At 42.3% G+C, this 288358-nt stretch overlaps 3 protein-coding genes and 1 long non-coding RNA gene across 9 annotated transcripts; 1 reads left to right on the top strand and 3 right to left on the bottom strand.

Annotated features, from left to right (window-relative positions):
- Positions 1–108909: 108909 nt before the first annotated feature.
- LOC115158365 (uncharacterized) lies at positions 108910–220476 on the bottom strand. 3 transcript variants are annotated; one of them, XR_003868661.1, is made up of 8 exons: positions 220331–220476; positions 146399–146656; positions 140403–140512; positions 138618–138724; positions 127309–127585; positions 123660–123744; positions 110242–110404; positions 108910–109771 (listed from the first exon to the last, which is right to left on the bottom strand). It is a non-coding gene; the product is annotated as an uncharacterized LOC115158365 (long non-coding RNA). The 3 variants fall into 3 exon arrangements; XR_003868660.1 differs by lacking the exon at positions 140403–140512 and having other exon boundaries at positions 220331–220472; XR_003868662.1 differs by lacking the exons at positions 140403–140512; positions 220331–220476 and adding an exon at positions 173649–173797.
- Positions 140924–142988, bottom strand: sox2 (SRY-box transcription factor 2). Its single transcript, XM_029707209.1, has one exon. It carries the CDS (start codon positions 142669–142671, stop codon positions 141724–141726), a length of 948 nt encoding a protein of 315 aa, XP_029563069.1. The 5' UTR covers positions 142672–142988; the 3' UTR covers positions 140924–141723.
- Positions 220477–252654: 32178 nt separating the features above from the next.
- Positions 252655–254551, top strand: dnajc19 (DnaJ (Hsp40) homolog, subfamily C, member 19). 2 transcript variants are annotated; one of them, XM_029707207.1, is made up of 6 exons: positions 252655–252797; positions 253272–253323; positions 253416–253489; positions 254064–254143; positions 254220–254290; positions 254419–254551. In XM_029707207.1, the coding sequence occupies exons 1-6, from the start codon at positions 252795–252797 to the stop codon at positions 254487–254489; spliced, it is 351 nt and encodes a 116-aa protein (XP_029563067.1). In that variant the 5' UTR covers positions 252655–252794; the 3' UTR covers positions 254490–254551. The 2 variants fall into 2 exon arrangements, with proteins under 2 accessions (XP_029563067.1, XP_029563068.1); XM_029707208.1 differs by having other exon boundaries at positions 253210–253323.
- Positions 254552–254592: 41 nt separating this feature from the next.
- Positions 254593–273700, bottom strand: fxr1 (FMR1 autosomal homolog 1). 3 transcript variants are annotated; one of them, XM_029707204.1, is made up of 17 exons: positions 273618–273700; positions 271574–271626; positions 271357–271450; positions 271191–271262; positions 270870–271018; positions 270664–270757; positions 261158–261274; positions 260849–261019; positions 258549–258627; positions 258341–258450; positions 258139–258231; positions 257842–258046; positions 257444–257635; positions 257090–257290; positions 256770–256847; positions 256242–256327; positions 254593–255539 (listed from the first exon to the last, which is right to left on the bottom strand). In XM_029707204.1, the coding sequence occupies exons 1-17, from the start codon at positions 273684–273686 to the stop codon at positions 255369–255371; spliced, it is 2034 nt and encodes a 677-aa protein (XP_029563064.1). In that variant the 5' UTR covers positions 273687–273700; the 3' UTR covers positions 254593–255368. The 3 variants fall into 3 exon arrangements, with proteins under 3 accessions (XP_029563064.1, XP_029563065.1, XP_029563066.1); XM_029707205.1 differs by having other exon boundaries at positions 258139–258225; XM_029707206.1 differs by lacking the exon at positions 256770–256847 and having other exon boundaries at positions 258139–258225.
- Positions 273701–288358: the final 14658 nt, after the last annotated feature.

Below are 288358 nucleotides of genomic sequence, written 5' to 3'. Positions count from 1 at the left end.
CTCACCACCAGCTAAAGAAAGGGAGCTATGTTAATGCAACACCAGCTAAAGAGAGGGAGCTATGTTAATGCAACACCAGCTAAAGAGAGGGAGCTATGTTAATGCAACACCAGCTAAAGAGAGGGATCTATGTTAATGCAACACCAGCTAAAGAGAGGGAGCTATGTTAACTCACCACCAGCTAAAGAGAGGGAGCTATGTTAATGCAACACCAGCTAAAGAGAGGGAGCTATGTTAACTCACCATGAGCTAAAGAGAGGGAGCTATGTTAACTCACCACCAGCTAAAGAGAGGGAGCTATGTTAACTCACCATGAGCTAAAGAGAGGGAGCTATGTTAACTCACCACCAGCTAAAGAGAGGGAGCTATGTTAACTCACCACCAGCTAAAGAGAGGGAGCTATGTTAATGCACCACCAGCTAAAGAGAGTGAGCTATGTTAACTCACCACCAGCTAAAGAGAGGGAGCTATGTTAATGCAACACCAGCTAAAGAGAGGGAGCTATGTTAACTCACCACCAGATAAAGAGAGGGAGCTATGTTAATGCAACACCAGCTAAAGAGAGGGAGCTATGTTAACTCACCACCAGCTAAAGAGAGGGAGCTATGTTAATGCAACACCAGCTAAAGAGAGGGAGCTATGTTAATGCACACCAGCTAAAGAGAGGGAGCTATGTTAATGCAACACCAGCTAAAGAGAGGGGGCTATCTTAATGCAACACCAGCTAAAGAGAGGGAGCTAAGTTAATGCAACACCAGCTAAAGAGAGGGAGCTATGTTAACTCACCACCAGCTAAAGAGAGGGATCTATGTTAATGCAACACCAGCTAAAGAGAGGGAGCTATGTTAATGCAACACCAGCTAAAGAGAGGGAGCTATGTTAACTCACCACCAGCTAAAGAGAGGGAGCTATGTTAACTCACCACCAGCTAAAGAGAGGGAGCTATGTTAACTCACCACCAGCTAAAGAGAGGGATCTATGTTAATGCAACACCAGCTAAAGAGAGGGAGCTATGTTAATGCAACACCAGCTAAAGAGAGGGAGCTATGTTAACTCGCCACCAGCTAAAGAGAGGGAGCTATGTTAACTCACCACCAGCTAAAGAGAGGGAGCTATGTTAACTCACCACCAGCTAAAGAGAGGGAGCTATGTTAACTCACCACCAGCTAAAGAGAGGGAGCTATGTTAACTCACCACCAGCTAAAGAGAGGGAGCTATGTTAATGCAACACCAGCTAAAGAGAGGGAGCTATGTTAACTCACCACCAGCTAAAGAGAGGGAGCTATGTTAACTCACCACCAGCTAAAGAGAGGGAGCTATGTTAACTCACCACCAGCTAAAGAGAGGGAGCTATGTTAACTCACCACCAGCTAAAGAGAGGGAGCTATGTTAACTCACCACCAGCTAAAGAGAGGGAGCTATGTTAATGCAAATCCAGCTAAAGAGAGGGAGCTATGTTAACTCACCACCAGCTAAAGAGAGGGAGCTATGTTAACTCACCATGAGCTAAAGAGAGGGAGCTATGTTAACTCACCACCAGCTAAAGAGAGGGGGCTATGTTAATGCAACACCAGCTAAAGAGAGGGGGCTATGTTAATGCAACACAAGCTAAAGAGAGGGAGCTATGTTAATGCAACACCAGCTAAAGAGAGGGAGCTATGTTAACTCACCATGAGCTAAAGAGAGGGGGCTATGTTAATGCAACACCAGCTAAAGAGAGGGAGCTATGTTAACTCACCATGAGCTAAAGAGAGGGGGCTATGTTAATGCAACACCAGCTAAAGAGAGGGAGCTATGTTAACTCACCATGAGCTAAAGAGAGGGGGCTATGTTAATGCAACACCAGCTAAAGAGAGGGACCTATGTTAACTCACCACCAGCTAAAGAGAGGGAGCTATGTTAACTCACCACCAGCTAAAGAGAGGGAGCTATGTTAATGCAACACCAGCTAAAGAGAGGGAGCTATGTTAACTCACCACCAGCTAAAGAGAGGGGGCTATGTTAATGCAACACCAGCTAAAGAGAGGGAGCTATGTTAACTCACCACCAGCTAAAGAGAGGGAGCTATGTTAACTCACCACCAGCTAAAGAGAGGGAGCTATGTTAATGCAACACCAGCTAAAGAGAGGGAGCTATGTTAACTCACCACCAGCTAAAGAGAGGGAGCTATGTTAATGCAACACCAGCTAAAGAGAGGGAGCTATGTTAACTCACCACCAACTAAAGAGAGGGAGCTATCTTAATGCAACACCAGCTAAAGAGAGGGAGCTAAGTTAATGCAACACCAGCTAAAGAGAGGGAGCTATGTTAACTCACCACCAGCTAAAGAGTGGGATCTATGTTAATGCAACACCATCTAAAGAGAGGGAGCTATGTTAATGCAACACCAGCTAAAGAGAGGGAGCTATGTTAACTCACCACCAGCTAAAGAGAGGGAGCTATGATAACTCACCACCAGCTAAAGAGAGGGAGCTATGTTAACTCACCACCAGCTAAAGAGAGGGATATATGTTAATGCAACACCAGCTAAAGAGAGGGAGCTATGTTAATGCAACACCAGCTAAAGAGAGGGAGCTATGTTAACTCACCACCAGCTAAAGAGAGGGAGCTATGTTAACTCACCACCAGCTAAAGAGAGGGAGCTATGTTAACTCACCACCAGCTAAAGAGAGGGAGCTATGTTAACTCACCACCAGCTAAAGAGAGGGAGCTATGTTAATGCAAATCCAGCTAGAGAGTGAGCTATGTTAACTCACCACCAGCTAAAGAGAGGGAGCTATGTTAACTCACCATGAGCTAAAGAGAGGGAGCTATGTTAACTCACCACCAGCTAAAGAGAGGGGGCTATGTTAATGCAACACCAGCTAAAGAGAGGGAGCTATGTTAACTCACCACCAGCTAAAGAGAGGGAGCTATGTTAACTCACCATGAGCTAAAGAGAGGGGGCTATGTTAATGCAACACCAGCTAAAGAGAGGGAGCTATGTTAATGCAACACCAGCTAAAGAGAGGGAGCTATGTTAACTCACCATGAGCTAAAGAGAGGGGGCTATGTTAATGCAACACCAGCTAAAGAGAGGGAGCTATGTTAACTCACCATGAGCTAAAGAGAGGGGGCTATGTTAATGCAACACCAGCTAAAGAGAGGGAGCTATGTTAATGCAACACCAGCTAAAGAGAGGGAGCTATGTTAATGCAACACCAGCTAAAGAGAGGGAGCTATCTTAATGCAACACCAGCTAAAGAGAGGGAGCTATGTTAACTCACCACCAGCTAAAGAGTGGGATCTATGTTAATGCAACACCATCTAAAGAGAGGGAGCTATGTTAATGCAACACCAGCTAAAGAGAGGGAGCTATGTTAACTCACCACCAGCTAAAGAGAGGGATCTATGTTAATGCAACACCAGCTAAAGAGAGGGAGCTATGTTAATGCAACACCAGCTAAAGAGAGGGAGCTATGTTAACTCACCACCAGCTAAAGAGATGGAGCTATGTTAACTCACCACCAGCTAAAGAGAGGGAGCTATGTTAACTCACCACCAGCTAAAGAGAGGGAGCTATGTTAACTCACCACCAGCTAAAGAGAGGGATCTATGTTAATGCAACACCAGCTAAAGAGAGGGAGCTATGTTAATGCAACACCAGCTAAAGAGAGGGAGCTATGTTAACTCACCACCAGCTAAAGAGATGGAGCTATGTTAACTCACCACCAGCTAAAGAGAGGGAGCTATGTTAACTCACCACCAGCTAAAGAGAGGGAGCTATGTTAACTCACCACCAGCTAAAGAGAGGGAGCTATGTTAATGCAAATCCAGCTAAAGAGAGGGAACTATGTTAACTCACCACCAGCTAAAGAGAGGGAGCTATGTTAACTCACCATGAGCTAAAGAGAGGGAGCTATGTTAACTCACCACCAGCTAAAGAGAGGGGGCTATGTTAATGCAACACCAGCTAAAGAGAGGGAGCTATGTTAACTCACCACCAGCTAAAGAGAGGGAGCTATGTTAACTCACCATGAGCTAAAGAGAGGGGGCTATGTTAATGCAACACCAGCTAAAGAGAGGGAGCTATGTTAATGCAACACCAGCTAAAGAGAGGGAGCTATGTTAACTCACCATGAGCTAAAGAGAGGGGGCTATGTTAATGCAACACCAGCTAAAGAGAGGGAGCTATGTTAACTCACCATGAGCTAAAGAGAGGGGGCTATGTTAATGCAACACCAGCTAAAGAGAGGGAGCTATGTTAACTCACCATGAGCTAAAGAGAGGGGGCTATGTTAATGCAACACCAGCTAAAGAGAGGGAGCTATGTTAACTCACCACCAGCTAAAGAGAGGGAGCTATGTTAACTCACCACCAGCTAAAGAGAGGGAGCTATGTTAACTCAACACCAGCTAAAGAGAGGGAGCAATGTTAACTCACCACCAGCTAAAGAGAGGGAGCTATGTTAACTCACCACCAGCTAAAGAGAGGGAGCTATGTTAACTCACCACCAGCTAAAGAGAGGGAGCTATGTTAACTCACCACCAGCTAAAGAGAGGGATCTATGTTAATGCAACACCAGCTAAAGAGAGGGAGCTATGTTAACTCAACACCAGCTAAAGAGAGGGAGCTATGTTAACTCACCACCAGCTAAAGAGAGGGAGCTTTGTTAACTCACCACCAGCTAAAGACAGGGAGCTATGTTAACTCACCACCAGCTAAACAGAGGGAGCTATGTTAACTCACCACCAGCTAAACAGAGGGAGCTATGTTAACTCACCACCAGCTAAAGACAGGGAGCTATGTTAACTCACCACCAGCTAAAGAGAGGGAGCTATGTTAACTCACCACCAGCTAAAGAGAGGGATCTATGTTAATGCAACACCAGCTAAAGAGAGGGAGCTATGTTAACTCAACACCAGCTAAAGAGAGGGAGCTATGTTAACTCACCACCAGCTAAAGAGAGGGAGCTTTGTTAACTCACCACCAGCTAAAGACAGGGAGCTATGTTAACTCACCACCAGCTAAAGAGAGGGAGCTATGTTAACTCACCACCAGCTAAAGAGAGGGAGCTATGTTAACTCACCACCAGCTAAAGAGAGGGAGCTATGTTAACTCACCACCAGCTAAAGAGAGGGAGCTATGTTAACTCACCACCAGCTAAAGAGAGGAGCTATGTTAATGCAACACCAGCTAAAGAGAGGGAGCTATGTTAACTCACCACCAGCTAAAGAGAGGAGCTATGTTAACTCACCACCAGCTAAAGAGAGGAGCTATGTTAACTCACCACCAGCTAAAGAGAGGAGCTATGTTAATGCAACACCAGCTAAAGAGAGGGAGCTATGTTAACTCACCACCAGCTAAAGAGAGGAGCTATGTTAATGCAACACCAGCTAAAGAGAGGGAGCTATGTTAACTCACCACCAGCTAAAGAGAGGGAGCTATGTTAACTCACCACCAGCTAAAGAGAGGAGCTATGTTAATGCAACACCAGCTAAAGAGAGGGAGCTATGTTAACTCACCACCAGCTAAAGAGAGGAGCTATGTTAATGCAACACCAGCTAAAGAGAGGGAGCTATGTTAACTCACCACCAGCTAAAGAGAGGAGCTATGTTAATGCAACACCAGCTAAAGAGAGGGAGCTATGTTAACTCACCACCAGCTAAAGAGAGGGAGCTATGTTAACTCACCACCAGCTAAAGAGAGGGAGCTATGTTAACTCACCACCAGCTAAAGAGAGGGAGCTATGTTAACTCACCACCAGCTAAAGAGAGGAGCTATGTTAACTCACCACCAGCTAAAGAGAGGAGCTATGTTAATGCAACACCAGCTAAAGAGAGGGAGCTATGTTAACTCACCACCAGCTAAAGAGAGGGAGCTATGTTAACTCACCACCAGCTAAAGAGAGGGAGCTATGTTAATGCAACACCAGCTAAAGAGAGGGAGCTATGTTAACTCACCACCAGCTAAAGAGAGGGAGCTATGTTAATGCAACACCAGCTAAAGAGAGGGAGCTATGTTAATGCAACACCAGCTAAAGAGAGGGAGCTATGTTAACTCACCACCAGCTAAAGAGAGGGAGCTATGTTAATGCAACACCAGCTAAAGAGAGGGAGCTATGTTAACTCACCACCAGATAAAGAAGAGCCATGAACACTTGATGTGTTTACTTGTGGGTGGGGAAGGGGAGATGGGGAGGCACTCACAACTTATTCATCTTCTTTGTGATTCTCTTTCGACAGATAGCATGCTGAATATTTTTTTTGTTTTTATGAATACGATCTTTTTGTGTCCAGCATGGGATTTTAATGTTCCACAGAGAGGTTAATTGCATTTTTGACCTTAAAGATAAAGTGTCTCTACATTTAGTGCTATCCCTCAGAACCTATGGCAGGAAAGTCACCATTATTAGCTTTTCCCATTCTTTTGTTGAGGTTGATAGTCTATTAATACACTGTTTGGAGATAATGCCAATTGTACTTGATTGTACATAAGCTGTGATAACTTGAACATTTAACTCCAATTCTCCTAGGTTGTTATTATCTAGTCCAATATTTAAGTGAAGAACGTAGTCTGGACAGTAACTGCTTATACAGTGCTGTCAATCAAATTGTTTTCTTCAAATGAACCTCATTGCACTAGTTGATAACATGGTGTTGAATACATCACTGAATATATGTTTTATGACTTGTAAGTGAGTTCAGGTTATTCGGGAGGTCATAACCTACAGTCTGTAGATACATTTTGAAATGAAAGCTCTTAAAGCTGATTCATAAACATGTACTGAAACAAAGTTGGCTGATGTTGTCATCACTTGTATGTGTAGTGCATTAATCCCTCCTAAAAGTAATAAGCACTGCTTCTGACAATAACCTTTTAGAAGACGATGACATCAACAAGACATTTTGACTTCTGTCCAATTGAGATAAGGCTCAGTTGACAGGCTACTGCAAATTGGAATGACTGTACCTGCCAAGGCAAAAGAAGGAAGCCGTTTTGGGGGTGGGAATGGGGAATGTACATACAAGCGTTAGTAACCCAAACTGCATAGTGTGACACTAAATCCCATTCCTCAAAACAAACAGCCACACACAGGAAGTCAGGAGACAGGCCCACAATCTACCGTGACATAAACTGGAATGAATCTATGAAGGGTTCCAGCTTGGTAAATACATAAAACAACCTCAGAGGAGGGGTGGGATTATGTAAATGTCCCTAATTCTGACCTTAACGATCATCCAGGCATATGGCAGGCCTGAAGACGGGGCCTCCGCCCCCCTGTTCCCTTTCCTCCCCTGATCAGACTGTCTCCTCAGGGAATGGGGGATGATGACTTGCTACCTGTCTCATTTACCTGATCACAAAGCCTGATACGGTGACAGAGCGAGAGAACAAGAGGAAAAACAACTCCTCTAACTCACTGCTGCTCTGCTGCTCTTCTCCAAGGCAGTGCTGTGGTAAACACATGTAGGGCCTACTTAGCTATCCACTTTGTTGTGTGTAACGGAGATGGTCTATGTTCTTGTGTATTTTGGTGGGAAGTTTTGCATGATTGTCCCCCACGATGAAGTCAGGGAGGGGACTGTGGATTTGTCTATGTCCATTCGTTTTAGAAGTGTTATACTGTACAGGTACGGTCTGTACAAGTGACCCTGGTGGTGGTTTAAAACTCTTCTTTCTGTCGGTTTTTACCTGCATATTACCTTCCGAGCCATCTGTATGAAGAGAACACCTGTACTAATGGTAAAGGGCTCGAGGGCCACACACGCCTGAGTTATTGAACATAGTCTGCTGGTCCTAATCAAACAATGAGATGGTGATGGTGTGACAACAAAGTCCATGGTCCATTATCCACAGGTTTTTGTTATTTTCCTATGGGCTTGGTAGACACCCTCCCTCTGTGCTGGTTTAAGTTTAGTTGGTACTGGATGTTGTGTTTTTATCAGCTTAACAGAGAACTTGAATTGTTACTTATAATTAGTTTGGGTGCTGAAGACTGTTGAGGCTCCTTGGTGCAAGGTGGGGGACTGACAGAATGATGGACTATTATGCCAATCCTTGAAAGACCATCCTTCAGGTATCGGATACCTAAAGTTGAGCTTTCTGGTCAACCAGACACCTCCCCTGGGACCCTCCTGGGCTGATGGCTACCTCTAGCTCGCTGGCGGAGCGGAGACAGTCACCTGAGCCAGGATCAAAGCTGCTGCTGCTGCTTCTACCTTCTGGACTGCTGACTGGGGGACAACACGCACACATCCCCTCCACTGCAGTGCACTCACCTCAGTCCCACAACTAAATGTCCGGTATAGCCTATGGGACTTGGTGTCCTAGACAAGGATAGACTCTCAATAGTGAGTTCCCTGTATGTTACAGAAAAAATTAAAAAGCATACCTCCTTTGAAAATTTTAAGGAATTTGAAAAGGCAAAGGCGCAACACTTGCTCACCATTAAAGGGATTTTGGCAATGAAGCCCTTTATCTACTTCCACAGAGTCAGATGAACTCCTGGATACCATTTTTTTGTCTCTGCGTGCAGTTTGAAGGAAGTTGCTAACTAGTGTTATCGCAACTGTTAACTAGTGGTAGCGCAATGATGAAGTCTATGGTAACTGCTAGGATGCTAGTAGATACCATAGACTTCCAGTCATTTCGCTAACGTTAGTTAGTTACCTCCAACTTTAACGCTAGTAAAACTACCTCCAACTTCCTTCATACTGGATGAAGAGACGTACAAATGGTATCCATGAGTTCATCTGACTCTGGGGTATTAGATAAAGGGCTTCATTGACAAAATCCCGAAGTATCCCTTTAAAAAATCTTTGGCCTTCATTAGAACCAGAAACATCAAGCCTTTAACTTTGCTTAACCCTTTACACTTGTGGGAATTGGCCTATATGAATGGGCTAAATTGAAATATTTCTTACAGAAGAAATATGAAAAGCATATGCTTAAGCATGGTAGCAATTGAAAGGGAACAGTTAGGAGATTTTAAAATAATAACATAAGAATATTCCTGGAAATGAGGGGTAGATGCAACATGCCAAAAAAATTACAAGGGTTTGAGTGAGGACTAACTGGCCTCCAAAGTATACACATTTCCTAAGTAATTTCAATGCACTTTTATGACTCAAACAAGAGTCTTCAACTATAAGGTGTTTTTTTTAGCTCTCCTAGCTGTGTTGTTGAGGAACTAGAGCAAGAACACTTGTAGTTGTTTTATTTGGAACACAACCCTGTATCCCCACCATCACACAATTACTGTTTATTCAATCCAAAAACGGACCAAACTGACCAAAAAATGACCATCGCAATCTGGGTCAGGTGGCATCATTTGAAAGCTTGTTCTATTACCAACATGACTCAAAGTTCTAAAATATAATCGTACAGTGATAGGCTTTCACAAGGCAATTCATAGAAACAGATCTGCAATTTTCAACCTTTATATGGGTATGAGTGAAAAGGACTACATAAAACAACATAAAACGATGAGGTCCACCGCAACTGGAGCCTTAACAAGGTGTGTGCAGCTCCGGACAGCATCACTACTCTTATTTTGACCTAGGCAAGGAGCACAGACAGATCTGAGAAGGAGATCCCTGCTGGTTCTTTTCAATGCCTTTGTGGCTATTCATAGAGGTGGGAACATTTACACTGCTTAGATTGAGCGTGGACATTGTGGCGGCTGTTAAGATGGCCTAATTTCATTCTGCTCAAATGAAAGTAAGCCTCAGTGTTGATTCACAGGATCCAAATAAAGGCATTATGAAAATAATTTTATAATGACCCTCTCTAATGGAAATAATGATCTTTGCCGATTTGAGCAGAGGGCTGGAAAATGCAGGCGCACAAAGACTGATCATCATGCCCAATTTTCCTTTATGGTGTTGTGAAAAACAGCACGGTAGGGATGAGTACAATGATGTCTTCATGTTGTGAATAATTATAATAATTTAAATCATAATGCTTTGATGATACTTATGCCACTGTTCTCCAGTTTGTTCCCAGTAGCCAATTGAGACCAACTTGGTCCCACATCTAATACCTCAGAACCCAAGTAAACGCCTTAAAAAGGGTTATTAGGATTTAGTCTACACAGACAGAGTGCAATTCAGGGAAATGTGAAATTGAGCCTCAAGTAGGCCTTGGTAAAGATGAACCTGTTAGACAGCAAATGTTTCTGTCTTTAATGGCTTTTCTGCTTGTAGGATTACATTGACCAAATATATTTCCTCCTCTCATCAAAATGGAATATGCCCCAAAAATATATATATATATATTTAGTCATTGTGTGAGTGTGTAACATTTTGGTTCAACTGATTAAACTCAAGGCAGAAAAGCATATTAAAAGCTAGTTCCAATTTAACTAAAAAGCTAATCCAAATATGGTGAAACTATGGTCATGGTTTAATGATTAAAGGCAATTGTTCTGGTAACCCTTAGCAACAGACTAGTATAGGAACCATTGAGTTAATATTATTGTTTCAGTACCTATGGCATGGTAGTCTGCCTATTTGAGCAGCTTGATTGTCATGGGTTTTGTAACTCAATATATAGTACAGTTACAAGTACACTAAATATGTTTTTAATATCATTAAAGGTAAGTGGTTTATTGAAATGGGAAATTAATATTATTATTGACACTGTTTATATGATGTAAAAACAAAGTGCTTTCCTACTACTCCCTAAAGTGAGTGGTTTGTCATGTAGGGGTTAACTAGCAGCAGACAAAGAGGTGTAATATTATCTGATTCTGGGGAACATTACTCAGTGTATCTACCTATTCAGGCAGGGAACCTGTAGCGTCTCATCCTACCAGTGTTGGAGTGGAGGGGTTATATCTTACCACCACAATGTGTAGCGTCTCATAACCCCTCCACTCCAACACTGGGAGGATATCTTACCACCACAATGTGTAGCGTCTCATAACCCCTCCACTCCAACACTGGGAGGATATCTTACCACCACAATGTGTAGCGTCTCATAACCCCTCCACTCCAACACTGGGAGGATATCTTACCACCACAATGTGTAGCGTCTCATAACCCCTCCACTCCAACACTGGGAGGATATCTTACCACCACAATGTGTAGCGTCTCATAACCCCTCCACTCCAACACTGGGAGGATATCTTACCACCACAATGTGTAGCGTCTCATAGCCCCTCCACTCCAACACTGGGAGGATATCTTACCACCACAATGTATAGCGTCTCATAACCCCTCCACTCCAACACTGGGAGGATATCTTACCACCACAATGTGTGGCGTCTCATAGCCCCTCCACTCCAACACTGGGAGGATATCTTACCACCACAATGTGTAGCGTCTCATAACCCCTCCACTCCAACACTGGGAGGATATCTTACCACCACAATGTGTAGCGTCTCATAGCCCCTCCACTCCAACACTGGGAGGATATCTTACCACCACAATGTGTAGCGTCTCATAGCCCCTCCACTCCAACACTGGGAGGATATCTTACCACCACAATGTGTAGCGTCTCATAACCCCTCCACTCCAACACTGGGAGGATATCTTACCACCACAATGCCCATTCTCTCTGCTGGCCTAGCAGTCCCCCTGGAGCATTTGTTACTCATTTTACAGTATTTTATTCAACCCGAAATCAAACCCCAAGCCACTGACTGGACGGACAGGAAAAGTTCTATCTGTCTTCTGGGAAGTATTAAATTAGCCTGCTGACAGATAGGAGACGGTAAGGTGTGCAGGAGGAACATCCGGAAGCTGCCTGGAAAGTGTGTCAGTTACCTGGGGGATTGGCCAAACAATACCGAGGTTGGTAGGGCTCACACCAAGGGTTGCATTACTGGGTGGAGATCGGCCCCACCCTTTAAAGTTGTGAGAACCAAAACCTGGTCCTAGCTACAGGGAGGTTGGGGGGAGGAACAGAAGGCCAACAGACAGGCAGAAAGATAGAGTGGTGCCAGGCACTGCCTATGCCCTGCAGCCACACACATCTCCCAGCCTCACCCCCGCCCCAGCACAGGATCCTCTGCTGGCCAACTGTTCACTGGCCACCAGGATATGTCCCAGGAGGTTGGCTGTGTGTTTGTGTTGTTTCTCTAGAAGAACCACAAGGCAGGCCAGCTCTTTCCCTCCCCTTCCTTCTTATCCCATATGGGCAATGGAGAGATGGATCACACCCACGCATCGACCTGAAAACCACAGAGCATGTGCCACAACAACTTATTCTAGACAAACTTGATAACTCATAACCTATTATCATAAATTATTATTCGGAAATGTATTGTTACCTCCAGGAATACTACTATACTTGGAAAATACGCATTTATTAACAAAGGCAGCACTTCAACATAGTCACACTGACCTTTGTCAAGGCAAGAAGTGAATCATTACTTTAGTGTGAGTGTCAATGGAAATTATTTATAAAAACCCATTTAGAGGACGTAGGCTACAAATCCATAGTATGGCATACACTGTCTCAAAGGAAACTATCCCTCTAATTAGAAGGAAAAACAACTCACAGATGCAGTATTTTTGTGGAACAGAAGTTAGATCTTTATTTTCTGGAGTAGAATGGGGCCGATGATATCATTTTGAAACTTAAACCTTGGGAAACACTACTTCTATAATATTGTCAAGTTTAAAGCTGAGCTTAATGGCAACTCATGTAGTCTAGGTTACCTGAACATACAGTAAATGAAATGATCGTTGGCACCCTTCCCATGACAAGTCCCTTAGCTATGTTTGTTATTGCTTTGGTATCTCATTGTCTGTGACAGTGGTTTTCAAACCTCTTTTTGGGGAGCCCCAGACGTTTCACAATTTTGGTGTAGCCCCAAACTAACTCACCTGATCCAAGTAGTCAAGTATTTGATAATTAGTTAAAATACATTGAATGGCTGGGGGTCCCCGAGGAGAGGTTTGAAAATCCCTGGTCTGGGAATGATGTTGGGGGGATCCTTTAGAACCAGTGGGGAAAAAGCATGCCATTGTCTCTTCTCAATAGGTATTTCTTTGTAACTGGACTGCAACTGTTCGAGGCAGGAGGAAGCTGGATATCCACCCAAACAACCATCCTACTCTGTCGATGGTAGTGAACTTGGATTGTCCATCATAATTCAGTTGTTTTATGTGACAATACAGTAATGGCAGTCTTGAAGTAGTCTTTGTATAGCCTGGTCCCATGCTGTGCTGTAGCCAGCTCTACTATTGTTATGATGCCATACTGGATAGGAGGTTCTTGGAAATGAAGGTAATATTCTTCAAGGAACTGTCAATGACAGATGTGATTTGCATGGCATGTGATTGGCAGGCTTTCTAGAGGCATTATTAAAAGGACAATCTGCAGTTGCTACATTCATTTTTGGACTTGTAAATGAATGATACCCATAGATTTTTGAAGAATATAACTTATGAATACCTTATTAGCTTAGTTTGACTGTCATACTTCATCAGAACTTGCTTTACTCCAATGTTTGTAAACAACGTGAATGTAAACTAACACTGTTTGGGCTCAAAACATGGTTCAAACTATAGTTTTTATATCATGGATCAGTCCTTGCATACATAGATCTGTCTAGAAATTTGGTTAAATTGTTCCAGCCCCATCCCTCAGCTTTTTACCAACACAGTGTTGGGTGCCCACTTTGTTATTTAAGTGAATAAAGGTGAAATAAAATAAAAAACTCTTTTTTTTCAACTAGAGATTGCCCTTTCAAGCGTAACAATAGCTTGTCTGGAAATATGTTTCTATTACTACTCTGTAGCTGGGCTAATAGCTATGCATTAACACTTTCACGAGAACCTCCAATCAGCACATCTTAGAATTTATTTTCAAATACACCTTCTGTAAATTAAAGCAAAGACTGACATTTTTTTTCTCTGACTTGAAACTATACATGTCTTTATTAATGGAATTTTGCCTGGGGCACATGTTGGGAATATACTTTGAAGCTCCAAGACGTTGATATTTTGCCAAAAGGAAGAAAAAAAAATTGGTTGCCTTACTTCCAAGCTGACACATCACGTTTTAAATAGATGAGTGAACAGTTTCATTACATTAGTAGCATCAGTCTCCGCTCTTTGAAGCTGTGCCCCAGCACTTAGTAATTTGGTAACAGGTTGGAAATGGGCTGTGGGGTAAAATGAGACTCTATATGGGGAAGACAATATTGTCAGCAAAATATCCAGGCAGCCACTCCTTTCCAACAGTTTACAGTAAACAAACAGGACAACTGGAACCAAAGTTAAACACCACATTAGCATTTTAATGACGTGTCAAGCTATTGACTCAATAGTTCTAACAGCTATTATTCGAAGAGCATGACATGCAAAATTAAATGAGCAGGAATGTATTTGCGATTTCCTTTTTTCCTTTGAGTAAACACAATACAGTTCTCCTAGGGCACCTCTACAAGACTGTTGTTGGATTTCTTATAGTTTCATACCTAAGCAAGTGGCTATAGTTGTACTTAACGCCAATTGCTACTGTCACACCCTGATCTGTTTCACCTGTTCCTCATCACCGATTTCCACCGCCGACACCACGGTCAGCCAGGTTTGCGCCCAGGAAGGACGCCAGGTGGCGTGGGGAGGGGGGGGGGGCTGGTACTGTCACGCCCTGATTTTTTTCACCTGTCCTTGTGATTGTCTCCACCCCCTCCAGGTGTCGCTGATTTTCCCCAGTGTATTTATCCCTGTGTTTCCTGTCTTTCTGTGCCAGTTCGTCTTGTATGTTTTTCCAAGTCAACCAACGTTTTCCCCATTCTCCTGCTTTTTGCTATTATTCTTTTTCTAGTCCTCCCGGTTTTGACCCTTGCCTGTTCCTGGACTCTGTACCCGCCTGCCTGACCATTTTGCCTGCCTTGACCACGAGTCTGTCTGCCACTCTGTACCTCCTGGACTCTGATCTGGTTTTGACCTTTTGCCTGTACACGACCATTCTCTTATCTACTCCTTTTGGATTATTAAACATTGTAAGACTCCAACCATCTGCCTCCTGTGTCTGCATCTAGGTCTCGCCTTGTGTCATGATAGTACGAACTGGACGTGGCAGACCCAGCAGACTTGGACCAACTCCGCCACGCTGTCTCCCGGCAGGGAGCCACCATTAGGAGACATGAGGAGTTGGTACAGGGCCTTTTGGAAGGGCTCAGGTCCTTGATGGAACGCCACGACCATGGGTTAAAGGCTATTATGGAGCAAATTAGGGCATTAGCTCAGAGCTTATGTCGGGAAGGGAGCTCTCCTGGGCTACGGCAGTTTGGGAGCAACAATCTGCCATTTGTGGTCATCTGGAGGAATTTATGGCAGAGGTGAGAAAGGTGTTTGAGACTCCGGTATCTGGGAGAAAGGCGGCCAGTAAACTGCTTGACTTACGTCAGAACTCCCGTAGTGTGGCAGACTACGCGGTTGATTTTCGCACGTTGGCCGCCAAGAGTGCCTGGAATCCGGAGTCTCTTTTCGATACTTCTCTGCACGGATTATCTGAGGATGTAAAGGATGAGCTAGCTGCTCGGGAATTGCCGGTGGACCACGACTCCCTTATCGCCCTAACCATCAAAATCAATGGACACCTAAGGGAACGTAGGAGTGAGAGGTCTGGTCTCGGGCACACTCATGCACCCGCAATGGCTCGTTCACCTTCAAGGGAATTCGGAAGTTTCCGAAGGTAGCTTTTCCAAGAGGATTCGAAGCCACCCGAGCACTCTCGTGAATCTACGATGGGTGAGTTGGATACTCCTGAGCCTATGCAGTTGGGAAGAGCTAGGTTATCAGTTGGGGAACGCTCACAGAGGATGAACAGTAACTGTTGTCTGTACTGTGGAAGGGCAGGACATTTTATAGCTACCTGCTCTATTAGGAAACCCTTTTCTCTAGTGGGTACCAGTACATGGTGAGTCAGACTGGGAGTTCCCTAATTCCCATCACCCGCACACCCTTTTTTGTGCTTGTGCTGTGGGGAGACCAATCTAAGTCTCTCCGAGTGCTCATTGACTCTGGGGCTGATTAAAGTTTTATGGATGCCACTATTGCTTCGGAGCTTGGTATTCCCACTCAACCTCTCTCTGTTCCCATGGATGCCAGGGCACTGGATGGCCGCTCTATAGGGGAAGTTACTCATAGTACTGTGCCCGTTCAATTACGGGTTTCTGGTAACCACAGTGAGACTATACAGTTCCTCCTCATTGCATCTCCCCATGTTCCAGTCGTTTTGGGATTTTCCTGGCTACAAAAGCACAATCCGGTGATTGACAGGACCACAAGCTCCATCCTGGGTTGGAGCCCATTTTGCCACTCCCACTGCCTTCAAGCAGCACAGCCTTCCCCAAGTCATCTTCCTCAGGATGTTAGCAAGACTGTGGATGTCTCAGCTATTCCCACTGAATACCATGATCTCCTGGAAGTGGTCAGTAAGGCACGTGCTACTTCCCTTCCCCCACACCGTCCTTATGACTGTGCCATTGATCTTCTCCTAGGCACTACACCACCTCGAGGTCGGTTGTATTCTCTGTCTGGACCAGAGACCAAAGCTATGGATGAGTACATAGAGGAGTCTCTGGCCACTGGGGCTGTTCGTCCGTCTGCTTCTCCTGCCGGGGCAGGGTTTTTCTTTGTGGAAAAGAAAGACAAGACCCTGCGTCTGTGCATTGACTACCGGGGACTTAACGGCATTATGGTAAAAATCGTTATCCCTGTAACGGCTGTCGTATAGAGGGGACCAAAGCGCAGCGTGTTGAGTGCTCATTTTGATATTTATTAACTAAAAAAAACACTAAAGACAAAATAACAAACGGAAACCGATCAACTTACAGTTCTGTCAGGTACAGAGACTAAACAGAATGCAACTGCCCACAAACACAGGTGGAAAAAAACCCTACTTAAATATGATCTCCAATTAGAAGCAACGAGGACCAGCTGCCTCCAATTGGAGATCAACCCAAAAAACAACAACATAGAAATAGAAACCTAGAATTAAACATAGAAATAAAAAACATAGAAAACCACCCAAAAATACCCCCTGTCACGCCTTGACCTACTCTACTATAGAAAATTACATCTTACAAGGGTCAGGAAGTGACAATCCCCTACCTCTCCTCTCCACATTTGAACCTCTCCAGGCAGCCACCATGTTTTCCAAGTTGGACCTTCGGAATGCCTACCACCTGGTTCGGATACGCGAGGGGGATGAGTGGAAGACAGCCTTCAACACAGCCAGTGGACATTATGAGTACCAGGTCATGCCATTTGGACTCACCAACTGTCTTTCCAGGCTTTGGTCAACGATGTGCTCTGGGACATGCTAAACTGTTTTGTGTTCGTTTACCTTGGCGTCATCCTGTTTTTTTCCCGATCTTCCCAAGAACATGTACTTTATGTCAGACAGGTTCTTCAGCGCCTCCTGGAGAACCAATTGTTTGTGAAAGCCAAGAAGTGTGAGTTCCACCGCTTTACTATCACCTTTCTGGGGTATGTCATTGCTGAGGGCAATGTTCAGATGGATCCTGGAAAGGTGAAAGAAGTGGTGGATTGGCCTCAACCAACGTCCAGGGTGCAGTTGCAACGGTTTCTTGGTTAAGCTAACTTCTACCCCCGTTTCCTTCGGGATTACAGCACCCTGGCGGCGGCCCCCCTCTCGGCACTCCCCTCTCCCAAGGTACTGTTCAAATGGTCTCCAGCTGTCAACAAAGCCTTTATGGACCTGAAGCATCGGTTCACAACAGCTCCCATCCTCATCCATCCGGACCCCTCGCATCACTTTGTGGTGGAAGTTGATGCTTCGGATGTTGGAGTGGGGGCCATCATGTCCCAGCAATCTGCCCAGGACCAAAAGCTTCATACCTGTGCCTTCCTGTCCCATCATCTCAATCCTGCAGAGAGGAACTACGATGTAGGCAATCGAGAACTCCTGGCGGTTAAGATGGCGTTGGAAGAGTGGAGGCACTGGCTGGAAGGAGCAGAACAGCCATTCTTGGTCTTGACCGGCCATAAAAACTTGGAATATCTCTGTACAGCCAAGCACCTCAACTCCAGGCAGGCCCGGTGGGCCCTCTTGTTTACCAGATTCAACTTCACCATTTACTACCGCCAAGGGGGAAAAAATGTGAAGCCTGACGCTCTCTCCTGCCGATACAGTTCCTCTGCCACACCCTCGACCTCTGAAACCATTCTCCCTACCTGTATTGAGAACCTGGTTCGCGAGGCGCAATGCTCCCAGCCTGGACCTGAAGGGGGCCCGGCTAACTGGCTGTTTGTCCCTAACCCAGTCCGGTCCTGGGTACTGGAATGGGCTCATTCCTCCAGGCTGACCTGTCATCCAGGGTCCCGTCGTACACTAGCCTTCCTCTGACAATGTTTCTGGTGGCCCTCAATGGTTCCTGACATCTCTACCTTCGTCGCTGCTGGCACAGTGAGTTCTCAGAACAAGACTCCACGGCAAGCTCCTTCTGGCCTCCTTCAGCCACTACCAGTCCCTCATCATCCCTGGTCTCAAATATTTCTGGACTTTGTCACTGGGCTCCCTCCGTCTGATGGCAGCACTATCGTTCTGACAGTAGTCGATCGGTTCTCCAAGGCAGCCCATTTATCCCTCTCCACAAACTACCTTCTGCTAAGGTAGTTTGGGGAGAGTTGGTAGAGCATGGTGTTTGCAACGCCAGCATTGTGTGTGCAACGCCAGGGTTGTGGGTTCGATTCCCACGGGGGGCCAGTACAAAAAAAATGCATGAAATGAAATGTATGCATTCACTACTGTAAGTCGCTCTGGATAAGAGCGTCTGCTAAATGACTAAAATGTAAAATGTAAATGTAAATGTAAGGAGATGGACCAGCTTATGGTGCAGTATGTCTTCCGGATCCATGGACTCGGGGTCCTCAGTTCTCGTCTAATCTCTGGAAGGCTTTCTGCACCCTTATTGGGCTGTCAGCCAGCCTGTCATCTGGATTCCATCCCCAAACCAATGGTCAGTCGGAGCGAGCCAACCAAGATCTTGAAACCACCTTGAGATGCATGGTCTCAGCCAACCCCACTACCTGGAGCCGTCAACTGGTCTGGGTGGAGTATGCCCGGAACACCCTTCCCTGTTCTGCCACGGGACTCTCCCCTTTCGAGTGCTCCATGGGGTATCAGCCTCCACTCTTCCCGGAACAAGAGCAGGAGGTCAGCGTACTCTCGGCCCAGATGTTTGTCCACCGCTGTTGACGTACCTGGAGAAGAGCCAGGGCGGCTATTCTAAAGACCAACTCCAGGTATTGTCGACAAGTGGACCATCACCGGACCCCAGCTCCCCGCTACTGCATTGGGCAGAGGGTATGATTTCCACTCGGGACCTGCAGGTAGAGTCCCGCAAACTGTCTTCCCGGTTCATTGGTCCTTTTCCCATCTCCAGAGTCCTGAGTTCCACTGCTGTCCATCTTGTGTTACCCCGTACCCTCCGTATCCACCCTACTTTCCATGTGTCCAGAATTAAGCTTGTGTCTCACAGTCCTTTGTCTTCTGTTTCCAGGCCCATCCTGCCCCCCGGTAATCGATGGCTAGCCAGCGTATACGGTGAGACGCCTCCTGAGTGTTCGACCACGGGGCAGGGGTTTCCAGTACCTGGTTGACTGGGAGGGTTATGGCCCGGAGGAGAGGTGCTGGGTTCCTGCTAAAGACATCTTGGGCCCGGCCCTCATCACCGATTTCTACCGCCGACACCCTGGTCAGCCAGGTATGAGCCCAGGTAGGACTCCAGGTGGCGTCCCTTGGGGGGGTACTGTCTTGCCCTGATCTTTTTTACCTGTCCCCCACCTGTCCCTTTTTTCACCTGTTTGCTACCTAAGCAAGTGGCTATAGTTGTAATTAACAGCAATTTCTACTGTCATGCCCTGATCTGTTTCACCTGTCCCTCATCGCCGATTACCACCACCGGCACCCCGGTTAGCCAGGATAATGCTACCAGGTAGGACGCCAGGTGGCGTCCCTGGGGGGCTAGTACTGTTACGCCCTGATCTGTTTCACCTGTCCTTGTGATTGTCTCCAGGTGTCGCTGATTTTCCCCAGTGTATTTATCCCTGTTTTTCCTGTCTCTCTGTGCCAGTTCGTCTTGTATGTTTTTCCAAGTCAACCAGCGTTTTTCCCATTCTCCTGCTTTTTGCTATTCTCCTTTTTCTAGTCCTCCCGGTTTTGACCCTTGCCTGTTTCTGGACTCTGTACCCGCCTGCCTGACCATTTTGCCTGCCTTGACCACAAGCCTGTCTGCCACTCTGTACCTCCTGGACTCTGATCTGGTTTTGACCTTTTGCCTGTCCACGACCATTCTCTTGCCTACTCCTTTTGGATTAATGAACATTGTGAGACTCCAACCATCTGCTTCCTGTGTCTGCATCTGGGTCTCGCCTTGTGTCATGATAGCTACTGTATAAGTAACTGATTGCCACTGTGATATGTAAATATTTATGATAAACATGGAGTCTGATACCTATGTGCTTCATACACTTTAGATGGATTCATATTTCAAGACAGGAGCCTGGTTGTAGATCATGTCTCTTGAATGATGTGCCTTAAGGCTCTCGTGTGGAATCCAATTCTCTTGCCATTGCCCCTAACCATTCAAAACCCAAGCTCCGTATTGTGTTTTCTCCAGAACAATGGTGTTTCCGCTGTGTCCCTGATGAAAGGTCACTCACAGAAAAGGTGAAATATAATCTGCTGTCGACGATGTTATCCAGGCCAGATTCATCCACTCTAACTGTTACTTGTCTGCTACAGTCAAACACGTTGATGCTACCCAACCATATAGCTTTTATCTAATATCAAAACATGTCTATTGTTGAGGTATTTTATTATACATTTCATATCTAATATTGTTGGGCAGGTAAAAAACACTAAAAAGAACTTTTGTCTGAAGTGAGAATCCCTATTCCATAGCTGTTAATGTAAGCAATGGAGATACCATTTGGACTATATTTTGTGCTTTAGCAGACTACTCTCAGACTACTTTACTACTCTATGTGTCCGTTTGTTGTCATGTCTTTCTCACCCATGCCGTCATTCATTCCTGTCAGTAGTTTCATTTTTACATCCTAGATAATGACAAGGCGTGTTCTTTGTGCTGTCTGTGTCTACGTACTCTCCTGTGTTTAGTGACCCAGTTCTCTTTGACCAGGTCCGATATGCAGTTTATGATGCTGCTGAGTCATATAAGAAAATAGCTGTGTATTTCCCAGGAAGAGATTGCTGCTGTCAAACAACCCTCTCTTATAAGAGAAGTGTCCCTCGACTTCACACCCGTTACTGTGGCAGCTGGAAAATTATGACGTTAATCAATTTAGAACATACGTGTCACTCGTATTTATGAGTTCTCAGAAGTTCCATGAGTTGTTCAGCTAGTGTGGTCGTAGTAACTATTTTGAGGGGATGGGACTTGTCCAGTGGCATCGCCATGTAACAATATTCCCCCTCCCCTTGGATTTTTAAATGGAGCACCAGCCTTGCTTCCTAATTTGCTCTACCCTGCGTATCCCAGGGAATATCTTGGTGGTGTCCAAATTGATTAGGCCGACATCATAAGTGGCGGACTGAGTGAAGAGGGGTATTGTGGCTAATTAGAGATTACTTGCAATCCGGTAGTTTGTATCATGGCTGGAGGTCGGGAGCGGGTCACTGCACATGGCAAACTTAAGGAACCGCCAATTCACGGGTGACGCCAACCCAGAGCAGTCAAGAAGAGCGACACGTACAGAATGGTGGAGCTAGAGAGACTGGAGGGGCTGGCGACCGCAGCGGCACCGCTCCGCAGGCAGGGTGGCACTCAGTGAAATTAACAGGCAACTGCACCTACTGCCACATCACATTCCAGACGGCTTCAGTCACTGACCCACTTTAGCTTCCCAGTGCCCCTGCCCTCCTCTCCTCTCTTCCTCCCCTCCTCTCCTCTCTCCCTCCCCTCCTCCTCTTTCCCTCTTCTCCTCTCCCCTCTCCCTCCCCTCCTCTTTCTCTCCCCTCATCTCCGCTCTCCTTCTTTTCCTCTCTCCCTCCCCTCATCTCCTCTCTCCCTCCTTCTCCTCTTTCCCTCCCCTCATCTCCTCTCTCCCACCTCTCCTCTCTCCCCCCTCCTCTCCTCTTTCCCTCCCCTCTTCTCCCCTTTCCCTCCCCTCCTCTCTCCCTTCCCTCTCCTCTCTCCCTCTTCTCCTTTTCCCCTCATTTCATCTGCTCTCTCCCTCCCATTACCCCTCTATCCTCTCTCCCTCCTCACCTCTCTCCCTCCCTCCCCCTTACTACCTCCCCTCCTTTCTTCTCTTCTTCCTGTCCCCTCTTCTTCTCGCTCCCCTTCACGTGTCTCTAGCAGTGTTACTGACACAGCCCTGTCTGGTCAACTTATCATAGGCCAGATGGATCTGATGATCAATTATCTGTATTTTAGAATCACAACTTCAGTTTCCATGGAGACGGGGAAGCAGTTTGCAACTGAAGCAGTTTGAAAATTGTGCAGGTTATTTTTCTCCTTCTCTCTAGCACGCTAGTAGAGACCCATAGCCTTCCAGTCATTGCGCTAACGCTGGTTAGCATTGGCTCGCAAAACAACCTCAATCTTCCTTCATACTGGACACAGAGACACAAAAATGGCATCCACAAGTTCATCTGACAAAATCTCGAAGTATCCTTTTAATGTCTCAGACAGAGTTGCTTGCTATTACTCATGTAATTAAGCCCTCATAATCATGCAAAAATAAACTCTCGTACTTAAAAAGAGTCAAGGTTGATTAAAAAAGACCTGTTGTTACCCCACTGAGAGTTGAATACCAGTTGAAATGTTTTTTTTAAATTCCCAGACGCATTTACCATCTTCTATAGGCCTTGCATTGTGAGTGAACAGCCTAACGAGTTTGATACTTTAGATGTAATTTGATCGATCTGATGAACCATGTCGAGAGGAAAGAAGACTCGGGTTTCACCAGAGTAATTTGGTTTCCCAGTCACTAATTACCTGCACCGTGGATTACAAGGATGATTGACTGTCATTTAAGCATTTTCATTCACATAATTATTTTTTAGCTATAGATTTTGTTTTGACAACGTATGCATGATAATATTGTTTGCGAAAGCGGCATTTTAGTCAGTCAGAAGTGCATTGTCAATTGTACATAAGCAAACAAGGCACAATTCAATAGAAAATGCCAAAATCTTCATGGTCAAAGCTAAAATCCACAAAGTATGATATTTTATACTTAAACAAACTGGTATGAAAGGGATTTGTTCTTTAAGAGCTTGTATTGTTTGGCAACATTTCCCTTCCAAGTCCCTGTACACACAGTGATGTCCTCATAGCAGATGTAGCTAGTTTCATTGCTCTCTCTTAATGGACTGAGATCTACATTCAGCAGCAGATAGTGGCCCATCAGTTGTCATTGAACAATCGTCTAGTTGCTCCCAGGTGCTGTGGAGTGCTTTTAGGGCCTGACTCACCTTACCCTATATGGTCCAGGCTGCACTTTTACCACTACAAAAGGCTTTAAAATGTATTTTACCAATACAAAAGGCTTTAAAATGGAACCTGAAGTGCTTAACCCTTATTATTAATGAATTCACCTCAAACACATCATCTAGTAACTGAAGAGGGGACTAATGGAGGACGGGCACAGGTTTGTTGTCAAAAGTGGCTTTAACGGTCCATGATCTTGTTGGAAACAAGCCATGGTGTTTTCCTCTTCCTCTCTGTACTTCATGTCAGCAACGAGCAAACTCAGTGAACTGTGTCAATGGTTATCAAATACCTCTGAAGCTGTTTATAGTGTCAACAGTATATTTGCTAGATGGTTTCAGCTGTGTATGGACAAATGTTGCATATGAGGATTAAAGAACAACTGTATTCACATGAATCCTAAAGCAATGCCTGATCCAAAATATACTGGGAAGAAATCTCTTTCTAAGTGGTGCAGCGTCATACGGCTATTAGTAGATTTTTGGGCTGAAAAGTCCGAAAAGCAAATCGGATCTAATTCGGTCATCTTAATGACGGATATGATTCAATTGGCTGAAATGACTTGATGTGATCTTCTTTGATACGGTAAGTGTGCTGGTACTGTGTGGGCACTCTGTACAGTACTCTCTGTACAGTACTCTCTGTACAGTAGTCAGACAGACTGGCAGTACAGAGGCTGGGTTGATGCGGGGATCTCAGTGCGTTAAGCGAAGAGGTACACAACCCATATTTTCCCCTTCTCCTCAGATCTGGCGTGGTTAGCGTTGGTGCGGCGTGGCGGTGGTGTTCTCTGAGCTCATAGATGTCATTAATCCGTCCTCCGGGACGGGAGCTCTCCATCCATCCATCGCTCTCAATAACTAACGGCCCTGGATCCGTCTAGACCCCCGCACTGATAGAGAGAGAGAGTGCTGCCTTGAAGAACTATCCCCATATCCGCCTAGCTGCTTACCAGATTAACTTCACAATCCCTTAATAACAATTTCATTCTCTCTCCCCCTCCCCCTCGCTCCCTCTCTCTTTTAACCCTCCCAGTTCATTTGGACCACTTTATTTGAAGAGGTATTCATTTGGCAGGGATCACATAGGGAGTGTAATGACAGAACATTTATTAATTAATTGCATGTGTAATTGCAAAATTAAGTTTTGGAAAGTTGGTAATGATCTGTGGAATTACACGATGTGGTCACATTATGAGGCAAAGGGGGACTTTAGACTAGTGTCTCCAGATTGTTTTGGGGAGAGAAAGAGGGAGTGCAGGATTCCCAGTGTATTCCAGGAGGAAGCATTTGCTGGTCATTACGGAGTTTTGTCTCCCTGGGTAATCTTGTAAAGTCCTGTCATGCCCATCACTCATTTCTGACCAACTAGTTTGTCAGTCCGGGACCAAGGAGAAAAATCCTCATTGATTTAAACTTTGCCACTTTAATTAACTTTCTCCAAGATAATGGTGGATCTTAAGGAAACTCTGGGAAAGAATTGTCCAAAAGCGGAATGTACGTAATTTATTTTTGTCAGACTGTGTCTGAGAATGAGATTTTAACATCTCTTCTGAGTTGTTTATTGTCTGGGGTATTTGGGAGCAGATGCATGGAGTTTCTGTAGCGAGTTGATATGACGTCTCCTATTAGGCGCTGAAGTGTAAATTCTATGGATGGAGAGACAGAAATGTCCTTGGGTGTACAATGGGTTGTCTTCTGCACAGCCATGTGAACTGGCAAGAGTTCTGTGTTCAATGGAAGGTTATTCACAAGTACCTCAAGGCACAGATGTAAATCTAAATAAAAGCTATGTTTTTGCAATCAAACACATCCAGAATTTATCTTCAAAAATATTACATTATTTATGTTTTTGTTTTTAAACAATTCAATTATTATCAGATAATTGATTGTGGTTCAATAATTTGGATTTATTGAGAACACAATGACAGTCAAAAGCGAAGCTGCTTATGGCAGTTTCAAATACTTTTGCACAGCTTGACACATTTTTTAGTATGAAGTGGAATTTGCATGAAGTGCAGCACTGTGAGCCTGTAAATGTGGTGATGTTATGCCCTGGTAGAGCAGCCCTTACTCCATCAGGATGTTGTCCTCCTCCTGGACAGTCTGTCTCCCACCCCAGTCCCCAGCAGGTGTGGCTAATCGCTCCTCTGCCTCGCTCTCTCTCTGTCCCCTTCAGGGCCTACGGCAGGCGCTGAAAGAGTTAAGTGCGATCCTCCCGATAGTTTGTATGTTTCTCATGCAGTTCTGTTTACCCTGAGAGAAAGGCTTGTATTCAGGGGGAGAGGCTCATCTGTTTGTTTCCCAGGAGTGTCCTCCTCTACAGGTACAAATGACTTGTTGTTCCCGCGTCCCTGCCTGCCTCCTTGGCGACGGATAGACGAGAAGTGCTCAGGGTGCACTGGGACTCCTGTGTTTTGTGGGTCATGCCTGTGGCAGGCGGAGCAGAGCAGGGCCGGGGGGTTCACTCAGTCCAGTCACACACAGGCACAGCCAGGACCCGTGCCACCCCCGCTTTCCCAACCCCTCATTTCCCAGCCTCTGGCAAAGGGACTGTCACCAAGGTGGGAGGATGGGTGAATCATGTTATAGTGTAGGCCCTCATGGGAAAAAACTGTGTAAATCAGGGTAGAGCCAGTCAGCCAGAGTGGATCCCTTTAAAGAAAGGGCAAAGTAGTTAGACTCTACTTCTGCTGTAAAAAGTCTACTGTGTTAAATGTTTTTGGGTGTTTGCTATTTTGTGGTAAAATGTCCAACAGTGAGTGGCATCTATACATGTTTACAATAACAATAAACATTGCCATTACAAGTCTTTTATTGTCCAGTGTTGAAAAGTTGTACTGTGAATAATAGTAAAACTGTGTTGCGCTTATCTGCTTCTCTTTTTGAGAGACGGCTAGGGAGCCACAAAGAGGGGTGAGTTAGTCTGGGTGGGTGGGTGGGAGTTCAGTCTGATCTAAGGGATCTGATAGAGGGACACTTGATCACATTTATGTGCAGTTTACACCTTTTTTCTTGATCTTTGAGCTATATGGAGATCGCGTTTCCAGCCAAAGAAAGGAGGGAGGAAAAAAGCGGGTCTCCGTGAATGCTGGTCTGGATTGAAAAGCGAGCCTGGTGCTGACAGCTAAATGCGCTAATTTTCTTCTGGGAGTTGGCTTTGTCTCACAGGGGGGCAGTGGGCGATTACCAGATACTGGCGAGGCCCGGCTGCTCTATCCAGCCTCCAACCTCTCGCCCAGCACTGTGATGTCAGGAAGCAGGAGGAGCACTAGTTTAGTTTACGTCTGGTTGTCAGGCAGGTAACAGTGAAACATAAAGCTCTTTGTGGGGGGCAAGGTCCGCACAGGAAACACAAACACAACAATCAGTGGACGAAGGGAAATGTCACCCCATGCTGACAAAGGTGTGTGTGTGTGTGTGTGTGTGTGTGTGTGTGTGTGTGTGTGTGTGTGTGCGCGCGCATGCACTTGTGGGAAAAGTGAGCTACAGTTTCTCTAAATGCAAAACGTATTTAGACTCACGTTGAAGAGAGCAGGCTCAATGAAAGTAAATGTAAGCCAACAGCAATCTGAAGTAATTACAGTCTTTTTCATTAGGATGGATAATATACATGGTCACACACCACAGATTTTCACCCATACAGTATACTGAATGAATACAATACCTGGGGATAATCAGAGGTTTTTTATGTGTTAATGTTGCTTCTTTGGGTTGTGATTACCTATATTATAAACTCTTATCTCCTCTATGCACTGCTTCATTACTCCCACTGTATTACTTACAATGCAGTGAAAGCTGAATAAAAGGGGCCAGTTTAAATGTTAAAAGCTATTTTGGATTCATTAAAACTTATGAGCCTGGGCGAACAAAGCAGCTTCACTGTAGTCAACAGCAGGGACTTGTAGGGCGTTGTCGCGTGATGGCAAAGAATCAGAATTTATAAACTATATTTTTCTTGATAACAGTTTAGTATCCTGTTTTTCCAATAAAATAAAGCTGCACAAGCCAAAAGGATACTTTCTGTCAGCTACATTTCCAATCACTCCAGTACCATGCTTTATAATAATAGTGTAAAGTCTGTTTAGTCTGAGTGTGAAGTGTCTTCCAGTGATCCACTGGGGGGCAGTGTCACTGCATACCCTCTGAAACATGAAGTAGTCCAACTCAGTAATTGATCTGCGAGGCTCTTATGGGTAATTCATTTGTAGAATGATGAACAAAGAGGGGACATACTCTTTTATTACCCTAAGTAGGGAGTTTGAAGATGCTATGCTATTAGCAACCTTCTGGAAAGAGAAGGTTATCATACATGCTTTACTGTTTTTCTACGTCCTTTTAAAACTCAGACATCTAATTCATGTAAGTTACATATAAGGTATGTATCACAGCATCACATGGCCCAGTACACCTGTTCTCGTGGTTTGCTTACTAATGATTTTAGAGGACTTTGACAGGCGGATCTAAAGATGAGGGAACTCATTGTTGCCTTGGTCATGCAGTAGTGGAGGACTGAACCATTACAGAACTAGTACAGTACTAGTACAGTACTATTACAGTATTTATGATCATAGATGAACTAGTTTCTGATTTACATGTAAACCACCTTGTGTCCAATTTCCAGAGACAATAAAAAAGTGCTGTATGTGATAAGAGATTCTTCGGTAAAGCTGAAATCTTGTTACTGGAAAGTAAACCCATTATTTCTCCCATCCAAATGAGAACAAAAGTAGACCACTAAAAGGAAATGGAAAGAGATCAAAAGTGCTGGACATGCTCCATTGGCTAGTAATACAACCTGGCTGTTGTTGTTTTGGCTTCTTCTTTTTTTTGATTGCTTCAACTTGTTGGACACCCTTCATGGTGACATCATTCTAGTCACAGATGTTTTCACCACTTTAAGAGTGCAGGACAAAACAGAGCTGTAAACCAGGCCAGCTTGTGGTGAGGCCGTTCACAGAAGCGTTGGATGGTTCCCACTAGGTTCTGGTCGGCCTGGAAACGGCAACTTATTAATCTTGTGATGAAGGGCCAGCTGCAGAGGTGGCAGTTCCCCTATTTCACTCCCAACCTGGGTCTGTCTGTCTGGAGCTGCACTTTTCACTGGTTTAGCTTTACTCTCTATCGTGTCATTGTCTTTCATTCAAAATCACATAATATGTGGGTCAGGGTTTCCCAACTCGTGGCCCGCGTGCCAAATTTGGTCCACAAGTGGTTTTATTTGGTTTTCTGAGCAAAAATAAATGTAAACAAAATATTTTTGGGTGGAATTTTCATTGTTAGACATAAAAGACAGGAAATCAGCTCAAAGTGATTTTAATATAAGAAATCTGTTCCCAAGTATTCCCACGCATAATAGAGAGATACGACGTGATCCTATACAAATCTAAGCAAGGTTTGAAATGATTATGTTTTAGTCAAATGTTATATCTGTTTGGGCTTCTTGTGGTCAATTTCAGTCTACAAATGATTTTTAATTATGTTCCGGCACCCCGACCATCCGCTCAAGTAGAAGTCGGCCCACGGCTGAATCTAGTTGATGATCCCTGATATAGGGTATTCTTAGTATCAATTAATGAATGAATAAAGGAACAAGCAAACACAAAAAAAAGAACATTGGGACAGACTTTGATGGTTGCCTCGTGTGTCATCCTTTTTTTCCCCTTCTCTTTTTTTTTACCTCTGCTGATTAGGTTTACAAATTCAGAAAGACTGCTTAGTTTTCCAACTTTAATGATATTCCCCCGGCATATCGCTCTGGTTGCCTGGAGACCGGATTTGAGCGAGGCCCCTCATCCGATTCCCACACAGCAGAGCCTGAAAAGCAATTTTTCTCCTTGAGCTTTTGATTCAGTCTCTCCCTGAAACCCTTCCCCTGCTGTGACAGTATGGGTGGGCAGAACACTGGCAGAATAGGCCAGGGGTGAAGGGGAGGCCTGAGAGCGACTGGTCACACATCAAGGCCTGGAAACAAAGGCCCCAGGAACCCTCCTTACAAACACAAATTCTCCCCTTGGAAAGAAAATGTGTCCTCCGCACTTCTGGATAGTGTGGACATCTAGACAAGTCCCTGACCATATTCAGGATGGTGCTTAAGTGCGGCAGCAGCTGATATCAACAGGTAGCTAAGCTATGCATACAATAGTCTGTTTTTGAACAATTGTAATTTGCCGTTCCATATAATGTGACACACTCAAATATTTATTTTGTTATTTTAAATGTGGTGAATCAATTAAACGTATTTCTTATTTTTATTTCTTGTGTGTTTTGTTCTACCTTGTTATTTTTTGTGCTACATTGATATTGATTACTGCATTGTTTTGTTTAGAGCTTGCAAGAAAGGCATTTCACTGTACTGCACGTGACAATAAAACTTGAAACTTGAAAAACAAACTGAAAACACAAACAAAACTTGTACGGTATACTGAATTGCATTAAAATATTAAACTGTTTAAACAGTTTCATAAGTTTCCCATAAACAACCCCATTTTAGCCCTCGTGAAAACGTCTGTCCCTGGCCACTTTGTCCCACTCCTGTGAATGGGGCATAAATTGTTGAGGGTGTTCCTGCCACTCATCTGCGAGTGACTGAGTTTCATGTTGCAGTCAGAAATAAAGGCCGCATTTGTGCCTCCCTTATCGTGGCCTTCGCGTCATGTAGGCCACGTAAGCGATAAGCTGCAGCAACTCGGCCACAACAAGGAGGGGACTGTTTCCCCTCCTCTCACTGCCAAGCGGAGGCCTCCTTCCCATGGAGCTGTATCTTTCGTGCTCAGCATTTTATTGCCTTTGTGTGGAGATAGCTTAGAGAATGGACACATCGCTGTAAATTACAACTAGAGAGAGAGGGCTGCTCTACATAGGGGACAGGCAACAGCCTTTGTGCAGGTGCTTGTTGCTTTGTTTAGTAATGTGTCTGTATTGTTAATAGGTAGATAGGTAGACAAAGGTGTCCCCATAACTATGAACGTCTTTATATAACCTATGCTTATGTAAAGTATTGGAACCAAGTTTGTCCAATTCCTATTCACAGTCATCATGAAGCTGCTTTCAAACTTTTCTGCTGCCGAAATGGGAAACCAGTTTAGAAGCAAAATAGATTAGATGTGCATAATGTCATTGCATGGAAAGTAAACTCTGGATTTGAAGAATTCTAGATTTAGCATAGATTGCAAGCTATTATCACTACAGAATATGTTGAGGGAGAAATACATGTCTGCCTCTCCCGCCCCTCCCCCCACTGCTTGTATGAATACATAAAGAACATAATGGAGTTTAAATGAAAAGTAGGATTCCTCGTAGCAGTAAGATGGGGTAGGATGGTTAGGTGCCTTAAAGCCCTGCTCAAAGTTGTATACGTGTATTGTCCACATTGAATAATATGGCAATGTTGGTTTTCTGTATGGGAGAAGCTTGTAGATTTACAAACTTTGAGTACCCCCCACTAGCCCCACTAGCGACCCAGTAAAGCTCCACCTCGGGATGCCTACATGCTGATGTAAGACTCCCAAATGAGCCTGCTGAGGAGGGCCTAGATTAGTCCGGTTGCCAAGCACTAGCCACTCCAACTGCTTTCCACTCCACTGCTTTGAGCCTCTAACACTCTGAAAAGCATCATTTAAAATTAATTAAACCTTTTCGGATTCGCCTCCAAATCTCTCTTCTCGTGAGGCAAATTTCACTCTGCTGCATACTCTTCTGTAAGGTGATAACATTTTTACACGAGCCACAGAGAAGCATTTTCCTCAGCTTACAGTACTAAACATCTATAGAGCTATAGAGAGTGATCTTGTGATTCGGATTTCACCCCTGAAAACGCTATACGTAAAGCACTGCTCTCACAAATTCTGTGAAAGATTTTTTCATATGAAAGTAACCATTACTATTCATTGTCTAATTTCTGTGTTGTCATTAGAATGGGGGACTTGCTGCAGTACTACACATGCAGTACTACACGCAGTACTACACATAAAACACATGCTAAAGAACCACTTTCTCAAAATTGACGTGAGTATTTGTTTGTTATTATATTGATTTTATTCACAACATTATTCAAAAGGCAGCCGGGGATTTCAAAGGAGTGGTGAACTTTAAGAGACTACTATAAATAGCTATAGAGAGTGACCCTCTAATGCTACTGTTTTTCAGCCTTGCCTTGATACATGTACAATCTGTAATTGCCGTAAATATTGTAATATATTTTGAATTCACCATGCTAGATTATGGAACAGAACTGGGACAAACCATACAAGATTAGAGTCAGATTGGAAATTTGCTCCGTAGCCTTGTAAGGATAACAGATTAAATAATATGTGAATTTTGTGAGTGCCAGAGTTGGTTTGTCACGTAAATCACTTTCAATTTTGGTGGGTTATTTTCAACTGTTCCAGGTGTAATTTTGTCTAAAGTGGTTTACGCCACTTATCAATATGACATAGGCTTTATATCCATCTCTATACAGCTCGAGTTAAATATTAAGCGAATGTATACCATGAACAGTCCAATCAAATCTGTGTTGTTTCAAGGAAAATGGTATCTGTATGAATACTCAATAAGAGGCGTATGCCTCTCAAAGTAGATAAAGCTTTGTTGTTGATACACCAGTTTACTGGTTTTGTAAGCAACACAGAACATTAGCTTGCTAAGATATATTTATTTTCCTTTTATACCGAACAGCCATAAAGGTGATCAAGCTCGGGCTATAAGGTGATGAATCCTTCCTGGATCAGTCTGTTGCTTCTTGGGAGTTTGCTGATCCTATCTGTTCAGTTCAACACAGAACACAGAACACAGCCACAGACAGACACAATCCCAGTGCAGTATGGGCACTCTGCCATGGCTTCCTCTCTCAACCCATTGAACATATTGCTGCACCCAATTGTGCCCTTTATCTCAGGGCCGGAGTGGAAAAAAGAAAGACACACTTGTGGGTTTTTCAACACATGCTTTTGAAATTTTGAAAGGACAGCCATTCCCTTTTCTGGCTCTTTAGATTATAACTGATTCCAACAAATAAGTCGGTGTCACAAACACTGTCATTCAGAATGAATGGCTTTGAAAAGGCATCATATAAAATCTCAAACGTATAATGAAAGCAATCCAAGAAGTCGCTCTGGATAAGAGTGTCTGCTAAATGACTAAAATGGAAATGCAATCACAAACAAAAAACAACATTGGAATGTGTAAGGTATTATGCAGTTGAATAAATAGTATATTTTTGGCCATATAATAGTCTTATAATCTATTCATCGATCTTTGTTAATATCTTCAAGCAAAACCAATTCTGGGAGACAATTTACCATTTATTAGCATCATGTCTGTCCTGTCCCTTGCCTGCTCTGCACTTTGATAAAGATAAGATAAAGTCAAGATAATTCATTTAACTGTAAATTACAGCTTTCAGTCCCGGCGTGGCCGTAAATGAGGGATGTTGTGACAGCCAAGCATGCAGGTTGTCTCTAAGCATGATTTTTCTTGGTTTAACGACAAAGATATCATGTGGCGCGACTTTAAACATGACGTTGACATGTGGTACTTATTCAGTCACTTCAGTAACAAGTAAAATTGCACTATATGACGTTGTGTTATTTCATATTATGTACATGTAGGTTGCCACTGATTATTAGTGACATTTTTTCAGATTTATGCCAGCTTTGAAGAGTCAAACACGACAAAGGAGACAAAGAGCCATTGTGTATTTACAAATTAAACTGTTCCTCTATTGTTGTACAATGAGTCAGTTATGAAGACAGAAGTTGTATAAAAGACCAATTTTATTCTAATTTCATTCCAATCTGCATCTGAAACAATTAATATAGGCATTTGATGTGTTTATCTTGATGTGTAATTGGGTATTGTTCGCTGCTGAAACGTTTCCATCAAGAAGAGGAGATTGAGAGGAAGAGGAATGAACGTTGGTGGTTAAGCTGTTCTATGTCGGAGGGGAAAATAAATGGTCCAACAAATCTTATTGCCTTTTGACTTGTCTTAGGTCTTAATCAAATGACACAATATCATTGCAGCCAGTAATTCTGTCAGGCTGTTATTGAAAATCAAATCTGGACTACAGTAGTTGAAGTTCAAAGTTGTGCCACTGACTGTCTTCTGTTATTCGGTTGTGCCCCTGTATTTAGTCAATGTATTAATATTTATGATGGACAAAAATCTTGATTTCTAGAGGAAAGTAATAGGACTGAGGAGGCAGTTTTGCATCAAGTGATGATGCACCACATGAGGGCATTGCTCCAGACAACAGACAGCAATGGTGCCCCAGACTTCTCAAGCCTTCCATCTCTAACTCAGTGATAGTTATATGGCCTTGTACACTCAATGTGACCTTTCCATGTTGGACACTCTCATGACAGTCTAAGCCTTTACAGCTGAGTATCAATGCAGTCAGGAATGAGCAGTTTAGCTGATAGAAACTTTACGAGGTTAGCTTCAAGTAGCTGTTGCCAATAAATACAGTGCTCTAACACCTCAAGCTGACAACGTTAATCAGCCAGGGATATCATATGGATCATGTCAGAGAACATGAACTAGAAAAATGGCCAGTTGGTGTAGGCGTACTGAGTCAAAGGTTTGCCAACCTTAACTGTTGACATATTGGTATCGTGACAAGGCCGTTGCATTAGCACATAACCCTCAGCCCACACACACACTCCTCTCAGGGCACTGGCCTGGCTCGCCTGCTAAACCTAATTAATAAGCAGATTGTGCTGGAGGTGCGCACCCTGTTTGAGCATGCTGGCGTTTTTTTTAAACGGCTGTACACACCGCGTGAGATCAAAAGGAGAGGTGGGATCCTGTGACCCCACACAGGTGTGTGCGTGTTTGTAAAGCACACAACACCCTGCCCAGTCCTCTCAGTGAAACTCCAATGGTAGCATCTTGAGTGAAGGCAGCTTTGTGTGTTTTTCTCAGAGACCCAGACAGGAACCTGGTGCTGGGTGGTTGTTGGGGGTCTTCCTTATGGGCTTCACTTGATACTGTGGAGAGCTGGATTAGGGGGGACTGATCTGCTTTCTCTCAAACACACTGATAATTAACTCTCTGAAAATCGGCTTGCAGGAACCTGGTGCTGGGTGGTTGTTGTGATCTTTCCTGAGTGTATAGCGGCATAACTTACAACAATATGAGAAAAAGTTACTTTTTTCTTTTCAAATATGCTTTCAATGTGAGATCATTGCCATTTTACTTTTTTTTGTTGGAAAAGTACTGTTGAGTGTATGTAATATATTATCTTCAGTATGAGCTATATTGGATCAGTCCAAATTAGTAAATTCTTTGAGGCCTTCCTATGTTCTGTGTATTTACTTCCCAAAATGTCACAGCAGAGCACATACAATACCACAGTAGAATGTTCTCTAAATGAGAATTCACTGGTCTTCAGTATGTACTGTGATTGCTTAGAATCCTTGGACAATGTGAATTGTTTTTGCGGCGCTGTAAAGTTGCAGCTTCTTTCAAGGGTTGTCCCCTCATAATTAAACAGATTAAGGGTTTGGTGGGATTTTAGTTCATTGGGAAATAAATAGATGATTAAATGCCTGCAGTTCAGAATAATTCTAATTAATATTCTATGGGGGGAGTAAAGAGCTTACTCCACAGGTATGTACTTCATTAGCTAAATCTGGACCACGGAAAATAGAGAGATTAGAAAGTAAGTCATTAATTGAGGACATCCATTGAATGTCCACGATGTATCCAGAGGTGTTTGGGAAGGAAGCCTTATATAATGACAAAGTCTTGATTAGAATTTATCAACAATATATTAAAGGGGAACAATCAAATTAGAGGAGGCATGGGGTATTAGCGCCTCTCCTTCAGAGTGGTCTCCATGACGAACCCTCTATATCATTCCCTCAGAACGCAGGATTTCAAAGCAAGGGCAATTATTTGCTCAGTAGGTTCTGCTAATCCTGCTTTATCTGCATGGACACCACCTAAAACACTTTGATCAGAGGTAGCTAGCCGCCTTCCTTCTGCAGCCTGGCTTCTACCCAATGACACATCCACATGCTGTAGCTAGCACACACTGTTCATTCCTGATTAATTCCACCCAAGGCTTGAAACTGAGAAGATCCCTTGTAATGAAGCTGATTAAGACATTATGATGAGGCTTCTTGAAATGAAATGTATCTGTCTTTTATAGCACCACTCTCCCTTGACGCTGTTGTAACCGTCCCTCCTCCCCATCCCACCCGCCTGTCTTCCAACGTTATGGTGCTTGTATTCTGGTTTGATTCTATTAGAATCCATGAATGTGGTGGCTGGTGACTAGGAGAGAGCTGGAGGCAGATTACTACAGGGCTTGCCGTGCTAACCTAGCTGACTCACCTCTGACTCAATGGCCTCTCTCTGCAGGTGGATACATATGAGAGCTGGAATCCATCCACATACCACACTTATACTCACCTTAACCCTAGCCTTCACACTGCACGACTGACTGCCTGCCAAGAAGCAAACCAACTCTCAATTTCACTTTACCCACAATGGTTAGCAATTTAGCAATTAATTATAAGGCCTATAGTCAAGTATTTTACTCTCTTCCTGGAAGCCACATCAAAGTCAGACAATCTCCAATCAGCCTTTCAGTTGTGATCAAGTAAGACGTGTTAACTGAATTTAAGAATATGCAAAGGGAACAAAATGCTTCAGTTGAAAATAATGTTTTGTAGCAGTACAACCACTTAGTTCAATTGGAAGTAAAGGCAACATTTGCAGAGCACGGGTTTCCAGGTTAATGAATGACTTGCCACTCCAGATTAGGAAAGTCCCAGATAGATGTAAGTCCTGGTTGGTACGCAGAGTTACTTACCCTCCATAAATAATACTGCTGTATTTCTAAACATATGCCTGGACTCAGTGTGGCTATCAGAGGAAACAGAGCAGAGGGAATGAGGGGGATTTCTCAATGACATTAACAGTGAATCAGTCTTTTGAGGAGGGTTTCTATCACCTCAGGCTATTGGACTTCTGGGATTTCATCCCCATTAATTGCCTCGTTCAGAGATCAGTGCTCTGTGCCTTCTAGCAATCAAAGACAGCACAATCAAAGACAGCACAATCAAAGACAGCACAATCAAAGGCGTCTGTGTCATATCAAACGGAACAAGTATGTTTACTGTTGAACATTCCCTAAACATTTCTGAAGGCTTCAACACTGTGGCCCGTGCCAGATGCCTCAGCCAAAACATGAGTCTGCTTCTGTCAGCTTGAACCGTCTTCTGAAGCAAACTGACATTTTATCTGAGAGGTGGAGAAGGAGTGTTGAATGACACCCGTCTTTATGCGCTACCATGTTTTTCTCTTTTTCTCTGCGTCTCCCGTTAACTGCTGTTTTGACACAGATCACCGCGATCCGAGTGCTGAATTTGGGTGTCTTTTTTGACAGTGATGTCACATTTTGGTTATCAAATTGTTGGGCGAATGCCTCATTCCCCTCTGTGTGGGCGGTCTAACTTGAGCTCCTTTCAGCTGCTCTCTCTTCACCCTGCTTTCAATCACCCCAAAACGTGTTAAGAGTATAGAACACAATTTAAAACAGAAAATGTCAATTTATATGAATACGAATGGTTTTCCGTTTTTACCAGCTATGCCTGCATGCAGTTTTGTATCAGTCAAACTCTCGGCCATTTAGGAAAGAGGAGCTCATGCCAGAAAGTTGTCTTCAAGTTGAAGCAGTTATTTTGACACCCTGCTTGTAATCTTTGGCTCAATTAGCTGTTAGTCTGAGTGTTGCTAAAATGACTAGCGTGACATGACAGATCTCACTCTCTCACTAACTGATTTAACTTACATTCCTCAGTTACATGGTTACTCCTGGAACCCTTTCTTATATCTATGTTATTGCTCTGTGCTCCATGACAATGGGACAGGGCTGAAAATGATGTCATACCAAGAACACAATATCTGCCAGTATCACCTTGGTAGAAGAAAACTGTTTTTCAAGAAATGTTGCATTAATTTCACAAAATAAAATGGGACTTACAACTATATAAAGTAACAGTTGCCTAAGTTATTTGACAAAAACAAGAAGAAGAGCCAGCCAAACAAAATCTTCATGACACGGGGAATATCCAACCCTAACTTTATCTAGTTTTTATTAGTGGCCTGTTTCCTTTTCTTATCAGTGACAGATACAGTACACGTATCATTCAAATCATTCAAACAGAGTTATTTGTGACATTTTATGACTGCATAAAGATCTGCCACCCAGTAATGCAGGAAGTGTTGAGGGTTGTGGTGGTAGAGATCCACATTTCCCTCTGCTGATTAATCTGCCTTTGATCGCTTCTGCTCCTGTAATTTATTGCTCTCCGTTTTTATAGCCTTTTAGAACTCTGTGTGAAAGTTTACCCCTAATTGCGTAGTTTTTGTTACTAATTGGATAATAATTGGTGCAGGTGCAGTAAGCTGGGATTTTATCACATTTGTGTGTAAAGATGGGAAATGATGGTGGCACCCAGCCAGGAGAGGACTGCTCAGCCGCATAGATGTATTTTTATTAGTCCCTTTTTCCAGCTTTTCTTTCTCATTCTTTCTCTCTTTCACTCTTTCTTTCTTTCTCTCTCTTTCTCGCTCTCTTTCTCTTTCTTTCAGCAACATGTTTATGGAATACTGTGTAATACATTTTAGAGTTACAGAGCCAAAGGTTGACCTCACAAAGTATTTCCTCATCTGAGCTGGGCATAGAAGTCCAGCTTGTCACTGATATGTTTTCCTAGAATTTGCCTAGTCTTTGACACGGGCAGGACATGTGAGTTCCGTTGTTGCCATGGTGCTGTGAGGTCGCCTATGCAGAGTTCCTGTGTATTTTGTAAATATTTTATCGTTTTTCTTTTTTGTTTGAATCTTCACTTTGTTTTGGTTTTGAATAGCCAAATGTGTATAGATCTGGTCTGGATTGCATCCATTTGTTTAATTCCCATGAATTACTGGCAAATCAGCTTTCTCAAGATTGCTAACTAGCGATGCTATCAAGCTAGCTATCTAGTTCGTGTATTTTTAATTTGCATACACCAGCCTATTTTTGGTTATTTCTACGGTCTTCTGACCCAATGGGGAGATTACAATGTATGGCGAGCTGGCAGTGATGATTTAATCGGTCAGGAGGTTTTCTCTGACATTATGAGTGGGCTGTCATCATTATCCAGAGTGAGCGGAGAGCTCAAAAATGAAATCACTCTCATTCTACAATACCAGAGAGTCAACGGCTACGGAGAAGTCGCAGTCAGATGGTGGGACGCGAGGTGCCGGTGAGACGCCTTCAGTGGAGAGTGAAGTGTGCTGCCTGCCTCTGAAGGACCTGCTGATCTCCCCGTTGATCTCCCTCTGCTCAAGCTATGTGGTTCACCAAACTCTCCCCATCCATCGCTCATGTAACTTCCTGTTGAACACTTCCTGTTGAACAAGGGAGGGCTCGGTTTGTTGTTTTGAAAGTGTATTGGAAAGTTTCTTAGTAGTTAGCTAACTTTTTAGTTTGGATCCCGCGATGCATTTGGCATCAGTTTCTTGGACTGCTACTCTCTGTCTAGTGATCCTGCCGACCAAGGTCGGGTCTGAGGAGCTATTTGGCATGGCAGCTAACTAGCTGCAAGCTAGCTGCCTATCAAGCTTGCAGGTTTTCTTGAGGGCTTGAACGCAACCCCGACGTGTTTAGACATTGTGGCTGGGACCGCGTATTGGCCCGGGTTTGTGGCTGTCTAGAGCCCTGCTGTTTGTTGTGCTCAATCTTCCCTGTGACCTTCCCTGTGTGGAACTGCGAGGAGAAACAGCGTAACCTTCCAGGCTGTATCACAATTGGCCCAGCGCTGTCCGGATTAGGGTTTGGCCGGGTAGGCCGTCATTGTAAATAATAATTTGTTCTTAACTGACTTGCCTAGTTAAATAAAGATTAACCAAAAAAACAAGAAACAAAAAAAAGTATACTTTGCTAGCTACCAAGACCAAAGCCGGCAGGAGTACCGTTGTGGAAAGTCTTGTCTCTATCACTGGTGAAGCATCTTTTAAACGAACAAAAAAAGTTCTACAAGCAGTTGTTACAACAAGAAAATAGCTTCAAGTGTTTTGCCCAAATACTGGTTGATTCAACTACTAAAAGAATGGACGACCTGACCAGAGAGGTCCAAGACCTGAAGAACAGTTTGCAGCTCTCCCAGGGTAAGCTCGATGAGGTGAAACAGGAGAACAAAGAGATGACAGTAATCTGTAAGTCATTGAGAGAGGACATCAGTTCTGTGTGTGAATCCATGATAACAATGACGGATAAATCAGACGAGGGACAATCAAGCCAGAGCAACATGGTTGTGGACGGAATTGCAGAATACCCACATGAGACCTGGATGGAATCTGAGGACAAAGTGAGAGAAATGATCTCTGAGAAATTGAAGATGGACCACCGGAAGATTGAGCTGGAGTGCGCCCACAGGACTGGAAAACCCACCACCGGCCCAGGTGACAGGCTCAGACTGATAGTGGTCAGGTTCCTGAGGTTCAATGACAAGGTAGCTGTTCTGGAAAGAGCCAAGAACTTGAGAGGTGCATATATCTCCCTAAACACGGTCTATCCTGAAGCTGTGCACCTTTTTCCCCTCAGGAGACTAAAAAGATTTGGCATGGGTCCCCAGATCCTCAAAAAGTTCTACAGCTGCACCATCGAGAGCATCGTGACCGTTTGCATCACCGCCTGGTATGGCAACTGCTCGGTATCTGACCGTAAGGCGCTACAGAGGGTAGTGCGTACGGCCCAGTACATCACTTGGGCCAAGCTCCTGCCATCCATGGCCTATATAATAGGGGAAGCCCAAACAATTGTCAGTCTAGGACTAAAAGGCTCCTTAACAGCTTCTACCCCCAAGCCATAAGACTGCTGAACAATTATTCAAATAGCCACCAGACTATTTGTTTTTGTACACTACTTGCTGTCTATTATCTATGCATAGTCACTTCACCCCTACCTACATGTACAAATTACCTCAACTAACCTGCACATTGACTCAGTACCGGTACCCCCTGTATATAGCCTCGTTATTTTATTGTGTCACTTTTTATAATTTTTTACTTTAGCTTATTTGGTAAATATTTTCTTAACTCTTTCTTGAACTGCATTGTTGGTTAAGGGCTTGTAAGTAAGCATTTCACGGTAAGGTCTACACTTGTATTCGGCTCATGTGACAAATAAAGTTTGATTTGAGAAGAGGATAGAACTTATCCCAGCCATGAAAGCTACCAAAGCGCATGAGGACATTGCTTACATTCGCTATGACAGGCTCATTGTCCACCCTCCCTCCCAGAAGCCTGGAAGGGATGAGAGATCCAAGCCTATGGGTTCGTAGCACACACACACACACACACACACACACACACACACACACACACACACACACACACACACACACACACACACACACACACACACACACACACACACACACACACACCAGTAGCACACACACCAATTGATTAATGGAGTGCTGAATGCATATATTTTTTCTTTTGCTTTGTTTGCTCTTTTCCATATTGTGTCTGTCTCTGATAAGCTACCCAGGAAAGGTCTGAAAATAGCCCATATTAATATATGTAGGCTTAGAAATAAGGTTCATGAAATCAATAACTTGCTAACATCAGATAACATTCATATATTAGCCATTTCTGAGACTCACTTAGATAATTCATTTGATGATACAGCAGTAGCAATACAAGGATATAACATCTATAGAAAAGACAGAAACACTTATGGGGGAGGTGTTGCTGTATATATTCAGAGCCATGTCCCTGTAATGCTTAGAGAAGATCTCATGTCAAATGTTATTGAAGTGTTGTGGTTGCAGGTTCACTTGGCACATCTAAAGCCTTTTCTTTTGGGGTGTTGTTATAGGCCACCAAGTGCTAACAGTCTGTATCTAAATAATATGTGTGAAATGCTTGATAGTGTATGTGATGTAAACAAAGAGGTCTACTTTCTTGGGGACCAGAATATTGACTGGTTTTCATCAAGCTGTCCGCTCAAGAGGAAGCTTCTCACTGTAACCAGTGCCTGTAATCTGGTTCAGGTTATTAATCAACCTACCAGGGTGTTTACAAACACTATCTATTGATCACATTTTTACAAATACTGTAGAACTGTGTTCTAAAGCTGTATCCATACCCATTGGATGCAGTGAACACAATATTGTGGCTATATCCAGGAATGCCAGAGTTCCAAAAGCTGGGCCTAAAATAGTATATAAGAGATCATACACAAGATTTTGCTGTGACTCTTACGTGGATGATGTAAAACATATTTGTTGGTCTGATGTGATTAATAAGGAGTATCCAGACACTGCACTTGATTAATTTATGTAGTTGCTTCTTCCAATTATTGATAAACATGCACCTGTTAAGAAACTGACTGTTAGAACTGTTAAGGCTCCATGGATTGAAAAACTGTATGGTTGAAAGAGATGGAGCAAAAGGAGTGGCTAATAAGTCTGGCTGTACATCTGACTGGCTAACTTACTGTAAATTGAGAAATTATGTGACTAAAGTCAACAACAAAAAATAAGAAACTGTATTATGAAGCCAAGATCAATGATATATAGAATGATGGAAAACAACTTTGGAGTATTTTAAATGAAATTATGGGCAGAAAGACGAATTCCCCTCCATCTTTTGTCGAATCGGATGGCTTATTTCTCACAAAACCATTTGATGTTGCCAATTATTTTAATGATTACTTCATTGGCAAAGTGAGCAAAGTTAGGCAGGAAATGCCAACAACGAACAGTGAGCCATCCTATTCATGCATAAAAAAAACAAATAATGAAAGAAAAGCATTGCAAGTTGGAATTTTGTAAAGTTCGTGTGGGAGAGGTGGAAAAATGATTGTTATCGATCAATAATGACAAACATCCTGGTATTAACAGCTTAGATGGAAAGCTACCGAGGATGGTACAGTAGCTGACTCTATAGCCACTACTATCTGTCATATCTTTAATCTGAGCCGAGAGCAAAATATTTGTCGTCAGGCCTGAAGGGAAGCCAAAGTGATTCTGCTATCCAAGAGTGGTAAAGCGGCCTTTACGGGTACTGACAGCAGACCTATAAGCTTGCGGCCAGCTCTTAGCAAACTGTTGGAAAAAAATTGTGTTTGACCAAATACAATGCTATTTCTCTGTAAATAAATGAACAACACACTTTTGCACTGACACAAATAACTGATGATTGGTTGAAAGAAATTGATAATAAGAAGATTGTGGGAGCTGCACTATTAGATTTCAGTGCAGCCTTTGATATTATTGGCCATAACCTGTTGTTGAAGAAATGTATGTGTTATGGCTTTTCAACATCTGCCATATCATGAATTCAGAGCTATCTATCTAATAGAACTCAAAGGGATTTCTTTAATGGAAGCTTCTCTAATGTCACACATGTAAATTGTGGTGTACCGCAGGGCAGCTCTCTAGGCCCGCTACGCTTTTCTATTTTTACCAATGACCTGCCATTGGCATTAATAAACAAAGCATGTGTGTCCATGTCTGCTAATGATTCAACCATATATACATCAGCAACCACAGATAATGAAGTCACTGAAACCCTTAACAAAGAGTTGCAGTCTGTTTAGGAATGGGTGGCCACTAATAAACTGGTCCTGAACATCTCTAAAACTAAGAGGATTGTATTTGGTACAAATTATTCCCTAAGTTCTAAACCTCAGCTGAATCTGGTAATGAATGGTGCAGCTGTTGAACAAGTTGAGGAGACTAAATTACTTGGTGTTACCTTAGATTGTAAACTGTCATGGTCAAAACATGTAAATTCAATGGTTGTAAAGATGGGGAGAGGTCTGTACGTAATACAGAGATGCTCTGCTTTTTTGACACCCCACTCCAAAGAGCATGTCCTGCAGGCTCTAGTTTTGTCTTTTCTTGATTATTGTCCAGTCGTGTGGTCAAGTTCTGCAAAGAAAGATCTAGTTAAGCTGCAGCTGGCCCAGAACAGAGTGGCACGTCTTGCTCTTCATTGTAATCAGAGCCCTGATATAAATACTATGCATGCCAGTCTCTCTTGGCTAAGAGTTGAGGAGAGACTGACTGCATCACTTGTTCATTTTATAAGAAACATTCATGTGTTGAAAACTGCCAAATTGTTTGCACAGTCAACTTACACACAGCTCTGACACATACACTTACCCCACCAGACATGCCACCAGGGGTCTTTTCACAGTCCCCAAATCCAGAACAAATTTAAGAAAGTGTACAGTATTATATAGAGCCATTATTGCATGGAACTACGTTCCATCTCATATTGCTCAAATGAACAGCAAACCTGGTTTCAAACAACAGATAAAGCAACACCTCAGGGCAACGCCTCTCCCCTATTTGACCTAGATAGTTTGTTTGTATGTATTAGTATTGATATATAGGCTGTGTGTGCCGTTTTAATTTATTGTTTAATTGATGTAGTTCTGTCCTTGAGCTGTTCTTGTCTAGTAATGACCCCAGGAAGAATAGCTGCTGATTTTGCAACAGCTAATGGGGATCCTAATAAAATACCAAAAAAATACCCTCTTGACTGTCGCTCTATCTGTTGGAGGCTTGAAACACTCAAAACGTTCAACTCTAGCTGAAAATCGTAGTTCAGACCTACTCATATCATATACTATAGTTGCTTTATTTGATTCTTGGTTGTTTTGCTTTTTCAAGCGCTTTGAGATTATTTTTGTAATGAAAAGTAGAATCAATTATTATGTGCTTTACAACGAACAGTATACAGTATGCTGCCAACATACCATGGACTCTGTTTTGATTTAAAAAAGCAACTTCAATGCAACTATACCGTGTTCCTTTAGAAGAGGTCATGTTTTGGAGAATGACCATACTTGGATAGCCACAATATGAACATACCTTCAAGACATTTTCTGGCAAGGCAAATATTGTGATATTAATAGTCATAATATACTGAGATATACTCCTCTTTGAACTGTAAATGTGTTGTGTTTGGGAATATACGATTAAACTGTTAGCTCAGTAATACTACAAATCGGAAAATGCAGTGCTCCAGCCTCAAATAAACAAATAATCCACACTTCTAAGCAAAGCCCATCTCTCATCTATTTGGATTAGAAAAAGAAAGGAATGTTAGCTTTTATGTTTGAGGAAGACCTGCATTTTTACTCTCTCCCCCTTCTCCATTTAGCCCTGCTTAGCCAAATTACCTCTTAATAAATGCACAAAGTGAGGCTTCTTCGCAGAGCATCATATAAAGTGCAGGGTATTAATGAAGGTGATAGGAGTGGGGGGTGGGTGTCAAAGGAGTATGTGGGTGTGGTGCTCCAACGCTACCTGCACACAAACACACACTTTGAGAATGCTTTTTGTTCGTATGGAAATGGAGCTTCATGTTTCAATTGAACGTAACGGGTTCTGGAACGGGGACCACGAGCGTCGGTAATGAACCTGCAGTTATCTCTGTGCCCTCCCCGTCACTAACGCTCACTGCTTTCTCTAATCCGCCTTTCCTCCCTTAATACACAGATGGAAAGCTGTTTTGTGTACCCATAATGGAGAATATATATGTTTATAAATATTGCACATTTTGTTTGCTCATGAATACGTACTTTTTTAAAACCCATCTTTAATTTTGATTGGTCTGTCGCTCCCCCGCTCTGCGCTGCACCATGTCTGGATTTAAAGAGCACCTTCCTCTGTGTCCACTCACTAGCAATTCATTTCCTATCCGTCGAGATGTCTTTAAGTTGCGGGTTCTAGTGTGAAAGGCACGCATTCGATTTATCTGGCTGGGTGAATGTAAAGAGGTACACGTTGTTTTCTTTAAACCTTATCACCAAACAACACAAAGAGACGTTTCTTCAACTTCAAGACAGTTCTGTGACAAATAAGCATATCATGCTTTCATGAGTGGTGGGTGGGTGTGATAAAGTCAAGATTGCCATGTTGTCCAGTCTTTCATAGGTGGAGAGATAGGCCATGCTATGCCAAGTAGGCTGTGGAAACCACCCACTGACATCATTCTCACTATTATATTATGTGATGTAGGCCTAGTGACAAAATGGGATGTGTTCCAAATCATTGTAACTCTTTATCCTCAAATGTGTTACACAGTTGTTGTACTCCTTACAACTTTTGTCAAAGGCACTTAGCATGAACTTCAGGATCATATGGTGTGTTCAACTGTAAGCATTCATATTGAGATCAGACAGTGTCCTTGGTGTCAACATAGCACATCATTGTAATCCACAATGAAAAACATGTTCTCATATTGGGTGAATTGAGATGTTGTAGAGTATTGGTGTTACTATTGTGTGTAGCCTATATTCTGTCACAAGGTCCTCTTTGAGTCGGTAATGCATGTTTAGCCTTTGTCAGGAGTTTGTATTCAGTCACAATAATGGAGCAGTGTCCATAACTTCTCAAAGGGAACACAACATAGTGTGATAATAGGGTCTGTCTGCTGCCATGCAGTACATTGTGGTTAGTAGTACTACAGGCTAGTAGTGATTATTTCTTAACTTGATAATGACAAGGTTGTCTCAGTGAATTCAAAGGAAGGGCCACTAAGCTTTTGGGGAAATGGGGGGAATCCAGCAGGATAGAGGAGATTGGAGATCAGTGAAGGCAATATTAATGTGCTTAAAGCGCACAGGAAAGTGGTTCCAGGGAGTAGGGTGTAAGACGTCTTAAAAATATCTGAAGGGATGAGAAGCATATAAGTATCTTGGAACTATACTAAGTGTCCATGGATAGGCCTTGTATGACAGAGAAATGAGGAGCGGTGGAGAGAGAGAGGTCTTCACAACTTAGTACTGGAGATACTGGGGCTGTACAGTAAATGATAACATGATTTCTGACACACCTACACAGGGACTGCCATCATGCTGTGGGACTTGCTTTTTGTGATCTGGATGGTTAAGGAATGGGTGCTGCAATTAACGCCCCCTTTCCCCTACAACTTTTAAAGCAAAAACACACAGAGCGAGATGCATACATCATGAAATAGTAATTATAAGATAATCACACATTCACACACCGCATTGTCTTTGTGAACTCAGGGAACGGAGGCAATATAATGAAGAAGCAGACGAACAAATAAGGACAGTGAGCTTTTGTCAATCTGATGATAAGTCAGCTCCTGTTCGGAGAAAAGCAGCGGAGCACCTATACGTGACAAAAAGATTATTGTCGGGTGACTAAGTATTTGTGCAGCAACCTATGCTTCAAGGTCAGGCTCATTAGGGCTGGCAGCCAGCTAAAGACTGCACTCTGAAAAGCTTGTGACACCCAGCAAGGAAGCTGTCTGAAGAAAAAGTCTGCTGCGAGGATAACTGCCTGTGTCTTTCAGTCCCTTCTTTAATAAGGTCCTCGGTTTTCTTTGTTGATTTTCTGTATGTCGCCCATCTGTTTTCTCTTCTAATTAGATTTTTGAAATCTATTGTTTCATGGCTTGATTGACGTGGGTTGGGCATTAATGCACTATTAATTAATACCTGATTCCTTGAAAAAGCTGCTCTTCCCACAATAATTATTTCAAGAGATAAACTACATGACCAAAAGTATGTGGACACATGCTTGTTGAACATCTCATTACAAAATCATGGGCATTAATATGGAGTTGGTCCCCTCCTTTGCTGCTATAACAGCCTCCATTCTTCTGGGAAGGCTTTCCACTAGATGTTGGAACATTGCTGCAGGGACTGGCTCGCAGTCGGCGTTCCAATTCATCCCAAAGACGTTCAATCGGGTTGAGGTCAGGGTTCTGTGCAGGCAAGTTCTTCCACACCGATCTCGACAAACAATTTCTGTATGGACCTTGCTTTGTGCACAGGGGCATTGTCATGCTGAAACAGGAAACGGCCTTCTCGAAACTGTTGCCACAAAGTTGGAAGCACAGAATCATCTAGAATGTCATTGGAGCTAAGGGGCCTAGCCAAAGGGGCCTAGCCAAAACCATGAAAAACAGTCCCAGACCATTATTTCTCCTCCACCAAACTTTACAGTTGGTACTATGCATTCAGGCAGGTTACGTTCTCCTGGCATCCACCAAACCCAGATTCATCCGTCGGACTGCTAGATGGTGAAGCATGATTCATTACTCCAGAGAACGCATTTCCCCTGCTCCAGAGAGATGTTGATGTTAGGGTTGTGTGAGGCTGATCGGCCATAGAAACCCATTTCATGAAGCTCCTGACGAACAGTTATTGTGGTTATGTTGCTTCCAGAGGCAGTTTGGAACTCGGTAGTGTATTACAACCGAGGACAAACTATTTGTACGTGCTTCAGAACTCGGCAGGCCCATTCTGTGAGCTTGTGTGGCCTACCACTTCGTGGCTGAGCCGTTGTTGCCACTAGATGTTTCCACGTCAAAATAACATCACTTACAGTTGACCAGGGCAGCTCTAGCAATGCAGAAATGTGAAGAACTGACTTGTTGGAAAGGTGGCATCCTATGACGGTGCCATGTTGAAAGTCACTGACCTCTTTAGTAAGGCCATTCTACTGCCAATCTTTATCTATGGAGATCGCATGGCTGTGTGCTCAATTTTATACAGCCGTCAGCAACGGGTGTGGCTGAAATAGCCGAATATACTAATTTGAAGGGGTGTCCACATACTTTTGTACATACAGTGCCTTCAGAAAATATTCAGACGCCTTGACTTTTTCAACATTTTGTTACATTACAGCCTCATTCTAAAATGTTGTTCCTTAGCAATCTACACACAATACTCCATAATAACAAAGCGAAAACAGGTTTTTTGACATTTTTGCAAATATATAAACAAATAAAAACTGAAATAACTTATTTACATAAGTATTCAGACCCTTTGCTATGAGACTCAATTGATTGGACATGATTTGGAAAGGCACTCACCTGTCTATGTAAGGTCCCACCATTGACAATGCATGTGAGAGCAAAAACCAAGGCATGAGGTCGAAGGAATTGTCCGTAGAGCTCTGAGACAGGATTGTGTTGAGACAGATCTGGGGAAGGGTACCAAAACAATTCTGCAGCATTGAAGGTCCCCAAGAACACAGTGGCCTCCATCATTCTTAAATGGAAGAAGTTTGGAACCACCAAGACTCTTCCTAGAGCTGGCCGCCCAGCCAAACTAAGCAATCGCTGGAGAAGGGCCTTGGTCAGTGAGGTGACCAAGAACCCGATGTTCACTCTGACAGAGCTCGGCCAGAAGGAAGCCACTCCTCAGTAAAAGGCACATGACAACCCTCTTGGAGTTTGCCAAAAGCCACCTAAAGAATCTCAGAACATGAGATACAAGATTCTCTGGTCTGATGAAACCAAGATTCTGGACTGAATGCCAAGTGTCACATCTGGAGGAAAGCTGGCACCAACCCTGTGATGAAGCATGGTGGTGGCAGCATCATCCTGAATGGATGTTTTTCAGCGGCAGGGACTGTGAGACTAGTCAGGATCGAGGCAAAGATGAACGGAGAAAACTACAGAGAGATCCTTGATGAAAACCTGCTCTCAGGACCTCAGACTGAGGCGAAGGTTCACCTTCCAACAGGACAACAACCCTAAGCACACAGCCAAGACAACGCAGGAGTGGCTTCGGGACAAGTCTCTGAATGTCCTTGAGTTGCCCAGCCAGAGCCTGGACTTGAACCGGATCGAACATCTCTGGAGTGACCTGAAAATAGCTGTGCAGGGACGCTCCCCATCCAACCTGACAGAGCTTGAGAGGATCTGCAGAGCTTGTAGTGTCATACCCTAGAAGACTCAAGGCTGTAACTGCTTCTAAAGGTGCTTCAACAAAGTACTGAGTAAGAGTCTGAATACTTATGTAAATGTTATATTTCAGTTTTTTATATGTAATACATTTGCAAAAAATTCCAAAAACCTGCTTTTGCTTGTTTTTCTGTACACTCGTTCAACTTCCCGTGAGCTAAGAAGCAGCCTTGAGCTGTTTGTTGGAGGCTATGCTGACTGGTGTAGGCCTATGTTCTACAGTATATTTGTTAGTCATGTGCACAAATTGTATATACTGTACATCAACATGATCCTGCACAGCCTCATGATCCATGGGAGTTACAGTATGTATGGCTTATTGGAAGTGTAGACCCAGCCAGGTAAGGCTGAAGTGGTGGCCCACTGGATGCTAGGCAGGCAGGAGATGGCACCACCATGCTCCACTGTACTTTCCAGTCTTATGACTCCAGTCTGTAGCCACCACCACCTCCACTCAACCTGGCCTGTCAGGAGGGCCACCAGGAAGCGCCTTCCCACCCCCTCCACCCCCACCCAGACCTCCTCTAGAGCAGGACGTGCTCTGTGTTTCTGGCCTAATCTCAGGATTAGCCCCCATCTCCTGTCCACTTCCTGACACAGGGCTGACCTGGGTGTGTACACACTGCCACCCGACCACCAAACCATACACCCATAGCACAGCACTGCAAACGTTACTGCCTATTAAACACTAAACCCACTGGAATGTGCTGTTACAGATCTGCTTTAACCTTAAAGGGAAATGTAAAAATGTTTCAAGTTCACATTCATAATTTCCAGCACTACCCCAATATCAACATGTGGGAAAATGGCGTGTTTCTATGTTTTGTAATAAAAAAGATTGTGGAAGAGAAGTATTTCCAATGACATCCTCAACCAATTAGTAGACAATTAGTTGGCAATTAGGAGGTAATGCGTACTCATAATTGGTTAAAATCACACGATGCACACTGATGTCATTGGAAAACCATCTTTCTCTATCTTTTTTACTACAAACCATAGAAATGTGCACTTTGCACATGTTGATGTTGGGGTGGTGCTGGAGAAATGTCCCTTTAATCCATTTAGGATCACAACATTTCATGTTAACTTTTTCTTCTCAACCTGGCCAAAGCATTTTCCTTCGGTGTTTGCGGTATGTGGCTGTGTTGGCCTATAGTATCACCCATACTGCTTGTATACTGTGTGTTTGGAAGGTTTTGTTTGAGGTCAAAGGTGAGGAAGTCCATCATATTACGAAGCAGGGCGCGCTCTGCTCATAATGTCCTGACGTCATTCAACAAGCCATTGCCAAACACTTGTAATTGATGAGCTGTCATTCAGGGACACCCCTCCCACTTAAGCAATAACTTCATGCTTTATAACCACCTCTTTCATCAACATTTGCTGCATGAATCACCGCCTCTCTAAACTACACCTCATTACCATTCACCTTTTTTAAACCACGTAGGTGTACTCACTGCTCATACTGCAGGGATAATTGACTGTGTTTGCCTTGTCCGGCAACGGATTTATATTAAGCAGGAGCAAACAGCATCTCTGTGATGCAGATAAGACCTGACCTGTGCTGTGAGAGGTCCACACAGCTGGAGAAGGCAAACATCTCAGACCTATACACTCATATCTACTGGACACACTGCATTCCCTCACTTACGACCTGTACTATATTATACACAGGTAGACTTTTCAGATAAATGACATTGTTTAAAAAAATGTAATTTTCTCTCAGTGTTGCAGTTGCAAGCATCTTGCACAACTGAATTTCAAATGGTGTTTGTGTAATTGAGAAAGCACACAATGACACGTTTGTTTACCCAGCATGTCCTTCAAGGAAAAGTCTGACATTTGAACCACAGGTGTTTTCTGGGGATGCAAAGTCAAGTGTCAAGTGTAAAGGATTGTTTGTTTTCTCTAGCCTTGGGGAGTGAATCATCCTTTATATTTAGCTTCCTCAAATTTGTTTTGATTTAACATACCATATTGTTTTTATTTCTCAGTAGCCTATTTGTAGTATAGAACAGGTTAAATTAAATGTATCTGTGTGTTTTATCAGGAAATGTCTCAAGTGGAAACAGGGGCTCAAGTTACACATTATTTTGGTCTAGTGATTTTCACTTAGATACCTGAGCCAAAATTGTATGCACACTTATATGTGTCTATAGAGCGTTTCTGAGACCATTCAGATGCACACAGGAATGAAATTAGGGCAAATTAACTCTATTGTAAACTGACGACTGACACAAAACAAACTCTGCGGCCCATCATAAAGGACTTTCACCCATGCCTCAGCTTTAAAACATTCCCATTGTTGGAGTAGTATTCAGGCTGCTTTCAGAGTCACTCACTAGTATACATTAATTGCCACTTTCTTCAATGCGTGGGGAGGGTCCCCAAACTTTCACTCATTTTCAAAGGCACACTTCCCTCCTGCCCTGCCTTTCATATGCAGGACAGTTGAGATTCGTCCCCTGGTAGCTCCAGCATAAGGATATATTCATTAGGTAAGACAAAGGGCCATTTTCATGCTTGCCATGAAGTGCTTTGCATGCCTTTAATTTTTGCCCAGCCAAGTGTGTTTTTCTAGCAGGTGTCCCCTTTAGCCACACAACAGGGTAAGACCAGGGGACTTGCCAGATTTAGATCTCAGTCCTGGCTTCCCTCATTGAGAGGGAAGGGAAAACAAGGCAAAGTCAAACCAAATGTTTGCCCTTTATTGTCTGCAGTGAGGCCATAGTTACTAGTATAATATTTAAATAGGATAATATTTCAATAGGAGTAAAGACACCACCAAAGACCACTTTGTCATTCAGAAACACCACTTTTCTATTCTAATCCTTGACAAACAACTGATTTGCTTTTCACCCATCTTTTTGTCCTGAAGTTTTAAAGACTTACACTGTGATTTTCAAAGAGGCAGATGTACTACATAGACTTATTTTGGAGAGCTATTTTCAAAAATGAGTTGATGGGGCAGGGAAGCGTAGTTGAGTGAATGAGGCTTGTACACAATCTGGTGGTTTTCACAGTGGTTGCAGCACAAGATAAGGCAAAATACCAAAGTGAGAATGTATTATTTAAAAAAATATTGTTAGAAAATGTTTTTGACTTATCCTGGAAAGATGGAAACCGGAGGGGTATACTACGAATCAGGTTTGAGGAGTTGCTCAACTCTGAGTTCAACTCGGGATAACCGATCATACGAAAGTGGCTCACCTTTAAGCCAGCTAAATTTCAATTGCAACGAATCCTTCAGAACTAACCTGCTCTGGGGCAGGCTAACTCATGGGTAAATCCACTTGCCCTGATTGAAATGACTGAGCCACGAGTTGAGGACCATTGAAATCAGATTTCCTCCCTCTTGCAAATATTGAGTCATCATCCCTTTCATTTGAGGAATATGACTTGTGAAATATTTATTAACCTCTACAGGATCGGTCCCCCCCCCCCCCCCCCCCCCGCAGGACGGTTGAGCTACCGTAGGCTAATGTGATTAGCATGAGGTTGTAAGTAACAAAAACATTTCCCAGGACATAGACATATCTGATATGGGCAGAAAGCTGAAATTATTGCAATGTAAATTGCACTGTCCAATTTACAGTAGCTATTACAGTTAAATAATACCATACTATTGTTTGAGGAGAGTGCACATTTATGAACTTGAAAATGTATTAATAAACCAATTAGGCCCATTTGGGCAGTCTTGATACAACATTTTGAACAGATATGCAATGGTTAATTGGATCAGTCTAAAACTTTTCACATACACTGCTGCCATCTAGTGGCCAAAATCTAAATTGTGCCTGGGCTGAAATAATACATTATGGCCTTTCTGTTGCATTTCAAATATAATGGTACAAAAAAAACAGCATGTTTTTTCTTTGTATTATCTTTTACCAGATCGAATGTGTTATATTCTTCTACATTCATTTCACATTTCCACAAACATCAAAGTGTTTCCTTTCAAATGGTATCAAGAATATGCATATCCTTGCTTCAGGTCCTGAGCTACAGGCAGTTAGATTTTGTTATATAATTTTAGGTGAAAGTTGAAAAAAAAGGGTTGGAGCCTTAAAATGTATTTGTGTGTTAAATAGTCATGTTCAAGTATATCACATTACACATTTAGTAATGACAGAATGCATTTTAAACTTCACGCACAGGAACACTTTTGTATGACAATAGTTTTATCAAAAGGAGTGGGGAAAAAAGGTGCTTGTGGCATTAACGTTAAGTAATAAAATAAAGACGGCACTTCTAAAAGCCTATTTCACATCTGAAATGCTGAATTTGCAAGATAACTTTTCATTCGTTTTGATTTCGGCACAAATGAAAATGTGGCACTGATGGATGTTTCAGCACTGTCTCAATGAAGAGTTCGGCGTTGGACTAGCCACTTGTGACATGCACATGCAGTTACAAGCCTGCTAGAGTTAGCGGCAGGCAGACGAGCAATAACCACCATTGTAATACAGATGGAGCCTAAGCTGGAATGTGAAACTAACTGGAGCTGGTTAGCTTTAGAAAACCCTGAGTAGATCTAGCTTGCTTCATAGGATACCCTTCTGGTTAGATTGGTCATGGTGAGTGATTGACTCGTTACTTACCAGGGAAGTGTCTCAGCTCACCTCTGTAAGAAGGCTTTGTTTATCCTTGTCAATGCAACAATATACTTCCAGTTGCACCTTTGCCCATGAAACTTAGTATTTTCTTTCCACTCTAAAAGGTGGAATATTATCTCTGTTAGGGTTGGCAAAATAGAGTGAAAAGACTGAGATAAGCAATTATATCTGGAGAAAAATATTGCACAAGCAGTTGGTGATTGCAGTGAACCTTATCCACAGGGAAAGTCTTATCTTTTCATATATGTACTCTATTGGCTGTGCTGATCGATTCTATTTTTTCTCTCTGGATTAGTCATCCATGTTGTGAATGACTAATATTACCCAACTGAGGAAATGGGTACTGTCTGGTTACACTTTCAGTTTTTTGCCCTGATGAGTAAATCGTTGTTTTTTTATTTTCATGCACCTTTGCTCATAGCCGTGGGAAGTAGGGTGCTGAGGGTGCTGAGGGTCCTGATTAATTGAAACATTGAAAAAGTATTATAATAATACATAAAAAAAAATGATTTATAAAAATTCCACAACATTAGTGAACTAGGCTTTCATTACTCCTGTATGAGCAGAGAAAAATACTCACCAGCAGAGTGGAGAAAAATATTCCCAACCCAAAACATGTGAATCTATGCCTTAAGTTACATTATATGAACTGTACGCTACCAGCTAATGCATCCGTTTAGTAGACCACTAATATAGTAAATTACCTCTGCTAAGAAAATGTACAGCTATGAATATAATTACTGTTCCCTGAAGGAGGGAACGAGGTATAACATACTATGGGATTCAACGACCAGTCATAACCACCTGAAGCAAACTGAAATCATGCCCAATGGGCCAATGGAGGCCGTGCTCGTCCTCGGATATCCCGCCTTCCTGGCAATTCAGTACTGCTCTTAGGCGAGCCCAAACCCCCTGACAGCGCAGGGCCCAAAATGTATACCTTGTTCCCTCCTTCATGGAACAGTAGTTAAATTCATAACTCTACGTCCCCTTTCAGTCGGTCACTCAGTATAACATACTATGGGGACATACAATCACGCCCCAAGCCGGCTCAGAGGGTACCAGATTAGGGGGCCCACGGCAATCCAGGCACACACAGATTCCACCGGCTCCAAAAAGGGGTTACAGAAGCCACCCTTTTCCCTAATACTACCCGAGAAGCCTGAACTGGTAGAGCCTGATTATGAACCAGAACCTGCTGCAACTTGGCTACGCGCAGACACGCTGCCACTTCAGCCCAAGTCTCTAGACCCCACAGTTCCAAGAACAATACTTAAATTGCAAGCCTGAAATGTCAGAACTCGTACAAGGAATCGCAAGACAAAAACAACAGAACACCTGTTGTGTCTTGGTAAAGCACACATCCGTACTGCATAGCATCGAGTCTATGAACCATGGCAGCTCAAGGCTCAAACCCTGACTGGGTCAGATGGTTTAGACCCTTTCTTCTTTAAGGCCAAGCCTATCTCCAACTTTTTTTAACCTGTCTTTCCTTTCTGGGGAGGTTCCCATTGCTTTGAAGGCATCCACAGTTCATCCTTTATTTAAAGGTGGAGATCAAGCTGATCCCAACTGTTATAGGCCTATTTCTATGTTGCCCTGTTTATCAAAAGTGTTGGAAAAACTTGTCAATAATCAACTGACTGGCTTTCTTGATGTCTATAGTATTCTCTCTGGTATGCAATCTGGTTTCCGCTCAGGTTATGGATGTGTCACTGCAACCTTAAAGGTCCTCAATGATGTCACCATTGCCCTTGATTCTAAGCAATGTTGTGCTGCTATTTTTATTGACTTGGCCAAAGCTTTTGGTACGGTAGACCATTCCATTATTGTGGGCCGGCTAAGGAGTATTGGTGTCTCTGAGGGGTCTTTTGTTTGGCCTGGTTTGCTAACTACCTCTCTCAAAGAGTGCAGTGTATAAAGTCAGAACATCTGCTGTCTCAGCCACTGCCTGTCACCAAGGGAGTACCCCAAGGCTCAATCCTTGGCTTTCTTAGTGTCCAACAAGCATTCTTTACCCTTAACCTTGTTCCGAACACCTCCAAAACAAAGGTCATGTGGTTTGGTAAGAAGACTGCCCCTATACCCACAGGTGTGATTACAACCTCTGAGGGTTTAGAGCTTGAGGTAGTCCCCTCATACAAGTACTTGGGAGTATGGCTAGACAGTACACTGTCCTTCTCTCATATCAAAGCTGCAGGCTAAAGTTAAATTTAGACTTGGTTTCCTCTATCGTATTCGCTCCTCTTTCACCCCAGCTGCCAAACTAACCCTGATTCAGATGACCATCCTACCCATGCTAGATTACGGAGACATAATTTATAGATCGGAAGGTAAAGGTGCTCTCGAGCAGCTAAATGTTCTTTACCATTCGGCCATCAGGTTTGCCACCAATGCTCCATATAGGACACATTACTGCACTCTATACTCCTCTGTAAACTGATCATCTCTGTAAACTCATTGCAAGACCCACTGGTTGATGCTTATTTATAAAACCCTCTTAGGCCTCACTCCCCCCTATCTGAGATATCTACTGCAGCCCTCATCCTCCACATACAACACCCGTTCTGCCAGTTACATTCTGTAAAAGGTCCCCAAAGCACACACATCCCTGGGTCGCTCGTCTTTTCAGTTCGCTGTAGCTAGCGACTGGAACGAGCTGCAACAAACATCAAACTGGACAGTTTTATCTCAATCTCTTCATTCAAAGACTCAATCATGGACACTCTTACTGACAGTTGTGGCTGCTTTGCGTGATGTATTGTTGTCTCTACCTTCTTGTCGTTGGTGCCGTTGTCTGTGCCCAACAATGTTTGTACCATGTTTTGTGCTGCTACCATGTTGTGTTGCTACCATGTTGTTGTCATGTTCTGTTGCTACCATGCTGTGTTGTCATGTGTTGCTGCCTTGCTATGTGGTTGTCTTAGGTCTCTCTTTATGTAGTGTTGTGTTGTCTCTCTTGTTGTGATGTGTGTTTTGTCTTATATTTATATTTTATAAAAACAATATTTTTTATCCCAGCCCCCATCCCCGCAGGAGGCCTTTTGCCTTTTGTAGGCCGTCATTGAAAATAAGAATTTGTTATTAACTGACTTGCCTAGTTAAATAAAGGTTAAATAAAATAAACAAATAAAAAATATCTGGGCCACCACCGAGGGATGCGGTCTCCACTCCCTGAATATGGGAAACCAGCATGGCAGTGTGGAGCTCCACCTGTTCCCTCGACTCCGTTACAACCAGCCAATCAACCAATACTCCACCACCACAGAAAAGTTGCAGGGTGATAGGGAGATGGAGAGGATGTATAGCACATGAAAATGTGTCCTTCAGATCTATGAACGTGAACCAAGCACCAACTGCAATAGTCTGTGAAGTTTGAGCATTTTGAACTTGCTTCCTTGAGGTGCTTATTTAAAACATGCAAGTCCAGGATGGGACGCAACGTCAGGACCTTGGGGACCATTGACGGAATGACGCCACTAAAAGGAGGAGGATGCACAGCGAACTGCAGATTGTACCCCCTTGTCACCGTCCTCATCACCCATGGTAAAACTATGCGTGCCCACCACTGGACGGAGCACGCTGCCAGTCTCCTATACATTATCTCCTGAAGGGGCAGAGTGCCATCCTGAGGACTTGGATATGATAGTTTTTTTTGTCATGCAAAAATGTTTCACCTCTGCAGGAACAGGAGGTAAATACCTTCACCCAAACCTGGGGGAGGAAACACCATCAAATGCGCATTCACAGCCAATGGTTCACTCTCCACCACCGGATCCAAAGCTGGGGCTTTAGGCTGCCCCAGACTGATGTCATCTGATTCACAATCTTCAACCCTCCAGAGCCAATCAGGGATAGTACATCATCCCCGGAATCTGGACTCTGAACCCTGCCAGAGAAACCAGAATGAGCCTCCCTTGGCTGGGATGACACCCCTATCAACTCCAACCACCAATCTTCCTCAGAGACAAACTGGTTGTCACACAAACTGGTCCAAACCAAGGCCTCTTGAGCATGTTTCCACCTCAGGCAACAGGACAGCACTTGTAAGTATCTTTAGTTTTAATTAGGTAGGATTTTTAAACTCAGCTGGTTAGCCTTTTTGAACCTACTCTTACCATGTTACATTTTCATTTTAGTCATTTCGCAGACACTATTATCCAGAGTGTCTTACAGGAGCAATTAAGGTTAAATGCCTTGCTCAAGGGTACTTAATGACAGATTTTTCACCTAGTTGGCTCGGGATTCGAGCCAGCGACCTTTCGGTAACTGGCCCAGCGTTCTTAACCGCTAGGCTACCTGCCGCCTTACTCAACCAAGGAAGCACTAGCTACACAAGCAGAGCAAAAAGTAATGGGTTTTTAGCCAACACAAATCCTACCCAAGCAAGGAAGCATTAGCTACACAAGCAGATCAGAAAGTAGTTAGCTTTTAGCAAACACAAAATCTGATACCAAGACCTAAAACTCTCAACATCTAGGGGGACGAGTCTGTTTTCCCCACTAACAGACACCTAAGTTTGAGATGAATATTGTCGCATTCGTGTGCTTAAAAGGTTTTTAAATTGCACGACATGTACTTCCTTCAGGCGAGCTGAAGAGCGAAGAATTTAGGAAGTGGATGCGAGCCCTGGTATTGTAGCCAGGAAAGCGGCACTTCCGAGGGCGGGCTCGGCAAACATTGCCCCGTTGGACGTAATTTCAGTTTGTTTCAGGTAAATAGGATTGGTCGTTGACTACCATTGTATGTTCTACCGAGTGACCGACTGAAAGTACGGTTCACATAATTTAACGTATTATCTACTGACGCACCTCTAACAGCTGTAGTGTGTGTGTGTGTGTGGGTGTTTTAAAAAAAATCTTATTTATTTCACCTTTATTTAACCAGGTAGGCCAGTTGAGAACAAGTTCTCATTTACAACTGCGACCTGGCCAAGATAAAGCAAAGCAGCGCGACAAAAACAACAACACAGAGTTACGCATAACAAACCTACAATCGACAGCTCGGAAACCAGATTGCAGAGTGGAGAACTTACAGTGGGATTCGAAATGGTCGGTGATCTGTTTGTTAACTTGGCTTTCGATTTTAGAAAGGCAGGGCAGGATGGATATAGGTCTATAACAGTTTGGGTCTAGAGTGTCTCCCCCGTTGAAGAGGGGGTTGACCGTGGCAGCTTTCCAATCTTTGGGGATCTCAGACGATACGAAAGAGAGGTTGAACAGGCTAGTAATAAGGGTTGCAACAATTTCGGCGAATCATTTTAGAAAGAGAGGGTCCAGATTGTCTAGCCCAGCTGATTTGTAGGGATCCAGATTTTGCAGTTCTTTCAGAACATCAGCTGCCTGGATTTGGGTGAAGGAGAAGTGGGGGAGGTTTGGGCGAGTTGCTGCAGTTGGTGCTGAGCTGTTGGCCAGGGTAGGGGTAGCCAGGTGGAAAGCATGGCCAGCCGTAGAAAAATGCTTATTGAAATGATCGATTATTATAGATTTATCGGTGGTGACAGTGTTTCCTAGCCTCAGGGCAGTGGGCAACTGGGAGGAGGTGCTCTTATTCTCCATGGACTTTACAGTGTCCCAAAACTTTTTGGAATTAGTGCTACAGGATGCACATTTCTGTTTGAAAAAGCTAGCCTTTGCTTTCCTAACTGACTGAGTATATTTTGGTTCCTGACTTCCCTGAAAAGTTGCATATCGTGGGGGCTATTCGATGCTAATGCAGAACGCCACAGGATGTTTTTGTGCTGGTCAAGGGCAGTCAAGTCTGGTGTGAACCAAGGGCTATATCTGTTCTTAGTTCTACATTTTTTGAATTTGGCATACTTATTCAAGATGGCGAGGAAGGCACTTTTAAAGAGCAACCAGGCATCCTCTACGGATGAGGTCAATATCCTTCCAGGATACCCGGGCCAGGTCGATTAGAAAGGCCTGCTCGCGGAATTGTTTTAGGGAGCGTTTGACAGTGATGAGGGGTGGTCATTTGACCGCGGACCCATCACGCACACAGGCAATGAGGCAGTGAATGCTGAGATCCTGGTTGAAGACAGCAGAGGTGTATTTAGAGGGCAAGTTGGTCAGGATGATATCTAAGAGGGTGCCCATGGTTACGGATTTAGGGCTGTATCTGGTAGGTTCCTTAATCATTTTTGTGAGATTGAGGGCATTTAGCTTATCCCAGTTTAGGTCACCTAACAGTACGAACTCTGAAGATAGGTGTGTGTGTGTCAAGGGTCTGCCCGCCCCACCTGGGATACAGTGCTTGACATCACTGCGTGCTAATTTGTGAAAACACCCGGTTGGAGCTTGTCTATGACTGGCTTTTAAGATTCCAGTGCTGGCTTGGGCAGAGGTAGGAGAGTGCTCAGAGGTTAGGACTGTCATGTTTGCTTTGATTTTAGTTTTATTAATAGGATTAGGTTTCTTGGCATCAAAATGCCTGTTCAGGTACAGTATGACTGACTACCTGAGCTCTCTCTCTCTGCTAGCTCTGCAGCAAGCCTTTCTTCACTAGTAGGCCTTATGGCTGAGGTCTACTTGCAAAACAAGTCACCTTAGCTAAACCTTGACTCTGCCTCCCTGGGATCTCACACACAGGCCTAAATTAGCACTTGCCTACTGTGATAAGAGGCAGTAGAGACAGATAGTAGAGGACTGAAATCCCTCAAATGTACAATCACTTTCAGTGCTATTATAACACTAGTCACTTCAATAATGTTGACATATCTTGCATTACCATTCTCATATGTATATACTGTATTCTATACTATTCTACTGTATCTTAGTCTATGCTGCTCTGACATTGCTCGTCCATATATTTATATATTTTTAATTCCATTCCTTTACTTTAGATTTGTGTGTATTGTTGTGAAATTGTTAGATATTACTGCACTGTTGGAGCTAGAAACACAAGCATTTCGCTACACCCGCAATAACATCTGCTAAACACGTGTATGTGACCAATACAATTTGATTTGATTTATAAAGGCTTATTGTGAATGGTGTTTTCTTACAGTAAGCTACATGCCAAACCCCTAAAATGTAAGCACCACTCTGCATGCTGTTTTACTCATCTCTAATTAATACAAATAATTAAATATATCTAATACTATTGAATGCAAATGTGCATAATGATTATAGGCCAAACTATGTATAAACCAGTGAGATAGTTACCCTATTTTACCTGGAGTTTCTCTCCAGTGCTCCTGGACAATAGCAGCTGTTATCAGGCCACCTATCTTATGAATATACTGAAGTAATTTCCCTGCTGTTTGGCCAGATCTATATATTCAAACCCTCACCTCATCATCGATTTGACCACCATCCTCTATTTGCTAGTTTTACCCCCAGATGCTCAATAATGTAGTTTAAAAAAAAAACAACATCTAAATAAGAGCCAACCAACCTCTCTCCCTGGGCCTGTTACCTCAGCATTAAATTCAAAGCAATAATTGTATTCTGGAAATAAATGAGTACGCTGCATCTTGACTGCTTGGAAATGCACTCTCAAGCTTCCTCCAAGAAATACAGCAAGAATATTAACTTTCACTTTGTGATGTCATCATTTTGTTTGAAAAGTAAAGCTCTCATGATTGAAACAGTGAATGAGAGGGTTGTTTATTCCCATTATTTGTTGTTTGAATGTCCTCTCTATCCTCCATGTTAATATCCCTATCCTTACCTGAGATTTCTAGAAATCCGCTTGCCATGCTGAAAACCCTAACTTCAGCAGCCTTAACTGTTGTGCCTCAAATTGCAGATGTAGCCCAAAGAATATAGAAAAATGCAAATCTTTAAATATGCCTGAGGAAATTCTATCACCCCTTTGATTCTCAAACCAGGAATCTGGTATATTTCACGCGGAGCAATTACATTGGTTGACTAAATATCGATGTACAGTTGGCACATTAAAGAGGAAAAATAATTGAAGAACATAACTACAGGACATCCCAGAACAGTGAGTGTTAAGGCAGTGACGAATTGGATCCAAGAAGGAGACCCTGCAAATTTCACAGCCTCACGATGGGAGGTTTGTGAAGTCAGGCAATCTCTGTCACTCTCCTCCTGGTTCAAAGTTAACTGTATCCCTAAATCTCTCCAAGACAAGGTGTTCTATGTAGTGCAGTATGCCCTTGGAAACATGGGTGGGTGCAGTGGAGACAGGTATGTGGTCGTATATTTGACATGGTCCTCTTCCTAGTCACATAACAGGACTGTTTGTCTGCAGCCTGGCCAAGCCCCAGGATCTCTACCTCAACTTTTCAATGATGTGCTTATTATAATTCACTACAGCTGGCAGGTAAATTGGTTCCCCCCTTTCAGTCCCCCCCCCACACACATCTTACACTCCCTTACCTCAGCTTTAAATGCTCTGATCAGCTGTTCCAGAAGTATGTGGGGGGGGGGTGACAAATCCACCTTCACCTCCAACACCACTGGTAGATAGAACAGGGCTGGGGTAGAAGTTTTGTTGGGGTGGAAGGAGTGTGTGGATGAGTGACAGGTATGCTTGACGAAGAGATACTTACCAAAATTGACCGCGTGCTGCCGATAGCCTGTGAGCAAAAAAGAGGAGCAAATTTCTTGACAAAATACTCCCCTTTCGGTAAACACTCATGTAACAGTCTCATCATCGTCATTATGGAGACAACTACCACAACAAAAATAAGCGGCAATATTAATAAGCAATTCGTTTTGCTTGGATCTACTATGGGCATTTAAAATGATGATTAGTTGCCTATTTATACAGCTAATATTTTTAACGCTAGCAATTAGCTGACTATAACGCTAGTGTTCAATTGAGTATTCAGGCCATGCCAGGATGAAGGTACATACAGTGCAGCTCCCCAGTTGATGGCAGTGGGTGTCTGTGCCTCTCTCATTGTAGTGCTAGTAAGTGACATGGTGATGCCATGGTGATGATCCATGCCATTCACTGTTAGTGTCTTGTGAAACGGTTGTGATTCCCTCTGCCAAGTATCAGAGGCAGCCAGGACACCACTGGGACTCCACTGTGCCTTGCGTTAGAGGGGCGTTCACAGGCCAAGTGTCTCCACAAACACTATAAATACCAGGCTCAGAGAGGGGGTGTCCTCACACCTTTTCCCTGCTTAGTGCTCAGTATGTAACCACATTGTTGTGGCGATGACAATTCAATAAAAACATTTGTTTTGTTCGGCTTCCCTATTAGAGGGGATTATAACACATTTTCACAACGGGGGAGACTTTCTTTCGATATATTTTTCAGTGAGTACAGCAGGGCGGTCTGCAGTCTTATTTAGAAGGGAGAGATCGCCAGTTGAGATGAACACATGGCTCTAGTCTAGCGGAGGTTGACAGATTTCTGTGCTCCCTCCAAACACAGCCTGCCAGGGGATTCAACATTAATAAACATATCTGAAAAGCACATTGTCGCTTGCCGGAGGGCTCAGGATGACGCTGTTTGCAAACAACACCCTGCGCACCGCATCTCCCAAGGAACTGAAATTGTTTAATGATTCAATTAGGCAATGAGAAGCTGAGTGCTCATCCTGATGGGATGCGATAATTGATAAAGATTTTAATCCACCGAGGCTGAAACTGTTTCAAAGCCATCCGTGGTGAGGTGTTTTTTGCGGCCATTCAAAGAGTGGCTGCAACCCAAGCTGACACCTCCGGTGCACTACCCCATTTATACATATTAGTTACATGGTTATATCAAGCTGGTTGTTTTAATATGGGTCACATTAAGTTTGAAGTATTAACTTTATTATGTCCAATCAGCCCCCAATTACCCATACTTTAACCTTCAGATTTCTACCAAAGCTTCAGGCAGGCTTGGTTAGGTTTACAATTTTTATTTATTTATTTATTTTTTATTTCACCTTTATTTAACCAGGTAGGCTAGTTGAGAACAAGTTCTCATTTGCAAATGCGACCTGGCCAAGATAAAGCATAGCAATTTGACACATACAACAACACAGAGTTACACATGGAATAAATAAAACATACAGTCAATAATACAGTAGAACAAAAGAAAACAAAAAGTCTATATACAGTGAGTAAAAATGAGGTAAGTTAAGGCAATAAATAGGCCATGTAATTACAATATAGCAATTAAACACTGGAATGGTAGATGTGCAGAAGATAAATGTTCAAGTAGAGATACTGGGGTGCAAAGGAGCAAGATAAATAAATAAATACAGTATGGGGACGAGGTAGGTAGATAGATGGGCTGTTTACAGATGGGCTATGTAAAGGTGCAGTGATCTGTGAGCTGCTCTGACAACTGGTGCTTAAAGCAAGTGAGGGAGATATGAGTCTCCAGCTTCAGAGATTTTTGCAGTTCGTTCCAGTCATTGGCAGCAGAGAACTGGAAGGAAAGACGACCAAACGAGGAATTGGCTTTAGGGGTGACCAGTGAGATATACCTGCTGGAGCGCGTGCTACGAGTGGGTGCTGCTATGGTGACCAGTGAGCTGAGATAAGGCAGGGCTTTACCTAGCAGAGACTTGTAGATAACCTGTAGCCAGTGGGTTTGGCGGCGAGTATGAAGCGAGGGCCAACCAACGAGAGCGTACAGGTCTCAGTGGTGGGTAGTGTATGGGGCTTTGGTGACAAAACGTATGGCACTGTGATAGACTGCATCCAGTTTGTTGAGTAGAGTGTTGGAGGCTATTTTATAGATGACATCACCGAAGTCGAGGATCGGTAGGATGGTCAGTTTTATGAGGGTATGTTTGGCAGCATGAGTGAAGGATGCTTTGTTGCGATATAGAAAGCCGGTTCTAGATTTAATTTTGGATTGGAGATGCTTAATGTGAGTCTGGAAGGAGAGTTTACAGTCTAACCAGACACCCAGGTATTTGTAGTCGTCCATGTATTCTAAGTCAGAGCCGTCCAGAGTAGTGATGCTGGACGGGTGAGCTTGTGCGGGCAGTGATCGATTGAAAAGCATGCATTTAGTTTTACTTGCATTTAAGAGCAGTTGTAGGCCACGGAAGGAGAGTTGTATGGCATTGAAGCTCGTCTGGAGGTTAGTTAACACAGTGTCCAAAGAGGGGCCAGAAGTATACAGAAGGGTGTCGTCTGCGTAGAGGTGGATCAGAGAATCACCAGCAGCAAGAGCAACATCATTGATGTATACAGAGAAGAGAGTCGGCCCGAGAATTGAACCCTGTGGCACACCCATAGAGACTGCCAGAGGTCCGGACAACAGGCCCTCCGATTTGACACACTGATCTCTATCAGAGAAGTAGTTGGTAAACCAGGCGAGGCAATCATTTGAGAAACCAAGGCTGAAATGCTTATTGAAATTCTCAATTATAGTGGATTTATCGGAGGTAACAGTGTTTCCTAGCCTCAGAGCAGTGGGCTGCTGGGAGGAGGTGCTCTTATTCTCCATGGACTTTACAGTATCCCAGAACTTTTTTGAGTTAGTACTACAGGATGCAAATTTCTGTTTGAAAAAGCTAGCCTTAGCTTTTCTAACTGCCTGTGTATATTTGTTCCTAACTTCCCTGAAAAGTTGCATATCACGGGGGCTATTCGATGCTAATGCAGAATGCCACAGGATGTTTTTGTGCTGGTCAAGGGCAGACAGGTCTGGAGTGAACCAAGGACTATATCTATTCATAGTTCTACATTTTTTGAGTGGGGCATGCTTATTTAAGATGGTGAGGAAGGCACTTTTAAAGAATAGCCAGGCATCATCTACTGATGGGATGAGGTCAATGTCATTCCAGGATACCCCGGCCAGGTCGATTAGAAAGGCCTGCTCGCAGACGTGTTTTAGGGAGCGTTTGACAGTGATGAGGGGTGGTCGTTTGGTCGCAGACCCATTACGGATGCAGGCAATGAGGCAGTGATCGCTGAGATCTTGATTGAAAACAGCAGAGGTGTATTTGGAGGGCGAGTTATTTAGGATGACATCTATGAGGCGCCCGTGTTTTCGGATTTGGGGTTGTTTCTGGTAGGTTCATTGATAATTTGTGTGAGATTGAGGGCATCAAGCTTAGATTGTAGGATGGCCGGGGTGTTAAGCATGTCCCAGTTTTGATCACCTAGTAACAAGAGCTCAGAAGATAGATGGGGGGCAATCAATTCACATATGGTATCAAGGGCACAGCTGGGGGCAGAGGGAGGTCTATAGCAAGAGCAACAGTGAGAGACTTGTTTCTGGAAAGGTGAATTTTTAGAAGTAGAAGCTCGAATTGTTTGGGTACAGACTTGGATAGTAATACAGAACTCTGCAGGCTATCTTTGCAGTAGATTGCAACACCGCCCCCTTTGGCAGTTCTATCTTGGCGGAAAATGTTATAGTTAGCGATGGAGATTTCAGGGTTTTTGGTGGTTTTTCTAAGCCAGGATTCAGACACGGCTAAGACATCCGGGTTGGCAGAGTGTGCTAAAGCAGTGAGTAAAACAAACTTAAGGAGTAGGCTTCTAATGTTAACATGCATGAAACCAAGGCTTTTACGGTTACAGAAGTCAACAAATGAGAGCACCTGGGGAGTGGGAGTGGACCTAGGCACTGCAGGACCTGGATTAACCTCCACATCACCAGAGGAGCAGAGGAGAAGTAGGATAAGGGTACGGCTAAATGCTATACGAACTGGTCGTCTAGCACGTTCGGAACAGAGAGTAAAAGGAGCAGGTTTCTGGGCACGATAGCATAGATTCAAGGTATAGTGTACAGACAAAAGTAAGGTAGGATGTGAGTACATTGGAGGTAAACCTAGGCATTGAGTAATGATGAGAGAGATATAGTCTCTAGAGACGTTTAAACCAGGTGATGTCATCACATATGTAGGAGGTGGAACAACATGGTTGATTAAGGCATATTGAGCAAGGCTAGAGGCGCTACAGTGAAATAAGACAGTAATCACTAACCAGGACAGTAATGGACGAGGCATATTGATATTAGAGAGAGGCATGCGTAGCCAAGTGAACATATGGGTCCAGTGAGTGGTTGGGCTGACTGGGGACACGGCGATTCAGACAGTTAGCAAGCCGATGCTAACAAGCTAACAGTTAGTAGGCCAGGGCTAAATAAGATAGCAGTTAGCAGACCGGGGCTGGGAAGCTAGCAGTTTAAGAAAAAGGAAAGCGCAATAGAACAATATGTGTTGATCATGAACAAACATGTACACGTGTTTACGTATGTTTAGCGACACTGTCATATTTGTTGGCTCGTTTCTTTGTTGACTTGATTCCAGAAATCTCATAGTTTTTGAGCTTTCCTTTTGTAGCCTCCAGGTCTGTGGTACTGTGGTGTCAGTAGGCAGCCATTCTGAACGGCCCCTGTCGCTTTGTGTATCTGCTACAGGAAGGAGTTAAACCAACCTCAACACATGTAAACAGAGGAAGCCCAGTGAAAGGGTTTTCTTTTCACAAAATGTCTACTCTCACTTCCTGCCCATGGCATTAACACAGGGATTATGGGTAGAGGCTATCAGGTGACCCACAGGTCAGGAACACGGAAAAACACACAGTCACTAGAAATGCTTATCTGGGTCAACACTTCAACACAAATACAGATCAGATTCTTTGCAAACAGGATTGTCATCGTACCATATTGACATTTTAGACATTTTGTGTATGTATTTATTCATCAAACATTCATCATTATAGATTGTCATTTTTTAAATTATTTTAGATTTTTTTAAATTATCAATAGACACATGCAGTATGGTGAATGCTTTTGTATAGACTAGTAGGCCTATATGTTACATATACATGACATCATACCTAGCTATAAATCATGTTTCAGTTGTAAATGTAACGCTTGTAACATGGATGAATGTAAAATGAAAAAGCAATTGAAAGGCCCTCCTTGAGGGCATAGATGTATGTGGCTGTCCCTTGTGTAGGATCACTGCTGTATCTTCCCAGTGCTTCATCCATTAATAGGGCTGGGTTTGTCGTTGGCCCTCTCCTCCACATATTCGCCAAGCCTAAAACAAAGCTCTGTCTATATCACCATTTCCACGGTCCAACACTAAACCCGATGGGTGGCGGAAGATAAAGAAGGGGTTTCTGTTCAACTAGGAGCCTTTGAAATCCCTTTGGTCTATAGGGCTGCAACTTTCCAACTGCCCCCAACTTAGCCTTTTGATCTGAATTTTTTTTACTGATATGCCATCCACTTAATCCTCTCAGCTCTGCTAGTCCCTGGAGACGGTGCAAAGACTCTTATACTAAAGCAGGCCTATACCCAGTGGAGGAGAAAGCGAGAGAGGGGGAAGAGAGAAAGAGACCAAACTGTCTAGCCCTGTTATATCACCCCCCCATCTCTCATAATTGCACAAAAGTAACCCTAATGTATTTTTCTGTCACAACAACCACACAGGATCTAAATCGCCACTCTGCAGAAATAAGGTATCATTCAATAGAGCCACTTGTAAAAATGCTTGGGCAAATTGCGTCTCTGTCCTCCCCTTCTTCCGGCTCTTCATTGTAGTGTTTTATTTACATGTGGTTGGATAAGTATCCAAGTCCCCCCCTCTCCACTACACTAAAAGAGCAGACATAGAAGATGAAGGCTCACAGTTGTGACAGCAGGTGAATGTCAAAACAAAATAACAGTCTGCACAGGAACCTAAAGATGGCCTCTTTCCGGCACTCAGACAAAATATGGGCTCAGGATGTCTGGAATGTCTACTGTCTTCTAGTTGTACCCCTATACTCTTCAAATGCATCACGTTGTAAGCATATTCATTTATTGCCTTTTTGTTTATCAGCTTATTCACAAGGTTGTTCTTAAGTGTGTCTGTATTGGCAGTGGTATCAAACAGTGGTCCAGTAAAATGGTCTAGTGAAACCCTCCCTTTATGTTCTGCTCTTTGTCTTCCTCCCAGGGCCAGACAGGGCTTCCTGCTGCATCACTAACTGTGAAGACGCTCCTCACAGCTTTTCATCTTAACTATCTCCACTGCCTGCCAGGCTGACGCTCTCTGTAGTGTCCCGCCTATTCCCCCCAAAAAAGAGTTATGAAGGGCAGGCGTGACGTAAATATAGTATCCCTTGGCGCTCTGTGACATTGTAGGGAGAGGGGAGAGGGTGAGGCTTCCCTCCCCTGCCTGCTTTAGGAGAACAGACAGCTCCCTATTGGCAGCCAGGGCAGGCAGGGGGAGAATGGTCTGTTTTCACGCCTTGTTCAACCCAGTTGTAGGCTTTTGCCGTGACATACTTAGGCCAGAAGATGCTCTCTATGCCGTCCTCCTCTTGACGTCCTGCACAACGCATCACAGGGAGCAATTGGACATGGAGTCTGGGGTTGTCGGGGGTAACCAGGCAGCTGAGAGAGACAGGCTCCTATGAAAGACAGTACACTTTGTATGCAGCACTGCACACATACGCACAATGGCAGAGCCGTTATAGTATTTTATCCCCATTTCAAAGTGGCTCACCTTTTAAGGTGACAAATCACCTTTCTAATGAGTCTACAAGGTGTGTCTGGCTCATAAAGAGGGCACAGATAATGCTGTTTGATTGGGTCTCATCATGTTGTCTCTACTCCAGATTGTAATGTAATGTAGTTTAGTCTGTCAGTGAAGTGGGGATTAGCAGTGTTTTAATGAGGGATTTATGTTTATGCTGCTCTGCTCTGTGCTCCTGCCTGGCAGGCAGACCTGTTCTGTTCCTCTATAGACGTACATATGGCTGCTTGGTCTTTACCCTGACAGACGGACAAACACATCATAGGCCTCTAATACCCAAGACCAGAGCATTAATAAATATCATCATTAACATTATTAACATGGCCCCAGAGCATTAGAGCAGTGTGTGAAGTGAACTAGTCACCACGGCAATGACAGAGTGTGGAGCAGGGGAACTATGGAGAGTCTGAGGACGGTAATCAGGTTAACACAGCCTGGTGATATAAATAATCAAATTAAACACTGCAACGCAACACTGTGATCACCTCTCCCTTCCTCCACCAGAGAGAGAGTGAGAGAGAGAGAGGGGGGGAGCAGCCGTTTACACACTCTGAGCCTGTTTGTTTGTTCACACCCTCCCTCCTCTCCCTCACAGCCAGGGCTCATCCCAGGGAAAGTTTAATTTAGCCTGTCAGCATACTGTACATTATATCCAGGGCCTGTATTCACTCCCAAACATCACTGCCAACGGATGATATGGATAAGCTGTACTGTACATATAATGCTGTGTGATGTACAAATATGATTGATCATATATGTTTTCAATTTTCATGACTAGCACCATCTGAACAATTTAAATGTCAGGTCTAGGGTTCATGATTTACAGGTTTGACACTAATGGGTTTCTATATCAGATGTCACATTTCAGTTTTGTATACTGTAGGTCGACGTACTATGAGAGAGAGGGTGAGAGAGAAGAAAAGTGATGGATGGGAGAACAGGATTCTCTTGGAGCTCAAGAAGGATTGAGCTCAGAAAAAATAGGTAGTAATGAATCATAATCGATTGTTGTAGTTGTGAATAAAATGTTTGCGCAGTTATTCATTCATTTATTTTCATACGTGTTCAAAAGTAAGAGCTATGAATTGGAACAATAAATTGGGTTTATTTCAAGGTCTTTAATTTTAAAAAATTGTGTCAAAAGAGAAGGTAGATGGTGAGAAACACGTAGAGAGGGAGAGAGAGTGAGTGTGTGTCAAGAAACAATGGAGGGAAAGTGAGAAGGATATATTGTGGTAAGTATGCGAGTCCTTTCCCCCACTGTCTCATGGGTTAAGGGCAGCTGGTGTGAGGGAGGCAGAGCAAGGCTGGCAGCCCTCAGCTGTCATATACTGGATAATTACCCAGAGTTGAGGTGGACCACACCTTAGATAAACCCTCTAATGCCCCATTCTAATGCTCCAGTCCTCCACAAACAGTTTCCCTGCAGCAAGCTCCAACCTGTCCGTCATGTGTTTGTGACCTGCTTCTCCCATTGGGTGTTGTGCTATGGCTAGTTTACTCTTGGCCAAGCAAACAAATCAGAATGTGTTGATCTTGCTGAGATAGGCGGGGCTGAGATCACTTCAGAAGACAAAAGTCCTCCCTAAGTTCTTCTCCAACATTCACTGTCGTCATTAAAAAGGAAATTAATTAGTCTTGGGTTTACACAACATCCTTTCTTTTGTAGCTCCAATATGTAACTAATGCTATCAGGATACACTACAGCCTAGTGAGGATCCATTGGAGGCCACTGTACTCTTCCCCCTGAATATGCAGGTGTGCTATATGGTTGTAAAGGAGTTGTTCAATTGATGTTAGGCCAGCGTTGTGTGTTTTGGATTATGGTACGGCACCAGGCCCACCCTCCTGCAAAGTGTCCATGTTCAGCACCATGATGGCTCACAATGTTGTGTTTTGACTGACTAAAAGAGGCACATTCCACACAGGACCATCTTAAAGAGAGGAGAGGGGATCAGGTGTAAATCCATGTGAATTAGTCAAGTGTACATGACAGTGGAAACATTTTTTTAATCAGTTCACCAGAACATATCATTTGACAATGTCCAACACAAGCAAAGAGGCAAAATTCTGAACAAGAAAATGTCCCCAAAGAAAAATATGTTGTATAAAAACTTGACCATACATTTTAGAAACAATCTGTTCATCTTGCTCGATTCTATTTTTCTGTCCAGGATATATATTTGCACCCTCTTAGTTTTTCTGATCCATAGTGTGTTAGCTGTTCAGCTTTGTTTTGAACAAGAACTACCTTCCCCTTTACAAATTCTCACCAGAAACGTCCAGGCTCCCAAAACCACATCTATCGATGTGCCAGACAATACAATCAGCATAAAAAGACAAAGGAATTTGTATTCACTTCGGTAGTACAGGTAATGTTCAATGAAAGCACTCTGCAGTTCTCAGGAGATGAGACCGTAGCTACAGCCCAGCCCAGCCAGACAGGAACAAGCATGGTCAACTGTAGGCCACACAATAACTGCAATGACAGATGGGGCTTAAGCTCCGATGCTAGCATCTCTTGTATACTGCAGACCTGTTTGTTTGGAGAGTTCACCAGAAGAACATGAAAAGGAAGTGCTGTGCCCTGCTCTGTCTGTAATTTGGTCCGGGAAAACAAGCAACACTCGATTCCTGATTTAATATGTTTTGTCTTGTTAATCATCACTAATCCAAACAGAGATTCCAGACAGGGCCCACCCAGGTGAGAAAGGTGAAAGTTATAAAGGCAGAAAGATGCAGCTGTTTGCCTTCGTCACATGACACAGGTGACACAAAAGATATGTACACCTGATGTTATGGGAACCTCTGCCACCAAGGGCCCGAGGCCCCGTCGACAAACAGATCTGTTGTTTTGGTTTGTGTTTCAATGAGAGGTATTGAAAACTCAGTGTAAAGAGAGGGAAGCCTTGCTCACTTTATGATGGATTACTAGGATATTTTGGTTTACTACATTCTTAAAGTTTTATGTATAACACGAGGACACCAAATTTTACTCTGCTTATGTGCAGAAACTTGTACATTAATCCAAAGTGTATTTGACATTTCCCCTTCTTGTTCTAGAGTGAATGTGATGCACATTAAGCCCAGATGTCAGACTGCAGTAATCCCGGCTACTTCCACATGATTAGTAACCACCACTCCTAATTGTAAAAAAATAACTTTCAATGACCTTTTCCCATGATCCTTTATTTTCACACCACACACCAACTCTCCCCTTAGCCTCGTTGGGGGGGGGGGGGGGGGAGTAAAGGACAAGCCAATCACAGACCTCTGGCACAGAAATACTGTACAGTATGCCTGTATGTTTAATTGTAAAAGGGGAGAAAAACTTTTGTACTCCAGCTCACAATATTATTTGTCTATTTTAAAGTTTCTGTTGTTTTGGTAGAGCTCTCTGTGTTTGACTGATTGAGTAGCTCTCGCTGTACACCAGCCAGGCAATTTAAGTGACATGATTACTGAAACAGCCCTGGTGGGGGGAGGCAGGCCGATAAACATCTGCCTGCTTGATGGCTCTGCTCACTACCTGTTCCTTCTGAACATCTGTAGGTTAGGGGAGGAAGGGGAGGAGGGGAACACTATGTTTGTTTGGAACATGCAGCCAGGATACCATAGAGCCACCATGCTTGAGATTCAAAGGTAGGCAGATCAAAGGGATGACATTTGCTGGGTAATGGGGAAAACGATATGGCAGGCTGCGTGTGCTGTACATGGTCTGACTTGCTGTAGCAGCACAGAAGCACCTGAAGAAACAACACAATGGCACGATAACATCTCCTGTGGCAGGGGATGGAAACCTGTGTGTGTGCGTGTGTTTGTGTTTGTGTACGCGTTAGCGCACACCACTCTGTCTTATTCTTGTGCCGCGGCCAGTGATGCCTATCAAGGTTTTAGGCTGCTGTGAGAAGTCTCTTCTTTTCTGTTGCTGTTTTTGACTGTAGTATGATTTATCATGCTGTTTTGCTGACTAACTGGTCCAGTATTATTGGATGAAATCAAGATGGACTACACTACCTCTACCTGTTGGTGACCCTCAGGCAAAAGCACAGCTTTATTTTGGTATCATTGTCTCTTACTCTCTATCTCACCGTTTCCATTTCCCTCCTCCATTTCTCTCCCCCCTCTCTCTCTCTGGTTCCCCCCCCCTTTCTCTCCCTCTCCCTTTCCCTCTCCTTCCTATGGCAGTGGTGAATTAGCACTGATATGCTCCAATTGCCTCCACCTGTCAACGGAGCTAACCTCCGGGTTCTGCCCTGTGCAATCAGCCGTGCTGGTAAGACGCAGGGCTCTGCCACTGACAGGCAAACAGTTCCACCCAGCCACAGCCCCAGCCAACAACACACCTGTCTCCCCTTCCTCTGGCCCCTTGCTGGCCCACTCAGCAGACTCAGGCCGGACCGTATTCATGCACACCCCTGCTCCGGACAGGATATCCACTAATGGAATTAAATAAATCTCGAGCTGGCCGATAGGCAGAAAAACCGCTTGCAAATCGCCTGTGTTAAATTGAGAAGCTAAACTTGAACAGCCATGTCGCAAAGATTAATTTCAGCTCAGCTCTTGGTCTGGCCATGACTGGCCAGGCTTAGTGTGGCTGGGATGTATATGAGCATTATAACCGTTCTGCTATGCACCCGCAACATCTCTGGGTTTGCAAAGCTTGCATTGTTTATTTTTGGCCACACATACTACTCGTATCTTGTATTTTAGCCCATTTGCACTAACACTGCCTTGTAATTACTGCAATCTGAAATGTTGTATACGTTCGTTAAAAATAAGTTTTACAGAAACATACCAACCATTAACATCATTCTGTGGATTTTGATATCAGAGAGCAGGTTGTTTTAACCTTCTCTGTATACATTCTGCCTTGGATGAAAACTTTCTTTCAGCTTGACCCTGCTACAGTAAGCTCCTTCCTGAGTTTTTACTGGGAACATGTATCTCCAATTAAAGCCCTATATCAGTGGAGGGCTTGGGAGTGGAGCAGAGGGGAGGGGGAAGAGGAGGGGAGATTGGCATCTCGATGTGTGGTCCTGTCCTGTGTGACTCCCTCCACCCAACGCAGGTGCTGTGCAGGGGAGCTACACCTCTGCACGCCTCAGTGCCTCTCCCCCCTGTGAGCCCTTAGGATCCTGCAGAAGCCCGTCAACAGGAAGTGTCTTTCTTCCCACCTATATCTCCTCCATCATACCTGGCCAGGCTGGCCTGCTGTCACGCTGTCATCACACTCAGCAAACTAATGTCAATACGTGCAGCATTCTCTCCCTCCTCCCTTGTTTGTCCTGTTCTGTTTTTCTACAGTGGCTTTATGCAATATGTTGATGGTGTTATTGTGTCCCTATCAGTCTTTAGTATAAAATGATGGCTCCAATCACCTGCTCAGTTAGTATTAGAGCAAAACTTTAATTAACAGACTGTGATAGGTTGTTAATCGCTCATTTCTCGTGAGGGATTATAAAAGTAATACCAAGCTTCCGTACATCCACACCCTGATGTGGGAGGCTGTTTTTGGATTTGTTTCCGGGCAGTAGTGTTTTGTTTGGGTGTTTTCTCTGGGCTGAGGTGTCCTTGGTCTGAACGCTGAGGCAGTCCCCTAGATGCAGGAACTCCTCTCTCCTGTTTTGTTGTCCTGGTGGGAGGAGAAGTTAGCTTCTTAGTGTGGTGTGAAAGTGGAGGGGGGCTGGAGACAGTGGAGGGGGGCTGGAGACAGTGGAGGCTGGGTACAGTACGTCTCAGTCAGGGCCTGATAAGTAAGGAGAGCGCCGGATGAAATTGTACATCCTGGGATTCTGCAGCGCCTGAGCAGCGGCGTGGAGATGATTCGCTGCTTGTCTGGGACTCGATCAGCGTAATGAGTTTTGGACTGCCCACCTAAGCCACTCGAGTGCCAGGGACAGTTTTTACTGTTTAATCTAAAGCAACTCCCTGTACTTACTGCTACAACGTTCTCATTAACATATCGCTAAGCCTCCCCTGAAAGCCCTGAGAGCAGCAGAAAGATATCTGACCTCTGGATGGGGCATAAAAAATTGCATTGCCCCCTCATAACATGAGGATTAATCCCACATATGATTACACATTAAATTACCTGGGATGTATGCATTTGTGCTGTGCTTTGGTGTCAGCACGTCAAGCTTTTTCACAAAGTTGGTAGCAACTACTTCCTTGCAAAAGAAAAAAAATCCTTGTAACCAATTGGTTTTTTGACTGATATAGACTGACATTCTGCCTGGCTTACCCTTTTCTTTACAAAAAGGAAAGATTAAGACAATCCGTTGCAAGCCACTCGACTTTGCAAGGTGCTTAAGGACTAAGAGCAAGGGGGATTTCTCCGGTGGTTTCTGAGAAGATGCTGAGGAATCTAGGGGCATTACTTTTGCCCACCTGGAAGTTAACAGTAGACCACATCAACTCTGCCCTCTGTTTATCAGCTTATAGTGCCCTTCCACTCTTGAGCGCTGATAAACAGCACCTCTTGAGTTTCCATTTGTGGCCTTCTCCCTCCTCCTGGCTACAGCTCTTACGGACCGGCTGGAAACTCGCACATGCACACACACACAGTGGCCCCCACTCCCTCACACACACTCACACAGTCTACACTCACACTCATCAGTCAACTGTCCCACTTCTCAAAGCCCAAAACCCCACAACATGTCTTATTACAGGTATGCAGGATCTAATCCCAAGATCGCAGAAATCCTCATTCTTATCTGCTGTGCTCTCAGCATGTAAACCCAGCTCTCCTAGGTCTTTTACCTTCAAATGATCAACTCCTCACTTTCCCCTCACCACTCTCTTACCTGCTAAGCTGTTTTTCTGCAAACTTTTAGCTTCATACAGAAAAATAAGCAATTGGTAGATGGGGATATACTGTATCTGGCAGGGAATGTGGATTTAAGACTTACATAAGGCCACCTTTAAACATTAAGAGCCGATAATCACCATTTCATCTGACTGGACTTGTGTTTTTAGCCTAGCTCTCCCTTTCAGACTCCCTGTCTTGACTGTCACAGGGTGGTGTGAGGTAGAGCCATAGATTGTCCTGGGCGGCTGACGTTAATAGGTGCTCGCTTTGTTTAACCCCTGTGATTTATGCACCTCTGTCTAAAGGCCGGCCGAGTCGGCCTGCTGCTCCTTCAGCCTCTGCTTAACAAAGTGACAGCTGGGAGACTTCACCACCCTTTCAATACTGGCCATGTGCTTTCACCTCTGAGTCCAAAACACCAATTAAATTAACTGCCTCCAGATCCAGAACAACAACAAACCTACGTTTTTGAAGATTTTAAGAGTTTATTCCAGAGACTTTTGATAAACACACTGTTCATATTTATCAGAAACTGGTCCACCAATCAGAGGAGTGATCTCGGGGCCGTGGGAGATGATCTAACGGGAGCAGACCGTGCCGGATGGATGTTTTCAATGAGAATGGCAGAATTTATGTAGGGCAACATTGAAGACAAACAGAGTTTCTACAAGGAAAGGGAGAAGAAACAGACGGCTCCCTCCAATCTGTCCAAATGCCCCAGTGTACCCGTTGCCCCATGCCAGTCACCCATTTACACCAGGCAGGGCCTGCACTCAATCACCCATTTATCTCACTCCGTTCCCCCCGGCCAGGCAGATGGCAGTGCCACCCCTGCCAGAGGAGCGTGCCAACCCCCGCACTAAGCAGGAATGCTAAACGAGTCAGCTGTATGCACATAGCATTAGCATATAGTTGACCTGTTTGGAAACTTTCATGATAGCCCCATGCGCTGGAACCAAGTCTCTCACAGTGGGGAGGTGTTTATGGGACCAGTTGGCTATGGGGGACACCAACAAAGGCCCCCGTAAATAAATATTGTTTTATTTAAAAGCCACTAAAGCATCCTTTGTTTTAATAGGCCAAGTGTCCACTATGCCCAGAGTCACCCAATAAAACTTGTTCTCCAGTAACCGGGTATCGTTGCACTCTAATATTAGAAGCCAGGAAAATGTGTGGCATCTCCAAGAGGCCATATTCAGGGGTTCTCAAACTTTTTTGGCCGACGACTCCATTTTGATATCTGAAAATTCTGGCGACCACAACTTTTTTATTTGGGGCTATGGCAGTCAATGGAAAAACAATCTAACCGTTTTTCTGATTGTCTTCTCAACTCACCATCACATACTTTTAATACGGGCTATGACAGTCAATTGCAAATTATTCTGACATAATGTCTCTTATTTCACCACCACTAATGAGATGGGTGTGGCTTGATGCATGTCGCGTCAGAGCTTCTCAAAGTCTGGGGGCGTGGTTGACACCTCATCTCCGCTGTCACATTTAACCTGGATCGATATTTGGTTTTAATCCAGACGAGATCACGGAATCCACACAGGTATGAGCTGGCGAAGGGCACCATTCGTTTTATGGTGCTTTCAAGACAACTGGGAACTCTGAAAAATACGAGGTCAAATCCTGACGTCAATGATCTTCAGGTCGGAAAGTCAGAGCTCTAGAAAGAGGCCAGAGTTTCCGAGTTGGATGACCGTTCAAAACTATTTTTCTGATTTCCCAGTTGTCTTGAACGCCACATTAATGCTCAGAGGGAGACGGCAAGGTATTCCTTTTGAGTCAGAAACCATAACTCCTCCGTAGTGACCCATGATTGTGTTGCCTGTAGAACAGCTCGATCAGCTGTTTGATTTTACTTTCTGGCATGTCAACTGAGCCAGGATCACGGTCAAACGGATTGGGACGTAGATCCCAAAGTGCTTTTCCAAGCGTTGGAGGGGAGCAATTACTGTGGAACACTTACTGATGTTGCTTTCTGTTAAAAACATGCACAGTTGAGGGAAGGGGGCATGGTTAGCTTTTGAAAGACTCTCTCCAATAAGAATTCTTTCCTCTGATCTGAATCCACTGATTGGGTCACTCATCTGTGTTTGTATTTCCCCTGCATGCTTGCGTTCAGTTTCCCAAATATTTCTGTTACATAGGCAAGGAGACACATTTTCTTACACAAAGTCAACCAACTCTTTTTTTTTCATCCATTGTGCAACAACAGTTCCATTGTCATGCTCTAATCCCATATCTCCACATAGTGTTCCGAACAGGTGTGCGCAGTGGATGTGGTTTGATGTAGTTTACAATCGAAGTTACATGCTGCAGCATATCTTTGAGTTCTGTGCTCAGCTCTTTTGCCACCAGTTGCTCTCGGTGTATCATACAATGCGTACATATGGCAGAGGGGGACACATTCATAGTGCAGAGGCCTATCCGCTGTCCCGCCATAGAAGGAGCCCCATCTGTATGAAAGCCCACCATTCAATCCCATGGAATCAGTTTTTCATCAATATAGCCATGCGGCACACTAAACATCCCCTGTAACTTTTCATGCCTAGGAATCGTCAGACAGAACAGTATGTCCTCGTGAATAGCATCCTCAGACATGTGTAGCGAACAAAAGTCAATACATGGGCATCTCGGCCCTCACAGCTAACGTCCATTTGGAGAGCATGAACTGGGGAGTTTTTGAGTCGTTCAAAGTTTCCTCTTGACTGCTAGCAATAGCATAAATTCTTAAACAGTGTTTTCTAACAAAGGTATTGATGTGAATGTCTGTTCCTCTGCCTCCCCACACATTCTTTAAACCATATCAACTGCGGCTGGTAACATTAAAGTCTCTGTAATAATATGTGGTTTCATAGCGTAGCGGGCCTAGACATTTTAATGAATGTGTGGTTTCATAGCGTAGCGGGCCTAGACATTTTAATTAATGTGTGGTTTCATAGCGTAGCGGGCCTAGACATTTTAATTAATGTGTGGTTTCACAGCGTAACGGGCCTAGACATTTTAATTAATGTGTGGTTTCATAGCGTAGCGGGCCTAGACATTTTAATTAATGTGTGGTTTCATAGCGTAGCGGGCCTAGACATTTTAATTAATGTGTGGTTTCACAGCGTAACGGGCCTAGACATTTTAATTAATGTGTAGTTTCATAGCATAGCGGGCCTAAACATGGGGAATGATTCAAGTGCAATGGTCCAGTGCTGCCTTTCCCAATGATTTAAGGGCACTCTCTGGTTAGATTTTAGATTTTAATCATTTTTATTTCGATTTTTAAGGTTATCCACATTACAATGATTTTGAGATACAAAGGTGACATTATAATGTATATATATTTTAAATTGTAGACCTCCATAAGTCTGGTTCATCCTTGGGAGCAATTTTCAAACACCTGAAGGTACCACGTTCATCTGTACAAACAATAGTCGCAAGTATAAACACCATGGGACCACACAGCCGTCATACCACTCAGGAAGGAGATGCGTTCTGTCTCCAAGAGATGAACGTACTTTGGTGCGAAAAGTGCAAATCAATCCCAGAACAACAGCAAAGGACCTTGTGAACATGCTGGAGGAAACAGATACAAAGTATCTATATCCACAGTAAAACGAGTCCTATATCGGTATAACCTGAAAGGCCGCTCAGCAAGGAAGAAGCCACTGCTCCAAAACAGCCATAAAAAAGGCAGATTACGGTTTGCAACTGCACATGGGGACAAAGATCGTACTTTTTGGAGAAATGTCCTCTGGTCTGATGAAACAAAAATAGAACTGTTTGGCCATAATGACCATCGTTATGTTAGGAGGAAAAAGGGGGAGGCTTGCAAGCCGAAGAACACCATCCCAACCATGAAGCATGGGGTGGCAGCATCATGTTGTGGGGGTGCTTTGCTGCCGGAGGGACTGGTGCACTTCACAAAATAGATGGCATCATGAGGAAGGAACATTATGTGGATATATTGAAGCAACATCTCAAGACATCAGTCAGGAAGTTAAAGCTTGGTCACAAATGGGTCTTCCAAATGGACAATGACCCCAAGCAGACTTCCAAAGTTGTGGCAAAATGGCTTAAGGACAACAAAGTCAAGGTATTGAAGTGACCATCACAAAGCCCTGACCTCAAGCCTATAGAACATTTGAGGGCAGAACTGAAAAAGCATGTGCAAGCAAGGAGGCCTACAAACCTGACTCAGTTACACCAGCTCTGTCAGGAGGATTGGGCCAAAATTCACCCAACTTATTGTGGGAAGCTTGTGGAAGGCTACCTGAAACGTTTGACCCAGGTTAAACAACTTAAAGGCAATGCTACCAAATACTAATTGAGTGTATGTAAACTTCTGACCCACTGGGAATGTGATGAAAGAAATAAAAGCTGAAAGAAATCACTCTCTACTATTATTCTGACATTTCACATTTTTTAAATAAAGTGGTGATCCTAACTGACATAAGATAGGGAATTTTTACTAGGATTAGATGTCAGGAATTGTGAAAGCTGATTTTAAATGTATTTGGCTAAGGTGTATGTAAACCTCCTACTTCAACTGTATATATATATCACAAAACACACATCATGACAAGAGAGGCAACACAACACTACATAAAGAGAGACTTAAGATGACAACCTAGCAAGGCAGCAACACAACATGACAACAACATGGTAGTAACACAACATGGTAGCAACACAAAACATGGTACAAACATTACTGGACACAGACAACAGCACAAACGGCAAGAAGGTAGAGACAACAATACATCACGCAAAGCATCCATATCTGTCAGTAAGAGTGTCCATGATTGAGTCTTTGAATGAAGAGATTGAGATATAACTGTCCAGTTTGAGTGTTGCAGCTCGTTCCAGTCACTAGCTGCAGCAACTGAAAAGAGGAGCAACCCAGGGATGTGTGTGCTTTGGGGACCTTTAACAGAATTTCACTGGCAGAATGGGTGTTGTATGTGGAGGATGTGGGCTGCAGTACTGTAGATATCTCAGATAGGGGGGAGTGAGGCCTAAGAGGGTTTTATAAATAAGTATCAACCAGTGGGTCTTGCGAAGGGTATAAAGGGATGACCAGTTTGCACAGGAGTATAGAGTGCAGTGATGTGTCCTGTAAGGAACATTGGTGGCAAATCTGATGGCCGAATGGTAAAGTTGTGTATTTTAGATTCTTCAAAGTAGCCACCCTTTGCCTTCATGATAGCTTTGCACACTCTTGGCATTCTCTTAATCAGCTTCACCTGGAATCCTTATCCAACAGTCTTGAAGGAGTTCCCACATATGCTGGGCACTTGTTGACTGCTTTTCCATCACTCTGTGGTCCAACTCATCCCAAACCATCTCAATTGGGTTGAGGTCGGGTGATTGTGGAGGCCAGGTCATCTGATGCAGCACTCCATCACTCTCCTTCTTGGTCAAATAGCCCTTACACAGCCTGGAGGTGTGTGGGGTCATTGTCTTGTTGAAAACAAATTATAGTCCCACTAAACGCAAACCAGATGGGATGGCGTATTGCTGCAGAATGCTGTGGTAGCCATCCTGGTTAAGTGTGACTTGAATTCTAAATAAATCACAGACCGTGTCACCAGCAAAGCACCCCCACACCATCACACCTCCTCCTCCATGCTTCACGGTGGGAACCACACATGCGGAGATCATCCGTTCACCTACTCTGCGTCTCAAAAATGCACGGCAGTTGGAACCAAAAATCTCAAATGTGGACTCATCAGACCAAAAGGACCGATTTCCACCAGTCTCTTCTTCTTATTGGTGTCTTTTAGTAGTGGTTTCTTTGCAGCAATTCAACCATGAAGGCTTGATTCACGCAGTCTCCTCTGAACAGTTGATGTTGAGATGTGTCTGAGAAGAATTTATTTGGGCTCTAATTTCTGAGGTTGATAACTCTAATGAACTTATCCTCTTCAGCAGAGGTAACTCTGGGTCTTCCTTTCCTGTGGCCGTCCTCATGAGAGTCAGTTTCATCATAGCGCTTGATGGTTTTTGTAACTGCACTTGAAGAAACTTTCAAAGTTCTTGAAATGTTCCAGATTGACTGACTTTCATGTCTTAAAGTAATGATGGACTGTCGTTCATCTTTGCTTATTTGAGCTGATCTTGCCATAATATGGACTTGGGCTTTTACCAAATAGGGCTATCTTCTGTATACCAACACTACCTAGTCACAACACAACTGATTGTCTCAAATGCATTAAGAAGGAAAGAAATTCCACAAATTAACTTTTAAGAAGGCACAGCTGTTAATTGAAATGCATTCCAAGTGACTACCTCATGAAGCTAGCTGAGAGAATGCCATGAGTGTGCGATGCTGTCATCAAGGGAAAGGGTGGCTACTTTGAAGAATATATTTTGATTTGTTTAACACTTTTTTGGTTACTACATGATTCCATATGTGTTATTTCATAGTTTTGATGTCTTCACTATTTTTCTGGGGTGGCAGGTACCCTAGTGGTTAGAGCATTGGATTAGTAACTGCAAGGTTGCAAGATCAAATCCCTGAACTGACAAGGTAAAAAATATATTGTTCTGCCCCTGAACAAGGCAGTTAACCCACTGTTCCTGGGACGTCATTGAAAATAAGAATTTGTTCTCAACTGACATGCCTAGTTAAATAAAGGTAAAATTTAAAAAGTTGAAAATAGTAAAAATAAAGAAAAACCCTGGAATGTGTCCAAACTTTTGACTGGTACAGTGTATAATTTTTTTGGGCATTAATAATGTCATTTTGGAAGTTCTCCCGTGACCCCATTTTCATATTAGGTGACCCCATATGGTGGTCGCGACCCCTAGTTTGGGAACCGCTGCATTATGTAGTTTAATTTTAGTGTCGGCTGTAAAATCAAATGATGCAGGAGAAAACATTGAGGCCAATTTCATATTTAGGAAGATATCTTCAACTGAAAGAAGATGTATTGTACACATGAGCTGAATGGGGTTAATATGATTTAAATGGCTAATCAATAGCCTACATGAAATCTGATTATAAACATCAGACTTGCATTCAAGCCACAGAAGCAAGAAGCAGCTATTTGTCTCTTGCACAACATGTTCCTTAATGTTGTAGGTTTTCATTATCTGGCTCTGGAAGGAATTCCCATTCTTTAAAATGTTGTGGGTCAAGTTTGTTTGGTTTGGATTATCAATGTGGTTTGAGTCAAGTGGATGGCTCGGTCTTGCCCTGGTCTAACCCATGTGGCCTTTGCCTTCCTTTAACTCTCTGCAGTCTGACCGTTCAACACTGAAATGGCTTTGACTCCTATAATTGATGTAATTATACACAGATCATAATACTGCACAATTACCTGCTTTTTTTCTTTCTCTTAATGGGGGCAGTGTATTTAGTCTCCTCCAGAAGAACACTACTCCCCCTGACTTCCTCAGCTCACACTAGACATGCAGTTTGTTGTGAACAGTAGACAAAGCATATTCTAGTGCTACTGCAAGTTTGACCAAAGCAGTTGACAGTTCGCTTGACCAAGGGCTCACATAGTTGGACTGGTGTTCAATAAAAAGGCTGCATTGTTCTCATGTTTAGATGGAGTTCTTAGTTGGAATTAAGGCCTTTTCCACCAGGATCACTGTAATCCCGAAATATGACATTTATTCTTACTATTTTCTTCCTAGATTGATATTTACATCATAACTTTTATGAACAACTTCATATTTTTGAATGATCACATTTTGAGACCGACCTCTCATTCTGTGACAATCCATCAACAAACAGACAGCAGGCATAGGGCTGGGTTAGAAAACTGCTACTCCCACCTCAGGGAGTCAGGGGAGATAGCTGAGAGCAACAGTAGAAGAGGTAATTACACCTATCTGTCCACAGCCTTTGTCTCAGGGCAACTGAGCCTCACAGTGGAGAAGATAGAGGCTGCTCGGTCTAGGAGTGGACCTGTCTCTCCGGGGCTAAACAGGCTTTCTCCACCTGCCAGCTGTTGCCCACAGCTTTAAACTGTGGGACGGAGAACCAGCCTGAAGTGTATCGAAGAGATCGGAAGGAACGCAAGACAATAGACAGGTTGACAAAAAAAGTAGGCCTGTGACTGCTCTTTCCCACCCTTTCTCTCAATAACATGGTTGTGGAAAATAACACTGTACCTGAAGGTTATTTAACAAAGCTTTACTTATCATGACATTATAACATGTCCCCTTGTTTGCTATGAGACAGATGTGTTCATGAAATGCATTAATCTATAGTGTATGTATTTCTATTCCCATCCTTTTTGAACCAAGGTAAAGGGGTTAGACAAATGGATTTTTGAAGATGTGAAGTTTATTCTGAATTCTCTGTCCATGAAATTACAGCTTAGACTCCATTATTTTTCTCTGTTTTTTTTTTAAACAATGAAAGCCATTTTCAATGTCAGTCTCAAATCAATATGCAAGCACAATGCAGACCAGAGCACTGCAGTCTAAAACGCTGGTCTCACAATAGCCTGAATAGTTTCATCTCTACAGACCTTGGCATGTACAACATAAATAATAAAATTGCCACTTTCATAGAATCAGATTGGATAATTGATTAGAGACCAATCAATTATAAGTTGGCATGTATTTTCACATGCTTTAACCCTTTACACTGGTGGGAATTGTCCTAAATGGATGGGCTAAATTGAAATGTTTCTTACAGAAGAAATATGAAAAGCATATTCATAACCGTGGTAGCAATTGAAAGGGAACAGTTTGGAGGACATGGGGAAATGATTAGACCAAAGTTGAGGACACAACAGTTCACCTGACCCAAGACTGAATCCAAGTATGTGCATTTTACATTTACTGTACTTTTCGTCACATTTTTTATGACGAAATCTGAAAAAGTAACAGATTATTCCTGGAAAACGTGGGGTTGGTGCAACATAAGACAAAAAAAAGGGTTTGAATTAACTGGTGGCCAAACACCATTGCAAAGTATGTACAGTTCCTAAGTCATTTCAATGCACTTGTATGACTCAAAGAAAAGTCTTCAACTATAAGGTACTATTTTTAAACTCTCCCAGATGTGCTGTTGAGGAACTAGAGCAAGCACACTTGTAGTTGTTTTGTTTGGAACACAACCCTGCATCCCCGCCATCACACAATTACTGTTGTTTACACAATCCAAAAACGGTCCATGATAAGTCGCAATCTGGGTCAGGTGGGCATGATTTGAAAGCTTGTTCTATTGCCAACATGGCTAGCTAAGTTATAAAATCTGATCTTACAGTCTTATGCTTTCACAAGGCAATTCAGAGAAGCCAATCATAATTTTGGTACGCATAGAAAGGAGTCATAAGTGCATTCAGGTGCGTGTGTGGTGGAAAATGTTCTTCACAACAGACAAACAGGCTCATTCTGTTCAGACATGTCATCTTGTAACTGTACATAAAACATAGTGATCATACATTTTGACACTGTATATGACATGAGTTTTATGATTTTTGTATATGACATGAGTTTTATGATTTGGAGCTGTGGAGTGCGCATTTGGACTCACGGGGGTTTGGCTTGCTTGTATGACATCAAAGTGGTAACGTCTCCTCTTTCAAAAATACATAGTCATCTTAACTTAGGGCATTTCCCTCACTCAGACAACAAAACATTTGCAAAAGTCCAATTAGCAGGAAGTCTGGGGGCAACTTCTTGTCAAGCGCAGTGCTCAAGTTCAGAATTGCTGTCAGTCAAAACCCATACAACGCTGTGAAGCGCAGAGCCAGAGCTCTGATGTCATGTATAGCATGTTAGTGTACAGCCAATACGTTCCAATTTATGAGTTTAGTACTGCTCATATCTGCCATTTTCAACCCGTATGAGTGTTAAGGGTTAACATAGGCACATGGAGAGGCTGCTTTGTACAGAGGAAATGGCAGAATCTTTTATAACCCACATGGCTCAGGGTACTCATTTGCACCCTCTGCGTGTGGTTAGCAGTGCCGTGAGTAATCCTGGTAACTAGTAAATATTTTGGGCAGCTTTGCAGTTTGTCATGCCATTGGGAGTGGATGGAGTGATGGATGATGGATAAACAGCGTGTGTGTGTGCGAGCCCACTAATCCCCAACCTCCTACAGGTGAGGTCTAACTGGGATCCTCTCAGCTTGGTCCGCCCTGGCAGGAGAGAGGCATTCTGGGAACTGTTAGTTAATGTTTAACTCTCCTAAACAAATATGAATGTACATACATGAAGTATGTTATGAGGAAAATCTATCTTTTCCCAATCTTGGCTGTAAGTAATATTTAGGATTAATGTGTTCTAGATCTATGGACAATTAACCAATCTCTGGTGTTACCTTTTGCCACAAGTTGATGTTAAAATCCTTGTACATTTGTATTTATTATTTTAACATATGCAGTACTCTGTCTTTGCCTAAAAAAACAATTGTTTAGGGAATCTTTGAGAGCACATAAAGTGTGTTGCAGTTATATTATATGTGGATAAGCCAGAGCTCTTGTGCGTGTGTGCCACTAACTCCTCGGTCACCATGTGGCTTGCCAGGCAACAACAGAAAAGTTCCTTTCATTACTCCAACGGCTTCCAACCATTAATAATGTAAGAGGAACAAATTTTGAATTTGACACCGATTGGGCCAGTTGACGTTTTCAAAATACATCCTGCATGAATAATGTAGGGTGAAAATCCAATATCTAAACAGCAGACCATACTGATGGACAAGCCCAGTTAATCTGCAGACCAGGAGGCTGCACCACTCCACTCGGAGCACATTACACTGGCGCCTTATATTGCACCTTGCACTGCTAGATGCTAAATAATGCTTCTGATATATTATAGTAAATCCTCAATTGCTTATGTGGCAGAACACCCTCATTAGATTTAAGGAGGAGGTTTAAATTCAGGTTTAGAGAGCAGTGTGTTTTCATAGGAGGGTTTGGGTATGGTGGTGGTGGGGGGTGGGGTTGTGGTGGTGTTGGACTGAGGGTACCCATGGTTACCAGGTGGTCTGATGTCATTGGAAAGTTGCGTAGTAGTGAGGTTTAGGTGATATGGGAGTCTATAGGTACAATTCAATTCAATACACCTATTTATCCATTTTTGACCTTCTTGACTTAGGCTTTGGAGGTGTTTTATAAGCAGAATCTTCTGGAACCTGTACCAGGGTGTGTGAGTGAGATTTGGTTTTGGGATTAGCAGTAATACCTGATGTTAAAAGTAATCAGAACGTCACTGTTAGCAGCTCTCTTTCCATCTCAACACTGCAAAGACAACAAATATCCTGGGGAAGGAGGGAGGGAGGGGAATGACTCACCACGTCAAAGTGCATTTACTCCCTTGGCACACAGCCTAATCTTTTAATTGTGTCTGTGTGAACTCTTTCATGGACAGAAAAAGGAACCATTTAAAAATGAATCTTTGTCATTATCGGCAAAGAACTGACTGAGTGCTGTACGTGTCAGAGTGCCTTGGGTAAATCCTGAAATAATCCATGTTTTTGTGGTCTGAACATTTAAAGATATTGAATAGTACATGGCTTACTGTGGAGCTATATATCATAGGTTGTGGTTATGTTATGGTTGTGGTTTTTTTAACTTGTGTTTGGAGGTAGATTCAAAATGTTTCCTATTATTAATCTGTCCATATTTCTAGCCAATGGCCATGAAACATTTGAGCATTCTAAAATGCTATCCATATCTCTCCTTGTTAGTGAGGGTCTTATTCTTATATTTCACCCGGGAGATCCAACAGGAATCCAGTTAGAGAGAGAATGAGAGAGAAGGAGAGAGAGGGGGAGTGTGTGTGTGTCCCAGGTAGAGAAAGTCATTTACACACAGGCTTTATCACCATACACACAGAGAGCTCTCATTACCTCCAGTGAAGGTGTGTCCACTCCCAGGAGTCAGGTGTCACTGCCTGAAGGACTGACCTAGCACATCCTGCAGCAGCCGCAGCACAGGAGCCTGGGAGAGGCCTGGCTGGGGAGAAGGATACAGACCTGGGACCACAACCTCTTACACACTCAATATCCACCTTGTGTTGTTTTTCAACCATATTCTTCCATCATACAAACACTACACCATTTATCCATCATGAACTACAATGAGCCTCTGCATGCTGCTACTCTCTTTCTCTCTCTTTCATAAACACTCTTATTAGATTGCAGGCATGTATGCACTGTTTCCCATCAATGCATACATTTTCCCTCATCCTGAGTAATAATGGCAGCATTTGTTGACCTCTTTACCTTAAAAAATGGGAAGATGCTTTTAGCTGGAGACATTCAATGATGGCTGCCACGGCAACAAGCGTATCCTTAAGAAACCCACACAGACAACAGTTCAGCAGTTCATTGTACCGCACTCCTGAAGTATACATACTTTAGTTGAATGTTATTTCCACTTTTTTACATTTTTGTAGAGAGAGAACAAGCAGGTCAGCTTTGAGTTTTCAGACTTTTAAGTGGATATGGGAATATGTTATAATTTTTCAATAAATATTTTTACAAACCATTATTAAACTGGCACATACAAAGCATGACACTTAATATATTATTCTGAACAAAGAAAATTGTGAATAAAACTGTCAGTATTTTAGCGATTTGAGGGGTCACATTCATTACTTTTAATTAACCCTTTCATAGTACAGGGGCCGTGTATGAATACCCATACTAGCGTACTATATACTTAAACTGCATACTATGTACTCATTGTCACATACAATTTACCATTTAGTAAAAAGTATGCAGTATGCAGACTGACTGAGTAGGTGGGGTGGGATCGAGTGCGAGTGGATTTTTTCCAAATTCAACAAACAATTAGCTTTAACCAGCATGATAGCTAATTTCCAATTTGATTAATTTCTCTAAACTCTGAATAGAATAGCAATGGAGATAAAGGCCTACTCAGGCTGGTTATTTGCAGACTATCACATTCGACCGGTAGTAGACCATGTAGCCCATCTATTCTGTTTAAAAGGGACTGTAGACAGAAACTGATAATTTGGTACCATTTCAAAATATTATTAGTGAAACCAAGGTGCTTTAACATACAGTACTAGTCCAAAGTTTGGACACACTTACTCATTCAAAGGTTTTTCTTTATTTTTAAAACTATGAAATAACACATATGGAATAATGTAGTAACCAAAAAAGTGTTAAACAAATCAAAATATATTTTATATTTGAGATTCTTCAAAGTAGCCACCCTTTACCTTGATGACAGCTTTGTACACTCTTGGCATTCTCTCAACCAGCTTCATGAGGAATGCTTTTCCAACAGTCTTGAAGGAGTTCCCACATATGCTGAGCACTTGGTGGCTGCTTTTCCTTCACCGTGCAGTCCAACTCATCTCAAACCATCTCAATTGAGGTCGGGTGATTGTGGAGGCCAGGTCATCTGACGCAGCACTCCATCACTCTTCTTGGTCAAATAGCCCTTAGACAGCCTGGAGGTATGATGGGTCATTGTCCTGTTGAAAAACAAATGATAGTCCCACTAAGTGCAAACCAGATGGGATGGCATATCGCTGCAGAATACTGTGGTAGCCATCCTGGTTAAGTATGAATTGAATTCTAAATAAATCACAGACAGTGTCACCAGCAAAGCACCCCCACACCATCACACCTCCTCCTCCATGCTTCACGGTGGGAACCACACATGCAGAGATCATTCGTTCACCTACTCTGTGTCTCACAAAGACACGGCGGTTGGAACCAAAAATCTCAAATATGGGTTCATCAGACCAAAGGACAGATTTCCACCAGTCTAATGTCCATTGCTTGTGTTTCTTGGTCAAAGCAATTTTCTTATTATTATTGGTGTCGTTTAGTAGTGGTTTCTTTGCAGCAATTTGCGTCACAAAACAAATGCCCAACGAACAAGTGAGGCAGCACAAAGTACAAAACCCCAAGTACAAAGTACCGGCTGCCACAAAGCACGGGTAATCAAACAAAAACCCGGCGCAAACCAGCCGGAAGCGTACCAACCTTAACAATAAACAATTTTACACACAGACATGGGGGAAACAGAGGGTTAAATACACAACAAGAAATGAGGGAAAAGTAAACCATGTGTGTGGAAAAACAAGACAAAACAAATGGAAAATGAAAGGGGGATTGGCGATGGCTAGAAGACCGGTGACGTCAACCGCCGAACGCTGCGGTTACTCTCCATCTACACCCCTGAGGTGGAAATGCGGTACCCTAGGACGGAGACGGACTGTTGGAAGAACAGGCATTTCTCAGCCTTGATGTACAGGTCATGCTCCAACAGACGACCAAGCCCCCTGTGCACCAGGGACACATGCTCGGCGCGTGTAGCTGAGTATATCAGAATGTCTTCAATATTCACCACTACACCCTGCCCGTGCAGGTCCCTGAAAGTCTTGTCTACAAAGGCTTGGAAGACTGATGGAGCATTCATCAACCCGTACGGCATGACAAGGTACTCATAATGCCCTGAGGTTGTACCGAACTCCGTCTTCTACTCGTCTCCGTCCCGGATACGCACCAGGTTGTAAGCGCTCCTGAGATCTAGTTTGGTGAAGAAGCGCGCCCCGTGTATTGACTCAATCGCAGTGGCGATAAGAGGTAGCGGGTAACTGTACCTCACAGTGATCTGATTTAGGCCTCGATAGCGAATACACGGGCACAGACCTCCCTCCTTATTCTTCACAAAAAAGAAACTCGAGGAGGCGGGTGAAGTGGAGGACCGAATGTACCCCTGACGCAGGGATTCGGAGACATATGTTTCCATAGCCGCCGTCTCCGCCTGTAACAGGGGATACGCGTGACTCCTGGGAATTGCGACGTCTACCAGGAGATTTATCGCACAATCCCCCTGGCGATGGGGTGGTAATTGAGTCGCCTTCTTTTTAGAGAAGGTGAGAGCTAAATCGGAATATTCGGGGGGAATGTGCACAGTGGAGACCTGGTCTGGACTTTCCACCGTAGTAGCACCAACGGAAACCCCTAAATACCTCCCCGAGCACTCTCGCGACCATCCCGTGAGAGCCCTCCGTTGCCATGAAACAGTTGGGTCATGACAAGCTTACCAGGGTAGGCCTAGCACCACGGGAAACTCAGGAGAGTCAATGAGGAAGAGACTGATTCTTTCCGTGTGACCCCCCTGTGTCACCATGCCCAGAGGAGCAGTGGGCTCCCTAATCAACCCTGACACTAATGGTTGACTGTCTAAGGCGTGAACTGGGAAGGGCATAGCCACTGGAACAATGGGGATCCCTAAACTATGGGCAAATTATCTGTCTATAAAATTCCCAGCCACGCCTGAATCGACGAGTGCTTTATGCTGGGAATGCGGGGAAAAGTCCGGAAAAGTAACAAACAAGAATGGTGCCTTCTCACATGTGGTGACACCAGAGTGCCCTGCCTGCTGCCTCGACTCCCAGAGGGACCAACCCGGCACTGACCGGCAGTGTGACCTCTGCGGCCACAGATGGTGCACGAGACGGAACCTCCTTCGGTCTCCCTGAGCGCAGCACCTCCCAGCTCCATGGGCATTGGAGCGGTGGTGCTGGGGGATGGAACCGACAGACCCCGCTCTGGACGTCCGAGGGTAGCCAGCAGGTTATCCAGCCGAATGGACAGGTCCACCAGCTGGTCAAAGGTGAGGGTGGTATCCCTGCAGGCCAACTCTCGACAGATGTCCTCGCGCAAACTGCAGCGATAGTGGTCGATCAGGGCCCTGTCGTTCCATCCCGCGCCGGCGGCCAGGGTCCGAAAGTCCATCGCAAACGTCTGGGCGCTCCTCGTCCCCTGCCTCAGATGGAAGAGGCTTTCACCCGCCGCTCTACCCTTGGGCAGGTGGTCAAAGACTGCCCGGAAGCGGCGGGTGAAATCCTCAAAATGGTCTAACGCCGCATCTCCTTCTCCCCACACGGCGTTGGCCCACTCCAGGGCTTTCCCCGAGAGGCACGAGACGAGGGCGGACACCTTCTCACGGCCCGAAGGAGCCGGGTGGACGGTTGCCAGGTAGAGATCCAACTGCAACAGGAAACCCTGGCAGCGCACAGCCGTCCCATCGTACTCCCGGGGAAGGGCGAGACGAATCCCACTGGGACCGGTTGAGGGGGGAGCGAGTAGTGGAGACCCTGGTTGTGCTGGTGGAGGCTCTGGAGGAACTCCCTGTCTCTCCCAGCGGTCCATGGTTTGGACAACGCGGTCCATGGCGGCGCCGAGATGGTGGAGCATCGCTGCGTGCTCCCGTATGCGCTCCTCGACCCCTATACCAGGGGCACCTGCTCCTGCTGACTCCATATTTGTGAAGGGGTGAGTGTTGCTGGTGCATGGAAGTCAGGCGCAGGACAGCAACATAATAAACTAAAGCACTGATCATTGGGAACGAGATCAGAATGACTGCTAGGCTTGATCCATTAATTAAATAGGTAGCCTACCTTACAAAACTAAAACAATCCATATGATTAAATCAAAAGGCCTGGGCTGGGTTTACCAAAAGCATTGTAGCACTAAGATCATCTTAATTCCATTAAAACTAAATGATCTTAGTTCTACGATGCTTTCGGGAAACCCAGCCCTGATTAACATGACATCAATAACGCAGCCACATCCAAGCCAAGTCCGACACATTCAGAAAAATATGGTTTAGTGTTTTGTTTAAAAGCACTGATGAAGACCAAGAAAACAATAAACACTACAATACAATACTCCGTGATAATTTTAAGGAGAACAAAAACTACTTTCCCTACATTTGAACACCACTGCAGAAGCTTTGCTATTCGGCATCTTCCCAATTAAGTAGCCTAGTTTTGTTGTTTGGCTACTTGAAGAGAACTAGGGCCTATCCCTCGCAGCCAACCTCTTTCAATGCATTGTGGAAAAGTGTGCGTTGAATTCTACTAGATGAAGAGCCAAAATGAGGCCAGGCAGCACTCCCCTCATAGTTTCCACCGCTGGCTGGGCCTCACATCACCGGAATCAGGAGTGACTGACGCGCCAAGGCCTCGCTGTGAACACATCAGCCCGACTGAGATGCTCTACTTCCCATGGCACCCCCTCATCCTGCCAGCCAGCCCAGACGCTCCCTCAGTCTATCCGCACTAACTCTAGGTATGGACAAACCAGTTCTCTCTACACCCACCTAGGGAAACCTCCAGACAGTCCCCGTCATAGCCATCCATCTTCTTCAGTCTGCCTTATCATTTTTGTCCCCAACTAAAAATAGTATGAGACACTGTGCATATCTCAATCAAAACTACTTAACTTAAAAATGGTACGTATGTGTAAGTCGACTGCAATGATATAGAACAGTAACCTTCCTCCTTCAACACTTCAATCAAAACATTATTGATACAGACGCACAACACTGTTGAAGACGTTTCGTGATGAACTCAAATAACAGGATTTGTTCGGATATTTTCTACATTTCCCCCTCTAAACTTCCCTATCCATTTTCTCACTCCTCGCCAACTCCACCTTGCCATTGCAAATCAGACATTCAGTTCAGCTAAAGTGCATCACAAAGAGAGGGAGAAGGCTGATAATTCCTTTGGGAGCGCGTGCACGTACGTGCGACTGTATGTACGTGTGTGTGGCCGCCAACACACCTCAGAAGTGACAGACGACGGGTTGTAAGGAGAGAGAATTACATCCTGTCATCAGGCTGGATTAGGCATTCTGTTATTCCTATTTGGCCAAGGCATCTTCATTCTACCCATCAAAGACCCCAGCTTTACCCGGCAAAATACCTGCAAGCCACGCCATGTTTACACACACCACTAAATCTCTGCTTATGCTGCACTTTTAGTTTAAATGTACAGCACCTGTTAGTCTGCCTGAGTCTGTCCAACCACCTAAAATGGGGATGGCTTGGAAATGTATTCGGAGAGCATAGCTTTCACAAGTTAATACAGAATGTGCAGCCAACTTCTCTCTCAACTCAATCCCTCTTCATCTGAAAAGACCCACGCAGGTGTGTGGTGAGACTCTTGAACTCTCTCACACACACACACACACACACACACACACACACACACACACACACACACACACACACACACACACACACACACACACACACACACACACACACACACACACACACACACACACACACACACACACACACATAGGAACAGAGCTGGGATTAATATTTCATCAGGAAGCTCAATAATGATCTGAAATTGGAGTCCCCTTTTGAACTTTTATACTAATTCAATAATTATAGCTGTGTCCGAAGTGGGCCAACATCCAACAATTGCAAAAGCCTAACCAGCACTTCGAGGCCCAGGGGTCACCACCTGAGTTCACAGCCTAATTAGCACGTCAGGTAGACTTTTGTCTGAGGATCGTTGGCCCAGACATGGTTCCCAGAGTGAAGTTTCAGCTTTGCTGCTCCTGCTGCTGGTGCTTGTGGTGGTCACTCTTTAGCTGGCCTCAGTGGGGACACTGTAGATTAAAATGCAAATGTTGCAAAGGAGTTAAGAGTGTTTGTAAAGGATTCGGTGTCTTTTATGTTACAGGCTTGTGTTTGATTGTGGAAATAAGATGGTACAATTATTGCAAAGTGTAATGTTTGGTGTGTTTAATTTACTAAAACTAATTTGATAATCTGAAATGAAATCATATTGTCATCTTGGAAAACCAAAGGTCCAAAGTTCAAGAGCAAAAAAAATTAAAAATTGAAGAGAAATAATGATTGTAATGATTTTTGTTATTAAAACAGCTCTGAAGTGAGTTTGTTGTTGAAGTACGCACTGTGCTGTCTGTCCAACATAACCAAAGTATTAAATCAGCTCATTGTGGCAGGATGAATTGCAATCACAGAGGATACACAGGCAGCAGTGATGTGTAACCTGTTGAAACCCAAACAGCCGATGTAGTATGATAAGAGGAAGGCCTATTGTGCAACTCAAACCCTCATGTCCTATCTGAGTGTGACCTCATTTTCTGGCTCACTGTGTGTTTTGTAGACCTCACTACATTGGCATGGAAATGTATGACTTCAATATTTATGACTAGGAACATATCTTACAGTATATCTGAAATGTTCAGTTTGAAGTTGTGTTTTTAATTTTTTTTAATTTCACCTTTATTTAACCAGGTAGGCTAGTTGAGAACAAGTTCTCATTTACAACTGCGACCTGGCCAAGACAAAGCAAAGCTGTGCGACACAAACAACAATACAGAGTTACACATGGAATAAACAAACATACAGTCAATAATACAATACAAAAAGACTATATACAATGTGTGCAAATGAGGTAGGATAAGGGAGGTAAGGCAATAAATAGGCCATAGTGATGAGATAATTACAATATAGCAATTAAACACTGGAGTGATAGATGTGCAAAAGATGAGTGTGCAATTAGAGCTACGGGTGCAAAGGAGCAAAATAAATAAAATAAATAACAGTATGGGGATGAGGTAGTTGGATGGGCTATTTACAGATGAGCTATATACAGGTGCAGTGATCTGAGAGCTGCTCTGACAGCTGGTACTTAAAGCTAGTGAGGGAGATATGAGTCTCCAGCTTCAGTGATTTTTGCAGTTCGTTCCAGTCATTGGCAGCAGAGAACTGGAAGGAAAGGCGGCCGAAGGAGGAATTGGCTTTGGGGGTGACCAGTGAAATATACCAGCTGGAGAGTGTGCTACGAGTGGGTGCTGCAATGGTGACCAGTGAGCTGAGATAAGGCGGGACTTTACCTAGCAAAGACCTATAGATGAATTGGAGCCAGTGGGTTTGGCGACGAATATGAAGCGAGAGCCAGCCAACGAGAGCATACAGGTCACAGTGGTGTATAGTATATGGGGCTTTGGTGACAAAACGGATGGCACTGTGATAGACTGCATCCAATTTGCTGAGTAGAGTGTTGGAGGCTATTTTGTAAATTACATCGCCGAAGTCAAGGATTGGTAGGATAGTCAGTTTTACGAGAGTATGTTTGGCAGCACGAGTGAAGGATGCTTTGTTGCGAAATAGGAGAGATTTAATTTTGGATTGGAGATGCTTAATGTGAGTCTGGAAGGAGAGTTTACAGTTTAACCAGACACCTAGGTATTTGTAGTTGTCCACATATTCTAAGTCAGAACCGTTCAGTGTAGTGATGCTGGACGGGCGGGCAGGTGTGGGCAGCGATCGGTTGAAGAGCATGCATTTAGATTTACTTGCATTTAAGAGCAGTTGGAGGCCATGGAAGGAGAGTTGTATGGCATTGAAGCTCATCTGGAGGTTAGCTAACACAGTGTCCAAACAAGGGCCAGATGTATACAGAATGGTGTTGTCTGCGTAGCGGTGGATCAGAGAATCACCAGCAGCAAGAGCAACATCATTGATGTATACAGAGAAGAGAGTCGGCCCGAGAATTGAACCCTGTGGCACCCCCATAGAGACTGCCAGAGGTCCGGACAACAGGCCCTCCGATTTGACATACTGAACTCTGTCTGAGAAGTAGTTGGTGAACCAGGCGAGGCAGTCATTTGAGAAACCAAGGCTGTTGAGTCTGCCGGTGAGAATATGGTGATTGACAGAGTCGAAAGCCTTGGCCAGGTTGATGAATACAGCTGCACAGTAATGTCTCTTATCGATGGCGGTTATGATATCGTTTAGGACCTTGAGCGTGGCTGAGGTGCACCCATGACCAGCTCGAAAACCAGATAGCATAGCGGAGAAGGTATGGTGGGATTCGAAATGGTCGATGATCTGTTTGTTAACTTGTTTTTCGAAGACCTTAGAAAGGCAGGGTAGGATAGATATAGGTCTGTAGCAGTTTGGGTCTAGACTGTATCCCCCTTTGAAGAGGGGGATGACCGCGGCAGCTTTCCAATCTTTTGGATCTCAGACAATACAAAAGAGAGGTTGAACAGGCTAGTAATAGGGGTTGCAACAATTTCGTCTGATAATTTTAGAAAGAGAGGGTCCAGATTGTCTAGCCCGGCCGATTTGTAGGGGTCCAGATTTTACAGTTCTTTCAGAACATCAGCTATCTGGATTTGGGTGAAGGAGAAATGGGGAGGCTTGGGCGGGTTGCTGTGGGGGGCGCAGGGCTGTTGACCGGGGTAGGGGTAGCCAGGTGAAAAGCATGGCCAGCCGTAGAAAAATGCTTATTGAAATTCTCAATTATTGCGGATTTATCGGTGGTGACAGTGTTTCCTAGCCTCAGTGCAGTGGGCAGCTGGGAGGTGCTGTTATTCTCCATGGACTTTACAGTGTCCCAGAACTTTTTGGAGTTTGTGCTTGGAACATTTCTGTTTGAAAAAGCTAGCCATTGCTTTCTTAACTGTCTGGTTAACTTCCCTGAAAAGTTGCATATCGCGGGGGCTATTCGATGATAATGCAGAACGCCACAGGATGTTTTTGTGCTGGTCAAGGGCAGTCAGGTCTGGAGTGAACCAAGGGCTATATCTGTTCCTGGTTCTACATTTTTTGAATGGGGCATGCTTATTTAAGATGGTGAATAAAGCACTTTTAAAGAATAACCAGGCATCCTCTACTGACAGAATGAGGTCAATATCCTTCAGGATACACGGGCCAGGTCGATTAGAAAGGCCTGCTTGCTGAAGTGTTTTAGGGAGCGTTTGACAGTGATGACAGTGATCGTTTGACCGCAGACCCATTACGGACGCAGGCAATGAGGCAGTGATCGCTGAGATCCTGGTTGAAGACAGCAGAGGTGTATTTGGAGGGCAGGTTGGTTAGGATGAAATCTATCAGGGTGCCCGTGTTTATGGATTTAGGGTTGTACCTGGTAGGTTTATTGATAATTTGTGTGAGATTGAGGGCATCAAGCTTAGATTGTAGGATGGCCGGGTTGTTAAGCATGACCCAGTTTAGGTCACCTAACAGCACAAGCTCTGAAGATAGATGGGGAGCAATCAATTCACATATGGTGTCCAGGGCACAGCTGGGGGCAGAAGGTGGTCTATAGCAAGTGGCAACGGTGAGAGACTTGTTTCTGGAAAGGTGGATTTTTAAAGTAGAAGTTCAAATTGCTTTGGCACAGACCTGGATAGTAAGACAGAACTCTGCAGGCTATCTCTGCAGTAGATTGCAACTCCGCCCCCTTTGGCAGTTCTATCTTGTCGGAAAATGTTATAGTTAGGGATGGAAATTTCAGGGTTTTTGGTGGTCTTACTAAGCCAGGATTCAGACACGGCTAGGACATCCGGGTTGGGAGAGTGTGCTAAAGCAGTGAATAAAACAAACTTATGGAGGAGGCTTCTAATGTTAACATGCATGGCTTTTACGGTTACAGAAGTCAACAAATGAGAGCGCCTGGGGGGTGGGAGTGGAGCTAGGCACTGCAGGGCCTGGATTAACCTCTACATCACCAGAGGATCAGAGAAGGAGTAGGATAAGTGAACGGCTAAAGGCTATAAGTCCTGGTCGTCTAGTACGTTTGGAACAGAGAGTAAAAGGAGCAGGTTTCTGGGCACGGTAGAATAGATTCAAGGCATAATGTGTACAGACAAAGGTATGGTAGGATGTGAATACAGTTGAGGTAAACCTATGTATTGAGTGACGATGAGAGAGATATTGTCTCTAGAAACATAATTTAAACCAGGTGAGGTAATCACATGTGTGGGAGGTGGAACTAAAGGGTTAACTAAGGCATATTGAGCAGGGCTATAGGCTCTACAGTGAATTAAGGCAATAATTACTAACCAAAACAGCAATGGACAAGGCATATTAACATTAGGGAGAGGCATGCGTAGCCGAGTGATCATAGGGGTCCAGTGAGTGGCTCAGGTGGGCCGGAGACATGGCGATTCAGGCAGCTAGCGGGCCGGAGCTAGCAAGCTAGAAGAAAGGCCTTAGAGGGACGTCGTGACGGAAGAAGTCAGTTGTAGCCCCCTCGTGCTGTAACATCGGCAGACCAGTCGTCGTGGATCAGCAGGGCTCCGTGTGGTGAAAGGGTCCAGGCCAAATGGCAAAATAGGTATAGTGGCCAAAGAATTTGTCCGATGGGCCTATTAAGATAACAGTCCTATATGCTCTAGACAGCTAGCGGGCCGTGGCTAGCAGGCTAGCAGATGGGCATTCAGGGGACGTCGCGACGGAGGAGCCAGTTGAAAAAAACCCTCAGTCGAATTACGTCGGTAGTCTAGCCGTGATGGGTCGGCGGGGGTCCAGGCCAATTGGCAAAATAGGTATTGTAGCCCAAGGAGTGGCTGATGGACCTCTTCGGCTAGCCGGGAGATGGGCTTAGCAAAGGCTAGCTCCAGGCTAGTTGGTTCTTGCTTCGGGACAGAGACGTTAGCCAGGAGTGGCCACTCGGATAGCAGCTAGCTAGCTAAAGGTTCAGAGCTTGCGGTAGGAATCCGGAGATATGGAGAAAAATAAGTTTGATTTTCTCTGGTTTGAGTCACGCTGTGCAGACTGGCTAGAGTTGTCTGGGCTAAATGTAGCTGACGACCGCTAGCAGTAGCTAGCTGACTACTAGCTAGTAGCTAGTTAGCTGGCTAGCATTTGTTGGGGGTTCCAGTTCAAAGTAAAGAAAATAGCAGATCCACACCACATTGGGTGAGGCAGATTGTAGGACAGTATGTTGAAGTTGAGGTTAAGAAAAATAAACAAAATAAATGTGAAGAGAAAGAGATATAAAAATATATATATATACGATTTATAGATGGGACACGACAAGACGAGGACAAAAGATGTCTGACCGCTACGCCATCTTGGGCATCTTCTACAAAATACAATATTTTACTGACCATTTTTGGTGGGCAGGCAGGGAAAGCACAATTACAAAAAATACATCTAGAAAATAAAGAGTAGAGTGTTTAAAATGTCAGATAGTTTGTCAATATTTTTTATACATAGTATCATGAGATAGGGTGTCTACTCTGCCCAGAGTGGGTAAAAACCCGCTTTGGTGGTGAAATTTCACTTCCTTATGTTATAAAATACCTTTTACCAAGAAAAAAATGATTATTCGTGTTCTTAATCATACCGTGTGGTCTTTCTCTATCATTTCATCAACAGTATATCCAACAAGGTGGATTTTGTACCCTAATTAAACACTGAGCTCTGTTGACAGAGCGGTGCATCTTTCTCGCCGCAACTTTTGAGGATTTTACATGTTGTGGTGGTCATCTTCAAAGTTGTTTCCATGGGTCACAAAAAGCTCCATTTGGATGACACGAGCTGAATTAAATGTAAAAGGCTGTGAGAATAAAATGCTTGCGGTACGCTCAGTGCTCCGTTGATATTTCACAGAGCATGTTCTTGTGAGAGATCTTCGAAAAAGAACAGGAATTTCAAATGAATATGAAAAGCGTATACTAAAAGATGAAAAAAGTATTTCATGTCTCAAAACCTCTAAATTGTTTTATGTCCTGCAGATTCAAAAAGAAAGACGAGGAGTCCAATGAGAGAGTGAGCCTGTCAGTTTGCCTTCATTCTCACGCAGCATTCAGCCTAGCTGTCGTGATCCTGTGCAATTTTTCTTATTTTTGACCACTTTTGTTCTCTGGCCTCCATTAATTTAGTTTCCCTAATTTTGGCCATCCTACAAGGGTAAAAACTCCAATAACTTTTGAACGGATTAGGATAAAGACATGAAGTTTGCACCATTGGTTTTCATAGAGGATTATCTACACAACATATCATTTTATAAATTGGTCAAAATATGCATTTTTTTTATTGGACATATAATAATGTGATAATCTTGTTCATCACCACAGTGCTGTATTTACTGAATAGATGGACTGCTTAGTGAAAGAGGGATGACCTCGATGTCTGTAGAAATGCAGAGAGATGTGACATGTCATCTGAAATGGGGGCCCCAATCTTCTGCCTGACCCCTCCTGACCCTGTGTGCTGTAAACAGGTTGAAGGACAGACAGACAGTGAGGCATGAGGTCACCACAGGGTACTGCTGCTGTTTCTAACTGGCTCACTGAGACTGACTGCTGTCATTAGAGCGGGTGCTTAGTTTGTTAGTTAGGTACCTACAGTATGGGAATGGGGGCGGAGTCTCCATCGGGCTTTCTCGGTTCACTCATTACCTCATCTCAAACGGTCCCCTCATTTTTGGATACAGCTGCGGGATGGGTGGAAAGGAGAGGGGGGGCACAGGGGAGGTACAGAGGGGGGTACGGGGGAGAGGGGTTGCCTTTCCCTTCCTCCAGCAGGCTAGACAGCTGCTTCCAGCTGCACCCCAGCCCAGCGGAGAGCTGTCACAGGACATCTGCGTTGGGCCTCCTCGCCCCGCCGTCACTGGCCCTCCTTTTCTGCTTCACTGGGGGCTTGTCACACGTCGTCTCGGTGCTCGCCACAGCGCGCTGACAGCTGCTGAGGCTAACGACAGGAGAAGTCCCACTGATGCCTGACATGCTGGTGTTACTGCCGGAATCACGCTCTCTGTCCTTCCCTACCACACACACATCTGCCCAATCCCCCGTCGGTTAGCAAACACACCAGTCTGACCTGTTGAGTAGCATGTTGCTATTCCTTGATTAATGAGTTTCAATTTCCACATTTTCATGGAATTTGAATGGAAACTTTAACATTAATTTGCCATCAGAAAATTACTGTTTGATATAGTTTTAATATTCTGTATAGGTGCATTACAACTTATGGGGGAAAAAATATACTGAACCAAAATATATATTTAGAAGATTTTACTTAGTTGCAGTTCATATATGGAAATCAGTCAATTGAAAAACATTAATTAGGCCCTAATCTATGGATTTCACAGATATGCATTTGTTGGTCACAGATACTTTAAATAAAAAGGTAGGAGCGTGGATCAGAAAACCAGTCAGTATCTGGTGTGACCACCATTTTCCTCATGCAGCGCGACACATCTCCTTCTTATACAATAGAGTTGATCAGGCTGTTTGATTGTGGCCTGTGGAATGTTGTCCCCACTCCTCTTCAAGTCACTGGATAATGGCGGGAGCTGGAACACACTGTCGTACATGGTGATCCAGAGCATCCCACACAGCTCAATGGTTGACATGTCTGGTGAGTGTGCAGGCTATGGAAGAACTGGGACATGTTCAGCTTCCAGGAATTGTGTACAGATCCCTGCGACATGGGGCTAAGCATTAACATGCTGAAATATGAGGTGATGGCGGTGAATAAATGGGATGACTATGGGCCTCAGGATCTCATCACTGTATATCTGTGCATTCAAATTGCCATCGATAAAATGCAATTGTGTTCGTTGTTTGTAGCTTATGCCTGCTCATACCATAACCCCACCGCCACCATGCAACATTGACATCAGCAAACCACTCGCCCACACGATGCAATTAAAAAACACGTCTGCGGCTGTGAGGCCAATTGGACGTACTGCCAAATTCTCTAAAACAACGTTGGAGGTGGCTTATGGTAGAGAAATGTACATTAAATTCTCTGGCAACAGCTCTGGTGGACATTCCTGCAGTTTACACACTCCCTCAAAACTTGAGACATCTGTGGCATTGTGTTGTTTGACAAAGCTGAACATTTTAGAGTGGCCTTTTATTGTCCCCCAGCACAAGGTGCACCTGTGTAATGATCATGCTGTTTAATCAGCATCTTGATATGCCACACCTGTCAGGTGGATGGATTATCTTGGCAAAAGAGAAATGCTCACTAACAGTGATGTAAACAAATTTGAGCAAAATAAGCTTTTTGTGCGTATGGAACATTTCTGGGATCTTTTATTTTAGCTCATGAAACATGGGACCAACACTTTACATTGTGTTTATATTTTTGTTCAGTGAATGTTGTGGAATATTGTTTCTTTCAAGCATATGCGTTTGTATAGTGAATGCTATGAACCTAATTTGGAGCCACTAATTAGTTGATCCCTTGAGGATAAAAGACTGCCTACTTCCTGTAGGAAGTGTTCCAAAAGCAGAGAGAGATCTGTCCCTGTCCCCCTGTCCCCTGCTTGTTCAAAGCCAGTCTCCAGGCAGCAGGCTGGGAGGGAGGGGGGGGGGGGGGGGGTGATGCCCCTGGGCTGTAGGTCTGTTGTCTGTCTGTGTGTGTGTGTGCTGTCTCCAAGCTCTACACAGTGGATTTAGCTCCCTTTCACCCCTTTACTCTCCACCACATACTGCAGCCTGGTCTCAGAAACTAAACATAACATACTAAATGTAAATCCGGAACACTCAAATTAGTATGATATGTTACATTTGGTATGGTTACATAAGACAGAAGGTTACTTAAGGCAAAAAAGAAAGTAGGGTGGTTGGTCGGGGTGGATTGGTGGGCATATAACACAAACATCAAGCAACATATTAAAAATGAATCTCTCCAGAAATAGGTATCTCACTGTTGCCACATGTTATAGACCCCCCTCAGCTCCCAGCTGTGCCCTGGACACCATATGTGAATTGATTGCCCCCCATAAATCTTCTGAGTTTGTTCTGTTAGGTGACCTAAACTGGGATATGCTTAACACCCCGGCAGTGCTACAATCTAATCCAGATGCCCTCAATCTCACACAAATTATCAAGGAACCCACCAGGTACAACCCTAAATCCGTAAACATGGGCGCCCTCATAGATATTATCCTGACCAACTTGCCCTCCAAATACACCTCTGCTGTTTTCAATCAGGATCTCAGCGATCACTGCCTCATTGCCTGCATCCGCTATGGGTCTGCAGTCAAACGACCACCCCTCATCACTGTCAAATGCTCCCTAAAACACTTCCGCGAGCAGGCCTTTCTAATCGATCTGGCCCGGGTATCCTGGAAGAATATTGACCTCATCCCGTCGGTAGAGGATGCCTGGTCGTTCTTTAAAAGTGATTTCCTCATCATCTTAAATAAGCATGCCCCTTTCAAAAAATTTAGAACTAAGAACAAATATTGCTCTTCGTTCACTCCAGACCTGACTGCCCTCGACCAGCACAAAAACATCCTGCGGTGGAGAATAAGAGCACCTCCTCCCAGCTGCCCATTGCACTGAGGCTAGGAAACACTGTCACCACCGATAAATCCACGATAATCGAGAATTTCAAGAAGCATTTCTCTACGGCTGGCCATGCTTTCCTCCTGGCTACCCTAAGCCCGGCCAACAGCTCCGCACCCCCCGCAGCTACTTGCCCAAGCCTCACCAGCTTCTCCTTCACCCAAATCCAGATAGCAGATGTTCTGAAAGAGCTGCAAAACCTGGACCCCTACAAATCAGCTGGGCTAGACAATCTGGACCCTCTCTTTCTAAAATTATCCGCTGCCATTGTTGCAACCCCTATTATCAGTCTGTTTAACCTCTCTTTCGTATCAACCAAGATCCACAAAGATTGAAAAGCTGCCGCGGTCATCCCCCTCTTCAAAGGGGGTGACACTCTAGACCCAAACTGTTACAGACCTATATCTATCCTGCCCTGCCTTTCTAAGGTCTTCGAAAGCCAAGTTAGTTAACAGATCACTCACCATTTCGAATTCTACCGTACCTTCTCCGCTGTGCAATCCGGTTTCTGAGCTGGTCACGGGTGCACCTCAGCCACGCTCAAGGTATTAAACGATATCATAACCGCCATCGAGAAAAGACAGTACTGTGCAGCCGTCTTCATCAACCTGGCCAAGGCTTTCGACTCTGTCAATCACCACACTCTTATCGGCAGACTCAACAGCCTTGGTTTCTCAAATGACTGCCTCACCTGGTTCACCAACTACTTCTCAGATAGAGTTCAGTGTATCAAATCGGAGGGCCTGTTGTCCGGACCTCTGGCAGTCCCTTTGGGGGTACCACAGGGTTCAATTCTCGGGCCAACTTTTTTCTCTGTATATATCAACGATGTCGCTCTTTCTGCGGGTGATTCCCTGATCCACCTCTATGCAGACGACACCATTCTGTATACATCTGGCCCTTCTTTGGACACTGTGTTAACCAACCTCCAAATGAGCTTCAATGCCATACAACATTCCTTCCGTGGCCTCCAACTGCTCTTAAACGCTAGTAAAACTGCTTTTCAACCGATCGCTGCCCGCACCCGCCCGCCCGACTAGCATCACTACTCTGGACGGTTCTGACCTAGAACATGTGGACAACTACAAATACCTAGGTGTCTGGCTAGACTGTAAACTCTCCTTCTAGACTCATATTAAATATCGCCAATCCAAAATTAAATCTAGAATCGGCTTCCTATTTCACATCAAAGCCTCCTTCGCTCACGCCGCCAAACATACCCTCGTAAAACTGGCTTTCCTACCGATCCTCGACTTTGGCGATGTCATTTACAAAATAGCCTCCAACACTCTACTCAGCAAACTGTATGCAGTCTATCACAGTGCCGTCCGTTTTGTAACCAAAGCCCCATATACCACCCACCACTGCGACCTGTATGCTCTCGTTGGCTGGCTCTCGCTTCATATTCGTCGCCAGACCCACTGGCTCCAGGTCATCTATAAGTCTTTGCTAGGTAAAGCTCCACCTTAGCTCAGCTCACTGGTCACGATAACAACACCCAACCATTGCACGCGCTCCACCAGGTATATCTCACTGGTCATCCAGTTATTTACTTTTTTGCTCTTTTGCACACCAGTATTTCTACTTGCACATCATCATCTGCACATCTATCACTCCAGTGTTAATTTGCTAAATTTCATTTACATCGCTTCTATGGCCAATTTATTGCCTTACCTCCTCACACCATTTGCACACACTGTACATAGATTTTTCTATTGTGTTATTGACTGTATGTTTGTTTATGTGTAACTCTGTGTTGTTGTTTGTTGCACTGCTTTGCTTTGTCTTGGCCAGGTCGCAGTTGTAAATGAGAACTTGTTCTCAACTGGCCTACCTGGTTAAATAAAGGTGAAATAAAAAATAAAATAAAAAAACATAAAGGTTGCACGTTTGAATCTCATCATGGACAACTTTAGCATTTTAGCAAATTTGAAACTACTTACTACATTTTAGCTACTACTTAGCATGTTAGCTAACCCTTCCCCTAACCTTAACCCTTTAACCTTAATTCCTAACCTTAACCCCTAACCCCTGTCCTAGCTAACATAAGCAACCTAGCTAACGTTAGTGTTAGCCACCTAGCTAAAGTTAGCCACAACAAATTGGAATTTGTAACATATATTAAGTTTAGCAAATTTCTAACATATTGTACGAATTGCAATTCGTAACATATCATACGAATTGTAATTTGCACAATATCATAAGAAAACGATCATGGAAATCTACAAATTGATACATACCATATGAAATGAAACATATCATACTATACTGAACAAAAATATACAGTGCATTCGGAAAGTATTCAGACTTTTTCCACATTCTGTTACGTAACAGCCTTACTCTAAAATTGATTAAATAGTATTTTTCCATTTATAACTAAAATCACAATTACATAAGTATTCAGACACTTTACTCAGTACTTTGTAGAAGCACCTTTGGCAGCGATTACCGCCTCAAGTCTGGCTATGACGCAACAAGCTTGGCACAACTGTATTTGGGGAGTTTATCCCATTCTTCTCTGCAGATCCTCTCAAGCTCATCAAGGTTTGATGGGAAGCGTTGCTGCACAGCTATTTTCAGGTCTCTCCAGAGATGTTAGATCGGGTTCAAGTCCGGGCTCTTGCTGGGCCACACAAGGACATTCAGAGACTTGCCCTGAAAGCCAATCTTGTGTTGTATTGGCTGTGTGCTTCGGGTCATTGTCCTTTTGGAAGGTGAACCTTCGCCCCAGTCTGAGGTCCTGAGCGCTCTGGAGCAGGTTTTCATCAAGGATCTCTCTGTACTTTGCTCCGTTCACCCAAACATGCTGAATGGGTGACAAGTCTGTTTTGTATGCAGGCCATGGAAGAACTGGGGCATTTTCAGCTTCCAGGAATTGTATACAGATCCTTGCAACATGGGGCCGTGGATTATCATGCTGAAACATGAGGTGATGACGGCAGATGAATGGCACGACACTGGACCTCAGGATCTCGTTGCGGAATCTCTGTGCATTCCAGTTGCCATCGATAAAATGCAATTGTGTTCATTGTCCGTAGCTTATGCCTGCCCATACCATAACCCCACCGCCACCATGGGCACTCTGTTCACAAGTTGACATCAACAAACCTCTCGCCCACACAACGCTATACACGTGGTCTGCGCTTGTGAGGCTGGTTAAATGCACTTAAAAATTATTTAAAACAACGTTGGAGGCGGCTTATGTTAGAGAAATGAACATGAAATTATCTGTCAACAGCTCTGGTAGACATTCCTGCAGTCAGCATGACAATCGCACGCTCCCTCAAAGAGAAATAAGCTTTTTGTGCATGTGGAACATTTCTGGAATCTTTTATTTTAGCTCATGAAACATAGGACCAACACTTTACATATTGTGTTTATATTTTTGTTCAGTGTAGTTAGTGTCCCAGATTTACATTTATTATGTTAGTTGTACCTCGTGAGTCCAGGTTGCATCCTGCCAAGAGGCAACACATTTATTCCCCTTTCTATCAAATTAGTTAGGAGAAAAACATCCTGGTGTTGAGCAGAGACCCCGGTCTGACATAGCTTTTCAAAGAGATAAGATCTGAGTCAGAATAAAAGCGAGGGGAAAGGCCAATCCCTCACAGTCATCTTGCTGCGATTAACATCAGGATAATTATAAGTTGTATAGCTGGGGGAAATTGGTTCTACCTAAGGGGCCAGCGTTAACAGTACTAAGTGTCTTGTCCATTTGGATTTTAATTGCCAATACTGAGTGTTTCTTTTTTTCCACACAGACATTCTGAGCCTCTTCAAATTTTGGACCACTCAAGTAAAGTGATACATTTTCAAACTGTAATTCTTCTCTGGGATTTATTGCCCCCCCCCTCTTCCATTCGTGCGTGTGTAATGTAGAAAGGAGCACATGTAATGAGCTTGGGAACTGGTTTTGGTTGTTTTTTGAGAAGTAGGGAAGAGGAGACGATCATGACAGGCTTACTGTGCACACAAGCTACACGTCCGCTGGAGTTTTCCAGCAATCTCCACTAATCTGATGAAACAATGCGGTGAGGTCTACATACTGGCTCTGTTAGGGGGGGCTTCCATGGCACCATTTCAGGGGTGAAAGGTCATTCAAAAACCATGGAACTGTCATGCTCCATTACTACCTACAATGACAGAGGAGTGCGGGATAAAAAAAAAAATCTAACTACCCCCTTCCTGCAAATCCACCCCACCCCCCAGTTGCTAATCTAGTTTTCAGCCATTACAAAAGATAGTACCCCCAAATTGTAAATATACACTTTACAAACTACAAAGTACTATCAATCATTAAGGTTGCTGGATAGATTGAGGGGCATTATAAAGCTTTGCTTACGTTCTATGTAGCTTTCATATTATGCTTATTTATTGCTCATAAATGAGTTTTATGTAGTTAACAGTAACATTAAAAAGCGACTGAATTCACCAATACGTCATGTGTTTCTCTGTTGTTCATGAATAAAAACAAGGTTTCAGCAAGTCACTTTACAAATGACCTCTACTAACCTGTACCCCGCACATTGACTCGGGTACTGGTACCCCCTGTATATAGCCTCATTATTGTTATGTCATTTTCTTGTGTTACTTATTTATTAAAACATTTTTATGGTTTATTTAGTAAATATTTTCTTAACTCTCTTGAACGGCATTGTTGGTTAAGGATTGTAAGTAAGCATTTCACCGTAAGGTCTACACCTGTTGTATTCGGCGCATGTGACAAATAAAATTTGATTTGATTTGGGGTGTGGTTCGATGCAACAGTTACTGATGTTTGTCCCCAATGACAAGTCAGAAACAAAGCCAGTATCACATCCTTAAAATAGTCTGAATGAATCTAAGATATCTAGCTATTGTGTTTGCTATAGTATTTCTTGAGTAAACGTGTTGTGACGTGTTGTCTTATGTAAACAAAGTCAGGTCCTCTGTGCTGATGGGCAGGTCTGTCTCACTGTCTGTGTGTTCTGCGGAAGGATTGGATAGAGCGCAATCACCACAGCTGTGTATCCCATGTTACTGGGCAAGGGAGCACTGTCAAAATCAAAACCCAAGTAAGTCATGACAAAGTCACTTTATGACAAAATTATCCTATTTACACTTTGTAGTTTGTATCAGAGAAGCTATTGTCTACAGTATGGGTTAGAATAATTAAGAGACCCAGACAGGTGCACACACACACAGACCCAAGTTTCACACCTTTCCACACCCTATCAATCACCATAACAGGCCTTGTTGCTTAATGTCTTGCTAGTCCATGAGAATATGGTGATGTGACGTGTAGTCATGGTGTTCAGGTCTCAGGCCTGGAGGAAGACAGCTGGTGTTGCTTTAGACTACAAGGTGGATCCCTCACCCAGCTACTGTCTCCTTGGGGGAAGACACCTTACCTCTCTTGTTCTTGAAATGGATCCAGCTGTGTCATTGGGTCACAGAAAGATGGCAGAATAATTTTAATGCTCAGATGAGTCTGCTGGAATGCATGCTAAGCACGCAGCTGATCTGATTCTCTGATGAGTGACTGACACTGTAATTTACACAATGAAAGGGGGATAAACACTGTGTTAACTGTAGAGGAGTGAACCCAGGGCTTGACTGGAGGAACACTGTCTGTGGTACTGTACGTCTTGTAGCATCTTGTCATTACAGTCGTTTCATGAGCCTGCATCGAGCATGGTGGTATCCAGATAAAGCGATTGCATGCAAAAACACACAGGCGGATAGTGGGCCCCCTGTGATAAAATGGCAGCCAGTGGGTGGGTGTTCTGTGGCATGATCTCTTGTTTGGTCCTGGTCTGCTGCTAAAGCTCCAGTGAGTAACTGGCTGGACCAGTCCCACTACTTCTGGGCTGTCTGAAGCTTTTGTAGCACAGCAGCACTCCCCTCCACGTGGGCCACTTGTCGCGCTGCTCTGGGCCTGCCTGGGGAAAAACATCTCATCATTCACAAAAACACAGCTGAAGATAAGGCGCAGCTCGAGAGAACTGTGTGTGTGTGAGTGTGCGTTCGTGTCAATGTTTTCTGTCGAGAATGATTTATTCTAAAATGTTACAAGATCATTCATTACTCGGTTTTGTGCAGATGTTGTGCTTTTTATTAGAACAGACAAACTTGGGACTATCCCAAATGGTTTGATTAACTAGCAGATTGTCCTTTTGTCTAAAGCAGTTCACATCTATTTAAGGTGGCTGAATTTATAGCCCAGTTAAGAATTCAATTAAGCAATGACAATCTGCTGTAGAATGAAATCACAGGAATGCGACCATCTCATCCAAAGTTCAGATTTAAGCACTTGACTGAGCGGGCAGTGTCAATGTAGTGTCTGTGTGCCTCGCTCAGGCGTTCCGCTGCCTGGGGGGGTGTGTGTGCGACAAGTGTGTGTGCGGTATACCTGGATGGGCTGAGTGTCTGCTCAGACAGACAGCAGGTGGAGGTGAATATGTGTCTGGGAGTTCCTCGTCCAGACAGACAGATGCATTCAGCACTCTTTTCGGGGCAGCAGGCTATCACAAGGCAGGGAGGTACATGTGTTTCCAACTAGCAGCAGTAAGCCTCTTCAGGTAACCATGTGAGAGGACAGAGGAGTAGACAGAGAGGACATGGTATTACCCACTGTTTGGGGGATTTGATTTGTGTGACTATGAGTTGTTACTGTGTGAGAGGACTACAACTTCCACTGTGCTGATGACAGGCACCACACAGGCTGAGACAGTGATACTTTGTCACCCAAAGCCCTTAATTGTGTCAAATCAATTCAGTCATGTCTGCTTCTCATTATTAAAACACTAGTATAGCATTTTAGTTACCAGCCAACCGTTTTTGCCTCACATTTCATCTGAAATCGCTTACACAAAATAAAAATAATTTGGCCTCTAGTGGCCGTTATAGTGTAGTCATTTGGCCTGGTGATTGATCCATTAGCTGGAATTCACTGTTTACCTTTTGGATTGTAATCGGTGCTCAGGCTCTACCTGTGATTTCTCCTCTGATTGTGCAAACGTCTAGTATTTTCAGTGCTTTTAAGCTTTCTGTCTCTCTGCCCAGCGTATTAGCTCTAACATTCCATAAACATAAACATTGTGCCCAATGTTGCCCAAGCAGGATTTTTTTCTGTTTGAAATCTGAGTGTCCACAGCTTCCTACTGCAAGTTGTAATGCTGGAGTTAGAGTGTAGTAGACGTGCGACATTGAACATGATATCCAAGACTTTCCTCTATCCTCTTAAGACTTAATATTTCACACATCACAAATTAGAAATAAACATGTGCTTTAGCCGTGTAATTGTGCAGTACATCATTTCAGAGGTTTGTTTTAGGTTATTATTTGAAGATGATATCCGTTGATAAATGAACCTCTATAAATATAAAGTTAGTGAATCATTTAAATGCATGTAAATATTCCCCCAAAATCCCTTTAAAGTAATCCGAACCATGCCAAATGAAAAGATTCATTATAAAATGATCAGCTTTAGAACATTCTAGGATTTTTTACTTTGCGTGTGTAAGAGAGTGCGTGTCAGTGTGTGTCTGTTGGAGTGTGTGTTATTTATGTAAATCGACATGCCATTTTTTATTTCAGTAAAACTGACATCATTAAGAAAGCTGTAATCCTGGAGAAAAAAAATCTACAGATATTGGCTCCATTAAGGAGTGTAAATGTGTGAAGTGCGTTGTGGAGGAGGGATGAGACACTTTTTTTAACTCCCAGAGCAAATGAGCTGGCCAGATAATTCAGTTAAGGGAGATATAATTACTTCTGGTTTCCTGCGATGCAGAATGGAGTTGATGCAGAGAGATGGAGGCCAGGGTTGCATTTCAGGCCCAGCCCGGGGACTGGGCCCAGTGCTTGTTTGAGGAAAGATTATCTTGACAAATTGGATAAACATCTTGTGCATGACAGGATGCTGACGGAGGGTCGGCTCTACGTGCACACCTGGGGAGAGTTTGCTTAGTGTGTGACCAGGGTGTGCAGCTCAGCTCACCCAGCCTGCTGCTGTTTATCCCAGACAGGTAACAACAGGCTCAAGGGCCCAGGCCTCTCCAGAAACACTCTATGCAGATTTCAGATATGTCTCTCTCATTCTCGCTCTCTCTCTTTCCCTCTCTCTCTTTCCCTCTTGCTCCCCCTCCTCCCTCTGTGTTTTTAGCTGCATCTGAGAGGGACTGCAGACTGCAGCTTAAAGAGACAAAGAGAAGAGAGCAGGCAGCCTATGCTGTGTTCTGTTGCAGACAGGGCCAGCCATGTGAGGCAGAGAGCAGTAGGTAGATGGATTTGAGCAGAGATGGGTTTGAGCAGAGAGCAGGTTAACACAGTGACTGACTGGCTGGATGGTCCCTTTCCCCTCACATGTCCCACCTCTGCCCGGGCCGTCTTCCGTGGCCGTCAGTCAGCGTAGGTGAACTCAGCGAACATGTGAAACTTTATCGCAGGACTGAGTGTGTTGAAAATCAGCCACTCAGTGACCACAAGCTCCAGAACAGAACACCTTTTCACTGTGACCCCCAGGGCTCTGCTACTGAGAAAACACACAGCGGGATGAACATGCTAGAAAAACATATTTCAAAACTCCCCCATCAAATATGGTTATGGTGTGAATTATTTATTGACATGTTATAAATTATAGACCATGGTTTTTAGCACCGCTCATGGTTCACCATCACTTCTGAAAAGTACAATTATTAGTCATTTAAAATGGAGCAAAAACACAGTAATGATAGTAATGATTGTAGATGTATTTCTGTGAGAAAACAGTGGCAGTGAAATGGATAAAAGTGGAGATGACACTGTCTCTCTCTCTCTTTACTCCCAGGCAGCCTTACGGTTAGACTGTGTTGAAGAGTGTGGTAATGAGACAGGTGTAATATCCTTACGATTCTGTCCTGGGGGATCTGTCTGAGTATGATTGATCAGATTCATGGAGAAGGGGCCTCACACCTGAGATCATCTCTCTCTTTGTAATCCAGAAACCTTGGAAGGATATTCTATTACCTGCTAACCCAGGAAATCTCTCTCTGTGTCTCACTCTCTCTCTCTCTCTCTTACCCCCCTCTCTCTCTCTTACCCCCCCTCCCCCCCTCTCTCTCTCTAACTCTCTCTGTACAGTATGTAGAGCTGGCTGTCCTAACCACACATCCCCTTCTGGAGTCGTGTGGAGGTTCATTTATCTAATGCCATTCTCGTAGGCGCCAGACTCCGTTTTTGACAGGTCCATCTTTTTATAATTTTACACAGGATTTAGTGATTTCCTATCTCCCAATGTTATTTCCACTGTCTCTACGGGGGGTATCTTGACTTAGTGGATTTAGAGCCAAGTTTTCTTAATTAACTATGTAACCTACTTTGCCATGTGTACAGCCAGTCCTTTGGCTCTCAGATCAGTTCAAGGAACACATTACTCTTACTCTTTGGCACTACAAGGTCAGTGGAGATGGAGATGACAACATGAAGACCAGTGGGCTCTTGCTCATCATGTGTGCCCAACAGCCACACCAGCTTCATGTCACTTTTAGCTTTCAACTAACTGTGCTCTCTCAGTATAATTATTGTCATTGCTGTGCCCTCTCCCATCAGTGGTCCTCTGTTAAGAAAGTAGAAGCACCACTGTCACAGACCAGCCAAGCATGCATTATAGAGTCTGTGTTTTCCCAACTGGAAGACACCATTCAGATAGGCAATCAATTCCAATCCCCTAACCATACAACCTCTACACCACCATCACCACCACTACCACCATTACCACCACCCAATACAATGAGGGCAGTCTGTGCTTTACTAAAAATAATCTATAAGCAAATAGCTCTCTTTCTGCATGTGAGAATGTGTGAAAGGGCCCACTAATCAAGTTATAAAAGAGTTGGAAAACAAGTGCAGAGGAAATAGAAGGCAGGCCTCATAAAAGAGCTTTGTGTGGCGCTCTGTTTCCCTTCTATCCTCTGAGTGTATCATAGCTGACATTTCCACTCTCATTAGTGGGATTCCATGAATGGGACCTCAAGGACGCGGTCGCTCAATGAGGGGGGAAGGATGGCAGGCTCTTTCCCCTGCATGTTTTATCTCATACCAACCCCCAGCCACATTCCACTCTAATGGACCTGAAAGTTCTGTCCTGGTCTGTCCTTGTCTGCTCTGTTCTGTTCCCAACCCCAGCCCCAACCAACCATGCCTCTGGGTTCCGGGTTCCATGTCTCGGTCACATCGTTTCCTTCAAATGGTTCAAAATCCCCAAGAAAAGTGCCTGTCTTTTCCCACTGGCATTCGAGGGCTAATTTCCAGATTAGGAACAGGAAATGTATTTAATCCCTCCCGGCTTCATTCAATTCAAGAGGGTCTTGTTCTTCATGCTTAAACGCTTGCTAACCAAAGCTTTATTTGAAAAAGTCAATCGTAAAGGACAACCAATCGAACATTATTAGGTCCCAAAAATATAATGGATGACATTCAAAAAAAAGGTTTGACTTACCATAATATTTGATGGTCTGTTGTTTTTTCGGTCGGTGATAATGAGAGCCTACCCTGATTAACACAGATGGCTATAAAAGTAGTGACCGTGTATAAGCTTTCTACAAAATTAGAACTCTAGAAAAAATACAAGAAGCAGAATTTCATTTAAATATTATGGTTATTTAAATATTATTCCAAGAGCAGCTTGGACACAAGTGGCGTGAGAGAAGAAAAAAAACTCTCCCTCCATTTCCATCATAGATTGCTGGGAATGGGATGAGCAGAGGGCCGAGGTGCTTGTGTGGCCTTATGCCATGTGCCATTTAATTTTCTCCCCTGTGCTCATTCTTTATAATCTTGGCTTGGCCCGCGCTAGAACCCAGTCCCCAAGTATCCAAAAACACAGGGCCTGGCAGGCTCCAGTTCTCTTTAGTCATCACTTTCAAAGGCCCAGTCTCAACTGGGAAATCATCTCTGATTGTGTGGCAGAGAGATGGAGAGCGATATACACTGAGTACAAAACATTAACAACACCTGCTCTTTCCATGACATAGACTGACCAGGTGAAAGCTTTGATCCCTTATTGATGTCACTTGTTAAATCCACTTCCATCAGTGTAGATGAAGGGGAGGAGACAGGTTTAAGAAGGATTTTTAAGCCTTGAGACAACTGAGCCATGGATGGTGCATGTGTGCCATTCAGAGGGTGAATGGGCAAGACAACATTTTTAAGTGCCTTTGAATGGGGTATGATAGTACAGTAGGTGCCAGGCGCACCGGTTTGTGTCAAGAACTGCAACGCTGCTGGGTTTTTCACGCTCAACAGTTTCCCGTGTGTATGAAGAATGGTCCACCACCCAAAGGACATCTAGACAACTTGACACAACCGTGGGAAGCATTAGCGTCAACATGGGCCAGCATCCATGAGGAACGCTTTTGACAACTTGTAGAGTCCATGTCCTGACGAATTGAGGCTGTTCTGAGGGCAAAATGGGGGTTTGCAACACAGTATTAGGAATATACAGTATATATTATAAGAGGAAAAGGCAGAGAGGTTGTCCAGTGAAGACATGGTTGTTCTGTGTTGGAACAGGTTGGTGTCCCCAGACATGTAGTGATCTGGTAGACGAGAACATTTGAAGTGAACCCCTGATACTGCTGTACGGTACCAATCACTCTATTAATCACCAAACCCATGGTGATTAAAAATCACCATTAATTGCTAGATTGAATTAGTCAACTTCCATCTCAGATACTCTTCTCTATTTATAAAACTGTTTTTATGAATCACTGTGAACAACTCAACTTTACTAAACACAATAAAAGCAGGATCATAGTCAAATATGATTTTTTTTTATTAAATAGTCAACCACTCAGAATAAGGATAAAAATACATTTGTAGCATAATTTAGTGAAATGTATACCTGAATCCTTTTATATGCTTTTTACTGGGTTTGCAATGTAGCCATAATCTATTTTTGTGTAGTGTATGATATAATACATATTGCTTGAATATGATTATGGTTTATGTTTATTCAACAGTACAATAGGTGTTGGTAAATGTTGTTGTGATGACTTTATAGGTTATCTCAGGCTCCTATGAGATGGATGGCCATCTTTGTTTAATTTACTTTTGTGAATTTTGAAATGTAAAACATTGGGACAAAGATGTATTTCAGAGCTCTGTACAGTGTTACTGCTGGGTTTGTATCCTGGGCCCAGTTTGGCACAGTTGTGATGAATTTTTGGAGTAAGGGACTAGCCGGTTCCCATTCATTCAGTTTGTATGCAGCACCAGAAGGCAAGTAGCGCTGGGGTCTGAGTATGATCTGTTGACTACAAAGATTCTTGTCACACGCTACACAAGGCCCCTGACTAGCCGATTTCGCCGAGCACTCAGTTCTATGTCAACATGAGGACAACTGTGGAGGGAAGCTTTCACTTCTTCTTTTGTTTATGCATGATTACACTCACACATTTTAATGAGTCCATTTAAGAATGTTAACAAAGGTTTCATTAGGTAAAGCATTTGCCGTCCATGATCAGGTTTTCAAGTGGGAACAATGATACAATATTTAATAACTCAGACGTTTTCTTGTTATGTTGAGAAACCATTGTGTGTATCCCAATCCTTACACAAAAGGTTTCAACCCCTCTGGACAACTGTACTATAACCAGTACAAACCAGTAAGTCAAAAGATGGTGTTTGTTGTTGCAGCTGAACAAAAAAAGTGGTTCTAAGTGATTGGCTGATCCTTGTGTCCCATGCAGGACAATCGTCCAGTCAAAAAGAGAACACAGTCGGCCTGTGTGGGCCCTAGTAGTGAAGATCCTACTCTGTTCACCCTTGCCTGGCTGCCCGCTGCATGGACCCACCGCACTCAGAAGAATGTGTCCAGTCATCTCGCCACTGAAAAGGCCACATGTGCAACTATCAAGATTCCTTAATACAGTCAGAAGAAATGTCACTATTATGCAAACATATTGCTTCTTTATGGACTACTGGCTGAACTGTACAGTACACTGTCTAGCTTATGTTGATGCAATAATGTGTTGATTTTTACAAATGTATTTCTGAATTGTGTTATGATTCTTAAAGGTCCACTTCAGCCATTTGTATCTCAATATCAAATCCTTCCTGGGTAACAATTAAGTACCTTACTGTGATTTGTTTTAAATTAAAATGGTCAAAAAGAAACAAAAATGGCTTCTTCGCAAAGAGAAATTTCTCAAGCAAGAATTTTGTTAGGACTGTCTGGGAGTGGTCTGGGTGGGGAGAGAGGTTTGGCAGAGAGGTTTGGAACTCTCTTTCTTACTGGTCTATTAACTAATTTACCGCCTGGTGATGTTAGCAGGCAGGCCAAAATGCCATCCCACCAAAACATGATTCAATTTCAGGCAGTCTTTTCAAACAGCTTACACTAAAAGGGCATTATCATAATTGTCACAATTTCACACTATTATTCCAACCTCAGTGTGGAAATGTATATAAAACACAGGACAATCAATTTTTAAAAGCCCAGAGCAGTCAAAAACACAAGTTACTTTGTGTTATTTTGACCCAATTCACTCTTAATGTATCTGTTGTATCTAATATCACCTTTAAAAACAGTTGTAATTTAAAACTAGTCGTGTAAAACTATAACTATCCCTGTGACTTTCTAACATATTCTGAGCTTTTGCATATCCATCTCCTTTGTTGTCCTCTGTGAAAGTTATGCGTGTTCTTACTGCTTACTGGTAGGCTAGTATTTCTACAAATTTTATAGCATATTCTGGTTAATGTATATGTGTGGAAGAGGGCCCAGAAATGGCAGGCAAAGCTACTGGGCTGATGATGATTTAAGTGTTACACCCTCTTGTTGATTCTTACCTAAATGAAAAGTGCTGTGAATTGATCCCCTAAAAACTAGAATTGGCCTGTTGTAGTTTTGGCTGGGGGCTGTCTGGAGGAAGGTAGGGAGCACAGAGGGAGCACAGAGGGAGCACAGAGGGAGCACAGAGGGAGCACAGAGGGAGCACAGAGGGAGCACAGAGGGAGCACAGAGGGCCTGGTGCTGCTGGGAGAGAGAGGGGAGCAGTTTGTGGTTCTGATGCCAGCGGGCCCAGGGACCCTACTGGGGAACCATACACCTGTCTGTCTGTTCTCAACTCATTTGTATAATGCTGGATCATGGATGAAATTGAGTGTTCGGCAGTGGGATTGAAGTTTTAATTCTGGCTCTGTGCTTTGGGGCAGCTGTTCTGCCTTTCCCCTTCCAATCAATTAGGGCAGAGACAGCAGAGCCATGCTGGAGCAAAGGCCTGCTTTAGCTGTGGCTGGCTGTCAACTAGCTACCTGGGAGAAGTACTGCTGCCACCATGCTGAATAGGAATAAAACAAAGGAGGTTACCGTCCAGTTGAGCTAGCTACTGTTTGTCCTCTAATCAATAAATATGTTGTGATTATACGCTCGAGTGGACAGAGGAGGAATGTCAGCGAAACGAGGCAAAGCAGCCAAGTCTTGAGAAATGATAGAATGTGATTGCACTGTGCAACAATAATATTGTAATAGGCATTCATGACTCGAGGGAGGTCATTTTTCAATTAGCAGTATCTGTAGCCTGCAGCTAAAGGATCAGATGTTTTTACAACATGCCACTGTTCCACCAGGCATCTGTCAGGTGGAAATGTAAACGCCTACAACAGCCGAGCGATTGGCTTCACATGCAAGGAGACTGACACGCTGCAGAGAGGAAAAGAAGCATGCAGACTAGACCGCACAAAGCAATCCTGATGGGTGGTCTGAGTGTATGCCCAAGCAGGCCCCACAGGAACCAAACCCACTCCTCTGACTCACTCTGTACTCTGTACTCTCATTCCAACTCTCCACCTCAGCCAGGTATGGATGTGGGAATGGGGAGTGGAGTCACCTCCGGCTCACACACTTTGCACAGATGAAATAGGAGTATTTAGGTGTATGTCGTTCATGCTTAATGTCTCCAATATGCACCAGTCCAACAGATTCAGGCCAACGGATGAGTCACAAAGGCTTTGATGCCGCCAGTGTCACAACCACCGCATGGTAATACCCCTCTTTGTTTTGTAAGTGCTGCCCTGGTCAGAACTGGCTGTGTGTGTACCTGGTTTGTGACTATGTTTGACCTCTCTTTGGGCCATGGCTAATGCAGAGTTTGGGCTCCTGAATGGGGCCGGGGTCAGTGCCCAGTGACACATGACCTGCCACGGTTAATTCCAGCAGAACAATAGGCCCGGCCCCAGCCCACATCTCATCCCATTACACCTCCATGCCAAATGAATTGTTTGTTTTTGTGGGCTGCTCTCTCCTGACCTTTCGGCCCACTTGTTTTAATAATGTTCAGTTTAAACCTGGAAACACAGGATTCACTCTGCACTGAACACAGATGGGCCTTCGATTGGTTCTCAAGGGTCTTCCTTAGTGTCATGATGCTGACCATCTCCTGGGCTTGACTTGACACCCCCAGAGAGAACGCTTCCTGCTTGGGTTCTTCTCAGAGGATATTCAAGTGTGAGTGAGGAGGTATATCCACTTACTGTGTGGTTCCTGTTTGCTGATGTACACAGTAAATACTTGAGAGAGATATCTGTGAATGATATGGCTAATCAATAAGCCTAAATGGCCACACATACCCACTCTAGTTGGCAGTGATGAATGACTGGTAGGCAGTGGAACGTGTGTGTTTTAAATAAAGGGGATGAATATCCATGGCTGAAAGCTGGCCTGGGAGCTTCGAGAAAAAGGAGAGCGAGAGAGGGCCAGACCGTTTCATCACCTGAGGCTTGCAGTGATACAACATGAACAATATACGATAACACACACCATACTGGAGGATAGAGTTACTCCACAATGTCCTGAATTTAGATAAATGATGACCAGAAATGGTGTTATCATTTACACGGTAGAGGCTAGCCTTATTCAGATATTTACAGAGGCCATCTGTAGATCTCTAAACCTACAGCGGCAAATGGTGTGTGTAGGGGGGTATTCTCTGTCCTGGAGGGCTGGAACAAAAACCTGCAATTACCTTCCCCAGCTCTGGTTGTGAACTCCCTACCCCAGTTTCCAAATATTGTAATGCTCAATATTTCTACCAAATACACCAATACATTTATTGAAGATATGTAACATCATGAAATATAATACATCAACGGACGATACAGTTCATATCATAAGCAGCGTAACCTCTATTGGTAAAACGTTTCACTGTTTCAGTTTAACCGTTTCAAAATGAACCATATGATCTGAGAATTGCACAACAGGTACATTGTTTTTGCCTTCACAGAGACAGATCATGCCATCATGTTTGCAGCAGAAGCAGTGGTGTCTAGATGTGTTTCATTTGACTCATCTTTCCTTAGGTCCTGTCTTTGGAGCGGTCATTATGCTCTGGAGGTCAGGGTTACAGCAGAGGGACCTCCATCACCCACTCATCATTGGATGTGCATCAAGAATGTCAGAAAGACACCTGGGAAAGAGACATGTTACAGGTATACTGCACCATAGGATTTCATGGTTGAGGTCTTGATGCCCTCCAAGTAAAAGCAATGTACAGTCATTAATTTATCTGGATAAAAGGGATTCATTGCCTGTCCTTATATTTTACCTTGTGTAAATTCATGTTTTTCCCCACTTTATGTGCTGGTTACCATAATGCCTTTCAGATGTACTTTTAGTGATGAGTAATTTTTTATTTCCCTTTTCTTGTGTTTTCTTTTTTAGTGTAAAGCGGTGGCAGGTAGCCTAGTGGTTAGAGCGTTGGACTTGTAACTGAAAGGTTGCAAGATCGAATCCCTGAGCTGACAAGGTAAAAATCTGTTGTTTTGCCCCTGAACAAGGCAGTTAACCCACTAGGCTGTCATTGAAAATAAGAATTTGTTCTTAGCTGACTTGCCTAGTTAAATAAAGGTTAAAAAAAAGCCCTCGCTTTGTATGAAATGTGTTATAGAAAAAAATATTTCATTGATTGATAGGGACAGCAAGCAGTGGGTTTGCCCCACCAGCAGACGGCGTATCATCACATGGCACATGCTGTCTCACCGATGGATCATGCTTGGCACGGGGCAGGGTGGGTGAGTGGGTGGGTGAGGTGGGTGGGTGGGGGGGGGGGTCCGGGTGCAGAAAGAGGCCAGGTCCCCAGGTGTGAGTAATCACCTGTCTCCCAAGTCAAACACTGATTGGGAATTTGAGAGCCTCTTAGAGAGAGAGGTGTTATCTCTGTCTGACCCACCGGCCGACTGGGGACCACAAACACAAATGCACAAACCAGCCATATCCTTCCTGCAATGATGGGGAAATGACTGATTTACAGACCCTGGTTGTGTCTACATTCAGGCCTGCCTTCAGCACACATATTGTACTGTATGGTTTATTCTGCCAGTCATTATTTGAGTTGGCCTTATATACATAAGGGAATATAATGAATATAAACCTTTCCCTGCAGACAATTGGATAAATAGTATTTCATGAAGTGGCACTACAGTTTGTAGTACTACACGTTACTGTACAACATACAAAACACTTCTACTGTAATTCACAGCACTTCAGCAGCCCTCACTGAGGGGAATACTGTTCAACATCTAGTCAAATATGCCCGGCTTAAAGACGCTCTCTGGAGTGTGTTTAGAAAATTAAGGGCCTGGATTTTTTCATAATTGTCCATTTTATCATTTTATTACAGCTAGCTTACTGTGATGGGCTCCTATTATCATTTATGAAATACAATTAAAGCGTGACTTATTTCAGGCCCCACTACAGTGAACTGCATGTGTCGGCTCTGCTATATTTAAATAGCATTAAGTAATTGGAAAAACACAAGAAGGGAAGGCAGAACATGTAACCAAATGGCAAAATTGTCTTTCTGGATTTATTTTCCCCTCCATAAATATTCCAGAGGTTCCTCTATCACACCCAAGTTTAAAGCAGAGAGGAAATAGTCTTTAACTGATACAGAAACTAATTTAGGACAGCTTTTCCAAAGAGATATGCTTTCCACTGAGAATGAACATTTGGCCCAAGCCGGCACCTTCAGTACAAAAAATGCTAATGAAGTTGATCTCTTAGCCATTCTAAACTAATTGCATAGTCGAGATTACAAAGCATTCAGTCGGTAAAAAAGGGGTTATTAATTGAAATGGTACCATATAATGCTCATATTCTCCATAAATATGTAGATGGTAATCGGTGGAGGTTGGCTGGGTTTAAATGACACTCACTAGCTGTCAGAACAACCCTCATTCACTAGGCCCCTATGAGGGGATGTAGCTAGGTCTCACTGCACATAGCAGGCCTATGTAGGCAAATAGATAGGCTTCATTTGCATGAGGAAATGACTAATGGTGCAACTGCTTTTTTTAGCATGCTATAAATATAATTTAAACATCATTACATAAGCTGTAGTCCAAACGCCAACTTTACACCCCACTTTTTTAACAGGAACTAATAGCATGTGCTGCCTATGGACATAAATGGCCTCATGGATGCCAAAGTATTGACAATAGTGACAATAAGTATTCAAAGTATCACATCTTTCCTCTAAACAAATAAAACAAAGCATTACAAAACTACAGTCTTGTTCACTTTCCCCCCCCTCCATTCTCTTTCGCTCGCTCTCTCATTTTTTCTCCCCTCAAAAAAATACAGAGACAACGCCTTGAGGCTCTCTAGTCACTATTGTGAGTGCCTGTGAGTTCTGTTTGGCCTCATTGTTCTCAGTTAATCAGCCGTGGTAAATGTGGAGCCCTCCAGCTCATTAGGATTCTCAGTCCCTCGGAGCAGAGCGGAGGTGACCATGGGAAGTTCCTGCTGGCTGGGCCCGGCCGGCCGGGCAGCCTATCCTGGAGAGAGAGAATGGCCTGATGAATTACCTGCCTCGGCTCGGACACCTTGTGAGTCCATCCCCCCCCCCCCCATGGTTCAAGAGCTCCAGCTCTCCCTTTGACTGTCTGTGGACAAGCCCTGTCTGTTCATCGCTCATCCCCGCTCAGTCACAGCTCAGTCCTCGGGTTTCTCTGTGGGACCGTGAGCAGAGGAGAGCACACCCCAGCACTCCCCTCCTGTCTCTGCATCCCCCCCGTCACGCACTGTTTACAAACACTCACTATCTACTCCCATCTTGGCCCAGCACAGTGTGGGCCGAAGAAGAACACAGCGTGTTCTCTACTTATTTCCCATGCAAATATGTTTTCTTATTTGTTCAGAGTTGTTTTTGGAGACGGAAGTGAGTTTATAATGTTCATGGTTTGTCTAAGTGTAGAAACAACTTTTCCTAATTTTCGCAATCTCTGAGTAAACTGTCAACTTCAGTACCTGCTGATGTGAATGGGACAGAAACTCCACAATTGAAGGCCTCCTCGAGCATACCTGTCACGTTCTTCAAAAGGACGGGACCAAAGCGCAGCGTGCATATAGTTCCACATATTTTATTTTAAAGTGAAACTTAAAAGAGGTTAACAAAACAACAAAGACCAAAATGACCGTGCCGTTCATAGCACACAAATGCACTAAACAAAGCAATATCCCACAAAACACAGGTGGGGAAAAAGGCTACCTAAATATGATCCCCAATTAGAGGCAACGATTACCAGCTGCCTCTAATTGGGAACCATACAACTCACCAACATAGAAATACAATGACTAGAACACCCCCCTAGTCACGCTCTGACCTAAACACCATAGAGAACCAAGGGCTCTCTATGGTCAGGGCGTGACACTTCCTCTCCATAGCTTGGCTGGTCTGAGACAGTAAACCAGTTCTGTTGGTATGAGGTGGATGGGAGAGCAGCGACTGGGCTACTATACTATAGAGAGAGGGGGTTGAGGCTGCTTGACAATAATTAGAGTTGACTCACCCTTTCCCTGGTTATAATCCGCTGGATATACTGCACTCATACAGGTGTCCAGAAAATCCAATTATCACAACCATGGCAGGGAAAACTAGAGGGGAAAGACAGGAGACAATCTGAACTAGAGATGTCATAGCCTTTTATAAAATATATATATTTAAAAAACAAATACTTTTGATTAAACTGCCTGGCTGCACATAAGGCATTATTTTATTTATCTTATCTTGGATGTGTGTGTGTATGTGGGTGTTTCATGTCCATACAAGAGCATCAAAAGTATTTAAAGTAAGAGAGGAGGAACCAATCTCCTTGCAAGATTCAGTAAATACAATAATAGTAGAGGGTAGACTTGCAAGCATGTAATGTGCTTTTCCCCCTGCTGTCGTTAGAAGAGGAGGAGGGTATATGTGCTTCCTTCCCTGCAGGGTCCCAGTATTCCCCCACTCCCCCATCCTCTCATCCCCCCAGTGACAAAGGCCTGGAGCCTGGGCCACTCCTCCAGCTACCGGCCTCCAGGAGCACCATGCTGGGGTCTGTGGGAGGAAGCCAGAGTGCCCCCCTACCCCCTCTGTCCCCCCCTGCCCCTCTCTGCTCTGTCCTCCCAACCTCGTGGCCCAAACATGTGGGCTCAAATCCCGTCAGTGCGGCCAGGCGCACGGCTGGAACAAACTCTCCCGACAGATGGAGTTGGCCTCTCCTCCACCACATTCTCCTTTAGAAGTCCTGCATCTCCTCTCTGACCTGAGTGATGGCTGCCCTGTGAGAGGCAGATGTGTTCCCATACTACCAACGTTGTTTTGAAGTCAAGAAAGATCCCAGATCACTACATTCCTGCACAACAACATTGACAATGTCTACACTTAGTTTGATACTTCATGGTTTTCCTCCCAATGACTTGTCTCTATGAGGGCTGTAGGTTACAGTATTAGGAATTAGTTAAAGCCTTTTCAATACTATATTACAATCCAAAGTACATAGATGTTTAATCAATCATCTGAAGACAATGGGATGTGTGAGCAGTAAAACGTTAATCTTCAAACATGACAAGTGGACAAAGCGCCATGTGTGTGAGCGTAATGAGTCTCGACATACCCATCCGGAGTTTGGTCAATAAAACCAAGCATCCCAATGGGACTTCACTCTATTTGAATTTCAACAACCGTTGAACAAAGCAAATATGAAACTCCAATATTCAATCATTGCACTACTTAAATATTTAACCATGGAAATGAGCAAAAGTAACAAATCCTGGTTATCCCTTTCTGGAAGCAGCCTTCATAAAGTCATCTTCCTACCATCACAACAATGTCGTGACAATGTAATGTAGACTTTTTAACTGAAGATTCCATAATGGGTTTCACGTCTCCAGCTTGTGTCCTTAACTAACATAAATAGACTAGGTTTTGCCAATTCCACTGTGTCCCTTAAGATGCTCTCATTAATTTTAGATTGGGTCTAAATTGAGTCTTACTCTTTGTGACCAAGGTTTTAAAATTAGATTAATTTCTATTCAAATTGTGACTTGTCCTGAAATAACCATCCTAATAAGAGATTGATTATTTCCATTTCAGATATGGTGATATTCCACTGTGCTTTACAGTAAATCACCTCGTATTGGATCCGCTCTGCCCCCATGTTGCCCCATCAAACTGAAAGACTGGAGAAGGCAAGTGCTTCACAGTTAACGTGGCTGGTGACACAGACACATTAGGTTGTTGACTTGAAATAGCCATATTTTACGGTCCTTAAACCTAAAGAATGTCATTGTTCCTGAGCACAGGCCAGCTGCAGCAGAGGACCAACACTGCGCCACCACCGAGGAGGTGTGAAAAAAGGAAACTTTGTGTTTCCACCACACAAAACTCTTATGACAAAGCAGGGAATAGTTCACAGAGACATGCCACATTCCACAAGGGCCCAATGCGTCTTTCTCTCGGCACTGTGTGTGACAGAAGTAGGGGTGGAGGGACGCTTTCACAATGCCTGGGGACATTAAGGGACTGAGAACTGGGATGTGTCCCCGTCTGAAACGTCACTACCAGAATAGGGTTCAGTAATGTACACTGGTTTTCTTTACATATGTAGAGAAATTAGGGTGGACGTAGGAACTCAGTGGTTCCATGATGTGTTGTACCGGTTTGTTAATGAGGGAAATCCAAGCCAGGTGCACAAGAATAGAATGGGGACCAGGCTTGAGGATACTAAAAAGTGACAGATACTGTAAATAATCTTAAAATGATCGAATAGACATGGATTAGGATCAGATCTGGGCCGGTTTCCCAAAAGCATCTTAAGGCTAAATTCATCGATAGAACCTTCTTAGGAGCATTGTTAAATCGGCAAACTATTCTCCTAAACCATCGTTGTTAACTTTGCACTTGAAAACGCTCGTAATCTAATGCCTGCCTCAGACCACTCCTAGAACAGAGAAGTGCGTCGTAAGTGATGCTTTTTTGCCCTCACTTTGTACACAGAAGATGTCCGCGAAACATAGAATCACATGGTTAAGCCATCTCTCTGTGACCGCCGATAACTTCATAAAAAAGTTGACTACAAATACAGTCTTTGCAATTGATACAAACAAGCGACGTATAAAACGATGCTTCAAACGAAAACAGAGATGACTGGATTAAAATATAAACCGTAAACTATAGGCCTATTTCAATCATATTGAAATGCATTTCATGTTCAATCAATTGAGCTCTATTTTGCTACTTTTAGTCTACTGTCTGTAATTTGTCTCAATATATTCCATGATGTGTAGTCATGCGCAGTGATGTGCCAAATCTGTGATTTTATGCATTTTTAATGAGAAGCATTAGAATAAGCCGCCTCAATATTTGCAGCCGTAGGCGGTAATATCTTTCTAGTAGCTGATCCGTCGTCAGTATTGTGAAATAATTATAATAAGGTAAAATTTCAATGGAGAAAGCTGAACCGAGAGCAGCGCTTTCTCTCTTTCCATCCCATCAGTATCGACACATGCTCCAACAACGCACTTAGCGACCGTTCTCTCTGCGTGGTGTTTTGGGAAACGCATGTTACATCTTCGGCCGTTGTAGGTAAGATGCATTGTTAAAACACGTGTAACACGAAGCTTCATTGCTATCGGGAAACCGGGCACTGATGTGTAAATTGATCAGTAGACTTTCTTCGGTCTCTTTCTGGCTGCGTTTACACAGGAAACCCAATTCTGATATTTTTTTCACTAATTGGTGTTTTGACCAATCAGATCAGCTCTGAAAAAAATCTGACGTGAAGAAATCTGTAATTAGTGGAAAAAATATCAGTATTGGGCTGCCTGTCTAAACGCAGCCTCTCTCTGAGTAATTACCACTCAGCTGTTCTGAAGAACAACCAATGGCAGTCTTCCAATGACTGTTCATATTCTTTGTGCCACGCTCAATTTGGAATAGTGATTGTTGGGCCTGCCACCCTCTCAGGGCATTGGAGAATGCAACCAACCAGGAAAAACAAGCATGGCAAGGCTTCTCAGAGGTAATGGGAAAAGTCTGAATATTTCTCAATGAAAGAAGAGAACACTTATTTTTAGAGGGGAGGAGTATTAGTAATAGTAGCTGTGAGCAATAAGGTGTACCAAGGTGTAGCAATGGATGACATGCAACCGGTCTCTTCTCTTCAGCCCCAAACCTACCATATCTGGTGAGGTATCCGTCTCCTGGACAGACAGGTGAGGTATCCGTCTCCTGGACAGACAGGTGAGGTATCCGTCTCCTGGACAGACAGGTGAGGTATCCGTCTCCTGGACAGACAGGTGAGGTATCCGTCTCCTGGACAGACAGGTGAGGTATCCGTCTCCTGGACAGACAGGTGAGGTATCCGTCTCCTGGACAGACAGGTGAGGTATCCGTCTCCTGGACAGACAGGTGTGTCTTGGTCATATGGATTTCAGCAACCTCCTCTCACCTTTTCTGTAACAAAATAAAGCACATAAACAAATTATTGTTTACTATGTGTTACATATGTATTTAGAACACCATGCATTGTATCTGGGAGCCTTTAGATCGAGGAAATATATTTTTCAGGCAAATCAAATCTAATTTTATTTGTCACATGCACCGAATACAACAATATTACAGTGAAATGCTTACTTACAAGCCCTTAACCAACAATGCCGTTTTTAAGAAACAATAAGATTTAAAAAAATATTTTGTAAATAAAATAAAGTTTTAAAAAAAGTAACATAAAATAATAATGAGGCTATATACAGGGAGTCCGGTACTGAGTCAATGTGCGGGGTTACAGGTTAGTCGAGGTAATTGAGGTAATATGTACAAGTAGGTAGGGAAAAGTGACTATGCATAGATAATAAACAACGAGTAGCAGAAGTGTAAAAAAAAAGGGGGGGGGGGGGTCATTTGATGAAATGTTCAGCAGTCTTATGGCTTGGGGGTAGAAGCTGTTAAGGAGCCTTTTGGACCTAGACTTGGCGCTCCGGTACAGCTTGCTGTGCAGTAACAGAGAGAACAGTCTATGACTAGGGTGGCTATATACAAATTAATCACTTTAGGGTTGCCATTCCAACATGAAGTCCCCATTTATCTAGTCAAAAGGAAACCATTGTTTCCACACCAAACATTGAAAACAAATCTCTGTAGAAAGTTTTTGAGCAAGCTTGTATAATCACACAGAGGGTACCAGAAACAGACAGGCCTGTACCAAGACAGACAGTAGGGAGCAGAAAAGAAAGTGTTGCCTTGTGTTGGACTACATACTGCAGCTGCCTCGCGTTCTTCCAGTGGTTTAATACACATGGGCATGTAATGAATGGGGGCCGCTGTGTTACTGTATGTTACTGTAGGCATCTAGCTCCTATAACCCCACTACAGGCTGATCTGAGGGCTCCACTGCGAGGAATAGCAATCATAATTCTTCCCCATCATAAAGAGGACTTGTTGGGGATCCGTGTGGTCTGTCTGTCTCTTACAATACCCTGCCTTCAGGGCCTACCCATGGCCAATGCCAGCCAGACCACGTTGTGTTCTTTGGCTTGGCAGTGTCTCTGAAACACAGACTGTTCACTCTCCTTGGAGTGGCTCAGAGGAACTTTATTGAAGATGTAGATAAATAGGTTCAAGAAGGTTAAACTTTTTAATGGTAATAATGCCAGGGATGAAGAATATCCTTATTGCAATGTCCCCAATTCCTTTCCAATGCAAAATGTTTAGAAATATACAGAATTGTACTTTTGTTATTAGCTCCAGACCAACAAGGATTTAAACTATATGCTGAATTATGAAATCCTTTGACTTTTAAGTAGATTTCCCAGAATGCATACAGACATGGTTAACATGTTTTCTTTGGGTGCTTCTGCTTCAGACAGCATGCTAGTTATTATTGTGCCAACATGACTACTGAAATCACCATATGTAATTCTAACTTGCAAGGAGAACTGCAGGTGGCTTTACAGTGACTTAGCCGAAGCATTAACCAAACAGAGGTGTGTGTCTACTTTGAATATCAGTTTTTCTGTTACAGTTGGAGCACAAGTGGCGAATCACAAGGCTCATATAAGATTTTCAGGAAGTCACAGCTCTGAACGTGACCGATGAAAATGAGTATTGTATTTTCAAGATTTACCCAGTTTGAGCCACTTGATCACTGTTTGTATACAATGTACCCATAGAATATCACATTTTTTCATACAAACGCATAGGCCCTATACTGATTTTGTGTGTTGGATTGGAAGTGTCAGCGAATTGACCATAACACTATCAAAAACCAACTTCCTTATCATTAACATTTCTCCCAAATATTCTCCTCATATAGGTAAAGCCTATGTAATTGAGTGTGGAGGAGATGATGAATAAACAGGGTTGAAAAGCAGAAGTCCTGTTGTGTGTGTGCACTGCACTCTGTGATGGTGCTCTAGTATGTTTGTTCCAGTGAAAGAGGGGCCATGTTCAGCCCAGACTGGGCCCCCATAATGCTGCAAACGCCATGGATTTGGAGCTATCCTTTGTTGTCCCGGCATGCTGACATCACATACTGCTGATGGGCCGAAATCCCTCTTTCTCCAGCACCAGCACTTTTGAAACAAAACTGCCATGACACTGATGAGCAATGCCAACTTGCCAAAAAATCCCTCATTAAATCACACACACTGGCACCCAGTCACCTACACACATGCACGCATGCGCGTGCACATACTCACACAGACACACACACACACACTACGCCCAATAAATCCAAAAGGTAATCAGAAATATATTGCTGCTGCCACAAAAAAAATGGTTCATTAAGCCTCTACAAGTGGATCTGGTACTTACTCTGTTGTCGCTGATGCCAACTCTGTTTCTGCACACTACCCTGTCCTTCACCAAACAAACATCAGCAGGAAGAAGTGAATGTGTAAAATCGCTTTTTCACATTTTAACAAACAAATACTGAAGCATTACTACAAACAATGTTTAGTGGCAGATATTATGTTGAAGACATAAATGCTTTGTATGCTTGTGGCCATATTGGTATATGAATGTGATAGTAGAGAGAAAATGGTAGGTTAGCCATTTGCATGGAGTTATAAGACACAGAGAATGTAAGGATAGCTCTGTGCTTACCATGCAGTGTTTACAGAAACATTTGCATAGGAACACACATGACGTAGTTCTCTTGAAGGGAGGATTGATTAGATATGAGGCTAAATAAAGCAAGAGAGATTCTCCCTCTCGACTGAGTTCAAGTTTACACCTATTGCTGAATCCATTCAGTTTGAAAATAATAGTGAAACACGTCCATTGTGCTAACACAGGATCACTCCATGAATGTCATCTCCAAATAACAGAGCGAGCGTTTTTCCAGTTATACGAATGGCATGCACCTTGCAGCACTCTCTTCCCTATGGGTACAGGAAAACTGCTGGGATGATACAAGCTCTCAGAAGCATTGCATAGGTCCCACTCAAACACAATCAAATACAATCAATCACAATAGCATCCTCAGGCACTCAGACTAGTGTCCTCCCTCTTTCTATCTCTCTCTCACTCGCATTCACACACACACACACTCGCGCACACACACACACACTCTCACACACAGAACACCCTCTAGAGAGTAGCAGTCTGTTTAACGTGACAAATAGCATCATTTGGGAGCCCATGGGGCATATCCAGGACCAAAGAGACAGCAGATTGAAATATCCTGTGAAGAGCTGCCCTTTATTCACACATGCTCCTGTGGGACTCGCCATGACAATTTCAAAATCACTGATAAAGTTGACACATATTTGCAGGGCCATGAGCACCTTCACCCTTCACCCAGGGAGGTAAGCCATATCCTCAATCCACATGGAATGACATGTAAGCAAGCTAAACTTTGTCATGGAAAAGCAATGGTTTCAAAGTCATAAGCATACGTGACCATTCTAAAAACATTAAGTATTAGCAAAGGTTGGATATCTGTATTTCACTAACTTATGTAAACTTTAGTTCTCATTAAATATAGACATGTATTAATGTAATTGATCTACTAGACAACTCAATATGAAAACAATTACTGGGGGGGGGGGTATTTTTGTGGTTTACAATTTTTTGTGGGTTTTTTTATCAAGTGAAGGGGAAAATGGGGACTTTCAGAACTGCATGAACACCCTGACAACTCTCAATCAAACATCACTACTAAAAAATACTGTAAATCCTCCCAGTAGATCGGTGAACTCCAGTGACATGTAATGCAACAAACCGACACAATCTTGAGCTGATTAAATAGAACAGCCGCTCTGTGCTGCACACACACGCACACGCACACACACACACACACACACACACCAACTCTCTCCTAACTGCTGTTCTGAAATCTTTTAATGGACACTTCTAGCACACACCCATCGATGAAGAGCAGTTTTAAGGCCTCCCTTACTGAAATCTGTGGAGATCTGTCAGTGCCAACTAAATTCTCACCCAGGTTGTCAACCATGCCTCTGCTAGACAGGGTCACAGGGTTAAAATCGATTTCGCAGGCCACCTGGAGAGCCTAGGCTGCAAACTGACTCAAAAAATGTATATCAGACTTGCTTACCACCCAGGGCTAGGCCAGGGCTAACACGCCCACTAAAAAAGTCCCAGCCCAACAGAAGTTGGCACAGGCAGAGGCTGGAGCTGTTGACCCTGCAAGCTGACCTCCTCAAACTTCAACTGAATTGTTCTGGCAGTTTCCACGGTGACGAGGCACTCCAAGCTTTATCCTACTTACTGAAACAAGAGGGACTGTAATCTACTGGGCAAAAAAGTTGCATCTCCTTATTTTCAATGAATGCCCATTTTATACGGTACCTTTTGCCGTTTATTTTGTTAATAGGTTGGATTTCTTCAACTGTGTTATATTGACAATCATTTATTATTTACAAGATTATAATTTATATATTTATAATAATGATAAAAGTCTTGTAATAATGGCTGTTGTTGTGGAGGAGTAGGCAGTTTTTGTGCTTTTTCTTGTAGTGTTAATGTGGTCAAGTCCCTCTCTGCCTCCCCTCCCCATGTATGAATAACTGTTATTAAATTCCATTGCAGTCTTTCAATTTGTACTGTCTAAATGTCAATAAATGTTGGCTGAATAAAAAGCTATCTGAGTCACCCAAATCTTTGTGTTTACTGATTGTTCCTGTCCAAGATTCCGAGCACAATTTCCCCTCACACTACTTCAACGAACTGGGGTATCAAAAGGGGAATTTACAAATACAGATTTATGCAATCACACTAATCTGAAAGAACATCAGTGTTGCTCTCTTATTAAAACCACAATTTCATATCATTTCCACTTATGTAGACTTATTCCACCTGTGTGCTACTTTTGGACAACAATGTTTGAGATCAATTCATTTTTAAAGTATTGTTTTGTATGAGGAGTTTGCAATTCATGAATTAAAGTTAAATTCCCTTTCTGAATTGAAAACTGAATTGACCCCAACCCTGATAGACAATACTCTATTTCCAAATGTTGTGTGATATTTTTTATAAGACCTTATAGAAAGCGAGGACTGAACTGGTTTATTATTGAGCAGCCCTCTCAAACTTTTTACTCAGAATTTCAGAATAAAAAGTGGTTTGATACTTTACTGTATCCCATGGAATGCAACAGAAATCGCCCAAGGGTCATCCTTTGAGCTGCTTCTTACACAGGCCTAGAGTTCAAGACAATCAGAAATATTGTACTGAAAGATAGGCTTAGTCCTAAACAAGATGACTATTAATCAAAAACTGCACTTTTCAAATGTTACCTTTTCCATTCCCTGTCACCAAGTTGTGATTCGATCGATTGATCCATTTAATTAATTTTCCCTTTCTCCTCTCGCCCGGGGCAACTGTGTGATGGAGTGATGTTCTGATTGCGGGTTTGGATGCACGCGCAGTAGAAGGTACTCATGGTTTAGATGTCCCGCTTATCATCAAGCAAAACGTCACATAATCAATAAGAACGTTCCAGCTGTCTGGGATCTTCATCTCTTCTTGAAGTCGTAACTTGGTCTGACACCCTGCCAACTGTGTGGCCTCGCTTCGTATGGCCATACACTTCATCAGTTAAGCAATGAGCCATGGAAATATAGGGCATTACTTCCTTATGTAGACCTACAACCATGGAAGGTTATACAAAAATATGTTCACGGTGGCCCTCTCTCTCTCTCTGAAAAATATATCTTGAAGCAGACGATATGTTTTTACTTGTGGTAGGCTAGGCTACATAACTCGTTTCACTGCGTTATGCTAATGATTGGGGCCTATAGCGCAGAGACAGTGAAATCTCATCCAGGCACTTTTCTGAGGGAGATGTCATTTCGCAGGGAGGACACAATGACGAGCTCGGGAGTGACAGAGCTCTGATCTCCGCGATAGGGAGATAGCCACCTGATTTAAAATGGTTCGCTTGTTCCCCTCAGTCACTCGATCAGCGTGTGAACTCTTCTTATTTACAATCAAATGCAGTGCAGAACAGCATACCTCCAACCCCCTCTGTCTCTTTGCCCTATATTTAACTAAACCCCGCAACAGGTGCAGCTCGCAAAACCCAATAGTGTAGACCTTTATAACAAATTAATTAATAGTTCATTATTATTCACTGTCTTTTGAGTAAAACGTAATGTTGTGTTTGCAATAGTGGACGTTTAATAAGAAACGAAAAAAATGCATTATGAGAAATATATGAATAGCCTAATGTTTCCCAGAAGTGAGTTTCATCCTCTCCCAACCAGGGCGCTGTTTACCCCATGCAGACAGACTCTTGTCGCATCTGAGTCATGCCTCATTATCAGTCACAGAAAAACGCCTTGGATGGTCTCTAGAGACTTTTTTTAATAGACCCACTTTTCCATTCCAGAACGGTTTCGGCAGAACGGCATGAGAGAGACCATTCAAAAACGGAGAGCCACAGAGCAGTCTTGAGTATTATAATTAGGGTGATGCAATCCATGGAAATGTATGGATTCAACATAATCGACTTTCCAGTACTGGTGGTAGTGATAGAATAGGCAAGCAGTTGGAGGATATAATTTACTGTTGGAGGGAAGTCATCCGTAATTTAGTATATTTAACACAACCATTTTGAATGATCAATGATTTACCGTGAACTCATTACATTTTTCAGTCTCTGCTTTATCATTTTTTTTTACTTATAGAGGCGCAAGTTATAGAGGATATTTGTTCGATTGTGTCATACACTCACATAATCTCACACTGGGAGGAATAATTCTGCTGTTGTTTATTATTACGACCAACAAGATGTCATTTTTATGTCAGAGCAGGCCTATTTAATTGAGTTTTATTTAACACATTTATGTCTCTAACTCCACTGAATAGGCTAGGCCTACTTAAATCATGGTATCCAATATCGGTATCCAATATTCTCGTTTTCCTATCGGGAAAATGTGTACGTTTTTTAAATATGTAGATATGTGATCATTTTAGTTGTTTTGTCAACAAACCCACGTGCTCAATGCGAGTAGTTCTCCAACTTCCATTGAAATGACTCGGGCATCATGTCTAGAGAAATATAAAGGGCCGTTGTGGGGCCCTTTCAGTGCTCAGACAAACTTTGTATACCCTTTATTCTAAAGCATACAGAAAATGAGCCGCTAGCAAACGAGCTGCTGTCGTAGATTTATTTCCAGAAACAATCTCGGTCTGACACAGGAATAAACAACATATTGATAAAGTGGGACAAGGCTAAACTTTTCTAGGCCTACAGTTCAAACTGTTTGCCCAGCTACATGTCTATATGCTTATATTGAATGATTGAAATACTGTATCTAATGATTCTACTTTTTTTGAATTTCTTATTGATTTGTCTAAAATCCCGAAATGGTCTTTCCCAGGTGTTTATAATGTGATCGTTGATCAATATGAGGTGCATGAAGCCTGAAATCGTGAAGGAATTAAGTAAACAATGAGACCTGCTGTTGGGGAAGTCAGCGCATTGTTGTCGACAGAGGGTTATATAATACCAAATAAGTTAACAGGTTAGTCAAATTTGTCACCATTTGATGCTTGTTGGCTAAACCTGTGCTTAAAAGGGGCTAAATTGAAGATATTAGGGGTACCCCCCCCCCCCCCCCACCCACCCACCCACAAACACACACACACACACTTCTTAGAAAGTGGTATGTCAAAAGATAACTTACAAATGAAAAGTGAACAAAGTACTTTTTTGTTGTAAGATTTAATCATGCATAGTGTTCAGCAATGATATTTATTAGGCAAAAGCAAAACCTAATCACAACTGTGTTTGGTTAAAGGCCTGAAGGGAAGCATCAACACAGCAGCACAACTATTAAAAGCTGTCTGAAACAGACGTTCTGCTCACCACCGCGTGCACTCAGCTCCTCGCCTAGTTTTTATCCCAGGCTGTCAGTGGTCCATAAAGCTCGAGCTTGATCTGCATCTTACTGCACACCCCTGCTGGCTGCACCGCTGCATCAAAGCATATATTGTTTTAGGCATAGGGTGAACAGACCAATAACTGTGGAAACGCAGAAACACTTGTCCGACTATTGTTGCGCATGGGTAAACTTTGTTTCCGCACAATAACAGCCAAACCAATAAAGTGCTACGCTTTCACTTTTCGACACGATTAAAATGTATTCAGCCTATCGTGTAGTATTCCGTCATCACTGGTTGCCTGACAGACTGCTGTATACATGTGTCAGTAAAGACCAGTAGCCAGACAGATACAATGTCCCTGAAATGAAAGTATTCCAAGTCCGCTCAGCCTTATTTCCCTTGACACAATGACAATGTTGACAATCAAGATATATATATTTTTACTTTAGCTATAGGCAACCTTTTAAAGTTTTCGTTTAGACTCTTTGAATGGGAAGGAGGCAGTGGGCAGAACAATGCAAATAATGTTCATGTTTCCCTTCCTAGAATAAAGGAATTCGAGTCATAAATGGTGAAGGCTAGAACGGACAGTGGACGTGTCTTCTGCTCTACTAAGTTCAATATCTTTGCTGTTCACTTGTAGTGACCATGCAGCTATTGAAATCTCCACAATTAGATGTGCATTGTTCCCTTCCCAACAACACTGCACAGAGAAAAGGTATTCACTGTCGGAGCCAATCCAGCGAAGCGTTTGACGTTATTAAAAAAATAAAGAGATGGTGATTTATATTGTTGTTCAGTAAAAGGGCCAATTATCAGCTTATATCCCGTCATTGCAAGTGTATTAACTTGAATTAGTTATAAAACAATGTATATTTAAGTTTGAGATGCCACTTTTAGCATGTCCCTCTCTAAAACCGGCCCCATAAATGGTATGTAAACTATATTAAGCGGTGACATGCTTTTCATCATAAAAAGCATCATCTTCCAATATTACAGCAGTTCGTTTTTTTTTACTGCATCCCATCATTGGAAGAGCATGCAATAAGCTGTTAATAACCTGATTAGTGCAGATATGTTCAATTCAACCAGCAACAAATACTCTCAACTTCTCTCTCAAAAGTGTTCGTTTGATATGTTTTATATTAAAACACAAAACAACTGGAGTCACTGAAATAGTGAAACGTGAGAGACCAACTGTTGTATCTAATCAGAGCTACGTACCGCGGTTTGATTAGATTTATAGGCAAGTGCCAGCGGCCTCTATAGCAACTTGAGTACAGTGGTATATTGTATTTACTGGCACACTGGTAGGCTACTAATCCATTGAACTGTCGTCCCTGTTCTAATCCCGTCTCTCCTAGAAACCAGAATATGTAATGAGTTTAGGGCCGCTGTTTTACAATTTAAAACCCACCATCAATCAAATTAGGGCGTGTCCACAATCGAAAACAACTAAATGGCCATGGTGATGATTATGAAAAAGAAGGTTCGACATTTTACTGTTATTAACATCCCACTGGGCACAGACATCAATTCAACGTCTAGTTTTGATTTACATTTGGTTGAGTTGTTAACTAATGTGAATTCAACGTGAAATCAACAAAAACTGTCACCATTTAATTGGATTTTGGTTGAAAGTTGGCTGAAAAGAAGACGAAATTCCGTTACATTGATTACTTTTTTCGAATCCAAATTAGTCTTCTACGTCGATTCAACGTCATCACATTGAATATTTTTGTTGTTGAAATGACGTGGAAACAACGTTGATTCAACCAGTTTTTGACCTGTGGGACAAGATCACACCACATCAATCAAACGGAAATAACTTGAAGAATGTTTTAAAATAATGTATGATGTTTTCAAAGCACACATTTTCATATGGCTATAAACCTTTCATTATCAAACATGAGTGATAAAAACAGAAAAAGTGATCATTAACAATCTTGAGAGTCATTCGGTCCCGCGCTTGTGTAGGCTATGTCGGTATATCTGCTGGCGAGCTGGTAAGGCCTGCACTGATATGAGAATGTATGAGAGGCGCAGAGATGATGGCATGCTGGCTGACAGTGTGTGGTCTATTGAACAGAATGCGCATTTTGGCCGCGCAGAGAGACCCCCATCCCCCTGCTTCCCTGCACCTGCACTGGATCAGGGAGCGACTGCCATTCACCCCACGAGAGACTTAAAATAGATGGCATATCTGACAGATTTCAATTCAACGAATCTCACAATGCTGCATCCCCCCACAGAAAGCCGTCCACTACAACCCCCAACTCCTCAAACTACAGCAGAGAAAGCGAGAAAAGTAATTACTATAGAGAAAAGTCGTTTTCTTTACAGTGTAGTTATTAGTTAGAACGTTATCAATGGATAGGCCCAATGATGTGAGTAACGAGACATAATATTTTCCAGCAGAAATAGCCTAATAAGTTCGTAAAAATATCAACAACAATACAACAACATCAACAATACTAATAAGTAATCAAATATAATCTTTCAAAATCTATTATGCCACCAATCGAAATAAAGGTGTAGGCAAATAGTAATAATCGTAGGCCTATTCTTGTTGTCTATGCAATTACTTTAATCCAGATGTTTTATTCAATACATAATATGTTTTAAGGACACACTCTCGCACGTGGTGTCCAACAAAATATTACCCAAGGAGAAAATGAAATACTCTATTTACCATAGTACATCTGACGTCATTGCTCCGTACTATCAGTAGGTTAAATCTGGTGACTGATTAGGTGTTGGATTAGTAGCCTAGTTGGCGACCATTACTTGTGCGCATATTCCACTACCTCTGGACCAGAGAACACTATGGGACACATCTCTCACGTTTGTATATAATTTATCAAACGATACACATTTTATTAACTACAAAAGTTGTATAGCCCTACAAATATTACATAGCCTATATCTTATTAAAATGGAGGTCTCTTGCCGTAGGCTATATCTTGCTACCCATATGAATGAGATCTGGACACTAGAGATTAACATGTGTTTATACACGTTGGGCCCTCATATGTTATGATAATTACTTTCCAGGAAGAGCGTGTCATTTCACAAAGATATCAAAAGATAATATCTGAGGGGTTTTACTATGAGCAAAACATAGCGCGCTTACCACCTGTTGCTGTCCAAATAGCTGCGGCAGACTCTGGGCGGACGGCGGAAGAGCAACACCAGGCCTTTTGGAACCATTGGGTCCTCTTCTTATACAGCGCTGTTATCCTAAATCACACAAAACGATATATTTAGTTGTCAATGTTTCATGAGTGCCTATATCCAAGCATATGGGAGCCTACGTCCAAGCATTCAAAACATGAGAGGATTGAACACAAACCAGCAGTTTTAATATAGGCGCGCCATTGAGCGCTTTGAGATTAAATCACGCAATTGAAAATAATTTTAAACACTCCTCTTTTATACTTTCCTCCTACTGTGGTGAGCCAACAGGGGGATTCCTTGACTGATTACTGCTCCTCCAGGGAATAGAAAAAGCATTATATCCCTTATTCAACGTGTAGAAGACGAGAGTCTCTCAATGGAAGTCCAACACAAAAGTCTCAAGTTCAATAGGTCCAGTAGCCTAATAGAATTGCTAGTTCATGCCCTGTACCTTATCACAACTACTGGGAATATAGTCGACACCTCTCTACGAAAACGTGCTCCGTTTATATTTTCATGCATGTTTTTCACTTACGTGTTTGCAATAGACTTTAAAGGTAAAATGCATATAGGCTATCAAATGTGTATTTTCTCCCATTCCCCCCCCAAAACACTAATGAAACTACAGCTAAACGCTCATACTTCAATATTTCACATATGATGACATGGGCCAATCCTGCTTCCATTAAATTTAAATAAAAACCCTTACACACTCGACCTTTAAAAATCCTAGTTTATGAAACATGTTCAGCTATTACAACCAATTCTACTGCTTGTATAAATAATTAATTGAACCACTGCTCCCTGACCCCTTGAAAGTCCGGTAGGGACACGTTTTGTCGAATAATACTTTGAAATGAGCCCTCGTCAAATATTCATTTAGCGGTTAATGTGAGCTCCTCTCCCCTGAGACCTAGTGTAATAGAAGCTTCCCAGCCTTGGCAAGCAACACTGCAAATCTACCTCTACAGTTCAGGAGGAAAGAAATGGTTTAACATCCCCAGATTTAAAACGTTGTTATATTCAACGCATAACCTCATCTAAGGCTTTTTTTTAAACAACAGATGACAGTGCGAACACTTCAGGCAGGATTTTTTTTTTAAAGGTTTGCCCATCGACCCATGGACATGAACTGTGTGAACCCTGGTTAACTTAAAAGTATTATTTGGAATAAACAGTGAATTCAATGGCCACTCGAAGATGGAGCTGCAGTATTTAGGCCTCTGAGTGAAAATTATTTGAGATGTTTGGGTCTTTTGATTCTTTGCAGAAATACTTTCCATTTGATTTAATCATTAAACAGGCTACATTTAGTGTAAGACAGTCGAGCAATTTGATACTAAACGAATAATCAAATGAATATGGAGCGACATGAAAAATGCTGTTGATGTGGTGCTTGCATGCTTTCAAGACAAGTAGGCCTATAGGCTTGTAACAATATGCCTATTTGTAATATAACATATTTCTTTCGTTGTTGCTCAGTGGGTCTATCTATGTTCATATATCAAGAGCCTTTAATATTATTACATTTTAAATTATCGATACTACAAACATGCCTTTATGTTGTCACATTCAAACTTTGTTTTCTGATCCATGAGAGGTAAACCTATTTCAAATCAGTATAGGTCTGTTTTAAATAATATGCATGCCCCGAACAAACCTGTTCTCAATTTGAATTAGAATTAAAATAAATCAAATGATGAGTGTTTTGATTATGGAAAAATATAAAATGAACGAATACCTTGGTGAGAATCTTGAACATTTTGGCCGAATAATCTTCACCTCAAAGCATTGGTTTACAGGCAACAAACTTTGCACGATAGTCCTTCGTAATCCTTAGGCGCATAGCTCCTTTCACAAAAAAATGAAAACGTCGTTAACCTGAGTCTTAATCATCTAAAGATTTAAAATGACAAAGGCATGCATGCGTGCACATGGACACAGAAGCGACCACACAATAAAATGATTTGCTATGATTTTGTCTTTGTTGATAGTTATGATGAAATATGATTTCAGATTTAGCACATTATAGCTTTATTTTATTCCTGTGTTTCCTTGGATTGTAAAAAAATATATATATATAATAAATATGACAGAATATGAAAGGCTATCAAGTTCTTACATATTATGAGATTAATAAATATTGACGCAACATGAATAACATAAATGCAATACAAAACATGGACAATCCACAACAAATTGAGCGTGGATGACAATCTTAGCTAATGAATTAAATGATAAATAAAAACAAAACTCATACAATTTCAAGTATCCAAATTTCAAAAATTTATTCATTTCAAACTGCATATTGAAAAAACTCAGCTGAAATTGTAACTGTTATAATGATGATATTAGTTGGAATATATATACATGAAGTGTTGGCAGCTGCGTACAGGCCAACATTTAAAATACAACTACGGGAATGAAATTTGAAATAAAAACTTAAAATATCACAGTAAATATACATAAATCGTACAAATCATTAGAAAATAAAGAACACAAACTTTATACCTCTAACAGATGAAAAGTGGGAGACAAAATATAAATTAACAATTATGCTTAACCTGCAAGGAAAGGTTTCTGCTTCTTCTTCTTTTTTTTAAGGAAATTAAAATGGTTTAGTACTAATGACCCTCAAGGAGAAACATTTACCTGCTTTGCTTGTACTACCGCTATTCCAATGTTTGCAGTTTTAGAAGCATCTTGAACTCAATTTCAATTCTGCCATTTTCTTTGCTGCAGACTTTCTGATTATAAAAATGTAACCTCTTGTAGTTTACAAACATTACATCTGATTGTTATGTTTCTTTGATAAATACTGTACAAAAGGTGATTGCAATAATAAAACATCTGATTGAGACTCTCCCACTTTCTACTTTCCAAACTTATACATCATTGAAAAACTTTTGCAGAGTTCCTACCGTTCTTCTAGAACTTATCTTTAGAATAGAAAGACAAAAAAGTTTTATGTTCTTTCCTTGAGTTCTATACAACATTTCCCACCCCAAATTTTCTGTACAAAAATAGTCCAGAGTAGTCCAGTTTCTCTTATAAAAGTTAATTTACATATGTGATAATGGGAGTGTGCCATTAATCGTCGTGCCGGGTACAGGTGCGCTCTGGTAATGTTGGGACATGTGGAGTCTGCTTTGAGCAGTTTGCTCCGGCACCTCAGCGCCCGGTAAGTACATACTGATCATGTCCCGTAGGTCTCCTGTCTGACATGGAGCACCCCTGGAGTGAGACGACGACGTGACTACGGGGGGACTGGAACTGGACTCTGACTTGACCACCGAACCCATGGAGCCCAGAGTCATTCCAGGAGTGCTCTGCTGTGAGTAGGACATGCTATACGTGGGTGATCCGTTCATGTAGGTCTGGGAGTTAGTCATGGAGTTGTACTGAAGTGCGCTCATGTCATAGCGGTGCATTTGCTGCATCTGCGCGTTGTTGTGAGCGTTTAAACCAGGGTGCTGCCCGTAGCCAAGCTGCTCCTGCATCATGCCATAACCTCCATTTGTCCAGCCGTTCATATGTGCGTAACTGTCCATCCTTTGATTAACCCCACCGCCCAAGCCTCCCCCTACACCCACTCCCGCGCCCATGCCATTGCCGCCCGGTGCAAGAAGCCCACCTGGCAGAGTGTACTTGTCCTTCTTCATCAGCGTCTTGGTTTTCCTCCGGGGTCTGTATTTGTAATCCGGATGTTCCTTCATGTGGAGAGCCCGGAGACGCTTCGCTTCGTCAATGAAAGGTCGCTTTTCGCTCTCAGATAGAAGCTTCCACTCGGCCCCAAGTCTTTTGCTTATTTCCGAATTGTGCATTTTGGGGTTTTCCTGTGCCATCTTTCTTCGTTGTCCCCTCGACCAAACCATGAAGGCATTCATGGGTCTTTTGACTCGGTCCGGACTGTTTTTCTGGTTGTTTCCAGATGAATTTGAATTCCCAGTACCCCCAGAATTTGTCTGGGGTGCGGGGGGTTTCAGTTCAGTTTCCATCATGTTATACATTATTAACAGATTTTTATTAAATTTGCCCGACCAATTGAAAAAGTCCAACTCAAAAGGTAGTTAGCTGGAGTTACCTTGTCGTTTTCAGTAACTTTGTAGAAATAGTAAACGTCTTTTTGCTTTGAGCCAGTAGGTCCTGTTGTGTCCACAAACTTCTCTCTTGGTCTCAAAGAATCAACAAACTACTTTTCCCTCTTCGCCAGAGCCTTGACAACTCCTGATACTTTTTGAACAAGTTAATAGACAACCATTCATGTGATGAGGGCTGTCAGGGAATAAATGCCTTTTTACCTGACCAATCACAGAGCGACTGTTCCCTCGGCCAGGATTGTGTCTTTTATTTAGCATAAAGGGGCGGGGTTACTTGCGGTCAGTGGTGGAGCACTGAGGCAGAATCTGCTGTTATCAACCAATAGGCCTAAGCTATATATTTATTATTGCAAGTGCTTTAAGTGGAAACATTTCACTAGGATGGCAAACTTTAAGTGCTTCCTACTGAAAATCGAAGGATTACAAGATCCAGAAATTATACAGTAGGATACATTTAATTATGTTGTTAGGTAAACAGCATATTGGACTAATTCAGCTGTTTCAATTTATATAGGCTATTATTTTAAGCCAACATTCAAAAGTTGCTGAGAATAATAAATAACATTTTAAACTTAATTAGATATTGCATCTTTACTGAATCAAATGTAAATATCTTTATATCATGTTTTCTATTTGTAGGCTATATCCTGATTGTTTTTAAATGTTCAACGACTAAACAGGGGCAAAGCAAATGCGGGCATAAATCAATCAAAACTTAAACATACAAATATCCTAGCCTATATTATTCTATCAAGTTTGCTTAGAACAATCACTTTATTACCATTAGGCCATAGTAACAGTTGTAGTAATAGTTGTAAATGTAGAGGTCTAGTTGTAGAGGCTATAGCCATACTGGTGATGTTATTCCTTTTCTGTTAGTAATTACAAGTAGTGTAGCTATCCATGAAATAAATATTAGTGTTTTCAGTTAACTTAACATAAAAGGAACCGATCAGCAAGTTCAGCTCGGTTTTTACATTGAAAGGGGGATAGGTAATCTTAGCTGTTTCTCCATTGTTGAAATGGATGAGCTTCACTTGAACTGAAGTTGAATGCTAAAAAGAAAACGGAGACAAATAAGTTGCCTAGTTTTGTTTCGGGTGTTGTCAGTACATTTGTTGTTGAAATTCACTTAGTCGTAGGACATTTGAGTAAACAAAAAAAGTTCACTCACTAACAATATGACCAAGAGTGGTCACTACTTCAATGACAGGCCAAAATAACATGCACTTTTGCTCATAGGTTTTCAACCCATAACATCAACAATTGGCATTGTTATAACTCCTATAGGATAGATACATGTTTTAAATAGGCCTATACAATTGTTTTTATTTGTTAATGATCTGATGGTTAATTTACATTGTAGATGTGAGTTACGAAATATGATAGAATATGAGAAGCAAAATACAGTAACAAGCCGCTATGTATCCAGTAAAAGCACGTGTTTATACATATATAAATTCACACATAGGCTATATCTAAAAGGTTAGGTATGAGCCACACAGACGTTGTTACATGCCTTCAGCGCCGTCTGCTGGCGAAATAGACAATAGCAAAAACACATTTATGAACCTAAAAGGCGTCATGGAACACTGTTATTGCCTAATACACTAATTTATTCTGTTGTGCACTGTAATAATATAACTTGTATAAGCTACCAACTACATGTTTAGTATACTCATTTGTAGGCTACATTCCCGCTTATGGTAGAACATTTGGCTATGAATGACGCTGTAGACCCTGGAAAAGCATCAAATAGGCCAATACATAAATGTATCGAGAATCTGGACACTGTATAGACTGTATTTTTAGGACACATTCTTGTGTCTTAAACATTTCTTAAACATTTCAGTGATATGCATCTACAATGCTTAACATATAATATTACATAAAATTATATTTTAAATACAATAATTATAGGCCTATTTTGTATATTTCATCAAACCAAACATCACTACTTAATTAAATTATATAGACATTGGTACATAGTTTATTACCACAATATTGAAAAGTTTAACATTTGAGTAATTGGGTGAGATGTGGCGATAGGTAGGCCTACAGCAGAGCAGACCATTATAATGCAAGTTAGAAATAGCCCTCTCTATCTGCATATGGGTGTGTTCCCCGCTATTTGTAATCTGCTTATGATAATGTGAAAGAAACAGCGGGAGTCTGCAACATCATGAAGAATACTTAACAGGAGTTTCCCTGCATTTGTAAAAAGCAAACCGACAACTAACAGAATTGCGGGCAAACACCATTTGACCAGTCTTGAGACCAAACCAACCTCTACTTCTGTTTGCAGCATTTAAACCATATTTGTAATGAAGGCTGGACGGAGCAAAAGGCATGATAACAAATGTATAGGGTATTTTATTTATGTATAAACTAAAAAAGAAAAGCACTGCAATTCATGGCAAATTAACTTCGTCATTTTTAGTAAGAGCAAACATTACATTCAGGCCCATCCCTATCAACTCTTGAACATATTGAGTGTGAAAATGTCTTAAAGAGGGAATTTGTTATAGATTGTTTTTTTAAAGCCTCCCCTTCTCAAAAATGTAGTCACTATTGCTCCCTTTGGACACCTCACCCGATAATAAACCAAGCCTGCCATAATAACCCTTAGGCCTATAGCCTAACTCATTACGCAATCTCCCATCACACTTTCTCCTTAAAAATCAATATTTACTCAATATAATCCAACATAACCAAACCAGCCCTGATATTGCTAATTGGATGTAATATGTTTATTTAATAAATGGGTTTACTTTTTCAACAGATCCTTCCTTTTCTCAGCGAGAGAGAGAGCGGAAGAGAGAGAGACTTCAGGTAAGAAAATATATAGAATTATGAATCTCCAAGCTTCATATTATTGTCCACTAGGGGCCGTGCCAGTGATTGGAGAGCAGTACACCACAGAAAATATGACCTACTGAGCACTCAATACATATAGCCTATGAAATACCAAAGGGCCAGGGAGTGGACGTTAAAGAGTGCAATTTTGAAACTAATATTCTTCGACTTGCTTAGCTTAAGCAAAACAATTATTTTAATGATTTTTCTCTAATTTGGCATATTTTTCCTTAACTCCAAACTCGAAATCAGTATTGTAGGTATAGAGTCAGAAATGTATAAATATATTTTAAACATTTACTTTGGACCAACCCTGTTTCAATAGGCCTATTTATGATTGACAGCCTAATCTCAGCAAATTGGCCAGAATAGTTCAAATCCAAATGAAAAATTCTTGAAAATTATTGAGATTAGTTTGTAGGCTAAAGATCAAACTTTACTTCTGCTGAGAAATAAGGAGAATTTCAAACAAAATGTCCCAAAAATATAATTGGAACATTCTAAACCAGTCTACAAAAACAAAACAAAGCCAGTAGCCTACAAAAGAAACAAACCAAAAAACACTTACACTTTGTATAGTTAGACTATAATAGAACATCTACTTAAAATCTAATGTTTGCGAGTGTTGAGCAAGCTTTAAATTATGTCCGATACATCAATGGAAAAAGAACCCACGAACCACTGAAGCTCATAATGCGATACTCTCACACTGCTGTGCACTGCATTCGCGCATGCTGCTTTCCACTGTCCACGGACCACTCTAGACTGCAATGCTACTTACGTGCCAGTTTGGGTGTTGTCCTCATCTTTGGGTGATTGGCAGAAAAGAGGATGGAACATCATCTGTCCGATTCAAGAACCACTCTTCAGCCGCTGGAGAACTCGCTCTCGCTCGACCGAAACAGCTGTATGCTCTCTGGGCATCTCTCCCTCTTTACTAGCCCCCTAGTCCGCAGATTTTTCACAAGAGCTAGTGCTCCTACTTCAGCGTACTGCCGCTCATGCTCCTCGCTGAACGCTGGTCCTTTGCTCGCTACCCCTGTAAGAAGAAAAGCCGTTTATGGCTACACACAATCTGAAAGGGGCCGATTTAAAACGAGAAGAATGCATCAAGAACAACAAAAGTCAGTTATACCAAGTCTGCTTCACCCCCCCCCCCCCCTTTACACCGCACATAATGAGAAGCTAAAGCTTTATATTTTTTCAGTGGGTATTCAGAGATAATTTGAAGCCATTGTTTCTGGTACAGATGGTTCTTTTTAATACAATAACACTGCTCTTTGTGAATTCTACCCACTATAAAAATCTAAAGCGTTCTCCTGAATAACCATTTTGTTCTCGCTTGTATAGGGCCAACAAAAGCTGCCGTGAGGTAATAGCTTGGTTTATTGAAAGGCATAGAATAGGGATTTGATAAAGATTTTTTGTCTTTGCAGGAAGTAGGCTTCATTGCAATGTCAAGAGAAACTAGTTGAAGAAAATGTTAGCTATAGGTTGGCTATTATTATTATTATTATTATTAACATACATTCCCCAAAACGACCATTCACAAGCTGAATCCTTAAACTGCACAGAAAACGGATGAGAGTGATTTTTTTTGAGAGATAGGCTACAATAGACAATGATAAAATGAACTGTGGTTAAGGATTTTGAATTAAGCTTAAAAGTTGCATATATCAGTGGGTTTAAAATCTCAATAGTATTCTTACCATGGATTTCACATAGCATCATTTTTTGTGTGAAGTGAAATGATTGAATTTAGCATTCAGGGAGCATAAGAAGGTTTCTATAGCCATTTAAAGTAACAGTATTCAATCTGCAGTTGATGCCATTTGTAATTAAACTATAGGTAATCAATAAAGTGCTTAAGGAGTTACAAAGGGAGCACCGAAGTTTAGCCAAACAAAACATATTGCATATCACCAATTGTTAGCGTTGGAATTACTCTCTATGTCACCTAGGCTTTGGCTTTGGCCTGACTCAAGGTCTTTATCAGTCCTGACAGGGAGCTGGAGGAGAAAGGAGGAATCTCAAGACAAAAGGTCTCAGCAGGGAAAGTTGTTAGTCAGTGGCTCTACGTTTGTCTACTTTTCTATAGGAATTACTGGCTTCCTCTACCTTCCTATAGCTCCATACTGACAGTAATCCACTCCAGTGGCAGCAAGGGCTTTGTCTTCTCATATAACATGGTTCACCATTAATCTCTAAGGTGCTGCTACAAAGGGGTGAGCAATAATGACTTCAATCAAAATTCTACCCCTGTTAATTAGCTTGCAAGGTGCACCCAAGAAGAGGGAGGGAGTTGAACAGATTATGTAGGGGACGTCTAATAACAACAACAAAAACAGTAATCGGGTGATAGGATTATTATGGAGGAGTTGAGTGACAAAATGTTCCACTGCCTCCGCCTCGTTTTAAATCAGTGCAGCTAACAGTAATCTGAAAATGTTTCATGTCTTTCTCAAAACTCACTTTCAAAGCACTTTCCTTACTCCCCATTGAGAGTCAAGGAAAAGTATCTTGGCTTTAAGTATTATTGTCAAGCGGATTAACAGATTTACTGTTAGTAATGTGCTTTGCCATAGATCGCATTATTAACTTTTATCTCCAAGTTAGAATCAAAGTCAAATGAGTCATACAATGGATGTCTTTGGATGATTTTAATTGAAACTATTTGAGATAAAAATGATACAATGCAACAGCTCGTTGTTTTCTAGGCAGAGTCTAATAACAGCTGGGCTGAGAGAGTTCACTTAGATAGTGTTTTGAGCATCACAGATTGCTAATGCATTTCAGATGAAAAACTGGGCATTCATATCTGCAACATGGGCTTTTCATTTCCATATGCATGAGGCCACATTTGCGGCGCCTGTTTGTGTGCGTTTATTTTACACAACCACAGCCTAATGGGAGGATGACACTCAAGACCCCATGCTTTTCTCTTTACGCGAGACACTGAATCTGTAATCAATGAGAGAGTAGTCCTCCAAAAGCACACAAGGCCAGAGACCTGTCAGTCATGTGTCACATTGATCCCTCATGTGAACTACCATGGCAATGAATAGAGAGTGTAAACCCATGCACACTCATTCACTATCATACTCACAGGGACCAGTTCACTGTGGACAGCTCTCATCACATCAGGGGCTAGCTACTCAGCGCTCACTGCATGAAATAACTCCAATGTGATTAAGGTAGCATAATCAATAATTGGTTGATAGGCAATATGATGGTTTGAAAAACCAGATGGTCTTTGACATGAAATGCTAAAGCTCTAGAAACTCTAATCTGCTTGTCATACAGAGCAGATATACAATTGTGTAATGTTAATGCACTACTCAAGGAAAATGTGGAGAGAAGATGCATTTTTCCTCTCACTTACCAAGGAACACCAATGGGACCCTTCTCATTCACAAATACATATTTTTAATTTGTATATAATATATATGATACACATATCTACATATTTGATATGGCTCTTTCCCTTCTAAAAGGGACACACACACACACACAAGCACGCACACACGCACGCACACACACACACACACACACACACACACACACACACACACACACACACACACACACACACACACACACACCAGCTGAAAGGAGAGGATTTCAAGACAAAGTAAACCCACCTCGCACAACCCTCTGCCAAAAACCACTGACATACACGTCAACTGTGAAAGTCTGAGCACAACACAAGTAAAACAACACTGGTAACTATTCACAGGAAGTGCTCTAATGCATAGCACAGTAATAACCTAGTGACAAAACACCTTTCATAATATGCTGTGACAGACTATAATAATAGTCATAAGCATTATGAATAATAACCTAATCCTATTAAGTTGAAGATGTGTGATACTTATGAATTGTCATGAGTTATGACCCGGTATAATTTCTATGACAGTGCTATGGTTGCACTGTCAAGTCATATCATCAGATAATCTGCATTTTCCCAGGTATAGAAACCAATGCTGTACATATGCAATGTCAAAAATCTCAACAAAATGAAGCATGGTAATTGCCATAGTCATATCAACAGCTACACTATGTGAAACAGAGTACATGGACAGAGTGATAATCACCTGACAATAGGGTCGAACCGGCTTGAACCTAAGAGTCATTTTTTTTAGCAACAACCCACATGGAAAACAGTAGTGTAGCAACAATAGCAGAGAATAGGTGGCGGTCCCATCAGATAACAAAAGTCCGCACTGTAAAACACACATAATAGATCCAGCTAAGTGGCAGAAGTGACGATACGCTACCACAGCGCTTACTACACAGTTACTCTCACCATCAGACTACCATTGGTTTTGTTTACTGGCCAATTTCAGTTAAAATAAAGCTTTGCTTCTGCTGACTGCACATCATTATCCATGAGACTATAATCCCAGCAGCAAATCCTATAGCTTCCAGAGCCAGGGCCCTTTGTTTGGGATTACTGACAGTTTAGCCTATAACAAAGAGAAATGAGGCGTTCACCTCATCCTCTGTAATTAAGTGTGGAGAGTAATTTAGGTGGCAAACCAAGACACCCAAGGCAGCATAGGATGATACCTTTTAGACGCTGGCCACATCATGTCACACAGACAGTGATACCAAGCAGAGTACAGCAGAAGATAGCAGACCCACTGGACTGGACTGGATTTACAGTGCATTCAGAAAGTATTCAGACCCCTTGACTTTTTTCACATTTTGTTACGTTACAGCCTTATTCTAAAATGTATTATATAATTGTTTTTCCTCATCAATCTACACACAAAACCCCATAAAGACAAAGCGAAAACAGGTTTTTCAATTTCATTTCAAATTTATTGAAAATAAAAAACAAAAATACCGTATTTATATAAGTATTCAGACCCTTTGCTATGATACTCGACATTGACCTCAGGAGTATCCTGTATTCATTTATGTTTCTACAACTTGATTGGAGTCCACCTGTGGACAATTCAATTGATTTGACATGATTTGGAAAGGCACACACCTGTTTTTATAAGGTCCCGCAGTTGACAGTGCATGTCAGAGCAAAAACAAAGCCATCAGGTCGAAGGAATTGTCCGTAGAGCTCCGAGGCCGGATTGTGTCGAGGCACAGAACTGGTGAAGGGTACCAAAACATTTCTGGAGCATTGAAGGTCCCCAAGAACACAGTGGCCTCCATCATTCTTAAATGGAAGAAGTTCGGAACCACCAAGACTCTTCCTAGAGCTGGACGCCCGGCCTAACCGAGCAATCGGGGGAGGTGACTAAGAACCCGATGGTCACTCTGACAGAGCTCCAGTTCCTCTGTGGAGATGATAGAACCTTCCAGCAGGACAACCATTTCTGCTGCATTCCACCAATCAGGCCTTTATGGTAGAGTGGCCAGACAGAAGCCACTCCTCAGTAAAAGGCACATGAGAGTCCGCTTGGAGTTTGCCAAAAGGCACCTAAAAGAACTCTCAGACCATGACAAACAAGATTCTCTGGTCTGATGAAACCAAGATGGAACTCTTTGGCCTGAATGCCAAGTGAGGGATCGAGGGAAAGATGAACGTAGCAAAGTACAGAGAGATCCTTGATGAAAACCTGCTCCAGACCACTCAGGACCTCAGACTGGGGTGAAGGTTTACCTGCCAACAGGACAACGACCCTAAGCACACAGCCAAGACAACGCAGGAGTGGCTCCGGGACAAGTCTCTGAATGTCCTTGAGTGGCCCAGCCAGAGCCCGGACTTGAACCCAATCAAACATCTCTGGAGAGACCTGAAAATAGCTGTGCACCGACACTCCCCATCCAACCTGACAGAGCTTGAGAGGATCTGCAGAGAAGAATGGGAGAAACTCCCCAAATACAGGCGTGCCAAGCTTGTAGCGTCATACCCAAGAAGACCCGAGGATGTAATCGCTGCCAAAGGTGTTTCAACGAAGTACTGAGTAAAGGGTCTGAAAACGTATGAAAATGTGATATTTTATTTTTTATTTTTAATACATTTACAACCCAAAAAATCTAAAAAACTGTTTTTGCTTTGTCATTATGCGGTATTGTGTGTCGATTGATGAGGGAAAAAAGATTGAAGGCTGTAGCGTAACAAAATGTGGAAAAAGTCCAGGGGTCTGAACACTTTCCGAATGCACTGTAAACTACTGTACAACCCCACATCTTTAAACCAGTTATCCATGTAGTTCCAGATATCATCACACGGCAACAATTAAAAAACACATTCTGGGACAGACAGAAGATCAAGATGTGTATGATATTGAATATTTTAATTAAAGCGTCAACTAATTTGTCTTACACTTTAGAGGTGAACAGGCAGGTGCTTCAGATGTATCAATACAAGGCAGAATTAATGGGATTATTTTCCTACATTGGTTTACCATTTGTTTGTTCATTATGACATGTATATACTTTTCCCACTTTAAGCCATGTAACAAAACATCCCCAACACATCCATGAAAACACAGCATAGTTTGCCAGTAGGATTTCCACAGGCCAGTGGGACCTCAAGTGGTGTCCGTCTAAGCTGTTGACCGTATCCTCCATCCATTTGGGAAGAGCTCCAGACAGCCTGAGGAGATGGGGCTGGGGGCTGGCGACTGGCAGCTGGCTGAAGATGCCGGGGTGGGGAAAGGCACTAGCCAGTCATAGGCGGGACAGACATAGCTCCCTCCACTCAAGTCGGCAGGCCTAGCTGGCGCCAGGCATGGAGCGTTAAGCGAAGTCCGGGCCGGGATAGGATAGGCCTCTCTGCTGCTCAGGCCAGGAACATGCAGATACAAGTATGCTCCAGACACAAGGCTGGACTGCCATCTGACAGGGCTGAGCTGCCTTTGATTGAGGTGGAAAGCTTTGTTTTGATGGCCGTCCAGGGCTCTGAGTCAAAATGGCTATCTTGTGGTGGACTTTGTGAAAGCCGGGGAAATCTGGTAAAAATAAAGACTATTCCCTGCACACACACAAAAATAATGTTTTGTGGTAAGTGGCTGGACAAAGAGAGCCTTTAAAGGCATTTAGTATCCATCTGCAGAAAAATACCAATGCTCACTATCACTCATCTACTGCAAATTCTCTATTTCAATTATGAAATAGTTCAAAGTGCCTAAATGAAATGTTTATTTTGGTGTCCCCTCAAAAATTGGTTCAATTGTCATTTATAAAAATGCCCACATGTGCTGAAGATATCTATTGACATAAAAAAGGTTACTTCATGGGGTACTTTTTATATGAGGTTACACCGAATGACAGATATTATCAGTTTTCTTATAAAAACATATGTCATAGGAGCCTGAATAAAGAAGAAAAATGAATGCATCCACACACAACCACCTCATCTACACTTTCCTGGAAATTCAAAATCATATTCAAAGAAAATGGTGAATGAAACTTGCATATGTGATGTGAGTTGAATGAGGGCCACCCTGCCCTGCAGTGTGAGTCCAGTAGTAGCCTACAGACAGGGCCAGAGAGAGAGAAAGATTTGTTTGTTTCTTAAGCGTCTAAAGGCAGGTTTATACTCCGGTGGAATGTCTGTAGACTGTCGCTGCGACTGTCTGTTTCCTTGTTGCACAGACATGAAAAAAGTTCAACTTTGACCCTGTCGCTGCCTCTGTTGTCATGGGTACATGGGACAGGCTGTGCACAGGCTGTGGCTGGAGCCACTGGAGCTACGTAACCATGACAACGAATCTAACCTTTTCAATCAAACGCCTGGTTAACAGCTAGCTGGTTAACATTAGCATACTACATAGCTAAAATACAAAATACCTACAGAATACATATAAACATACATTTAACATTATGTAGGACTGTATTTTTGTAGAACGGCTGTTAAATGCAGTTATGGCACATCCTTGTCTCTATGCAGTTGAGACAAATTACTAAAAAGATGCTCGGAAAGAAGTTAACTCCTGGCTAGCAATTACTAGCCAGATTAATTCAGCCCATAAGTAAACTGACGTTAGCCGAGCTAGCTAGATAGCGAAGCCAATTCTTGACTACTTAATCTATGACGCATCAAACAAACAAACAAATATAAGTTTAAATAAAAATTGATTGCTCTAGCCATTCACATCCGCATACAGTTGAAGTCAGAAGTTTACATACACCTTAGCCATTTAAACTCAGTTTTTCACAATTCCTGACATATTATCCTAGTAAAAAAACCTTGTCTTAGGTCAGTTAGGATCACCACTTAATTTCAAGAATGTGAAATGTCAGAATAATAGTAGAGAGAATGATTTATTTCAGCTTTTATTTCTTTTATCACATTCCCTGTGGGTCAGAAGTTTTCATACACTCAATTAGTATTTGGTAGCATTGCCTTTAAATTGTTTAACTTGGGTCAAACGTTTCGGATAGCCTTCCACAAGCTTCCCACAATAAGTTGGGTGAATTTTGGCCCATTCCTCCTGACAGAGCTGGTGTAACTGAGTCAGGTTTGTAGGCCTCCTTGCTTGCACACATTTTTCAGTTCTCCTCACAAATTTTCTATAGGATTGAGGTCAGGGCTTTGTGATGGCCACTCCATTACCTTGACTTTGTTGTCCTTCAGCCATTTTGCCACAACTTTGGAAGTATGCTTGGGGTCATTGTCCATTTGGAAGACCCATTTGTGACCAAGCTTTAACTTCCTGACTGATGTCTTGAGATGTTGCTTCAATATATCCACATAATGTTCCTTCCTCATGGTGCCATCTATTTTGTGAAGTGCACCACACAGTCCTGCAGCAAGCACCCCCACAACATGGTGCTGCCACCCCCGTGCTTCACGGTTGAGAGGATGTTCTTCGGCTTGCAAGCCTCCCCCTTTTTCCTCCTAACATAACGATGGTCATTATGGCCAAACAGTTCTATTTTTGTTTCATCAGACCAGAGGACATTTCTCCAAAAAGTACGATCTTTGTCCCCATGTGCAGTTGCAAACCGTAGTCTGGCTTTTTTATGGCAGTTTTGGAGCAGTGGCTTCTTCCTTGCTGAGCGGCCTTTCAGGTTATGTCGATATAGGACTCGTTTTCCTGTGGATATAGATACTTTTGTACCTGTTTTCTCCAGCATCTTCTCAAGGTCCTTTGCTGTTGTTCTGGGATTGATTTGCACTTTTCGACACCAAAGTATGTTCATCTCTAGGAGACAGAACGTGTCTCCTTCCTGAGCGGTATGATGGCTGCGTGGTCCCATGGTGTTTATACTTGTGTACTATTGTTTGTACAGATGAACATGGTACCGTCAGGCGTTTGGAAATTGCTCCCAAGGATGAACCAGACTTGTGGAGGTCTGCAATTTTTTTCTGAGGTCTTGGCTGATTTCTTTTCATTTTCCCATGATGTCAAGCAAGAGTTTGAAGGTAGGCCTTGAAATACATCCACAGGTACACCTCCAATTGACTCAAATGATGTCAATTAGCCTATCAGAAGCTTCTAAAGCCATGACATCATTTTCTGGAATTTTCCAAGCAGTTTAAAGGCACAGTCAACTTCATCTATGTTAACTTCTGACCCACTGGAATTGTGATACAGTGAATTATAAGTGAAATAATCTGTCTGTAAACAATTGTTGGAAAAATTACTTGTGTCATGCACAAAGTAGATGTCCTCACCGACTTGCCAAAACTATAGTTTCTTAACAAGAAATTGTGAAGTGGTTGAAAAACGAGTTTTAACGACTCCAACCTAAGTGTATGTAAACTTCTGATAACTGTATGTAACAAAATCCACCACCACAAACAAATGTCCACCAAACTAATCTAGCCCATAACAGCTGCAGCCTACCTCAACAAGATTAACCCGCTAACTGGTGAATTGCACCGCCTTTACTTTTTATCAATGAGTCTAGCCTGTTACTAACTGTAGGGTCAGAGTCAGTCTTTCCCCTGCTTTCCCATTGGTAGGCAATTCGTTTTTTGATTATTGGGGATGGCAGGTAGCCTATTGGTTAGAGCGTTGGACTAGTAACTGAAAGATTGCAAGATCGAATCCCCAACGAATCCCCAAAAATCTGTTGTTCTGCTCCTGAACAAGGCAGTTAACCCCTAGTTAAATAAAGGTCAAATACATTTTTTTTTAATGATGTAGGAAGGGAGTACAAAAAGTGATTGGAGCCTGTCGAATGTTGCCGGTGGCATTTGTAGGTAATGCGAGAAGAGTACATGATTGTCTGTTTTCATCTCCCTAACGAGAATCTGGTATTCTCCACGTTGCTGTCTGCAATGTTAAAAAATATATATATATATATCATAAGGAATAACGTTTTGAAGTGTCAGGAAATATATATACACATTGTAGAATAATAGTGAAGACATCAAAACTATGAAATAACGCATGTGGAATCATATACTGCTCAAAAAAATAAAGGGAACACTTAAACAACACATCCTAGATCTGAATGAAATAAATAATCTTATTAAATACTTTTTTCTTTACATAGTTGAATGTGCTGACAACAAAATCACACAAAAATAATCAATGGAAATCCAATTTAGCAACCCGTGGAGGTCTGGATTTGGAGTCACACTCAAAATTAAAGTGGAAAACCACACTACAGGCTGATCCAACTTTGATGTAATGTCCTTAAAACAAGTCAAAATGAGGCTCAGTAGTGTGTGTGGCCTCCACGTGCCTGTATGACCTCCCTACAACGCCTGGGCATGCTCCTGATGAGGTGGCGGATGGTCTTCTAAGGGATCTCCTCCCAGACCTGGACTAAAGCATCCGCCAACTCCTGGACAGTCTGTGGTGCAATGTGGCGTTGGTGGATGGAGCGAGACATGATGTCCCAGATGTGCTCAATTGGATTCAGGTCTGGGGAACAGGCGGGCCAGTCCATAGCATCAATGCCTTCCTCTTGCAGGAACTGCTGACACACTCCAGCCACATGAGGTCTAGCATTGTCTTGCATTAGGAGGAACCCAGGGCCAACCGCACCAGCATATGGTCTCACAAGGTGTCTGAGGATCTCATCTCGGTACCTAATGGCAGTCAGGCTACCTCTGGCGAGCACATGGAGGGCTGTGCGGCCCCCCAAAGAAATGCCACCCCACACCATGACTGACCCACCGCCAAACCGGTCATGCTGGAGGATGTTGCAGGCAGCAGAACGTTCTCCACGGCGTCTCCAGACTCTGTCACGTCTGTCACGTGCTCAGTGTGAACCTGCTTTCATCTGTGAAGAGCACAGGGCGCCAGTGGCGAATTTGCCAATCTTGGTGTTCTCTGGCAAATGCCAAACGTCCTGCACGGTGTTGGGCTGTAAGCACAACCCCCACCTGTGGACGTCGGGCCCTCATACCACCCTCATGGAGTCTGTTTCTGACCGTTTGAGCAGACACATGCACATTTTGCAGTGCTCTGGCAGTGCTCCTCCTGCTCCTCCTTGCACAAAGGTGGAGGTAGCGGTCCTGCTGCTGGGTTGTTGCCCTCCTACGGCCTCCTCCACGTCTCCTGATGTACTGGCCTGTCTCCTGGTAGCGCCTCCATGCTCTGGACACTACGCTGACAGACACAGCAAACCTTCTTGCCACAGCTCGCATTGATGTGCCATCCTGGATGAGCTGCACTACCTGAGCCACTTGTGTGGGTTGTAGACTCCGTCTCATGCTACCACTAGAGTGAAAGCACCGCCAGCATTCAAAAGTGACCAAAACATCAGCCAGGAAGCATAGGAACTGAGAAGTGGTCTGTGGTCCCCACCTGCAGAACCACTCCTTTATTGGGGGTGTCTTGCTAATTGCCTATAATTTCCACCTGTTGTCTATTCCATTTGCACAACAGCATGTGAAATGTATTGTCAATCAGTGTTGCTTCCTAAGTGGACAGTTTGATTTCACAGAAGTGTGATTGACTTGGAGTTACATTGTGTTGTTTAAGTGTTCCCTATATTTTTTTGAGCAGTGTATAATAACCAAAAATGTCTTAAACAAATCAAAATATATTTTATATTTGAGATTCTTCAAAGTAGTCACCCATTGCCTTGATGACAGCTTTGCACACTCTTGGCATTCTCTTAACAAGCTTCATGAGGTAGTCACCTGAAATGCATTTCAATTAACAGGTGTGCCTGGTTAAAAGTACATTTGTGGAATGTCTTTCCTTCTTAATGCATTTGAGCCAATCAGTTGTGTAGTGACCAGGTAGGGTTGGTATACAGAAGATAGCCCTATTTGGTAAAAGACCAAGTCCATAAGGCAAGAACAGCTCAAATAAGCAAAGAGAAACAATAGTCCATCATTACTTTAAGACATGAAGGTCAGTCAATACAGAACATTTCAAGAACCTTGAAAGTTTTTTCAAGTGCAGTCGCAAAAACCATCAAGAGCTATAATGAAACTGGCTCTCATTACGACCACCACAGGAAAGGATAAGCTAAGAGAAAGGATAAGAGGATAAGCTCATTAGAGTTATCAGATTGCAGCCCAAATAAAAGTAACAGACCTTCATGGTTGAATTGCTGCAAAGAAACCACTACTAAAGGACACCAATAATAAGAAGAGACTTGCTTGGGCCAAGAAACATGAGCAATGGACATCAGACCGGTGGAAATCTGTCCTTTGATCTGATGAGTCCAAATGTGAGATTTTTGGTTCAAACCGCCGTGTCTTTGTGAGACGCAGAGAAGGTGAACAGATTATCTTTGCATGTGTGGTTTCCACCATGAAGCATGGAGGAGGAGGTGTTTATTTATTTATTTTTATTTCACTGTTATTTAACCAGGTAGGCCAGTTGAGAACAAGTTCTTATTTACAACTCCTTTTTTCTTTTTTTTTAACTTATATTTAACCCTTTTTTTTGGGTAGGCACAACATTTTTTTTAAGATGGAATTGTTTGAAGATTGTCATACCATGGATCATTTAGCCATTTGTTTTTGAATTTAAGGACACCTTTAGGTATAAAAAAAAAGATATATAAAAAATTATTTGATAAAATATAGAATTTGGCCTTTACTACTTTAGCCCATAGAAACAATTTTGAAGCTTCAGGAAATATATATATATATATATATATATATATATATATATATATATATATATATATATATTTTACATATATTTAACCTCTTTTTTGTGTAAGCACAAAACTACCTCCATACTTCCATAATTGCTTTTCAAATCAAATCAAATCAAAATGTATTTGTCAAATGCGCCGAATACAACAGGTATTTACAGACCTTACAGTGAAATGCTTACTTACAAGCCCTTAACCAACAATGTGGTTTAATAAAAATAAAAGTAACAAATAATTAAAGAGCAGCAGTAAAATAACAATAGCGAGGCTATATACAGGGGTACCGGTACAGAGTCAATGTGCGGGGGCACCGGTTAGTCGAAGTAATTGAGGTAATATGTAAATGTAGGTAGAGTTATTAAAGTGACTTATGCATAGATAATAACAGAAAGTAGCAGCAGCGTAAAAGGGGGGGAGGAGACAATGCAAATAGTCTGGGTAGCCATTTGATTTGATGTTCAGGAGTCTTATGGCTTGGGGGTAGAAGCTGTTTAGAAGCCTCTTGTACCTAGACTTGGCGCTTTGGTACCGCTTGCCATGCAGTAGCAGAGAGAACAGTCTATGACTAGCGTGGCTGGAGTTTTTAGGGCCTTCCTCTGACACCGCCTGGTATAGAGGTCCTGGATGGCAGGAAGCTTGGCCCCAGTGGTGTACTGGGTCGTACCGGTACATCGAGTCCCGTGACACTTGTGAAAAACGGAGAACACCATCGTCTTAGCGAGAATCTTCCCTTTCTACAATGGGGTCACATCAGTTTATAGCCCAAACGGTTTTCGTGATAAGACTGATTTTCTGGTTTGACAAACACTGCTGTTGCTCAGCAACCTTCCACCCCAGATGCGAAAGGCCGCCATAGGCAGATGTGGTAGATTGAGACGCAGCCCATGCTGACAGGGATTTTTTTTATTGACAGGGAGGGGGGAGAGATCACACCATGGAGTTAATGTGAGAAGACCAGAGAGACCTGAGACACAGTAGCCTCTACCATCAGACAAGCCGTGACTTGACACACATTTCTCATTTCCTTAGCTTTCTTACCCCTTCTTTAAACACTAGTTGTAGAATTTCACAACTAGCTCATAAAGGCCTGTGGCCCACGGGAAGATAAATCTTTGGCGTTTGCCTGTCTGTGAAAAGCAAAGAGAGCCTTTGACTTATGGAGGCTTACGACGTCCATTGTCACCATTAGGAATGGCAGGAACTCCATGGGAAAGATCCCAATGTGCTGTACACCAGCATAAAGAAAGGAGGGGAGGGGGGGAACTTGTGGCAAGTGCATGCAACAGTTTGCAACATCTGCCTTTCTGTGTGTGTGTGTGTGTGTGTGTGTGTGTGTGTGTGTGTGTGTGTGTGTGTGTGTGTGTGTGTGTGTGTGTGTGTGTGTGTGTGTGTGTGTGTGTGTGTTTATGTGTGTGTGTGTGTTTATGTGTGTGTGTGTGTGTGTGTGTGTGTGTGTGTGTGTGTGTGTGTGTGTGTGTGTGTGTGTGTGTGTGTGTGTGTGTGTGTACGTGCTCCTGCCAGAGAGCACTTAATAGCTGTCAGCTCTTTACCTCCCACTGTTAACATCTGCTATGCTTAACGTTGCCATGTAACTCAGTAGTACAGCAGATACAGGCTAATAGAATCAAATGATCACACGCTGCCAACCCTTATCACGTTACACGCACACATTTCATTATGACGCAACAAGCAGATTTGTTGTTAGATGATTATCAATCTAGAGTAAGCTTGAGGCTGGGGTAAAACCTAAACATACTGCTCACGTAAGGCGTATAAGTAATCTACTTAAATCCCTATTTTCTTATCACATCACATTTATATTAAATTAGTAGCTAATAGCATGTAACAAGAGTTAGATACAGTTTATGGTCAATTCTTGCCGTTTAAGTATACAATTTCGGACATTCAATTCAAACGGCAATTCTTGGCTACATGTAGTTTCTGAAATTGTTCACTGTTGACAATGTTTTCAGCTGAAGTGAGTCTTTTTGATAATAACATTTTACTTCAATATATGCACATTACACATTTAGTTACCATTTGAGATTTTTTAGGTGCGGATTTTGAACAATGTCTAAGTATCTGCCATACTTTTAGCAGTAATGAACTGACTAGTCGACCAAGATACAAGACGCACCTCTGCTATAATGTACATTTAAAAAGAGCTCTGTTTCTAAGTGAGTGTGTCTGGGAGTGTGAAAGGCCAGGACAGAGGAACAATGACAGCTGTCTGTCTGTCTCTGGCATGGCATTGTTGCTCAGGCATTTGGGCCAGGACCTGACATACATCCAAGATGCAGACTCGCTGGACGACCCCCAACTACCCCCAATTCCCCCATTGATGTTTGTTCAAAATCAATAAAAATGATCTTGGAGTCCATATGCCATTTGGCAGCTCCATCTTGTGGCGTCATCTTTAGAATATAGAGGCCATACTGTACAATGGAGTAGCCGAGCGCATGTAATTTGTCAGGCTAATCTCCAGCACTCTTACATTGATTTTTCCCCCTCTCCTGATTCCTTAGCCTCTAGTCATTATGAACACAAAAATGAACTTAATCATATAGTGTGTTAATGCATGGGTCACAATAACCTCCATGTTCTTGCCCTCTGGTAATTTCAGGCTTTCTTTATATTTTCTTCTGAAATCTTTTTACAGGTCACTGTCCTATTTTTGGAAAATGGAAAATGTACAGTTGCGCAAATGTTGGCCTAATCTTTTCTGAACTAGAATAGAAATGTATGTAAAATCTCTTCTTCTCTCTCCTTGATTATGTTTTATAAACTGTATGTTTGATATGATCATACACAGGGAGTATTCTCTTCAAATGTATTTTATATACAGTGCCTTTAGAAAGTATTAACACCCCTTGACTTTTTCACATTTTGTTGTGTTACAATGTGGGATTAAAATGTATTTAATTCAGATTTTTTTTTTGTAGATGATTTACACAAAATACTTTGTAATGTCAAAGTGGAATAAAAAGAAAAATATGAAAAATAAACACGAATGTATCTTGATTTGATAAGTATTCAACCCCCTGAGTCAATACATGTTAGAATCCCCTTTGGCATAGATTACAGCTGTGATTCTTTCTGGGTAAGTCTCTAAGAGCTTTCCACACCTGGACTGTGCAACATTTGCCCATTATTATTTTGAAAATTCTTCAAGCTCTGTCAAATTGGTTGTTGATTATTGCTAGACAACCATTTTCAGGCCATAGATTTTCAAGCAGATTTAAGTCAAAACTGTAAATTGGCCACTCATGAAAATTCACTTTTTTCTTGGTATGCAACTCCAGTGTAGATTTGGCCTTGTGTTTTAGATTATTGTCCTGCTGAAAGGTGAATTAATCTCCTGGTGTCTGGTGGAAAGGAGACTGAATCAAGTTTTCCTCTAGGATTTTGCCCATGCTTAGCTCCATTGCATTTATTTTTCATTCCAGTCCTTAACGATTACAAGATTACCCATAACATGATGCAGCCACCACTATGCTTAAAAATATGAAGTGTAGTACACGTTGTATTCAGAACCAAAATGTAATTGCTTTGCCACATTTTTACAGTATTGCTTTAGTGCCTTGTTGCAAACAGGATGCATGTTTTGTACAATTTTATTCTATACGGGCTTCCTTCTTTTCTCTCTGTCAATTAGGTTTGTGTTGTGGAATAACTACAATGCTGTTGATCCATCCTCAGTTTTTTCCAATCACAGCCATTAAACTATCTAACTGTTTTAAAGTCACCATTGGCCTCATGGTTTACTTCCTCTCCGGCAACTGAGTTAGGAAGGACACCTGTATCTTTGTAGTGACTGGGTGTATTGATACACCATACAAACTGTAATTAATAACTAAGACCATGCTCAAAAGGATTTTAAATGTCTCTTTTTTACCCATCTACCTCCCTGATCTTTGTGGTTTATTCTGTGTTTGAAATTCACTGCTGGACTGAGGGACCTTACAGGTAATTGTATGTGTGGGGGTACAGAGATGAGGTAGTCATTCAAAAATTATGTTAAACACTATTATTGCACACAGAGTGAGTCCATGCAACTTATACTTGTTAAGTAAATTTTTGCTCCTGCACTTATTTAGGCTTGCCATAACAAAAGGGTTGAATACTTATTGACTCAAGACATTTCAGCTTTTCATTTCTAATTAATTAGTAAACATTTCTAAAAACACAATTCCACTTTGACATTAGGTAGTGTGTGTAGGCCAGTGACACAAAACCTACATTTAATCCAGTTTAAATTCAGGCTGTAACAACAAAATATGGAAAAAGTAAAGGGATGTGAATACTTTCTGAAGGCACTGTATGCCATTTGAGACAAAGATTGTGTTATTTTAATTATTTCATCGTTTGTGTTGTGAATAATCAAATCATAGTTGTCGAACCCTATTGAATTTTACAAAAAAATATTTATATGGCCTTGGTATAGCCCACCTGAGAATTCCTAACATCGGACACGTTGTATTAGAGCTAATAGACAAACCTAATTTCTCCATATATTAATGGTACTCCATCCTGAATAAAGTATACCATTCAAAGGAGCTTACTGGCTACCTCATGCCTGCATGAATAACTGTGATGGATTTAACCCTTCTACCATCAATCAGGCTGAGAGACTACTCTAGATGGCGGTGATGATAATGTTGTTGGTTGGTTTGTTTTTGGATTACAATCCACTCCAGAGCAGAGTTTGATTTTAAGTGGATGTCCTCTATATAGTAGCTGGTAAGACACACCACATACTGTTATACTCATGCCATTCAGAACAATGGTTCTCACGGAGCATGACAACGTGGCACAGCACTAAGCCTATTACTCTTTTCACCTTCCCAGTTGTCTACTCAAAATGCCACGTACCAATAGGGGTTGCTGTCACTTTCGGGAACCTTATTAAATAATCCAAGCATAACCAGCACTATCGCAAACAACACACTGTGAATCAGTATTTCTTGTGTTGTTTGCCAAAAGTATAATTTACACCAAAGCTCTTGAAAAAAAAAACTCTTGTGGCATCTGTGTCACCTACTCTCTTAAAGGCTTTACTCCTCATGTGCTTATCTGCTCCAGTCAAATGTATTTCTTATCGAAGAGAGTGAGGGGAGCCTTCTGACAATACTGCTGTTATCAAATTTCTTCAGCCGAGTCCCCATGTCATTCAGCAGTCAGATGGTCTCCAGTTTGATTGATGGATGGGCTTCCCAACAAATAAAAAGGGATCAACAGCTTTGCACCTCTCTCCCCATCGGAGACCCGAGTGAAACATTCCTCCGTAACAAAGGCGGGATTACGGATGCATTAGCTCTCCATCGACCACGGCCTCCTGCTCCTGTCAATACTTTGCACATAATAACCTGAAGCAACGATAAGGAAACAAAAGGCAGGCGAGATAGGAGCCGGATGGGAAGATAAATCAATAGGAGTGAGGGAAAGTTTTTTCAAAGACACACTGTCAGGCCTGGGGAAGAATTTCTTCGGACGAAGCGGTGGGATAATGGCCCCTGACACGAGGACAATGAGCCCTCCAGGCCCATCAGGGGACTGCCGGTTGGTCGGTCGGCTGGCCTCAATAGGACCAGGAAGATAAGAGGCACAGGGGACGGTCGGTGAGTCCACTCAGCCCCACTCACAGGGACACAACACAAGGGCTGTGCTGGACCCTCAGCCCTCTGGCATCCTCAATGCTCCTTCTGTTAGTTTCTATCGTTATGCAACATGTATTTCAATGAATCGCTGGTGCACTGAGAGAACAGTGTCCACATAGCTTTGCAGAGGCTCCTCATGAGTGTCTGTCTGAACATATCAAGGTTACATTCACATTTCGTATAGCCATTCCTGATCATTTTCACTTCTTCTCTGATAGGCCCAAGGTAACTAATGTGATTTATGGCTTTATGTGGACACATTTCTGGAATAGTATAAAGCCTTTCCATTTACCAACCCTGAGCGACTACTGGAAGTGTATAAGTGTCTCCAGTGACAAAGAAACATTTTGGAGGATTTGTTGGTTGACAAATCTGGGGAGGTTATACAGTACTAATAACTGGACGAGAGGAAATCAGGGTAATTGTTTCCCCATTCCTAATTAATTAATTTCCCTCCTGTTTCACTAACCCATCATATGTCTGGTGTTGGAAGGTGCAAGTAATAAAGAAAGAAAGAAAGAAAGAGAGAGAGAGAGAGAGAGAGAGAGAGAGAGAGAGGGAGGGAGAGAACTAGAGCTCTGGAAAATTAATGAGAAATGAGAAAAGAGGGTTATGCATGTTCTGTCTGCAGAAGGCTGTCACACAAAGACACAATAAACCCTCGGAACAAACAGGCACTTCAAAAAAATAGCCCAGAAACAGTGAGCAAATTCAATTACAGAAGTAATTAGAAGATATAGGGCAAGGCTGCCTTTTGGGACTGTGCCAGAAAACATGAATTAATAGGAGGAGGCTGCGCTGGTAATTAAGAGGCAATCACCTATGTCAATGAATACCTTAAAAAAAACACAGAATGGAAACTATTAATTCAGTGATCAAAAATATTTTGAAGATGATTAATACAGCAAATTCATTTTCAAAGACTCATTTCTGGAAAGATAGCAAGACAATTGCACATAATGTGCTCCTTCTGGCATTTATATTGCTAATTAAATTTTGATAATTTGCAGAGGCATTTGAGAATTATCTGTAAAACAGCAAAGGCAGCATTTGGCAAATATTGTCTTTACTGTTTAACAGTGCTTTCAGTTCTTGCACCGGCAGGGATCTGATAAAAGCCAGTCTTCAAACTGAGACCTTTCAAAGCAAACTGAGCAAAAACTTACAATTTCACTTCAACTTCTCTTATCATTCATTAGTGCCTCCTCCTCCTTGAGACAATAGCAAAATAGCAGCAATTAAATTACCAGATAAGAATAAAATAAATAATAACTTTGCTGATTTACCTCCCATGGGGGAAGCTATCGTTTCTGCCTGATGAATTTTGTATAACCACACACTGTGTTTGTAAACTAATTAATCCATTGACAAAATCCCGAAAGATGAAAAGCTTGAGCTCCATAAAGAGGTAACAGATAGAGAGGATTAAAGCGAGTTGCAGATTAAAAGAGTGTTGGAGTAAATAAACAACAAGCCACTTTGCAATGTGAAAAATAGTTTTGTGTCGCCTACGCAGAACATACACTGAGTGTACAAAACATTAAGAACACCTTCATAATATTGAGTTGCGCTCAGTCAGAACAGTTTCCCTCAGAACAGCCTCAATTCATCAGGACATGAACTCTACAAGTTGTCGAAAGCGTTCCATAGGGATGCTGGCCCATGTTGACTCTAATGCTTCCTACAGTTGTGTCAAGTTGGCTGGATGTCCTTTGGGTGGTGGATCATTCTTGATACACACGGGAAACTGTTGAGCGTGAAAAACCCAGCAGCGTTGCAGTTCTTGACACGGTGCGCCTGGCACCTACTACCATACCCCGTTTAAAGGCACTTCAATATTTTGTCTTGCCTATTCGCCCTCTGAATGGCACACACACACAATCCATGTCTCAATTGTCTCAAGGCTTAAAAATCCTTCTTTAACCTGTCTCATCCCCTTCATCTACACTGATTCAAGTGGATTTAACAGGTGACATCAATAAGGGATCAAAGCTTTCATCTGGATTCACCTGGTAAGTCTAGGTCTATGTATTGGAATGTATGTTTCATGCAGTCAGTGTATATGGTATTCTTCTCATCCAATGGTTCTCAATCATAATCATTCTTATTAATCATTCCGCTCTAAATAATGATATGTGATAAAGAGTGTGTGCAGTGCTGGAACACTAATGGTAAGACATGGTACATGGTACAGAGCATGGGAGAATTGGTATAGACTGAAAACCTAAACTTTGAGCTCTATTCATTCAGTCCTTGATACGGAAGCACATAAACGGACAGAAAACACCTACTGTAGCAATGAAGGTGCTCCTTATACCCTGAGTACAATTCATTTAAGATCAAGCTCTAGTCTTATAATACTCATCATATCTATCTTTTGAAGGAAAGAAATGGGGACCAAGCAGGGGGCACCAATGAGATGAATTTTAAGTTCAAGATCTTTGAGGATTAGCCTTTTTTTTTGTAAAATAGGAGATTTCCATACACAATATTTCCATATTCATACGTGTTAGCATTTAGAGCCACTTTATGACTGGTATGAGAGGAAAATTCCACTTAATATTATCAACAGTGACGATCTGGGGTCATAAAAGCCCAATACCCTGAAGGGGATGGATAACACTAATATGCTTTCACATTTCAATGGGGAACTAGTCCCTTATTTACAGCAGAAAGTATATCATTTACTGCAGAGTGTAGAGAGAAAAGTGGATGGACATAGACTGACTGGCCCTCAGAGTTTATCATCATCGCCAAGAGATGAATTCTGAAAGACCAATTATCACTTAAATGGAATTAAGCCCAAAGATGGACTGTCATGGTCAACATTCTATTTTCCCAGTCAAGTCTTGAGGGAGCATCGCTCTGAACCAAAGACCCAAAACAAACTTAACTGGAAATGTGATTAGTGTTTAAAGTATCCAAATCATTAATGATCAAACACGGCACTCCGTTTCAGCACGGTCATGTGAGGCAGAGATTATACATGTGATCTGGAGGCTTAAACGATTTAGTCAATTATGAACGTTATCTAAAACGCTTTAATTTCCTATTCAGCCCTTCCATAGGAGCGTCATATTTGTCAATGATGCGTGATTAAACACAGATTGCAACAACATGAGATCTGTCACATCTGGTGGCAGAGGGACCTGAGATCTTAACGAAGGAATGAGGGAGGATTCAAACTTTCCCTCTTCAGCCTTGGCATCCGATTAACACCAGGCTTTGGTGGGATGCCAGCGATGAGGCCATCTGTGTCCCTTAACCCTCAAGATGGCAGATGTAGAAGCAGATTGATTTTCGATTCAGCTGGATACACAATCACTGCTTCATGAACGTCAAGTGCGAGCTGTGACTTGCTACCGTTTCCTGTCATTTTCAGCCAACTCAAATGAGGCAATAAATCACATCTGTACCGAAATTAAATAATTTTCACTCTATACAGGAGGGAGAATTTACCTACAATAGAGACTATGGTAATTACTTATCCGAATAGCTAACTTTAAAAAAGTTTTTTTTGTATCCTTTGATTCACACTAGATGTCATCGCCTCGTGATTTTCAACTATCCATAACAAATCTTCAACAATGTTTCCATTTAGCAATGACAATGTGACATTACTATGGGTTTACATGATATCAGATGGAACCATGTCAGAGGTAAGGGTGGCCAGGTCTTCTCCACAGTCAGGTGGCCAGTCTCAGTCAAGCCAGGTAAATTGCAGCATCCCCATTGCCTTTTCTTTTGTAATATTGAGCTCCGTATCTTAGCCCCTGCCTGCACCTCACTGACTTCCATTCAATATCCAAATAACCGTGTTTTTGTGGTGGTAATTGCTCTCGTTTTCTCAGCGCCCCACAGTGGTTTCACTTCTTACCAGCCTGTGAGTGTGGAGACTCCTGTGGCCCCAGTCTGTGAGTGGTGGAGACTCCTGTGGCCCCAGTCTGTGAGTGGTGGAGACTCATCTGGCCCCAGTCTGTGAGTGATGGAGACTCCTCTGGCCCCAGTCTGTGAGTGGTGGAGACTCCTGTGGCCTCAGTCTGTGAGTGGTGGAGACTCATCTGTCCCCAGACTGTGAGTGGTGGAGATATCTCTGCCCCCAGTCTGTGAGTGGTGGAGACTCCTTTGGCCCCAGTCTGTGAGTGGTGGAGACTCCTGTGGCCCCAGTCTGTGAGTGGTGGAGACTCCTGTGGCCCCAGTCTGTGAGTGGTGGAGACTCCTCTGGCCCCAGTCTGTGAGTGATGGAGACTCCTCTGGCCCCAGTCTGTGAGTGGTGGAGACTCCTGTGGCCCCAGTCTGTGAGTGGTGGAGAGTCCTCTGGCCCCAGACTGTGAGTGGTGGAGATATCTCTGCCCCCAGTCTGTGAGTGGTGGAGACTCCTCTGGCCCCAGTCTGTGAGTGGTGGAGACTCCTCTGGCCCCAGTCTGTGAGTGGTGGAGACTCCTTTGGCCCCAGTCTGTGAGTGGTGGAGACTCATCTGGCCCCAGTCTGTGAGTGATGGAGACTCCTCTGGCCCCAGTCTGTGAGTGGTGGAGACTTCTGTGGTCCCAGTCTATGAGTGGTGGAGATTCATCTGGCCCCAGTCTGTGAGTGGTGGAGACTCCTCTGGCCCCCGTCTGTGAGTGGTGGAGACTCCTCTGGCCCCAGTCTGTGAGTGATGGAGACTCATTTGGCCCCAGTCTGTGAGTGGTGGAGACTCCTCTGGCCCCAGACTGTGAGTGGTTGAGACCTTTCTGGCCCCAGTCTGTGAGTGGTGGAGACTCCTCTGTTCCCAGTCTGTGAGTGGTGGAGACTCCTCTGGCCCCAGCATGTGAGAGGTGGAGACTCATCTGGCCCCAGAGAGAGGGCTCGTGGTGGGATAGTGTGTTCTGTGGGCTAATAAGACTCTTCTCAGCTCTGCACCCCATCTTCTCCAACACACATATCAGCACACAGCCAATGACACCTGACACCCTCATGCCACACACAGGTTTCTATAAGAGATGGTGACAGCAGAGGTCTTCCACACCTTTTCAATCCACAGCAGTCCGGGCTACAGTCCCACTGTAACGTGTTTCATTGACTGGCTTAATATCATCCAAATTGGTAATTATGATGTGGAAAAACAGAATCAAACAAAATATTTCATTTTGAGGGGGCAACTGCAAAACAGCTGAGTAGCTAGTAAAAATGTTATTCCCTTATGTTTCTCCCACCATGGGAAAGATCTGACCCAGCTGAAATTCCCCAAAACTCCATCAAAAGTTGAAAATTGAAAAGCCATTGATCTTTATTTTGAGACAGTCCAGCCCCATTGATTTGAGCAACACAGCCACCCTTTTTCCATGTGGGAAAGGAGAAGTGTCCTGCCTGCTGTTGACCTCCAGTCTCTGGGAACACCCTGCCTGGTCTTCTTGCCTGACATCCATCCCCCGGAGACAGGCCAGACAGAACTACAAGGCTCCCTCTGAACTGTCCAGGAATCTCAGTAGTCCAACATGCAGCATAGCACACCAACAGTCATGCACACCCACACACACACACACACACGCACAAAGGCAGGTAGACAGATGCACGCACACACTCAAGCACACAAACACACACGTCACAGTGTGTTTGACTTTCTGCATATTGAAAGAGATTTCCACTGACACTGATCCCACATTTCAATCATCTGTGTTATCTCAGTACAGTTAGCGGCAGACAAAATCTGCTATTCAAAAAGTATTATTGTTCATCTAACTGGCCATTTGATTTCCCTCTAATCTTATTTCCCTCATATCCCTTTTTTGAACAGGGAACAGTTTTAAGTACTGACCAACATGCAAGCTGAATTCCTATGACGCCCATGAGCTGCTGGGCCTGGCTGACTGGGCGTGCAGGTCTGCCACATACAGATCATGTCTAAGCACTGTATTGTCCACTACCGGGAAAAACAATCCCCTCTCTGATATTCCCAGCATGAACTGGAAACTGGAAAGTAGTCCAAACTAAAGAAATTGTTTTATTTGAAATGAGTCAACTTTACCAGTCACATGTATTTAGGTTTGCAAACTAAACCTTGAAAAAAACATAAATGGCACACATTTCCGCTTGGACAAGTTCTTTTGACTGTTCATGTAGCTCCCTACTTTCTTCCAGGAGCACACACTTCCATGATTAGTTTTCCAACAATCGTGATAGCGATTCACTGATCTACGAGATCAGACATCACACGAGCATTTGGCGCTTCATGTGGAGAGGCTGCTGTGGTGCTCTATGTGGACTGAGGGGGAAAGAGGCTTAATTCCTCCAATGTTAATGTAGAGTAAATTCCTTGTTGGGATGTGGCGGCTGTCGGAAGCTGCCGATGGCCGGTGTGAGCCAGGGTCAGGGCCGCTGCTGGAGATTAGATTCTCTCTCTGCCTGTCCAGAGAGGGAGAGGAGCGCGACGCAATGAGGGGGATTTGCGCTCTCAACCTCGAGGATAGATGTTCACATCACAAAAAGCCCCACCGCAAATTGCACTTATTGAATAGCTTATTTGGCAGTCTCAGTTCAGCGGGGCTTAAGAGGAGAGAAGAGTGTGAGGAGGATGAACACAAAGCTGCAGAAAACAAAAGGCAGCAGCTCCTGCGAGGCTAGTCCTGGATGAGGAGAGCTGCGCCCGGCGAGAGGAGAGGAAGGAGAGAGGAGAGGGTGGGCTGGGGGGCTTCCTGGATGAGGGGCATGCAAGCAGCACACAGAGCATTAGTGAGGCTGCCCAGCCTGCACCCATTGTTTTCTGACTGGCCACTACCTTCATTAGCACTGGAGTAGCTAGTCGGCTGTAGGGCAGATAGTCAGTCATCTGTGTGTAACTCTCACTATATCTTCATCAGACTGTCACCATGGACAGCACAAAGTTACTCACAGCAGCCTCAACCTTTTAGCCATCGTTTGATATAAGAGCGTGCGATACAACCCAGGTAAACAAAATACCTGAAAATATTTTCTATCCTAGCTGGGGAAGAGTTGCTTGCTACTTCAGCATAAATGACTACAAACATGCCCAAAATGAAGGCTTTTTCTTTTCACAAGACCTTAAAAGGCTTGGCATGTACACAAGATTAGTAAAGTTGTTTTGATGTCTCCTTGCAAATAAACTCAATTCCTGTGATCAAAGTGGATCTGTAACATGTTAAAGCTGATCAAAAGCACCACTGAGATTCTGAATCAGAAAACGACAGACTAGAAATTCCTAAACTCCAGAACCTAAGAACATAATACCCTTCAATTACCACAACAAAAGAACAACAGCAATAGTAACTACATTAAACATAACAATAATATTTGTTGAAGCCAAGCGTATCTGTATAATAAGCCACAGAGTTAAATCACAGTGTATGATGTTGATAGCCGACTGGTTTATTAACACAGTGCATCTGTTTAAAACATGTGTCGTCTTGATTGGAAAATGCTTAGAAATTGTCATAGCCTATATGAAAACAAAATATGCTGCATTGCTATGGGTTAATAGTAATGTAGCACAACATCCACTTCTGCTGCTTATAGAGCTGAAAAGTTTGAGTGAGTGGAGCTGTTGCCAGCAGCCATATCTTTTCATAACTACTCATCTCCCTCCACTACACCCATCAGTCCCCATTAGCAACTTAATGTCCACCCTAAAACACCAGGCATGGAAACAGATGTGCTTTTTGGACCGAAACATACGTGGAACATAATGGAGAGCACATCCACTGTCGACCAGGCTCACCATCACCGGACCACATTAACGGTTATTCTCTTTTAAAAATGTAACTTTCTTGCACTGCCGACAACTTGGTCTTCTGTTAGCATGTACTCTCACTGAGTGCACGTAATGGCTGAAATGGATGATGAAGAGACAGAGGCAGGAAAAAAATACACACATACACAAAGGAGTCCTAAGAAAGGAGCCCTGTAATGTGGTACTCTGCTGCTCAGACTTGTAGGGGTAGGAGGCAGCATCTTTACGGTGTATCCAAGCAGCACTAAAATCCACTGTCCGTGCCCAATCAGGGCCATTTTTTCTAGCCGCAAGGGCTCCTGCATCCTTTACACTACACTGGAAACCCTTTGTACTAATTGCTAGATTGTACCAGATTTTCCAGTTCAATTCCACCCTATAATTGTCTGACAATGATGGGCAAGGAAGGGGAAAACTTCATGCTCCAGCACCGTGCGGGGCACTGGATTGAAAATGACTCAAGGAAGTAGTGTGTGTGTGTGTGTGTGTGTGTGTGTGTGTGTGTGTGTGTGTGTGTGTGTGTGTGTGTGTGTGTGTGTGTGTGTGTGTGGGGGGGGGGGGGGGGGGGGGTTAAGCCAACCAAGACCGTCTCAGTCCTCCCTTCAACTCTTGTTTCCGTGGATGCCGACTCCACTGAAGCCCACTCTCCAGCGAGCACAGCCGAGAGGAGAACCAAGCCTCCCTTCATCCCACCACCACCACCCTACTTCAAACACACATCCTCCTTGCACCTCTCCTTTCCTCCACCCCACACTGACACACCACCATTTAGAATGACTAGAATGACACGCTTACACCATAATACTCTCAATCCTCTCACAAAATTAACTTTGCTGTGGTTAAAAAAACACTAATAACTGACAAGCAATACGTACATCAGTCATATATAAACAATACCCAAAACCACAGTAATAACCACATCATATAATATGAAAAATGTACAATATTAATTTGATTTCCGAGGAACTGCAATTGTCTGTCTTTTGCTTCAACAAATGATTTTAAGCTGCATGTTCAATTAGACCTTCCCTTGTGTCATCTAAGTGAGAAGTGGCCCACCCCCATTCAGGCAGGCTGGCTATGGTCTGTCACTCTGCAAACGTGCAGCTGAAGAAAGGATAAATAAAATAAAAAATAAGTAACATTATGTCTGTTTGACTTAAATGAATGTGCAGCGAGAGACATAACTATTTTACATGTGTGCTGGTGCAGGCACAGAGCACCTGCAATCAAAAAGGAAGAAGGTACCAGCATAGACCAGCCCTCTCCCTCTCGCCCCCTCCAGGTGCTAGTCTAGTCTACAAACAGCAGTGAAGTAACTGAGCGAGAGAGAGCACATACTGTAACACAGACCCACACACCCTGCCTGCCACGAGCTGCTCTTACCCGACTCTGCCCAGACCTGCACCAACACAGGAGGTATGGTTATTGATCGTCTGCATTCCAAATCAAAACAGCCAGCATGCTCGTCTTTAGTCGTTCCATACACTCCATACCTACATTTGCACCTGAGCACAAATTTCCTCACAGGGCCAAAGATCCAGAAAGAAAGAAAGAGGGAGAGGCAGAAAGAGATGGAAAGGGAGAGAGGGAGAGAGAGACCAGCATACGGTAGCTTTACAAGAGGAGAAACAGCTGTGTAGTAGCAGTCAGCTTACCTTTCCCCCGCACTGCTCTTAGGGCCTAGACCTGCAGACACATCCATGGTGGTCTCCCCCTGAGCCCATACTGAGTGAAGCAGGGCCGCCTCATGACTCCCACAGCCCGGCAGCTCTGCGCTTTAGCAACTAGAAGAGCACAAGACTAACATGTCTTCCCCTCTGCCTCAGCCTGCTTTAGTGTAAGGGGAGCTAGGAATGCACAGGCTATAGACTTTTGTCCAAGCTGTAGGTCTTTTTTAGTGAAGCAAGATTAGTTCATACAAAACTCAACAATACAGCACCGAAACCCATTGTTGATATTCAACATTTTTCACATAGCGGGACAGAATAGACAATACGGTAGCTAGGAAACCATGGGCTGGATTACAAACTGATAATATCTCATCCTTTTGCAGGCCTGTAATCCTTTTCATTGAGCGGTGGACGGAGCAGACGTAAACCAAAATCAATATCGGTGGAACTGGACTGGGGGTGCGGGGGTGTCAGGACGTTTTCACATTGCTGCACCCTTCACAAGATGTTTGTTGTTGTTGAGATTCAGACGGGCTTTACACTACAGATCTGCTCCGCTTGGAAACAGACCTGAATAGACACTTCTACATAAGCCATTCTTAGCTTGCTTTCAAAATTATCAAACTACTATACTGCTATAAAAAAAGAGTGTTTGTTACAGTACAATTTACAACTGAACAAATCAATGTGCAAAACTGCACTCTTCCCCCCTAACAAATAACAACCCAAACAATCTATTTTATGTGAAATATGTTTCAGGAAAAATACAGAAACACTGACACCAATGTGCATTTTAATTGTAATATAATTGGAGTAATAATAATAAAGTATATTTGCACATGCATTTACATAATAATCCAAATGAACCTTTAAATGTTTGCTAATTTAGCATCAACATTACAGTTGTGAAACATATATTCAAACAGGTATGAATTATTCCAAGTTAAAAGCACAGAGGCAGGTGAAGAGCAAAAGGCTGATGAGAGATCTTACCATGGTAGCTGTACCTGTGTAACTGATCCCCTCCCTGCTCTGCTCCAGCTGCCATGTTTTTCTAGGGCTCCTGAATCCTCTAGGGTAGCCACAGAGAAGGGATCGTTCAACCCCTTTCTTTTCACCACTTCTGCAATTGACCAATTGACAACTGATTGATGGTTATCTTTTCACAACGAAAAAGGGAGAAATTACCATCTCTAAAGCTATGTACAGTAAAAAGCCCCAAGAGTAAATTACATGTTGCTAAAATTCCTCCTTCACTCAGTCCTCACGATGGCAGGCAAACGAAAAAGTTTCCTTTTTGCCACTTCTGGGGCACTGTAGAATTGGCCTTCCCTGCCAACTGCACAGAGAACTTGACAGCTTCTTTAAATGGGGCAGCACAAAGGGCCTTGAATGAGGGATGGTACCATGCCGGACGGCCATTCTCCGGAAAGGCCCATTCTTTGCATTGAAAACAGAAGGCTTGTGAAAAAACAGATAAGCCATATCTGAATAAGAGCTGGGACACTGCTGCAAGTGACCTTGGGGAGGGGGAGATTCTATGTAGCTACGCTTTTCAGATAAACACAGTGCATTCTCTGCATCCAAATAAACAGGCCAAATAGAAACAGCACAGTTGCTTATCAAATCTTTGCTTGGTTGAGTCACCTTTTCATGCATCCAGTGCTCACTGTGTTACATCAAGATCAGTCAAATAGAACAGTGAAATACATCAGGAGCCCTCCTCTCATTAATACATCTACTACAACTAACCATGCACTACCCAATGCAATGACAGTGACTTATTTTGCTTCAGCAATTATTTTTACCCCTGACGGTCTACATAGCACATACCCCCCCATCTCTGAGCATCCTGAATGGCCTGAGAGTAAAGAAAGGAGAAAGGAGGGATGAAGGGGGGCTGAGGAGGAGGATGTCTGGGGGCCAGTGATGCAGGCAGCCCCAGCCCAGAACACTCAGCTGCCAACAGGGGCCAGGGCTCGCCTCTCCTCTTTGTATGGAAGCACAATCCTCAAACCCCCCTTTTCCTTTTCACAGCCTCTCAATCAGAGCAGATGGGACCCAACCAAGAAGACATCAACTTTGGAGGAGGAGAGTCCTCTATTCAAGGACCCCAGTTAGAGAGAAGCTTCTCTGTCAAACAGACCAGTGTTTAAGCATGTTTCTCCAAACATAACGCCCTAATGTGTGGACCATAATATGTAATAGGTAAATATTATTTACAACCGAACCCAATGTTATCTCTAGAAATTGACATACAGTTCTTCCCTACTCAAACAGAACGGAACATACTTCATCCTAATTCTTTTGATTTGTTTAATTTCAAATCCTCGATACATGATGCGTCAGCCATGTTTTATTAATGAACCGCTGTAGGGAACTCTCAAATTGATATAAACAAATTGATAACAGGAAAAGGGAAGCAAAGGGTGTAGATACTGGAACCATGCTGTTTTCCTCCACTTGGTACCAATCTGTTGGGTTTAATTGTTCATTCATGGTATGAATACTTAAATAGGTGGCTCAGCATCAGGTCAGGATAATGACTCTATCCTTAGCTACTGAACCCAAATTGCTACTCGTTTCATGTTACCATGGAAATATTCCACAATGTCTATGATTACACTTCGGTGTTACATATTGAGGCATACTGTAGTTCGCAATGAAGACATCTCCACACACACTTCCATTCTCTCTCCTTTCTCCTTCCCTCTCCTCTTTCATACACACAGGCTTGTTTCCTTTACTGTATGTCTTGATATAATTGGTGACATTTTAAAATGACATTAAAATAGGGGTCAAATCAGGGATACGTGTGGCCTAAAACCAAATAAATCTTGTGAAGTCAAACCAAATTGAAAGATAACATTTTCAGTTCAACAGTCTTGGCTGTCTGATCCTGTGTGTTGTGGTCCTCAGGTCAGAGCCACTGATCGACCGGAGTACTGAACAAAGCAGTGATGGACAGTTGGACACACAAGGTCAGGAACATCTCAGCCTTTACACACTATCTATCACACATCACGCCTGGCGTAAACACAACCTGGGCTCTCACCACGTCTCTCAGCATCGATCGCTTCCTGCCACAACATCCACAGCAACACAGAGTAAAAACGTACAGACGTATCATTTTATTTTCTCTCTACTCCGTTTTTTACGAAATTAGCTTTAGCAGAGAAAGGTAAAACAAAACACTAAATAAGACATGAATAAGACATTGCCATAAATATAGAATATTTGTCATTTATACATATGCGTTTTACCATTTTGGTGTGGTTTCTGTGGGTGCAACATCCATGATGGAACCTATAGAAAATGCTGGATGAAGAGCCTGCCTGTGCCAGTGCCAGCCCCTGAGGCCTCTGTCCCCTGCCTCTGTGGCTCTCCCTCCATGGGGAAATGTGATTACATGTGTATGAGTGGTAGGTGCTGAGCAGAGAGCGGCTGACACCCGGGAGGCACACTTTGCCACCTCCATGTAAGCCTCTTGTCCAAACAAGTCAGATCTGGGGTTGAGGCAAGACACCCCAAATTGTCTCTCTCAGTGTGACCCTGTCAATCAATGAGGATGTCGGTTACCTCCGGAGTAACAACACAAAAATAGCCATCATTACAAACAGGAGAAAATTATAAAGAGGAGAAAAATACAACCATGATATGATTTGGGCAGAACAGAACATCAGATTCCTCAGTGGGCTATAGAGGCATTTGCTTACATTCATATTGCTGCTGACAGAGAGAGAATGCCAGAAGCAGAAGCCTTGTGTTTTCCTATGACTCAGTGGTTGTTAGGTTTGAAAACATTTCATTAGAGAGAGGATCTTTGTCAACACTGCCCGGCTGATGTCATATCTCCAATGACACTGTACACGTCACTACACTCAATTGGGAAAATGACAATGGGAGCATAGGGGTGCAGTATAACTACATGGACTGCTCCACTGCAGCATGAGAGACTGGGAGGTAACCTGATCCAGTCTCTGGTCCTCTTGCACTGCCAAGCAGATATTACTCTGTCTACAGTTGACGGCCAGCCCATCCCCACCTGGCTGAATCTACACTACTCGTTACAGTTAGATCTCTTTACTCTTATCTATTTCACAATTTGTTGCGTTACAAAGTGGGATTGAAAAATATTTCATTGTGATTTTTTGTTTGTTATTGATCTACACAAAATACTCCATAATGTCAAAGTGAAAAGCATATTCTACACATCTTTACAAATGAATACATTTTTTATAACAAAAATATAGTCGTTGCATAAGTATTCACCCCCTGTGTATAGGCGAGCCTAAATTAATTCAGGAGTCAAATTTGGCTTAACAAATCACATAATAAGTTACATGGACTCTACCCTGTCCTCTGTCCTCCATACATACATCTGTAAGGTCCCTCGGTCAAGTATTGAATTTCAAGCACAGATTCAACTTCAAAGACCAGGGAGCTTTTCGAAAGCCTCAAAGAGTGGCAGTGATTGGTAGATGGGTAACATGAACAAATCAGTCATTGAATTTCTCTTTAAGCATGGTCAAGTTAATAATTATACTGTTGATGATGTATTAAACCACCCAGACACATTAAATATACAATTGAATGATCTGCTATGAAAAGCCAACTGACATTTACTCCTGAGGTGCTGACCTGTTGCACCCTCTACAACCACTGTGATTATTATTATCTGACCCTGCTGGTCATCTATGAACGTTTGAACATCTTGGCCATGTTCTGTTATAATCTCCCCCTGGCACAGCCAGAAGAGAACTGACCACCCCTCAGAGCCTGGTCCTCTCTAGGTTTCTTCCTAGGTTCTGGCCTTTCTAGGGAGTTTTTCCTAGCCACCGTGCTTCTACATCTGCATTGCTTGCTGTTTGGGGTTTTAGGCTGGGTTTCTGTACAGCACTTTGTGACATCGGCTGATGTAAAAAGGGATTTATAAATAGATTTGATTGATTGATTGAATTGATTGATTGAATTGTCTTGAACTGAGCTGAAGGACAGGAAGGAAACTGCTCAGGGATGTCACCATGAGGCAATTGGTGACATCCCTGAGTATGGCGTTCAATGGCTGTGATGGGAGAAAACTGTGGATGGATCAACAGCATTGCAGTGACTCCACAATAATTTCCCAAATGACAGAGTGAAAAGAAGTATAAAGTAATACCGCAAAAAATACGGTAAGGGAATACTTTCTGGCATAAATGCAAAGCCTTATGTTTGGGGTGAATCCAACAAAGCATATCACTGAGCAACTGCCTCCTTATTTTCAAGCATGGTGGAGGCTGCATCATGGTATGGGTATGCTTGACATCAACAAAGACTGGGGAGTTTTTCAGGATGAAAAGAAACTGGATGGAGCTAAGCACAGGCAAAATCCAAGAGGAAAATCTGCTTCAGTCTGCTTTACACAGACACTGAGGGAGGAATTCACCATTTAACAGGATAATAACCTGCAACACTGTCTTACCAAAAAGACAATGAATATTCCTGAGTGGAAGTTACAGTTTTGACTTAAATCTGCTGGAATAACTATGGCGGACTTAAAAATTGCTGTCTAGCCATAATCCCCAACACCTTGACAGAATGTTGAAAAGAATAATGGGCAAATATTGCACAAGCCATGTGTGCAAAACTCAACCCAGTGTGGTCAAAAATGTATATATATTTCCACACTATGAGGTTGGAATAATGCTGTGAAATTGTGAAAATGATGATAATGACATTTTAGTGTAAAAGTTGTTTGAAAAGACCGCCTGAAATTTCAGCCTGTTTTGGTATGATGAAGTTTTGGCTGTAAATTAGTTAATAATAGACCAATAAGAAAGATAGTTCCAAATCTCTCTATCAATAATAGCTAGTTTTCAGTTTTCCCTCCCAAATCAAACCACTCCCAGACAGTCCAAATAAAATTCTTGCTTGAGAAATTGCTCTTTGCTAAGAAGCTATTTTTGTTTCTTTTTGACCATTTTAATTGAAAACAAGTAAGGTACTTAATTGGTACCCAGAAATGATTTGATATTGAGATAAAAACGGCTGCATTCGACCTTTAAGGTTCAGACACAAGGAGAAATCTGACAGTGATAGGTACTTAGCACCTCTGCCCAGAGTGTCAGCAGTTAACTTTTTGTTGTTCACATATAACAGTTTTATCTCCGAAGCAGCTGCCTGTTAGCTGTCCAGAGTCAGTGGAGAAAAAAAAGATGTATCGTGCAGCTTTATTGTTTAAGTCGGAACAATTCTGATGAAAAGGGGGTGGATTACACCAGGAAAAGTTCCCTATTTTTTCCTTGTCACTTCTGCGATTGGCTCAAAGTCATGTTCTCGGTCACTGACGAGCATTGAAATTTTACCAGTAGAAATGGCAGGTTCGTTGGTACCAGGACAACATAAAATGTGAAGAAATCCAAGGGGGTGAATAGTTATAATACACACTGTACTCTTTACAGTTAGATCTCTATACTCTTACTCTTTACAGTTACATTTAGATATCAGGAGGGAACAGGGATTTCAAATCATGTTTAAGTCAAAGATTTGCATCATACTTAACATTGTTTAAGTGCAAGGTCCTTGACAGGCCCCCTGAGATCTGGGCTTTGATAAGTCCTCTCTCTGTCACACCATAAAATGAATTTCTTACACACTGTTTTAGAAGATTTCTATGGGCCATTGGTAAATAGGCCTAGGTACACCCCAAATGCTACAGTTGTGTGTGTGAGTGTGTGAGTGAGTGAGTGTGTGAGTGAGTGAGTGAGTGAGTGAGTGAGTGAGTGAGTGAGTGAGTGAGTGATAAACAGAAGCTCCAGTGTGGAGGTGAGCCTTTTCACACCCTGGTGAGTGAACATCAACACTAAACCCTGAGGGGAAGGTGTGAGCTAGGCCAGGGGACTCTGTTCTCTCAGCAGGGTTGAGGGAGGTGAGGAGCATTTCTGTGCTCACACCTGGAGGACAACCTGGTGGTAATGAGCCACTAATGGCCTGGGGCCTGTAGTGGCATCCTCTGGGTTACTGGCATGGTGTTACTACGTTAATAAACATAGTGGTAGAGTGGTTTCAAGGTGGGAGTGAAATAGTGGAAGCATAGATCCACAAAACTAGACATGATGTTGGCTGATGACTTATTCCACAACCACCATTATAAAGAAGAAAGACGAATAAAGTCAAAAACACCAACTCTGACGTACATACATTTCGACAAACATTAATGACATCATACTTGCTCAGACCTACATGTTGCCACACTATTAACACGTATCTTATTTGTTCTCATAATCAACTTTTTTTCTCCATCTTTTCAGCCATTGGTTGTTTCTAGTGCTTGTAAGATTTTAGCCCACATGTCTTCAAAACATTTAGTTTTTGTTTCTTTCTGTAGCAAATTTCTTTCCAAGGTTAAGATAATATAGCATTTGATTCTTCCACTGTCTTAAAGATGGAGGATCATTCAATTTCCAGTGTTTAAGCAAAAGCCTTTTCAATTTGCTTGAAGAGAAAAAGATTGTCCAACCCATTGAGTATCTCATCACATCTCCATATGCCACCTCTTAAAATTTCCAGAGAGACGGAATAAAGATAATTTTAAAGTGTAACATTTCTGATAGCCAACTTTCTAACTCTGACCATAACTTTTGGACTTTATGGCACTCCCAGAAGGCATGAATTACTGAGTCATTGTTTGATTTACACTTAAGACATGACTCTGCCATTGTGTTGTAGAATTTGTGAATTTGGTCTCTTGTATAATAACTTCTGTACATTCATTTATACTGGATTAAGCGTCATTTTGTTATTTATGTTTCAACACTCCCTCCATCTTGTTCCATTATCAGTTCTTTTAGGTCTTGGTTCCAAAAGTTTATATTTTTTTCCAAGAGATTGTCAGTTAGATAGGCTTTCTGCAAGGCTTTCTTCAGTGAAGATTTTATGGAGTGAACATTTCGACACATAGAGGTGACAATACAGTACATATTTTGATACAAGATTAAATACATGCTTTGATAGACAACACTTCAGAATAAAACCATAGGATATACCACATCTTCTTGATGTAATGTATAGTAGATTTAGATCCAAATTGATTAACATTGTGCTGATAACTATAAAGTAACTACCTGGAAATCTCCAGGTAGTAAAGGCCATTTCCTATTCCAAACCACCCTTAATTATATATACTGACGATTTTGAGTTTGGTCTTTGTATCCGACAAATGAGTACAAATTCTGGCCCGGCTAAGTCACTGCTTAACCTGCCTAATACTTCCTAATCTCTTCCAGTGTCAAGCAATTAGCAGAACCCCCCCCCCCCCCCCCCCGAGATCCATGTTTAAAACAAAGACACAGTGTTTAGGGGAGGAGACAGTCGTTTCCACAGATCTGCATGACAGTTTGGCCTCACATGCACACAGCCAGAACCCCCTGGAACAACCATTGTTGGCCGCTGGGGAGAAAGGCCTTTGTGCGAGGCTATCTGAAAGGCATTGTCAAGTAGTTGGCACCTTTTTAGTGAATATGCTGCTGCTGTCGCCGCCTCTGTAATTCCGCATCACAATAAAATATGTGTACGCTACCTTTTGTGGGCTGAAGAATCTAGCACATTTAACAGGCCTTGTTGTCGAACAAAGCTGAGCTTAACACCCACTAAAACATTAACATTAACAGTCAAACAGGTGGGTAGCAGAGCAGGGCGACCTCTCACACTGGGCTTAGAATAACTTACATGTTATATACAGTAATGACAAGATCACCCAATTCATTTGACTCAAAATACCAGGTTCAGTTTGACAAATTCTACCTCAGAAGTTAGCATGACAAATGAACATCATCATTCTTGTATAAAAAAAGAGGCTAAAATAGCAGACCTGTATATGGTGAAGTACACTGCCTAAAACCCTGAGGATAACAACCAGCCCCCATTGACCTGCCCAGATCTCAGTCCACACTCATTCATTCTTTCAATTAGTGATGTGTAAAACAAGGGAGCATCATAGTGTGGAGGAATCCAAAGGTGTTCTGTCAGCTCACATCTCACATGAATCAGACAGGAGTGGGTTCACTTCAAAGCCCCTCTCTCATGTCATCATGTCACAGAGGCATGATATTGTGACTATGAGATGACCGAGCTCCATGGACCGTGGCTCCCGGATCCCAGTGTCTGACAGGTTACACCAAGGTTAGACATGTACAATACGGCTGATTGTAGCAAACACACACAGCCATCTGATCAAAGCCCAGCTCCCATCACAGAGGCAATCAAGTGAAAACAACACAGGGGTCTGTGGCTCCTTGTTTTAAGCCTATCCCAAACCTTAACCTTTACCTTAACCATTCAGAGTTAATACCTAACCTTAAGATTTCGGAGTTAATGTCTAAATTTAACCTTAAACACATCGAAATTTGACGTTTGCAACAACTTTGAAATTTGACGTTTGAGAAACATGTATGAATGTCTAATTCTGAAGTGAGGCTATGAGAGCTAATTGTTATAGACACCTCTATATGTCTGAAATGAAACAAAATTAATTCATGAAGTTAGAGGTATGCTTTAATCTTGACAAACCACTTTATTGCAATCAAAACCAAACAGATACCAACTGTTGAGAAAGGAGAGACAAGCCATTCTTGACCAGGTCAGAATGATTGAGGACAACAGATGTGGTCATGAGAACATGGGATCTGCTTACAGTGTTCTTCGATAATCAATCTGATTATTGATTATCCTAATGAGGATCAATCACACGCTTTGCAGCTCTGACTGGTCCGAGTGGGGGACACTATAACCAGTAAAACCACTCCAATCTTGGTTTTTCCTGTCACACTGAAGGTTATCTCAGCGGGCAGCGGAGCGGGGACGTCAGCTGACAGCCATTTCCCATGATGCCCCAGGAGGAGCCGTCAAGCTGTCCATCCAACTGTCAGGTGACCAGTGGTTCCCATGGTTCCCCCCTCTGCCACTCCATTGAGCTGAAAGGCTCTATTATCTGTGCGTGTTGGAGAGGGACTGCTCAGGCTTTGATAAGCTATCACTGGTCCCAGGTGAGCGCTGGCTAACAGCACATCACATCAGGACAAAACGACCCAGTGATACCTGGCAACCAAACACACCCAGTTTTATCACATGTCCTCAACACTCAGCAGCACACAGGCTTGTGGTTATAAAAGTACCTTGGTGAGTGCTTTATAAACATACAGAATCCTATCTGGAAAGTAAACAAACAATGCGTTTATTTATATCTACCTGATAAAGACATTTGAATCAAAATCTGTGGTGACAAAATATATAATTTCTGCCAAATAAATGTCACAACTTTCACAAAGGATTGTTAGAAACACCAGTGTCAATATATTTGTATTCCATAGTTCTCTTTGCAAATTTCCAATCCAGTTGGTAGTACGCTAAGTTATAATTGCATATATTTAGCAAGTAATACAACATAAAATGCAGAGCTACTCAACTAATCTTAATTTGCTTTAGTATTCATAGATTCCAATTAGAGAAGAAGAATAGTGTAGCTACCACCACCTTGTGTACAAACACTTCCCTGCACATCAAATCATGTATTATAGTATCTGGGAAATGAAACATGACAGTAAAACCATGCTGCTGTGGGTGGTGTGCTGTGTTTACTTCACTCACTCAGAGAGAAACACATACCCAATCAGGTTGAGATATCCTACGGTGCATAGCCTCAGACACGGCTCCCTGTTCAACGCTTGTTGGGTACACAGTTTCATTACCTGAGCTGCCACAGAGCATCACCACAAAGCCAAATGTCAGGTTGTTTTACTATCTCCCTCTGCATTTCAGGCTAAAATAATTCACATCATTGTCTAATGCAACTTTGTGATTGCTTCTGCATTACAACATTGCTATTTTTCTGATCATTACAAAAGTGATGGAAGTCAAATTGCTTTTGACAAATTTGTGGATGAAGCCAACCAAAACCGTGAGAGATAGCAAACACCATCAGCAACAACGGCTGTGCTGCTCTTGAGGAACGACACAAAATAAACAAGCTTCTAAATGAGCAGAAAAGATAGCAGAGGGGTGGGGTGGACAAACGCAATTCTCATTCAATTGAACATAATGTTTTTTTCCCCCTCCTATACAGGATACCATGGAGAGAAAGAAAATGGAATAATTGATTTTTTTTCTGTTTTCCTCCAGTGTAACATTTCCTTTTCCTATCATCAAATCTAGTCATATCTTTCCACAGCCTGAATGACACTTTTCCCATCCCGGTAAGGCAGTGAAAGGTTGTTTGTTCTGCTAATTAACTTTATTACCCTGATAGCTCCCCACAGTCTTTGACGAAAACAATTACCATCCTTTTTTTCACTGGCAAAAAAACTATTAATTAGAAATGGGGCCTGGTCCCTGCCATGTTAGCCTGCCATGTTCCCAAGCCCTCGAGCAGGATAGCATTACATTGTCAGTAGTAATTTAGCTCTCATCTGTCTCTGCTAATTATTGTCATATTCATCAAATTCATCAAGGAAAGTGCTCTCAGAAGGATTGCATATTTGCAGTTAATATAGCATAAACTGGTATTACCCATCACCACATTTGTGATGATGAGAGGGACACAACTTATTCATCCCTAATTAGAGCAAGCTGGGTAATTAATTATACATTCCGCCTTATTACTTCAGAGTCCCAGATATTGTTTGTAGAAAACCTGGAGAGGGAGAAAGGGGAAAGAGCAGGAGAAGCCAGGAACCAGAGGGAAAAAGGAGGGGTGACGTGTTTTGTAATATGCGCTTTGCTGTAATTCCCACCTGACAAAAGACTCAGAATCAGATGGGAAATTGCAACTTGTCATCCGCCAAATAAACTGTGGTAATAACTGATTAATGATTAGCACCTGTGACAGGTGCAATGCAGAGACATGCTTCAAATAAATAGAAAAAACTATAATATATCACTCATGTAGATCTCAAAATTCACCAACAAATTGCATTTTTAAGACCGCCCATCTCATAAGAAAGTATAAAACATAACTAAACACTTTGGTATGAAAAATATTAGAATTTCCATAAAATATTTTTAACATAGTGTGACTTTTTCCATGACATGATATTGAAAGACCAATTTCTTCACTGTAAATAGTCCCTTTGTCAATCAAGCAGAATTTCCTATAAGCACTATCTATACTGCCTTCAGAAAGTATTCATACCCCTTGTCTTATTTCAGATTTTGTTGTGTTACAGCCTGAATTCAAAATGGATTGAATATACTTTTTTTCTCACCCATCTACACACAATACCCCACAATGACAAAGCGAAAAAAACATGTTTTTAGAAATTGTTGCAAATTTAGTGGAAATGAAAACAGAAATAAGTCATTTGCATAAGTATTCACACCCCTAAGTTAATACTTTGCAGAAACACATTTGGCAGCGATTACAGCTGTGAGTCTATCTGGGTAAATCTCTAAGACCTTTCCACAAATGGATTGTGCAACATTTGCCCATTATTCTTTTCAGAATTCTTCAAGCTCTGTCAAATTGGTTGTTAGCCATTGCTAGACAGCCATTTTCAGGTCTTGTCGTAGATTTTCAAGTAGATTTAAGTCAAACCTGTCCCGGCTACTCCGGAACATTCACTGTCTTATTGGTAAGCAACTCCACTGTAGATTAGGCCTTGTGTTTTAGGTTATTGTCCTGCTGAAAGTTGAATACATCTCCCAGTGTCTGGTGGAAAGCAGATTGAACCAGGTTTTCCTCTGGGATTTTGCCTGTGCATAGCTCCATTCCGATTACAAGCATACACATAACATGATGCAGCCACCACGATGCTTGAAAATATGGAGAATGGTACTCAGTCATGTGTTGTTTTGGATTTATCCCAAACACAACACTTTGTATTCAGGACAAACAGTTAATTGCTTTGCCCAATTTTTCACAGTATTACTTTAGTGCCTTGTTGCAAACAGGATGCATGTTTTGGAATATGTGTATTCTGTACATGCTTCCTTCTTTTCACTCTGTCAATGAAGTTAATATTGTGGAGTAACTACAATGTTGTTGATCCATCCTCAGTTTTCTCTTATTAATTCATTTGTAAAATTGTCTAAAAACATAATTCCACTTTAACATTATGAGGTATTGTGTGTAGGCTAGTGACCAAAAAAATCTGAATTTAATTAATTTAAAATTCAGGCTGTAACACAGCAAAATGTGGAAAAAGTCAAGAGGTGTGAATACTTTCTCAAGGCACTGTATGTATGATCAATCTCACTTGAAAGTACTCCATATTTACATGTGTGAGGACTGCATAAGCGCATAAGGTTGAGCCTGCTTTCCTCCCCAGCTGTGTTGGTCCACCTCCACCATCTCTACAGGGACTTCTCATTGTGACATATTTAATCAAAGCATTCAATGAAGCCAGGGAGAATCAGCTCCTATCCCTGCATCACTTAGCTGACTGGGACTGTGTTAATGATAAGCCCTGTCCATCTCAGGCCAACGCTCAGGTAATACTCAGACCAGGTGACATCCAGAACAACTTTAATGATTTTGAGTTAGGCTCTAGAAATGTCATCTTCAAGGATTTTTCAATTTGGTTGGCTTTCTTTGAAGATCCCTGTTGTTGAAGTAATAGAAAATGCATTTTGCTCAACATTTACATGTACCGACCAATAGCAGCCTTGATAATCCTATCTATCGGGCTCATAATCCATTTTCCAATTAATAGCTAAACATACCCTCATATCTTTCTTCCCTGGTGGACTATAGTTAACATGGACTTGCTGTAAAAAAAGATAAACAGCCCTACCCATTACCTTATAGCCTTAACTAACCTGAGGTTACAACCCATTGCTGCAAAAACAGTGTAATTACAGATTGATGGATTTTTCTATATAAATGTGGAGATTACATCTTCCCAAAGCTGGTAATGATGCAAGAGCAGCTCCACAACTCTGGGAAGGAAGAGTGGCCTGTCAGAGTCCTGGAGTATGTCAGATTAAACTAACATGTGCCAGTCAAAATTGGTACACAGTGACCCGGGGTACCTTTGAAGCAAAACCATTAAGTCCAACATTTCCCCCTGAAAGTGTTTATCTGTATGGATGGCTTACATGTCCTCTGAAGCAGATATTGAAAATGATTGGACAATGGTAAAATACCAGACAGGGGACCATAAGGACGACCTCAGCAAAAGGGAGAAAAAATCTTAATCTGCAACACAATGGTGCTCTCTTGAAACCCTATCATTTCCACTTCCAGTGGGTCCGCTGTCTGACTGTGAATGAAGTGAAAGGAACGGATAGTGTCGAAAATTGGATCAGAGCTAACATTCGCTCATTTTTATCAGCAGCTGCCAAAGGTCATCTGACATAATAGCTGATGAATTTAAACCCAGCGGATTTCATTTGCTATTTTCAATTTAGCAAGGCCTCCGAACCCCACTGCGATAAGAGCATTCTCCTATCGTGGCCTGTCACAAACATCAAGGATCTGGGGGAACTCACAGGAAGGGAAGAGGAGAAAGCTGCATAAGAATAAAAGATAAGGTTGGTAGGAAGAAGAGGGTGTTGCCATGTGCAAAAGTTGAGAAGGAAGCATCATGTGGGTAAGTTAAGTAAATAGCATTTATAAGAGGCTACTATAAGCAGACCAACTTGTCTAGTTTCAGGTAGTGCTCGAAGACTGCATGCTCTGAGCTACTGCAAAAATAGACACAGCTGGCTAATTAGTATACAGGTGAAACTGCTCTTCCTTGTCAGTACAAACAATGTACAGTATGACATGGTGGAGTCTTTATCTATTTAGTAGAGTCTGTATCCCTTATATAGAAGTAATCTTAGCATTAGCGGTTAGTCACACCATAGTTTTGATTTTCAGTATTATAGTATTAGGCCCTCAGCATAACACGACTGATCATAGAAAACTGATGTGCTGTATATCAAATACTGTATATAACTAATGTGATGAATATGGTTTGAAGTTACTTTGAGGTGATTTAGGCATGTTATTTGGAGCAGGTTAGCGCTTTCACTGTTTTGAACTCAACAATGCTTTATTCTAAGCTGTAGCCAAGTAAACAAAACCAAATCTTGAGCTTAAGACTCGCTATGTCCATTGACTCCAGGGATGTTCTATGTTATCCATAAGAAAAGGTCAAAATGTATTGCGGGTGAAAAGTAATATTATAGCTTCATAATATTACATGATATTCTTATTCTTCACTAAACCTTAATGCAGTGTAACATGGAGCCATTTATTACCCAGACATATTATCCTGAACGAGGAGCTCTGCCAAGGAATCCAAACAAAATACTCCCATCAAATTCTATTCAAAGCTGGTAAGGGACACCTGACTATCCTAGAGATGAGGAAGCAATCCGGCAGGAGGCTGAGTGAATAGGAGAGAGCCACTCATAGACACTTGGCAGAGATGCCGGGCCTAGGAAGGGATGGAAATCGTAGAGAACAGCTGTGACTAATACTGTCTTGTAAGTGCTAGACCCAAAGAAAACGTAGAGTGCTTCAGAACAATTCGGTATAAAAAAGAAAGAAGGGAAAAAAAGATTTCCCCAAAAGCTAAATGATAGACCATTTCTCTAACAGGAAAAATATGTACAATTATGGGCCTGATTGAACTCTACTTTGGATTTAATGGCTGCCAAATAGTACCAGAGTGGCTTAGGATGTTGAAGTCGGCATTAAAGCAAAGGGATTCTCTCAACGACTATTCAATGTAGTATGATGTACTGTAAAGGGTAGATGATAAATGTCCAAAGCTCCAATAATATGATCACAACACTAATGCATTATAGTCCAGTACAAGAGAAGTAACTGAGCAGTAATACGTCTTCATTAAGCCAATACAATGCCGAAATGCATTCAATCATATACTGTATCATACGGTAACAGTGCTCTATCTTCAATGTAATCCACTACTTAAATGTCAAAAAGACCTCAGGAGAATTAAAGGGGAAAAGACATAATGACCTTCTTTCCCCTGTGTTTGTCAAATTATCACAGGAGAGTTCTGTGTGTGTGTGTGTGTGTGTGTGTGTGTGTGTGTGTGTGTGTGTGCTCTCCTTTCCTAAAAAGGTGCCTCATCTTTCCGAGCCAGGGACAACGTGGTTGGATGCAGCAAAAAAACTGGGACGCGTGACAAGTGTCTTCATCTTGCATTAATTGCTCAAATTGAAGCTTTGCCACATCTCTCCAAGCTAGACGTTGCTGCGAGGTCCCTTTGATATGATAATGGCATGCTTCTTAGCGGAGGAAAAATGCAAATTGCAGGCGGTAATTTGGTGGCATGCACCTGCCGACACGAGACTCTTCTCCTCCTTGCCATGGCCGAAGTTCCAGCCACACACAAAAGCAGCCCACTGGTGAAATTACACTCATTCACTTAGGCCCGTGTCTCCAACAGATGCTCCGTCTCCCTGTATAGAACACCAGCTCTGGTCTACATTTAGATGCACATATTCAGTCAACAATATTAAACCAGTACACACTGTCACGAATTGCTAAAAATGTGTCATGACATTTAATGGTATATTTGTAATACTGTGAATGTAGTCTTTATTTCAACGTCCAGTGAGATGTTGTGCACTGTAGTAAATACTCAGAGCTGAGGTTGCTCCATGGTCATCTCCAGACAGGAAACCCACATGGTTCACTGAATAATGGCTCCACTCCAACCTCTAAAAAACCTTCTAGCTGCTACATCTAAATGCAAACACGTTGTTCAAGTGCCATATTGCCAAGCTCATCCTCGACAAAGGTCATTCTCAGCCAAAGTGTTGTGGTTCTTGTGCTAGATACTAGCCTAATGTTTGATGTCTGAAAATGCATGAATAGGCAATACTCATAGTACCCAGCATGCTTCCCTCCAAACACATCACAGTCATATGATGTCAATGGCTGTTCTGACTCTCTACTCTGACTCATACTCATGTGCACCAGAAACAAAAACGTTGGTTAATCTCTGACAACACTGAGTTCATCTCTGCCTCATTGAGTCTCAGCATTAAGGAATGCTAGCCGTACACACAATTTGGCTCTTATTCTGAAAACACAACTAATTTAAGCATTTGCCATAAAAGGCATCTCCAGTGAAACTGTATATTACACATTTAGTCAAACATCACTGGTCATCCAAGCCATCTCAGGCCAATTTTCTAATGTCATAGATTAGTTAGGTGATTGTGCCAGAACACCTACGAGTGTTCCTGGGAATCTGGTTAACTGGGACAGTTACTGGAACTGCAGCTGAGTCATTTCCCCCTCGCAGCCCCTGAAGGTGGGAAGAAGAGAAAGAGGGACTGTGACTGACAAAGACTGTCTTCATGTGTCATCTCTTCACCCCGCTGCCCCACAACCCACCCACAGACATCCTCATTCAGTCCTGAAGCCAAGTCTGTGACCTTAAACAACCCCCCCTCCCTCCAGAACCCCCCAGTCTCCCTGCCTCCTATTTGTCCATATTGACCCCCCCTGTCAACACAAGTAAAGCCAGTAACACACTGGGCCACCAGAACACACATGACTGGTGTTCACCCGACTGTCACCACACCTGGCACAGATAACCCACTCAGCTTGGCATATCAATGCAATGTCAAAAGAACAGATAGCAGCACACATAACATGGCCATTACTCCAGGGCAACTCTGAGATGATCATTTATGCAGGTACCTTACACAAATGTGTAAGTATGGGCAGTTACACAGTTACTTGCCATGTACTGTACAGGGTTGTATTTTTATGCATAGAAATAATAATAGAATATGTTTCTAAACACTTCTACATTAATGTGCATGCTACCATGATTACGGATAATCCGGATACAATTGTAAGGTCACAGACACACAAATATCATACCCCCCAAAAAATGCTAACCTCCCCAGTAATTGTAATGGTGAGTGGTTAGCATGTCTTGGGGTATGATATTTGTGTTTGTAACTTTCTCACTCATCATTACTCACTATTCATCAGGATTATCCATAATCATGGTAGCATCCACATTGATGTAGAAGTGTTTAGAAACATATTCTATTCTTATTTACAATAAAACGACACAATACATTATTTTCCATTCATTTCTATTGGGCACAAAATAATCTGAAACACAACCAAAACAAACAGCAAATGCATCCAACAAATTTGGACTAACAAACTTAATGTAGTCATTGCGTGCTATGAATATGGGACCAAATACTTAACTTTTTACTTGAATACACTTACAAATTAATTTGTCCCAAAACTTTTGGTCCCCTAAAATGGGGGGACTATGTCCAAAACGTGCTGTAATTTCTAAATGGTTCACCTGATATGGATGGAAAAATTTAAAAATTAAAGCGAACAATCTGCCATTTAACCTCATAGTCTTTGTATCATTTCAAAGTGCTGGAGTACATACTTTTATAGCTCACTTTATATATATCTTGTATATATATATATATATATATATATATATATATATATATATATATATATATATATATATATATATATATATATATTCGGGGGCAAAACTCGGGGGCAAAATTTTTATTTGTGTAAACTTAAAGGACTAAAACCAGACATAAAGTATGTAGAAAAGATAACACTCTTGGCATTCTCTCAACCAGCTTCATGAGGTAGTCACATAGAATGCATTTCAATGAACAGTTGAGCCTTGTTAAAATTTAATTGTGGAATTTCTTTCCTTCTTAATGCGTTTGAGCCAATCAGTTGTGTTGTGATAAGGTAGGGGTGGTATACAGAAGATAGCCCTATTTGGTAAAAGACCAAGTCCATATTTTGGCAAGAACAGTTCAAAGAAGCAAAGAGAAATGACAGTCAATCATTACTTTAAGACATGAACTTTGAAAGGTTCTTCAAGTGCAGTCGCAATGAGGAACGCCACAGGAAAGGAAGACCCAGATTTACCTTGGCTGCAGAGAATAAGTTCATTAGAGTTAACTGCACCTCAGATTGCAGCCCAAATAAATGCTTCACAGAGTTCAAGTAACAGACATATCTCAACATCAACTGTTCAGAGAAGACTGAGTAAATCAGGTCGAATTTCTGCAAAGAAATCAAATGCTCAGCATATGTGGGAACTCCTTCAAGACTGTTGGAAAAGCATTCCAGGTGAAGCTGGTTGAGAGAATGCCAAGAGTGTGCAAAGCTGTCATCAAGGCAAAGGGTGGCTACTTTGAAGAATCTAAAATCTAAAATACATGTAGATTTTTTTAACACTTCTTTGGTTACTACGTGATTCCATATGTGTTATTTCATAGTTTTGATGTCTTCCCTATTATTCTACAATATAGAAAATAGTAAAATAAAGAAGAACCCTTGAATGAGTAGGTGTGTCCAAACTTTTGACTGGTACTGTATGTTTTTTACATAAGATCATCTTTGAGGACTAACAATCACCAAAATAAAAAGCTAGGCAGTCAGGGATAATCTTACATTTTCCAATTTTTGTCATTGAATGAGGCCTCCATTGATGTTGTTATAATGTCGTCCAAATAGCATAAGCCATGGCAAGTTGTGTGGAATAGCAGGAAATGTGCTTTAAAAATGCAAATTCTTCTCTCTGTCTCATGGCAAAACGTGTAGAATTTTAGGAATTTTGTTTTAAAACAGCTACATTTTGTCAGCCAACAGGAAGGCCTCTAAAATGTTTGGTTAGCATCTGCACCATGGGCCACGCCCTTGCCACGCCCTCCACCTAAACCCCATTTTAATGAAAAAACCTTGCCGTACATTCTGTTTGTCTGGAAAACACAAACATGTGAGTCTAAAGAACTTGGAAGTAAAAAGTGGAGTAAACCACTGTCAGTGTCATGAACTATTAACAGTGGATCAGTGTTGAATGATGTCATAATGAGTCTTCCCTGTGGAGGGGGGTTGAGCATGGGGACCCTCTCTGCTGCCAAAACACCATTGTCAACTTCGGGAGCAAAACAATGTCCACCAGTCAGGCCTGGCTCACACAGAGCAGCCACACAAACAGGAGGCCCCATGCATATTAATGGGACTCTAACTATGCCATAGGTCAGGCCAGTGATTCAGACATGGCCTGATCATTATCTAAGCAGTGCACCTGTCCTTTTGCAACATTTTCTTTCAGGAAGCTGAAGACATTGGCACGCTATAGGCTACACAACAGCGTATAAACGACATGCCCCCACTGATGACAATTTGTAGGACAATACTTCTTACTCTGGTAGGTGAGAGTGAAGAAAGCATGTTTTTAAATGACAAATGGTCCTCATCTCTCTAGGTCTGCCTTGATTAACAAGATAGCATTCATGAGTCTGCAGAACACAAAATGCCTCTCACAGCCAATGGCATCATTTCCCTCCATTTCAAATCAAATCACATTTTATTTGTCACATGTGCCAAATACAACAAGTGTAGACCTTACCGTGAAATGCTTACTTACAAGCCCTTAACCAACAGTGCACTTCAAGAAAGAATATTTACCAAATAAACTAAAGTAAAAAATAATAAAAAGTAACACAATAAAATGACAATAACCATATATAGAGGTTATCTATATACAGGGGGTACGGGTATCGAGTCAATGTGCGGGGGTACAGGTTAGTCGAGGTAATTTTTACATGTAGGTAGGGGTGAAGGGACTATGCATAGATAATAAACAGTGAGTAGCAGCAGTGTACAAAACAAATGGAGGAAGGGGTGGTATCAATGTAAATAGTCTGGTGGCCATTTGATTAGCTTGCCGTGCGGTAACAGAGAAAACAGTTTATGACTTGGTATATAGGTCCTGGATGGCAGGAGGCTTGGCCTCAGTGATGTACTGGGCGGTACGCACTACCCTCTGTAGCCCCTTACAGTCAGATGCCGAGCAGTTGCCATACCAGGCGGTGATGCAACCGGTCAGGATGCTCTCGATGGTGCAGCTGTAGAACTTTTTGAGGATCTGGGGAACCATGCCAAATCTTTTCAGTCTCCTGAGGGGGAAAAGTTGTCGTCGTGCCCTCTTCACAACTGTCTTGGTGTGTTTGAACCATAATAGTCATTGATGATGTGGACACCAAGGAGATTGAAACTCTTGACCCGTTCCACTACAGCCCTGTCGATGTTAATGAGGGCCTGTTCGGCCCGCCTTTTCCTGTAGTCCACAATCAGCTCCTTTGTCTTGCTCACATTGAGGGAGAGGTTGTTGTCCTGGCACCACACCGCCAGGTCCTCGACCTCCCCCTATAGACTGTCTCTGGAGTCGTGCTTGGCCACGTAGTCGTGGGTGAACAGGGAGTACAGGAGGGGCCTAAGTACACACCCCTGAGGGGCCCCAGTGTTAAGGATCAGCGTGGCAGACATGCTGTTGCCTACCCTTACCACCTGGGAGTGGCCTGTCAGGAAGTCCAGGATCCAGTTGCAGAGGGAGGTGTATAGTCCCAGGGTCCTTAGCTTAGTGATGAACTTCGTGGGCACTATGGTGTTGAACGCTGAGCTGTAATCAATGAACAGCATTCTCACATAGGTGTTCCTTTTGTCCAAGTGGAAAAGGGCAGTGTGGAGTGCGATTGAGATTGCGTCATCTGTGGATCTGCTGGGGTGGTATGCGAATTGGAGTGGGTCTTGGGTATCCAGGAGGATGCTGTTGATGTGAACCATGACCATCCTTTCAAAGCACTTCATGGCTACCGACGTGGGTGCTACTGGGAGGTAATCATTTAGGCAGGTTAGCTTCGCTTCCTTGGGCACAGGGACTATGGTGGCCTGCTTGAAACCTGTAGGTATTACAGACTTGGTCAGGGAGAGATTGAAAATGTCAGTGAAGACACTTGCCAGTTGGTCCACGCGTGCTTTGAGTACACATCCTGGTAATCCGTCTGGCCCTACGGCTTTGTGAATTTTGACCTGTTTAAAAGTCTTTCCCACATCGGCTACCGAGAGCATTATCGTCCGAAACAGCTGGTGCTCTCATGCATGCTTCAGTGTTGGTTACCTTGAAGTGAGCACAAAAGGCATTTCGCTCGTCTGGTAGACTCTCGTCACTGGGCAGCTCGTGTCTGGGTTTCCCTTTGTAGTCTGTAATAGTTTTCAAGCTCTGCCACATCCGTCGAGCGTCAGAGCCGGTGTAGTAGGATTCAATCTTAATCCTGTATTGACGCTTTGCTTGTTTGATGGTTCGTCTGTGGGCATAGCAGGATTTTTTATAAGCGTCCGTTAGTGTCCCGCTCCTTGAAAGCAGCAGCTCTAGCCTTTAGCCCAATGCGGATGTTGCCTGTAATCTATGGCTTCTGGTTGGGATATGTACGTATCGTCACTGAGGGGACGATGTCGTCGATGCATTTATTGATGAAGCTGATGACTGAGGTGGTGTACTCCTCACTGCCATTGGATGAATCCCGGAAGATATTCCAGTCTGTGCTAGCAAAACAGTTCTTTAGCGTAACATCCGCATCATGTGACCACTTCCGTATTGAGCGAGTCACTGGTACATCCTGCTTTAGTTTTTTGTTGTTAGCAGGAATTAGGAGGATAGAATTATGGTCAGATTTGCAAAATGAAGGGCAGGGGAGAGCTTGGTATGCATCTCTGTGTGTGGAGGTGAGGTGGTCTAGAGTTTTTTCCCCTCTGGTTGCACATGTGACATGCTGGTAGAAATGAGGTAAAACGGATTTAAGGATGCTTGCATCAAAGTCCCCGGCCACTAGGAGCGTCGCTTCTGGATGAGCATTTTCTTGTTTGCTTATGGACTTATAGAGTTGGTTGAGTGCGGTCTTAGTGCCAGCATTGGTTTGTGGTGGTAAATAGACAGCCACGAATAATATAGATGAGAACTCTTTTGGTAGATAGTGTGGTCTACAGCTTATCATAAGGTACTGTACCTCAGGCGAGCAATACCTCAAGACTTCTTTAATATTAGACATTGCGCACCAGCTGTTATTGACAAATAGACACACACCCCCACCCCTCTTCTTACCAGACGTAGCTTCTCTGTCCTGCCGGGGTATGGAAAATCCCGCCAGCTCTATATTATCCATGTTGTCGTTCAGCCACGACTCGGTGAAACATAAGATATTACAGTTTTTAATGTCCCGTTGGTAGGATAATTTACAATGATAGCACGTTGGGCAATAAAACGGATGGCAGTGGGAGATGACTCGCTTGCCTACGAATTCTTAGAAGGCAGCCTGACCTCCGTCCCCTTTTTCTCTGTCTTTCCTTCACGCAAATGACGGGGATTTGTGCCTGTTCCCGAGAAAACAGTATTCAGTATCCTTTGCGCCGGACTCGTTGGACTCGTTAAAGGAAAAAGCTTCTTCCAGTTCGAGGTGAGCAATCACTGTTCTGATGTCCAGAAGTTATTTTCAGTCATAAGAGACGGTAGCAGCAACATTATGTAAAAAATAAGTAAAAAACTAGGTTGCAAACAACGCAAAAAACGAACAAAATAGCACTTTTGGTTAGGAGCACATAAAACGTCAGCCATCCTCTCCAGTGCAATTCCACTCACTTAATGGTGTTATGAAAAGAACTATCAAGGCACATCTGTAGAGATAGGATATGTTGCTTTATTGTTCCTACAGTAAAGTATGGAAAGTCCACAATTTGACAGGCTGTTCCCGTGTTTGTGCTCTGGCAGACTCACCACAACAAAGACAGACAAACAAATTGACAGACATCTTTTTGCAGAGATAATGGTGTAGTAAAAGGTTCTCTCGCTATCGCAATGCTGTCCTGCAAACAGAATACTCAACCAGGGTTTGGACTGCTATTTTTATGGCACATGCTTATACCGAGTGATTCTGTCATGATAAATGGTATGAAATAGACCTGCACATTTTTTAACTTTTCAAAAGAATTGATTTTTTGGTTGTTTATTTTGTTGACACACTCAAAGAAAATGCTTCTGTAAATACAGGTCAAAGACTTCTACTCGGGTGGCCTTATGCTTCAGTAAGACGCAGGATGCAAAAGAGACGGGGTTAAACCTACAGAGTTGAAATATTCACATGACGCCAGCGGTTCCCAGTCATAGCAACAGTGGCGGTTATTTTGGCAGCCCAGAGTGACATTAACTGAAGTCACAACCCAACGGTGGATTAATGGCCTGAGTGATGAAGCTTGGGAGCAGACTGATGATGCTGGCATGCTGCCCTTTCCTTGCCCACATAGGCGACGACAGGGTCATTCCTGTCCCACTACCCTGAATGAAAGGGCCTCTTCTTACTTGACTGCAGTGGTTGGCATGCTGCCCCTTTCAGGGCCCAAAGCTGCCTGTCTGTTTGGATGCAACAAATTGGTACATTCTCAGAATAATAATTAGTGCAGCCATGAACATGTCATTGTCTAACATGCATAATGAAGGAACTGCCTTCTGGCCATCTGACTGACTTCTGACACCTTAACTGTTATTGACTGACCGTAAATTAAAGGCAACCGTCGCTTTCCAGAAATGTTATAACAATTGTGAGATGCCCATTACTATTATTCCACATATTACGGCCACTAGACAGAATTGTTTTGAATCTCAACCATATATTGATGTCTCTATTTTCAGTCACAGATTTTTCTGCAGTTCTTATCGCTGTTTCAGCTCAACTATGGTCCTTTATATGTCTGAATGGAAGTACGAAGCCCTTTAATTGAGGTTCAAAGCAGTGAGAAAAGTCTCCCTGAAGCTCTACATTTCCCTTCATACTGTAGCATTCAGATCAACAAGTCAACAGTCAAAGGAAACATAGGAGAGCTGAAGGTGATAGCTTAGAATAATCCTCTTACTGGGTTTCTGTGGAGGTAAAGAAATGGTCCTGGTTAGAATAATCAATCTGGGAGGGCAATTATCTAGAAATGTGCCATGGAATCTATCTGGCCAGTTCTTAGGGATATTTCAATAATACATACTTTAGGAAATGCAATGCTTCATTCTTACAGATGACTGATAGACAGTATGTTACAGGTACAGTATAAGTAATGAGGTTGTATTTCCACTCATGCTATACAATTCATACTGCGATGCATAAGAGTCTATGATCTAACTGTGTACACAATTCAGTCCACAATCCAAGTGTATTATTCTGATGTACTAGATTATACAAAATAGCTATTGTTAAGGAGACAAGCGGCCTGCCACCCGAATAAAAAAGTATTCTCCCCGGATGGGATTCTCCTAACTTTAATGTGTTTTAGAAGACCCATTTCAAGCCATGGTAAGTGCTGTTTGTTTCTGTGTTTGCCAACATCATACTGTATCAAGAGCTCTTATAAGAGATTCTCCAGTACTTTTGTATACTTTTTAGCATGTAGCCCTCACGAGCCAAAAGTGGTCCCTGAAAATTGCTAACTATATTACATATATGCAGCCACCTCATTGCTCTGTCTCTCTCTCTCTCATTCTACTATGTGTGCATCTTGCAAGCTGTCACTAAAATGGCGAGGGGCTGAAGCTCATTGGCTAGAACTCGAATTGCTAGGGGGCTGGCACATGTGGGGGAAAATGTAGTGAAAATTGCTCAGCATACCTTCCAGAAAAACTGTTGCTTTCAAACTAGAGATTTTGTAATTAATTGAGATAAGACAGTAATTCTGCTCATAGATTATGTGTGTATGAACTACACATTGACACATACAGCCCAAAGCAGGAGGTTAGAAAAATATTTAGTAGTCGCCAAAGTTCGACTATGGAGCATGTCCTAGGTTTATACGTTTTTGCCAATCAGCATACTGTACGATGTAGCTGTGGTACACAACCATATTGAATTTGCCTTCAATTACTTGAATGATTCATCCAGTACTAAACATGATGTTAATTATTTTATTAAGTGTCAATGCTTTCAGCATTTCGATTTTCAGAATTCTGTATCTTATTGTTTTTCAGATTAAAACATATTTAAAGTAGCCTCATCAACTGAGAAACATTTAACTCAATTCTTTCAAAAACTGAAACTTTTTTTTCTTGTCATTTCTTTGGCAAACAGACAACAGCTGTAGGAGGCGAACATCATTACTCATGAATGACACTGAACCTGTTTCCATGGTAATACAATTCCTTTGCTTTCTTCCTAGAAACTCTGAACAGTGTCTGAACCCCAAACACATTTTCAACACAGGCTTTGACTAACGCTTTGTGTTGGAGAATGGAACCTCATGCATGTACAACCCAAATCAATCATACCCAACATGTATTAAAAGTTTAATTATCTTCGCATTTAAAGAAAGTTTTGACCTATAACAATTGAGGGTAATTTAAAATGGAATTAAGTGCAACGTGTCCACATATCAAGGAATTAATTAATGAATTGTCAATATCAGCACAACTTTCTACTTTGCTGTAGAAGGACACATACTTCATGTCTTCATAGAGGTGTGATATACCACTGATAACATGATCTGGCTTTGTAGCCTAAAGCCAGCACACAGCCATGCCCACACAATATAATCACAACTGTTATGGATATACATAATAGCCATAGCAAACCCATTTGCTATGTTCTCTAATGGTGACAAACTGCCAGTAATTACTGATTAAACCCCCAGCCCATCACTCCTTCCTGGTCTGCTATCTGAGGGGGGTTGGAGGAACGGTTGTGGCAGCCCCATGACAGAGTGCCCCCTTCTGGTGCTAGGTAGAGCGAGCAAAAACACAGGAGCTTATTTGATCATCTTACATAACACACCATGTAGCAATATTCCTCTGTTGCCTTCATCTAATAGGATTCAATAGGATTGACTGAGCTCCAGGATATCTCTCTAACACCAACAAACAGCCCACCACAGAAATTAACATTGATATTAGTAGGCATGTGTCACTTCTACTCTCATCTGGTAACTTTGGGCTAGTTCAGTTGAATGATCCCTATTAGGATATGATCATAAATATTACACCATATATTTTGTTTAATGCCATCTTACCATTCTCTTACCAAATACCATCAAAATCTATTGAATTGTACAGTATCTGCTAGGCATAATTCTTTATCTGGGCCCAATATTCCACTCTCATTTGAGGATATTGTAAACCTATTATGAAAATAGTTTTTCCCATAAGGGGTGCAGAAGTTCATGGAAGAAGCAACTATTCTCTTTATTTTGTGATAGGCTGTCTCAGCTGTCTGTGTCCTGTCATTCTGACATCTGGTATAAAAGACAAGCAAGCGGTTTGCGACATCACAAGCCACAAAAAAAGAATATAAAAAAGCACCTTTAAAAAAATCAAGAGTTTATGGGGCAGAGATCAGAAATAAGTGCTGCTCTACAACATGCTGAGCGTCGAAAAAAAATCATTTAACATTCTTTAATTTTCTGAGTAAAATGGACAGCCATTTCAGGTCGAATAATTGTTTGAACCAAGGATTTTATCATTAATCCAGGAGGGCTGGCAGATCCGGGGTCACACTGGGGGTTGATTAGGTACGAGGCGCACAAAGCTCTCTTCAGTCGATGCCATTGAAAAGAAGCAAGTAATTTAGATTCAGAATTGGTCTAGGACTGTGAAGCTCGCTCCATTACCGAACATTTTCAATTTCAGCCTCACAATAAACATCAAGCTTGCCAAGGAAATTATAGCATTTGGTAATGTACTGGAGCAGATAGGTGGGTATTGACAAGAGGACACAACCCAAGGCATCAGCAAAATAAATCCTTGAGATATGGGGTCTCTTTTTTTACTTGGGTGGACTCTCTGTTTTCTTAAGATGTGTTCCTGAGCTTACCAACATGTATACAAAAATGTTTTTTTTGCCCAAACTAAATATGCTACAAAAGAAAATGTAAAACCATTCAATCAAAACTTGTACACATCTTTGCTTGCCTTTTTGAGTGCTTATAACACTTACATTCTGAGATTGAAAAGAAACTGAAGACCTTGAACAGTAGAACTTATACAATGGACTACATTTAACAATATACTTCATCCAATACAAAGACCTCATAATATGCCATGTTTACATCCATGCATGTGCCATTCTTCCCTAGTTTAATTAAATTCCTCTATTATTTAATAACGGTGCAGATGAGAAATTAGTTCCCATTTACAATGCCATTGTTTATCTACAAGAATGAAACCCAAATGCTGACACCAAACTATTCTGGAACTAATGGGGGATATTATTTAGGACAACATTGTGTTCCAAGAAATGATTGGTCAACCATTTTCCTTTGATGGAATGTTCTGTTCATTGCTTGCTTGGGATTGTAATGAGAAACATTTAAACACACAATTCTTCCACTTTCTGTCCTATAATTACAAAGTTGGGGTGCATAGTTCAAACCCCCTAGTTTTCAAAAGGAAGCCTAAACAAAACCAAGATTGAGCATTTTTACATTGGATTTCAGTATATTAAGTAATAACTTGTATCGGTAGCATAAAATCAATGAGAGGTGTATTCAGCAGACAGTTCGGAGCTAATTTTCCCCTGCATTTTCACTGCATCTTAATCCCAGGGGAAGGAGAAAGCCAGGAAGCAAAGAAGAAAAGGATGGGGGATCTTCCACCTAAATGAATATTATCAGCATGAAAACAAAGTGACTACCTGAACAAAGTCCATTTTACACCCACACTTCAATAGATTTCACCCCTGGAGGCATTATCCATTGAGCCAGACATGGCTAATAGGCCTCTACTCTTCTTGACTGTGCAGTCACATTGGACGCATAACACTGGGGTTCCACTTGCACACGGTAACCATGAGAAAACTGAACCAAGAAGGTTGCCTCACAAAAACGATTTGAGACCATTCACTCACAAAAAGATTTCCCAATATGTTTCAAAGGACCTTCGCAAACTGCAATTTGCCATAGTTGCACTCAAATACAGTACTGCTGAAACAGAGCTGCTGTTTTAAGGTGAGAGTAAACATTTTGCGAAAAATCGCAAGAGATCTCCAGTAATTTACAAAAATGAAATATACCCCTGGATTTAGACGAATATGACAGATAATTGCATTTGTGGGTAACTGTTATCAGAATGCTTAACCTGAGGAAAACATGAGCATTTTGAGAGTGAACTGCAGCACAATGAAAATAAATGAAATGCAGATTTGGTGCAGGGTTGTGATAACAATTTCCCCAAGGGGACTGAGTTGGCAGACGTGCTGCTTTACAATTAAGGAAATTAAGCAAGGGTGGAATCTGCAATGATTGAGTTATAGAGTCACGGTACATGCCCCATCACACCAAGCAAATAACATCCGACTTTTAACTGCAATTGATACAACCATATGAATTCCTCTGTTAAAGCATCTGACAACATGTGGCAGATTGGAAAGCTGGTACAACGTTTCCTTGCTCTGTTTGCTTTGCTTTTTCTCTGTCATGGAGAGACGATTTCATTTCCACTAACAGAAATGTGTTGGCCTCTCTACACTATTCCTGATTGGATAGAAATGTACATGGCAGCAGACAAGGAAAGCCATGCTGATATCTAGCTACATCACATTCCCAGAAATTACATATCCAACCTTGCTTTCGCAATACAAACAGATTTCTTCTACCCTTAGCCTGGCTTGTAGTTGGCATTTTGTACTTCCAAATACCTCTTGCCCCTCTCTAGCATACATGGGTATAGGTTAAGTCCAGGAGTCAGCAGTCTCCATTGAGTGACTATAGCTATGATTCATGAATACATCAATGAAAAGACAAGGAGGGAGAGACAGAAAGTTAAGGTCACCAAAGTAGGAATTGGAGACCAAGAGGTGTTGGGCAAACGCATATCAACATAATCAATGTCTTAAACTTCCTTGACTCTTGGCCATAGCCCTCCAGTGTATCCAATTCCACTTTGAGCCCAGAGAATCTCCCATGGAAAGTTAAAGCCCCAGACGCCAGCCCCTTTGATGGACAGCTGAATTGAAGGCAGCCACTTCTTCCAGATCACTGCCTCCAATTTTCTAAAGGTGGTAAACTTAGGAGATAGTGTCACCACCAAGTTATATGAGGATGTAGCTCAGAAGAAACACAACAACTTAACACAAACACCCTGCTTCCCCAGATATGAAATGAATTATTGACTTGATGAAGGTGTAGGGTGTTAAGATAGATCATGGATCATGGCAACAAAGGGCCAGCATAATCAGGAAGAGACAGTGCAGAAGACTTCAGGTCAGCCAATTTCCCAAGGGAGGATAGAACGTTCCTGAACCCTGATCTAACCTCCGGACAACTCCCAGCAAAACACTCATCCTCTCAATGTGAGGGAGTGCAGTGATGACATCAAAGATGAAGGCATACTTCACCTAAGAGCCTATCATTACTGTGATAAGACTATGACAGATATACCTTCAAACACCATTTTTACAGATTGAAAGACGAACAGAAGGTAAAATAATTTTACAGACACTTCTGATACATGGTTAGCAATTACTGTATACCTTACTCAATTTTAGTTTCATAGTAAAATGGATTTGTTGTGTACATACTTTTCACATCCATCAGTGAAGTGCTCTTGTATAACTTTAAAGGATGTTTGCACAATGTTTGTAATGAACACCACCAACCACACCATAAATGACAGAAACTGAACTGCATGTCCATCCACTACTTTAATCTGTATCTTATTGGAAGGGAAATGTTTGACTTCTGCAACCCTTTTTGAGTTTTGAAAGTTTGTATCATTATCGCTCAATTGACGCTCCTATGGGAAAAGAACACTCAATCATTTACTACGTTTGATTGAAACAGCTCCTTTCATCTTACCTTCGGTTTGAGGGAAAAGTAACCCTTCAACACTTTATCAGAAATATACATATTTCACAAAACTCTCCAAATCTGGCAAAGCAACAAAAGGGCTTTTTCAATAGAGGTAATGCATACAGCAGATGGCTTCTTCTCATCAGATTCTGTGATTGTTTCAGTCCGTTCTAGGATAGTTTTTTGTTGTTGGTTTTTTTCCTCTCATTACATTCACATCTGTGTGAGACTAACAGGTGTGGGGTTAAAGAGAGATACGCGACAGAAAATTGTGAGGGCTTGGAACCTAGCCCACGTAACACTATAGTAGATGAATTAGAAAGAAAATCAAACCATTTTCTGCCCACTTAAAGATGATTCTAGGCTGTCAGGGAGGGCACAGCAAATCTTTCTCAGTAGTATGTGCGAAGCACGTCAACAAATGTTTTTAATATCAATACAGACAAAATCAGGACCGTGTGCGTAAAAAGGCAAATTTCACCGTCATCAGCACTGTTTTGCTCATTGAAACTGTTCAACGGAATACACAATGCTTAGAGAGTTGCCAGCTATGCTCCATGCAACTATGCACTACAATATTACAGAAAATAATTGCTTTTAAATAGCTATGGCGCCTGTCTAGCCATTAACATTTCGGGGAAAAAACAAAAACATTGTCTGTTCTCTTCTCCTCCTTGTGTGCCAGGGCGGCCACACAGCGAAAACTAGGAAGAGGATGAAAGTTTTCATTTAATGTCACCCACTAACTGTCCCCACACCCCTCATCCCCAGTGCAACCCTCAAGGGCACCCTGCTCATACAATGTGAAGGAGATTACCACAGTAGCTAAGTGCTGTCAATGGTACACCAGAAAAGCAGAGACTTCATCTATCGTAGCAAGCTGGGTTAAAACTAAGATGTTTAATTTCTTACTTTTTATCATGACCATGCAGGCCACTGCTTCAGTTTCAAACTAGTTATTTTCACCATTCAAGTTCCAACATAAAATCTCAAGCTCCCCCAAATCTTTACTGTCTGAGTCCCAAGATGTCCCAAAAATCTGGATATTTCCAATCTTGGCTTGATGGGGTGCATGGAATTAAGAGAGGCAATTACAGAAAAATGAAATCTTGTGTTTTCTATACAAATGTGAACCAAGGGAAAGCAGATTACGATAAATCCAAACTGCCTGTGAATTCATGGGGTCCCTGAATGACAGAACTTGTTATTACTGTATGTAAACACTGCCAAGCTGATGATATTGTGGTAAAACACATCGTACATAAAACATCTCTGGACATGTTCAATTACCCAAAGCACATTAAGAGCCTCATGAACAGCAGTCAAGATTTTGGGGGATGTAATCATCTTTATACAATTATGAACAAATGCTGAAAGAATTTTGGTGATGCCAGTTTGGACAGTAAATAAGTTTGAACAATTTGAAGACCGCAGGGGCCCTTTATCAAAATCTAACATTCTTTTATTTACATATTTTTGTTTTTAAATTACCACATACTCTGCAAAACTGATATTTTACAGGCTTGCATATCGATTTTGATGGTTTTGGTCAAAGCCCGTGAATTTGCCACTAAATCATACAACTGGCATATTATCTATCACATACGATACATAATGAGTAAAATTACTTTTTGCCAAACCAAAGCCCATTTACCAGATTTTTTGGGGTGCAAATATAATTTTCTAGGTCTCATTATTCCTTTTCGCAGCACTGTCTCGGCAATGCAGGTTATTCTCACCATCTGCATTGGCAGATTAAGCTAAGGAAGCCTTCATTACCCAGCCACAGACAACGCATCATTTCTATGCGTTTCAGGCTCTGGTTGGGAGGAAGAGATTTAACCCTCCCCCCTCAACATATCAACTTGGAAGGCCATTAAAGCCTAACCATGTGAATACCACCTATTCAGGGAGAACTCATTGTTCACGCCAAGGTAAGTGAGCAAATCTTTAGACTATAATCACTACTGCACACGATACACACTGATTTGAAAAGAGGAGAGGGAGAAATTGAGAAAATAAATATTAAGATACAGAGGCCGGTCCTGCGGCTTGTGGAGATAGTGTGTGCACAGGAGCAAGTCTAATTCTCTTTCCATCTGAACCAAATTAGAAAGTATGCCAAGCAAAACGTGTAAACCTATTGATGCCTCTGGATGTATGCATGCAACCACAAAATATCCACTCTGCCATTACCAAAGGATGGCGAGGAAGGCTTGAGTCAATGAAACCCTATAGGATGAAAATAGCAAAGAACAAACAAACCCACTGGGAGAACACAAGAGGATCTCCAGCATCTATCACACATCCTGATTATGAGGCTGCAGTGATATGGGTCAAACGTTGCTCAGCAAACATTAATAAATCCCTCTAAATGGACCAGCACAATGGCCACTAGCTATGGTTTTACATTGTGTGTGTTTTAGAGACAGCCTCGCGTGTCTAAGGAGAAAGGGGTCAGCCAGTCAAATCTAATGGGTAAATATGCTATGCGACTGCATCCCCCTGTGCAGTATTGCTAATTTATCTGTCAACAATATTAATTGGGATTTTAATTTCAGTCACTTTATCAGAACAAATATGTCAAGTAATTTTAATATCCTAACTTGTTGGGTCAAAGTGATCACACAGCCAACAATACGTTTAATCCAAATAATCTTGGTAAACTCATTACAACAATACAACATTTCTAAAATGTTCTGTTAAGTTGTCATTTTATTGTGCACATTTGAACAGGTATTGGCATTAAAGACCACTTAGCAAACATGAGTTTGACTTTCAAAATTAAGGCCCTGTTTGGCTGAACTGTTCTTGTCTTCCATATGCACTACGTAAAATTGTGTGAAATTAGATGGTCATGATACATCGATACATTGTGGACAGTTGTCCTTCATAGAACTCACAGGTAGCATCATTTCCCCTCCAGCTAAAAGGACCAGTGTCAGTCAGCCGGTGGATATGATGTTGGTGTGCATTTTTACAAGCAAAAATTGTTTTCTGGCATTTCATGGGTGATAAATTATGTTAATCCTTAAGGGGCACTGGGGTGGAAATGAATGAAGTGAGAGAGAAGGCGAGATTAGCATATCCTAAATCCATTTACAGACTGGCAGTGTTTGGAGCAGGGCTCCAGTTTCACCCGTTATTATTCCATCATCGATGCTTCATTTCATCCCCACAACCACCCTCCAACCCAACCCCCAACCTCCATCCCCCCAAAACCCGTTCCCAGCCTCCACTTAAACCAGCACGCTTATTTGCTCAATATTTGTTGGATTAGTGTGAGACCTGAGGTTAGAGATTATTTGAGAATGTGACAGGAGTTCTAAAAGTATGGACATGAACTGTGCAAAACAACAGGACACAACAAAGGACTGGATCAGAAAAACACAAATGGACAACACTTGACTTGACACAACCTGACATAAAGCCTACATAATGTTATTATCAATGTAACATAAGACCAGTCATAACAGTTCATTACAGACCTAATGACAACCATACTCATGCAAAGTGTCAACCAAATTATCATGCATGGGTTGCAAAGATACCGGTAATCTACCAAAGTTACCGGAATCTTCTATATGTTTGGTAATTAGCAAGTAATCTATGGCAATCTATGGTAATTTAGGTAATTTATACTTTAATAGCTTTAAAAAAATGTATTCATATATAGTATTCATTTTTATATCTGTGTCCATATTGTCTTTGAGTTTCAAGTAGATAGACCACATGGTTAAAGAGAAAATACAATAATGAATGAAAAAAGCATCTAATCAACAATGGAATTATTTTCAATTCTCTTCCAACTATTGTCTTTTTTCACAACTGCCACCAGTTTGGCCCCAAAACATTTACAACAAAGACCTATTGACATAGTACAATAAATGAAAGTGTGTAAAACAAATATATATATATAATGGATATTTCATGCTGAAACCCTCATATTAAACACCAATGTTATTCACTATGTTGAGGTTTAAATTTAGGATAATGATTTACAACTTTGTCATTCTATTTTGTATCTTAAAATCATCTTGTTTGATTTTTAAAATATATTTTACATGTGATACCTGAAGTACCCAAAAAGGCCACAAGATGTCATCTGATAAAATTTCATATATTCCTTGAAAGATTCCAAAATTCTGGTATTTTACTGGTAAACTTAGAAAGTTTCCAGTATATCCTCCCTTTGCAACCCTACATGCATGTAACAGTTCAACCAAGACACAATATCCATGTTTATCAACTTCATAAAGTGATTCCCTATTATGGCAAATATTGTGATATACTGTATGTAAGCTATCCTCTTCTAAAAATTGCACAAAAATGTTTCCATATTCAAACCTGGTCCTTTGATGCTGCACAACTGAGTGAAAGACAAAAACCTCTTTATGTTGGAAACACATTAGAACACTACCCAGGATGAAATAGGGGCTTCAGCACCAGCAACCTCAGAGCCTGACAGAGATCAGGATGGGAGAGAAAGGAGAGAGGCACCTCTAAAAGCAAGGTGTTTCATAGGCTGGATGCCCTTATTTAGAGGCTTGTGTGAATCCATAGTCAAAAGTAATCAGCCGCGTCCCCAGACTGCTCCTCTCTTTTCCGAGGCACACAGCCAGCGAAAACATATTTCCATTTTAACGCCTTCTGATGATCAAAGCATCAGCTTAATATAATCAGCTCAAACCCATTTACTGGCGAGCCCCACCGCTGCGTCTGGGGAGCGCTTCCCTTCCCAGCCCTATCTATTCTAAAACAGGTGCTATAATAGTAAATTAATTAGGCTGAGGAGATGCACCTTGTACTCGGCTGCCGCCAGCCCCTTGTGGGTCACAGCCTCCAGGAAAATGCCATCTGGGCTGAGTTTCCCCAGGGAGGCCCGAGGGGAGGGGGATGTTGGGGGGCACACTGCCACTGACTGGACCTGCGCTTGACTGTGGAGGTTTTTACATGACAATTAACCCTATTAGCCTTTCGCTTACTGTGTATTTGCTTCTGTATTATTTTATCCTTGAGGGGGGTGTTGGTGGTGGTGGTGGTGAAGGGGGAGGGGGGTGTTATAGCACCTCAACATGTCGGCTTCCGCAAATGTTTACAGATTGTGGCAGCTGCTACGCATGAGAATGCCAGAGGGGCAGCGACCTTGGCTGTACGATTGACATCTTGCAAAGTAACTGCAACCTCTCATACAGCTAATTTATTCCCACAGAGGGTTCAGTCTGCTACAGTGGGAGAAGATCACCATTGTCCAGAGGGGAAGATATTACAGTGCCACAAAAGAGAGTCGGGAGGTCGAAGAGCCTTATTTACCAACCAACCTGCGCCTGTGCTCAGGCTGCCCATCACATATCCCACTAGCCGATAAAACTCAAGGTTATTTAGGCAGATGAAAACAAGAGTCAAGGGTGCTCCATGGCACATTCGCATGAGGACAGCTTTTAATTGCCTAAAAGATCTCTTCGGCTCCAGAGACGGATGTGGATGTGGCAACCGTCTGATCTTAAAGCACCCACGCAGCTCTGCTCCGCTGAGGCTGGCTAAGCTAATAGCATGTAGCACTGGAAAATGTGAGGAAGGGTTTGACTCCTGAGCCTGAAATCTGAGCGTCAGGTTGTTTTCAAGTCCCTATCTCCCCATGAAATAGGGAAAAAATGAGAAAACCCTGCTTAATGAGGTAAAAAGCCGTTAAAATTTATGCTTACAGGATTGCCCGGTGACTTTTGATGTAATTACTTGGGGAGCCAAGGGCCCCCGAGGAAACGGAGGCAAGGTGCTGACGGTAAAGATGAGACTGTGAGAGGAGGGGCAGATTAATTAAAATGCAAAACAAGTTGAAATAACTTAAAAATAAAGAAAAACCCCACCAAGTGGTGAAGACAGAGATGTGAGATCACAGTCTCATTACTTTAAAACACAATAGAGCACTGAAAGCTAAAGCGATTAGCTGTGCATTTTGTTTTCCTCTTCCCTCTGCCCCCTCCTCCTCTCTAAGGATGGGAGTCCCCATCGTTTGCCACACAGATTTTGTGATTAATCAAACGTGTGGGGGAAAGGGAGCTGGAGAGTGAGCTGGAGAAGGAGTAGGGCCAACAGAGGGCCCCAGCCAGAGCAGTGCGCCTGAGGGGCTCTGGGAACCCCTCGTCTCCGGGCCTCGGGTCCTGGGATCAGCTTCCACAAATATTGGGATTTGATGGGAAGCTGGGCGGTAAGCCCCGAGCAGATGGTCCATGATGTTCAGTTAAGACCGCAATTGATTTGAGGAAACAGATATCCCCCCTCCTCGTTAAGTTGAAAGTACCTCTGGGACGGCAGTCAAGTGCTTTTCTAACCTCTGCCGTCAAAACCAGAGAGCGGCAAACAGACAAGCAGCAACTCGCCAACTCTCCAGCAGGGAGAGCAGGGAGAGGGGCTGCTCAACCCCCTGATCCCCTTAATAATGGGGGCCTGGCAGAGGGTGGAAATTACCCCTCTCCAAGAGGAGCCAGGCAGATTCAGCCAAACGGGGTTAATCTGGAGAAGAGTGTAGTTGCTTGACCTTATCTTAACCTGGTTCATGGAAGTTCCAACTTGAACTTGAAAGAGTTACATGGCTACTGCGATGAGCGGAATCGGGGGGATCAATTGAATTCAAATCAACAAAAGTGTCTCTCCAGTCATGGTTACAGATAAACCCATAATGTAGGCGATCAGATAAGAGCACAGATGAGAATCACCAGAGATGTTCTCTTGCATGTAGCATATGTTAAGGGTTCAGCTCAGTTCAGAGTTTTGAAATAGAATATGCAACAGAGGCATTTGAAGTATAATACAGTAATACATGGTGCTATATAGATAAATGAAATGACTGAAATGAAATAAACTGAATCAACCACTACCAAGAACAAGTAAAATGATAACGACTGTATAATCAACAGAACTATCCTTATTATCTGTGCAATACAACTCCAACTTTGACTTAGAATAAGAGGCACTTTTTTGTCCTAAAATATAAACACCAACGTTTTAAAGTGGATATAGCAAAATTATAATTATGGTGATATTTGCAAATATTATTCCTCACTGTGTTTCTGGGCACACATACTGCAGCTTGTCAAGATCAATTAATCACAATCACTATCTGAAAGAATTCTATTAATAAAAAAACAAACAAACAATCATTTAAGAATAAGAATAAAAAACATCTTTACAGTGTACAGGTGAACTGGAAAGCTACAGTGAAAGGTAACAATGAGAGGCAGAGCTGGTCAGAAACCATGTGCTGAGAGCCGGCTGCAGGGCGGCAGTACACTGAGGCCTCTCCGCTCATTGTTCACAGGATCTGCTGCTCTCTCGCTGTCTATGGCACACCTCTGGAAAAGCCGCCGGCACATCCGGCTGGAGAACCCTGAAGCACTGGAATGGGGTAAGAAATTATGCATTTTTCTCTACACTGTTAGATTTGGATTTAGTACTTTTGCTTGAGTGTACGACTTGACTGGGAGTGGAAATAAAATGTAGAGAAATCAAAAATTCAACATTCAACTGGAGGATACATATTTTTCTAACTGGATTGTTATTTGAGACAGTCACTCCACCTTGATAATAAGCAAGAAATTAAAAAGAAAATAAGTTTACAATGTGTTTTAATACCTTTAACAAAAACAATGTTATTACATTTTAGGGTCTTTTGAAGCTTTCAAGGTAAATCTATTTATAGAGGCACTGCAATATGCATAAAAAAGTATTGTAATTAAAATAGTGAAGGGTAATATACTAAAATCTATAAAACTAGTATTATCTGTAAACACGTATATTAATTTATGCATGGTAAGTAACCTATACATTGAGCAGTGTGCCTTGGTAGCACTGCTGACTGACAGCCCTGCTACAATGATTCTGAGGCTCTCCTAAATTTGCAGTCTTGATTTAAAATATATATTTGTGTTAATAATCAGAGAGATGATCTTTCGAGAGGTGCATGGATATTAAAAGCTGCCGTTTTAAGAGGGAGCAGGTTGGTCTATAATCAATGATCTTTCTGGAGCCACACATTATTAATTGCCTAAAATGATAGGCTTCCATCAATACATCCTTATATTAAAACATCTTTTGGTGCCACTTTCTTCTCTTCTTCTATTCAATCAAATCATCTCAACAGCTGCCCTCCTTCGGGAGTTATTGTGGTAAGTCTTTTGTGTTTCAATGTTACAAATTAGACTTCAAGCTTAATTTTGAAGAAAGCTCAAAAACTTGAGGCACAGAGAGTCCCCATTGTTCTACAGTAGATCTGAAGATTATCACTGAGCAAAGTTACACATTTCAAAAGCACGGAATATAATATTTTCTTGTAGATATAAAATAATATTGTAGATACTACAATATCAGTATTTATAGTCTCTTTAAAAAACATTTTTTATATAATTCAACATATATACATATTAAGGGTCTCCTACAATTATATTGACAGTACATCATAGAGATTAGTATATATGCCTACAGTATACAATAAGTATAACTATCTTTCATAGTGTTGCAATTATATACATTTTTAACTTAATCATTCAAGTCAACCCTGCATTTGTCTACAAAAACATTATGCCAATTCAACCTAGACAACTCTTAATATAAAGGAAAATACAGGAGATACACAACTGTGGGGAGTTTAGTCCTTTATCGGGAAACAGAGTAAAAGGTCTAGAAGGGCCAGTTTGTTATACAGACAAGAGATGGAAATTGCCACTGGAGAAAATGAGGGTTATTCAGTGTTCCAATAAGCACCTATTTTCTCCTGGTCCTATAGCGGCCTTCTCACACGTCCTAAATCATCATTTAATTACAGTGTGAAGGGTGACTGTCAAAGGGTGCCTGTAGGAAGGAGCATGCTACTGCCCAGTACAAAGCCAGACATTACAAAGGTTTGAAAAGGTCCAAAGTCAGTATGTAAGATGAACCCCTCTTTAATTGTAGAAAATAAAGTGTGATATTATTCAGATAACTTAATATTGATATATTTATAGGTCATCAATATTATCCCTTACATTAAATGTCTTGTTCAATAAATCAAATGACAGAGAGATATGATTAAGTACGATCAATCAAATAATGGGATACAATGGGACTTAGCGCCATAGAACAATTTACAGCACGTTTTCCCAGTCATGATATACTTTGTCTCACGATGTCCAGTTCTTTGAAGACAACTGAGTGATGCTAGTGCATAAGGAAAAGTTTTCTCTTCAAATGAAATATTTCAAGAGGATATAATTAGATTGTGCCTCTTAGAACATTTTGCACACAATTAAATATTTTTTGTTGTTAGAAAGATCATATCAAAAGGTATGACTTGGTACATTAAGGTGTTTGCCTACATTAATACAAATATTGCTTACTCTTTTGCCTAGGATATATATTTTTTGTCAATACTGAAGAAAAAAAAATGTATCCATTAAAAGAATGTCAAAAACAAATGAGACATATTCTGCACTATCTTGACGTGAACTGTTCTGTGTTGCAGATTGGGGGGACTAGTGATGAAGACTACAGGATGCCTATCCACCGTGGCCTAGTGTTTTGATGCCATCTATTGGAATAATTGACCAATTTATCAAGGGGAGTATACAGAGTGACTACCAACTGAAATGCTTTCTATCCTCATAATAGAAGTGGTCAATTATTAATATATCAGTTACAATTACTAAATTCTACCCAACAAACATTGAGTAAACATTCAGCTAATTTTGATATCAGAATGATTATATCTCAACTACTTCTACCAAGTCAAATTTCAAATGATGAAATGGTGATATGATCGTGAACTAGAGATATCTTGATTTTGCATGATGCCAGGTGTTTTTATAAAGTAAAACAATGGTTTGGATCAATACAAAGCATATCTCTTTTCTCCCAAACATTGGAAATCACAGAGAACGAAAATGAAATACAAAGTGGATGGTTTCCTGTATTAAACAAAGGTTGAACTTTTTATAAATGTAAACATGATATGAATAATGTAATAACAATAAAGATACTGTACATTTGAACGATATCACAAGATACTTCAATTCTTTATGCACATATATGTCGCTCCAACAAATTGGGTCAACTCTTGGGTTCACCAGTATACGGTCTATAGTTTACCCACCACTGTTGAACAGCACATAATACTTAATGTATCATTGTTTTAGAAATCTTATCTCCCTCTACTCTAATCTTACTGCAGGGGGCACTGCATCCAAACAAATACACAGTTCTCAACTCATCCCACTCACTTCAATTACTCCTGATTAAAGACATCTGTTCCCTGGGAAAGCCCTCCTATCAGTCCAAACAGGAACCACGGGACAAACTCATTGGAATGCCTTCGAAACCAATGTAAGAGTTAAGTCAAGATCAAGGCAAAGAAGAACTTGCTCAGATTTATGGAAATATCTGACATGCCATTTGTGGATGATCGCAGCACATATGGGAAGGATGAGGTTTTCTATGCAACAATTGTGTGCAAATAAACCACCCATGGACATCAGTAGAATTGTTACTGCCGGGTGGAATGTTGCACTCACATTTAATAGCAGTGGTTCTGATGACCCTCTTGGTCTGGAGAAGGCCATGAGCAAGGAAGGCTTCACTACGTTCTCCCTGTCCCTGTACACACACTCTTTCCATCATCACACCTTCTCAATGGCCTAACAGGGGCCACACAGGGCAAAGGGTTCATTTGATAATTGACTAAATCCTAGGACTAATTCCAGGGAATCTCTCTTCTGCCACTGGGATCGATCTGACCTCAAATCGTGGGGAGGATCTGGCCTCCATCAGAAGGACATTTTCCATCCATCACATGCTGATAGAGGCTTGACATTAATTGGACTAAAAAGCAGCCGAGCTCTGGGGGAGGCTGCTACTGTGCTGCTACACAGCCATGTGTGAAGTGGGCCACTCTGAAGTGGCCTTGAGAGGGTGACAGAGAGAGACAGCAAATTACAGTCTACTGATTCAGCCCAAGAGGACATCATAAAACAAGTCTGTCAGTTAGCCTGTTAGTGCCTGCAACAATGAACGTGTCTACAGACTTCTATGGATGGAATTTAAATGGAAACCACCATAGCAATGCGTACACAGTGTCTTTGTTCACAAACTACTGCCCATGAACACATCTGATGCCTCTTCTCCAAATTTCCAAATACATGATCGGGACTTCTGGTAAGATACTCTTACTGTACCTGTGTGAATGCAGCATAACAATCTAAATCCTTCATTGTTTGTAAGAACAATGTACAAAACAAAAACATAACTGAGAAAGAAGAATCCTTTAGTTGATGTTTAATCATTTGACCAAAGTCCATTTAAAGCGGCAATCCACAGATGCTGCATCCATTTTTGGACTTATAAATGAATGATAAGTTCTCATTGATTCTTGAAGAATATAAACACCTCATGAACTTAGTTTAACTGTCTTACCCCATTAGAACCCAAAATATATGCTTGTTTTACTCCAATGTTTGTAAACAATGCAAATGTAAACAAACACAGCATAGTCTCAAGACATGGTTAAAAGTGTCATTTTGATATCATATATGGTCAGTCCTTGCGTCCACAGCTCTGTCTATGAATTTGAGTGGTTACATTTCTCCAGCCTAATTCTTCAGCTTTTTACCGAAACAGTGGCGGGGAATACATTATTATTATTGTTTCAACTGCAGATTGCCCCTTTAAGTGGATTCTGTCATCTTTTCAGCACCCCAAATGACAAAGTGGATTTTTTTGTATTTTCTCACTTCAGCACTTACTTTAGAAAGTACATCTTAAAGTGGTTAGAGAGAAATCATGTAACTCTTCCTAGATGTAGCCATCCACAGTCATCTAAAAAGGTCTTAACGATCAATGTAAGCAAAAAGTACGTTCACATTCCTGCAGCCGATGTGAAAACCTGTCCACAATATTGAGACACATCCAAGTGCATTTCGACAGAGCAGATATTCATCTTTTTCCCTCAAACAGATGGCTGTGCTCATTGTGCTGCTGTCACCAGCGACTAAGATTTATGACAGACAATTACAGCGTCTGCCGTTAGCAGCCTCATAATCAGCGCTATTATTTATAGATTGGAGCAATAAATTGACTGCTACTGCTGTTTATTGGATGTAAGGCCTTTTGGACAAATGCTCCCCTTGCTGTCTTCACTCAGTATGGCAGCTCTTAATGGCTTGGAACTGTGACCTCTCAGAGGGGGAAAACACGATGGGAGGATACAGTAAAAAGCAAAAGTGACCAATTATTCATGAGTGATGCCTTCCCATTTTCAGCTGTCAGTTTGTACACATTACGTCTGGATCTATTCTTCTCCTCTCTAAATAACAGGCTGATGTTCGTCAGTCACAGTATGCAAAGACCACAGAAAGCAGAGCAGTTTAAGATAACTAGCGACATCCAGCTGAATGGGGGGAAACAGTGCATTACATTCACAAAAATATGTTTGTTGTTGTCTGGGATCATAACGACACAGCCAGCAAAGGTGCTACAATTTAAAAAAACACAGACACAAATAAAAGATAGAACAGAAAGAGCTCTGGGTTTTCAGGGGATAATAACTCCAATTTCCCCTGTGGGCCCCTATGGCACAGCGTTTACATGTGGTAGATAAGTGTCAGTCAGCACCCCTGAGTTGTTAATGGCCTCGTTTGACCACCTGCAATGATCTGCTGTGCCAGAGCAGATTGGCAGAAAGAATAAGCTAGCTCACATATCCTGCTTTCACAGGATTCAGCACCTGCCATGACACACACACGCGTGCACGCCAAACGCATACACATTCTCACAGCTTCAGCACCCAAACTAGAGTTTTTAGAGACAAGGAAAAAGGAAACTTTGTAAGACTACTAGGGGGGGGGGGGAATCTGTTGTGTACAATGAAAAGGGACAGAGAAGTATTGGACAAAAGCAGCTGTATGAGCTAATTATAAAAAGCAGCCATGATCCTGCGAACAGTTTTTATTTTATTTATTTTTGTACTTTTGCAATACTGTGGATGATTGCCCTCTTCACAATGAGGCTGGATTAGAACCCACAATATATGCTTGTTTTACTCCAATGTTTGTAAACAATGCAAATGTAAACAAACACAGCATAGTCTCAAGACATGGTTAAAAGTATAATTTTGATATCATGGATGGCCAGTCCTTGCGTCCACAGCTCTGTCTATGAATTTGAGTGGTTACATTTCTCAAGACCCATTCCTAAGCTTTTTACCCAAACAGTGGCACATTGTTATTGTTTCAGCTGCAGATTGCAGTCATGGCCCTGCAAATAGTTTTATTTTTTATTTTTTTGCACTTTTGCAATACTGTGGATGATTGCCCTCTTCACAATGAGACTGGATTATTTTTTCACATTCCAATAAAATTGTAAAAATCCAGCTCTTAACAGTAGTTAGTTTTGACTGCGTGGGAATATCTTATATGGGTAACCCAGTGCAGTTCCACGAAATCAACAATGGCCAACCTTTTGTAGGAATTACTATGGTACTTTAAGGCAAGTCTTCTAAGGCTCTAGTCAACAGCAGCGTATGTTTCCCTGGGCAGCTCACAATCTAACTTTCTGGTTCTGTTTTACTATGGTGGAAATCCTGTCCTGTGGAGTCATAGGCCCTCTATCAGCCTTGGCTGAAGCCTGCTGGAAAACCTAGATTGAGGTCTTAATTCTCAAGTGTCTCCTCGACATCTGGTAATATAGTTTTTAAATCCTTCATTTACATTAGAAGATTAAGACAAGACAGACTTTTGAGAGGTCTTTAACCATATTAGTTGCAGCTTTCTCTGGCGCAAGATGGAGTTGCTGACTTTAAAATCAAGTTTTGGGTCTCCTTTGCTTGGGTTTGTCCATAAACCGTTTTAATTTCCTGTATCAGAACTAGCAGGTGTTTAAGACTTCATTATTCCACCAAGCTTTTAAGACAAAGTGGTCTCATGTTAATCCTACATGGAAATTAAACCCATTAAGATATTCAAATGAAGGAATACCAGCTATGATAACCCTGCCCACATATTAACACATACATGCACAGTGTGCGCAAAGTTCACTGGTCTCCATTGCATGTCACCTCGCCCTATTAACACCACCGGGAAGGGCAGTCATATTCACACTCAGTTCAGTCACTCGTTGCATGTCATTAATTGCACTGGTTAGTGCAGCGTACGGGTGACTCCCTCTCTGAGTGCCCAGGGGTCAGTTAGCTAACTACAGGCCTGGCTCAGCCTCAGAGTAGGCCTAATGACAGGGTCTGTGGGTACCAGGGTGGAAGAGCGGCCCTATCATCTCTGACTGGCAGGCCCCCAGCTCAATGGGCTCTAATTGCCGGTCAGCGTCGCCCCTCCACTCCTCCAGCTCAGCAGCAAGTCCTCCTCCCACTTTACCACGCCATTAAGTTCCTCTTGTTGGAGGGCCTGAGGAAAGCTCATACACCCAGCATAATGGAGACAGATTTATCCCTCAACCTTATTTCTGATGTATTCCAGTGTAATTACAAAGACTTAGGTAATTGCTTGCAAAGCATCAAACTGACCACATTAATATGATCATTTGTACAGTAAAGAGGTTACGTTTTATCACATTACGCAAGTAAGTGACCACCCAAAAAATACTATTCCTCCATAATCTTTTCTATGTTATCTGTTTTGACAGAAAAGTACAAGGTATGAATGAAACTCCATTTACTCCCTCACAGGAACACTGGCTGTTATAGAATACTACCAAATCTATGCTAACACCCCCAAAACCTACATATCTCTAATATAAAACACTGGAAATGACCCACACAGTAAGCATACACATAACATAGTATTATGTCAACTGAACAGAAAACTATTCCAGAAAAAAACGATGCTTAAAAGATTTAGAAGACAGGGCTTCAAAATAGACGTGTATCATATCATAATACAGACAAAATGCAGTGGTATTTAATCCCTGCTATAACCTACATATGGCTTCTCACAGTCACACACAAGCCTAAATGGGAAGTCTAGTAACAATCAATGCAGCGATGCATACTGGCTGCCTGACTGACTTCTTTCCCCAAAGACTGTAAGATTCCCTTGCTAGTATTGGTTGACTGATTAAATATTCTTTTGAAATGGAATTTTACCAAGTTTTTTGTTCCAGTGCAAATTCTGACATTTCAATCTGCCAAGTGAGAAATCAACTCATTTGAATATTACTTGCTTGTCTATTGTCAACTGAGAATATAGAGGTGGAAATTACACATATGAAACCCTTTGCAGATATGAGAAAATAGTTTCTCAAAAAGTTTCCAACTTTTTAAACATGAAAATACTCAAGAAATGCTGTGTGCATAGGCATATGATTAACACATTCGTTCATGTCTTGAGAAGACACTTGAGCCAATTCACTTGAGGGAAGCTGAAAGGCAGCACCATAAGAAACAAAACAGTCAGTTGGACACCTGGACAGTATCCGACAACCACAACAATCTCAGACTAATTGTCAAAGAAGACTGCTAAAACAATAATAATGTTAATTTTACATTATTCATATACAATTTAATTTGTGACATTCCTTGATATCTTTATAGAATGATATGTCATTATATCTTTACAAAATCACAGAAGCTATATCATCAACTTTCACACAGGTGAGTCTTCTATAAACTATTTGTGTTTCTCCTCTCATCGGTTAGTAACAAGGATGCTAATTACATCATTACAACTCATTTGTAAGTGCTGCAGTGATGTTGTGCCTTGCCCCTGAGACAGCAGGCTAGCATGCCCTGGGGGGCTTGCCTTAACTTGCCTTCATCTGCCTCCATTCGCGTTTCCATGAAGATACTTAAAGCCTATAGACCTTGTACAGAAGAAGCCTATATTCTGTTCTGAGTTTCAGGCATCAACTCAGTTCCATACTTTACATTATGGACCTGGCTCATTGTCTAATACCTGTACTGTGCAGTGAAAAGAGCCCAGAAGCTTTAAAAATTAAAAAGTAATATCCCTGTCAGTCAATGTAAATAGCTACAAAACTAAGGATGCCCAGAAAGATGCATAGCAAGCAGGGAAAGAGGACAACTCACCTTCTGAGAGGTATTCCATTGCCTGTCGACTGAAGGAAAAACAACCGGGGAACTCCAGTCTTCAGTGAAAGCTCCTCATCATACCAAGCAGAATAAGAGAACCATGCTCCACTCCCACTTCTTCTGTGGCGGATTGAGCATGACACAAGGGCCGCCTAGAGAGAGAAGGTAGAAAAATTAAAGCTGGGGCTATTCGCACTACCTGGAACTCGTCTTCACCATTTCACCCCGAAGATGGTAGACTGTGGATGCCTGGCTTGGCACTCCACACAAAACAAACACACAGGGTTTTCAGCACTGTAACCCTGAGTCGGGCCCTGCCTTTGAAATGCTTTCTACCCCACAACACAAGGCGGCTTTCATTATCTTCGCAGTCACAGCAAGGCCTAGCTTTAAAAGCTACTGATTTCTTTTTTCCTTTAGCCTCCCACACAAAGGAAGGGCATTTTGTAAATGACTTGCTCGTTTCAGACCAACAAAAGGTACTTTCATTGAAAACCCCCCATTTGATTTTGCTCAAATTTGATTACAAGGATTGAAAAACTAGAAGAAAAAGGAGGAAATAAAAAAACAGATGGCGTCCTCATTCAGCGCTCTGAAAGGATTTATCTGTGTGCCTTTATAAACTGTGGCAATACAAAGCGTTTCAGTTGGCTAAAAAAAGATCTTGACAAAATTATTGGTTTGCTGACATGAGCAACTCAAATAAAATACTTTTTCTCTCCCACTGTCTTTCAGTGAATCGCCTTCCTAGATCAAAATAATGGAGATTAGGTATTTCATTAGAAATTATAGTTGGATATGAAGTAGGCTGTCATATTAATAGCAACCTGCCCATGGCCTTCAGTGTGTGCTATTCACCTAGACAATAGAGAGAGAGAGGGGGGCATGTATTGAGCCTCTCATTCAAGCCTGATCAATTTTCCATCATCAAGACAGGAGGGGATTTAACAAAGAAATACACACAGGACTGGTCTGCAGAGCACCCCCACCCTTATCCACACACTACAAAACAGTTCAAACGAAAAACACAAAAAACATTTCATAACACAAAAAGATGCATTCTTCCATGAGAGAAAGAAGAAGAGATGGGCTGTATAATTCCTTTTCTATGGCCACAATAGGCATTTCAGCCTGTACTTGTTTTTCCTTTGTGGGTAATTACAGGGTTGTGTCTAGCACACACACAGAGAAGAAAGAGTGGGAGCAAACAAGAGAACTTAGAAATGTTGTTCATCTCCAGATGGCTGAAAGATGGTTGATGTGTCAATCAGTTGTTGAACCTGAAAAGAAGTACCTACTTTAGTGTCGGATAGCCACAATTGATCACACATCACACATTCACACATTTTCTCAAATCAGGTAGGCTGCTATGCATTATTAGCTACAGAATTGTAGCATGATATGTAATACTCCATAGCTTAGCTAATGGAAAACCCTGTCACCCATTTTTCAACTAACCTTTTCTTGACGATACTTTCTTCATTCTTGATGAAGAAACCTGTCTTTTATTAACATCTGTGTCCAGTTGCAGGTTGTTCTCCAAAAAAACAGAGAAAATGCAACAACAACAAAAAAATCCACTTTTTGCACTGCCATCTTAGCTGCCGCACATCTCGCATTTCCCAACATCTTTGCAGGAACTTGTCGCTTCTATGCGACGCCATGTGTAGAAGTAGATGAGTGTGTCACACAGTGCGACCAAAACAAAGATCTACACACATGCAAGAGGCATTTCTCACTCCAAACAAAAAGTGGATTTAATATTTTAATGGAAGTTTCTTCCGAATCGAGAATGAAGAAAGTATCGCCAAGAAAAGGTTAGTTGAAAAATGGGTGCCAGGTCCTGTAATGGATATGGAGCATCACATCACGTTACATTTCTAGAGCTAATGCATTATTTGTTTTGACAAGGAGCACTGATGCTCAGGTGCGTCATGCACCCAATATTTTAGAGGATGGATGTGAGGATGGATGGGGGGTGGTCTTGAGGAGGGCTACATTTTTCAAACACCTGAAACTGCTTTTTACTGAAATCCTGGGCCATAATCATTATGCCTAATTTTATGTTAAAAATATGTATATTTCTCTGCATAGGTTATCTAAGCATACCTCTTTACCTGTTCAATTGTCATTTTAATTAATGATGCGCATTGATTCTTTAAGAACTTGTATGACTTAGGAGTTTAGTAAAACTGCCACACTGGTATATGCAGTAGTAATATATGCACAACCCAAGAATTAAAGCAATTCTAGTATTTTCTAAAGTCTAGCAACCTAGTCAGCAGGCACGCCAGCTAAGATACGTAGACAAGCTACTTTAACTTGAATGATAGCATGAAATGTCTTGGTAGCTATATCAAAATATACATAGAAAATATATATTTGTGGATGCATTTTTGTATACATGTGAAATAGAAAAAATTGGCCAAATAATGTATTTTTTTATACATTTTGAAATTAATTTTAATGCATGACATACATTTGAAAATGTATGTGGAATACATACATTTGAATGCAAATATATTATTTGGCATTGTTTTAATATTTCACATGTATTTAACAAATTTCAACAACAGCAAATTGGCAGGGGTTGGGAGAATGGGAACCTGTCTAGCTGGCTAGATAAAGCCAACTTCATAAAATTGCTAGGTGGCTAGTATTACAGAGAAACAACAAAACATTTTTGCTTTATTTATTCATCAACAAGGAATCAATACACTACCGTTCAAAAGTTTGGGGTCACTTAGAAATGTCCTTGTTTTTGAAAGAAACACATTTTTTGTCCATTAAAATAACATAAATTGATCATAAATACAGTGTAGACATTGTTAATGTGTAAATGACTATTGTAGCTGGAAACGGCTGATTTTTAATGGAATATCTACATAGGCGTACAAAGTACCATTCAGCAACCATCACTCCTGTGTTCCAATGGCATGTTGTGTTAGCTAATCCAAGTTTATCATTTTAAAAGGCTAATTGATCATTAGAAAACCCTTTTGAAATTATGTTAGCACAGCTGAAAAATGTTGTTCTGATTAAAGAAGAAATAAAACTGGCCTTCTTTAGACTAGTTGAGTATCTGGAGCATCAGCATGTGTGGGTTCGATTACAGGCTCAAAATGTCCAGAAACAAAGAACTTTCTTCTGAAAGTCGTCAGTCTATTCTTATTCTGAGAAATGAAGGCTATTCCATGCGAGAAATTGCCAAAAAATTCTCGTACAACGCTGTGTACTACTCCCGTCACAGAACAGTGCAAACTGGCTCTAAGCAGAATAGAAAGAGAAGTGGGATGCCCCGGTGCACAACTGAGTAAGAGGACAAGTACATTAGAGTGTCTAGTTTGAGAAACAGACACCTCACAAGTCCTCAACTGGGAGCTTCATTAAATTGTACCTGCAAAACACCAGTCTCAACGTCAAGAGTGAAGAGGCGACTCCGGGATGCTGGCCTTCTAGGCAGAGTTGCAAAGAAAAAGCCATATCTCAGACCGGCCAATAAAAATAAAAGATTAAGATGGGCAAAATAACACTGGACAGAGGAGCTCTGCCTAGAAGGCCATCATCCCGGAGTCGCTTCTTCACTAATTTGATGATATTTTAATGGATACATTTTTTTATTTTCTTTCAAAAACAAGGACATTTCTAAATGACCCAAAACTTTTGAACGGTAGTGGAGCTTGATCAAATTAATTTACAAACATACCTACTGTGAGTCCTGCCCATCACCGGCAGCTAAAATCAAATCAAACGCTGTGTGTGTTACTCAACACTCTCTCCTCCTCTACTGACCGATACTGTCTGAAGGCATATCTGCTCCATGGTGCACCTTGAATTTGATACAAAATTATGATAAAACGTGGGCTTAAAAAGGAAGTTTAGTAATTAATTCAACATCTGAAAAAAAAAAACGGACAAATCTGATGAGGCACATGCCCTTGTGCCCCCTATGGACATGACACCTCTGCCAGTGGTGCTATAAAGTTTCATAGAGCAGATGTGTTCTTACTGTGGTTTGAGCTGAATACAATTTATATTTCATTGCATTCATTTGACAGCTCATTTCAAATCCTTATAATTATCATTTACAAATGATGACCACTGCGGGCCATGATGAGACACCACCCGCAAGCATAGCCATTTGTCTATCGTTATGATTGATAGCCCACAATTACCCATTTAGGTGGAATTGAATATTGCATTGATTAATGTTAATGTTGCAAATGTGTTTTAAGCCAATATATCAATGCATGCTTTATGATTTGTCATATTAGTTGACCTGCTCTTGAGTCTCAGGGCCTACCTGTTCCAGTAGGTTAGCCTTTCACATGCCAGTTCAGAGCGACAGGTGGAAAGCAGAGCCAGATCGCGCTGGTGGAAAGTGTCAAATCAAATCAAATGTACTTTATCACATACACGTGTTTAGCAGATGTTTGTGTTTCTATCTCTAACAGTGCAGTAATATCCAACAGTAATATCTAACAATTTCACAACAATACATACAAATCTAAAGTAAAGGAATGGAATTAAGAATATATAAATATTGGGCGAGCAATGTCAGAGCGGCATAGACTAAGATACAGTAGAATAGAATACAGTATGTACATATGAGATGAGAAATGCAAAATATGTAAACATTATTAAAGTGACTAGTGTTCCATTATTAACCTCTACGGCAGTGGTTCCCACACTTTTTATAGTCCCGTATCCCTTCAAACATTCAACCTCCAGCTGCGAACCCCCTCTAGCACCATGGTCAGCGCACTCTCAAATGTTGTTTTTTTGCCATCATTGTAAGCCTGCCACACATTTACTAAACATAAGAATGAATGTGAGTTTCTGTCACAACCCGGGTCGTGGGAAGTGACAAAGATCTCTTATAGCTCTTTAATAATGATATAATAATATCAATCATTTTGCTTTTATTTAACCATCTAACATATAAAACCTTATTTGTTCATCGAATATTGTGAATAACTCACCACAGGTTAATGAGAAGGGTGTGCTTGAAAGGATGCCCATAACTCTGCATTGTTGGGTTGTATTGGAGAGAGTCTTAAATCATTTTCCACACACAGTCTGTGTCTGTATTTAGTTTTCATGCTAGTGAGGGCCGAGAATCCACTCTCACATAGGTACGTGGTTGCAAAGGGCATCAGTGTCTTAGCGCGATTTGCCAGTGCAGGATACTCTGAGTGCAGCCCAATCCAGAAATCTGGCAGTGGCTTCTGATTAAATTACATTTTCACAGAACCACTTGTTGCAATTTCGATGAGGCTCTCTTGTTCAGATATCGGTAAGTGGACTGGAGGCAGGGCATGAAAGGGATAACAAATCCAGTTGTTTGTGTCATCCGTTTCGGGAAAATACCTGCGTAATTGCGCACCCAACTCACTCAGGTGCTTCGCTATATCACATTTGACATTGTCCGTAAGCTTGAGTTAATTTGCACTCAAAAAATCATACAATAATGGAAAGACCTGTGTGTTATCCTTGTCAATGCAGACAGAGAAGAGCTCCAACTTCTTAACCATAGCCTCAATTTTGTACCTCACATTGAATATAGTTGTGGAGAGTCCCTGTAATCCTAGATTCAGATCATTCAGGCAAGAAAAGACATGACCCAGATAGGCCAGTCGTGTGAGAAACTCGTCATCATGCAAGCGGTCAGACAAGTGAAAATTATGGTCAGTAAAGAAAACTTTAAGCTCGTCTCTCAATTTAAAAAAAATTTGTCAATACTTTGCCCCTTGATAACCAGCGCACTTCTGTATGTTGTAAAAGCGTTACATGGTCGCTGCCCATATCATTGCATAGTGCAGAATATACACAAGAATTCAGGGGCCTTGCTTTAACAAAGGTAACAATTTTCACTATAGCGTCCAAAACGTCTTTCAAGCTGTCAGGCATTCCCTTGGCAGCAAGAGCCTCTCGCTGGATGCTGCAGTGTACCCAAGTGGCATCGGGAGTAACTGCTTGCACGAGCGTTACCACTTCCCTATGTCTCCCTGTCATGGCTTTTGAGCCATCAGTACAGATACCAACACATCTTGACCAACAAAGTCCATTTGATGTCACAAAGCTGTACAGTACTTTAAAAATATCCTCTCCTGTTGTCCTGGTTTCCAGTGGTTTGCAGAAGAGGATGTCTTCCTTAATTGACGCCCCATAAACGTAACAGACATATACCAGGAGCTGTGCTAGGCCCGCCACGTCTGTTGACTCATACAGCTGTAACGCATAGAATTCACTGGCTTGTATGCAAAGCAGTAATTGTTTCATAACATCTCCTGCCATATCACTGATGCTTCATGAAACAGTGTTTTTTTTGGCCTTTTCCCCCAGCATTGATCAACCCATATCCGCGACAGCAGGAAGAATTAAGTCCTCCACAATAGTATGGGGCTTGCCTGTCCTTTATAAAGTGGCCAGTGATTCCAAGTCTATGTATATAGGTCAGCAGCCTCTAATGTGCTAGTGATGGCTATTTAACATATTTTAACAGTCTGATGGCCTATAGATAAAAACAGTTTTTCAGTCTCTCGGTCCCAGCTTTGATGTACCTGTACTGACCTCGCCTTCTGGATGATAGTGGGGTGAACAGGCAGTGGCTCGGGTGGTTGTTGTCCTTGATGATCTTTTTGGCCTTCCTGTGACATCGGGTGCTGTAGGAGTCCTGGAGGGCAGGTAGTTTACCCCCGGTGATGCATTGGGCAGACCGCACCACCCTCTGGAGAGCCCTGCTGTTGTGGGCGGGGCAGTTGTCGTACCAGGCGGGGATACAGCCCGACAATTGTGCATCTGTAAAAGTTTGTGAGGGTTTTAGGTGCCAAGCCAAATTTATTCAGCCTCCTGAGGTTGAAGAGAAGCTGTTGCGCCTTCTTCACAACACTGTCTGTGTGGGTGGACACCATTTCAGTTTGTCAGTGTTATGTACACCGAGGAACTTGAAGCTTTCCACCTTCTCCACTGCTGTCCTGTCAATGCGGATGGGGTGGGGTGGGGGGGGGGGGGGTGGGGGGGGGGGGGGGGTGGTGCTCCCTCTGTTGATTTCTGAAGTCCACTATCAACTCCTTTGTTTTGTTGATGTGGGTGAGAGGTTATTTTTCCTGGCACCACACTTCCACCACACATTTAGGGGATTAGATTAAGCTGGTCCAGTTCACCGGGTGTTGGAGTTTGTATGGAGTTCCTTTTGTGCCATTAATATCAAGTAAAACTTTTGAAGGTGAGAACAAAATTCTTAGTATTGCAAACAAAATAATGATATTAAAAGCAAAACATAAACCCAAAAGAATTGAGAGCAAAAATATTGCAAGGAAGTAATTTAGAAATGCCAGAACAAATGTATTGTAAATTGATGCCCCCCCCCCCATTTTTTTTATTTATATGATTACGCGATTAAAGTAAACGCCCCCCTCTTTGCCTGCAAATGTTCCTAGCTTTTGTTACGTTACCCTGGTGTTTGCTTTAGTTTGTAAGTTGTGGTGTATTCATTCCAGTAGCATAGCAACCTGCATTCCACTGCTGGTTTGTCTCTAAAGCTAGGCAGTGTTGGTTCTGGTCAGTTCCTGGATGGGAGACCAGATGCTCCTGGAAGTAGTATTGGTGGGACAGTAGGGGGCACCCTTCCCTCTGGTTTCTTGGATGGGCTGTTTAAAATCCCATGGCACTTATTGTAACATAAAGCTGAATTATCACCACAAAGCTGGTTGGCTAATGAAGATGCATTTATATGCTGCCCTCTAAACCCTACCTACATTGACTGATAGGATTTATATAGTGCCTTTCTACTTACACACTCAAATTGCCTTTTTACATAAGTAAGGGGGAAACTTACCTTATCCACCCCTTGGGGGATGCATAGCAACCATTTTGTGCTAAAAACACTCACCCACAATACTTTAAAGTACTACTTAAGTTGTTTTTTGGGGTATCTGTACTTTACTTCACTATTTATATTTTTGACAACTTTTATTTTTACTCCACTACATTCCTAAAGAAAATAATGTACTTTTACTCCATACATTTTCACTGATTACTGGTTACATTTTGAATGCTTAGCAGGACAGGAAAATGGTTAAATTCACGCACTTATCAAGAGAACATCCCTGGTCATCCCCTGCCTCTGATCTGGCAGACTGACTCAACATACATGCTTAGTTTGTAAATGATGTCTGAGTGTTGGAGTGTGCCCATGGCTATCCGAAAAATTAAAAAAAGAGAATTGTTCTGTCTGATTTGCTTAAAAGTGAACTTGAAATGATTTATACTTTTACTTTTGATACATAACTATTTTTTAGCTATTACATTTACATTTCATATTTAAGTATATTTAAAACCAAATACTTTTTTACTTTTAATCAAGTAGTATTTTACTGGGTGACTTTCACTTTTATTTGAGTCATTTCTAATAAGGTATCTTTACTTTTACTCAAGTATGACAATTGGATAGTTTTTTCACCACTGCCTGGGGTCCACACAATACTTGAAACATGACATAATACAGAACATTAATACACAAGAACAGATCAAGGACAGAACTACATACATTTAAAAACAGCATACATAGCCTACATATCAATACATACACACAAATATCTAGGTCAAATAGGGAGAGGCGTTGTGCTGTGAGGTGTCGGTTTATCCGTTTTTTTAAACCAGGTTTGCTGTTCATTTTAGAAATATGAGATGGGAGGGACTTCCGTGCAATAGTGGCGCTATATAATATTGTACATTTTCTTGAATTTGTCCTGGATTTTGGGACTGTGAGGAGGAGGTGTTATGGTGTGGGGGTGCTTTGCTGGTGACATTGTCTGTGATTTATTTAGAATTCAAGGCACCCTTAACCAGCATGGCTACCACAACATTCTGCAGCGATACACCATCCAATCTGGTTTGGGCTTAGTGGGACTATCATTTGTTTTTCAACAGGACACTACATGATTCTCCTATAGAATTATCTGATACAGAACAGAATTCATGGTTCCTTCTATTAAGGCAAGCCGTCCAGGTCCTGAGGCAACAAAGCATCCCCAAACCATCATTGGTAGCTTGGTAAACTATATTTTCAGAGTAGCTTCCCCAACACTAGATGTGATGTCTATCTAACTCTATGAGAGGAACACACAATGGTAGCAAACATAACACACCCACTTCAAACACTTCAAGTTCAGCCCTCCTTTAATCAACTCCATCAGTTTTTGATGACGCTGATATTGTCACACCCAGATCAGTTTCACCTGTCTTTGTGCTTGTCTCCACCCCCTCCATGTGTCTCCTATCTCCCCCATTATCCCCTGTGTATGTATACCTGTGTTCTCTGTTTGTCTGTTGCCAGTTCAAATCGAATCAAATTGTATTTGTCACATGCGCTGAACAGAACAAGCCCTTAACCAACAATGCAGTTTCAAGAAAATTCAACACCTAAAAAAAAGTAAGAGATATGAATAACAAATAATTAAAGAGCAGCAGTAAAATAACAATAGCGGGGCTATATACAAGGGGTACAGAGTCAATGTGCGGGGGCACCGGTGTCGAGGTAATTGAGGTAATATGTGTATGTAGGTAGAGTTATTAAAGTGACTATGCATAGGTAATAACAGAGAGTAGCAGCAACGTAGAAGAGGGGGGCAATGCAAATAGTCTGGGTAGCCATTTGATTAGATGTTCAGGAGTCTTATGGCTTGGGCGTAGAAGCTGTTTAGAAGCCTCTTGGACCTAGACTTGGCGCTCCGGTACCACTTGCTGTGCGGTGGTAGAGAGAACAGTCTATGGCTTGGGTGGCTGGAGTCTTTGACAATTTTTAGGGCCTTCCTCTGACACCACCTGCTATAGAGGTCCTGGATGGCAGGAAGCTTGGCCCCGGTGATGTACTGGGCCGTACGCACTACCCTCTGTAGTGCCTTGAAGTCGAAGGCCGAGCAGTTGCCATACCAGGCAGTGATGCAACCCATCGACGGTGCAGCTGTAAATCTTTTGAGGATCTGAGGACCCAGGCCAAATCTTTTCAGTCTTCTGAGGGGGAATAGGTTTTGTCGTGCCCTCTTCATGACTGTCTTGGTGTGCTTGGACCATGTTAGTTTGTTGGTGATGTGGACGCCAAGGAACTTGAAGCTCTCAACCTGCTCCACTACAGCCCCGTTGATCAGAATGGGGGCGTGCTCGGTCCTCTTTTCCTGTAGTCCACAATCATCTGCTTGTCCTTGACTTGATCATGTTGAGGGAGAGGTTGTTGTTGTTGCACCACACGGCCAGGTCTCTGACCTCGTCTCATCGTTGTCGGTGATCCGGCCTACCACTGTTGTGTCATCGGCAAACTTAATGATGTTGTCAGAGTCGTGCCTTGCCGTGCAGTCATGAGTGAACAGGGAGTACAGGAGGGGACTGAGTACACACCCCTGAGGGGCCCCCTTGTTGAGGATCAGCGTGGTGGATGTGTTGTTACCTACCCTTACCACCTGGGAGTGGCCCGTCAGGAAGTCCAGGATCCAGTTGCAGAAGGAGGTGTTTAGTGCCAGGGTCCTTAGCTTAGTGATGAGCTTTGAAGGCACTATGGTGTTGAACGCTGAGCTGTAGTCAATGAATAGCATTCTCACATAGGTGTTCCTTTTGTCCAGGTGTGAAAGGGCAGTGTGGAGTGCAATAGAGATAGCATCATCTGTGGATCTGTTGGGGCGGTATACAAATTGGAGTGGTTCTTGGGTTTCTATGATAATGGTGTTGATGTTAGCCATGACCAGCCTTTCAAAGCATTTCATGGCAACAGACATGAGTGCTACGGGTCAATAGTCATTTAGGCAGGTTACCTTAGTGTTCTTGGGCACAGGGACTATGGTGGTCTGCTTGAAACATGTTGGTATTACAGACTCAGACAAGGAAAGGTTGAAAATGTCAGTGAAGACACTTGCCAGTTGGTCAGCTCATGCTTGGAGTACACGTCCTGGTAATCCATCTGGCCCTGCGGCCTTGTGAATGTTGATCTGTTTAAAGGTCTTACTCACATCAGCTGTGGAAAGCGTGATCACACAGTCGTCTGGAACAGCTGATGCTGTCATGCATGTCTCAGTGTTATTTTCCTCGAAGTGAGCGTAGAAGTTATTTAGCTCGTCTGGTAGGCTCGTGTCACTGGGCAGCTCTCGGCTGTGCTACCCTTTGTAGTCTGTAACAGTTTGCAAGCCCTGCCACATCCAACCAGCATCAGAGCCGGTGTAGTACAGTTCAATCTTAGTCCTGTATTGATGCTTTGCCTGTTTGATGGTTTGTCTGAGGGCATAGCGGGATTTCTTATAAGCTTCCTGGTTAGAGTCCCACTCCTTGAAAGCAGCAGCTCTACCCTTTAGCTCAGTGCGAATGTTGCCTGTAAGCCATGGCTTCTGGTTGGGGTATGTGGGTACAGTCACTGTGGGGACGACATCATCAATGCACTTATTGATGAAGCCAGTGACTGATCTGGTGTACTCCTCAATGTCAATCAAAGAATCCCAGAACATATTCTAGTCTGTGCTAGCAAAACATTCCTGTAGTTTAGGATCTGCTTCATCTGACCAATTTTTTATAGACCGAGTCACTGGTGCTTTCTGATAAAAAAATGTTGTGTAAGCAGGAATCAGGAGGATAGAAGTATGGTCAGATTTGCCAAATGGAGCGCGAGGGAGAACTTTGTACGCTTCTCTGTGTGTGGAGTGAAGGTGGTCTAGAGTTTTTTTCCCTCTGGTTGCACATTTAACATGCTGATAGAAATGAGGTAAAACTGATTTAAGATTCTCTGCATTAAAGTCCCCAGCCACTAGGAGTACCACCTCCTAGTGTCTTGTCAGGTCTTACCAGCGTGCTTTCCATGTCTTCCTGCTTTCTCAAGTTTCTGTTTCCTAGTTTCCCCAGTTCTGACCATTCTGACTGCCCTGACCCCAAGCCTGCCTGCCGTTCTGTACCTGCCTGACTCTGACCCGATTACGAACCTCTGCCTGCCCTGACCCGAGACTGCCTATTGTTCTGTACCTTATTGACTCTGCCCTGGATTACGGACCTCTGCCTGCCCTTGACCTGTCTTTTGTCTGCCCCCTGTTTGGGTCAATAAACATTTGTGATTCTAGCTGTCTGCATCTGGGTCTTATCCTGAGTTCTGATAGATATAGTATAATGGAATTTTGGCAAAGTTGGGAATCCCCCGAAAGAAACAGATGGGAAAGCTTTTGTAGCCACGCCCCTAAAGTAGCACCCTATTCTCCTTTTCATCTCATTTATCACTTGATTTTCTTAACAAAAGGCACATCTTAATAGGTGGTCCAGGTATGTCATGACATAGCACAAGTTCTCTATTGCTCAAGCAGAGGGAAAGCAGATGACATCGCAGATTCTCATCAGACCAACTCCTTGAAGTTTGCAGTTGTGTCTAAAAAAAACTATTTTGCTCAAAAAGTATTTTTTTACCCTTCAGTGTGTGTATTTGACTGAATTTATACTTAGGATATTGCTTTTCAACAGTAAAAGTTCAAAAAGTCTTTAATTTTACAGTGGCTTGCGAAAGTATTCACCCCCTTGGCATTATTCCTATTTTGCTGCCTTACAACCTGGAATTAAAATGGATTTTGGGGGGGGTTGTATCATTTGATTTACACAACATGCCTACCACTTTGAAGATGCAAAATATTTTTGGGGGTGAAACAAACAAAAATAAGACAAAAAAAGAGAAAACTTGAGCGTGCATAACTATTCACCCCCCAAAGTAAATACTTTGTAGAGCCACCTTTTGCAGCAATTAGTCTCTTGGGGTATGTCTCTATAAGATTGGCACATCTAGCCACTGGGATTTTTGCCCATTCTTCAAGGCAAAACTGCTCCAGCTCATTCAAGTTGGATGGGTTCTGCTGGTGTACAGCAATATTTAAGTCATACCACAGATTCTCAATTGGATAGAGGTCTGGGCATTGACTAGGCCATTCCAAGACATTTTAATGTTTCCCCTTAAACCACTCAAGTGTTGCCTTAGCAGTATGCTTAGGGTCATCGACCTGCTGGAAGGCAAACCTCTGTCCCAGTCTCAAATCTCTTGAAGACTGAAACAGGTTTCCCTCAAGAATTTCCCTGTATTTAGCACCATCCATCATTCCTTCAATTCTGACCAGTTTCCCAGTCCCTGCTGATGAAAAACATCCCCACAGCATGATGCTGCCACCATGCTTCACAGTGGGGATGGTGTTCTCGGGGTGATGATAGGTGTTGGGTTTGTGCCAGACATAGCGTTTTCCTTGATGGCCAAAAAGCTACATTTTAGTCTCATCTAACCAGAGTACCTTCTTCCATATGTTTGGGGAGTCTCCCACATGCCTTTTGACGAACATCAAATGTGTTTGTTTATTTCTTTCTTTAAGCAATGGCTTTTTTCACCCCACTCTTCTGTAAAGCCCAACTCCGTGGAGTGTACGCCTTAAAGTGGTCCTATGGACAGATACTCCAATCTCCGCTGTGGAGCTTTGCAGCTCCTTCAGGGTTATCGTTGTGTTCTTTGTTGCCTCTCTGATTAATACCCTCCTTGCCTGGTCCGTGAGTTTTGGTGGGCGGCCCTCTCTTGGCAGGTTTGTTGTGGTGCAATATTCTTTAAAAAATTTAATAATGGATTTAATGGTGCTCATTGGGATGTGCAAAGTTTCTGATATTTTTTAATAACCCAACCCTGATCTGTACCTTTCCACAACTTTGTCCCTGACCTGTTTGGAGAGCTCCTTGGTCTTCATGGTGCCGCTTGCTTGGTGGTGCCCCTTGCTTAGTGGTGTTGCAGACTCTGGGGCCTTTCAGAACAGGTGTATATATACTGAGATCATGTGACAGATCATGTGACACTTAAATAAAGTCCACCTGTGTGCAATCTAACTAATTACGTGACTTCTGAAGGTAATTGGTTGCACCAGATCTTATTTAGGGGCTTCATAGCAAAGGAGGTGAATACATATGCACGCACCACTTTTCAGTTTTGTTTAATTCAAATATCTTATATTTGACATTCTTCAAAGTAGCCACCCTTTGCCTTGATGACAGCTTTGCACACTCTTGGCATTCTCTTAACCAGCTTCATGAGGTAGTCACCTAGAATGCATTTCCATTAACAGGTGTGCCTTGTTAAAAGTTAATTTGTGGAATTTTTTTCCTTAATGCGTTTGAGCCGATCAGTTGTGTTGTGACCAGGTAGGGTTGGTATACAGAAGATAGCCCTATTTGGTAAAAGACCAAATCCATATTATGGCAAGAACAGCTCAAATAAGCAAAGAGAAATAACAGTCCATCATTACTTTAAGACATGAAGGTCAGTCAACACGGAACATTTCAAGAACTTTGAAAGTTTCTTCAAGTGCAGTCGCAAAAACCATCAAGCGCAATGATGAAACTGGCTGTCATGAGGACCACCACAGGAAAGGCAGAGGATACGCTCATTAGAGTTAACTGCACCTCAGATTGCAGCCCAAATAAATGCTTCACAGAGTTCAAGTAACAGACACATCTTAACATCAACTGTTCATAGTAGACTGTGTGAATCAGGCCTTCATGGTTGAAATGCTGCAAACAAACCACTACTAAAGAACACCAATAAGAAGAAGAGACTTGCTTGGGCCAAGAGACACGAGCAATGGACATTATATCGGTGGAAATCTGTCCTTTGGTTGGATAAGTCCAAATTTGAGATTTTTGGTTCCAACCGTAGAGTAGGTGAAGACGAAGAGTAGGTGTAGGTGAACGGATCATCTCCGTATGTGTGGTTCCCACCGTGAAGCATGGAGGAGGAGGTGTGATGGTGCTTTGCTGGCGACACTGTCTGTGATTTTTTTTAGAATCCAAGGCACACTTAACCAGCATGGCTACCAAAGCATTCTGCAGCAATACGCCATCCCATCTGGTTTGCACTTAGTGGGACTGTCATTTGTTTTTCAACAGGACAATGACCCAAAACACACCTCCAGTCTGTTTAAGGGCTATTTGACCAAGAAGGAGAGTGATGGAGTGCTGCATCAGATGACCTGGCCTGCACAATCACCCAACCTCAACCCAATTGAGATAGTTTGGGATAAGTTGGACTGCAGAGTGAAGGAAAAACAGCCACCAATTGCTCAGCATATGTGGGAACTCCTTCAAGACTGTTGGAAAATTATTCCTCATGAAGCTGGTTGAGAGAATGCCAAGAGTGTGCACAGCTGTCATCAAGGCAAAGGGTGGCTACTTTGAAGAATGTCAAATATAAAATATATTTTGATTTGTTTAACACTTTTTTGGTTACTACATGATTCCATATGTGTTATATCCCAGTTTTGATGTATTCACTATTATTCTACGATGTAGAAAATAGTAATAATAAAGAAAAACCCTTGCATGAGTTGTTGTGTCCAGGGAGCTGACAGAAGCACAAGAGTGTGTTAAAGATCAACTCTGTTACATTGAAAAACTGCTGAAATGTATAGGCAAAATGTTGTATGATCAATTCATGATTGGTTTCAAGTGCATAACATTACTATGCTGTGCATAGGAATCACTTTTTTGTACCATCAATAAATACCTTTGCCTAAGTATTGTGAGCACTGTCAATAGTCACTAGGTTTAATTGTATTTGCAGTACCTGGGCTCGCTAGTTTTTAATCAATGCTATTGATTGATAACATTGCAATACATCTAGGCTACACGTGCATTATCTTCTATTCCCTGATGAATCTGAATAACTATATAGTATCACTTTACAGTGCCTTCAGAAATTATTCACACCCCTTGACATTTCCACATTTTGCTGTGTTGCAGACTGAATTTAAAAATGATTAAATTTAGATTATTTTTTGTCACTGGCTTACACACAAAACCCCATCATGTCAAAGTGGAGTTATGTTGTTTTCGAAAATGTTTAAAATTAATTTAAAAATGATCAATAAATATTCAACACCTTTGTTTAATGCCAAGCCTAAATAAATTGAGGAGTAAAACATTTCTTAACAAATTGCATATTAAGTTGCATGGACTCATTGTGTTCAATAATAGTGGTTAGCATGCTTTTTGAATGACTATCCCATCTCTGTACCCTTCACATACAATTATTTGTAAGGTCCCTCAATCAAGTAGTGGATTTCAAGCACAGACTCAACCACAAAGACCAGGGAAGTTTTTCAGTGCCTCGCAAAGAAGGGCACCTACTAGTAGATGTGTAAAATATAGAAAAAGCAGATGCTGAATATCTCCTTGAGCATGGTGAAGTTATTTATTTGGCTTTGGATGGTGTATCAATACATCCAGTCACTACAAAGATACAGGTGTCCTTCCAAACTCAGTTGCCGGAGAGGGATTTCACCTTGAGACTAATGGGATTTTAAAACAGTTACAGAGTTTAATGGTTGTTATAGGAGAAAACTGAGGATGGATCAATAACATTGTAGTTACTCCACAATACTAACCTAATTGACGGAGTGAAAAGAAAGAAGCCTGTAAAGTATAAATAAATATATAGTGCTGGAAAAAGTACCCAATTGTCATACTTGAGTAAGTAAAGATAACTTGATAGAAAATGACTCAAGTAAAGGTGAAAGTCACCCAGTAAAATACTACTTGAGTAAAAGTCTAAAAATGTTTGGTTTTAAATATACTTCAGTATCAAAAGTAAATGTAATTGTTAAAATATACTTAACTATCAAAAGTAAATGTATAAATAATTTCAAATTCCTTACATTAAACAAACTAGACAGCATGATTTTCTTGTTATTTGAATTTACGGATAGCCACGGGCACATTCCAACACTCAGACATCATTTACAAACGAAGCATTTCTGTTCAGGAAGGAAACTGCTCAGGGATTTCACCATGAGGCCAATGGTGACTTCAAAAGAGTTACAGAGTTGAATGGATGTGATAGGAGAAAACTGCGGATGGGTCAACAACATTGTAGTTACTCCACAATACTAACTTAATTGACGGAGTGAAAAGAAGGAAGCCTGTAAAGTATAAATAAATATATAGTGCTGGAAAAAGTACCCAATTGTCATACTTGAGTAAGTAAAGATAACTTGATAGAAAATGACTCAAGTAAAGGTGAAAGTCACCCAGTAAAATACTACTTGAGTAAAAGTCAAACATTTTTTGGTTTTAAATATACTTCAGTATCAAAAGTAAATGTAATTGTTAAAATATACTTAACTATCAAAAGTAAATGTATAAATAATTTCAAATTCCTTACATTAAACAAACTAGACAGCATGATTTTCTGGTCATTTGAATTTACGGATAGCCAGGGGCACATTCCAACACTCAGACATCATTTACAAACGAAGCATTTGTGTTCAGGAAGGAAACTGCTCAGGGATTTCACCATGAGGCCAATGGTGACTTAAAAAGAGTTACAGAGTTGAATGGATGTGATAGGAGAAAACTGCGGATGGATCAACAACATTGTAGTTACTCCGCAATACTAACCTAATTGACAGAGTGAAAGGGAAGCCTGTACAGAATACACATATTCCAAAACATGCATCCTGTTTGTCAAAGCAATTCACTTTTTGTCCTGAATACAAAACTTTATGTTTGGGGCAAATCCATTTCAACACATTACTAAGTACCACTCTCCACGTTTTCAAGCATTGTGGTGGCTGCATCATGTTATGGGTTTGCTTGTAATTGTTAAGGACTGGGGAGTTTTTCATGATAAAAAATAAATGGAACAGCACTAAGCACATGCAAAATCCTAGAGGAAAACCTGGTTCGGTTTGCTTTCCATTAGACACTGGGAGATTAATTCACCTTTCAGCAGTACAATAACCTAAAAGATAAGGCCAAATATACTCTGGAGCTGCTTACCAAGAAGACAGTGAATGTTCCTGAGTGGCTGAAATACAGGTTTGACTTCAATCTGCGTGAAAATCTATGGCAAGACCTAAAAATGGTTGTTTAGCAATAATCAACAACCAATTTGACAGAGCTTGTGTAAGGGTGCGTGCTGGTGACAGGGAAGTCAGGCGCAGGAGATCGAACTTGGTATAAAACGGAGCATGTTTAATAAGTGCTCAAAAACTCAGAAAACCAAAATATACAAAATAATACAAGTGGGTACCACACCCGTCGCACACCAGAACATATCTTGCACATAGCTTACAAACAAACAATCACAAGGACAATGAGGGGGAACAGAGGGTTAAATATACAACATGTAATGAATGGGATTGGAACCAGGTGTGATACAAAACAAAACCAAAGGAAAATTAAAAGAGGATCAGCGATGGCTAGAAGGTCGGCGACTTCAACCGCCGAACACCGCCCAAACAAGGAGAGGGACCAACTTCGGCGGAAGTCGTGACAGTACCCCCCCACTGGCTCCAGCCGCGCATCGACACCGGCCTCGGGGACGACTCGGAAGGTGAGGTGTAGGGCGATCCGGACGAAGAAGGTGTAACTCCTGCAGCATAGATGGGTCCAACACATCCTCGACCGGAACCCAGCACCTCTCCTCCGGACTGTAGCCCTCCCACTCCACGAGATACTGAAGGCCCCTCGCACGGTGCCTCGAATCCAGTATGGAGCGAACGGAGTACGCCGGGCCCCCCCCCCCCCCCGATGTCCAGAGGGGGCGGAGGAACCTCCCACACCTCAGACTCCTGGAGCAGGCCAGCCACCATAGGCCTGAGGAGAGACACAGGGAACGGAGGGGTTAATACGGTAATCGGGTGGAAGCTGTAAGCTATAACAAACCTTGTTCACTCTCCTCAGGACTTTAAATGGCCCACAACCCGCGGACCCAGCTTCCGGCAGGGCAGACGGAGGGGCAGGTTTCGGGTCGAGAGCCAGACCCGGTCCCCCGGTGCGAACACCGGGGTCTCACTGCGGTGGCGATCTGCATTAACCTTCTGGCGCGTCACGGCCTGCTGAAGGTGGACACGGACGGCTTCCCATGTCTCCTCCGCGCGCCTGAACCAGTCGTTCACCGCAGGAACCTTGGTCTGACCCTGATGCCAAGGCGCCAGAAGCGGCTGGTACCCCAGTATGCACTGGAAGGGAGAGATGTTAGTGGAGTGGCAGAGCGAGTTCTGTGCCATCTCGGCCCAGGGCATGAACTCCACCCACTCCCTCGGCCGGTCCTGGCAATAGGACCGCAGAAACCTGCCCACATCCTGGTTCACTCTCTCCACCTGCCCATTACTCCTGGGGTGAAACCCTGAAGTAAGGCTGATCGAGACCCCCAGACGTTCCATGAACGCCTTCCAGACCCTAGATGTGAACTGGGGACCCCGATCAGACACTATATCCTCAGGCACCCTGTAGTGCCCGGAATATGTGTGTAAACAAGGCCTCCGCAGTCTGTAGGGCCGTAGGGAGACCGGGCAGAGGGAGGAGACGACGGACTTAGAGAAACGATCCACAACGACCAGGATCGCGATGTTACCCTGTGAGAGTGGAAGATCAGTAAAAAAAATCCACTGACAGGTGCGACCAAGGCCGCTGTGGAACGTGTAAGGGGTGTAGCTTACCTCTGGGCAGGTGCTTGGGAGCCTTACACTGGGTGCACACCGAGCAGGAGGAAACATAAACCCTCACGTCAAGGTAGGCCACCAGTACCTCCCGCTCAAACAGCGCACTGGCCGACTGATCCCAGGATGACCAGAGGAGGGTGACGTGTGGGCCCAATGCATCAACCGGTCACGGACAGCAGACGGGACATACAGAGGCCCAGCGGGACACTGGACGGGAGCGGGCTCTGCATGTAACGCCTGCTCAATGTCCGCGTCCAGCTCCCACACTACCGGCGCCACCAGGCAGGAGGTGGGGAGTATGGGAGTGGGATCCAGGGGCCGCTCCTCTGTGTCATACAGCCAGGACAATGTGTCTGCCTTCGCGTTCTGGGAGCCTGGTCTGTAAGAAAGGGTAAACACAAAACGGGTGAAAAACATGGCCCACCTTGCCTGGCGAGGGTTCAGTCTCCTCGCTGCCCGGATGTACTCCAGATTGCGGTGGTCAGTCCAGATGAGAAAAGGGTGTCTAGCCCCCTCAAGCCAATGTCTCCACACCTTCAAGGCCTTGACGAGAGCCAACAACTCCCGGTCCCCCACGTCATAGTTTCACTTCGCCGGGCTGAGCTTCTTCGAGAAGAAGGCACAGGGACGGAGCTTCGGTGGCGTGCCCGAGCGCTGAGAGAGCACAGCTCCTATCCCAGCCTTGGACGCGTCCACCTCCACTATGAATGCCAAAGAGGGATCCGGATGGGCCAGCACGGGAGCCGAGGTAAACAGAGCCCTCAGGTGACTAAAAGCCCTGTCAGCCTCAGCTGTCCACTGCAAGCGCGCCAGGCCCCCTTCAGCAATGAGGTAATGGGAGTCGCTACCTGACAAATACCCCGGATAAACCTCCGGTAGTAGTTGGCAAACCCTAAGAACTGCTGCACCTCCTTTACCGTGGTGGGAGTCAGCCAATTACGCACGGCTGCAATGCGGTCACTCTCCATCTCCACCCCTGAGGTGGAAATGCGATACCCTAGGATGGAGACGGACTGTTGGAAGAACAGGCATTTCCCAGCCTTGACGTACAGGTCAAGCTCCAACAGGCGACCAAGCACTCTGCGCACCAGGGACACATGCTCAGCGCATGTAGCGGAGTATATCAAAATGTCATCAATATACACCACTACACCCTGCAGGTCCCTGAAAATCTTGTCTACAATGGCTTGGAAGACTGATGGCGCATTCATCAACCCGTACGGCATGAAGAGGTACTCATAGTGCCCAGAGGTGGTACTGAAATCCATCTTCCACTCTTCTCCCTCTCGGATATGCACCAGGTTGTAAGCGCTCCTGAGATCTAATTTGGTGAAGAAACGCGCCCCGTGCATTGAGTCTATCGCTGTGACTATGAGTGGTAGCGGGTAACTATACCTCACAGTGATCTGATTCAGACCCCGATAGTCAATACACGGGCGCAGATCTCCCTCCTTCTTCACAAAAAAGAAACTCGAGGAGGCGGGTGAAGTGGAGGACCGAATATACACCTGACGCATGGATTCGGAGACATATGTTTCCATAGCCTCCGTCTCCGTCTGTGAGAGGGGATACATGTGACTCCTGGGAAGTGCAGCGTCTACTAGGAGATCTATCGCACAATTGCCCCGTCGATGAGGTGGTAATTGAGTCGCCTTGTTTTTGGAGAAGGCGAGAGCCAAATCGGCATATTCAGGGGGAATGCGCATGGTTTAGACCTGGTCTGGACTCTCCCCCGTAGAAGCACCAACGGAACCCCCTAAACACCTACCTGAGCGCTCTCGCGACCACCCCGTGAGAGCCCTCTGTGGCCAAGAAACAGTGGGGTTATGACAAGCTAACCAGGGAAGGCCCAGCACCACGGGAAATGCAGGAGAGTCAATAAGGAAGAGACTAATTCTCTCCGTATGACCCCCCTGCGTCACCATGCCGAAAAGAGCGGTGACCTCCCTAATCCACCCTGACCCTATTGGTCGACTATCTAAGGCGTGAACGGGGAAAGGCACATCCACGGGAATTATGGGGATCCCTAAACTATGGGCTAAAGCTCTGTCAATAAAATTCCCAGCCGCGCCTGAATTGACGAGCGCCTTATGCTGGGAATGCGGGAAAAACTCAGGGAAAGTGATAAACACAAACATATGTGCAACAGAGGGCTCTGGGTGAGAATGGTGCCGGCTCACCTGGGGTGACGCCAGAGCGCCCTGCCTGCTGCCTCGATCCCCAGAGGAACCAACCCGGCACCGACCGGCAGTGTGACCTCTGCGGCCACAGATGGTGCACGAGCGGGAACCCCCTCCGGTCTCCCTGTGCACCGCCCCTCCTAGCTCCATGGGTATCAGAGAGGGGGTGCAGGAGGATGGAAGCACCGGACCCCGATCTGAACGTCCGCGTATAGCCAGCAGGTTGTCCAGCCGGATGGACAAGTCCACCAGCTGGTTGAACGTGAGGGTGGTGTCTCTGCAGGCCAACTCCCAACGGACGTCCTCGCGCAGACTGCAGCGGTAATGGTCGATCAGGGCCCTGTCGCTCCATCCCGCGCCGGCAGCCAGGGTCCTAAACTCCAGGGCGAACTCCTGGGCGCTCCTCGTCTCCTGCCTCAGATGGAAGATGCGCTCACCCGCCGCTCTACCCTCGGGCGGGTGGTCGAAGACTACCCGGAAACGGCGGGTGAACTCCTCAAACTGGTCCAACGCCGCATCTCCCTCTCTCCACACGGCGTTGGCCCACTCCAGGGCTTTCCCGGTGAGGTACGAGACGAGGGCGGACACCCTCTCACGGCCCGATGGAGCCGGGTGGATGGTGGCCAGGTATAGCTCCAGTTGAACCCTTGGCAGTTCACAGCCTCTCCGTCGTACTCCTGGGGCAGGGAGAGACGAATCCCACTGGAACCAGTTGGAAAAGGGGCGCTCAAAGAAGACCCCGGTTGTGCTGGTGGAGGCGCTGGAAGAACTTCCTGTCTCTCCCAGCGGTCCATAGTCTGGACAACGCGGTCCATGGCGATGCCAAGATGGTGGAGCATTGCTGCGTGCTCCCGGACGCGCTCCTCCACCCCTATAACCGGGGTATCTGCTCCTGCTGACTCCATACTGGGTCGGTGATTCTGTAAGGATGCGTGCTGGTGGCAGGGAAGTCAGGCGCAGGAGAACTTGGTATAAAACGGAACAGTTTAATAAGTGCTCAAAAACTCCGAAAACCAAAATATACTAAATAATACAAGTGGGTACAAAACCTGTCGCACACCAGAACATATCTTGCACATAGCTTACAAACAAACAATCACCAACAAGGACAATGAGGGGGAACAGAGGGTTAAATACACAACATGTAATGAATGGGATTGGAACCAGGTGCGATACAAGACATGACAAAACCAAAGGAAAATTAAAAGAGGATCAGCGATGGCTAGAAGGTCGGCGACTTCGACCGCCGAACACCGCCCAAACAAGGAGAGGGACCAACTTCGGCGGAAGTCGTGACAGCTTGTAGAATTTTGAAATGAATAATAGGCAAATGTTGCACAATCTAGTTGTGGAAAGCTCTTAGAGACCCAGAAAGACTTACAGCTGTAATCACTGCCAAATGTGCTTCTACAAAGTATTGACTCAGGGGTGTGAATACTGATTTAAATAAGATATTTCTGTATTTCATGTCTAAAAACATGTTTCTCCTTCATCGTTATGGAGTATTGTGTGTAAATGGGTGTGAAAAAAGTTATATTTAATCTATTTAGAATTTAAGTTGTAACACAATGAAATGTGGAATAAGTCAAGGGGTATGAGTCCTTTCTGAAAGCACTGTACATGTAGCAGAAACACTGTGATTTATACGGACTAATAGACTTATAAACCATTAGGCCTAGTGGGTTATTGATAAATTGAATGCTGATATTTGGCATCAGTCAGCTGCTGATGAGCAGTGGGCAATGTGAACAGTTAGCAAAGGATGCCTACATGTACAGTATATAGGCTCTGTTTAGTATTCACCCAGCATTCTTCCTATTATGACCTAGAAAAATGACATGAACAATGATGATTACTGAAAGTAAAAAAATTTAAAAGGAGGAAAGAAATGCCTTCCCAAAATGTATTGGAAAAACTGCATTATAGCTAAGCCCACAACGCACTGTAGCCTAAGATATGTAAGATGCTTATGCGGCAACAATTACAGTTCAAGTAGGCTACCATATTTTGCTGACATATTGCCATCATCACCTAGACATTAACATTGCATATCCTCAAACAGCCATGTATGTTCAAATTTATAGAAATGTTAAAAGGGAGAGAAAACTGTACTGCTGATTATTGCAAAGATTTCTTCCTGTGGATTCTCTGAACATTCATCAGCCATAGTGTGTTGAACTAGAAGTAATTATTGTCTCTGTAGATAAAAAGAGAGTGGGCAATTTTGAAAAATAAACTAGTGATAGAATGACCTTAAATATATTTAACTCCTTTTCCAATAAGACCATTTCATCTGAGTTTTTGATAAAGGGATTACTGGATTGCATTATGCAGCACTAGTCGAATCTGGATGTGGAGGTGCCAATTTGATTGAATAATTCTGGTTTCCTTTTTGCAAACCTTGCAATCCTTTTGGAAGCTAAAATTCAGCATAATGCAAGATTTACTTGTGGTCTGGGAAAGCGATGAGGTTCGTCCCTCATGCCATATCCGTTCACTTCAGACGTGGGAAAAAGCTGCAGCCAACGCCATTACCAGTCAGAGCTGGTCAGTTCCGAATCCATTATCGTCCTAAAACGCAAATGACAGAGCACAATTTGCCTGTCAGTGCATCTATTATTTGACACTAGTGGTTGTTTTTTTATCTCACAAGCTGAAACCCTGACCCACAATCATTAGGTCTGTCAGGGTTAATCAACAGACTCTTGACTTGCCCAATTTTCTGATAAGACCTTATTGCAGGTATGGGGTAAGTGGGATGGAATCATGGTGAGGGGGCATATGTTGGGGCCTCTGGTTTGTCTGGATGCTTCAGACACATTCAAATGCATTGAATGAATCACTTTTTTAAAAAGTGCCCCATTTCTCATGCAAAACATTATCAGTCCACAGCCCTCTCTACTACTTCTTTAATATATGCAGGTAACGAGATCTGATAGACAGCAAAGCCAACAGTTGATGTAATCTGCATTAATTGAAATCCTTCAGTCACCCACTAAAAACATCTTAGGGGACCATATATTCCCCCATTATCTGGGAGTTCGTTCTCCTATACACATAGCATACTTAAAGGAAAATACTTTGTCATATTTTTTTGCAGCAAGCAAACATTCAAATGTGTAAACTGACATCCTCCATGAAGATATATGTGTGATGTATGATGATCAACATAACTGTAATGTGAACCTGTAATGTAATGCAATGAAATCATTACCAACAACATACTATTAGGATTACACACTTTTAATAAGGTGATATTAGCAACTTATCAAAATAGCTATGCTCTGCTCAACAAGAAAAAAGTTTATTCCCAATAATCACTCTATCTTTGACTTATTTAGAACCTATTATTTAATATGTGCTCACACATTTTTGCTATGACAGAATTTGCTGTGTGTTTGCCTCTTCAAAACACTTGATGACTTGATAAAGTTGATAGGATCCAATTCTAGTAAACCATTCTAAAATTCACAAAGTACTGTTTCCTAAACTTGGCTAAATATCTGCATGAGAAAACATCATATTAACATGTAAAGCAGAGTTCAATATTTTCAACACTGCTGTTATCAGATCAAAGTTACAGTATCAATACTCTCTTAGGAGTAAGTAACAATAATCTACATCACGTCTATTAGTGGTCTCCTCTATGTCAACCTGACAATAAACAAACCACTAAACATCTATCTTTACTCCAGACTATGTATACATTATTTCACCAACAAATGTAGTAATATGTCTGTTACAGGTATAAGGATTGACCCCTAGTTATACAATATACAATACCACATATTCTTTCTAACCTCTTTCCTTTAGATGCAATCACACATCAATTAAATTAACCACTACATAAAGTCTACAACTTAAACTGAACACTACTAAATTAGATGTTGCATAGTATAACGGCTTTGAATATACCCCCTCTCTGCATCACAGACATGGGGAGAATGCACCCAATTCCATAAATGTAAAATAAATGCCCCATGTCCCTGAAGTGCCACATTGTCATGCTTAATCATCTGAGTCTGAATCATAAACAATCTGAGAACTTTTATTGTGTTTCTCTATTTATGCATATCCCTGAAGGTGTTGCCTTTAGATACTTCCTACAAAAAAGGGAAACAAATAATTACAAAAACAAAAAAATGAAATACCTTTCAGATGCCCAGAGGAAGGCTGTGGACAGACAGATGATGTGATATATTTCTCCCCTCATTCTTAGGCAGCCTCCTCTCTCTGCGGCTGAAAGCAAATGCTTTGAGACTCTGTGGCATATTTAATTAGAAGCAAGCTGTTTGCACTATCAGTGTGAGGATCTACCTCTCCAATCTCTCGTGAGTCAATCTTCCCCATCTCTGATTTTCTTTTATATTTATGCTGGAATATTTAATTGTAGACAAAAGGTTACTCTGGCAGCATTCACCGCACAGAGGCAGAATAATCTGCTTTAAAAGGCTTGACATTTCAGGCTTTTCAAAAAGGCTGAAAAAATTATATCCCTGCTTTTGTTAATCAATGAAGTAGAACTCCCCTGAACAAAAGAATTAAATTGCTTGGTTGGTTTAATAAAACCAACAGAAATAGCTGCTTCCTCTGGGCTTTTTGTGTGCAGGCTCACCACATGCACCCAGCATTGTAATTCCATATGATTTTGGGGCAAAACTCTAATTTATCCACACAGTTGGCTTTTTAAATCCTATTGAAACTCCAGCCCTCCAGCCAGTGTGCCTGCCTGATGGAGGACAGATTCATCATTAAACCTGACTTTCACTGACTGCTGCAGGTCCACTACAGTTTGAAATTTCTATACTGCCCTTGCCTTGGAAAACATTGTAATTATGCAAATGATAGGGGCAATAATTAGGACCTTCAACATCTCATTGTGTTGCTCCAGTGTGCTTCATTCCAATGGGAAGAGAGATAACCATGTTCTATTCTATTTTAAATTGCTCAGAGCAGATGTTCGGTTAAAGTTCTGTGCAGTCCTATATTATAGCAGTCCTTGGGAACTGACCATGTAAGGTAAGATCAATTATGTTCTTTCTAGTTACACTACATGACCAAAAGTATGTGGACACCTGCTCGTCGAACAACTCATTTCAAAATCATGGGCATTAATATGGAGTCTCCCCCCTTCGCAGCTATAACAGCCTCCACTCTTCTGGAAAGGCTTTCCACTAGATGTTGGAACATTACTGAGGGGACTTGCTTCCATTCAGCCACAAGAGCATTAGTGAGGTAGGGCACTGATGTTGGGCGAATAGGCCTGGCTCGCAGTCGGTGTTCCAACTTATCCCAAAGGTGTTCGATGGGGTTGAGATCAGGGCTTCGTGCAGGCCAGTAAAGTTCTTCCACACCAATATTGACAAACCATTTCTGTATGGACCTCACTTTGTACACAGGGGCATTGTCATACTGAAACAGGAAAGGCCCTTACCCAAACTGTAGTGTTAAGATTTCCCTTCACTGGAACTAAGGGGCCTAGCCCGAACCATGAAAAAGCCCCAGATCATCATTCCTCCTTCACCAAACTGTACAGTTGGCACTATGCATTGGGGCAGGTAGCTTTCTCCTGGCATCTGCCAAACCCAGATTCGTCCGCCGGACTGCCAGATGGTGAAGCATGATTCATCACTCCAGGGAATGCATTTCCACTGCTCCAGAGTCCAATGACCGCGAGCTTAACACCACTCCAACCGAAGCTTGGCATTGCACATGGTGGTCTTAGGCTGCTCGGCCATGGAAACCCATTTCATTAAGCTCCCGACGAATAGTTATTGTGCTGATGTTGCTTCCAGAGGCATTTTGGTGCCCGGTAGTGAGTGTTGCAACTGCGGACAGAAGATTTTTACGCGCTATGCACTTCAGCATTCGGCGGTCCTATTCTATGAGCTTGTGTGGCTTACCACTTTGCAGCTGAGCCATTGTTGCTCCTAGATGTTTCCACTTCACAATAACAGCACTTAAAGTTGACTGGGGCAGCTCTAGCAGGGCAGAAATTTAAGGAACTGACTTGTTGGAAAGGGGGTGGCTTTTTAGTAAGGCCATTCTACTGCCAATGTTTGTGTTTGAAGATTGCATGGCTGTGTGCTCAATTTTATACACCTGTCAGCATCGGGTGTGGCTGAAATAGCTGAATCCATTAAGTTGATGGGTTGTCCACATACTTTTGTATATACAGTGCATTCGGAAAGTATTCAGATCCCTAGAATTTTTCCACATTTTGTTGCGCTACAGCCTTATTCAAAAATGTATTACATAGTTTTTCCTCCTCATCATTCTACATACAATACCCCATAATGACAAAGCAAAAACAGGTTTCTACAATTTTTTTGCAAATGTATTAAAAATAAAAAACTGAAATATCACATTTACATAAGTAATCAGACCCTTTACTCAGTACTTTGTTGAAGCACCTTTGCCAGCGATTACAGCCTCGAGTCTTCTTAGGTATGACACTACAAGCTTGGCACACCTGTATTTCGGGACTTTCTCCCATTCTTCTCTGTAAATCCTCGCAAGCTCTGTCAGGTTGGATGGGGAGCATCGCTGCACAGCTATTTTCAGGTCTCTCAAGATATGTTCGATCAGGTTCAAGTCCGGGCTCTGGCTGGGCCACTCAAGGATATTCAGAGACTTGTCCCGAAGCCACCCCGGTGTTGTCTTGGCTTGCTTAGGGTTGTTGTCCTGCTGGAAGGTGAACCTTTGCCCCAGTCTCAGGTCCTGAGCGCTCTGGAGCAGGTTTTCAAGGATCTCTCTGTACTTTGCCCCGTTCATCTTTCCCTTGATCCTGACTAGTCTCCCAGTACCTGCCGCTGAAAAACATCCCCACTGCATGATGCTGCCACCACCATGCTTCACTGTACAGATGGTGCCAGGTTTCCCCCAGACGTGACACATGGCATTCAGGCCAAAGAGTTCCATCTTGGTTTCATCAGGCTAGAGAATCTTGTTTCACATGGTCTGAGAGTCCTTTAGGTGCCTCTTGGCAAACTCCAAGCGGGCTGTCATGTGCCTTTTACTGAGGAGTGGCTTCCGTCTGGACATTCTACCATAAAGGCCTGGTTGGTGGAGTGTTGCAGAGACGATTGTCCTTCTGGAAGATTCTCCGATCTCCACAGAGGAACTCTGGAGCTCTGCCAGAGTGACCATCGGGTGCTTGGTCACCTCCCTGACCAGGGGCCTTCTCCCCCGATTGCTCAGTTTGGCCTGGCGGCCAGCTCTAGTAAGAGTTTTGGGGGTTCCAAACTTCTTCCATTTAAGAATGATGGAGGGCACTGTATTCTTGTGAACCTTCAATGCTGCAGACATTTTTTGGTACCCTTCCGCAGATCTGTGCCTCAACACATTTCTGTCTCGGAGCTCTATGGACAATTCCTTCGACCTGATTGCTTGGGTTTTGCTCTGACATTCACTTTCAACTGTGGGACCTTATATAGACAGGTGTGTGCATTTCCAAATCATGTCTAATCAATTGAATTTACCACAGGTGGACTCCAATAAAGTTGTAGAAACATCTCAAGGATGATCAATGGAAACAGGATGCACCTGAGCTCAATTTCGAGTCTCATAGCCAAGAGTCTGAATACTTATGTTAAAAAGGTATTTCTGTTTTTAATTTGCAATAAATTTGCAAAGATTTCTTAAAACCTGTTTTTGCTTTGTCATTATGGGGTATTGTGTGTAGATTGATGAGGAACATTTTTAATGTAATCCATTTTAGAATAAGGCTGTAACATAACACAATGTAGATAAAGGGAAAGGGTCTGAATACTTTCCGAATGTACTGTATAGTGTATGAATGAGTGCCTGTTGTAATTTGAGTGACTAACGTGTGACTATTTGGCATTACATTCCCACTGCTGTACAATACTGCTTGTTTGTACATATATACCAGACCTGACTGCCCTTAACCAACACAAAAATATCCTGTGGCGTTCTGCATTAGCATCGAACTGCCCCCGCGATATGCAACTTTTTAGGGAAATTAGAAACCAATACACACAGGCAGTTAGAAACGCCAAGGCTAGCTTTTTCAAACAGAAATTTGCTTCGTGCAACTCCAACTCTAAAAAGTTCTGGGACATTGTAAAGTCCATGGAGAATAAGAACACCTCCTCCCAACTGCCCACTGCACTGAGGATAGGAAACTCTGTCACCACCGATAAGCCCACTATAATTGAGAATTTCAATAAGCATTTTTCTACGGCTGGCCATGCTTTCCACCTAACTACCCCTACTGCATTCAACAGCACTGCACCCCCCACAGCTACTCGCCCAAGCCTCCCCCATTTCTCCTTCTCCCAAATCCATTCAGCTGATGTTCTGAAAGAGCTGCAAAATCTGGACCCCTACAAATCAGCTGGGCTTGACAATCTGGACCCTTTCTTTCTAAAATTATCTGCCGAAATTATTGCAACCCCTATTACTAGCCTGTTCAACCTCTCTTTCGTGTCGTCTGAGATTCCCATAGATTGGAAAGCAGCTGCTGTCATCCCCCTCTTCAAAGGAGGTGACACTCTTGACCCAAATTGCTACAGACCTATATCCATCCTACCCTGCCTTTCTAAGGTCTTCGAAAGCCAAGTCAACAAACAGATTACCGACTATATCGAATCCCACCGCACCCTCTCCGCTATGCAATCTGGTTTCAGAGCTGGTCATGGGTGCACCTCAGCCACACTCAAGGTCCTAAACGACATCGTAACCGCCATCGATAAGAAACAATACTGTGCTGCCGTATTCATTGACCTGGCCAAAGCTTTTGACTCTGTTAATCACCACATCCTCATCGGCAGACTCAGTAGCCTTGGTTTCTCAAACGATTGCGTCGCCTGGTTCACCAACTACTTCTCTGACAGAGTTCAGTGTGTCAAATCGGAGGGCCTACTGTCTGGACCTCTGGCAGTCTCTATGGGGGTACCACAGGGTTCAATTCTTGGGCCAACTCTTTTCTCTGTATACATAAATGATGTCGCTCTTGCTGCTGGTGAATCTCTGATCCACCTCTACGCAGACGACACCATTCTGTATACTTCTGGCCCTTCTTTGGACACTGTGTTAACAACCCTCCAGACGAGCTTCAATGCCATTCAACTCTCCTTCCGTGGTCTCCAACTGCTCCTAAACACAAGTAAAACTAAATGCATGCTCTTCAACCGATCGCTGCCTGCACCTGCCCGCCCGTCCAGCATAACTTCTCTGGACGGTTCTAACTTAGAATTTGTGGACAACTACAAATACCTAGGTGTCTGGTTAGACTGTAAACTCTCCTTCCAGACTCACATCAATCATCTCCAATCCGAAGTGAAATCTAGAATTGGCTTCCTATTTCGCAACAAAGCATCCTTCACTCATGCTGCCAAACATACCCTCGTAAAACTGACCATCCTACCAATCCTCGACTTCGGCGATGTCATTTACAAAATAGCCTCCAATACCCTACTCAACAAGCTGGATGCAGTCTATCACAGTGCCATCCGTTTTGTCACCAAAGCCCCATATACAACCCACCACTGCGACCTGTACGCTCTCGTTGGCTGGCCTTCACTTCATAATCGTCGCCAAACACATTGGCTTCAGGTCATCTACAAGACCCTGCTAGGTAAAGTCCCCCCTTATCTCCGCTCACTGGTCACCATAGCAGCACCCACCTGTAGCACGCGCTCCAGCAGGTATATCTCTCTGGTCACCCCTAAAGCCAACTCCTCCTTTGGTCGTCTCTCCTTCCAGTTCTCTGCTGCCAATGACTGGAACGAACTACAAAAATCTCTGAAACTGGAAACACTTATCTCCCTCACTAGCTTTAAGCACCAGCTGTCAGAGCAGCTCACAGATCACTGCACCTGTACATAGCCCATCTATAATTTAGCCCAAACTACTACCTCTTCCCCTACTGTATTTATTTATTTGATTTATTTTGCTCCTTTGCACCATATTATTTATATTTGAACTTTGAACTTTCTTCAAACTACAAATCTACCATTCCAGTGTTTTTCTTGCTATGCTTTATTTACTTTGCCACCATGACATTTTTTTGCCTTTACCTCCCTTATCTCACATCATTTGCTCACATTGTATATAGTCTTATTTTTTTTCTACTGCATCATTGATTGTATGTTGTTTTACTCCATGTGTAACTCTGTGTTGTTGTATGTTGTCGAACTGCTTTGCTTTATCTTGGCCAGGTCGCAATTGTAAATGAGAACTTGTTCTCAACTTGCCTACCTGGTTAAATAAAGGTGAAAAAAAAATAAAAAAATAAAAAGAAATATATATATATAGTTAGGTGAAAAGCTTAGACGAACATATCAAAGCAGAGTAGAAATAAGCATACTTTCTCAAAATGGTCTCTGGACAAAAAGTATCTAAACAATAGATATATATCTGGGGAATAGGTAAAAAGGCTGATTTATAAGTATTTTATATCAGTTTACTGTAGTTTATACATTACCTTAATAATGTGTTCTGAAAAACACTGTATTTTCACATTTTCAAGTCCAGAGATGCTGGACCAGATAGGCAACATATTTTATAGGACACTCAATTACTAGGCAAGAAGTACCTAGGGACCAGGCATACATTTCTATAGAATTGGGATCCTAACATTTTGCGACAGTGCTGAGCAATTGACTTTAGTCGTTACGACATGTGCCTTTCATTTCTGTCAGGCCAGAAATATACAACAGACAAGTCACGGATCAAAACATGAGGGGTCATCTGTGACTTTGTTCATCGTAGACAAGTGTATAAAAAGTTATGTTGCAAGCCTTTGATAGAGGCGGATTTTAGCAATAAAACATGGTGAGTTAGAATTGATTATATCGATGCTACCGTGAAAGGATAGCTTACTGCATTGAAGTGTTTAGACAAAAGCATAAGCATTTCGTTAGTAAAGCTGGCTAGCCAGCCAGTTAGCTAACTAGCGACTGTAGCTAGCTGTAGCAGCATACTAGTGAAAGTGAGCAAGCTGATAGAGTGCGTGTAACTACGACTAACAGCCATACAGTTGGTGTCTAGCTAACATTACTCACCCTAGACCTCTGAAGCATAAATGGTTAACGTTACAGTTAGAAACAAATAGCAGCATGACTGCTGCAGCGCCATCATGTGGAAACCAGTAAGGTACATGACCTACAGATCACACAGGATTTGACCACATATCTGAGATGTGACCACTGCACTAGCTGACTTTGATTCTGAACATGTCTTGTAGGCTTTGTATGAAAAGGTGGAGATATCTTCCTCTACTAATGAACATCCATAATCGATTCACAGGCCAGTTCCATGGTGGCAGTGGGGCTCACCCTAGCAGCAGCTGGATTTGCAGGTCAGTTTATCTTTAAGGTACAGAATATGCACAGTTGAAGAAACATTTTGATGGATTTTATGACACTAAAATGCAGATCCTCCTTGATTCAGGTCGCTATGCCATGCAGGCCATGAAACACATGGAACCCCAAATGAAGCAAGCTATGCAGAGTTTTCCCAAATCGGTAAGATTGTATGGGCTTAAACACGTGTTGGCCTCTACAAGACACAATGAATGGCATTAGTCTGACTGAACTCACATTGGTGCTGTGGTGGAACAAGTACCTAATTGTCATAGTTGAGTAAAAGTAAAGAGACCTTAATAGAAAATGACTCAAGTAAAAGTCACCTAATAAAACATTAGGTTTGAAATGTACTTAAGTATCAAAAGTAAAACTATAAATCATTTAAAATTCCTTATTAAGCAACCCATATGGGACCATTTTCTTTTTAAACATTTACGGATAGCCAGGGGCTATCTCCAACACTGACATCATTTACAAATAAAGCATTTGTGTTTAGTGAGTCCGCCAGATCAGAGGCAGAAGGGATGACCAGGGTTGTTCTCTTGATAAGTTTGTGAATTGGACCATTTCTGTCCTGCTAAGCATTCAAAATGTAACGAGTACTTTTGGGTGTCAGGGAAAATATGGAGTAAAAAGTACAGTTCTTTAGGAATGTAGTAAATTGAAAGTTGTCAAAAATAAGAGCCAACAAAAACTACTTCACAGATGCAGTGGTGTAACTGTCTTGTTGCAGGCTTTTGGTGGTGGATACTACAGAGGTGGATTTGATCCCAAAATGAACAAGAGAGAGGCTTCGCTCGTTCTAGGAGTCAGGTACTAAATTTCACTGTGTGTGTGATAAGCAAATGCTTGAGTTTATTGCACTAATGTATCATATTGTTGTCCCCAGTCCCACAGCTAACAAGACCAAGATCAGAGAAGCCCACAGAAAACTGATGATTCTAAATCACCCCGATAGAGGTTTGAGGAACTTGTACAATGTGTGGTCATGACATTTCTTTCCAAATAAATATTTGCTTTTATTTAGAGCCAATGAGCTTGTAAAAATGAATTGGTACTCTAAAAATGCACATTTTCTTCTATTGCAGGTGGATCACCATATCTTGCAGCTAAAATAAATGAAGCAAAGGATTTACTTGATGGACAACTAAAGAAATAGATCAGATAATCACATTGCACTTGGTTTTTCTTATTAATAAATAAATAATGTAAGAGATCAAACTGTCTTCTCTACGATACTCATGTTCTCAGGACAAAGGTGGTTTTGGATCTAAATGGAAGATCGGGTTTTATTTAAGAACTACCGGCATACAAAACATATTGCACATCAAACCAGAATGAGCATAAAAAAACAGAATTGTAGTTTACCGAACCAACATCTGGAAACTTCTTTCAGTAGTCCAAATTGTCACCTGCATGAAAATACAGTCTTCAGCCAGTGTTAGGAATAACAGCTTTTTAAATACTGTACACTTAAACCAAATAAAGCTCCTTCATGAGACCAGTTACTGCCACCATCATTCCAGCCTCTGGTGGGTGCATTCCAGCATACAGATTCACTACTATGTGGAGTGTCATTCAGGATTTAAAAAAAATTGACAAGAACATTAACAGACCAGTTTCCAGACTAATGTTATTCTTATGGAAAATAAATTACAATTCAGTGCAAAACTTTCTCTTCCAGACTGCATTTCCTCATATGAAGAAGTGGTTGCATATTAAAATGTAACAAAAAGCAGCTAACTCAACAAATATTAGGATAACTGGATTCTTCCTATCTTTGCCATCACTGACAAAACGTTTACTACAGCCAGGCAACTAACTATGTTGAATCTATTCTCAAGGCACAACATCAGATCATGTACTTGAAACATACTCTTATGTCTCGGTTCAGTGCTAAATCTCTCTCTGTGTTCCATGTTGAGGGAACAGAAAAGTGCAGTAGAGAATCTGGAAGTCCATGACTATCTTTGGCAAGCTTGTACAATAACTATTGTAAAAATGTAGTACAATTAATGAGTTTGAGTGGATTCGTAGATTAGGAAACCCCGTTCAGGACAGGCTGCTGGTCACCATTCCCTTGGTAAGCGACTTTGGCAACCCGTTCTGTGGAAGCCCTGCCTGGTTCGTCACCTCTTCCATTGCTGGGGCCGTTGCTTGTATTTGCTTCTGCAGATAGGCTGTGCTCCGCAATACACTCAACCTGCTCCTACAAGACACACAGGTAGAAACAGTTACAGCAGCTTGACCAAAGACATACAATTCTGGGAATTGAAAACCAGCCTGGTCCCTGAACTCATTGGCAGGGTTCCGTACATTACCATGGCTCTTTCTCTGGCCTGGGACCGACCTGTATGTAACAAGTATCTCATAGTAGTAGTGCCGATTTAGGATCAGTTTAACCTTTAAATCACAATGAGTAATTTATTTATTTTATTTAAACCAGGCAAGTCAAGAACAAATTCATAATTGCCTACCCCGGTCAAACCCTAACGACGCTGGGCCAATTGTGCGCTGCCCTATTGGACTCACAGTTAGTCGGTTGTGATACAGCCTGGAATCGAACCAGGGTCTGTAATGACATCTATAGCACTGAGAAGCAGTGCCTTGCGCCACTCGGGAGCCCCAAGTAAGAACCGGGGGGGGGGGGGGTCTGATCCTAGATCCGCAGTCCTATTCTGAGACGCTTGATACATACAGGCCCTGAAGTCTGATTTGTAGCCTTCCCTGTAGCTCAGTTGGTAGAGCATGGTGTTTGCAACACCAGGGTTGTGGGTTCGATTCCCACGGGGGGCCAGCACAGAAAAAAAAATGTATGAAAATGTATGCATTCACTACTGTAAGTCGCTCTGGATAAGAGCGTCTGCTAAATGACTAAAATGTAAAATGTAGCATTGTTTTCCAGACTCACCAGTTCTTTTTTGTTATTTTTCAGTTCCTTTTGGTTAGTCTGTCTGCTTTGTGATTCAGCACGGGATATGTAATCTGCCACTGTAACTGCAAAACAAAATGTTAGAACCACTTACATTGGTAATTCATTGAACTAGAACTTAAATCGGATGTCATCATAGCTAATTAATTAAAACAGACTGAATGCAGTTAAAAATAACTAAAGGTAGTCTTAGGAGTGCAAGTGAGAAATACAGGCAACTAGTATTACAGCAAGGAAAACTCAATGAATTTTCACAACCTTAAAACGGTTGTCAACCAGTAGCTGACATGTTAGTGAATTGGAGTGGTAACATTAAAAACAATAGGACTTCTTGATGGCATGCCTTTCCTAAGTTTCTCCTCAGCTCCAGATAGAAAAATTGAAGAGGCTTCCCAGAGCAAGTCGATGGTTACAGGTTGAATCACTTTACTGCTAGCGAGGGAAAGTGTTAAGCACACTCAGTCATGCTGGCTTTGGTAAACAAACAGGCCGTTCACCACCGGTTACCTGGTTGCCTTTCCTCTGGTGGGCGGACACTGCGTCTGCTGCTACGGTTACGCCGTTGTGGTTTAGCTTTTGAGTCATCTATGTGGGGGAGAATTTGTGCAGAGCCCTCAGTGAGAGTATTGCATAAGGATTGACTTGGGATTCGTGTCAATTTGTGTGATTCTAACCTTTTTTGGTCTGTCACAGAGGTAATTGCCTCATCTTCTGTAACGTGAAATTATTGTATTTTCTAATGCTTATGAGAGTGTTTGTTGTTGAATCCCATTGGCTCCCAGGGCTTGTTTATTTTACTCAGACACCTTTATCCAGAAGGGACTTACCAAGGCCATTCTCACTGAGGGAAGCGTTATCCGATTCACTCATGCCATCAATGACTGTTGTGTCCTCGTCAGTCCGGCGGCGGCGGGAGCGGCGGCGGCGGTTTGTGTTGAGGTTGGAGTCGCTAGCATCAGTGTCGGCCGTCTGGTCTGTCTCTGTGTTGTCAAGCACACTGTAGGGGTTGCCATAAGGATCCTTCAGAGCTATAGAGTAAGCAAAATCCTTAATATTTAATACCTATAGTTTGAGGAACAATTCAAACCTTCACAAGATCATTCATGATAAACATAAGGGATAAATGATTGTCTGATGTCATCAGCATGTGTATGACCCATCGATTGTGTCTGCAGCTGTACCAGTGTTGGGGGCTCCTCTCCCTGCTCCACGGCCCCTGGGCCCTCTACCCCTCCCTGGACCAGCTCTCCTCCTGCTGTCTCTCTGTGGCCGAGTCCCCCTCTCCGGTTCCTCTCCCGCCAGGGACCAGTCACTCAGCTCATCCTTCCGCTCAGAGTCAGTCTCAGAGGCATTGGATTGCTCAGAGTTTGTGCCTGAAAGTCAAACATAGCTTTTTAATACCACATGGCTGATGACTTTTCTATCACATTCTGTTGAGCTATAGCTATCCCAATATCAATATTCCCCTCTAGACTGTGTCTTGAAACTTGTGATTGACCACTTGATAGGTGTGGAAGACTGGCTTGTAATGGGAGAATCTACAAAATGTCTTCAGTATCATTGTAAACATGACACTCACCATAGCCGGAGGTGTAGTTGGGGCCCCTGCGTCCGCGGCCTCTGCCGGTGTAGGAGCGGCTGGTGTGCACGGCGGTAGCAGCCACACTGTCGTCTGTGGTGTAGCCCTTGTCTGCTGGGCGGCCAGATGAAGGCCTGTGGCCCATCCCAATCTGCCTCAACTGCTCGTCTATTTGCAGTCTCTCCATACGCAGCTGCTCGACTTCCTGCAGTCGACGACAGGCAAACGTCACAAAAAAAAACTCCTACAGCTCTGACTCAAACCATTAGGAGTTTGTTACTGTAGATCACTGCTTACGTTGAGGTAGGCAATGTGGTACTCCAGAAGTACCTGGACATTCCCAATATTCTCCTTAGTGCCGACAAATGTAAACGGGACCATTCCCTGTGTCAGCGCATCACAAATAAATTATGTTATTATGGGTGAAGAGTGTTTATGACAATATTGATCTCTTCGTCTACTAAGTGAGCTAGAAAGTAGCACAAAAGTAAGGGCTTACTTCTTGACGTGGCTGTGTGCCATCCTTGTCCCCTTCAATCCTAACTCTCACCACTCCAGACTTGTCAACGATCTCCTGAATGACTTTCCCATTCTTGCCAATTACCTTGCCTGAAAAAGCCACAAAGAACTTGTGTGAACTAACACAAAGAACACACCATCACAGATGTCTTGAATTTTATAATGATCAAATCCATCTCCATACATACCGACCAAGTTCCTGGGGATCTGAACAGAATCTTCAAGAAACTCCAGATAATTCCTTGCCTTCTTAACTGCCTCCTCATTCTTGAAGAATACAAAAGGTTGTTTTTCTTAAAAAGGTCCTGGTGGTAAATACATGTCTATAGTTCACACACGCACGTCTATAGTTCACTGACACACACACAAAAGTCTATAGTTCACTCACACAAATACACACACACGCGTCCATAGTACACACACACGCGTCCATAGTACTCACTCACAAGCGTCCACAGTTCACTCACACGTCCACAGTTCACTCACTCACACACACACGTCCAGTTCACTCACTCACATCCAGTTCACTCACTCACACACACGCGTCCACAGTTCACACACACGCGTCCACAGTTCACTCACTCACACACACACGCGTCCAGTTCACTCACACACACACACACGCGTCCAGTTCACTCACACACACGCGTCCAGTTCACTCACACACACACACACGCGTCCAGTTCACTCACACACACACACGCGTCCAGTTCACACACACGTCCACAGTTCACTCACACACACACGCGTCCACAGTTCACTCACACACACACGCGTCCACAGTTCACTCACACACACACACGCGTCCACAGTTCACTCACACACACACACGCGTCCACAGTTCACTCACACACACACACGCGTCCACAGTTCACTCACACACACACACGCGTCCACAGTTCACTCACACACACACGCGTCCACAGTTCACTCACACACACACGCGTCCACAGTTCACTCACACACACACGCGTCCACAGTTCACTCACACACACACGCGTCCACAGTTCACTCACACACACACGCGTCCACAGTTCACTCACACACACGCGTCCACAGTTCACTCACACACTCACGCGTCCACAGTTCACTCACACACTCACGCGTCCACAGTTCACTCACACACTCACGCGTCCACAGTTCACTCACACACGCGTCCACAGTTCACTCACACACGCGTCCACAGTTCACTCACACACGCGTCCACAGTTCACTCACACACGCGTCCACAGTTCACTCACTCACACACACACGCGTCCACAGTTCACTCACTCACGCGTCCACAGTTCACTCACTCACGCGTCCACAGTTCACTCACTCACACACACACACGCGTCCACTCACTCACACACACACGCGTCCACAGTTCACTCACTCACACACACACGCGTCCACAGTTCACTCACTCACACACACACGCGTCCACAGTTCACTCACTCACACACACACGCGTCCACAGTTCACTCACTCACACACACACGCGTCCACAGTTCACTCACTCACACACACACGCGTCCACAGTTCACTCACTCACACACACACGCGTCCACAGTTCACTCACTCACACACACACGCGTCCACAGTTCACTCACTCACACACACACGCGTCCACAGTTCACTCACTCACACACACACGCGTCCACAGTTCACTCACTCACACACACACGCGTCCACAGTTCACTCACTCACACACACACGCGTCCACAGTTCACTCACTCACACACACACGCGTCCACAGTTCACTCACTCACACACGCGTCCACAGTTCACTCACTCACACACGCGTCCACAGCTCACTCACTCACTCACTCTCTCTCACACACACACACACACACACAGTTGTGCACCGGGCCTCCCACTCCTCTTTCTATTCTGGTTAGAGCCAGTTTGCACAGGTCTGTGAAGGGAGTAGTACACAGTGTTGTACGAGATCTTAAGTTTCTAGGCAATTTCGCGCACGGAATAGCCTTAATTTCTTAGAACAAGAATAGACTGACGAGTTTCAGAAGAAAGAGCTTTGTTTCTGGCCATTTTGAGCCTGTAATTGAACCCACAAATGCTGATGCTCCAGATACTCAACTAGTCTAAAAAGGCCAGTTTTTTATTGCTTCTTTAATCAGGACAACAGTTTTCAGCTGTGCTAACATTATTTTAATAGGGTTTTCTAATGATCAATTAGCCTTTTAAAATGATAAACTTGGATTAGCTAACACAACGTGCCATTGGAACACAGGAGTGATGGTTGCTGACAATGGGCCTCTGTACGCCTATGTAGATATTCCATTAAAAATCATCTGTTTCCAGCTACAATAGTCATTTACGACATTAACAATGTCAACACTGCATTTTTCATCAAATTTATATTATTTTAAATGGGCTTTTCTTTCAAATACAAGGACATTTCTAAGCGACTCCAAACGTTTGAACGGTAGTGTACATGTCTATAGTTCACTCGTAAGGTCTTGAAGCAGCAAAAGCATTAGCACACCTCTCCGTAAATTCTGAACGTCCCGCTCCCCTCATCCAGCTCAATAGCAGTGACTCCAGGCACTTTTCTGGCTTGTTGAATGTTGCTTCCATGGCTTCCAATGGCAAGGCCCATGAGGTCCACCCTGACTGTAAACTCCTCTTGGAAACCAGACGCCAGTTGCTTTGTACTCTTGAGAGGAGATTGTTTTGAGTGAAACATCTTACATTCACAGATGCCATTCATTTTACTTTTATCCAATTTAATTCTGTCATGCGCATGAATTCATGCGTTTTTATGCCAGGATGCAATAATGAAAATCGCCCTTACCTCCAGATGTTTAGTGGCCTCCTCATTTCGGGACATGAGCATGAGCTTAGTACGAATGCTCCTCAGGTGCATGTCACTGAGCAAAGACACTCGCTTAACTGTGGCTTCATTTATGGACTGCAAGGAAACAAGAATATAAATGTAAATAAATGGTCAAAACACATTAATCGGAAGTGGAAAAAATGTATAGTTATATATCGGGATATTATTTTGGACAATATATCGTATCGTTTTGACAATATCACAATATTATTTTTGCGCTAGTTGGCTGTGCCTGCACCAAAACTCCAGTATTTTTCTTTCATAGCTTGTTCTCCATCTTCTTTTTAAGTAGGAACCCAATTTCTTTTCAGGACGTATTTCCATAACTGATCCAAACTAGTTCCTCATGTCTCTCTCTTGTCCCTCTGCAGCAGACATACAGTTGAAGTCAGAAGTTTACATACACTTAGGCTGGAGTCATTAAAACTTGTTTTTCAACCACTCCACAAATTTCTTGTTAACAAACTATAGTTTTGGCAAGTCGGTTAGGACATCTACCTTGTGCATGACAAGTAATTTATCCAATAATTGTTTACAAACAGATTAGTTCACTCTTTTACATACACTAAGTTGACTGTGCCTTTAAACAGCTTGGAAAATTCCAGAAAATGTCATGGCTTTAGAAGCTTCTGATAAATGATGTCTATTAGCCTGAGTCAATTGGAGGTGTACCTGTGGATGTATTTCAAGGCTTCAAACTCAGTGCCTCTTTGCTTGACATCATGGGAAAATCAAAAGAAATAGCCAAGACCTCAGAAAAACAATTGCAGACCTCCACAAGTCTGGTTCATCCTTGGGAGCAATTTCCAAACGCCTGAAAGGTACCACGTTAATCTGTACAAACAATAGTACGCAAGTATAAACACCATGGGACCACGCAGACGTCATACCGCTCATGAAGGAGACGTTCTGTCTCCTAGAAATGAACGTACTTTGGTGCGAAAAGTGCAACTCAATCCCAGAACAACAGCAAAGGACCTTGTGAAGATGCTGGAGTAAACAGGTACAAAAGTATTTATATCCACAGTAAAACGAGTCCAATATCGATATATCGCTCAGCAAGGAAGAAGCCACTGCTCCAAAACGGCCATAAAAAAGCCAGACTACGGTTTGCAACTGCACATGGGAACAAAGATCGTACTTTTTGGAGAAATATCCTCTGGTCCGATGAAACAAAAATAGAACTGTTTGGCCATAATGACCATCGTTATGTTTGGAGGAAAAAGGGGGAGGCTTGCAAGCCGAAGAACACCATCCCAACCGTGAAGCACAGGGGTGGCAGCATCATGTTGTAGGGGTGCTTTGCTGCAGGAGGGACTGGTGCACTTCACAAAATAGATGGCATCATGAGGGAGGAAAATGCTACTCACTGGACCCTATGATCACTCGGCTACACATGCAACTCCCTAATGTCAATATGCCTTGTCTATTGCTGTTTTGGTTAGTAATTTGTCTTATTTCACCGTAGAGCCTCCAGCCCTGCTCAATATGCCTTAGCTAGCCCTTATGTTCCACCCCCCACACATGCGGTGACCGCACCTGGCTTAAATGGTGCCTCTAGAGACAAAACCTCTCATTGTCACTCAATGCCTAGGCTTACCTCCACTGTACTCACATCCTACCATACCCTTGTCTGTACATCATGCCTTGAATCTGTTCTTCTGAGCCCAGAAACCTGCTCCTTTTACTCCCCGTTCCGAACGCACTAGACGACCAGTTCTTTTAGCCTTTAGCCGTACTCTTATCCTACTCCTCCTTTGCACCTCTGGTGATGTATAGGTTAACACAGGCCCTGCAGCCCCCCAGCATCACTCCCATTCCCCAGGCGATCTCATTTGTTGACTTCTGTAAGCGTAAAAGCATTGGTTTCATGCATGTTAACATTAGAAGCCTCCTCCCTAAGTTTGTTTTATTCACTGCTTTAGCACACTCCGCCAACCCGGATGTCCTAGCTGGGTCTGAATCTTGGCTTAGGAAGGTCACCAAAATTCCTGAAGTTTCCATCCCTAACAATAACATTTTCCGACAAGACAGAACTGCCAAAGGGGGCGGAGCTGCAATCTTCTGCAGAGATAGCCTGCAGAGTTCTGTCATACTATCCAGGTCTGTGCCCAAACAATTCAAGCTTCTACTTTTAAAAATCCACCTTTCCAGAAACAAGTCAGTCCCTGTTGCCGCTTGTTATAAACCCCCCTCGGCCCCCAGATGTGCCCTGGACACCATATGGGAATTGATCGCCCCCATCCATCTTCAGAGTTTGTACTGTTAGGTGACCTAAACTGGGACATGCTTAACACCCAGGCCGTCCTACAATCTAAGCTAGATGCCCTCAATCTCACACAAATCATCAAGGAACCTACCAGGTACAGCCCTAAATCCGTAACCATGGGCACCCTCTCAGATATCATCCTGATCAACTTGCCCTCTAAATACACCTCTGCTGTCTTCAACCAGGATCTCAGCGATCACTGCCTCATTGCCTGCGTGCGCACAGGGTCCGCGGTCAAACGACCACCCCTCATCACTGTCAAACGCTCCCTAAAACACTTCAGCGAGTAGGCCTTTCTAATCGACCTGGCCCGGGTATCCTGGAAGGATACTGACCTCATCCCGTCAGTAGAGGATGCCTGGTTGCTCTTCAAAAGTGCTTTCCTCCCCATCTTAACCTCTCTAGGGGGTGTGGGACGCTACCGTCCCACCTGGCCAACATCCAGTGAAATTGCAGAGCTCCAAATTTAAAAACACAAATACTCATTATAAGAATTCAGGAAACATACAAGTGTTATACATCGGTTTAAAGATTAACTTCTTGTTAATCCAACCACGGTGTCAGATTTCAAAAAGTCTTTACAGCGAAAGCAAACCATGCGATTATCTGAGAACAGCGCCCAGCAGACAAATCATTACAAACAGTAACCAGCCAAGTAGACGAGTAACAAGTCAGAAATAGCCATAAAATTAATCACTTACCTTTGATGATCTTCATATGGTTGCACTCCCAAGACTCCATGTTACACAAATGTTTGTTTTGTTCGATAAATTCCCTCTTTATATGCAAAAACCGTTTTGTTTGTGTGTTTTGTTCAGTAATCCATTGGAACAAAGCGTGGTCACAGCATGCAGACGAAAAATCAAAAAAGTACCATAAAAGTTCGTAGAAACATGTCAAACGATGTTTATAATCAATCCTCCTATGGTGCAAGAATATGAAGATCAAAGGTAAGTGATACATTTTATCGCTATTTCTGACTTTTGTTACTCCCCTTCTTGGCTGGTTACTGTTTGTAATGAATTGTCTGCTGGGCGCTGTTCTCAGATAATCGCATGGTTTGCTTTCGCCGTAAAGACTTTTTGAAATCTGACACAGCGGTTGGATTAACAAGACGTGTATCTTTAAGCTGGTGTATAAACATTTGTTTATTTTATGTATGTTTATCATGAGAATTTCTGTTTTGTTGAGTTTCACACTCTGCAATTTCACCGGATGTTGTTTGAGACAGTGGATTACTGAACAAAACGGAGGTTTTAGGATATAAAGAGGGACTTTATCGAACAAAATAAACATTTATTGGGTAACTGGGAGTCTTGTGAGTGTAACCATATGAAGATCATCAAAGGTAAGTGATTAATTTTATCGGCATTTCTGACTTTTGTTACTCGTCAACTTGGCTGGTTACTGTATGTAATGATTTGTCTGCTGGGCGCTGTTCTCAGATAATCGCATGGTTTGCTTTCGCGGTAAAGTATTTTTGAAATCTGACACCGTGGTTGGATTAACAAGAAGTTAATCTTTAAACCGATGTATAACACTTGTATGTTTCATGAATTTTTATAATGAGTATTTCTGTTTTTGAATTTGGCGCTCTGCAATTTCACTGGATGTTGGCCAAGTGGGACAGTAGCGTCCCACACCCCCTAGAGAGGTTAACCTGTTAGGGCTAGGGGGCAGTATTTACACCGCCGGATAAAAAACGTACCCGATTTAATCTGGTTACCACTCCTACCCAGTAACTAGAATATGCATATACTTATTAGATATGGATAGAAAACACCCTAAAATTTCTAAAACTGTTTGAATGGTGTCTGTGAGTATAACAGAACTCATTTGGCAGGCAAAAACCTGAGAGATTCCTTTACAGGAAGTGGCCTGTCTGACCATTTATTGGCTTTCTTTGTCATCTCTATTCATTACAAAGGATCTCTGCTGTTACGTGACACTTCCTACGGCTCCAATGGGCTCTCAGAGCCCGGGAAAAACCTGAATGACGTAATTCAAAGCCCTGGCTGAAACACACGAGCGCTTTTGCTAAGTGGTCTATCAGCAGACAAAAGGCTTAGGCGCGTGCACTGTCCGCCCCGTCTTTCTGTTTTTCCCTCTTTTTACCGAAACGCAGATTCCCGGTCGGAATATTATCGCTTTGTTACGAGATAAATTGCATAAAAATTGATTTTAAACAGCGGTTGACATGCTTCGAAGTACGGTAATGGAATATTTAGACATTTTTTGTCACGAAATATTGAAGTAGAAGACCTGGGAGTGCATTCTGACGAAGAACAGGAAAGGTAATAACATTTTTCTTATAGTAAATGTGATTTTGGTGAAGGCTAAACTTGCCGGGTGTCTAAATAGCTAGCCCGAGATGGCTGGGCTATGTACTTAGAATATTGCAAAATGTGCTTCATCCGAAAAGCTATTTTAAAATCGGACATAGAGTGCAGAGGAGTTCTGTATCTATAATTCTTAAAATAATTGTTATGCTTTTTGTGAACGTTTATCGTGAGTAATTTAGTAAATTGTTAGTAAATTCCCCGGAAGTTTGCGGGGGTATGCTAGTTCTGAACGTCACATGCTAATGTAAAAAGCTGTTTTTTGATATAAATATGAACTTGATTGAACAAAACATGCATGTATTGTATAACATAATGTCCTAGGTGTGTCATCTGATGATCATCAAAGGTTAGTGCTGCATTTAGCTGTCTTCTGGGTTTTTGTGACATTATATGCTAGCTTGAAAAATGGGTGTCTGATTATTTCTGGCTGGGTACTCTGCTGACATAATCTAATGTTTTGCTTTCGTTGTAAAGCCTTTTTGAAATCGGACAGTGTGGTTAGATTAACGAGAGTCTTGTCTTTAAATAGCTGTAAAATAGTCATATGTTTGAGAAATTGAAGTAATAGCATTTCTAAGGGATTTGAAAATCGCGCCACAGGATTCAACTGGCAAGCGTCCCACCTAGCCCTGAGAGGTTAAATAAACATGACCCATTCAAAAAATGTAGAACTAAGAACAGATATAGCCCTTGGTTCACCCCAGACTTGACTGCCCATGACCAGCTCAAAAACATCCTGTGGCGTTCTGCATTAGCATCGAATAGCCCCCACGATTTGCAACTTTTCAGGGAAGTCAGGAACCAATATACTCAGTCAGTTAGGAAAGTTAAGACTAGCTTTTTCAAACAGAAATTTGCTTCTTGTAGCACTACCTCCAAAAGGTTTTGGGACACTAATGTCCATGGAGAATAAGAGCACCTCCTCCCAGCTGCCCACTACACTGAGGATAGGAAACACTGTCACCACCGATAAATCTACAATAATCGATCATTTCAATAAGCATTTTTCCACAGCTGGCCATGCTTTCCACCTGGCTACCCCAACCCTGGCCAACATCTCAGCACCACCTGCAGCAACTTGCCCAAACCCCGCTTCTCCTTCACCCAAATCCAGACAGCCGATGTTCTGAAAGAACTGCAAAATCTGGATCCCTACAAATCAGCTGGGCTAGACAATCTGGACCCTCTCTTTCTAAAATGATCCGCCGAAATTGTTGCAACCCCTATTACTAGCCTATTCAACCTCTCTTTCATATCGTCTGAGATCCCCAAAGATTGGAAAGCTGCCGCGGTCATCCCCCTCTTCAAAGGGGGAGACACTATAGACCCAAACTCTTATAGACCTATTTCCATCCTGCCCTGCCTTTCTAAAATTTTCTAAAGCCAAGTTAACAAACAGATCACCGATCATTTCGAATCCCACCGTACCTTCTCCACTATGCAATCTGGTTTCCAAGCTGGTCATGGGTGCACCTCAGCCACGCTCAAGGTCCTAAACGATATCATAACCGCCATCGATAAAAGACAGTACCGTGCAGCCATCTTCATCGACCTTGCCAAGGCTTTCAACTCTGTCAATCACAGCATTCTTAAATCGGCAGACTCAATAGCCTTGGCTTTTCAAATGACTGCCTCACCTGGTTCACCAACTACTTCTCGGATTTCAGTATGTCAAATCGGAGGGCCTGTTGTCGGGACCTCTGGCAGTCTCTATGGGGGTGCCACAGGGTTCAATTCTCGGGCCGACTCTTTTCTCTGTATATATATCAATGATGTCGCTCTTGCTGCTGGTGATTCTCTGATCCACCTCTACGCAGACGACACCATTCTGTATACATCTGGCCATTCTTTGGACACTGTGCTAACAAACCTCCAAACAAGCTTCAATGCAATACAACACTCCTTCCGTGGCCTCCAACTGCTTTTAAATGCTAGTAAAACTAAGTGCATGCTCTTCAACCGATTGCTGCCCGCACCCTCCCGCCCGACTAGCATCACTACTCTGGACAGTTCTGACCTAGAATATGTGGACAACTATAAATACCTAGGTGTCTGGTTAGACTGTGTAATACCCTTGTTTGAACTAGGTATTGAGTTTATTCTTATTAAAACCAAGTATTGAGTTTATTTGTTATAATTGCTATTATATTTAAAAGGTGATTGAATTGCTCTTAAATTGTAATGTTAATGCATTTCTTTTGAAGAAATATTTATTTATTGTATAAGTGAATAAGTTGGTTTACTTTTAATTTTTGACCAATAAGGTCGCTTGTTAAGCTGTGGCCAATGGGAGTTGACCTGATTAACGGGAGGTCTGGGAAAGGAAAAAAGAGGGAGAGAGACATTGAGAAAAGGATGGACTTTTACATTAGGACCGTTGGTGAAGATTATAAAAGAAGACGACAAAACTAGAACAAAAACCCATACCTACTACGACATGAAGGGAAATACCGATTTTATAAGAGACTTGTTATAATTTTGTTAAGACTTAGTAAAGACTGAAGCTACCGTCTCATTGTGCAGGTATTTGCCAGCCTTGAGGTTAGCCTAGCATCATATAACACAGAGAGAATTGCTTGGGAAAGCTTAACGAGTTCATGTTCTCATGGGATATCGGTTACGGCTAAGGAGTACTGTCTGCATTGATAGCGGTGCTTGCTGTGGATCTTGTGAGGAAACCTGCAAGGAACTGCCATACTTCGCTGAAGGAATATCTACAAGTAGTGAGTAACCACAACTTGGACTTTATGTGTGTCGTCATTTTTCTTGGAGCTCCATCGCGCGCCAACGGGTTATTAAGCAAGCTTTAAATCATTTGGACATGGGTTGTGCACGACTCATTGGGGTTTATTATTTTTATTTATTTTGATGTTGTGCTATGAAAATGTAATAATACACATATTGAACCTTATGCATGTTGCCTTGGTGGAGTAATTTACTGTTTCAATTTAATGCATGGAATAGCCTATGCTGATACAATAACAGAAACCTATAATCATTTCATCTGAAGTTAATACCCTACTGTCATCACTCTAGACAGTTTATAAAAGGAATTCTTATTGGAGATGTCCTTCTCACCTAACATCCCATGCTGTTGAGCTACTCTACGGAAGTTAATATCGTGAGAGTCAAATTCGAGCCTGGTGAGAGGGTTACAACTGTAAACTCTCCTTCCAGACTCACATTCAGCATCTCCAATCCAAAATGTAATCTAGAATCGGCGTCCTATTTTGCAACAAAGCCTCTTTCACGCATGCCGCCAAACATACCCTCGTAAAACTGACAATCCTACTGATCCTTGACTTCGGCGATGTCATTTACAAAATAGCCCCCAACACTCTACTCAGCAAACTGGATGTAGTTCATCACAGTGCCATCACCAAAGCCCCATATACTGCCCACCACGGCGACCTGTATGCTCTCGTTGGCTGGCCCTCACTACATATCCGTCGCCAAACCCACTGGCTCCAGGTCATCTATAAGTCTTTGCTAGGTAAAGCCCCGCATTAGCTCACTGGTCACCATATTAACACCCACCCGTAGCACGCGCTCCAGCAGGTATATTGCACTGGTCATCCCAATGCCAACACTTACTTTGGCCGCCTTTCCTTCCAGTTCTCTGCTGCCAATGACTGGAACGAATTGCAAAAATCGCTGAAGCTGGAGTCTTATATCTCCCTCTCTTACTTTAAGCATCAGCTGTCTGAGCAGCTTACCAATCACTGTACCTGTACACAGCCAATCTGTAAATAGCACACCCGACTATCTCCTCCCCATATTATTACTTACCCTCCTGCACCCCAGTATCTCTACTTGCACATAATCATCTGCACATCTATCACTCCAGTATTAATGCTAAACTGTAATTATTTTTTGCTTCTAGGGCCTATTTATTGCCTACCTCCCTACATTTGCACACACTGTACATAGATTTTTATTTTCTGTTATTGACTACGTTTGTTTGTGTAACTCTGTGTTGTTGTTTTTGTCGCACAGCTTTGCTTTATCTTGGCCAGGTCGCAGTTGTAAATGAGAACTTGTTCTCAACTGGCCTACCTGGTTAAATAAATGTGAGAAAAAAATAAAAAATGGGTCTTCCAAATGGACAATGAACCCAAACATACATCCAAAGTTGTGGCAAAATGGCTTAAGGACAACAAAGTCAAGGTATTGGAGTGGCCATCACAAAGCCCTGACCTCAATCCTATAGAAAATTTGTGGGCAGAACTGAAAACGCTTGTGCGAGCAAGGAGGCCTACAAACCTGACTCAGTTACACACCCTCTGTCAGGAGGAATGGGCCACAATTCACCCAACTTATTGTGGGAAGCTTGTGGAAGGCTACCTGAAACGTTTGACCCAAGTTAAACAATTTAAAGGCTATGCTACCAAATACTAGTTGAGTGTATGTAAACTTCTGACCCACTGGGAATGTGATGAAAGACATAAAAGCTGAAATAATTAATTCTCTCTACTATTATTCTGACATTTCACATTCTTAAAATAAAGTGGTGATCCTAACTGACCTAAGACAGGGAATTCTTACTAGGATTAAATGTCAGGAATTGTGAAAAACTGAGTTGAAATGTATTTGGCTAAGGTGTATGTAAACTTCCAACTTCAACTATATAGTGAGCAATATGTTTGGAGCATCAAATTGCAAAAAAAAATAAAAATCACAGTATCGAAATACATATAGAATTGTGAGAATCCCAATACATATCGTATCGGCACCTAAGTATCATGATAATATCATGTCGTGAGGTCCCTGGCAATTCCCAGCCCTATTTCATTGGTATACTCAAATCTGCTGGAACTGAAAAAAGAGTGTCAGAAAGATGTATACATACTTACCAGTACAACTAAGCTACTTGTTTCTGTACAGTACACAATCCGACAAGCTCCCACTGCCTTTTTGAAATCTTTATGCGCTTGTTCACTTTCGCACCTGAAGTAGAAGGAACTATAATCAGATTCTGAATTATAATGCATGTCAATAACATCCAACAAATAACCAGTCTATATCCCAATCAGAAACTACTTTTAAACAAGGTACATACGCTGCTTTCAGGTCGTCAGGAACTGGGACGGTGCACTTGAAGAAGGAGCTCTTTGACACCGCCTTGTTGACATTTACAGGCCGAAGACGTTCAAATGTGACTATTTCATTGTATGTGGCGTCACAGGCAGCATACTCAATCACATAGAACTACATAGTAAACACAACACAGGTTACATATTGACTTGCATGAAACTGACAAACATAACATATCAGGATGAGGAAACCAGAAGACAAACATCAAATAAACATCACCTTGATGAAACAACTCTCAAATTACATTGTGGGACCAGTGAAATTGTAACCACAGTTAACTACTCACATCTCCCTTCATCATGCGCACTTTGGCAAGCCACCAGCCACATGGCTCCTGCTCATTGGCCCGGGAGAAGATCTGGTACAGAGAGAAACAAGGGGAGATAATTATAAGACATCCTAAGGAAACCATGTCTGTTAAATTTCTATGAAGATAGAGAGACAGTTCTCACCTCCACCTCTTCTCCCTCCCCGATGTCCTTTTTACCATCGGCTGGAGGTGGCATCCGAACATCACTAAAGGGAACTTGTCTCTCTGGTTGCCAACTTCATTAACAACAACAAGCATTTAGATCAGTATCAAAGTTATGCCCAAACTAATACCACTATCACTCCAACATAGATATGACAAACTACAACCCCACAAGAACTGATGAATACCACACTTACTTGTTTTCAAAGGCAATAGCGAGTGAATCGTCATGGACATCTTTGACAAATCCCTAGAGAAAGGACAGCAGTACTTTAAATTCAGAAGTGCTCCCCTAGCCCTAGATTATATATACAGTGCCGCAAAAAAGTATTTGCCCCCTTCCTAATTCTATCTACTTTTGCATATTTTGACACTGAATGTTTTCAGATCTTTTCAGAACCAAAACAGCCATCCAAAAAGTTATACTTTTGACTCATCTGTCCATAGAACATTCTTCCAAGAGTCTTGATGATAATCCAGGTGCTTCTTGGCAAACTTCAGTAAATTCTTTGGACGAGATGGGTCCCATTATGCCTGGTGAAAATCAAACACTGTATTCCACAGGAAGAACCTCATACCAATGGTCAAGCATTGTGGTGATAGTGTGATGGTTCGGGGATGCTTTGCTGCCTCAGGACCTGGATGATTTGCCTTAATAAAAGGAACCATGAATTCTGCTCTGTATCAGAATTTTACTGGAGAATGTCAGGCCATCCATCTGTGAGCTGAAGCGCAGCTGGGTCATGCAACAACACAATGATCCAAAACACACAATCAAGTCTACATTAAATTGGCTAAAAAGCAACAAATTGGAATGGCCTAGTCAAAGTTCAGACCTAATCCCAATTGAGATGTGTCAGGATTTGAAACAAGCAGTTCATGCTTGAAAACTCACAAATGTCACTGAGTTAAAGCAGTTTCGCATGCAAGAGTGGGCCACAATTCCTCCACAGCGATGTGAGAGACTGATCAACAACTACAGGAAGCATTTGGTTTCATTCATTGCAGCTAAAGGTGGCACAACCTGTTATTGAGTGTAAGGGGACAACTACTTTTTCACACAGGGGAATTGGGTGTTGCACAACTTTGTTAATTAAGTAAATAAAATAAGTATCAATTTGTGTTATTTGTAAACTCAGGTTCCCTTTATCTAATATTAGGTTTTGGTTGAAGATTTGATTACATACAGTATAAAGATATCGAAAAATCAGAAAGGGGGCAAATACTTTTTCACAGCACTGTAGCTTGTTGGCTTACCTAGGTTATATTCTAGTCAAGAACTCAAATCAGTTTCATGAATTCATGAGCTCGACCAGGGCACATTGATATCCCTTCACTATGTGGATCTTTGATTCAGTGAACACAAAAATAGACCTGGTGCCTAAAGTATCTGCTGAATCTGACGACAGCTGAGCTGAGGACTGAGAGCAGCTGACACGACATAGATCAGTGGGCCTAAGACTGGGCATTCATGTAATAACTTCAGGATAATGTGTTGTTCACATTTCCAACTGCCTGCAATAGTCTAACTAACAACATCCACAACGAGTGCAAACGTTTTCACCAAATGTATGTTCTTAAACAGGCAAGTCCCTCTATACACAACATTTCAGCTAGCTATAAGTTTCCTTACTCAGACTTCACTGAGGGGCAAATGAAAACAGTGACCTAGCTATGATTAAAATACGAATTTAACAAACGTTTTACTTTTAAATTGTTTTATGATTATCACATATGGTTAGCATATACACTTTTATATAGTCTAGTAGGTCATAAAGTTACCCAGATCAATTCTGATTCAAGACGAGCAAAGTCAAAAGAGCAACCGAACCCGTTAGTTCAGCTAGCCAAGTTAACTAGCTGGTTGATGCTAACAATAGACAACCCGCCTGACTAGCTGTTAATTAAGTTAGAAACATTCCTCAACGTTTTCGTCCAAGAAAACTAATATCGTAATCATGTAACGTTAAGACAAACAGGACGTGAATAAACGTTGTTACAACAACAAAAAAGGACAAGAGGCCAAATAGCTATAATATTTGGCCATGAAGATAGCGTATCTAGCTAACGTTTCGTAATAGCTAGCTAACTACCAACGTCAGACATGTTGAAAACACATATCTAGCTTCGTGTATGTAGCTAGCTTACGTTTGTTGACAATCGTTGGGGAACAGATGTGTGAGTCATGTTTTATAAAACATGATTATGGTCAGTTTACATGAATGTTAAGAATTTATTTACCTTATAATATGCTCCGTTGGAGCCACGGACCTCCACCGTCAGTTCATCCATGTTGGGCATGCAATGCATGCCGGGGAGGAGTTCTAGAAGTTTACAAATGGTACAGGTCTAGAAGTGTACTTGCAAATTGATAGGCCAAATTCAATGTGCAAATAATCCATACTCCAGGAATACAACATTGTTGTCCATAACATAGGCCTACATTTAACAGATTTAGTTAGCTAAATGAAAACATGGGGTAAATAATTTGACACTTCACAGTGTTGCACAACATATCTTCTATGATTTTGGTTAGCTACATTGTAAAATGGGGAAATCAACAAGGCCTATCATTGATTTTTGCACACTGTAAATCACCTGCGCGAGTGCATTTTAGAAATATGGCCATGTACCATCCATCAGCTTTGCTATCCATGACATTAGACAGAGGACCAAGATGAGGACCAAACTTTGAAATGGCCTGATGTGCTGACAATTGTAGTCAATTGACCGGCATAAAGGCCAAACTTGTGAATCAGAAATCCGAGATGAATAATGAAAATGTTTTTGTGTCACTCATAAATGGTCAATTTAATCAGATGTAAATGTTGTAATGGTGCTAAAATTCAATCAAAACCACACTGCAGGATAACATTGTTCCTGGGCCATAGCACATTCTCCTGATACAGTGCCTTAAGAAAGTACACCCCTTGGACTTTTTCCACATTTTGTTGTGTTGCAGCCTGAATTTACAATGTATTAAATTGATATTTTTGTCACTAGCCTACACACAATACCCCATAATGTCAACGTGGAATTATGTTTTTAGAATATTGAATGTTCCCTAGTGGACTAGTTACAGTTTTGACTTAAATTGGCTTGAAAATCTATGGAAAGACTTGAAAATGGCTGTATAACAATGATCAACAACCAACTTGACAGAGCTTGAAGAATTTTCCAAAGAAAAATGTGCAAATATTGTACAATACAGGTGTGCAAAGCTCTTAGAGATTTACCCAGAATGACTCACAGCTGTAATAGCTGCCTAAGGTGATTCTAACATGTATTGACTCAGGTGTGTGAATATGTATGTAAATGAGATACAGTCTATTTATGTATTACATTTTCAACAAATTTGCCAACATTTCTAAAAACATCTTTTCACTTTGTCATTATGGGGTATTGTGTGTATTGGGTGACAAAGAAAATCGATTTGCTGGTTTTAAGCATTAAACTTTCAAATAGCTCTTTGTTGACTGTTGCTGGTTGTTAACGTCCACCATCAGCTCTGGCCTGTACCCTAACTGCCCTAAGCTCTCTCCTGGCCCCTTACACTAAATCTGTATTTGTCCTGCTAAGTGACCTAAATTGGGACATGCTTAAACCACCTGACCAAGTCCTAAAGCAATGGGACTCCCTAAATCTCACTCAGATTATTACCAATCCCACAAGGTATGACTCCAAACACCCAGAAAAGGCTACTCTCCTTGATGTTATCCTCACAAATAGTCCTGATAGGTATCAGTCTGGTGTTTTCTGTAATGACCTTAGTGATCCCTGTTTTACAGCCTGGGTTCGCAATGGCTGCTCAGTGAAACGAGCTGTCCTGATTTGTCATAGATGCTTGCTAAAAACTTTAATGATCAAGCCTTCCTTCATGAACTGGTCTCTGTAAATTGGTATACAATCAGCTTGGACCTTATTTTTTTTATTTTCCGTGGTATTATTAACAGACACTCCCCCATAAAGAAAATGAGAATTAAAAACAGGTTCAACCCCTGGTTCGACCGTGATCTGCCAGAGTTACTCCAGCTCAAGAATTCCATTTGGCGAAAGGCTCGGCACACGCATACTCAGGCTAACTGGCTCTCGTTCAGGCAAATGAAAAATAAGTGCACTCAGGCCAAAGTTAGTTACTTTAAGGAGTAGTTCTCTCTCTCTGTGGGTCTAACCCCAAGAAGTTCTGGAAAACGGTTAAAGACCTGGAGAAGAAACCCTCCTTCTTACAGCTGCCCATGTCCCTTAATGTTGATGATGTGGTTGTTACTGACAAGGAGCACATGGCTGAGCTCTTTAATCACCACTTCATTAAGTTAGGATTCCTATTTGACTCAGCCATGCCTCCTTGCCCATCCAACATTTCCTCATCTCCCACCCCTCCTAATGCGACTAGCCCCGATGCTCCTCCCTCTTTTTCCCCTACCCCGCTACAAAGTTTCTCCCTGCAGGCGGTTACTGAGTCCGAAGTGCTAAAGGAGCTCCTTAAACTTGACCCCAAAAAAACATCTGGGTCTGATGGTTTAGACCCTTTCTTCTTTAAGGTTGCTGCCGCTATCGTCGCCAAGCCTATCTCTGACATTTCTAACCTGTCTCTCCTCTCTGGGGAGATTCCCATTGCTTGGAAGGCAGCCACGGTGCATCCTTTATTTAAAGGGGTTGATCAAGCTGATCCTAACTGTTATAGGCTAATTTCTATTTTGCCCTGTTTATCAAAAGTGTTGGAAAAATTTGTCAGTAATCAACTCACCGGCTTTCTTGATGTCTATAGTATTCTCTCTGGTATGCAATCTGGTTCCGCTCAGGTTATGGATGTGTCACTGCAACCTTAAAGGTCCTAAATGATGTCTCTATTGCCTTTGGTTCTAAGCAATGTTGTGCTGCTATTTTTGTTGACTTGGCAAAAGCCTTTGATACGGAGACAATTCCATTCTTGTGGGCCGGCTAATGAGTATTGATGTCTTTGAGGGGTCTTTGGCTGGTTTTCTAACTATCTCTCTCAAAGAGTGCAGTGTATAAAGTTAAAACATCTGCTGTCTCAGCCACTGCCTGTCACCAAGGGAGTACCCCAAGGCTCAATCCTAGGCCCCACGCTCTTCTCAATTTACCTTTACAACATAACTCAGGCAGTAGGAAGCTCTCTCATCCATTTATATGCAGATGATACAGTTTTAAACTCAGCTGACCCCTCCCCGGATTTTGTATTAAACTCTCTACAACAAAGCTTTCTTAGTGTCCAACAAGTTTTCTCTGCCGTTAACATTGTTCTGAACACCTCCAAAATGTGGTTTGGTAAGAAGAATGCCCCTCTCCCCACCGGTGTGATTACTACATCTGAGGGTTTAGAGCTTGAGGTAGTCACCTCATACAAGTACTTGGGAGTATGGCTAGACAGTACACTGTCCTTCTCTCAGCATATATCAAAGCTGCATGCTAAGATTAAATCTAGACTTGGTTTCTTGTATCGTAATCGTTCCTCTTTAGCCCCAGCTGCCAAACTAAGCCTGATTCAGATGACCATCCTATCCATGCTAGATTACGGAGACATAATTCATAGATCATCAGGTAAGGGTGTTCTTGAGCGGCTAGATGTGCTTTACCATTCGGCCATCAGATTTTCCACCAATGCTTCTTATAGGACACATCACTGCACTCTATACTCCTCTGTAAACTGGTCATCTCTATACCCGTCGCAAGACCCACTGGTTGATGCTTATTTATAAAACCCTCTTAGGCCTCACTTCCCCCTATCTGAGATACCTACTGCAGCCCTCATTCTCCACATACGACACCCGTTCTGCCAGTCACATTCTGTTAAAGGTCCCCAAAGCACACACATCCCTGGGTCGCTCCTCTTTTCAGTTCACTGCAGCTAGCAACTGGAACGAGCTGAAAAAAACACTGAAACTGGACAGTTTTATCTCCATCTCTTCATTCAAAGACTCAATCATGGATTAAATGGACACTCTTACTGACATTTACTGACATTTGTGGCTGCTTCGTGTGATGTATTGTTGTCTCTACCTTCTTGCCCAATAATGTTTGTACTATGTTTTGTGCTGCTACCATGTTGTGCTGCTGCCCTGTTGTGTTGCTACCATGTTGATGTCATGTTGTGTTGCTACCATGCTATGTTGTTGTCTTAGGTCTCCCTTTATGTAGTCTTGTGGTGTCTCTCTTGTCGGGATGTGTATTTTGTCCTATATATATTTTTTATATTTTTAATCCCATCCCCGCAGGAGGCCTTTTGCCTTTTGGTAGGCCGTCATTGTAAATAAGAACTGACTTGCCTAGCTAAATAAAGGTTAAATAAAAAATAGATAAATACAAACGTGGCTTGGGGCCAATGTTGTGGCTGAGACTGTTGTGAATCAATCTGTGGAGTAAACTGAAGCATGCAAACACCAATAATTTGCTGTGCAAATAGGCCTATTCTACTTTATGTGAATGAAAGTGTTTCCCTCCCAGTGCATAAACAATGTGCTTTTCCATAGTGCATGTTTCACAGTGTGGATGTATTGAATCTGATCCTTTTATTTAAAACTATTTTGTGACATCTAGTGGCCGATATAAAATATTTTTTATTACCAGTCTGCTCCCATATACCCGCCAGGAACATCATTGTCCTTCCACACAGACAGTATTTGAATGGCTTCTAATTGTACACAGACTGTTTCTGAAATAAATAATACAGGAGAATGCATACTGCATTTTTCTGAAAATAAATTCTGTAGAAAATATTGAGTGATACACAAACACTTGATTTGATATTTACAGTTATAGCCAGACATGTTTTAATTGCAGTGCCTTCAGAAAGTACTCATACCCCTTGACTTATTCCACATTTTGTTGTGTTACGGTGTTACAACCTAAATTTAAAACATCTTCTAATTGATTGAAAATGAAATACAGAATATCTCTGTTACATAAGTAGTAACACCCCCCCCAAGTCAATACTTTGTAGAAGCACCTTTTTCCCAAGAGCTTACCACATCTGGATTGGGCAACATGTGCCCATTATTATTTTCAAAATTCTTCAAGCTCTGTCAAATTGGTTGATCATTGCTAAACAACCATTTTCAGGTCTTGCCATAGAAAACTGTAACTCAGCCACTCAACATTCACTGTCTTCTTGGAAAGCAACTCCAATGTAGATTTGGCCTTGTGTTTTAGGTTATTGTCCTGCTGAAAGGTGAATTAATCTCCCGGTGTCTGGTGGAAAGCAGACTGAACCAAGTTTTCATACAGGCTTACTTCTTTTCACTCTCAATTAGGTTAGTACTGTGGAGTAACTACAATGTTGTTGATCCATCTTCAGTTTTCTCCTATCACAGCCATTAAACTCTGTAACTGTTTTAAAGTCACCATTGGCCTCATTTAGAAATCCCAGAGTGTTTTCCTTCCTGTCCGGCAACTGAGTTAGGAAGGAAGCCTGTCACTTTGCAGTGACTGGGTGTAATGATACACCATCCAAAGTGTAATTAATAACTTCCCCATTCTCAAAAGGGTATTCAACGTCTTTTAGAAAAAGAAAAAACAATATATATATTTTTTTACCCATCTACCAGTAGGTGCCCTTTGCGAGGCATTGAAAACCTCCCTGGTCTTTGTTGAATCTTGTGTTTGAAATTCACTGCTCGACTGAGGGACCTTACAGATAATTGTATGTGTGGGGTACAGAGATGAGGTAGTCATTCAAAAATGTTAAACACTATTAGTGCACACAGATGCGTCCATGCAACTTATTATGTGACTTGTTAAGCACATTTTTACTCCTGAACTCATATAGGCTTGCCATAACAAAGGGATTGGATGCTTATTGACTTTCATTCAGCTTTTCATTTTTAATTAATTTGTAAACAATTGGAAAACATAATTCCACTGTGACATTATGGGGTATTGTGTGTAGGCCAGTGACACAATCATCTCAATTTAATCCATCTTAAATTCAAGCTGTAACAAAACAATGTGGAAAAAGTCAAGGGGTGTGAATAGGCACTGTAATTATTGCAGAATTTGCAAACAACCCTCAATGAGTATCCTATTTGTGAAAACAACCTTGTTTGTCAAGTTATTCTGAGTCCTCTGTTTGTTTCCACAATAAAATGCAGTGAGAAGAACATAATAGTATAAAGACATGTAACTTTCCAACAAAGTAAGTGTTACAGACATGAATTATGACATATTTGAGTATTTATGTTGGTGCACATATGTCCCTGTGACACCGTCCCTATAAGAAGAAAAAAAATCTAATCAATAAGACATATGCTTGTGAAAATATTCCACTGGGCTCAAGAGCTATTACCATATAACCATTTAGGGCCCAGCTGATAGTCTGTCCTCACTTTCAGATTTAAACCAGTTTACGAATTCCATTATGCTAAGCCTGAACACTAGTGGAAATGATGAATGATTATGAAATACATAATCTCCGGTGGTACCATCATTGCAATATGACAGCCAAATTTCATTCATCCTATCAAATCTTTCCTTATTTAAGAAAGAAAATTACTGGCCCAGTAATCAGATATACAGCAGGGCTGTCTCCAGGAGTTAAGCCAACTTCCATTAGGCTTTTAACCTCTCTCACATTTTAGTAAAATGCATGCACATAGAGATACAAGTGTGTTCCCCATGTCTGACCATTCATAGTTTTGACATCCCTTTTGCTTGAATCACTCTCATTTGGTCAAAATATTTTGTCAAATATTATCTTCCAGTAATGGTTGTTTGAAACAGTGCTGTCTTATAAGTGGTTTATATAGCTGCATGCTACTTTCCTTGAAACCACATTGTATAAAACCATATCTGGCTAATGAAAAATTGGTAATGCTATGAAATATAAGATTTGTTTTCAACTGATAAATTAGTGACCTATCTTAATAGGAGTTTTGGGTCATTAATAACCACTCAGATATTCAACATAAACTCAAAGAGACATAATTTTGGCACCAATCTTAATTCACCAGCCATGAGATAAATATAAAATCATCAGTCTCTCATTTATCGATCAAAATGAGCATATTTTTTTTTCTCTCTTGAGATGTTCCTCTCCTGTTACATAAACATCAACAGGAGGTGAGAGAAACAGAGAGGGCTTAACATCTATTATGGTTTGTTCTCAATGCATGTCCAATGTTCTTCCAATCTTTGATGCATTATAGGTATAATTGAAAATTAGTAGTACATATTTTTTGGGGAGGGTAATTTATCATGGTTCATTGTTCCACGCTGACACTTTAGCCCTGGCTCTAACAAGGCGTTGGTAGCTCGAGGGTTGAGCCATGGAGAGCAATTATGCTGTAGTGATGCATTTTCACTGCTTTGTTGCTAATTGTGGCCTCCCTTCTATTGAATTATGAGTCGAGTAAAAGAGCTTGTTGGCTCGATGCAGGAGAGCTGCCTGGGCCGCTCTCGCCATTATCAAAGATACTCTTGATCTTTTCAAAAGCAGGAAATAGATTTTCTCCCTGTTCAACAGCAAAAAAAGTAATTTGCAATGCGTCCATTAGTTCTTCATTAAAGCAAGATTAAATTGCACTGCAAATCACATCTGCCTTTCAATGATTAAAGGGTGGCATTTTTGGGGCCAAAACGAATTACTAGTCAAAATGAATGAGAATGAAAAAACAGGCATGTTTTTACATTAGATAGTGTGGCCTGTAATTAGATTCAGGCTAATTCCACTATTTCTGCTTCTTTAATGAGATGAGACTGTCCTCATCTTTTTGTCTCTTTTTGTAGGCCATGCTAACAGCTCCAAATGTATAATTTTGATAACACAGCGTTTACATAAATTCATTTTTCTAGTTACCTGCCACAAGTGCCAAATCTGTGAGGGACGGAATTCTTATTCAATGGGGGGGGGGGGGGGGGGGGGGGGGGTGATTTGGGGGATGAAATGGGAATCCAATACAGAATGGTTACAGCTGCTGGATTTTTGTTGTTATTTTATAAAAACATGCTAATTATTTATTGAGAAGAAGAGCGTGTAGTTGCACTGATTTGTTGTCAGCTGACATTTGGAGCTGGGATATCAGTTGGTCTTCCACTACTTCAACTCTCTAGTCTCTACTCCTAAAAATGACATATTTATAACATGAAAGCTGTTCAATAGTGAAGGCTGTACACCTTTACTGTTCGTCCAATTCAGACCGTCTCTCACTCTGTGGTCTTAAATGTTACACATTAGCTTGCTCTTCTAAATGAAGAAAATGCCATTGGGGCAAGGATTGTCAGATTAATGTAAGACCCCAGAGCAACCCAGGGACACAAACAGGATTTATTATGTTCAAGAGAAGCACACCTCCCCGGCCTGTAATGCATCATAGAAAAATGATGAGGATGTAAGCATAACATGCTTATGTCAGATATGCCCGATTTTTGTGAGACTTAAAGTGCAGAGTATACATCAAATTAACATGTATGCATTTGTAAAGTTAAACATCTTGCAATCAGAGATGAGTCAATAATGATCTCAACTTTAGCTTTTGCTTATAGTATGAACCTAGTATTTCACAATACATTTAGTAAGTTCTCAACTGATTACTCTGAAAAATGTTTGGTCCCCAACATTTCTACATGCAATGCGTTTTCACAAGACCAGACCTCCTTTCCTTGCAAAAAATATATGCAGTAGCACTAATTTTTAAGCACAGGAATCGTTCTATTTCTGCTGAAGTGAGATTTTGCTCCACAGCCCGTAGTCGTTCCAGAAATTCAAACCTCATAACATTTCAGCCAAAGCTTATACTAAGCTTGTTAGTATTTCTGATGCAGTAGGTGATATGGCCGCTGCATTACCATAAATCAGCAGAATTAACTATGATCTTCAACAGCATGTTTAAAACTGTCTGACAGAAGTTTGCAATATGCTGCACAGAATATTATGATAACAAGCCATAATAAATGTTTATAATCTACTTTGGGCCAGGGTTCAAAACCATTCTATATTATTGCTTTTTCTCCCCCACCCCCCAAAAAAACTGTTCTACAATCATGACCAAGTGACAGATGGACACTTAACTATTAATATAAGAAGATGGTTTGGGTCAACAACAAAAACCCTGCAAGAACATAGAAATATTCTTCATACAATTTTCTTCACATAGTGAAATTAATGAATCAACTGTAACAATTGAGGAAGTTCCTCTTTTATACCTTATACCTATAGAGCAGTGTTAACATCATTACTACTGTGTGGCTGCATACTAGGAAAGTATTCAAGCTTTGAAAAATATTCAAATGATGTCTCTCAAGGCAACTTTAGACACGAGGAAATTAATATGTTATACTATCAGAAAATACCAAGGTCATTCTTTGAAAGGGTTACCAGCTTTATAGGATTCCTTTGTTGACACATACAGTACATATCATATTGGGATTAGCATTCCATTTGCTGGGACAAAGGTCTCTTTGAAACCCCAGAATCTATAGTGGAGGTGCCCAGCCAGAAAATAACATACTTAAACACCAATGGTTTCATAAGTACCTTACCAAGGATCAGTGCAGACTGTCTGAAACACATGACTAAACAATGCATGTAAAATATATTTATGGGTAAGGTTAGGTATGCTGTTTGCTGGGGCAAACGGAAAAAAACATAATGGTTTAGTATCTGAATAATGACTGGTGTGAATAGGAGATCACATCATATGATCTTCTGTAACCTTACCATGTCCTCTAAGAGAGCAGACCGAACACAGAAGCATGCATGACTATAAGTTGCTTTGGATGAAAACATCTGCTAAATGGCATATATTATTATTATTATTATTATAAGTGGTTGGTTGGTAGAGTGACTGAGTAATGGTTGCACTTTTATTTATAATGAGTAAATAGCAGCATTTTTCAGTGCATTGTTTTGTACAAGCAGTCATAACACAAGATTCAGTAAGCAACAACAGTAATATTACTCTGGTGTTGTGGAGCACCAAGACTGTGTTTATATTACACTACAGGTCAAAAGTTTTAGAACACCAACTAATTCAAGGGTATTTCTTTATTTTTACTAATTTCTACATTGCAGAATAATAGTGAAGACATCAAAACTATGAAATTACACATATGGAATCATTTAGTAACCAAAGAAGTGTTAAACAAACAAAATATATTTTATATTTGAGATTCTTCAAATAGCCACCCTTTGCCTTGATGACAGCTTTGCACACTCTTGGCATTCTCTCAACCAGGTTCACCTGGAATGCTTTTCTAACAGTCTTGAAGGAGTTCCCACATATGTTGAGCACTTGTTGAAGCTTTTCCTTCACTCTGCGGTCCGACTCATCCCAAACCATCTAAATGTGGTTGAGGTCAGGGGATTGTGGAGGCCAGGTCATCTGATGTAGCACTCCATCACTCTCCTTAGTAAAATAGCACTTACACCGCCTGGAGGTGTGTTGTGTCATTGTCCTGTTGAAAAACAAACGATAGTCTCACTAAACCCAAACCAGATTGGATGGCGTTTCGCTGCAGAATGCTGTGGTAGCCATGCTGGTTAAATGTGCCTTGAATTCTAAATAAATCACAGAGTGTCACCAGCAAAGCACCCCCACACCATAACACCTCCTCCTCCATGCTTTGCGGTGGGAAATACACATGCGGAGATCATCCGTTCACCCACACCGCGTCTCACAAAGACACAGTGTTTGTAACCAAAAATCTCACATTTCCACCGATCTAATGTCCATTGCTCGTGTTTCTTGGCACAAGCAAGTCTCTTCTTCTTATTGTTGTCCTTTAGTAGTGGATTCTTTGCAGCAATTTGACCATGAAGGCCTGATTGACACAGTCTCCTCTGAACAGTTGATGTTGAGATGTGTCTGTTACTTGAACTCAGTGAAGCATTTATTTGGCCTGCAATTTCTGAGGCTGGTAACTCTATTGAACTTATCCTCTGCAGCAGAGGTAACTCTAGGTCTTCCTTTCCTGTGGCGGTCCTCATGAGAGCCAGTTTCATCATAGCGCTTGATGGTTTTTGAGACTACACTTGAAGAAACTTTCAAGTTCTTGAATTTTCCATATTGACTGACCTTCATGTCATTTCTCTTTGCTACAGTTGATAACTGTAGCAAAGATGAAATACAATGAAATACAATGCCTTCAGAAAGTATTCATACCCCTTGACTTATTCCACATTATGTTGTGTTACAGCCTGAATTAAAAATGTATTACATTTATATTTTCTGACCTAACTACACACAACACCCAATAATGACAAAGTGAAAACATATTTCTAGACATTTTTGCACATTTCTTGATAATTAAATACAGAAATATCTCATTCACATAACTATTCACAGCAGAGTCAATACTTTGTAGAAGCACCCTTGGGCGACGATTACAGCTGTCTTTTGGGGTATCTCAGAGCTTTTATTCTTAACAAAACATATTCAAGCTCTGTCAAGTTGATTGTTGATCATTGCTAGACAGCCATTTTCAAGTCTTGCCATAGATTTAAGTCAAAACTGTAACTATGCCACTCAGGAACATTCAATGTGGTCTTGGTAAGCAACTCCATTGTAGATTTGGCCTTGTGTTCTAGGTTATTGTCCGGCTGAAAGGAGATTTCTTCTCTCAGTGTCGGTTGGAAAACAGACTGAACCAGGTATTCCTCTAGAATTTTGCATGTTTATAGCTGTATTCAGTTTTTTTATTTAAAAAACCCTCCCTAGTCCTTGCCGATGACAAATGCCCATAACATGATGCAGCACCGCCATGCTTGAAAATATCAAGCGTGGTACTCAGTAATGTGTTGTGTTGATTTGCCCCAAACATAATGCTTTGTATTCAGGATCAAAAGTTTATTTCTTTACCACATTTTTTTGCAGTATTACTTAAGTGAGTTGTTGCAAACAGGATGCATGTTTTGGAATATTTTAATCTGTTCAGGCTTCCATCCTTTCACTCTGCCGTCATTTAGGTTAGTCTTTGAGGATTAAATATAATGTTGTTGATCCATCCTCAGTTCTCATATCACAACCATTAAACTCTGTAACTGTTTTAAAATCACCATTGGCCTCATGGTGAAATCCCTGAGCAGTTTCCTTCCTCCAACTGAGTTAGGAAGGATGCCTGTATCTTTGTAGTGACTGGGTGTATTGATACACCATTCAAAGTGTAATTAATAACTTCACCATGCTCAAAAGTATATTCAGCATCTGCTTTTCTTTTTTTTTTTTTTACATATCTACCTTTTGTTTCCCTCTTTGCTAGGCATTGAAAAACCTCCCTGGTCTTTGTGGTTGAATCTGTGCTTGACATTCACTACTCTATTGAGGGACCTTACAGATAATTGTATATGTGTGGTACAGAGATGGGGTAGTTATTCAAAAATCATGTTAACCACTATTAATAAACACGAAACGAGTCAATGGAACTTATGTGATTTGGAAAGTAAAGTTTAACTCCTGAACTTATTTAGGCTTGCCATAACAAAGGGGTTGAATACTTATTGACTCCAGACATTTCAGCTTTTAATTTAAAAAAAATTCTACAAACAAAATTCCACTGTCATTATTGGGTATTGTATGTAGATCAGTGACATATAATCTAAATTCAGTACATTTTAAATTCAGGCTATAACAACAAAATGTGGAAAGAGTAAAGGGGTGTGAATACTTTCTGAAGACACTGTACATGTAAGATTGGTTGTTTTTTCTACACAGTGTTATCTTTTAATATGAAATATTCAAGCTATACCATAGGACAAATGAATTGAAATTGTTTTATGTCTGTAATTAGAGAAAATAAGTGGGGGGAGGGGCAGGACTAATGATTCAACAGAAAGCAAAGCATCTCATGAAATGTGTGAGAAATTATCCTAATGTGACATATATCCGACTTTAATGCAAACCAAATTTGGCTCTGTTGTTTTTAAAAAATATATTTTTATTTAACTAGGCAAGTCAGTTAAGAACAAATTCTTATTTACAATGACAGCCTAGGAACAGTGGGTTAAATGCCTTGTTCAGGGGCAGAACAACAGATTTTTACCTTGTCAGCTTGGGGATTCAATCTTGCAACCTTTCGATTACTAGTCCAACGCTCTAACCACTAGGCTATCTGTAATAAGAAGTTTCCCAGAATTAGTTTACGTTTGCAGAAAATTGCAAAAGGCTAGTACTTTTATCTATGAATTTCATTTGAGCATAAGCAAAAACCCCTCATACATTATTTGGTTACGTTCCATCACTAGGAGAAATAGCATAATGCACTGCAAATTCTATGCATGTTAATAATACATAGACATCCACCTGCTTTCAGATAAAATTAGTTACATTTTCTGTTGCCCAGTGCCTGGTTGGCCTTTCATAAATTACTTATGAACAGCCATTATTAAAATAGAGGGAAAGCAAATTAGAAAGTCTTCCTATCTCCACTGGATTTAGCCAAGGCAGGGCTGTAGCTAACACAGTCAGCATTTCTCTCTGAAATTCTGCTCTCCTGAAAATCCTCCACTCATCTCTGCATTTCTATTTTGTTGTAGGAGCTGTGACCCTGTGTTTACTAAATTGACCTAAATCGTTTTACGATCACAAGTGTAATGGAATTTTCAGACTTCTTCAATGTGTGTATTAGAATGTATTTGTCGCTGGACTCAAACTTATTTTTGCTGTACAAAGTGTCCTCTGTTGTTGCAAGAGACAATAGCAAAAGCTCAATGGTTGAACGATATCAATCTGAAATGGAACCTGGAACGCTTGTAGCTCTGCAGAGGATAACAACAACTTGTTAGAAAAATAATAAGTGTTGGAATGGGGTCAGATTCAGAGTGCTTTTACAAGCATTGCATTGAAATATGATTATTTTAGAAAAACTCCTCTATGGTCAAGTTAACATTGGGTGGTACGAGCTGTACATTTCCTTACAGTTAAAGGCCTATGCAGTGAAGGCCTGTTGGAGTGTGGGTTTGATTGAACAATTGCCTGGGGGTAGATATGCTGGGGTTAAAAAGCTTTCAATTCATAATTATCCAAGAACTTAAAGGCACTTCCATTTACTTTTCATTTTCAACCCCATCCATATTGTCATGCTCTAGGAATTCAATGTAATACTTTTATTTTAAACTGAAATACTTTTTTTTGGACATTAATTTAAAACGTGTCATCTCTGCATGTTCAACTGTCTGATTGCCCCATGAAAAAATGACTTCATAGAAATGGAAGCCCCGTTTTGAAAAGGACCTCTGGTTTTTCCATCTATGAGTCAAAGAAAAGGAATGACTGATTCTCAAAAGCAAAAATCTGCAGTTTCATCAAAAGCAGTCAGGTCTGCCCTTAAGCCAGAGCCTAGTGTCATCACTGAGGCCTTTTCTTAATTGGATTTGCTGATTTCTCTCCTCCACCCTCTCTAACCTTCTTTTGAAAAAGGTCAAAGGTAATCGAGGAGAGGCAGTGAGGAGAGGGAACATGGACGAAAATGTGCTTGCATGGAATGAGACTCCTTTTCCACTCACACGTCATGGTTTGACTTAATGACGCCAGTGTCAGAAGTGACTTCGAAGCAGGTTAGAAGAATTTACGCAGCAGGTTAAGAGAATTAACATAACAGGTTTGGACAATTAGGTTAAGGTTAGCAATTTGTCAGGCAATATTGCCGAGCAATGTTGCTGGCAACGGAGTGGGGTAATGATCTGCAATGAGTAACATGGACATGAATAATAGGGCATAATACAGTAACTTAAAACTCAATTTCCCTATTTATTTAATCATCACTTCCAGCACGTTGGGCGGAAGAGGTGTCACTACAGTCCCTAGTTCGAATCCAGACTGTATCATATCTGGCCGTGATTGGGAGTCCCATAGGGCGGCGAACATTTGGCCCAGCGTCGTCCAGGTTTGGCTGGGGTAGGCCGTCATTGTAAATAAGAATTTGTTTTTAACTGACTTGCCTCCTTAAATGAATAAAATAAATGTTGATGCCTGTTGATTGTTGTACTGGAATTTATCAGCAAACAAGCAACAATGAGGTGTTTCCCCTGCCCT

This window comes from Salmo trutta, chromosome 22 (assembly GCF_901001165.1).
Source record: "Salmo trutta chromosome 22, fSalTru1.1, whole genome shotgun sequence".
NCBI lineage: Eukaryota > Metazoa > Chordata > Actinopteri > Salmoniformes > Salmonidae > Salmo > Salmo trutta.
This window is presented reverse-complemented; position numbering and strand designations above follow the sequence as displayed.

Bases quoted from the DNA above. Each gene is read 5' to 3' on its own strand.
- sox2 (XM_029707209.1), bottom strand. From the start codon at position 142,671: ATGTATAACATGATGGAAACTGAACTGAAACCCCCCGCACCCCAGACA.
- dnajc19 (XM_029707207.1), top strand. The intron at 253,490-254,063 runs GTAAGATTGTAT...GTCTTGTTGCAG, and splicing joins TGCAGAGTTTTCCCAAATCG to GCTTTTGGTGGTGGATACTA. The intron at 254,291-254,418 runs GTTTGAGGAACT...CTTCTATTGCAG, and splicing joins TCTAAATCACCCCGATAGAG to GTGGATCACCATATCTTGCA.
- fxr1 (XM_029707204.1), bottom strand. From the start codon at position 273,686: ATGCATTGCATGCCCAACATGGATGAACTGACGGTGGAGGTCCGTGGC. The intron at 271,627-273,617 runs GTAAATAAATTC...TCCTTTCTCTAG, and splicing joins CCAACGGAGCATATTATAAG to GGATTTGTCAAAGATGTCCA. The intron at 271,263-271,356 runs GTGAGAACTGTC...TCTCTGTACCAG, and splicing joins GGGAGGGAGAAGAGGTGGAG to ATCTTCTCCCGGGCCAATGA.